Genomic DNA, 274649 nt, shown 5'->3' on the forward strand with positions numbered 1-274649 from the left:
TTGGGGATGAGATGGAAGTGGAGGTGAGGATAAGAATGGAGATAAGGATAAGGATGGAGATGAGGATGGGGACAGAGATGAAGGTGAGGATGGGGTTGGGGATGAGATGGAAGTGGAGGTGAGGATATGAATAGTGATGAGGATAAGGATGGAGATGAGGATGGGGACAGAGATGGAGGTGAGGATGGGGTTGGGGATGAGATGGAAATGCAGGTGAGGATATGAATGGTGATGAGGATAAGGATGGAGATGAGGATAAGGATGGAGATATGGATAAGGATGGGGATAAGCATAAGGATGGAGGTAAGGATGGGGACAGAGATAGAGGTGAGGATGGGGTTAGGGATGAGATGGAAGTGGAGGTGAGGATAAAAATGGAGATAAGGGTAAGGATGGAAATGAGGATAAGAATGGAGGTAAGGATAAGGATGGAGGTGAGGATAAGAATGAAGATAAGGATAAGTATGGAGATAAGGATGGGGATAGAGATGGAGGTGTGGATGGGCTTGGGGATGAGATGGAAATGGAGGTGAGGATGAGGATGGAGGTAAGGAGGAGGGTGGAGGTGAGGATGGGGACAGAGATGGAGGTGAGGATGGGGTTGGGGATGAGAAGGAAATGGAGGTGAGGATATGAATGGAGGTGAGGATAAGGATGGGATTGAGGATAAGATGGGGATGGAGGTGAAGATAAAGATGGATATGAGGATGGCTTTGGGGATGAGATGGGAATGGAGGTGAGGATGAGGATGGAGATAAAGATGGGGATGAAGGTGAGGCTGGGGATGAGATGAGGATGGAAGTGAAGATAAGGATAGAGGTAAGGATAAGGATGAGGATGGGGATAGAGATGGAGATGAAGACGGGGTTGGGGATGAGATGGGGATGGAGGTGAGGATAAGGATGGAGATGGACACAAGGATGAAGATGAGGATGGGGTTGGTGATAAGATGGGGATGGGGATGAGGATAAGGATGGAGATGAGGATGGGGATAGAGGTGGAGATGAAGATGGGGTTGGGGATGAGATGGGGCTGGAGAATGAAGTGGACATGACAATCAGGATGGAGATGAAAATTGCTAGGAGGCCAGCAGAGCTCTGGAGGACGTGATTCAGCCCCTGTGAGGTAAACAGCCATTTCCTGCTGCAGGGAAAGTCCCAGCCATGGTTAACAGCCTCCCCCCTCAGCAAGGAGTGAAAGCTGCTCTCACTGCTGGGGAGCCCCAGGTTGGGGACACACACACACACACACACATCCAGCAAGAAGAGGACAGCACAGACCTGCCCCCTCCCATGCATCCCACCCAGGGCCCGCTGCAGGGGGGAGATGCAGCAGCAGGAGCATCCCCACCCCCCTGAGCCATGCCAGCCCTTCCCGCGTGGCCACCAGCAGGCTGTTCCCTCCTGCCTCAGTTTCCCCTGCTTGGCAAGTGTCCCTGCCCCGGGGGTGTGGGTCCCATCTTCAAAGTGCTCCTGGATGCAGCCCAGGCCATCACAGGACAGAATCAGCTTTGTCACAGCTGAGCCACCAAGGAGAGGCTGCGAGGAGGGAGCTGCAGGCGGCTGAATCCCAGCCTTGGAGAAAACCCCAGCCTTAGATGAAAGCCTAATTAAGGAGCTAATTAAAGGGGAGGTCCAGCTAAGTGGCCAGCAGGCAAAGCTCCTCTGATTTATGGCTTTAATTTCGGTTTTGCTTTCCAAGAGAAATGGGCTGAGGGCAAAGGCAGGGCAGGGCTGGAGTCAGGCCGGGGCAGTGCCCAGTTCCCACGCTGCCACCCTGCAGGCTGCTGCCCAGGGACCCCTCTCCAAGCCAGGAACCCTGGTCCTGCTCCCACACCAGAGCCTCTGGGTGGCATTGGGGCATGCCTGGCATTGCCTGATTGAGGGTCTTGCTGGCACCACCCCTCTCCCCACCCCCTCCTCAGGACAGGAGGTCTGCTCCATGCCATGCAGCTGGCATGGGGCCCAAAGCAACCAGCTTCACCCAGAGCTGGCTCAGTTTCGCCCTGTGCTCACTGCTGGCAAGGAGCCCCTGCAGCCCTTGTGCTCCATCCATGGTTTATTCTGAAAGCTGAAGGGGTTAAAGCTCAAGGTCCTCAGGGTGCAGGTGGGACAGGCTGGGGGTCAGGCCAGAAATGGGATGGGGGGAGGAGAAGAAGGTGATGCCATCCTTGCTGGGACAGCCAGGGGGACACTGCTCAGAAGGGAAAGAGAAACTCCCTCCCCTCCCCCCAGGTTTTGGGAGTGGAGGAGCTGGGGTTTGTCCTGGGAACCTGGGCTGGTTGGTTCACCCTTGGTGGGTCCCAGGGTCTCCTCCTGGCTGGGATGAAGGTGGTTCTGTGGTGTAGGGAGGAGGGGGAAGCCAGGCAGGGGCAGGGCACGATGCTCTAATCCTCATAGTGTTTGGTGAGGAACTGAGTTGAGGCCACTGGGGAACCCAGCTGGAACCTCTCCACGAAGCTCTCCATGGGCCAGGCACCTGGGGAGAGAGGAAGGAGGGATGAGCAGGGCTGTGAGGTGGCCACAGCGCAGGGGGAGATGCATCTAGGCTGTGCCATGCTCTGCCTGAGCTTCTGCAGACCACATCCTGCAGCCCCCAGTCTCTGCCCCACAGAGCCATGGGGAGTTCAGCCCTGAGCATCCCTGGGCTGAGGGCTAAAAGGTGCTGGCTCCTCTCCTGCCCCAGCTGACCCTTGGAGCACATCTTCTCATGGCTTCCTACAAGCCCACCCTGGGGTGCTTGGAAGTCCCCCAGGGGAGGTGGCAGGAGATCCCTTCTGCCCCCCACTCACATGCACTGAGCTGCTACTCCATGAACTGTTGGAGACAAGGGTTCCTGATCCCCCTCCTCTGCTGCAGGCACTGGCCTGAGGATGCTGGAGGTTGGAGGGGAAGCTCAGGGCTGGAGCTGGTGTTTGTCCTACGCTGGAGGCAGCAGGGAACAACTCTCGGGGGGTGGGAAGGGGTGGATGGGAGGGATGCCCCTCTGCCCAGCCCTGTGGGCCAGAAATCCCCCTGCCAGGGCTCAGTGCCAGCTGCTGGCTGGGGGAACATCTTCCTCCCTGACCTGGAGGGCTTTCCCCCGGGGGATGAGGTGACCCACGAGGGGGACCCTGGCTGGCGGGACAGGGCTGTGGCGTCCCGGTGCGGGGAAGGTTGTTTATCTGCAGCCACCTTCCCCTCCTCTCCCCTTCCTGGAGCTGCTCTTTAATGTCACGCTGCAGACTGGCAGCCCTTATCTGCCTCCACATCTCAGCCCCAGCTGGAGCAAGCCCAGCCCCTGTGCTCTTGCAAGAGTGCTGAGCAACAGCCGAGCTGCTGCATCACCTGCGTGGGGTGGCAGTGGCTGGGGGATGCCCCCGGAGCCCATTCCCCCCCCTCCTGCCCCCAACCTCAGGCACTGAGTCACCCCACAGCCAAAAAGCCCTTGATGGGCTCTGCAGATGCCAGCACTACACCCTGTGACCTTCTGCAGCTGCAGGAGGACGCTGGAAAGATGCTTTGGTGCCTGGGAAGCAGAGCCTGGGATGCTCAGGTTGGACTCTGCACCCCAGCTGGGAGGAGATGTTGGAGTGCAGCAGGCTGAGTGTGCCTGGGGGTGGTCCTGGATGTCCCCCACATCAACACCACCACCTGCTGAGCACCCAAACCAAGCCAAGGGCAAGACCAGCCCTGCTGTGCCACACTGAGGTCCTCAGCAGCCACATTTCCAATGGATCTGGCTCATCCCCACAGCCCAAAGACAAGGAGGGAGCTGCCCTCCCCCAGGAACCCAAGGTGGGTTTGGCATCACCACTGCCAAGGCAGACCATGGCCATGAGCCCCGGTCCATGCCACAAACATCTCCATCCCCAAACATCTCCATCCCCAAACAACTTCATCCCAAAGGATTTTCAGCCTCAAATATCTCCACCTCCAACCACCTCCATCCCCAACCACCTCCACCCCCAACCACCTCCACCCCCAACCACCTTCACCCCCAACCACCTCCACCCCCAACCACCTCCACCCCCAACCACCTTCACCCCCAACCACCTCCATCCCCAACCACCTCCACCCCCAACCACCTCCACCCCCAACCACCTGCACCCCCAACCACCTCCACCCCCAACCACCTTCACCCCCAACCACCTCCATCCCCAACCACCTCCACCCCCAACCACCTTCACCCCCAACCACCTCCACCCCCAACCACCTCCACCCCCAACCACCTCCACCCCCAAACACCACCCCTGGCAAGCATCCACTGCCTTCAGGGTCTCAATCCAACCCCCACCCCCAGCTCTGGGGGTCCTGGTGAGCAGAGTGCCAGGGGAGGGGGTCCCGGGGGGCCCCAGGCTGCCTCTGCCAGGCTCCTTTCATTGCTGCCTTTCAAAGCGCTGCCAGGGGCCCCGGGGGAGCGGCGCCGGTGCCCCCCGGGAGCAGGGTGAGAGCCAGAGGCGGCAGCCCCCCGACTCCCGTGGGTGCCAGGAGCTGCTATTGATGTTGGGGAAGGCTCTGGGGAGGGGGATGAAAGGGCTGGGGTGGGGAGAGGGGGTGGGGAGGAAGAGCTCCTGCAGGGCTGCAGCTGGCTGCCCAGGCTCTGGCTGCCACGCGTGGGGCCAGGGTTTTTCCTGACCTACTTACCTGCCAGAGCTCTGCCTGTGGCGCTGGGGGGGTGGGGGCTGGGACTGGCCACAGGGAAAAACCCCCGGGGCAGCTGCTGGTGTGGCTCAGGGGGTGTGGGGCTGGGTGGTTGCTGGGTCTGGGGGGGCTGCACATCCCCCGTCCCAGCCTCTTGAGTGCATCCCTAAACTGTGTCCCCCCCCCACTGGCCTGCACCTTCAGTCCTGGGGTCAGCTCTGGCTCCTCACTGCAAGGAGGACTTTGAGGGGCTGGAGTGGGGCTAGAGGAGGGCAATGATCTGCTGGAGGGTCTGGAGAACAGGGCTGGGGAGGAGCAGCTGAGGGAGCCAGGGGTGTTCAGCCTGGAGGAGGCTGAGGGGGAACCTCATTGCTCTCCACAGCTCCCTGAGAGGAAGCTGGAGCCAGCTGGAGGTTGGTCTCTTCTTCCAAGGATCAGGTGATAGGAGAGGGAATGGCCTCAAATTATTCCAGGGGAGGTTAAGGTTGGAGATGAGGAACAATCTCTTTGCTGCAAGAGTGCTCAGGGATTGTCACAGGCTGCCCAGGGAGGTGGTGGAGTCCCCAGCCCTGGAGGAGTTTAAAGGACACATGGATGAGGTGCTGAAGAAACCTGTGGCCATGGCACAGGGTTTGGTGGCCCTGGTGGGGTTGGGTTGATGCTTGGACTGGATGATCTTGGAGGCCTTTTCCAACCCATCCAATTCTCTGATGCTGTCCCTGTATGGCCACCTGCACCTCGTGGCACAGGGTGAGATCCTCTCTTCAAACCATCCCAAGCCATGCAGCTGGGACCCTCCATCCCCCTGGGACTTCTGCTAGTGGCAGTGGGCACAGAGCTTGGTGAGCTACACCTGGGCATATATTCTGCTGGGCTCTGTCTCCTGGGTTCCAAAGCCCTTCTCATGTGTTAGGGAAGTTTGAAAAGGAGGGAAGGGGTAGACAGCACCTTGAGAAGTCCTCCAGGGAGACCTCAGAGCAACCTTCCAGGATCTGAAGTGGGGAGAGCTGGGGAGGGACTTAGTGCAAAGGCACAGAGTGAGGGGACGAGGGCTGATGGCTTCAAGCTGGAAGAGGCTGGATTGAGGTTGGGCATGAGGAGGAAACTCTTCCCCAGGAGGGTGGTGAGGCACTGGCACAGGCTGCCCAGTGGAGCTTTGGAGGCTCTAAGCCTGGCAGCGTTCAAAGCCAGGCTGGATGAGGCCTTGAGCAACCTGGGCTGGTGGGAGGTGTCCCTGCCCATGGCAGGGGGGCAGAACTGGATGGGTTTTAAGGTCCCTTCCAGCCCAAACCAGTCCATGGGTCCATGCCCCTTCGCCCCCATGGGCAGTGGCTGCAGGGAGCTATTTCCCAGCACCTTCCTCCCCGCTGATGATCTCCCCCCAGCCCCCTTTCCCCCCCCCCACCCCGAGCTGGGGGCTCGCTGCCGGCTGTAATTGATCAGCCTCATCAGCAGGGGCTTTGTCCCTGATAGCAGCCCTGATGCTTTTCTGCCAAGATTAATGATGTCCCAGAGGAGGTAGGCGGGAGGCCACCAGCTCCTTTGGTCACCCACTAAGTGACACCCAGGGGGGGACTTGGGATTGGGACCGTGAGCTCCCTGCAGCCCTTTGCTGCTTCCCATCCCAGCCTCAGCCTTTCCCTCGCCCCTGGGGCCCAGTCCAACTCGATTTTCCAGCTGGGTGGATGGGAGGCTCTCGAGGTCGGGCTCATGAGTCAATGCCGTGGCCCCAATGTGAAGCTGGAGCTGGAGAAGGAGGCAGTCCCTGGGAGGGAGGTTGGCCAGGCTCATCCTCACCGCCCTCCCCCCCCTACCCAGGACTTGCTGCTTCCTGGAGGCAACGTTTCTGGCAGGCAAGAGGTCCACTCCCACTCGTAAAAGCCCTTTCCAGGCCAGGAGGAGGCTTTTGGGGGGATGCTGGGGGAGCATCTCCCCCTGCTCACCGCCAGCGCTGGTGGCCAGCCCCAGCAGCGGAGCAGGGTGGAAGCAGAGGGAGATAGGGCACCGCCCAGCAGCTGCAATTAAGCCCTCAAGATTCTTGTGCTAATTAAAGTTCCTCCACAAAGGGAAGGAAGGGGGTGGAAAACAAACGGTCTCCAGCCTCCTGTGGGCTGAAGAGGGGCAAGAAAAAAAAAGGTCCCCGGCACGGCAGGGCTGGGGGGTAGGGGGGGGGTTGCCAGACACCCAAATTCCCCTGGCCCCAAGGGGCTTTCCCCTGGCCACCAGCTCAAGGGCTGGCAGAGGATGCCGCTGCCTCGGGATGCCAGGGGTGCCTGTGACATTTTGAAGGCCACAAACCCTTATCTGACATCTCCCCCAAGACACAAAGGCAGCTTGGAACCCTCCTGGGCTGGGAAGGGGAAGCAAGGGGAGCTCCTGGTGGTGTTCATACAGCCCTGGGGAGCCCCCCCCCCCGGCAAGGTCCTCAGCTCTGGTCCCAGCTGGGGGCAGGGCTGGTGCTGGATTTGGTAGGCAAAGTTGTGGCACAGGTGGAAAAAGAAAGTAAAAGTGAAGTGAATGGAGAGCTCTGGAGGGGAAACTGAGGGTTGCTTGCCCGAGGTTAGCAGCAGGATCAGCCAGGGACACTCCTGGAGAGGGATCAGGGCTTGGTTTATTCCCTGATGAAACAACAGATTTTGCTCAAGAGCCACCCTGGAGAAACTCCTCTGCCACCACCACCTGATTGCAGCACTGCCACCAGCCCCTGGCACACTGCAGAGGCAGGAGGGGGACCCGGAGCTGAGTGCTGCAGCTCTGCCACTGCTGGCCCCCGGTCCCTCGCTCCCACCCCCGCCAGGAGCCCCCTGCGGCAGGGTGGGCACCAGAGCCCCCCACAGAGCCATCCTCACCCCCTTGGGGCTGCCAGGATGGGGAAGCCCAGCACGGGGGAGGAGCCTCCCGGGTTGCTTTTGCGTGCTCCCTGTTTTCCCTTGCTTGGGAGCGTCCCAGGGACCCGCACAAGGAGCGGCTCCTTCCCCGGAGCAGGGACACGGTGGCATGGGCAGGACCTGCTTTAGTGCCCTCTTCTGGAGGCTCCTCCACCGAGCTCCTGCCATCCCGGCTGGCACACACCACCCTCCCCCCCAGCTTGGCCCAGTTTGGCCCAGGCTCCTTCCCAGCTCAGCCTGCAAATCGCAGCCTGTGCAAGGATGGAGCTGAGCAGCGAGAGAAAGGCTCTGCAGGGGCTCCCTGGTGGAGCTGCCAGAGGGATGGGTGCGTGGCACAGAGCTGGGCATGCTGGGCACAGGGCTGCAGCGCTGGCTGCTGGCAGGGTCTGGAGGCTGGCATGGACCAGCACCCTCCCCTGGGGGCTCTGCTCAGGAGGTGATGCCCTCTGCAGGGTCAGCAGCCGGTGGCAAGCAGTGCCACCAGCTTTGGTGAGTCGAGGGTGCTGCTGCCACCAGATGTAGGACACAACAAAAGCCACCAGAAGAGGCCAGGCAAGGTGGAAAACCCCAAGCTGTGCCCACAGCACCTCTGGAGAACCCACATCCTGGTCCTGCAAGAGGAGGGGACCAAGGCAGAGCCATGGAGGAGCTTGAGCTTCTCCCCCATGGTCTGTCTGGGTTGGGGGCAACCTCTCCTTGGTTCCCTGTGTTGCCTTCATGCCACAGGGCTGGACCCCAGCACTCAGGGCTGGATGTGCCCAGTGGGTCACTTGGTGCTGGTCCCACTGCCATCCCTGGGGGTGGATTTATTCAACTCCTTCCCCTCCCCCCCCCCCAGAGGCACCCAAAATCTGATCTTTTGGGGCTGCTTTTGGGGCTCATGCCTCACCCAGCAGCTGGGAGTTGAGGATTTGGGCTCTTGATGGGGGGGATGCTGGTTTGGTTCAATCCAGCAGCAGCCACAGGACAGCCCAAACCTGTCAGGCAGCAGTGAAAGGGTTAAAAGCATCCCTCAAGAGAGCTGCAGCTGACAAATGCTGAGGCTCAGGGTGCTGGGGGGGGGGCGGGTTGGAAGAAAATCTGCTGCTGTTTTAACTGGAGCTTTCCCAGGGAGCCTGGGAAGGGCTGAGGAACTTGAGGATGGGATGGAGATTGGGGGGGGGGGGGGAACCCACCCTGTGCCTCAGGGGCTGGGGGCAATCATCCATAGGAGCCCTGGGCCCTCTGGGTGTGAAATCTGGGGGTTGCAGCCACTAATAAAACGCTCTGTGCAGGAAAAGCTCTTTGCTGAGTGTCCCAAACTCCCTTTCCCACCCTGGGATGGGGATGCAGGTGCAGGACTCCAGGTGCCAGCAGTGGAGCCTCCTTCTCCCCCCACGCTGGGGACAAAGAAGGGCCAGGGAAGTGCCCCACAGCACTGACGGGGGGGGGGGGTGGGGGGTTGGGGGGGGGTGGCTTCAGAGCAGGTCATTAAGAGGCAGAGTTAATGAGGCAGAAAGCAAAGCCGAGGGTAGGAACAACCCACAGAGAGCCTGGCAGCAGCAGCAGCCCTCTGCAGCCACAGGACAGCAGCAGAGCCCTGTGCTGAGGGGGGGTGGGGGTGTTTTGGGGTCTCTCCTGGCATGGGGGGGGGGGTGGGTGGGTGTCCATAGTGCCACCCTGCTGCTGCTTGCTGTCCCCTGGGGCATGCAGGGTTGGTTAACAGGGTGAAAGGGTGAGTCAGGCTGGCACAGAGCAGCTGCACCGACCTGCCCTGCCCATGGAGCTGTGCTCCTGTGGTCCTGGCTGGGAAAGTTCTGAGATTTCCCTGGTTGAGGCCACAGGAGCCACAGAGCCTGGGCTGGGGGCACAGGAAACCCACCCACAGTGGGCATCAGGGTGTCAGGTAGGGACAGGAGTGGGGGGAAGGTTGGAGCAAAAGTAGAAGTGGGGAGATGCAGATTAGATGTGAGGAAGAAGTTGTTCCCCAGGAGGGTGGTGAGAGCCTGGCACAGGTTGCCCAGGGAGGTGGTGGAAGCCTCATCCCTGGAGGTGTTTGCAGCCAGGCTGGAGGTGGCTGTGAGCAACCTGCTGCGGTGTGAGGTGTCCCTGGCCATGGCAGGGGGGGTTGGAACTGGCTGAGCCTTGAGCTCCCTCCCAACCCTGACAATTCCACGCTCCCATCTTGCAGGATGGATCCTTGCCCACGCTGAGGGTCCCCACTGCTGACCCCAAACCCCACTTGGGATGAAGCAGTGGGAGAAACCCTGCTCTGAGCAGGGAGCTTGGCCTAGATGGCTCTCCAGAGCTTCCTTCCAAACCCCACCATGCTGTGAGCCTGTGGGAATTTGTGTCCTGGGGGGGGGATGGGGGTCTCAGCTCCTCGTCTCCATCCCCACTGTGCAGCGTTTTGGGAGGTGGCAGCCCTGTCCCAGCACCAAGCGGGGCGGAGGTGAGCTGGGAGGTGGTTGGGTTGTGTCAGAGCAGTTTGAGCAATCCCTTGCTAAACCATCTCCCTGGCTGATCCCTATCTGCATGCTCCAAGGTGCTGGTGATGCAATTCCCGTGGCTTGGCTCTGGTTGGGGGGGGGGGGGAGGGGGAGGAAGGTGCCAGCAAGGATTTGACGCCCAGCAAGATCCTCTCCCTGCTTCCGATCCCGCTAGCCAGGCTGCCAGCAGCCATCCTCAGGGAGCTGCTGCAGGGCTGGGAGGATGATGAGGGGGCTGGGAACACCCCTCTGATGAAGCAGAGGATGAGGGACTTGGGGCTGTTGAGCCTGGAGAAGAGAAGCCCTAGAGGGGATCTCATCAGCGCTCCAAGGGTGGGTGCCCGGAGGCTGGGGCCGGACTCTGCTGAGTGGTGCCCAGGGACAGGGCAAGGGGCAGAGGGCACAAACTGGCACCCAGGAAGTTCCATCTGAAGAGGAGGAGAAAGTTGTTTGGTGTGAGGGTGCTGGAGGCCTGGAGCAGGCTGCCCAGAGAGGTTGTGGGGTCTCCTTGTGTGGAGAGCTTCCAACCCCCCCTGGGCCATTGTGCTGCTGGGCAAGCTGCTGTGGGTGCCCTGCTGGAGCAGGGGGGGTGGGCTCATCTCCAGAGGTCCCTTCCAACCCCTACCGTGCTGGCATGTGGCTCTGTGACACTCTTGGACCACCCATCCCTGCTGTGCCAGTGGGCTCCAGGCTCAGAGAGGGGGCCAGGGCAGACGTGGCAGTGCTTTTGTTCCCCCTCTCTGGAAGCCTTCTGCCTACCCTACCGAGCCGGGATTGTGGCACAGCCAAAGCCACGGCGTTATCCATGGCCCTGGGAAAACCCCTCTGGGAGCCGGCTTGGGGCCAGGGGCTGGGGGCACGACTGATCCTTACCCCTTGAGCCCTGCTCCCTGGGGCTGAGGGCGATGGCCTCCTGCGCCGGCTGCTGGTACAGGAGCAGCTGGTAGCGATGGTAGCCGCTGCGGGGCGGGGGCGAGGGCCTGCCGTAAGCTGGGCAAGCAAAGGGGAACAGCTGAGCAGCACCCACTGCCCACCCTGCCCACCCTCACCCGGCACCCCCCCTAACCGGGCACCCCCCCTAACCCGGCACCCCCCCCTAACCCGGCACCCCCCTAACCCGGCACCCCCCCTAACCGGGCACCCCCCCTAACCCGGCACCCCCCCTAACCGGGCACCCCCCCTAACCCGGCACCCCCCTAACCCGGCACCCCCCCTAACCCGGCACCCCCCTAACCCAGCACCCCCCTAACCCGGCACCCCCCCTAACCGGGCACCCCCCCTAACCCGGCACCCCCCCTAACCCGGCACCCCCCTAACCCGGCACCCCCCCTAACCGGGCACCCCCCTAACCGGGCACCCCCCTAACCCGGCACCCCCCTAACCCGGCACCCACCACCCTGCTCCCGCCTGGGACCGACCCTCCCGCCCGGCCCCACGCCCCCAGACCCCTCACCGCCCGTGGGGCTTAGAGCCCTCAGCAGCTGGGGGGGCTCCTGGGGATGTCCTGGGCTGCTCTCCCCCTCCCCACCTCCCCCAGCCTGCCCCCTCCCCTCTCGCCACCCAGCTCATCCCCATCTACCCAGGGGCCAGCTCCTGCTTTCCCTCTCCTGAATTAATCTGCCCCCAGCCTCCTCCGCACCAGCCGCCGCCCTCCACCTCCACCTCCTCCTCCTCCTCCTCCTCTTTCAACCTCAGAGCCTCAGGGTGCTCCTCACCCCTGTGCTGAGCACCTCAACCTCTCCTCCATCAGCCTTCCCACCCCTGCACCAGCCCTGTCAGGTCCCCTTCCTGTCCTGCCCCACGCTGGGTGTAGCATCCCCTGACTAAGGCCATGTGGGGACGTGCTGAGGCTGCCAGCACCCCTTCAGTGCCTGGCCAGCAGCTCTCACCCTCCCAGTTGCCCCCTGGTGTCCTGGAGTGCCTGGCACACCACCTTTGGCCTCCAGCTGCCAGGCTTCTGAAGCCCTCCCGCGGCCAGCTCTGGGGTGGGAGGATGCTGTGGGTGCTCAGCTGCTGGAGGTCCAAGGTTGGTTCCTCACCTTGCTGCAGCTGGTCACCACCCAGGCTGGCACATCCCTGGGGTGCACACCATGCCCTCAACCCAGCACAGCTGCCCAGATGTGGGCCTTGCAGCTGGCTCAGGGATTGTAGGTGCTGGCTGGTGAGGACAGAGAGCGGTGACTGCCCCCAGGAGAGGGAACTCCATGGGGAGAGACCTCCCCAGGGCACCACGCTGGTGATGCCAGCAGACACCTCTTGTCCTCTGGTGGGAATGGGAGGTCGTGGTTCCATCCCTTGGGGGACAGAAGGACTTGGTTCCATCCCTTGGGGGACAGAAGGACATGATTCCATCCTGTGGGGGACAGAAGGACTTGGTTCCATCCCTTGGGGGACAGAAGGACATGATTCCATCCCATGGGGGACAGAAGGACGTGGTTCCATCCCAGAAGGATGTGGTTCCATCCCATGGGGGATAGAAGGACTTGGTTCCATCCCTTGGGTGACAGAAGCACTTGGTTCCATCCCTTGGGTGACAGAAGGACTTGGTTCCATCCCATGGGGGACAGAAGGATGTGGCTCCATCCCATAGGGGACAGAAGGACATGATTCCATCCCATGGGGGACAGAAGGACGTGGTTCCATCCCAGAAGGATGTGGTTCCATCCCATGGGGGATAGAAGGACTTGGTTCCATCCCATGGGGGATAGAAGGACTTGGTTCCATCCCATGGGGGGCAGAAGGATGTGGCTCCATCCCATAGGGGACAGAAGGACATGATTCCATCCCATGGGGGGACAGAAGGACAGGATGCCAAGGGACAAGAGCCTGAAGCTCCTCCAGGACTGGCAGAGCCACAGCTGGGTGAGCTCCTGGCCCCTCTCCCCCATCTCCCTCAGCCCTGCCTCGCCTGTTTGGAGCTGAAAGCCTTTGTTGGGGCAACATCACAGCAGCTCTTGGGCTTCACCTGCTTTTATCTCCTGGGTTTGCTTTTTGACTCTCTTCTTTTTCTGCCCCCACCCACCCCCTCCTTCCTTTCCCCCCTCCTCCTGCCCTGGAGCTCTTCCAGCTGCTGGGGAAGGTTTTTTAAGCCACTTTTGCCTCTAGAGAAAAAACAAGAGGGGAAAAAAAAAGTGGCTCCCATTTCAAGCAGGATTGCACCCCCCACCCCGGGCACCCCTCATGGTCTCTCCCTCCCTCCTGTCCCTGTGTGCTCGTCCCCAGCAGCTCCCAGTTTGGGGGAGCCCCAGCTCTCAGCTGGGGTCGGTGCTCACCTGTCAGCACTTGCCCTTTGATGTCCCCACTCCTCAGGTCTGCACCCTGAAAAGACAAGAAGAAAAGGGGGGGTGAGCTGCCACCACGACCCCCAGGAGGAAGCCGTGGAGGGGCCAGACCCTTCCTGGCCTCCTCCTGGCTCTGCCTCCTCCCCAGGGATTCCTTTTCCAGCACTTTGAGTGTTCTCCTTGCAGGGAGCAGGGCTGGAGGGGAAGGAGCACGGCAGGGGTTTGCTCTGGCTGCTTGGGCTGCTTTAGAGGCTCAGTGCTGGGTGCCCTGGCGCCCCCCCAGGGGTGGGGGTTAGGGTTAGGGTCAGTGGTGCCCCAGTGACCTGGAGCAGGTCCTAGGCTGTGGCACCCCAGGAAAGCCACAATAGCCCCCTTAAAAGCTTTGGGGTTTGGGAGGGGTGACCCCTTCCTGGTGGGAAGGGGATGGCAGTGGGAGGTGGCAGTGGGAGGTGGCAGTGGGAGGTGGCACCGGTGTCCCCCCACCCCCCGTGGCAAAGCTTCGCTCTGCCACGCTGGGTTTGCTCTCAACCCAATTCCCTGCCAGGCTTGCCCCTCCAGCCCTGCTCTGGGAGCTTCCCTGGAGGAGGGAGCCCACCAAGCATCCCCTCCCCCGCCCCCCGCCCCGGGATGGGATTGCTGGAGGCAAGAAGCAGAGCTTCACCCTGGGCTCTGCACAAGCCACCCTCACCCCTGACCTGCTGCTATTCCAGGCTGGCTCCCACCTCCCACCGATGCTCATAAATCCTCTCCTACAGCACCCGTTATTCCAGTCCTGCCCACACAGGCACCACTGCCAGGGCTCCTCTGTCCTAACCTGCCCTGGGAGTTATTAACCTCCCTTCCCCCCACCCCAAAAAAACACCACCAACCCCCAAAACCCAAGAAAAAAAGCAGCCCAGGAGAGATGCAGCAGATAACTGCCAGCAAAGGTGCACAGGGGGAGCATGGATGCTTCCCCTGCCCTCCAGGAGCAAACCCTTCCCTTTCTCCCCAAAGAGACCTCCTTGGCACCACCTCCCAGCTGGCAGCAGCCTCCTGCCAGCTGCCTGTGGCCCAGCCAAAGGTCACCAGGAAGCCAAGTGCCCGCTCAGGTTCCTGGCTACCAGCTCTCCCTGCCACCTTGGCAGCCTGGAGCTGAAACTCTTCTGCTGGCAGCCAGGAGATGACTAAGGATTTGGGCAAGGTTTGGCTGCTTTGGTTCACAGGAGGAGGAGGGGAAGGTGACAGGCAGGCTGCTGGGGGTGCAGCACCCCAGGGTGTGCCAGGGCTGGGGCACAGGGGGACACAGGAGGCTGTGGGGTGTGCTTGCCGCTCTCTTCCTGCCTGAGTCTGCCCAGCTGTGCCAGCACAATCTGCCCAGCTGTGCAGGCCTGCTCCCAGCCAGCTGTGCAAGCCAGCCCCCAGCCAGCTGTGCAGGCCAGCCCCCAGCCAGCTGTGCAAGCCAGCCCCCAGCCAGCTGTGCAGGCCAGCCCCCAGCCAGCTGTGCAAGCCAGCCCCCAGCCAGCTGTGCAAGCCAGCCCCCAGCCAGCTGTGCAGGCCTGCCCCCAGCCAGCTGTGCACCAGCTGCCCTCCCACACGTGTGTGCCTGCTCTGCTCCCCGGCGATGTGCATCTCGCCTCCTCCAGCCAGATGTGCACAGCTGCTCTCTCCAGCTGGGCATCCCCCCAGCCCCTCCAGCTGTGCCTGATTCCCCAGATGTGCCAGCTACAGGCTGGCAGAGGAAGCTGGCAGCAAGCAAGGAGCTCCCCAGGTAGCAAAGGCCAAGTTCACCAGGCAGCAGAGCCCAAGTCTGCCAGGCAGCAGAGCCTGGTTTTGCCAGGCAGCAGAGCCCAAGTTTGCCAGGCAGCAGAGCCTGGTTTTGCCAGGCAGCAGAGCCCAAGTTTGCCAGGCAGCAGAGCCCGAGTTTGCCAGGCAGCAGAGCCCGAGCTCGCCTGGCAGCGCAGCCTGAGCTCGCCGTGCGTCTGGGCTGGCTGCCAGCCTTCGCTCTTCAAAGGCAGGGACTGAGGCTTTTTCTTCCCCTGCTCGGGGTAGGGCTGCTCCTGTGCGGAGCCCTCGCTGCTATTCCTGGCTTTGCCATGGGCTCATCGGGAGCGGCCGGGGCCTCCTCCCTGCTTCCCTGCCCGCTGCTGGGGGTTTGCCTGCTCGGCCCCCGACATGCAGTGGCTTCTGGTTAGCCCCGGGGATGGGAGAGTCAAAGGATAAAGCTGCTTTAAAGAGGCGAGAAGAGGAAGAGGGCGGGAGGGAGAAAGTAGGGATGAGCAGGGCAAACCCTGCCTGGCTTTTCTGCAGCACTCCCCAGCCGCTGCAGAAGGGAGGGAAGGAGGGAGAGAGGGAATTCTGCTGGCGCTGGGCGCTGATGGGGTCGGGAGCGAAGCCCAGCTCGCTCCGGCGAGCTTCCCCTCCTGGGATGAAGGGGGATGTGGAGCTGGGAAGCTGATTATTTTCTCGCTAATGTGGGGTGGGAAATGGCTTTCAAGGAGGTCTAAAACCCACCTCTAGCTCCTTGTCCCTGTGCTGGAATCGCCAGCGAGGGGAGCACCGCACGCAGGCTGCCCCCGAAGATCCCTGCCACGAGCAGAGCTAATGGACGCTGATGAGCTGCCAGCTTTATTAATGCCCCTTTATGAGCGCATTAATAGTTCCTAATGACACCATTTGAGCTTCACAGCCTTTTATCTTCTCTTTCTCTCTTTTTCCCCCCGCCGAGGACAGAGTGTAGGAGGCGGAACGAGATATTTCCACCCTCCGGTCCGTGCTGCCTGGTGCGGGGCAGGGGATGCTGCTGGGATGCTCACACGGAGACCTGGACAGCCTTAAAAAAACCCTGTGCCGCACAACTTCTGTGCCCAGAGAACCTCTCTGGGCTCTTTGCCTTGGCCAAAACAAAAAAAACCCTGTGGAGAAAATAATTTCCCTTGGCCAGGATGGAGGAGGTTCACCTTGTAGATGATTTCCCCCCCAGTCCCAGCATCTCTTGGCCAGGATGGAGGAGGTTCACCTTGCAGATGATTTTTTCCCCCATTCCCATCCCCTCTAGGCCAGGATGGAGGAGATTCACCTTGCAGATGATTTCCCCCCCAGTCCCAGCATCTCTTGGCCAGGATGGAGAAGATTCACCTTGCAGATGATTTTTTGCCTCATTCCCATCCCCTCTAGTCTAGGACAGAGGAGATTCACCTTGCAGATGATTTTTCCCCCTATTCCCAACACCTCTTGGCCAGGATGGAGGAGATTCACCTTGCAGATGATTTTTTGCCTCATTCCCATCCCCTCTAGTCTAGGACAGAGGAGATTCACCTTGCAGATGATTTTTCCCCCTATTCCCAACACCTCTTGGCCAGGATGGAGGAGATTCACCTTGCAGATGATTTTTCCCCCAAGTCCCATCCCCTCTAGGCCAGGATGGAGGAGATTCACCTTGCAGATGATTTTTCCTCCCAGTCCCAACACCTCTTGGCCAGGATGGAGGAGATTCACCTTGCAGATGATTTTTCCCCCAAGTCCCATCCCCTCTAGTCTAGGACAGAGGAGATTCACCTTGCAGATGATTTTTCCTCCCAGTCCCAACACCTCTTGGCCAGGATGGAGGCTCACCACGATTCAATCACCATCAATCAAGGGTGAAAAAACCAAACCCTTAAAGCCATCAAACTCCGAGGGCAGAAGGTTGGGTTTGGCCCAAGCCAAGCCAAAAAGTTGCTTTTTGACCTCGTAGATGACCTCAGGGCAGCGCAGGGCTTAGGGGAGAAGGGGGCAGGGGGTGGGTAAGTAAATAAATACAAACAAATGAAGGCAGCGGTGAGTCACAGTTTGTTTTCCTCCGGATCTTTTTCGGCTTTCTTTCCTTCCCTTTTCATCCCAGCCCACCCCCTCCCCCTGCTGCCGAACGTGTCTGATCCCATCAGGAGAGGAGGGGAAAGGGCTGGGTGGCGAGCGGCAGCGATTCGCCCGGGCGAGGACGGAGGGTTGTGGAAAGTGGGTGTGGGAATCGGCACAATCGCTGGCAGGGGACCAGGACAAACAGATGACGGATGGGACCCAAGGCTGAGCAGCAGAGTGGGGCTGGGCTGCCTTGCTCACCAGGAGCTCCCCCCCCCCCCCCGCTCCCAGCCCGGCCCTGGGGAACCTCGGGGAGCCGCCCCCTCCCCTGCCTCCCCCCTTCCCTTTCCCCCTTCAAGGGGGGACTCGTCTTGATGCTGGGGGCTACGTCCCGTGGGGCAGCAGCTGACGAGGTGGCCTCCCAGCAGCACCTCGTATAATTAACCAACAATTAGCCAAGTGGGGAAGTTAATCCCCAAACAAACAGGGCTCCTCCTGCGCTGCTCGCTTACGGCACGCTGGCTTGACGGGGGAGAAGGCAGCTTCAAAGCTGGCACAGCCAGGAGCCCAGATTTGTTATTCTCTCTTTCTGTGATCTTTATAATGAGGTCAGGATTTATGAATTGGCTCTGGGGAGCATCCCGGGAAGGGCAGAGCCGTGGGGATGGCAATCCAGGCTGCTGCTGGCAGAGCAGAGGCTCCGGCGTGGGCTAAAGGAGCAGGATGGGGATGGATCTGCTCAGCCCTGGCGGAGAGTCAGGGAATGGTGGAAGTGTTGAGGGGGGGAAGAGAGCTCTGAGGTCACCAGGGCCAACAGATCACCTTGAGCTCACAGTCTCACCACTGCTGCTAAGCCACTGCCATTAATCATAGAAACATAGAGTCATAGAATCAGAAAATCACAGAATCATAGAACCACAGAATGGTTTGGATTGGAAAGGACCCTAAAGATCATCCAGCCCCAACCCCCTGCCATGGGCAGGGACACCTCCCAGCAGCCCAGCTTGCTCAAGGCCTCGTCCAGCCTGGCCTTGACCACCTCCATGGTCATCCACAATCTCCCTGAGCAGCCTGTTCCAGTCTCTCTCCGCCCTCACTGCAAAGAATTTCTTCCTCATCTCCAGTCTCAGCCTCCCCTCTTCCAGCTCACAGCCACTGCCCTTCAAGCTGTCACTCCCAGCCATTGTCTAAAGTCCTCTCCCCAGCTCTCCTGTAGCCCCTCCAGGTACTGGGAAGCTCCTCTAAGGTCTCCCTGGAGCCTTTTCTCCTCTACATCCTTCAGCACCACATCCATGTGTCCTTTAAACTCCTCCAGGGATGGTGACTCCACCACCTCCCTGGGCAGCCTGTCCCTGTATCTGATAACCTTTTCTGACCTCCTGGCAGGGGAAAGATGCCCACTTGGAATTTTCCCCCTCTCCACCAAACCAGTGGTGAGGATGGCTCCCATCCCTGCTCCCAGCCACAGTCAGGCTCATCCTGCTTTTCCAACAAAAAGCATGTGAGGGGAAAAAAAAAACCACCAGCCCAAACCCAAAGACCTGGTCCAAGAGAAACTCCCCCTCCAATTATTTTTGGAGGCCAGGAGGGAGCAGGGCAGGGCTCAGCCAGCTCCCAGCACTCCCAAACTCTGGCATTTCCCAGCTCAGCTGCCCAGTTGCATGTTAGATCCTTTCCAGAGCCTGATCCCCACACTGGGATGGTCCTGAGCCACCCCAGCTCGCCCACGCCGCCCTGGCCCTCTCCCTGCCAGCACAGCTCCAGACCACCCTTGCTTCTCTGATCACCATCAAGCTGGGAGTTGATGCCCACAGGAGGCTGTCAGCCCTGACCCTTGCCAAGCCTTTTCTCTGTTAGAATTGTCACATCCTGTTATGTCAAGGTTGGGATCCCACTGAATTAAAGCTTGGCACATCCACGGCGTCTTCTCTCCATCCGTCGTGGATGAGGTGCTGAGGGGCTCATGATTTAGTGGTGACCTGGCAGGGCTGGGCTGCAGGATCTTAAAGGTCTCTTCCAGGCAAAATGATTCTGTGGTTCTAGGACTAGGGAAGGAGCAAGTAGAAGTAGACAAAAAAAAGGAGAGAGAGAGAGAGGTGGAAGGAGCTTCCTGGCCCATCCTGGGGGGGCTGAACCCTCTCCTGCTTTGGGGGTTGGTCTCTTCTCCCCAGTGTCAGGTGACAGGATAAGAGAAACTGGCCTCAGGTTGCACCAGGGGAGGGTTAGGTTGGAGAGCAAGAACAATTTCTTTGCTGCAAGAGTGGTCAGGGACTGGCAGAGGCTGCCCAGGGAGGTGGTGGAGTCTCCATCCCTGGAGGTGTTCAGGAAACCTGTGGCCGTGGCACTTGGGGCCAGGGTTTGGTGGCCCTGGTGGGGCTGGGCTGCTGGTTGGACTGGATGACCCTAGAGGGCTTTTGCAACCCAAACAATTCTGATTCATCTCCATGTGCTCAGCCCCATGATGGGAGAACCACAATCACCTTGCTGCAGAGAGGACACCACAGGTGGTGTCCCTGAGGCCACAGATAAAGCCACACTGAAGCCCAGCAGAGCACCCAGAGCCAAGGCTGGATCCCATTTCACCCCAAATCCAGCCAAACCTCCCTGTCCTGCTGCAGCCAGACCAGCTTTCCCACTCCCAGATGTTATCCTCAAGCCTCCTGCTCTCTGGTGCTTCCCTGCAGCTCCAGTTTCCAGCTCCTTGGGATGAGTCAGGGCTCTCAGCTCTTGCTCAGAGCCAGTTTGGTTCCCTCGGCACAGGTGGGGATGTGGCACTGGTGACCTTGGACCTGAGGTGGAGATGATCCCCAGCATCTCAGCACCGCCAAACCACAGCCACCCCACACCTCCAGCCTGGCTTTTAATTGCCCAGCCACTTTCCTTTCCATGCCTGCAAGTGACAGGAGCCTGGGACTCGACGATCCCCAGAGGTCCTTTCCAACCCCTGACAGTCTATGATTCTGTGCTTGACTGCTTGAGAGCCTCCTGCTCTTCTTGGCAGGCTCCAGGTCCAGCATAATATCCCTGGGGTCCTGCTGAGGATTGGAAAGGACCTTAAAGATCATCCAGCTCCAACCCCCCCTGCCATGGGCAGCCTCTCACCAGCCCAGGTTGCTCAAGGCCTCATCCAGCCCCTGGCCTTGAACATGGAAGGGGCATCCACAACCTGTTCCACCCTCACTGTCAAGAATTTCTTCCTCATCTCCAGGCTAAATCTCCCCTCCCAACCATTCCCTGGCTCTACCAAGCCTGGTGCTCGACCACATCCCTCAACACCACATCTCTGCCTCTTTTAACCACCCTCCCCCTCCAGGACTGCTGGGGGAGGTTGCTGGCAGGGAGCAATTCCACTTGGTGGTGTGGATTTTCTTCTAGGTGACTCGGCATGGGGAAGAGCCACCATCCAGGAACGAAAGAAAGGCCCTTCATGAATGAATGAATGAAAAGAAGACCTCTCAGGCAGGGCTGAGATTCCAGTGAATGTCTGCCTGATCCACCCTCATGCCCCAGGGAAGGACCTGCTGGAGGGTGATTAAGGAAGCAAAATAAACATAAATCACCTCCGTGCTTGGCTCCTGCTGAGAGTTTTCCCTCAATCCCCGGGAGCATGAAAGCAGCAGAGACCAAACTGCTGCCCTTAATAATCCCCCCACGCCCCCTCCCCCCCCCAGCCATTTAGGGGCTGCACCCTGCAGAGTGCTTCACCACCCCCCTGGAAGTCCAAGGATGGTGTTTCCACTGCCAGGAGATCTCATTTCAAAGGAGAGGAGGTTCTGCTGGTGGATTTCCAGCCAGCCACACATAGGCTTTGCCTATCTGCACCTTGCCCTAATGATGCAGGTGAGGAGTCCAAGCCTGCAGGGTGGAGGTTGTGATGACACTGGGATGGTTTGGAAACTTCAGCCAAAGTGCTGCTTGTCTTTCTTAAAGCACTGGGGGATGGTACAGAGGCAGAGGGGAGGGGCTGGGGGAAAAGGAGGTTCAGGATGTTGTGTTCCAGCTCCAGCTGTGCAGCCAAGGTGCTGCAAGAGGGCCCAGAGCTGTGGCTTTGCCAGGGCGCTCACAGCTGAGGGCACAGGGGATGGATTGGGAAGTCAAGGCTGGTTGGATTGCCAAGGAAGGGCTGCTCAGGGGGGTGGTGGAGTCACCATCCATGGAGGTGTTCAAAAACCATGCAGCTATGGCACTTGGGGCCATGGTTTAGTGGCCATGGTGGTGTTGGGGAGGAGCTTGGACTGGATGGACTTTGAGGACTTTTCCAGCCTTAATGGTTCTATGATTCTAAGGAGTTTTTTCTGATACCCTTCTCTCCTGGGACACTGCCAGAGAAGTGTCAGGGCTCCAGCTCTGGGGTCCCCAGCACAGACAGGGACCTGTTGGAGAGGGACCAGAGGAGGCCACAGCAGTGCTGGCAGGGCTGGAAGCCCTCTGCTGGGAGGCCAGGATGGGAGACTTGGGGTTGTTCAGCCTGGAGAAGGCTCCAGGGAGACCTTCTGGTGGCTCTTCAAGACTTGAAGAAAGCTGGGGACAGAGTTTTGAGCAGGGTTTGTTGTGACAGGCCAAGGGGGGATGGTTTGAACTGAAAGAGGGAGATTCAGACTGGAGAGAAGGAAGAAATGCTCTGCACTGAGGGTGATGAGACCCTTCCCCTGGTGCCCAGAGAGGTGGGAGCTCCATTCCAGGTCAGGTTGTTTGGGGCTGTGAGTAACCTGCTCTAGTTGGGGATGTCCCTGCTGACTGCAGGGGTGTTAGTCTGGATGCAGGGATGGCCCTGGAAGGTCTCTTCCCACCAACCCACTCCATGACTTTATGTTTTATGTGAGAAGACTGCACCAGGAGAACAAGAAGATGATTTCAACCCTCTGGAAAGGTCTGACCATGCCCTGCTTGCTGTCTGCTCCATCTCTGCCTCGCTGGTGGCCAAAAGCTGCAGCAGCACCGAGCAGGCAGCAGGCACACAATGATAGAATCATAGAACTGTCAGGGTGGGACAGGACCTCAATGCTCATCCAGTTCCAACCCCCCTGCCATGGGCAGGGACACCTCACACTACAGCAGGTTGCTCACAATGGGCTGGTTGCAACCCAGAGCTCCCCCAACCCAACAAAGACCCTTTTGGGGAGCCTTGCAAGCAAGTCCTGCCTGGTTCCACCCCAACTCCCAGCCCCTTGGGCCAGTGCTGTTGCAAAGCAGTGATGGGGAGTGATGGATGGGATTGCTAGGAACAACAGGGATGTTGATAGCAACCCCAGGGGCGTGTTAGGAAGCTGCGTGGATCCCAGGCTCCGCTTTAACGTCCCAGCGGTGTTGCAACTGCAGGGGAAGCTCATGGTGGAGCTGGCTGCCAGATGAGTCACCCTGACCCACTGGCCCACTGGCTGGCCCATCAAAAGGAGGGCTGGGGTGGGCTTCTTCCCACACATGATCCACTGAGGACCTCCCCATAAGCTGCTTCTCCTGCCTGCCTGGCGCCGGTGGGGTAAGGACTGAGGCTGCGTCGCTCTGCTGGGAGTGGTGAGAAGTTTGGAGGAGGGGGAGGAAGGGGTTGAGGATGGTGTTTAAGCCCAGGCTGGATGAGGCTCTGGCCAGCCTGCTGTAGTGTGGGGTGTCCCTGCCCTGCCCATGGCAGGGGGGTTGGAACTAGATGATCCTTGTGGTCCCTTCCAACCCTGACTGATACTATGATGATCTATGGTCCTGGGGGAGGGGGGAAGGGTGGGGGGAAGAGAGGGGAAGGGCAGGGTTTGCACCTCCCCAGGGTTTTGCTGCCTGTGGCAGGGTGGCACCTCTCAAATCAGCTGCTTGCAACACCCAGCTTCCCAGCAGCTGCTGCTGGACCACACCTGCATCCCTCTGCTCTGGGCTTTGACCTGAGCCTGCTCCTTCTCCAAGAGGTCCACCACGATTTTCACCCCCTGAAGCTAGAGGCTGCATGCTTCAAGGATGTCCCCAGCACCTCCCTGTTAAGGAACCTCTGCAAAATGCTGCTGCTGCTAAAAAACACCCCAAGAACCCACCCCCAACCACCCCCCAAACGCCCCTCCAGGCAAAGGTGCCCTCTGAGAGGCCTCTGAGCCACGAGCAGGGCAGCCGAGATCTCAAGGCAGCAAACAAGCTTGAACTGGGCAGAGAAAGGGCTGGGTGAGGGCTGGAAAGGTCCTTTCCCATCCCAAGCCTCTCCAGCTCTGGAGAGTGGAAAACTTGCTTGCCCTGTGTGTGTGAGTGCAGCTTTAAGATGAGTTTGCTTTTCCAGCAGCAGATTTCCGGAGGATTCTTGGAGAAACACCAAATTGTTTTCCCTTTAATTCCCTCATTTAAAGGCCTGGAGCCTCAGTTTGGGTGGGTTGGGGTTTTTTCCCCCCCACCCAAACTTTTCTTTTGGTGAGGATGGGAGCTCTAAAAGCTTCCCCCTCGAGGCCCAGGAGGATGCATCCATAGGGGAAGCTCTCCCTCCCCACCCCCCCAGCTACTTTGCCTTCAGGGGGTGGAATTCTCTTTGCTTCTCCAGCCAGCTGGTTCCCACCACCCAAGCAGGAGTCAACAGCCATAAAGGTGGCTCTAGGGCCACCTGGGCTTGAGGTTCAACAAGACCAAGGGCAGGGTCCTGCCTCTGGGTCGAGGCAAACCCAGGCACAAATCCAGGCTGGGCAGGGACTGGCTGGAGAGCAGCCCTGAGGAGAGAGACTTGGGGGTGCTGGGGGAGGAGAAGCTCACCAGGAGCTCTCAGTGTGCACTTGCAGCCCAGAGAGCCAAGCAGAGCCTGGGCTGCAGCAAGAGAAGTGTGGCCAGCAGGGCCAGGGAGGGGATTCTGCCCCTCTGCTCCACTCTGCTGAGACCACAGCTGCAGCTCTGTGTCCAGCTCTGGAGCCTCTGTGCCAGGAAGGATCTGGAGGTGCTGGAAGGTGTCCAGAGCAGGGCCACGAGGAGCAGCAGAGGGCTGGAGCTGCTCTGCTGTGAGGACAGACTGAGGGAGTTGGGGTTGTGCAGGCTGGGGAGGAGAAGGCTCTGAGGTGACCTCATTGTGGCCTTCCAGGATCTGAAGGGGGCTACAAGAAGGCTGGGAAGGGACTTCTCAGGATCTCAGGTAGTGATAGGACTAGGGGGAATGGAATGAAGCTGGAGGTGGGGAGATTCAGGCTGGATGTGAGGAGGAAGTTCTTCCCCATGAGAGTGGTGAAGCCCTGGGATGGGTTGTCCAGGGAGGTGGTTGAGGCCCCAGCCCTGGAGGTGTTTAAGCCCAGGCTGGATGAGGCTCTGGCCAGCCTGACCTAGTGTGGGGTGTCCCTGCCCATGGCAGGGGGATTGGAACTAGATGATCCTTGTGGTCCCTTCCAACCCTGACTGATACTGTGGTACTACTATGCTCTGATCTCTTGTGGGAACCACACAACGACCCTCCACGAGGCACAGCCAGCCTGGTGGAGATGCTCTGAGCTTCAGGCTGGTCCAAGGAGGGGAAGGATGAAGAAGGTTGGAGCCTTCTGGGTCTTGGAGGAAGAGGTGGTTGGTGGTGCCCAGGATGTGCTGTGGGTGACATTTAGGGATGGAAATAAAGCCCCAGCACATCGTGGTGAGCTGCAAGGCTTCAGCTGGGGGCTTAGTGCTGGGCACTGAGGCATCCAAGAGTGGTCAGGGATTGGCACAGGCTGCCCAGGGCAGCGGTGGAGTCCCCATCCCTGGAAGTGTTCAAGCAACCTGTGGCCATGGTGCCTGGGGCCATGGTTTGGTGGCCATGGTGGGGTTGGGTTGATGGTTGGACTTGATCTTTATGGTCCAACCTTAATGATTCTGTGATTCTACCTCACCAGTGGTGCCCTTCACCCACAGAGGGTCTGGTGGTGCCAAGGGGATGCTGATGCTCAAAGGCAGACTGGATGCCTGAGCAACCTGAGCTATGGGAAGGTGTCACTGCTCGTGGTAGGGGGGTTGGAACTGCACTGATCTATGAGGTCCCTCCCAACCCAACCCATTCCATGATTCCATGACCCTGATATTTGCCAGCCTTTCCCCAAAAGATCATCTCCTCCCACCTCTCCAGGGTGGTCCTGTGCTTCAGAACTGGTTTTGGTCAGGTCCATACTGATCATAGAAACTTACAACCATAGGAGTTGGAAGGGACCTCTGGGGATCACCCACTCCAACCCCCCCTGCTCCAGCAGGGCACCCACAGCAGCTTGCCCAGGAGCACAATGGCCCAGGGGGGGTTGGAAGCTCTCCACACCAGGAGGCTCCACAACCTCTCTGGGCAGCCTGCTCCAGGCCTCCAGCACCCTCACACCAAACAACTTTCTCCTCCTCTTCACATGGAACCTCCTGGCTGCCAGTTTGTGCCCTCTGCCCCTTGCCCTGTCCCTGAGCACCACTGAGTTGAGTCTGGCCCCAGCCTCTTGCCCCCACAGCTCCTTTAGCTCTTGCTGAGCATTGCTCAACTCCCCTCCAGGCTCTCAGCCCCAGGGCTCTCAGCCTTGCTCCTCACAGAGCTGCTCCAGGCTCCTCAGCATCTTCCCATCCTGCCCTGGACTCTCTCCTGTCCCTCCTGAGCTGGGGAGCCCAGAACCGGAGCCAGGACTCCAGCTGTGGCCTCACCAGGACAGAGCACGGTTTGAAAAGCCAGGGCATGAACCCAGAAGTTGTGGGGGCGACCCCCAGCACACCCTGGGCCGGCAGCTGGGACCCCCTGCCCAGGGGGTCTTCTCTTCCAGGCTGCATCCCAGCCTGGAATCCAAACCTTGGTGCGGGCTGGGGGGGAAACGCCTGGGGAATGAGGTGGGGGGAGGGGGAGAGGGTGGCCGTGGGTACATGCAGACACCACAACCCTCCCCTGCAAAATTCCTCCTCCCTGGGGTGTCTGATCCCCGGGCTGGGCACCTTCCTGGGCGCAGGGGTGGATCAAAGCCCGCGCGTGGCAGCCCTGCTCCTGCTCGGGGCCAGCTTGGCTCTTTGGGAGTCACCTGATCTGATGGGAGCCCTGGGGAAGCATCCTGGGGTGGGGAAAGGATCCTGGGCTGGGGAAAGGATCCTGGGGTGGGGAAAGCATCCTGGGCTGGGGAAAGGATCCTGGGGTGGGGAAAGGATCCTGGGGTGGGGAAAGCATCCTGGGCTGGGGAAAGGATCCTGGGCTGAGGAAAGCATCCTGGGCTGGGGAAAGCATCCTGGGCTGGGGAAAGCATCCTGGGCTGGGGAAAGCATCCTGGGCTGGGGAAAGGATCCTGGGCTGGGGGCTAATTCACTTTTCTTTTCTTTTCTTTTCTTTTCTTTTCTTTTCTTTTCTTTTCTTTTCTTTTCTTTTCTTTTCTTTTCTTTTCTTTTCTTTTCTTTTCTTTTCTTTTCTTTTCTTTTCTTTTCTTTTCTTTTCTTTTCTTTTCTTTTCTCTCTTCTCTTCTCTTCTCTTCTCTTCTCTTCTCTTCTCTTCTCTTCTCTTCTCTTCTCTTCTCTTCTCTTCTCTTCTCTTCTCTTCTCTTCTCTTCTCTTCTCTTCTCCTTTCCTATCTTTTCCCCTTTCCTATACTTTTCCATTTCCTATCCTTTTCCCTTGCCTTTTCCCTTGCCTTGCCTTCCTCCTTCCCTTCTTTTCTCTTCTCTTTCCCTCTCTTTTTCCTCTTCTTTTCTCTTCTTTTTTCCTCTCTTCCTCTCTTCTCTTCCTCTCTTCCTCCTTCTCTTCCTCTCTTCCTCCTTCTCTTCCTCTCTTCCTCCTTCTCTTCCTCTCTTCCTCCTTCTCTTCCTCTCTTCCTCCTTCTCTTCCTCTCTTCTCTTCCTCTCTTCTCCTCTCTTCTCTTCTTTCTTTCCTTTTTCTGTTCCTTTTCTCCCTTTAATTCATTCTCTATTTTTTCCCACCCTCCCCCTTCCATTGACCATAAAACCCTCTCTCTCCTTTCTTTTTCTTTGTCTTTTTTTTTTTTCACGTCTGATGACGACAACCCCAGGCCAGGACTGACTGGGACGGGACAGGACGGGACGGGACTGGGGAGGGAGGGCAGTGTTGTCTGCCTCTCCCCACCCCCCCAGCACATCCGGGCTGCTTTAGGCTTGGCCTCATCATCCTCCCCCCCCTCTCCCCCCACCCCCGAAAAAAAACATAGAGGGGAAAAAAAAGAAAAGCCACTTCCTGACGGCAGGACTTGGCAGACCTCGGAGGGAGAGTCCAGAGCTGCCCTTGGGACGGGAGAGAAGCCGACAGGAAACATCCTTTTGCGAGCTCTTCCCTTCGCTTCCCTCCTGCTTGTTCGGGGATGTTGTTTTGGGTTGGTTTTCTCTGTTTTTGATGGGGGGCGGGGGGAGGGTCGCTCTTGACGGATGAGAGCTTTGGGACGCCGAGGAGCCCTTCGCAGGGATTTTAGAGGATGAGAAAGAGCCAAAGGTGGCTTCTCACCGGCCGTTTTCTTTCTGTGCTGCTGAGCGTCTTGCAGCTCCCATCTCGCAGCTTGGGGACCCTCGAGGCTGCTGACCTCCCCCTCCCGCACCTCCAAAATCTCACTGCTGAGCATCTTACAGCCCCCCTCTCAAAGCCTGGGAACCCTTGAGCCTGCTGATCTCCCCTCCCCACACACAATCCCACTGCTGAGCATCTTACAGCTCCCATCTCGCAGCTTGGGGACCCTCGAGGCTGCTGACCTCCCCCCCCCCCCCCGCCCCTCCAAAATCTCACTGCTGAGCATCTTACAGCTCCCCTCTCAAAGCCTGGGGACCCTCGAGGCTCCTGAGCTTCCCCTCCTTCCCCTCCCCCCCAAAAAACCCACCCACTGCTGAGCCCCTTACAGCCCCCCTCTCAAAGCCTGGGAACCCTTGAGCCTGCTGATCTCCCCTCCCCACACACAGTCCCACTGCTGAGCATCTTACAGATCCCATCTCAAAGCTTGGGGACTCTCAATGCTGCTGAGCTTCCCCTCCTTCCTCTCCCCCCCCCAAAAAAATAACCCCACTGCTGAGCCCCTTAAAGCCCCCCTCTCAATGCCTGGGGATCCTCAATGCTGCTGAGCTTCCCCTTCTTCCTCTCCCCCCCCAAAAAATAACCCCACTGCTGAGCCCTTTAAAGCCCCCCTCTCAAAGCCTGGGGACCCTTGAGCCTGCTGATCTCCCCTCCCCACATACAATCCCACTGCTGAGCCCCTTAAAGCCCCCCTCTCAAAGCCTGGGGACCCTCAATGCTGCTGAGCTTCCCCTCCTTCCCTTCCCCCCCGCCCCCCCCAGGAACCCCCAACAAAACCCCAATCCTGCATCCCAGACCTCGGGCAGTGGTTTGCATCCCTCTGGCAGGGCTGCAGGCAGGGCTGCAGGCAGGGCTGCTCAAGCTGGCCCCATGCAGGAGCACAGCATCCTTTGGGTTCAGACTCCACAGATTTAGAAGGACAGAACTGTTACAAGTGGAAGAGACCTCTGAGATCATCATTAACCCAACCCCAGAGTGGCCACCAAACCCTGGCCTCAAGTGCCATGGCCACAGGTTTCCTGAACACCCCCAGGGCTGGGGACTCCACCACCTCCCTGGGCAGCCTGGGACAATCCCTGACCACTCCTGCAGCAAAGAAATTGTTCCTGATACTCAAACTAAACCTCCCCTGGTGCAACCTGAGGCCATTTCCTCTTCTCCTATCACTTGTTCCTTGAGAGAGGAGGCCAACCCCCACCTCACTCCAGCCTCCTTTCACAGGGAGTTGTGGAGAGCACTGAGGTCTCCCCTCAGCCTCCCACCTGGCTCCATCCTAATTCCTCACCACCTTTAAAATCAGGCCCAGCACAGGGAGTGTGAGCAGGTCCCTACAGCTGGGTGTGAAGCAGGCTGCTCAGGGGTCCTCCCATGCCCCCTGCACTGCAAAGTGCTGCTCAGGGAGGTGGTGGAGTCACCGAGCCTGGGTGTGCGCAAAGGTGGTTTAGATGTGGTGCTTGGGGAGATGCTTTAGGGGAGAGCCTTCTAGAGTAGGGTTCTGGGTTGGACTTGGTGATCCTGAGGGTCTGTTCCAACCTGAAGGTTGCTGTGATTCTGTGACCCCAAACCCAGCTCCCAGCCTCTCCAATTCGATCCTGTGACCCCAAACCCAGCTCCCAACCTCTCCAACTTGATTCTCTGACCCCAAACTCAGCTCCCAGCCTCTCCAACCTGATTCTCTGACCCCAAACCCAGCTCTCAGCCTCTCCAACTTGATTCTCTGACCCCAAACCCAGCTCCCAACCTCTCCAACTTGATTCTCTGACCCCAAACTCAGCTCCCAGCCTCTCCAACCTGATTCTCTGACCCCAAACCCAGCTCTCAGCCTCTCCAACTTGATTCTCTGACCCCAAACTCAGCTCCCAGCCTCTCTAACTTGATTCTCTGACCCCAAACCCAGCTCTCAGCCTCTCCAACTTGATTCTCTGACCCCAAACTCAGCTTCCAGCCCCTCCAACTTGATTCTCTGACCCCAAACTCAGCTCCCAGCCCCTCCAGCTCGATCCTGTGACCCCAAACTCAGCTCCCAGCCTCTCCAACTTGATTCTCTGACCCCAAACTCAGCTCCCAGCCTCTCCAACTTGATTCTCTGACCCCAAACCCAGCTCCCAGCCTCTCCAACTTGATTCTCTGACCCCAAACTCAGCTCCCAGCCTCTCCAACTTGATTCTCTGACCCCAAACTCAGCTCCCAGCCTCTCCAATTTGATTCTCTGACCCCAAACTCAGCTCCCAGCCCCTCCAGCTCGATTCTGTGACCCCAAACCCAGCTCCCAACCTCTCCAACACGATCCTGTGACCCCAAACCCAGCTCCCAGCCACTCCACTGCCTGTCAGTTCCAGGAGCAGACGAGATGTCATCGCAGCAAGGAGCTGAGGCTTGCATCAGAAGTGTCTTGCGAGGAAGAAAGCCAAATTCTTCCAGGAGAGGCACACACACACTCTCACACACTCACAGACACACACACACACACACACACACACACAGAGCCAGCCTCAGTAATTAACTTAATAGGTTTCTTACAGAATGCCCTGTGAGTGATGCTCAACATATTCAAGTGTTGACAGGACGGCGCTGAGCCCGACGCCCACGCAGCGGGCACCGAGCGCAGACACACCTTCATTGTCTGCAACTCCGGGGAGCAAAGCTCCAAACCTGGCCCTTGTGCAACGGGGGAGCTGGGCAGATGGGGCTGAGTAACCCTTTGCTTGCCAGCACCTGGCTGGAGAACCTCCCCCCCCACCCCCCCCACCCCCGGGAGGAGACGGGGAAGGAGGCGGCGGAGACCGCGCGGGAAGAGAGGAAAGGAGCCTGAGGTGAGGCGGTGGAGCGGGGTAGGGTGGAAGGGACCTTGGAGATCATCTGCTCCAGCCTCCTGGATGGGACACTAGAGATCATCTGCTCCAGCCTCCTGAATGGGAGCTTAGAGATCCTCTGCTCCAGCCTCCTGAATGGGAGCTTAGAGATCCTCTGCTCCAACATCCTGAATGGGAGCCTAGAGATCATCTACTCCAACCTCCTGGATGGGAGCTTAGAGATCCTCTGCTCCAACCTCCTGAATGGGAGCTTAGAGATCCTCTGCTCCAGCCTCCTGGGTGGGAGCTTAGAGGTCATCTGCTCCAACCTCCTGAATGGGAGCTTAGAGATCCTCTGCTCCAGCCTCCTGGGTGGGAGCTTAGAGGTCATCTGCTCCAACCTCCTGAATGGGAGCTTTGAGATCCTCTGCTCCAACATCCTGAATGGGAGCTTAGAGATCATCTGCTCCAGCCTCCTGGATGGGACCTTAGGGATCATCTGCTCCAACCTCCTGAATGGGAGCTTAGAGATCATCTGCTCCAACCTCCTGAATGGGAGCTTAGAGATCATCTGCTCCAACCTCCTGGGTGGGAGCTTAGAGGTCATCTGCTCCAACCTCCTGAATGGGAGCTCTGAGATCATCTGCTCCAGCCTCTTGAATGGGAGCTTAGAGATCATCTGCTCCAACCTCCTGAATGGGAGCTTAGAGATCATCTGCTCCAACCTCCTGAATGGGAGCTTAGAGATCCTCTGCTCTAGCCTCCTGGGTGGGAGCTTAGAGGTCATCTGCTCCAACCTCCTGAATGGGAGCTCTGAGATCATCTGCTCCAGCCTCTTGAATGGGAGCTTAGAGATCATCTGCTCCAGCCTCTTGAATGGGAGCTTAGAGATCATCTGCTCCAACCTCCTGAATGGGAGCTTAGAGATCCTCTGCTCTAGCCTCCTGGGTGGGACCTTGGAGATCATCTACTCCAACCTCCTGGATGGGAGCTTAGAGATCATCTGCTCCAACCTCCTGAATGGGAGCTTAGAGATCCTCTGCTCCAACCTCCTGAATGGGACCTTGGAGATCATCTACTCCAACCTCCTGAATGGGAGCTTAGAGATCATCTGCTCCAGCCTCTTGAATGGGACCTTGGAGATCATCTACTCCAACCTCCTGAATGGGAGCTTAGAGATCATCTGCTCCAACCTCCTGAATGGGAGCTTAGAGATCCTCTGCTCCAGCCTCCTGAATGGGACCTTGGAGATCATCTACTCCAACCTCCTGAATGGGAGCTTAGAGATCATCTGCTCCAGCCTCTTGAATGGGAGCTTAGAGATCATTTGCTCCAGCCTCCTGGATGGGAGCTTAGAGATCCTCTGCTCCAACCTCCTGAATGGGAGCTTAGAGATCCTCTGCTCCAGCCTCCTGGATGGGAGCTTAGAGATCCTCTGCTCCAGCCTCCTGAATGGGAGCTTAGAGATCCTCTGCTCCAGCCTCCTGAATGGGAGCTCTGAGATCCTCTGCTCCAGCCTCCTGAATGGAAGCTCTGAGATCATCTGCTCCAGCCTCCATGCCATGGGCAGGGACACCTCTCAGCTGGACTTGCTTGCTCAAGGCCTCATCCAACCTGGCTTTGAACACTTCCCATGACCTTCCTGGGCAGCCTGTTCCAGAGTCTCACCACCCTTGTCCTGAAGAACTTCTTCCTCAACTCCATTCCCTCTTCTTCTGTCTCTAGACACCCTCAGCAAAACTCTCTCTGCAGCCTTCCTCCAGGATCCCTTCAGCAGCTCTAAGGCCTCCCTTGAGTCTTCTCCTCTCCATTCTGAGCACCCCCAGCCTGTCCTCATAGCAGAGATGCTCCAGCTTGGGAGCTGAGCTTGGAAGCATCTAAAGCTCTGCAAAGGTTTCCATGGCCAGGTTCAGGTTAAGGTTCAGCCCCCCAGGACCATCCAGCAAGCACCAAAATCTTCATTGGGACTATAAAAACCTTCACCTCTTAGAACCTTGCTGTGAAACCAGGGGAGCTGACATGGTGTTGCCCTCCAGATTTACTCCAGGTCAATATCTGGACCACCACCAGAAGAGGGCTGAGCATCCTTGCTTGGATTTGCCCAACTCCCTTCCCCCTCTGCCCCAGGAAGGAATCTGGACCTTGATTCTGGCCAACCTGTGCTGGAGGAACTCCTGAAGTGAGGTGGAGGCTCCTGTGAGCCACCAAAGTGAGCTTTAGACCTGTGAAGTGGTGGAAGTGTTGGTTGGATATAGAATGGAATGGAATGGAATGGGATGGAATGGAATGGAATGGGATGGGATGGAATGGGATGGGATGGGATGGAATAGAATAGAATAGGATAGGATAGGATAGGATAGGATAGGATAGGATAGGATAGGATAGGATAGGATAGGATAGAATAGAATAGAATAAACCAGGTTGGAAAAGACCTTTGAGAGCATCAAGTCCAACCTATCCCCAGGCACCATCTGATCAACTCAACCATGGCACCAAGGGCCTCATCCAGGCTCTTCCTAAACACCTCCAGGGATGGGGACTCCACCACCTTCCTGGGCAGCACATCCCAATGGCCAGTCTCTCTTGCTGCAACTTCTGTTGCAGTTTGAGCTGGGTGCCCCCTGATGTGTTTACTTCCTGTGTCCAGAAGTCCAACTTCTTCCTAACATCCAGCCTAAACCTCCCCTGGCACAGCTTGAGACTGTGTCCTCTTGTTCTGGTGCTGGCTGCCTGGGAGAAGAGCCCAACCCCCACCTGGCTCCAACCTCCCTCCAGGTATTTGGAGAGAGCAAGAAGGTCTCCCCTGAGCCTCCTCTTCTCCAGGCTAAGCAACCCCAGCTCCCTCAGCCTCTCCTCACAGGGCTTCATTGAGGTTGGAAAAGGCCTCTAAGATCATAGAACCACAGAACTGTGAGGGTTGGAAGGGACCTCAAGGCTCAGCCAGTGCCAACCCCCCCTGCTGTGAGCAGGGACACCTCACACTGGATCAGGTTGCCCACTTCCAGCCTGGCCTTCAAACCCTCCAGGGATGAGGCTGAAGGGGAGAAAGGAAAAAAAACCAGAGGAAAAGCAAATCCCTGGAAGAAGGCTGCATGGGGAAACCTGTTTGGATGGGAGGTGTTTTGTAAGAGGCAGCAGGGAAGCCATCTCCTGCTCCCTTTTGGGGTGGGATCTTGAGTCAGGAAAGGTTGCTTAAGAGAGGGGGGTCGTCTGGACAGGTTTCCCCAGGTTGGGAAACCTCCAGCCAGCAGCTGGGACCCGCATTGAACAATGCATGGAGCAATCCCCGGCGCTGTCATCATCGTGCTGATGAGCTCCCAAACCCGTCAGGCTCCCTCCGCCTCGGCCCCACCACCTTGCTCCCTGCTGCCTTGGCTCTCTGCTTCTCTCTCTCTCCCTCCACAGCTGCCCCCTCTCGCTGTCACAGGAGGATCAGCCCCAGCAGGATCTGGGATGGGGGTGAGAGGGGGGAAAATACATCCTCTGGTGGCTGCTGGTGGTGGTTCCTGAGCCTCCCAGCAGCTGCTGGAGCAGGCAGTGGGACGCTTCCAAGGCGCGCCAGCAGCTGGAGGGCTATCAGCCAGCTTGGCCTAGACTCACAGGATTGCCAGGGTTGGAAGGGACCTCAAGGGTCAACCACTTCCATGGCACTGAATGCCTCATCCAGTCTCTTCCTGAACACCTCCAGGGATGGTGCCTCCACAGGAACAGTTCCTCCTCGTCTTTAGATGAAGCTTCTTTGAGATTCATCACAGAGCTGTCAGGGCTGGAAGGGACCTCAAGGCTCAGCCAGTTCCAACCCCCCTGCCATGGGCAGGGACACCTCACACCACAGCAGGTTGCTCACAGCCACCTCCAGCCTGGCTGCAAACACCTCCAGGGATGAGGCTTCCACCACCTCCCTGGGCAGCCTGTGCCAGGCTCTCACCACCCTCACAGGGAAGAACTTCTTCCTCACAGCCAATCTGCATCTCCCCACTTCTACTTTTGCTGCATCCCCCCCAGTCCTATCCCTCCCTGACACCCTCAAAAGTCCCTCCCAATCTTTCTTGGAGCCCCCTGCAGATACTGGAAGGCTACAAGAAGGTCTCTTCAGAGCCTTCTCCTCTGCAGCCTGCACAACCCCAGCTCCCTCAGTCTGTCCTCACAGCAGAGCAGCTCCAGCCCTCTGCTCCTCCTCGTGGCCCTGATCTGGACACCTTCCAGCACCTCCTGACCCTTCCTGGCACAGAGGCTCCAGCACTGGCCCCAGAGCTGCAGCTGTGGTCTCAGCAGAGTGGAGCAGAGGGGCAGAATGCCCTCCCTGGCCCTGCTGGCCACACTTCTCTTGCTGCAGCCCAGGATGTGATTTTGTTTCTTTCTCACAGGATGCTCTGGAGCTGGGACGCTGCCCTCGGCTGGCTCCATCCCTAGCTCCCCATCCTGCTGCACACTGCAGCCTCAGGTTGCTGCAGGATCTCTTGTTCTCCCTGACTTAAAAAGAGTTGGGGGGGGGGGGGGGGGGGGGGCTGTGGAGAGGGGAGGGGGAAAGGCATTTCTGAAGATCTCCATCAGCTGGATGAAAGCAGCAGGACCCAGAGCACAGCTCTGCCAGGAGATGTTTCCACCTGGAGCACACAGATGGCATCCAAAGAGCGTGGATGCTGCAGTGGGCAGCTGCTGCTGGTGGCTGCAGGCGAGCCCTGGGCTGCAGAGAGGCAAACTCACAGGGTTGGAGGGCAGGAATCCAAGATTTAGCTGGGATTTAGGGCATTAAAGAGTCACCTGCGTGTTGCAGACGGAGGCTTAGAAGGTTTTACAGCCACAGTAGATTTACAGCTCCCCCCCCCCCAGATTTCAACACCCCTGGATTTACCCTGCCAGGGAGGATTGTGGTGGGAATGGTGGTGGGAACTGGGGCCCAGACTGTGCCCACGGCCATGTGGCATCCAAAATCAACCCTGAAGCCTGCAGAGAGCCTGCCCTGGGAGGGAGCCAAGTGTGGTCAAGTGGCTTAGCTGTAGGGGTGGAATTGTGGGCTCTAGGTGAGTGGCTGGACCTGCTGCAGCCTCCTCTTGCTCACCCCTTGGTGATTCTGTGCTGTGAGGACCAAGGGAAGCACCCTCAGCACCCATTGCTGGTTGGGGGTGCTGGTGGAAGGGATGCTCCAGCTCCCAGGAGCCTCCCTGAGCTTTTGGGGGAGAGAAAAGTGAGCTCAGTGCAAAGAGTCCTTCCCTCCCTCTCCACTGAGGGCTGGACTGATGGCTTTAGGTTGCATGGCAGGGCTCAGTTTAGAATCAGAACTGCTGAGGTTGGAAGAGACCTCTGAGTATCTACAGGAGAGCTGGGGAGGGACTTTTGACAAGGGCTGAGGTGAGGGACAACGGCTTTGAGCTGCGAGAGGGCAGATTGAGACTGGAGATGAGGAAGAAGTTCTTGAGAGTGAGGGTGAGGAGACACTGGAGCAGGTTGCCCAGGGAGGCTGTGGATGCTCCCTCCCTGGAGGAGCTCAAGGCCTGGTTGGATGAGACCTTGAGCATCCTGGGCTGGTGGGAGGTGTCCCTGCCCATGGCAGGAGCTGGATGCCCTTTGAGGTCCCTTCCAACCCAGCCCACTCCGTGATCCTATGGCAGGGGTGGAAGTGGCCAGGCAGCCTCTCACATGCATCCTGCACACAACCTCCAGCAGGGCCAGGCAGAGGAGCAGGAGCTGTGCAATGCCCAGCCTGGGGCAAGTGGCTCACCCACACGCTGGGAACTGGGGATGGGAGCTGCTGCTGGCAGCCCGTGCGAGGCTGCTGAGCCCTGATGGCAGCTGGATAAGAGCTGCCCTTACGTAAGGCTGCGTGCAGCAGGCTTGCTCCAGCTCTGGGTTGCCTCCAGCATGGCCACTCCAGCCCAGATAGTGGAGATGGTCCTGAGGATGGAGCTGGTTCCACACAGGAGCCCAGAAGCCAACCAAATCCCAGCTGTGTGGGCAGCAGGGGCAGGGAGGGGATTCTGCCCCTCTGCTGAGGCATCCCCCCTGCAGTGCTGGGGCAGCGTTGGAGCCCTCAGCACAGACAGGGACCTCTTGGAGAGGGGCCAGAGGGGGCCACAGCAATGCTGGAAGGGCTGGAAGGGCTCTGCTGTGAGGCCAGGCTGAGAGAGTTGGGGCTGTGCAGCCTGGAGAAGAGAAGGCTCCAGGGGAGACCTTCTGGTGGCCTTTCAAGACTTGAAGAAAGCTGGGGACAGACTTTTGAGCAGGGTTTGTTGTGACAGGCCAAGGGTGGGGGGAGGGGGGGGGGTGTGAACTGAAAGAGAGAGATTCAGACTGGAGAGGAGGAAGAAATGCTCTGCACTGAGGGTGCTGAGATCCTGGCCCAGGCTACCCATGGAGCTGAGAGCTGCCCCATCCATCCCTGGCATCATTGCAGGTGCAGTTGTGTGGGGCTGTGGTTGGGGATGCGTGTGGGGATGTGGTTGTGTCCTGCTCTGGTTGGGGATGTCCTGCTCAGTGCCAGGGTGTTGCACTGGGTGACTTTAAAGCTCCCTTCCCAGCCAGCCCACTCCATGACGACCTCCTGGTGGGCCACGCACCAGCAGAGCCAGCGGGGAGCGGCGCCTGGGGGCTCCCTTGTGCCCGGCGCTGGCATCCCTCATCCCCATCCCCGTGCCAGCTGCTCCCTTCCCACTCCTTTGGTACAAGAGAGGTGCAAACTAGGTTGTTGTTCAGGAGGGTGCTGGTGATCCTTAATAATAACTCAGCTCCTCTGGTGCTCCAGTTTCCTCAGCTGGCTGGCAGCCTGCCACCGGGGCCCGGTGATTTACTGCCACCTAATTATTGCCAGCGTTTCATCACCTCTTGTTTTTGATGTCTGTGTCTCTGGCAGGGCCTCACCTCGGTGACTAAGAGCACCAGGGGAAACAAACTGCTGGGGGGAAAAAGAGAGAGAGAGAGAAAGGGAGAGAAAAAAGGGGGGGACCCCCCCCCCCCCAAGCTGGAGGCGAAGAGGTGGAGCTGCTCTTGGGGGGTGGGAGGAGGAAAAAGGGAGGCTCGAGGTGGTGTCCCCGCGGGGATGCTTCCTGTGCTTCCCCATCGTGCCACTGGGCTGGGAGTAGGGATGCAGGCAGGAGAAGGCCAGCAGAGGGGAGGGAGGGGCTGAGGTGGGCTTCACCCAAACTAACCTCTGGCTTGCAAGCTGGGGCCGGGGCTGCCGGCAGCAGGCAGCCAGCAGAGGCTGCGCCTGCTGCAGGTCAGAGGGAAAGGACAAAGCTGCACCTCAGCTGCCCCTTAAACCCCTCGAGCTGCTGCTCCAGCCTCGGGAAGTGTTGGATTTGCTGGATTTGGCCCGGGAGCAGCCAGGTGAGCAAATGGCAGGTGCCAGATGGAGGCTGGTAATAGGATTCCTGTGGATCCCACTCCTCCATCCCCCTCCGTGGATGCTGGGGCTTGAGCAGCCAGCACGGAGCCGGGAGCGGCTCCCCGGGGCCGTGCTTTGTGTCCCCCTTGCAACTGCTGCAGCCAGGGAGGGCACATGGAAAGGGCACGTGTGGAGGGACACAGAGGGGATAGAGGGCTGCTCGTGGGGGCCAAACTGCCCCAGGAAGGAGGGCTGGGGGCTGGCAGCCTGTGGACAGCCTGGGGCTGGATGTGGGGTAGGAAACATGTGAAGAGACACGTAGGGGATGGAAGAGGATGGAGGAGAAGCTCCCCTGGGGAAGCAGGGCTAGGGGCTGGCAACCCACAGACAGTGTGGGGAGCACCCTGTGGGTGTGGGGTAGGGAACATGTGAAGGGACAGGGAGGGGATGGAGGAGAAGCTCCCCTGGGGAAGCAGGGCTAAGGGCTGGCAACCCACAGTGTGGGGAGCATCCTGTGGGTGTGGGGCTGGATGTAGGGTGAGCACTGGTCCTGAGCTGCTGGATTTCCCTGAGGAGATAATGCTGGGGGCAGGCAGGGTGAGGTGGCCTCTGTCATCTGCCAGACGTTTTACCCAGGATGCAGGGGGGAAAAGTGGAAAGAAACTCTTGGAACAGCAGAAGAGCCACTTGGAGATGCAATAAGGGTGGCCAGAGTGGGTGTCCCACTGCTCCTCCATCCCTGTTTCCCCCTGGAGGAGGCCTGTGACTGCCACTGCCTCCCTTCCAGTGAGAGCTGCTGCTCAGCACCAGTGAAATGAGCCCCAGGGGAAAGCCAGCTGGGCTGGCAGTGGGCAGAGCCCCTGCCCTGAGCTGAGCCCCATGCCAAACAGCAATCCTTCCTTTTCCCATCGTGTTTTCCATCCATTCATTCCCAAGCATGGTAGGGAAGGGGATGGGTGTCACCTTCCCAGAGCTGGCAAGGGGCTGCTCCCATCCCCAGCCCTGCAGCACCACCATGCCCACCATTCCCAGTGGGAATATCCCCAGACAGTGGTGAGGGGCTGCCAGGAGAGACCTGGGGTCCCTCACCTCCTGTAGTCCAGCTCCTCAGGCTGGGGCATTGCTGTCTTTAATGAAGGTTGGCAGCTTCCAATGGGAATGGCAGCCCCGGGCTCAGGAGCTGCTGTGTGTCCCTGGCTGCTTGGGAGGGCACCTGTGGGATGTGAGGGCTGGATACAAGACTGGGATACAGGGTGGGATGTAGCACTGGGATGTGGAGTTGTTGGAGGCAGAGCTGGGATGCAGGGTTGGGATGTAGTGCAGAGATGGAGGGCCAGGATACAGCTGGGATATAGGGTTGGGATGTTGGGCTGGGGTGAGAGGTTGGGATCCAGGGCTGGGATGAAAAGCTGGGATGCAGGGCTGGAATGTTGACTGGAATCTAGGGCAGGGATGTAGCACTGGGATCCAGGGCTGGGATCCAGGGCTGGGATGTAGGATTGTGATGTTGACTGGGATGCAGGGATGGGGTGAAGAGCTGGGATGCAGGATTGAGATGTTGACTGGGATCCAGGGCTGGGATGCAAGGTTGGGATGCACCACTGGGATGCAGGATGGAGATGTTGACTGGGATGCAGGGCTGGGACCCAGGGCTGGGATGCAGGGTTGGAATCCAGGGCTGGGATGCAGGGCTGGGATGCAGGATTGAGATGGTGACTGGGATCCAGGGCTGGGATATAGGGCTGGGATATAGGGCTGGGATCCAGGGCTGGGATCCAGGGCTGGGATGCCAGAGCAGAGGATATTCTATGGACCAAGTGGGATGCAGCAGAGCCCCAGGGCTGAGCTCGCTCAGCATCCCTGGGAGGGCAGCCAGCAGCAGGGGGGAACCCAGGCTGCACTCCAGACCACGGCAAACTCCTCCAGGCACCGGGAAACCGGGAATATTCATTCAGGGGGAGAGGGAGAGGAGGGGAAGGAGGGAAAAAAAAGAAGCAGAAGAAGAAGGAGGGAAGGGGGGGGGGGGGGGGAAAGAAGTATTCCCAGTATTTCCCTCTGTGTCTTTGGCCTGGTGCAGCCCTTCTGCTCACGGCTCTGTTTATCCATGATAGACAACTAATTAACATCCAAGCCTCTTGAAAGGTCTTTTCAGAGGTAATGTACTGACAGAGGATGTCAGTAAGGAGCAGCGATTTGTCTAAGCAGTGATCACATTGTTTCAGACTGAATGAGGTGAATATTAAACTGCTTTTAAATGCACTCTTCATAAAGCACTAATTACAGACTCCCGGGGGAGTACGGGCAAGGAATACTAAACAGCAAAGAAAAGTCAACAGAGAGCTTTTTATAGTATGTTGCTGGGTTCTGTGTTTTTCTGTCTTTCTTTTCCCCCCTCCTCTCCCTCTCTCTCTCCTCTCTCTCTCCTCTTTCCCTCTCTCTCTCTCTCCCTCTTTCACAGTACCAAATCGCAGCGGCTGCCGAAGAATGCACATTTAGAGCACAACGCTTCACGGCTAATTATATGGCAAGCAGGAGTTTTAACCTGGGTGGAGCAGCTTTCCTTTGATACAGCCTGGCCCCCCCCTGGGCAGCTCTTCCTGCACAAGACATCCCCTGGCAGGTTCCCCCCCCCCAACCCCTTTTTTGATTTATTTCCCTCCTCCAATGACATTCCCCCCCCCATCCCTGGATAAAATTTGCCTTTTCAGTCATTTTCTCCCCTTCCAATGACATTTTCCCCTCTATCCCTGGATAAAATTTGCTTTTCCAGTCATTTTCCCCACTTCCAATGGTATTTTCCCCTCTATTCCTGGATAAAATTTGCCTTTTCAGTCATTTTTCCCCTTTCCAATGACATTTCCCCCTCTATCCCTGGATAAAATTTGCCTTTTCAGTCATTTTCTCCCCTTCCAATGACATTTTCCCCTCTATCCCTGGATAAGATTTGCTTTTCCAGTCATTTTCCCCCCTCCTAGTAGAATTTTTCCCTCTATCCCTGGATAAAATTTGCCTTTTCAGTAATTTTCTCCCCTTCCAATGGTATTTTCCCCTCTATCCCTGGATAAAATTTGCTTTTCCAGTCATTATCCCCCCTTCCAATGACATTTCCCCCTCTATCCCTGGATAAAATTTGCTTTTCCAGTCATTACCCCCCTTCCAATGACAGTTCCCCCTCTATCCCTGGATAAAATTTTCTTCTCCAGTCATTTTCCCCACTTCCAATGGCATTTTTCCCTCTATCCCTGGACAAAATTTGCTTTTTCATTCATTTTTTTCCCTTTCCAATGGCATTTTTCCCTCTATCCCTGGATAAAATTTCCCTTTTCAGTCATTTTCCCCTTTTCCAATGACATTTTCCCCTCTATCCCTGGATAAAATTTGCTTTTCCAGTCATTATCCCCCCTCCTAGTGGCATTTTTCCCTCTATCCCTGGATAAAATTTGCCTTTTCAGTAATTTTCTCCCCTTCCAATGGTGTTTTTCCCTCTATGCCTGGACAAAATTTGCTTTTCCAGTCATTTTTTCCCTTTCCAATGGCATTTTCCCCTCTATGCCTGGATAAAATTTCCTTTTCCAGTCATTTTCCCTCCTTCCTATAGCCTTTTCTACCCCACATCCCCTGCTAAAATGTGCTTTTTTTTTGTTTCCCATCATTCCCATTTGCTCCTAATTTAGGTGTTTGGTGGTTTTTTTCTCTCTGTGTGTTTTGTTTCTTTGGGTTTTGGGTCTTTTTTTTTTTTTCCCCTTCCCTCCCCCTAAACATAACATTTCCAACCAGCAGGAATCAAAGGGGGCTGAGGAGGGGAGAAAGAGCAAAACCATCTCGTTGAAACAAAACCCCTGTTCCCTCCCTCCTGGAAGTGTGCATTTGATTATTACCAAGGTAACTCCACTGGGGTTGGGTTGGGTTGGTTTCTTCCCAGATAAAAGGAAACAAGGAATGGACCAGGAAAGAATTCCTGCAGACCCTCCTGCACCCCTGCTCCATCTGCACCCCTGCTCCATCTGCACCCCTGCTCCACCACCACCCCTGCTCCATCACCACCCCTGCTCCATCTGCACCCCTGCTCCATCTGCACCCCTGCTCCATCACCACCCCTGCTCCACCTGCACCCCTGCTCCACCACCACCCCTGCTCCATCACCACCCCTGCTCCATCACCACCCCTGCTCCATCTGCACCCCTGCTCCATTACCACCCCTGCTCCATCACCACCCCTGCTCTATCACCACCCCTGCTCCATCACCACCCCTGCTCCATCTGCACCCCTGCTCCATCACCACCCCTGCTCCATCTGCACCCCTGCTCCATCTGCACCCCTGCTCCACCACCACCCCTGCTCCACCACCACCCCTGCTCCATCACCACCCCTGCTCCATCTGCACCTCTGCTCCATCACCACCCCTGCTCCATCTGCACCCCTGCTCCACCACCACCCCTGCTCCATCACCACCCCTGCTTCATTTGCACCCCTGCTCCATCACCACCACTGTTCCATCTGCACCCCTGCTCTATCACCACCCCTGCTCCATCTGCACCCCTGCTCCCTCTGCACCCCTGCTCTATCACCACCCCTGCTCCCTCTGCACCCCTGCTCCATCTGCACCCCTGCTCCATCTCCACCCCACATCCCAAGGTGGTCAGCAGCCTACTCCACACAGCTTCATGCTTTTAAGACTAGACCATAGCAGAGGAATCACAGAATGGGAGGGGTTGGAAAGGACCTCCAGAGGTCAGCCAGCCCAAGCCCACCCTGCCAAAGCAGCATCAGCCAGGGCAGGGCACACAGGAACACATCCAGGTGGGTTTGGAAAGTCTCCACACAAGGAGACTCCACAACCTCTCCGGGCAGCCTGCTCCAGGCCTCCAGCACCCTCACACCAAGGTGGAACCTCCTGGGTTCCAGCTTGTCCCTGTTGTTCCTGGTCCTGTCACTGGGCATCACCCAACAGAGCCTGGCACCTTCCTCCTGACCCCCACCCCTCTGATATTGACAGACATTGATCAGATCCCCTCTCAGCCTTCTCTTCTCCAGCCTAAACAGCCCCAGGGGTCTCAGTCTCTCTCCACAGCAGAGCTGCTCCAGTCCATCATCCTTGTAGCCACCCCTGGGCTCTCTCCAGCAGGTCTCTGTCCCTTTTGAACTAGGGAGCCCCAAACTGGACACAGCATTGCAGCTGTGCTCTCAGCAGGGCAGAGCAGAGGGGCAGCAGAAACTCCCTAGCCCTGCTGGAAGCCGAAGGTGACCACAAACCACCCCCTCCCTGCACTGCAAAAGGTCTTGCTCAAAAGCAGCAGGTCTGACCCAAATACACAGGGGCTGGCTCAAATGTGTAGGGTAAGACTCAGGGGAGCAAGGTACAGCTCAACCACACAGGGCCTGGCTCATGTGGAATCACAGAACCAGAGAATTGTTTGGCTTGGAAAAGCTCTCTGAGATCATCCAATCCAAGCAGCAACCCAACCCCACCATGGCCACCAAACCCTGGCCCCAAGTGCCGTGGCCACAGGGTTCTGGAATACCTCTGGGGCTGGGGAGTCCACCACCTCCCTGGGCAGCCTCTTCCAATCCCTGAGCACTCTTGCAGCAGAGAAATTGTTCCTGATCCCCAGACTAAAGCTCTTCTGGCACAACTTCAGGCCATTTCCTCTTGTCCTATTGTTAGCCAGGAGAAAAGACCAACCCCAGCCTCCCTCCAGCCTCCTTCCAGGCACTTGGAGAGAGCAATCAGAGGCACAGGGTAGGGTTGGAATGTAAAGCTCCTGGCTCTGAGGCTCAGGGTGGAGCTCAGACAGTTGTGATTTGAGGGCATGGATGAGGGGCAATGGTTTGAAACCGGAGCAGGGGAGATTTAGGTTGGACATTAGGAAGAAGTTCTTCACTATGAGGCTGGTGGAGCACTGGCACAGGTTGCCCAGGGATGTTGGTGGAGGCTCCATCCCTGGAGACATTCAAGGCCAGGCTTGATGGGAGGCTCTGAGCAACCTGACCTGGCTGGGGATGCCCCTGCTGACCACAGCAGGGGTTGAACAGGAGGACTTTTGAGGCTGCCTTGCACCCTGATGCATGCTGTGGCCTGGGATTCTGTGGTTCCATCACTTCGTGGGCACAAGATGTGGCCAGGAGCCTTGAGCAGAGCAGGTGAGCCTGGAGCTGGTTGGGCCAAACTTGCTTGGAAAGGAAGAGTCATGCAGCCTCTGGAGGGTTTGGGCTGGGATTTGGGGGGTTTGGGGAAGGAAGAGGCACTCAGCCTCCTGAGGGTTTGGGGTGGGGGTGGGGGGTTTTTGGTTGTTTTTTATTGTGGGTTTTGTCTTCTTTTCCTCCTCCCCCCCCCCCCCCCCAAACTCCCTTCCTTTAAAGAACATGAAAGAATCTGATAATTACTTCTATCTACCACCCAACTGTACTAATTACCAACCTATTTCTTCACAGTATGACAGACACAGGCTCTCCAAAAACACATAGAGATAAATTAGCACTAATTGGTTTCTCCCCTGGCTGTTTGAATTAGTATTTAAAGCTCCAATTACAAAGCAGAATAATTACTCTTAATGTCCTGTCGCAGTACAAAAGGCAGATCCCTCACGAGCAGGTCCAGGTGGATTATTACTCTGATTATGGAGTATTTAACCTGGCTCGTTAAAAGACAAAGGCAGGGGGGGAAACTTTCCCCCCTCCTACATCCTCTTCCCTCCCCAAAGAGGAGAAGAAGAAGAAGAAGAAGAAGGGGGGGGAAAAAAAAAAGGCAAGAAAAGGTAAAATAAAAACCCTACAGATGATGGCAGCTTCCTCCTGCCAGGGAATGGCAGTGGGGTTGGGCTCTGAAAGCTGGGAGAGGGAAGAGGAGGAGTGAGGGAGGAAGAGGGAAGAAGGGGGGGGGGGTGGAAAGGAGGTTGAGGGAAGAGCAGTGCTGGTAGAAAGCTGAGGAGAGGCTGGAAGGAGTGAGAGGGGAAGAGGGAAGGGGAAAAAGGAGAGTGAGGGAAGAGCAGTGCTGATAGAAAGCTAAGGAGAGGTTGGAAGGATGAGGGAGGAAGAGGGAAGAAGGGGAAAAAAAGGAGGGTGAAAAAAGAAGAGGGAAAAGGAAGGTGAGGGAAGAGCAGTTCTGGTAGAAAGCTAAGGAGGGGTTGGAAGGAGTGAGAGGGGAAGAGAGAAGAAGGGGAAAAAAAGGAGGGTGAAGGAAGAAGGGGGGAAAGGAAGATGAGGGAAGAGCAGTTCTGGTAGAAAGCTAAGGAGAGGTTGGAAGGAGGGAGGAAGAGGGAAGAAGGGAATAAAGGAAGGTGAGGGAAGAGCAGTCCTGGTAGAAAGCTAAGGAGAGGTTGGAGGGGTGAGAGGGATGAGGGAGGCCTTCAGCAGCATTGTTCATGGAGAGTCACACAAGAGTTTAGGCTGGAAAAGACCTTCAGGATGATGGGGGCCAACCAGCAACCCAGCACTGCCAGGGCACCACCAAACCATGGCCCTCAGCACCACATCTCCAGGGCTTTGAAACCCCTCTGGGGATGGGGACTCCACCACTGCCCTGGTTCAGGTCTTGATGACCTTTTGGGAGAAGAATTTGTTCCTCATGTCAAACCTAAACCTCTCCTGGTGCAACCTGAGGCCATTTCCTCTTGTCCTGTTGCTTGGGACAAGAGATCTCACCCCCAACCTGGCTCCAACCTCCTTTCAGGGAGTTGTGGAGAGCCAGAAGATCTCCCTCTCCTCAGCCTCCTTTTCTCCAGGCTGCACAACCCCATTTCCAGTTCCTGGCAGTCATGATCTGCTTGCCTCTTCCTCCTCCTCCTCCTCCTCTGGAGCACTGGAATCTCCACATCCCTGAGGAAGAGCCTTTTTCACCTGGGGCTGAGTCCACCTGCCCATGGATGATCTGGAGGCAGCTCTGCATCCCAGGATGGGCTCATGCAGAGCCCTGAGTGGTGGTGGTGGGAAGGGAGAGGGCAGGCTGAAGCATTAATGACTCTTGCCATCATCCCCAGCATCAATCCAGCAATCCCTGAGGTGATCCCAGGTCAGGATGGTCAGGCAGGAGCATCCCAAGCTGGGATGGGCATCCCTGTCACAAGCAGCCCAGCGCCTGGCTCTGCCCTGCCCTTCATGCCCAGCTTCTCCAGGCTGCCCAACCTGCTCAGCTGTGCTCCAGCTGGGAACACACAGCCCCATTCCTTCTTTTTCCAGGGAAAAAGGGGGGCAGTCTGCCTGCTTTGTTGGGGGTTCAGCTGTGTCACCACGCAGCCAGTGCCAACCTCTGCCTTGGCACCTGGGTGCTCCTTGGGAATTGGCTGGTGCCTGGGGTTCCTCCTTGTCCTGCCTCAGCCACCTGCTTGAGCCATCCCTGGACAATCTGAAGCAGGGAGCTCCTCAGGGCCAGGGTATCACTGCCTCCAGCTCACCTGCTGCCCACCACGGGGGCACCTTGCAGGGAGGGCTTCAGCCCCTGCATCCCCATCGGCTCCGTGGCAGCGCTTGGTGCCATGGCCTTACACCTGATGCCAGGCAGGACAACGTGTGGAGGGAGGGAAAGTCACCTTGGGGAGCTGCCATGGAGGCTCCAGGCCTTGCAAAGAGAGGCTTTGCCCACCCCTCTGCCTGGCACACACCCACACCCCCCTGCCTTCCCTCCTGGAGCCTTGGGCAAGGCTTCACCTGGCACTTCATCACTTGGGCACCAGCAGGGCAAGCGCAGGAGGGCAGCCCAGCAGTGCCCTCTGCTGCTCTCGGTCCCCTGCCACCAACCTGGCACCGGACCGGGGTCCTCACCATCCCTAGGGGGAAAGCTTTCCCCTGGCAGCTCCATCCAGGCTGCTCCAGCACGGCTTGAACCTCCACGGCGCAGCAGCCGAGGGGCGACGGGCAGCAAGGAGCTCTACCTGGGGCAGCCTCCCTCCAGACAGCGCCACGGGGTTGGGTGGGCAGCGGGGGGAGGGCATCTTCAGACCACGGCCAGGGTTTGGGGAGGGGAGGGGAGGAGGGGAGAACTGTGGGTGTGCAGTAAGAGGGGAGGGGAGGGGAGGGGAGGGGGGAGGCCGGGGAGGGATTTCTTTTTGCGAGCTAAGGTGGGTGGCGTGCGGGGATGCCAGCTGGCGATGGGCTCTATTTCTACTGACAAGGCTTTACCCTGTAGGTGTGAGGAATTCCAATTAAATATTCAGCCTATTTGTCTGTGTGTGGGAGAGGGTTTTGCTGTGCAGGAGGAAAACCTCACATTCAGCTCCGGAGCTAACCATTAAAGAGGAGAAATTAGCTCAGTTCATCAAGGGAAGCCAACGGGAAGGGTTTTCCTCTCGCTCTCCTACCTTGTTCCAGCCTTCCTTCCCCAAGCAGCAGGGAAGAAACCCAGCACATCAGATGGGTTTAGAGCAGATCCCAGCTCGGATAAAGCTTTGTTTAGCTTTTTTTTTTTACCCTCCCACCTTCCCCCCCCCCCCCCCCCCCCCCCCAATCCCCAACTCAACCCCAGAGCGAGATCGATGCCTCGGGAGCCGGCTGCTGCTTTAATTGCTCTCGCATTTAGTGGTCACCTCCTCCTGGAGTCGTTTCCAACGTGCTAATTAATGGGAGGGAAGTGAAAGCCCTCACCTCCAGATGATCTTTTTAAGCCAGCCAGGGGTGGCCCAGGAGAGTTGGTGCTCTGTGGATGAAGGGTCCTTGTGCTGGGGCAGGGGGGGGGAATCGATGGGGCTCTGACAAATCCTTCCTGCCCCTGGGTGGGTGTCTGGGGTTGGGCTGCAGCAGGCTGCAGTTCCCAGAATGGTGGAGGTTGGAAGGGACCTCTGGAGATCATCCACTCCAACTCCCCACCAGGGGCACTCACAGCAGCTTGTCCAGCATCAAAATGCCCAGGGGGCATTAGAGGCTCTCCACACAAGGAGACTCCACAACCTCTCTGGGCAGCCTGCTCCAGGCCTCCAGCACCCTCACAACAAACAACTTTCTCCTCCTCTTCACATGGAACCTCCTGGCTGCCACTTTGTGCCCATTGCCCCTTGGCCTGGCCCTGGGCACCACTGGGCAGAGTCTGGCCCCAGCCTCTTGCCCCCCACAGCTCCTTTAGCTCTTGCTGAGCATTGCTCAGCTCCCTTCCTGGGGCTGCTCTTCTGTAGGCTCTCAGCCCCAGGGGCTCTCAGCCTTTGCTCCTCGCAGAGCTGCTCCAGGGCTCCTCAGCATCCTCATGCACCTAGACTGGACTCTCCCATCCCTCAGGCCAACTCACACACGGGGTGATGAAGAGCCTGGGGGGTGAAAAAGTGGCATTTGGGTAGCTGGGATGCTCCTTTGCACAGCACTGGAGTAAGGAGTGGGATGGGGCTGGATTCTGTGCCAGCCACAGCATCGATCCAAGGAGATATTTAGGAGAGAACTGCATTTCCATTTGATATATATATATATAAAAGAAAGCCCCCATGGAGCTGATTTCACCATTTTTCTGGAACTTGACGAATTTTTACCCTTTGGAAACAAACTTCCCATCCAAGAATACCCCAAAGTTTAAATAGAACCCAAAGTGAGAAGAATGAAAGGGGGGGGGGAAGAAAACCCAAACCCAAAAGGACTTTTTCTCACGATCCCACAGCTGAGATCCTGCTTCCCTTCCTGCATGGCACCTCTGCTTGGGTGGAAGAGAAGTTGCTCCTGGGGTGGGGTGGGGGGAAATGAAGAGCAAATTGCCCTCTCCCCAAACCTTCCCTGCTCTCCCAGGGGACCTGGGCAGTGTTGGGGATCATGGAACCATAGAACTGTCAGGGTTGGAAGGGACCTCAGGGCTCAGCCAGTTCCAACCCCCCTGCCATGGCCAGGGACACCTCACACCACAGCAGGTTGCTCACAGCCACATCCAGCCTGGCTGCAAACACCTCCAGGGATGAGGCTTCCACCACCTCCCTGGGCAACCTGTGCCAGGCTCTCACCACCCTCATGGGGAACAACTTCTTCTTCACAGCCAATCTGAATCTCCCCACTTCTACTTTTGCTCCATCCCTCCCAGTCCTATCCCTCCCTGACACCCCCAGCTTTTTTGGAGCCCCCTGCAGATCCTGGAAGGCCACAATTAGGTCTCCTGGGAGCCTTCTCTTCTCCAGACTGAATAGCCCCAACTTGCTCAGCATCCACTTGCTGGGATTTAAAACCTCTTACAGTTGAGCCCAAGCATTTGCTGGAGAAAGATGAAGCTGCAGGTGTTGGCTGATGGGAGGGACATGGTCCTGAGTCTAGTTGAGAGGTGTCCCTGCCCATGGCAGGGAGGTTGGAGTAGATGATCTCTCAGGTCCTTCCCAGGCTGTGATGATTCTATGATGTCCCCATCATAGCATCACAGAATTGCCAGGGTTGGAAGGGACCTCAAGGCTCAGCCAGTTCCAACGCCCCTGCCACGGGCAGGGACACCTCACACCACAGCAGGTTGCTCACAGCCACCTCCAGCCTGGCCTTCAAAACTTCCAGGGATGGAGGGTCTCCATCCTTCACCTGCCTGATCAAAGCAGAGCATGGGGTGAGGAACCAAATCTCCCCAGTTTCAAATCCCCACTGTAAAGCTCAGGCAGAAAAAGCATTGAATCCTTTGGTCCAACTCCAGTTCTGCCACCTCCAGGTGAAACAACCCAGCCATGGGGGCTGGCATGGAGACAGCCCTCCCACCTCGAGGGCCATGGGCACTGGGGACTTTCCTGATGCAACTGAGATGCATCCAGAAGTAATCAGTGAGGAAAAAGGGCTGGCCAGATCCTGTGGGATGCTCCCAGCCACGCTGAGCTTTCCTGTCCTCCACCTGTGCATGGGATGAGCTTTCCTGCCCCCTTCCCATACACAGGATGCAGGGATGAGCTTTGCTACCCACTTCCCATCAGCAGGATGCCAGGATGAGCTTTCCTGCCCAGTTCCCATACACAGGATGCAGGGATGAGCTTTCTTACCCCCTTCCCATCAGCAGGATGCCAGGATGAGCTTTCCCACCCCCTTCCCAGACACAGGATGATCTTTCCTACCACCTTCCCAAGCATGGGATGTAGGAGCCTCACAGGTTGCTGTCCCCACTTCCAAACTTCCCTTGGCTTTGCCATCAGCTTTCTGGGTCAGAAATCACCTTTTTGGAGCTGAGCATCCCCAAGGAGCCCCAGATTCCCAGAAGGACCAACCCCACACCCTCCCTAGCCCTGACCCCTCTAAGGACCAACCCCACATCCTCCCTAGCCCTGACCCCTCTAAGGACCAACCCCACACCCTCCTTAGCCCTGACCCCTCTAAGGATCAACCCCACACCCTCCCTAGCCCTGACCCCTCTAAGGACCAACCCCACATCCTCCCTAGCCCTGATCCCACTAAGGACCAACCCCACACCCTCCCTAGCTCTGACCCCTCTAAGGACCAACCCCACATCCTCCCTAGCCCTGACCCCTCTAAGGATCAACCCCACATCCTCCCTAGCTCTGACCCCTCTAAGGACCAACCCCACATCCTTCCTAGCCCTGACCCCTCTAAGGATCAACCTCACATCCCCCCTAGCCCTAACCCCTCTAAGGACCAACCCCACATCCTCCCTAGCCCTGACCCCTCTAAGGACCAACCCCACACCCTCCCTAGCCCTGACCCCTCTAAGGACCAACCCCACATCCTCCCTAGCCCTGATCCCACTAAGGACCAACCCCACACCCTCCCTAGCTCTGACCCCTCTAAGGACCAACCCCACACCCTCCCTGGCCCTGACCCTGCTATGAACCAACCCCACACCCTCCCTGGCCCTGACCCTGCTATGAACCAATCCCACAACTTCCCTAACCCTGACCCCGCTATGAACCAACCCCACAGCCTCCCTAGCCCTGCCCCCACTGCTCCCCCAGCATCACCCAGGGGGGTTTTCACTGCTTCTATTTCTCCACATTCTTCTCCTTTTTTTCCTCCCCCCCCCCCCCCCCCCCCCCCCTTGTTCCTTTCCTTTGACAATCAGAAGCCAGCAGCTCCATAGCAACCCCCAGCTCCCAGGGTCTGACTCCAGCGCTTTGATCGCGCTGTCACTTCGTTTAAGGCTACACCCCGGTAGGTGTGAGGAACTCCAATTAAGCATTCCGCTGGTTGCCTGTGTGGGGGGACAGGCTCTGCTGTGGAGGAGGGAAGCCTCGGCAGTGACTAATCGCTCAGACACCGGCTTGTCTGTGGCACCAGGGGAGGGCAGGCAGAAGGGTTTTCCTGCACCGTGCAGCTGCCTCTGCGTTTTCCCTTTTTTGGGAGATCTTTGCAGCTCCCTGCCGGGCTCGGGGGCTCCCAGGCGGAAGCTGGGAAAGATCTGAGGAGCCCAGGATCGCAGGAGCAGAAGCAGAGAATCCCAGCCACACAGTGACAGAAGCAGAGAAGCCCGGCCACAGAAGTCCAGAATCCATCCCAGAATCCCAGAGTCCCAGCCACAGAATCACAGAATCCATCCCAGAATCCCAGAGTCCCAGCCACAGAAGCCCAGAATCCATCCCAGAATCCCAGAGTCCTAGCCACAAAAGCCCAGAATCCCAGCATCCCAGCCACAGAATCCCAGAATCCATCCCAGAATCCCAGCATCCCAGCCACAGAAGCCCAGAATCCATCCCAGAATCCCAGCTTCCCAGCCACAGAATCCCAGAATCCGTCCCAGAATCCCAGCATCCCAGCCACAGAAGCCCAGAATCCATCCCAGAATCCCAGCATCCCAGCCACAGAAGCCCAGAATCCATCCCAGAATCCCAGAGTCCCAGCCACAGAATCCCAGAATCCATCCCAGAATCCCAGAGTCCCAGCCACAGAATCACAGAATCCATCCCAGAATCACAGCATCCCAGCCACAAAAGCCCAGAATCACAGCATCCCAGCCACAGAATCACAGAATCCATCCCAGAATCCCAGAATCCATCCCAGAATCCCAGCATCCCAGCCACAGAAGCCCAGAATCCCAGTCACAAAACTACAGAGTCCCAGAATCCCAGTCCCAGAATCCCAGAATCCATCACAGAATCATAGAGTCCCAGCCACAGAATTATGGAATCCCAGAATCCCAGCCACAGAACTACAGAATCCCAGCCCCAGAATCCCAGAATCCCAGTCCCAGAATCATGGAGCCTGCCCCAGGGCTCTGGCACTCTCCTCATGTTTAGAAGAAACTTCTGATCGATTCAGAGAATGGCTTGGGTTGGGAGGACCATCCAGATCCAACCCCCTGCCATGGCCAGGGACATCTTCCCCTAGCCCTGGTTGCTCAAGGCCTCACCCAGCCTGATCTCAAACACCTCCAGGGATGAGGCAGCCACAGCCTCCCTGGGCAGCCTGTGCCAGTGTCTCTCTGTCCTCACTCTCAAGAATTTCTTCCTCATCTCCAGTCTCAATCTCCCCTCTTCAAGCTTCAATCTATTCCCTCTCATCCTGGCACTCCCAGCCCTTGTCAGAAGTCCCTCCCCAGCTCTCCTGCAGTCCCCTACAGGTACCAGCAGGCTGCTCTAAGGTCTCCCTGGAGCCTTCTCCAGGCTGAACAGCCTCAACTCTCCCAGCCTGTCTCCACTGAAGAGGTTCTCCAGCCCTCTGATCATCCTCCTGGGCTCCTCTGGCCCCACTCCAGCAGCTCCATGTCCCTTTCATGCTCAAGTCTGTGCCAGCTGCTCCTTGTCCTGTCCCAGGGCACCACTGAACAAAGCCTAGTCCCATCCTTCTGACACCCACCCTTGAAGTATTGATCAGCATTGATCAGATCTCCCCTCAGGCTTCTCCAGACTGAAGATCCTCAAACTTTCCCAGTCTTTCCTCGTGATCCCAAGGATCTTCCTGACAGAGGCTCTGCCACTGTGGAGCTCACTGCTGTGGTCCCAGGTCTTTGTTGCTCTCCTCTGCATGACCCCAGGGCCTCAATTTCAGAGGGAAATCAGATTCTGGAGGTTTGCAAGTGAGTACCTGTGCCCTGCACAACCCCTTGCCATGGAGGAGAGGTTGGTGCCTTCACCACACAGACATCTATTGCATCCCTAAATCTGGGTGAGCACTGTGACATTTGGATTCTAAGCCCCAAATCCAAGTACCTGGCTCTTGCCTGAACTCCCACAGGGAGCAGAGCAGAAGATCTTCACTCCAGCCATGAGCCCAGCCCTGGCCCCTGGCTGAGCTAAGCCAAACTGCACCACAAAACATCGCCATGAGCCCCACTGTGAAGTGTGCAGAATCATTTCCTGCACCCTCCTCTTCTTTATGGAAACAGCTTGGCTCCATTCACCCATTTGGGTGATGGGGATGCTACAGGGCTTCGTGGGGGACAACATCCTCCAGAACACCCCAAAGCTATCCCCTTGGCTGGAGTGAGGAGACTTTCCTGGTGCAAAACTGGCTGCAGAGATCCAGGAGGTGGGGGGGCTGTGGGCAAGTGGGATGCAGAGATGGGGGAGCATGGCCAAGAGGGATGTAGAGGTGGAGGACAATGGCCAAGGAGGATACAGAGGTGGAGGACAATGGCCAAGGAGGATGCAGAGGTGGAAGACCATGGCTAAGAGGGATGTAGAGGTGGAGGACAATGGCCAAGGAGGATACAGAGGTGGAGGACCATGGCTAAGAGGGATGTAGAGGTGGAGGACAATGGCCAAGGAGGATACAGAGGTGGGGGACCGTGGCCAAGGAGGATGCAGAGGTGGAGGACAATGGCCAAGGAGGATACAGAGGTGGGGGACCGTGGCCAAGGAGGATGCAGAGGTGGAGGACAATGGCCAAGGAGGATACAGAGGTGGGGGACCATGGCCAAGGAGGATGCAGAGGTGGAAGACCATGGCTAAGAGGGATGTAGAGGTGGAGGACAATGGCCAAGGAGGATACAGAGGTGGAGGACCATGGCTAAGAGGGATGTGGAGGTGGAGGACCATGGCCAAGGGGAATTCAGAGAGACAGGGGACCACAGAGAAGGGAGATGGCAGAAGTGGAGGACCATGGTCAAAGGGGATGCAGAGGTGGGGAATTTAGAGGTAGGAGATGCAGAGGTGGGGGACTGTGGTCAAGAGGGATGCAGAGATGAGGAATTCAGAGGTGGGAGAAGCAGAGGTGGAGGACCATGGTCAAGGGGGATGCAGAGGGAAAGGCTGCGGGTACCCGATTCCCCACCCCAGGAAAGTTGCCCCTCTCCAGCAAGGGCACCAAGAGCGTGGCGCTCAGCCTTTTGCTCACCACCTGCCTGAGCGAGGGCAAGAGGCAAAAAGGAGCAGAGCAGCCGGCTCAGCACCGCCCCCGCTCCCCGGGGAGGCGAGAAGGGGGCCGGCAGCCGCCCCCCGCCACCGCCGTGGGCAGCAGCCAGGATGTGCTGTCCCTCCCCTGCACTTCCCAGCGAGCGCTTTACATAACTTCTGCTGCTTAGTCACAGCTTTGGCTCTTTTTTTTTTCCCTTCCCCCCCCCCCCCCCCCCCCCTTCATTCCTCTCTCCTCCTTCCCTTTTTATATATATATATTATTCCCCCCCCTCCCCTCCCGTTTTTTTGGAGCGATTTTCTCAGCCGCATCACAGCGCGAGTCATTTCGGCAAGGGAAGTCCCTTCCTTTCTTCCGTTCCCTTGGTAACTGCACAAATTTGCTTTTCAAATGATTCATGACCGGGGTGCTGTAGGAGTTCCCTCCTCCAACACGAAAAAGCTCCCACACAGCCACACATGCCCGATTAATCATTGATCAGCAGCTCTGCCATAAAGGGGAGCCGGCACGGAGCCTGGTCCTCAGCCAGCACCAGGAGGGGCCCCGCACGGGGAGAGTTTGCCAGAAGTCCCATCCCCGGGCACACCTCCCAGCTTAAACAGCCCTGGCTATAAGAGTTTGCCAGAAGTCCCATCCCTGAACACATCTCACAGATGAAATAGCCCTGGAATAAGAGTTTTCTGGAGTTCCTATCCCCAGAGTTCATCTCCCAGGTTAAATAGCCCTGGACATGAGAGTTTGCCAGGAGTCCCATCCCTGGCCACAGCTTCCCAAGTTAAATATCGCTGGAGACAAGAGTTTGCCAGAAGTTCAGTCCCTGAACACATCTCACAGATGAAATAGCCCTGGAATAAGAGTTTTCTGGAGTTCTCATCCCCAGAGACATCTCACAGATGAACTAGCCCTGGACATAAGAGTTTGCCAGAAGTCCCATCCCTGGCCACAACTTCCCAAGTTAAATGTCACTGGAGACAAGAGCTTGCCAGAAGTTCAGTCCCTGAACACATCTCACAGATGAACTAGCCCTGGATACAAGAACCTGCCAGAAGTTCAGTCCCTGCACACATCTCACAGATGAACTAGCCCTGGATATAAAAGTTTGCCAGAATTCCCATCCCTGGAGACATCTCTCAGATGAAATAGCCCTGGACATAAGAGTTTTCTGGAGTTCCCATCCCCAGAGACATCTCACAGATGAAATGTCCCTGGAATGAGAGTTTGCCAGAAGTCCCATCCCTGGCCACAACTTCCCAAGTTAAATATCACTGGAGACAAGAGTTTGCCAGAAGCCCCATCCCTGGTCACATCTCACATACGAACCAGCTCCCTGGGATGGTGGGGCCACAATGTTGCTTGGATCTAAGTGCCCTCCATGGATCCAGGGATGAAATCACAGCTCAGCTCTGGCAAACCTTCCCTGAACTTCCCAAGTTCATCATCCCAACTTTATTCTGGATCTAAGTTTTCTCTTGCCCTGCAGCTGCCTCAGACTAAACAAGCTGGGAGGGAAAGCCAGAGTGGGGGAGATCAGCCACTGCTGTGGCCAGGCCAAAGGGACAGAGGAAAAAGAGGCAGAAAAAAGAAGGGGAAAAGGAAAAGGAAAAGGAAAAGGAAAAGGAAAAGGAAAAGGAAAAGGAAAAGGAAAAGGAAAAGGAAAAGGAAAAGGAAAAGGAAAAGGAAAAGGAAAAGGAAAAGGAAAAGGAAAAGGAAAAGGAAAAGGAAAAGGAAAAGGAAAAGGAAAAGGAAAAGGAAAAGGAAAGAAGAAGAAGAAGAAGAAGAAAGAGAAGGAGAAAGAAAAAGAAAAAGAGAGAGAAAAAGAAAAGAACAAAGAAAAAGAGAAAGAAAAAGAAAAGGAGAAAGAAAAAGAAAAAGAAAAAGAAGAAAGAAAAAGAAAAGGAAAAGAGAAAGAGAAAGAAAAAAAGGAGAAAGAAAAAGAAAAATAAGAAAGAAAAAGAAAAGGAAAAGAGAAAGAGAAAGAAAAAGAAGAAAGAAAAAGAAAAAGAGAAGGAAAAGGAAAAAGATAAAAAGAAAAGGAAAAGGAAAAGGAAAAGGAAAAGGAAAAGGAAAAGGAAAAGGAAAAGGAAAAGGAAAAGGAAAAGGAAAAGGAAAAAGAGGAAAAGGAAAAGGAAAAGGAAAAGGAAAAGGAAAAGGAAAAGGAAAAAGAGGAAAAGGAAAAGGAAAAGGAAAAGGAAAAGGAAAAGGAAAAAGAGGAAAAGGAAAAGGAAAAGGAAAAGGAAAAGGAAAAGGAAAAGGAAAAGGAAAAGGAAAAGGAAAAGGAAAAGGAAAAGGAAAAGGAAAAGGAAAAGGAAAAGGAAAAGGAAAAGGAAAAGGAAAAGGAAAAGGAGATAGAAAGAATAAGAAAAAGAAAAGAAAAAGAAGAAAGAAAAAGAAAGAAAAATAAAAGAGAAAAAAGAAAAAGAAAAAGAAAAAGAAAAAGAAAAAGAAAAAAGAAAAGAAAAAGAAAGAAAAAGAAGAAGAAAAAAGGAAAATTAAAAAAGGAAAAGAAGAAGGAAAAAAAAGAATATGAAAAAGAAGAAAAAAAAGGGGTGGGGAAGGAAAGGTAAGGCTCCAGAAAGTCCTTTTTTGGTCCCTTGGTGACAGAGGTTTTGAGGCTGAGCAGTGCCACCACACAACTCTGCACCCCAAGTCCTTGGGAGGAAGGTTGGGATGGAGCTGGGAGCATCTCAGCTGGAGAAGAAAATTGATATCCTTCCCCCCCCCCCCCCAACCATCTCTGTAGCTGTTTTTTAGTTTTCCCTGATTAATTTGCTCCTCGTTAAGAGAAGCTAATTAACAAAGCATCGTTTAAATAAACAGCAGCCAGGGTGTTTGTAACCTCTGCTTTATTGGATTGTGAGGAATGATTAACCTTTGCATGGTAAATGAAATAAAAGCATCCAGGAAAACAAAAGCAAACCCAAAACAAAACCAAGAACCAAACTCAAAAGCCAAGCAACAGCTTCATTTCCCATCTGGACCAAGGGAACCTGCTGCTGAGGAACCACTCCTGGCAAAGCTCCTGGTGAGCACAACAAACCCTGCTCCTTGCACATCAAAGCATCCCAAGGAACCCCCAGGCAGCTGGAGTTTTGTAGACTCATAGAATGGGGTTGGGTTGGGAGAGATCAGAGGTGGAGGCTCCACAACTTCTCTGGGCAGCCTGCTCCAGGCCTCCATCAAGGAAGCACAGAATGTCAGGGGCTGGAAGGGACTTCAAGAGATCATCCTGTCCAACCCCCCTGCCAGAGCAGGGTCACCTAGAGTGGATCACATGGATAGGATAGGATAGGATAGGATAGGATAGGATAGGATAGGATAGGATAGGATAGGATAGGATAGGATAGGATGGAATGAAATGGAATGGAATGGAATGGAATGGAATAGAATAGAATAGAATAGAATAGAATAGAATAGAATAGAATAGAATAGAATAGAATAGAATAGAATAGAATAGAATAGAATAGAATAGAATTAACCAGGTTGGAAAAGACCTTTCAGATCATCCAGTCCAACCTATCACCCAACACCATCTGATCAACTCAACCATGGCACCAAGTGCCTCATCTAGGCTCTTCCTAAACACCTCCAGGGATGGTGACTCCACAGGAACAGTTTCTCCTTGTCTTTAGATGAAACTTCTTCAAGATTCATCACAGAATCACAGAATTGTCAGGGTTGGAAGGGAGCTCAAGGCTCAGCCAGTTCCAAGCCCCCTGCCATGGCCAGGGACACCTCACACCACAGCAGGTTGCTCACAGCCACATCCAGCCTGGCCTTCAAAACCTCCAGGGATGAGGCTTCCACCACCTCCCTGGGCAACCTGTGCCAGTCTCTCACCACCCTCATAGGCAAGAGCTTCTTCCTCACATCCAATCTGAATCTCCCCATTTCCAGTTTTGTTCCATTCCCCCCAGTCCTATCCCTCCCTTGCACCCTAAGAAGTCCCTCCCCAGCTTTCTTGTAGCTCCCTTCAGATACTGAAAGGCCACAATAAGGTCTCCTTGGAGCCTTCTCTTCTCCAGACTGAATGGTTTGGGTTGGAAGGGACCTTAAAGCTCATCCAGTTCCAACCCCCTGCCATGGGCAGGGACACCTCCCCCCCCAGCACAAGTTGCTCAAGGCCTCATCCAACCTGGCCTTGAACACCTCCATGGAGGGGACATCCACAACCTCCCTGAGCAGCCTGCTCCAGGGCTCCATCAGCCTGAAAATAAAGAAGTTCTTCCTCATGTTTAGATGAAACTTCTTAGTGGTTCACAGCATGGGTTGGGTTGGAAGGGACCTTAAAGCTCATCCAGTTCCAACCTCCCTGCCACGGGCAGGGACACCTCCCCCCAGCCCAGGCTGCTCAAAGTCTCATCCGACCTGGCCTTGAACACCTCCAGGGATAGGACCTTAACCTTATGTCCTTCCTTTCCCAGCTGACCAGCTCTGTGTTCCCCCACTCTGGCCCAGCCCTGGTGCTGCGTTTTTGCTCTGGTGTTGTCCCAGCCACAGCTTCCCTCCTTTGGGCTGAACGCCGCTGGGCTGAGCACCGCCTCCGAAGGTGCCATCACCGATTTGCTCTTTCCAACAGCTTCCATCTCCAGTTCCTCCCCTTTCATTTTCTCACAATTAGCCAAAAAAGCAAGAAAAGAAGAGAAGAAAAAAAAAAAAAGCCCTTTCTCAGATGATATTTGCAGAGCAGGCTGACACCAGCAGCAACCAAGCCCCCATCTGTTTGCAGAGGATGAATAAGAGAGGCTGACGCTCGACACGGGATCCCGCTCACGGGGAACCTGTTCCACACAAACCTCACCCTGGGAACACCTTGGCACCAGCTCCTGGCAGATGTGGCAGTGCCAAGGGATCCCATTGGTGCTTTGAAAGCCTTTGCAGGGCCTCAGCTAACCTCGGATTTCCTCATTGCTAGGAAATGGTTAATTCCCCTTCCCTCCCTACCCCCTTCCCCCCTCCCCCGGGCTGGTTTCAATGGTTGTGCAGAGCCCTCAGCTTTGGCCTCTCACCAGTTTCTGGTCGGTGGCTAAAGCAAAGCCCTTGCAGCCCTCTGGAGCAGCACTTTCCCAGCCTGCACAAGGATTTGGCTTTGGGGGGACATTCTTCCCCTTGCATGGCATCCTCAGGTGGGGACCCAACCATGCCAAGCACCGGGTTCACCCCCTGCCCCCTGGCTCTCCACCTTCACTGCTGCAAGGAGGTTGGAGTGAGGTGGGGGTCAGTCTCCTCTCCTAGTGGAGAAGAGAATGAGAGCTGAAATGGCCTCAGATTGCCCCGGGGGGGTGTTGAGGTTGGAGATCAGGACACATTGCTGCAAGAGTGCTCAGGGATTGGAAGAGGCTGCCCAGGGAGGTGGTGGAGTCCCCAGCCCTGGAAGTATTCCAGAACCCTGTGGCCACGGCACTTGGGGCCAGGGTTTGGTGGCCGTGGTGGGGTTGGGTTGCTGCTTGGATTGGATGATCTCAGAGAGCTTTTCCAAGCCAAACAATTCTCTGGTTCTGTGATTCCACATGAGCCAGGCCCTGTGTGTTTGAGCTGTACCTTGCTCCTCTGAGTCTTACCCTACACGTTTGAGCCAGCCCCTGTGTATTTGGGTCAGACCTGCTGCTTTTGAGGAAGACCTTTTGCAGTGCAGGGAGGGGTTGGTTTGTGGTCACCTTTAGCTTCGTGGTCACCTTCAGCTTCCAGCAGGGCTAGGGAGGTTCTGCTGCCCCTCTGGGTTGGACTGGATGATCTTAAGAGGTCTTTTCTAGCCCAAATCATTCTATGGCTATGCCTATGGAGGAGCAAGGAAGCTTTGAAGCACCATGAAAGCTCCACCCAAGCAGCAATCTCTTGTACTTCAACCTCTTTGCTTCAATTCTTTTGGGTTTCTTTTTTGCCTCTTTTCTTAATAAGAGCTTCATTAAGGAGCAGCGACAGGAACTCACTCCAGGGAATTGACTATTCCAAGGAGCCAAGTCATCAATTAACCCAACATTTCTCTCTGTACTTTCCCTTTCAAACCCTCATTTAATCACCAAAAAGTGGAGGCAAAAGGGCTTCCAGAGAGGGGGAACAAAAGCCACAGCACTGCCACGTCTGCCCTGTCCCCCTTTCTGAGCCTGGAGCCCAATGGCACAGCAGGGATGGGTGGTCCAAGAGTGTCACAGAGCCACATGCCAGCATGGTAGGGGTTGGAAAGGGACCTCTGGAGATCACCCACCTCACACACCCCCCGTTTCAGCAGGGCACCCACAGCAGCTTGCCCAGGGGCACAATGCCCAGGGGGCGTTTGGAAGCTCTCCACACCAGGAGACTCCACAACCTCTCTGGGCAGCCTGCTCCAGGCCTCCAGCACCCTCACAACAAACAACTTTCTCCTCCTCTTCAGACTGAGCCTCCTGGGTGCCAGTTTGTGCTCTCTGCCCCTTGCCCTGTCCCTGGACATCAGTGAGCAGAGTCTGGCCCCAGCCTCTTGCCCCCCACAGCTCCTTCAGCTCTTGCTGAGCATTGCTCAGCTGCCCTCTGGGGCTGCTCTTCTGCAGGCTCTCAGCCCCAGGGCTCTCAGCCTTTGCTGCTCACAGAGCTGCTCCAGGCCCCTCAGCATCTTCCCAGCCTGCCCTGGACTCTCTCCAGCAGTTCTCTGTCCCTCTGAAACTGCCCAGAACTGGAGCCAGGACTCCAGCTGTGGCCTCACCAGAGCAGAACAGAGGAGCGAGAGAACCCTTTCCTCACCCTGCTGCCCCACTCTTCTTCATGCCCCCCAGGAGACCATTGACCTTCTTAGCCACAAGGGCACATTTCTGGTCCGTGAGCAACTTGTTGCCCACCAGCACTCCCAGTTCTCTCCCCACAAAGCTGCTTCCCGGCAGGTCAACCTCTAACCCATGGCAGCTGCAGGCTGGTGACAGGACCAGACCCAGCATAGTGTTGAAACCTGCCCTGGCACCCTGGCATCCCCCCAAGGCATGGACCTTCTCCCACCCACGGGATCCCCCAAAGCTGATGCTTTGTTCTCCAGCAGCATCAATTAACCCTTTAAAACCCATTCCCTGCTGTGCCAGGAGCTTCCTCCTGGCACTGCTGGAATGCTGGAAGCACAGCTGGGTCTCTGGAGCATCCCAGATGTGTCTGTGAGGAGCAGAAATGGCAGCAGCCAGGGATGAGCAGCTGCTCTCTCTTCTTTTCCCAAAATCCAAGGATTTGGGGGTGAGCCTGACCCCCACTCCACGTGCTGCAGGGGAAGAGCTGCCTTCAGAGCACGTGCAGTGGTGTCCCTTTGGGATGGAGATGGGGATGGCCGGGGCAGGGTGTGGGGCTGTAGGTGAGCAGCCAACCCCTGGCAGCTCCATTCCCAGGCTTTTATCCTGCAAAATTCCCATAACTTTGGAGGTTAATCAAGCCCTTGTTTGCTTAAGACAAGCACCTGTTTCTATGGTGACACTTGCAACCCAGAGCCTGTTTATCAGCTGAGGAGGAATGCTCTGACAAATGCCACCACAGCGAGGACTGGCAGTGATGCCAGGACCTCTAGCACCAGACAGGGGCACCGCGAAGTCCTCCAGCACCCAAACCCGCTGGTCCCACCCCCAGGGGTGCTCTGCAAAGCCATGGAGAGGGCACAGCCCCAAGGGTGGGGGCTGCACTCCTCTGCACCCAGCATGAAAAGCCACTGATGGGTGGTGGTGGGTGGGAGGGATTGGTTCACCTTCAAACTCAGCGTTGGATCGTTTCCATGAGTTGACCCCAGGCTGGTCCCCAGCCTGCTCTCTGCCTCAGTATCCCAAAGCCTCTGCCCAGGGAAGGGCTTGATTGAGAAAGTCATAGAATCATGGAATGTCTAGGTCTAGGTCCAAGGAGGTTCTCCTGCCCCTCTACTCTGCCCTGCTGAGACCACAGCTGCAATCCTGTGTCCAGCTTGGGGCTCCCCAGTTCAAGAGACAGGGATCTGCTGGAGAGAGCCCAGGGGAGGCACTGAGAACGATGAAGGGACTGGAACAGCTCTGCTGTGGAGAGCCCTGGGGCTGTTTAGGCTGGAGAAGAGAAGGCTGAGAGGGGATCTGATCAATGTCTATCGATATCTGAGGGGTGGGGGTCAGGATGAAGGTGCCAGGCTCTGATTGGTGATGCCCAGTGCCAGGACAAGGAACAACAGGGACAAGCTGGAACCCAGGAGGTTCCACCTGAAGAGGAGGAGAAACTTGCTTGGTGTGAGGGTGCTGGAGGCCTGGAGCAGGCTGCCCAGGGAGGTTGTGGAGTCTCCTTGTGTGGAGAGCTTCCAACCCCACCTGGATGTGTTCCTGGGTGCCCTGCCCTGAGCGATGCTGCTCTGGCAGGGTGGGCTTGGCCTGGCTGATCTCTGGAGGTCCCTTCCATCCCCTCCCATTCTGTGATCCTGTGAATGGCTGGAGTTGGAAGGACCCTCTAAAGGTCACCTAGGCAGCGAGCATAGGGACATCTTCAACTAGCCCAGGCTGCTCAGAGTCAAGGCCAGCCCAGCCCAGCCTTGCTGGGTTGCAGCAGCACCCCAGTGGGTCCCACTCTGCTCCAGCCTGGCGCAGGCTCTCTCCTGGCTGCCAGAACTGGTTTCCATAACGACTTTTCTCTTACAAACATATTTTGATAAAAATAAAGTTAAAGCAGGGAGGCTTTAGTGCAGCACAAATTCGCTGCTCTCGCCCTCCCCCTTCCTCCTCCCTGAGGAGGGGGAATAAAGAAGGAGGGGGGAGTGGAGGGGGTGAAAGGGAAGGATTTTCTCCCTATTTTTTTTCCCTTCCCCTTTTTTTATTCCCTTTTTTTCCCCTTGCTTATTTTTCCCTTCCCTTTTTCCCCCCTTCCCTTTTTTCCCCTTTCCCTTTTTTTCCCTTCCCTTTTTATCCCTTTCCCCTTTTTTCCCCTTCCCTTTTTTTCCTTCCCTTCTTTTCCCTTCACTTTTTTCGCCCTTCCCTTTTTTTCCCTTCCCTTCTTTTTCCCTTCCCTTTTTTCCCTTCCCTTTTTCACCCTTCCCTTTTTTTCCCCTTCCCTTCTTTTTCCCTTCCCTTTTTTCCCTTCCCTTTCTTCCCTTCCCTTTTTTCCCTTCCCTTTTTTCCCTTCCCTTTTTTCCCCCTTCCGCTTTTTTTCCCCTTCCCTTCTTTTTCCCTTCCCCTTTTTTCCCTTCCCTTTTTTTTTTGTCCTTCCCTTTATTTTCCTTCCTTTTTTTTCCCTTCCCTTTTTTTCTTCCCTTTTTTCCCTTCCCTTTTTTCCCCTTCCCCTCCCCCTTCCCTTCTTTTCCCCTTCCCTTTTTTCCCTTTCATTTTTTCCTTCCCTTTTTTTCCCTTCCCTTTTTCTCCCTTCTCTTTTTCCTCTTCCCCTTCTTTTCCCCTTCCCTTTTTTTTCCCTTTCATTTTTCCCCCTTCCCTTTTTCCCCCTTCCTTTTTCTTCCCTTCCCTTTTTTCCCTCTTCCCATTTTTTCCTTATCTTTCTGCCCTTCCCTTTTTTTTTCCTTCCCTTTTTTCCTCCCCTTTTTTCTTCCCTTTATTTTCCCTCCCTTTTTTTCCCCTTCCCCTTTTATTTCCCTTCCCTTTTTTTTTTCTCCTTCCTTTCCCCCCCCCCCTTGCTGAACACAAATCCCTCCTCCTCCCCCCCCTCCAAAAAAAAAAAAGAAGGAAATTCTTGTTTACTGAGTAAACTGCTTGCAAGCCTCACTTGGTTACCTGATGCTGCACCAGCAGCTAGAGGCTAATGTGCTCAATTCATTTCCAATTCGCTGCCTTTCCCCTCTTTTGAATATTTTAATGACTCATTGAATGGAGTTTCAATAAAAATAAAATGAAATGGGAGAAGAAGGGGGGGGGGGGGGGGGGGGAAGGAGTGGGGGGGGATGTTAAAGAAGAAGGGGAGGGGAAAAAAAAACCACCCCAACCCTACCCCCACCTCCCCTCACCCTATTTCAAATGAACAATTATGCTGCATTAGAGTAAAGGCTGATTATATTTAAACACTGCTCGCACCGAGAAGGGGACACGTCGACCTCCGCCTCTAGGAGAGCTAATTTGGCTCTTATCTCTAAATAATTTTACACTGCAAATTGCCACAGGGAAGGAAGGAGAGGAAAAAAAAAAAGGAAATAAAGAACCACAAACCTAAAAGGGAGGGGAGAGGGGGGGGGGGGGGAAAAAAACCCCACCCAAGCCTAACGTGCATCACAAGATACGATTGCCGCTGCTCGTGGCAAACGGCGGCGCCGGAAAGGGTTTCGTGAATGGGAGCAGGGAAAGCGGCGGCGCTGCGGTGGGGAGTGGGGGGAAAGGGTTAGGGAGGGGAAGGGGGGAGAGGGGGAGGGGAGGGGGTGGGGAAAAAAGTGGGGTGGGGCGAGGGGGTGGGATCATAATAGTTTAGAATGAGTTGGGTTGGAAAGGGTCTTGAAGGCCGTTGAGTTCCATCCCTTCTGCTGTGGGCAGGGACTCTTCCCTCTAGCCCAGGTCGCTCAAGGTCTCAGTGGATGGATGGGATGGGGTGGGATGGGATAGGGTGGGATGGGATAGGATGGGATGGGATGGGATGGGATGGGATGGGATGGGTGGGATATGATGGGATGGGATGGTAAAATATCTTAGAATGAGTTGGGTTAGAAGGGATCTTGAAGGCCATCAAGTTCCACCCCTTCTGCCAGGGGCAGGGACACCTCCCTCTAGCCCAGGTTGCTCAAGGTCTCAGTGGATGGATGGAATGGGGTGGGATGGGATGGGATGGGATGGGATGGGATGAGATGGGATGGCATGGCATGGGATGGGATTGTAAAATATCTTAGAATGGGTTGGGTTGGAAGGGGTCTTGAAGGCCATTGAGTTCCATCCCTTTTGCCGTGGGCAGGGACTCCTCCCTCTAGCCCAGGTTGCTGAAGGCCTCAGTGGATGGATGGATGGGGTGGGATGGCATGGGATGGGATGGGATGGGATTGTAAAATATCTTAGAATGGGTTGGGTTGGAAGGGGTCTTGAAGGCCATTGAGTTCCAACCCTTCTGCCATGGGCAGGGACACCTCCCACTAGCCCAGGTTGCTTAAGGCCTCAGTGGATGGATGGGATGGGATGGGATGGGATGGGATGGGATGGGATGGGATGGGGTGGGGTGGGATGGTATGGGATGTTCCAACCCCAAAACCCACCTAGAAAAATCAAATCCTGAGCTGAATCCCAAACCCAGTGGCCTGCCAAGGTACCACAGCACCTTTAGTGGCATTCAGAGCTGCTGGAGTTACTTCACTCCAAAGCTGGGGCTGCTGATGCTGGGGTGGTGCTGGGATGATGCTGGGGCAATGTTGGGTGATGCTGGGGTCATTCTGGGTGGTGCTGGGGGATGCTGGAGTGATACTGGGTGATTCTGGGGCAATGATGGGGGGATGCTGGGTGATTCTTAGGTGATGCTGGGGTGATGCTGAGGGATGCTGGGTGGATGCTGGGTGATGCTGGGGGGATGCTGGGAGATGCTGGGGGATGCCGGGGGATGCTGGGGCGATGCTGGGGGGATACTGGGGTGATGCTGGGGTGATGCTGGGGGATACTGGGGGGATGCTGGGTGATGTTGGCTGATGCTGGGGTGATGCTGGGGGATGCTGGGTGATGCTGGAGGGATACTAGGGTGATGCTGGGGGATGCTGGGGGGATGCTGGGGGATGCTGGGGGATGCTGGGGGATGCTGGGGGATGCTGGGGGGATGCTGGGGGGATGCTAAATGATTCTGGAGTGATGCTGGGGCGATGCTAGGGGATGCTGGGGTGATGCTGGGGGGATGCTGGGGGATGCTGGGAGATGCTGGGGGATGCTGGGGGGATGTTGGGTGATGTTGGGCGATGCTGGGAGTATTCTGGGGTGATGCTGGGGGGATGCTGGGTGATGCTGGGGGGATGCTGGGAGATGCTGGGGGATGCTGGGGGGATGCTGGGAGTATTCTGGGGTGATGCTGGGGGGATGCTGGGTGATGCTGGGGGGATGCTGGGAGATGCTGGGGGATGCTGGGGGGATGTTGGGCGATGCTGGGGGATGCTGGGAGGATTCTGGGGTGATGCTGGGGGATGCTGGGGGATGCTGGGGGGATTCTGGGGCGATGCTGGGGAATGCTGGGGGGATGCCAGGCGCAGGGGCTTTTTTCAGCCCACCGACCACTCCATCCCTCCTGGGAAAAAAAGGCACTTGCAAGCCCCTCTGATGCACCAAAGCAACAGAAGGTGTCATGTGAAGCCCACACGGTTATTTTCGAGGCAGTGTGCAAATAAGGCTGTCAGCTGAAGCTCCTCAGAGCCAAGACTTCCAGATACCCCCCAACGATCTGCATCTCAACGAGACCCCACGTGGCTGAGCCCATGGAGCTTCACAGAAGCCATCTGGGGACAAGGGGGCCTGGGGGAAAGCTCTGGTGCTGGGATGCTAGGAGCCCTCCAATTGCACCCCCAGCACTAGGGACTCACCCCAGGGCTGGGGTAAGGGGAGGCTGTCCTGCTGCCCTGAAAGGGTGAGGGTGGGGGTGGGGGTGTCTTAGGGTGTAATGGTGCGGAGTCAGGTGGGGGTTGGTGTCTAGGAGCAGGGGTAGAAGGAGAGGGAAGGGCCTGAAATTGTGCCAGGGGAGGTTTAGGTTGGAGCCTCTGATTGCTCTCTAGAAGTGCCTGGAAGGAGGCTGGAGTGAGGCTGGGGTTGGTCTTCTCTCCCAACTAACAATAGGACAAGGGGGAAAGGGCTGAAGTTGTGCCAGGGGAGGGTTGGGTTGGAGATGAGGAGAAAATTCTTTGCTGCAAGAGTGCTCAGGGATTGGAAAAGGCTGCTCAGGGAGGTGGTGGAGTCCCCAGCCCTGGAGGTGTTCCAGAACCCTGTGGCCATGGCACCTAGGGCCAGGGTTTGGTGAGGCTGGGTTGCTGCTTGGACTGGATGACCCTTAGAGGCCTTTCCCAACCCAAACAATTCAATGGTTCAACGATTCCATATATGTGACTGTGCATGGCTATATCTGATGCATATTATGGGATAGAAACCATGATCTATAAAAGACAACACCTCTCTCTATCTCCTATACAATACATCACAGACTCCTAGCACAGCTCCAGTGGAAAGGGAGCCACAAGCACCACCAAGTCCAACTCCCTGCTCACATCTATATTTACCTCATGATGAAAACCCTTCCAAGGAATTGGTGGAGTTGAGGTCAGCTCCATCACTGGTAGAGCCACAACCACCTGGAGATGGGAAGGACCTTTTCCTCCCCCAAAATTTCCCCCTTGGAAAGGAGCTTCCTGACCTTTTGTAGCACAAAACTGCCTTTGCCAATTAAGAAGACATTAGGAGGGAATTCTCCCCCAGGAGGGTGCTGAGGCACTGCAACAGGCTGCCTGGAGAAGTTGTGGAGGCTCCAAGCCTGGGAGTGTTCCAAGCCAGGTCAGATGGGACCTGGAGGAACCTGGTCTGGTAGGAGGTGTCCCTGCCCATGGCAGAGGGGTAGGAACTGGGTGATGTGATGGAGCACTGGAACAGGTTGACCATGGGAGGTGGTGGAGGCTCCATCCCTGGATACATCCAAGGTCAGGTTGTCTGGGGCTCTGAGCAACCTGCTCTAGTTGAGGGGCATGGAATCATAGAATCAAGCAGGTTGGAAAAGACCTCAGGGATCATCAAGTCCAACCTATTGCCGATCCCCTAACACCTCCTGACAACTAAACCATGGCTCCAAGGGCCACATCCAAGCCTTTCTTGAGCACCTCCAGGGTTGGGGACTCCATGTGGGCAGCACATTCCAAGGGCAAATTACTCTTTCTGGGAAGAACTTTCTCCTCACCTCCAGCCTAAACTTGAGACTGTGTCCTCTTGTTCTGTGTCTGGGAGAAGAGCCCAACCCCCACCTGGCTCCAACCTCCTTTCAGGTAGTTGTAGAGAGCAAGAAGGTCTCCCCTGAACCTCCTCTCCTCCAGGCTGAACACCCCCCAGCTCCCTCAGCCTCTCCTCACAGGGCTGTGCTCCAGCCCCCTCCCCAGCCTCCTTGCCCTTCTCTGGACACAGTCAAGTGTCTCAATGTCCTTCCTAAACTGAGAAGCACAGGTTGGGATGTCCCTACCCATGGCAGGGATGTCCCTACCCATGGCAGGGGGATTGCCCTGGCTGAGCTTTGAGGATCCCTTCCCACCCAATGCATTTGATGCTTCTATGATACTTAGGTCCTTTTCAACCCAAACCATTCCATGGCTCTGGGACCCTTAAGGTCCCTTCCAACCTAAACCATTCCATGGCTCTGGGATCCTTAAGGTCCCTTCCAACCCAAACCATTTGATGACTCTGTGAAAAACTACCTTCCATTTTCACTGGAGAGCTGGTTTCAGTCCCACTTTTCCCTCCCAGATCTCATACCCAGGGGCAACAAAAAGGAAAACCCCAACAATGTGACATGTCAGGGTCATGGTAGTTGGGTTCTGGTTGGACTTAGTGATCTCCAGAGTGGCTGGAGAGCAGCCAGGCAGAAAGGGACCTGGGGGTACTGGTTGATAGGAGGTTGAACATGAGCCTGCAGTGTGCCCAGGGGGCCAAGAAGGCCAATGGCATCCTGGCCTGGATCAGGACCAGTGTGGCCAGCAGGAGCAGGGAGGTCATTGTGCCCTGTGCTCAGCACTGGTTAGGCCACACCTGGAGTCCTGTGTCCAGTTCTGGGCTCCTCAGTTTAGGAAAGATGTTGAGCTGCTGGAAGCTGTCCAGAGAAGGGCAACAAAGCTGGGGAGGGGTCTGGGGCACAGCCCTGTGAGGAGAGGCTGAGGGAGCTGGGGTTGCTCAGCCTGCAGAAGAGGAGGCTCAGGGGAGACCTTCTTGCTCTCTCCAACTCCCTGAAGGGAGGTTGGAGCCAGGTGGGGGTTGGGCTCTTCTCCCAGGCAGCCAGCACCAGAACAAGAGGACACAGACTCAACCTGTGCCAGAGGAGGTTCAGGCTGGATGTTAGGAAGAAATTCTTCCCAGCAAGAGAGATTGGCCCTTGGGCTGTGCTGCCCAGGGAGGTGGTGGAGTCCCCATCCCTGGAGGTGTTTAGGAAGAGCCTGGATGAGGCACTTAGTGCCATGGTTTAGTTGATTTAGATGGTGTTGGGTGATAGGTTGGACTCAATGATCTCAAAGGTCTCTTCCAACCTGGTTAATTCTATTCTATTCTATTCTGTTCTATTCTATTCTATTCCATTCCATTCCATTCTATGTGGTGTGAGGGTGCTGGAGGCCTGGAGCAGGCTGCCCAGAAAGGTGGTGGAGTCTCTTTCTGTGGAGAGCTTCCAACTTCCCCTGGCCATTGTGCCCCTGGGCAAGCTGCTCTCTCTTCCAACCTGGTCCATTCCATTCCATTCCATTCCATTCCATTCCATTCTAGTCCATTCCATTCTATTCTATTCCATTCCATTCTATTCCATTCCATTCTATTCTATTCCATTCTTATTCCATTCCATTCCTATCCTATTCCATTCCATTCCTATTCTATTCTATTCTATTCTATTCTATTCTATTCTATTCTATTCTATTCTATTCTATTCTATTCTATTCTATTCTATTCTATTCCATTCTATTCCATTCTATTCCATTCCATTCCATTCCATTCCATTCCATTCCATTCTTTCTATTCTATTCTATTCCTATTCCATTCCATTCCATTCCATTCCATTCCATTCCATTCCATTCCATTCCATTCCATTCCAATTCTATTCTCTCTTCAAGGTCTTTTCCAACCTGGGTGATTCTGTGATCGTATCAGGAGAGGCTTTGGAGGATCTGTGTGCAGAAGGGGAAGGAGGAGCTCAGGATTCCTCCAAGTTGAGCTCACAATCAAATCAATTTTAGCCTTCCAGGCCCCTGTTGGTGGAGATGCAGCACGGTGCCAGCCAAGGCTTAAGAGCAAAGCCCAGCCCCACCCTCCCTGTCCACAAAGCCCTGCAATTATTGGGGGCTCTGTCTATTTTTCAGCCAATTAAGGAATTCAGGGCATGTATTAACATCCCAATTTTAATTTGCTTCAATATTCCCATTAACAATAATAATAACAATGGGAGGGGTGTGGGGGGGAAAAAAGCCTAATTAAGATATCTGCACAAGAGGAAGTAGGGGGGAAAAAAGCCCTCAGTGGCAATTTGGGAGAAGAATAGAGGAGCATGAGGAGATATTTCTTGCTAAATGCCTGCTGCAAATGAATTGATATCTTAATTAGACTTTAGGACTGAGATTATTAGTTAGATGGATTCAGGGCTGAAACACCTACATTTCAAATAAAATACATTTAAAAAAGGGGAAAAGGCAAAAGCAAGGAGGGGAGGAACAAACTGAGCTGCCCAAACCTCTCAGGGGGCAAAGCAGCTCGATAGCAGGGCAGCCTCAGCCACCCATCCCACAGCCACCGAGCTGAGAAGCAGCAGGAATTCCAGCCACGTATTCAGAGACTCATAGAAGTGTCAGGGTTGGAAGGGACCTCAAGGCTCAGCCACTTCCAAGCCCCTTGCCATGGCCAGGGACACCTCACACCACAGCAGGTTGCTCACAGCCACCTCCAGCCTGGCTGCAAACACCTCCAGGGATGAAGCTTCCACCACCTCCCTGGGCATCCTGTGCCAGGCTCTCACCACCCTCCTGGGGATCAACTTCTTCCTCACAGCCAATCTCAATCTCCCCACTTCTAGTTTTGCTCCATCTCCCCCAGTTCTATCCCTCCCTAACACCCTCAAAAGTCCCTCCCCAGCTTTCTTGGAGCCCCCTGCAGATCCTGGAAGGCCACAATTAGGTCTCCTCAGAGCCTTCTCCTCTCCAGACTGCACAACCCCAACTCCCTCAGTCTGTTCCCACAGCAGAGCAGCTCCAGCCCTCTGCTCCTCCTCCTGGCCCTTCTCTGGGCACCTTCCAGCACCTCCAGATCCTTCCTGGCACAGAGGCTCCAGAACTGGCCCCAGAGCTGCAGCTGTGGTCTCAGCAGAGTGGAGCAGAGGGGCAGAATCCCCTCCCTGGCCCTGCTGGCCACACTTCTCTTGCTGCAGCCCAGGCTCTGCTTGGCTCTCTGGGCTGCAAGTGCTGACTGCTGGCTCCTGTTGAGCTTCTCCTCCCCCAGCACCCCCAAGTCCCTTTCTTCAAGGCTGCTCTCAAACCAGTTTGCTCAACCCCCTTTCTTTCCTCCCTGTTTTGCTTCTCCCATGGGAAAAAAAAAATTGGAAGAGATTTTTGCACCCAAACTGCTTTTTTTAACCCTCCAAAAAATCAATGGCAGCAGAAAGAGAGAGAGAGAGAGAGAGAGAGAGAGCTTTGCAGGCAGTGTTTGTCTCTGCAGAGCAAACGTGGTGGGGAGTTAGCAAGGAGAAGGTTTGGGTTGGGGGTTTTTTTCAGCATTCCTTAGAAGAAGAGGGGGGGGGGGGGGGAAGTAAAAAAGCAGAAGCCAAGCAATATTTTTGGACCAGCTCTGCTCTATATAGCCTGAGGAAGCACTTCCCTACCTACAAGCCCAGCCCCAGCCCCATTCCTCATCCCCAGGGATTTCGCCGCCATGCGAAGCCAACCCTCCGGGGCCAGCGACACCCAAACCCCCCCCCCAGCCCTGGGAGACCCCCTCCCCCCTACCCCCCCCCCCCCCCAAGATGCTGAGACTCCTTCACACGAACCCCCTGGACTCACTGGGATGTCAGAGAGCAGCCAGTGCCTCCAGAAGCGGTTCCTAGGGTTGGCTCTGCTGGGAGCATCGGGGTCCACCAGCACCAGGAGGTACTTCTTGTCCTGCAAGAGAGGAGAGGGCTGTGGGGGTGAGGGTCAGGGCTGGGAGCTTGCACCCAGGAGTTTTTTTCAGGAGTTTTATCAGCTCCTACAATGTATGGGGTTGGGGTTGGGGTTGGGGTTTTTTTTGCCCCCTTCATTTTCCCATTTTTATGGATAGGTTGCTCCAAAAGGAGCTGAAGGATGGACACACCCCCAGGGGAAAGCATGGGCCACAGGCCTGCTTGGGATGATTTCCTCCTCAGCTCTTCTAGCTCTTCAAAGGGAGGGAGAACAGAAGGCTTTCTGCTGCCTCCAAACAACAGGCACCAAGGACAGCTTCCTCCCCTGCCAGCCATCCTCTAACCGCAGCTGACAGCAGCAACAGGCACAGCAGCGTGCCCCAGCACAGGAGACCTTCCACCAAGGGCTGCAGTCCTTGGGGGAGAGGCACAGGACTCAACTCCAGCTCCAGCCCTGGGGTGGTGGTCAGGGACAGGGTGGATGTCCCAGACACCTTGAGGGCTGGATTCTGTTTTGGGTCCCTCGGTCCAAGAAGGACATTGAGGGCTGGAGCAGGTCCAGAGAAGAGCAACAAAGATGGGGAAGGGTCTGGAGAACAGGGCTCAGGGAACTGAGCCTAGAGCAAAGGAGGTTGAGGGGAGGGCTCTCTACAGCTCCCCGACAGGAGGCTGGAGTCAGGTGGGGGTTGGGCTCTTCTCCCAAGGAACAAGGGACAGGACTAAAAGAAATGCCCTCAAGTTGCACCAGGGGAGGCTCAGGTTGGACATTAGAAGAAAGTTCTTCACTAAAAGGGTTCTCAAAGCCTGGCCCAGGCTGCCCAGGGAGGTGGCTGAATCCCCAGCCCTGAAGGGGTTGCAAAGCCTCAGAGATGTGGCTTAGCCTCAGCCTTGGTAAAGTTAGGGAATGGATGGACTGGATGATCTTAAAGGGCTTTCCCAGCTGATGCAATTCCATGCTTCCATGACTCCCTGAGGGTGGCTGTGAGGAGCTGAGCTCTACCTGACAAACCCCAAACTAAGCCCAAGATGCACCAGAGATGGCTGGAAGAAGGCAAAGCTTCTTCCTCACAACACACCCAGAGGTTTGGGCCACCTCTCCTGGCTGATGGCAACTGGACAAAGAGACAGAGGGGACTCGTGGATGATGCTGGCTCAGCCCCACAGCATCTGAGGGTGCCCAACACCCCCACAGGTGGCACCACCTCTGTGAGCCCAGGGGGATATTTTGGTCTCTGGAGGATGGAGCTGGGTTTGAAGTGACCTCTGGAGGCTGTGGATAGAAAACCTGCTGATCTCCAGGGATTTGGCAGGACCTCAGGCACCAGCTTATCCTGCAAGCACCCAGATTAAGGGATCTATCTCCTAATAAAACCTGCAGGTGCATCTGGCAGCCCCCAGCAGTGCCACGCTGGGCTCCAGCGAGCCCAGGGGCTGGGCTTCCGTAAAGGGCTGCAGATTTAGCCTGGCCATTCCCACCCAAGTCAGCTGGAGCTCGCTGGATAAATCCCTCAGTGGCTTCTGAAACCTGCAGGGATTTTCACAGGGAGGTTGCTGGGGCTGGCACAGCCTTTCCCCCCTCCTCCTCTCCCTATTTCCCAACCCTTGGTGGGGGAAAATGGGGCAAGAGAGCCCTGGGGTACTGCCGTAGCAGGAGACACCCTCTAGACCCTTCCCTTTAATGGCCACTGGAGCTGAGCATCACTCAGCCCAGCTCACAGACCCCACAACAAGAAGCAGTTTAACCAGAAAAGGGGGAATTGAACTCACTTAGCAATCAGTTTGCAAGAGTTGCAGAGAAAATCCCAAGATCATGCCTTGCCTGGGAGCACAGCTGGTGAGGTGCCCCTCCCCCCTGTGCATGAATCCCAGCCTGGCTCAGAGTGAATTTGTGTCCAGTTCTGGGCTCCCCAGTTCAAGAGGGACAGGGAACTACTGGAGAGAGTCTAGGACAGGCTGGGAAGGTGCTGAGGGGCCTGGAGCAGCTCTGTGAGGAGCAAAGGCTGAGAGCCTGGAGCCAGAGCAGCCCCAGAGGGGAGCTGAGCAATGCTCAGCAAGAGCTAAAGGAGCTGTGGGGGCAAGAGGCTGGGGCCAGACTCTGCTCAGTGGTGCCCAGGGACAGCAAAAGGGGCAAAGGGCACAAACTGGCACCCAGGAGGTTCCATCTGGAGAGGAGGAGAAAGTTGTTTGGTGTGAGGGTGCTGGGCCGGGCTGCCCAGAGAGGTTGTGGAGTCTCCTTGTGCGGAGAGCTTCCAACCCCCCCTGGGCCATTGTGCTCCTGGGCAAGCTGCTGTGGGTGCCCTGCTGGAGCAGGGGGGTTGGATGAGATGCTCTCCAGAGGTCCCTCCCCAGCCTCACCATACTGGGATTTTTGGGCCATGGTTTAATGGCCAGGGTGGTGTTGGGTTATGGTTGGACTCAATGCTCTTAGAGGGCTTTTCCAGCCATCATCATTCTAAGCTCTGCGTCCTGGTCGGGTTCCACCAAGCACGCAGAGGTGTGCATGGAAACGGAGCCCTGACAGCGCCACAGTGCAAAGTCAGAGCTCAGGACCCTGGAGCAGAGCTGTCATAGAATCACAGAATCATAGAATTGGCAGTGCCATGGCCAGGGACACCTCACACCACAGCAGGTTGCTCACAGCCACAACCAGCCTGGCTGCAAACACCTCCAGGGATGAAGCTTCCACCACCTCCCTGGGCAACCTGTGCCAGTCTCTCACCACCCTCATAGGCAAGAGCTTCTTCCTAACAGCCAATCTGAATCTCCCCACTTCTACTTTAGCTGCACCCCCCCCCCCCTCCCTGACACCGTCAGAAGTCCCTCCCAATCTTTCTTGTAGCCCCCTGCAGATCCTAGAAGGCCACAATGAGGTCTCTTCAGAGTCTTCTCCTCTCCAGCCTTGCACAACCCCAACTCCCTCAGTCTGTCCTCACAGGAGAGGTGCTCCAGCCCTCTGCTCCTCCTCGTGGCACCTCCCCTCTCCATCCTGCTCCCAGCTGCAGCCTCCTGCATCACCAAGAGCATCCCAGGAGATATAAAAAAACCCCATCACAAAACTCCTCAATATTCCTTGCCGGTGCTGAAATCAGCATTCAATGGGCAAGAGAAGGAGGGGAGAGAAGGAGAAAATGAGAAGGAGGGGGGAGGAGGGCGGGGGGGGGGGGGGGGGGTGTGGGGCCACGAAGCCAAACAACCCAAAAACCCCGAAGCTGGAAGTGTGAAGGAATTTGAGCTCTAACTTTGGGGAGGGGTGGGGAGCCGAGCAGGGCGTCGCTGCAATCTCTCTCTCGGCTCTGCTCGGGGGAGCCCAGCTGGTGGGAACAGAACGTGTAGTCATGGGACTGTCATCGTGTGCTGTCCAGGTTAACATGTAGCATTTCTATTACTATTAACAGACTTTCTGCTCCTCACTCCATCTGTTCTTCGAAATAATTGCAGTTGTACAGACCATGCCTTCGCTCCAGGCAGGCTCTGGGGAGAGGGTAGTGGTTTTATGCAATCGGGGAGGGGGGGTGGGGGGGCCGGGGGGGTGTTTGGAGTGGGGGGAGGGGTGGGAAGATTGGGGGGGGGGGGGGGGAAGGTTGGGGGAGGGGAAAAAAAAAAAAAGATTGAAAAAAAAAAGATTGGAAAAAGAAAAGATCTAAAAAATGATTGGGGAAAAAAAAGGTTGAGGAAAAAAAGGTGGGGAAAAAAAAAAGATGGGGGGAAAAAAGATTGGGAAAAAAAGATTGGGGGAAAAAAGATGGGGGGAAAAAAGATTGCAAAAAAAAGGATGGGGAAAAAAAGATTGGGGAGAAAAAGATTGGGAAAAAAAAGATTGGGAAAAAAAAGATTGGGAAAAAGATAGAAAAAAAATGGGAAAAGATAGAAAAAAAAGAATGGGAAAAAGAAAAAAGATTGGGAAAAAAATTGGGAAAAAGATTAAAAAAAGATTGAAAAATGGAAAACATTTGAAAAATATTGGGGGAAAATAAGAAAATAAAATATTAAAAAGTGATTGGGAAAAAATATTTGAAAATATTGGGGAAAACTGGGGAAAATTGGGGGGAAAAGGATTAAAAATTGGGAAAAAAGATTGGAAAAAAGATTGGAAAAAAGATTGGAAAAGTGATTGGGAAAAAAAGGTTGAAGAAAGTTATTGGGAAAAGAAAAGATTGGAAAAATTATTTTTAGAAAAGATTTTTAAATGACTGGGATAAAAAAAAAAGATTTTAAAAAAGACTGAAAAAATATTTGGAAAAAAGATTGGGAAAAAAACGGGGAGAAATTGAAAAAAAGGATTGGGGAAAAATTGGACAAAAAAGATTGTGGAAAAACTATTTTTTAAATGGGAAAAAAATTGAGGATAAAAAGATTGAAAACAAAGATTTTAAAAAAATAGATTGGAAAAATAGATTGGAAAAAATTATTGGAAAAAAAAGATGGAAAAAAAATTGGAGGAAAAAAGATTGGAGGAAAAAAGATTGGGAAAAAAAATTGGGGAAAAAAAAGATTGGGAGAAATAAAGATTGGGAGAAAAAAGGTTGGGAGAAAAAAGGTTGGGAGAAAAAAGGTTGGGAGAAAAAAGGTTGGGAGAAAAAAGGTTGGGAGAAAAAAGGTTGGGAGAAAAAAGGTTGGGGAAAAAAAGATTGGGAAAATAAAGGTTGGGAAAATAAAGGTTGGGAAAAAAAGGCTGGGAAAAAAAGGCTGGGAAAAAAGATTGGGAGAAAAAAGGTTGGGAAAAAAAAGGTTGGGAAAAAAAAGGTTGGGGAAAAAAAGGTTGGGAAAAAGGCTGGGAAAAAAAAGGTTGGGAAAGAAAAAGATTGAAAAAAGAAAGAAGGGGGGGGGGAAAGATTAGGAAGAAAAAGCTTGGGGAAAAAAAGCTTGGGAAAAAAAAAGGGGGGGGGATAGAAAAAAAGAGGGGGAAAAAGGGAAAACTAAAGAAAAAAAGTGTTAAAAAATAACAGCAAACACAAGGAGAGAGAGCAAGAGGAGTTAACAGCAGGCTCAGCATTCGGAGACAGATTGGAGCCTGGAAAGGTGGAAACGCAGGAGGCCAGGGGCCAGACCCTCCCGGGGCCATCAGCTGGGGTCAGTGGCCCCAAGCAGGGCTGGCCCGGAGGGATTTTTCTCCCTCATCGCCTGCAGGACACCCTAAGAGGTCCAATCCTTCGCCTTCCACCTAAAGATAGCAAAGTCCTCCACGACCTGAGTTAATCTGCTCGGTGCTTAGGTGCCGGCAGCTGAGGATGAGCCAGCAGTGTGCTCAGGTGGCCAAGAAAGCCAACAGCAGCCTGGCCTGGAGCGGCAGTGGTGTGGGCAGCAGGAGCAGGGCAGGGATAGTGCTCCAGGGCAGGGATTGTGCCCCAGGGCAGGGATTGTGCCCCTGGACTGGGCACTGCCGAGGCCACACTCTGAGTGCTGGGGGTCAGCGCTGGGCTCCTCGCTCCAAGAAGGACACTGAAGGGCTGGAGTAGGGCAGAGAAGGGCAAAGGAGCTGGGGAAGGGTCTGGGGAGGAGCAGCTGAGGGAGCTGGGGGTGTTTAGCCTGGAGAAAAGGAGGCTGAGGGGAGACCTTCTGGCTCTCTACAGCTCCCTGACAGGAAATTGGAATGAGGTGGGGGCTGGTCTCTTCTCCCAAGGGACAAGCAACAGGATAAGAGGAAATGGCCTCAGGTTGCACCAAGGGAGGTTTAGGTTGGACATGAGAAGATTACTTCTTTGCTGTAAGGGTTCTCAAGCCCTGGGCCAGCCTCCCACCCATGGAGCTGATCTCCATCTCTGGAGGTGCTCAAAAACCACGAAGCCATGGCACCTGGGGACATGGTTTAGCAGCCAGGGTGGCATTGGGTTGCCAGTTGGACCCAAATCTTTCCCAACCTTAATGCTCCTCTGATCCTGTGCCAGCTGCTGGGTGCTGCTTCCAGAGATCCACCTCCCTCTCCCCCCACCCCCCCCCAAAACCTGGCAAACCTTCTGCTTTGTGGTCCCCAGACATTGTGGGGGGAGGAGGTGGTTTCCTGCTGGTTTTTCACTTGCAAGGAGCAGAGCAGCCTGAGCAGTGGTGGCTTTAGGTGGTGGTGGTGGGTGTGTGGGGGGGTTAATGCTGCAATCCCTCCTCGACACAGGCTAACAGCATTAGCTGCTGTCAGGGCTGCAGACAGGAGCCAGCCTGCGGTGACACAGGAGCTGCTCAGCTCTACAAGCGTGAACCGGCCCCAGGGATTTGGGGAGAGGAGCAAAGGGAGCTTAGAGCAGAAAATTCCTCCAGAGCAGAACAGCAGCAGTGGCAGCAGCATCTGTGCAGGGGGACAGGAGGAAGGAGAGAAGGGAGGGAAAAAGCCATCTGGGGGTTAGGAAAGTACCACTCCAGCCCTGCCCAGCGCCTCCTCAGCCTTTTCTGCTCAGCCTGGGGCATGGAGGTGCTGCTGAGGTGGGGGAACTGGTGGAGACATGGTGAACTCCACCAGCATCATGTCAATGGACACATGCAAGGGCCACCCTTCCAAGCATCACCCTTCCAAGGGCCACACTTCCCAGGGCCACCCTTCCAAGGATCACTGCTTCAAGCATCACCCTTCCAAGCATCACCCTTCCAAGCATCACCCTTCCAAGGGTCATGTTCCCAAGCACCACCCTTCCAAGAGTCCCTGTTCCAATGGTCACCCTTCCAAAGGTCACCTTTCCAAGGGCCACCCTTCCAAGGGTCACCTTTCCCTGCTCCCCCAGCCAGTCCTCTCATCAAGGCTCTTCACAGTTAACATTTAACAACTTCAAGGAGCTTCTCCCTTCCCTGCAGGGCCAACCCAGCTCTTTACACCCCAAGCTTTGCACCTGGGTGCAGGTGTCCTGCCCTTCTCCAGCATCCAACAAGGGAGCCCAAGCAGCAGAGCTGGTAGCAGCTGCTGTGTTTTCCTGGCAGTGAGGCTGGAGAGACAGTGGAACAGGTTGCCCAGGATGTGGATGCCCCCTCCCTGAAGGTGTTGAAGGCCAGGTTGGAGAGGGCCTTGAGCAACCTGGGCTGGTGGAGAGCTGGGGAGGGACTTTTTGGCAAGGGCTTGGATGACAGGATGAGAGGGAATGGACTGAAGCTTGAAGAGGGCAGATTTAGACTGGAGAGTAGGAAGAAATTCTTTCCAATGAGGGTGGTGAGAGGCTGGAACAGGTTGCCCAGGGAGGTGGTGGATGCCCCCTCCCTGGAGGTGTTGAAGGCCAGGTTGGAGGGGGCCTTGAGCAACCTGCCCTAGCAGAAGGTGTCCCTGCCTTGGAAGTGAATGATCTTTAAGGCCCCCTCCAACCCAAACCATTTGATGAATCTAGGAGAAGCATTCCTAGAGGGAAGCAGAAGGGACACCTCCAGTTCTCACTGCACAAATTAGCAACTTCTCCATTAGCCACAGGTTTAGGCAACTTGCTGGGAGCAGGAAGGGACTTTGCCAGAGGCAGGCAGGCAGGAGAGGGATTTGTGTGCTGAGGATACACACAGAGGGCTCAACAGATCCCGTGGAGCTGGGGCTGCTGAGGAATTAAAGACTTATCCAAATGAAAGCAAATCGGGTGTTAAGTGACACACATGTAGGGAGAGAGGTTTCCTTGGAAACCAGCACACATGGAAGCAGCACACATGCAGCATTCCCAGGATTTTGGGGGGCAGCACGAGGGGAGCTGTGGGGAATCTGCCCTGCCAAGGATGCCCACAGGGTTTGCTTGGGGATGGAGCAGAGCCAAGCCCTGTCCCACCTGCCAGGCTGGAGTGGTGCCAGGGGAGGGTGAGGTCGGAGATAGGAGGGAAAATTTCTTTGCTGCAGGAGTGGGCAGGGGCTGGAAGAGGCTGCCCAGGGAGGTGGGGGAGTCCCCATCCCTGGAGGGGTTCAAGAAATGTGTGGCCATGGCACCTGGGGACGTGGTTTAATGGCCATGGTGGTCTTAAGTTGAAGGTTGGAGTGGATGATCTTAGAGGTCTCCACCAAGAGAAATGATTCTGTTTCTGTGCTGCAGGGCACAGAGGGAAAGGGCCCCAAATGCCTCTCTTGTCCTGATTGGGAAGGGGAGCTGCATGGTGCCCCATCCCCAAAAGAGGGAGGAATGATGGGCAAAGACCCCTACCCCAGCACCCATTTCCCAGCACAGAGCTGAGTGGGTTGGGTTGAGCTGCAGCTGGATCCTCCCCAGCTCATCCATCCCTTGGAGCTGCTCCTCATTTGCAAAGGCCAAAGACTGGGAAGCAGCCAGGCCCTCACCAGTGAGGCACTGGGTGAGATTTCCAGCTGGGCTATTGACCCAGTTGTCATGGAATCATTTGGGTTGGAAGAGACTGTGAAGCTCATGGAGTCCAATCCAGCACCACCAAACCATAGCCCTCAGCACCACATCTCCACGGCTTTCAAACCCCTCCAGGGATGGGGACTCCACTACTGCCCTGGGCAGCCTGGATCAGATCTTGATAACCCTCAAGGGGAAGAAATTGTTCCCCATGGCCAACCTGAACCTCCCCTGGGGCAACCTGAGGCCATTTTTTCTCATCCTGTTGCCTGTTCCTTGGGAGAAGAGACCAACCCTCACCTGCAGAGAGTAATGAGGTCTCTCCTCAACCTCCTTTTCTCCAGGCTGGACAACCTCAGCTGCTCCTCCCCAGCCCTGTTCTCCAGACTCTTCAGCAGCTTCATTGTCCTTCTCTGGCCCCATTCCATCACCTCAGTGTCCAACTTGGAGTGAGGAACCCAAAATCTGAGCCTGTGAGCTCACTGCACAGGATTTCAGGGTGACTGCTGACACAAGACCATGCAGCTTGGGGCTGGCCAGTCCCTCCAGCACAGGGCTGGGTTGTGGTGATGCAGCACCCAGGCAGCATCTTGGCCAGGGCATGGCTGGGTTTCTACAACAAAAATCTCTATATCCCCAAAGCAACAGTGCTGGAGCAGGGCAGGAGCTCCTGGATGGGGTGGAAGGTAGCTATGATGCTCAGCATCCTAGGAAACATCCTGCTGGGTGATGCTTTGAGGTCTCCAGCCTGCACCCCACCAGTGCTGCTCCTCCTGCAAGCAGGGAAGCGTCGCCAGCACCACAGCTGAGAGCTGAGAGTCAATCTGGGCTTTGCTTTTTTGGTTTTTGTTGTTTGTTGTTTTTTTTTTCTCCCTTGGCTTGTCCCCAGTACTAAAAAGTTTCTATAATGGGCACAGGGTTGGAAATTCTGCTGCTGCTGCTGCCTGTCTTCTCCAACGAGAGCTTCTAGCTCCTTCTCTGGTGGCTAAGAGCACGGCGGGGTGAGGCAGGGGAATCATAGGCTCACAGAACTGGCAGGCTTGGAAGGGACCTCAAGGCTCAGCCAGTTCCAACCCCCCTGCCATGGCCAGGGACACCCTCACACCACAGCAGGTTGCTCACAGCCACCTCCAGCCTGGCTGCAAACACCTCCAGGGATGAGGCTTCCACCACCTCCCTGGGCAGCCTGTGCCAGGCTCTCACCACCCTCATGGGCAACAACTTCTTCCTCACATCCAATCTGAATCTCCCCACTTCCAGTTTTGCTCCATCCCCCCCAGTCCTATCCCTCCCTGACACCCTCAGAAGTCCCTCCCCAGCTTTCTTGGAGCCCCCTGCAGATCCTGGAAGGCCACCAGAAGGTCTCCTCAGAGCCTTCTCTTCTCCAGCCTGCACAACCCCAACTCCCTCAGTCTGTCCTCACAGCAGAGCAGCTCCAGCCCTCTGCTCCTCCTCCTGGCCCTTCTCTGGGCACCTTCCAGCACCTCCAGATCCTTCCTGGCACAGAGGCTCCAGCACTGGCCCCAGAGCTGCAGCTGTGGTCTCAGCAGCATGGAGCAGAGGGGCAGAATCCCCTCCCTGGCCCTGCTGGCCACACTTCTCTTGCTGCAGCCCAGGCTCTGCTTGGCTCTCTGGGCTGCAGGTGCTGACTGCTGGCTCCTGTTGAGCTTCTCCTGCCCCAGCACCCCCAAGGTCTTTTCTTCAGGGCTGCTCTCCAGCCAGTCCCTGCCCAGCCTGTATCAGTGCCTGGGCTTGCCCTGACCCAGCTGCAGGACCTTGCCCTTGGTCTTGCTGCAGCCCAGGGTAGGCTTCTTGTGGCTTTCAGCGCGGAGCTCGGCGGGGTCTGACCTCCTGGTTCTAAAGCAGCAGCTCACCACTTCCACACTCACAACATAAACCCAAAAAAGAAATAGGTCAGCAACATTAACCCTGCTCCCCAGGACTTGCCCAAGGGGACAAGTGGCACCATCTGAATGCTTGGCCAGCTCTAGGCTCACCTCCCCCCACCCACACCTCCAACCCCCACCCCCACCCACTCCTCAGCCCTGAGGGAACCTCATTGACTTTCCAACTCTCTGCAGCTCTCTCCCTATCCCTTCACTCTCCCCCCTGGGGCTCATCGTGGTGAAGGTGGCCAAATATTTATGCAGCCCTGATGTTCTAATGAGGATTGATTAAGCCTGGATCGTTAGAGCGAGCATGGTAAAGGTCTGCTGCCAGCTGAAGGGCTTGGGATGCTTTAAGGAGTGGTTGGTTTGCTGGGAAAAGGAGAACAGGTTGGGTTCCTCCTGTCACAGAATTAATCAGCTTCAGAGAGGCATGGAATGGGTTGGGTTGGAAGGGGCCTTAAAGATCATCCAGGTCCACTGCCATGGGCAGGGACACCTCCCACCAGCCCAGGTTGCTCAAGTCCTCATCCATCCTGGCCTTGAACACCTCCAGGGAGGGAGCAATCCTCACTACAAAACCATATGAGGGAGGTGTTGGGTAGGAGGTTGGACTTGATGGTCTTAGAGGTCTTGTCCAGCCTTAACGACTGAATGATTCTGTGAGCAGCCAGGTCTAGCTGGGGATGTCCCAGCTGACTGCAGTCCCAAGCTGGGCTTGGACTGGGTGACCTCCAGAGGTCCCTTCCAACCCAGGGCATTCTGTGAATCTAGGGCACAAAGTGACCAAGGAGAAAGTGGGATAAGATCAAAGCCAGCCCTTCACCCAGCACTGCCAGGGCATCACCAACCTATGGCCCTCAGCACCACACCTCCACAGCTTTGGAACCCCTCCAGGGATGGGGATTCCCTGGGCAGCCTGGGCCAGCTCTTGACAAGCCTCCAGGGGATGAAGCTGCTCCTCACGGCCAAGCTGAACCTCCCCTGGTGGACAACTTTCCCCTTGTCTTGTTGCTTGTTCCTTGGGACAAGTGATCAACCCCCACCTGGCTCCAACCTCCTTTCAGGGCGTTGTAGAGACTCCGAAGCTCTCCCCCCGAGCCTCCTCTTCTCCAGGCTAAAATCGGGACAGCACCTCCAGCCTCCCCCTCTCCCCCCGCCTCCTTCCCCATCTTCCAGCTATAATCCCAACACAACAACCACCACCCAAAGGTGAACTACCCCCGCACCCAAGACCACCCTAACCCAGCTGTAAGCCGTTGCCTCCCCCTCTGCCCCCTCCTTCCTTTTTTTCCAGGAGCTATTAATTGCCGTTTGGGTGACACAACTTCAGCTCTTGTCCTCCAGGCTGGGGGGAAGGGGGGGAGGGAAGGGACGACCAGCAACTCAGGCAAGGCTTTGGGATGAATTGAGGAGGAAACGGCGCATTTCCCGAGCGGCCAGCAAGGAGGAGAAGGAGGAGGAGGAGGAGGGGGAGGAGGCGGCAGCGAGCGGCCGCGGCGGCGGAGCGCAGCCTTCCAGCCCAATTATTATCACGGGAGGGGACACATGGATTGGTGACATTTGACATTTGCTACCAAATATTTTGATGCAGGCTGGCACCTCCGTCACAAATTATTTTCCTAATCTTGCCTGGGATTTTGGGTGGGTTTTTTGTCGGTTTTTGGGTTGGTTTTTTTTTCCCCCTCTTCTTTTCCCAGGTTATTTTTTTTTGGGGGGGGTCATTTGTTTGTTTGATTGATTTTTTGGGGGGGGGGAGGTTTGGGGGGTTTGGTTGGTTGGATGGGGTTTGGGGTTTGTTTTTTTTAACGGGGTGGGGGAAACAAAATCCAAACCAAACCCAACCCCCCCCCCCCCAAAAAAAAAACCCCACCCCACCCCAAAAAAAACCCCACACCACCAAAAAAAAAAAACCAAAACAAAACTAACAAAAAGAACGATAAAAAATCCTCAAAGCCCCTCAAATCAAACCACACCAAACCCAACAACGACAAAAAAACCACGACAGAACAAACCAACCCCAACAGAAAGGCATAAAAAACCCCCCCTCAACAAAACAAAGCAAACAATTGAGTGCACCCTCAGCAGGTTTGCTGATGGCACCGAGCTGTGTGGGGCAGCAGACAGGCTGGAGGGAAGGGATCCATCCAGAGGGACCTGGACAGGCTGGAGAGGTGGGCACAAGCCAACCTCAGGAGGTTCAACAAGACCAAGGGCAGGGTCCTGCAGCGGGGTCGAGGCAATCCCAGGCACAAATCCAGGCTGGGCAGGGACTGGCTGGAAAGCAGCCCTGAGGAGAGAGCCTTGGGGGTGCTGAGGGAGGAGAAGCTCACCAGGAGCTCTCAGTGTGCACTTGCAGCCCAGAGAGTTAAGCAGAGCCTGGGCTGCAGCAAGAGAAGTGTGGCCAGCAGGGCCAGGGAGGGGATTCTGCCCCTCTGCTCAGCTCTGCTGAGACCCCACTTAGAGTACTGCCTCCAGCTCTGGAGCTCCTATTACAGGAAGGATCTGGAGGTGCTGGAAGGTGTCCAGAGCAGGGCCATGAGGATGAGCAGAGGGCTGTAGCTGCTCTGCTCTGAGGACAGACTGAAGGAGTTGGGGCTGTTCAGTTTGGAGAAGAGAAGGCTCTGAGGTGACCTCATTGTGGCCTTCCAGGATCTGCAGGGAGCTACAAGAAGGCTGGGGAGGGACTGCTCAGGGTCTCAGGTAGGGATAGGACTGGGGGGAATGGAATGAAGCTGGAGGTGGGGAGATTCAGGCTGGATGTGAGGAGGAAGTTCTTCCCCATGAGAGTGGTGAAGCCCTGGAATGGGTTGTCCAGGGAGGTGGTTGAGGCCCCAGCCCTGGAGGTGTTTAAGCCCAGGCTGGATGAGGCTCTGGCCAGCCTGATGTAGTGTGGGGTGTCCCTGCCCACGGCAGGGGGGTTGGAACTAGATGACCCTTGTGGTCCCTTCCCACCCTGACTGATTCTATGATTCTATACTATGATACTAAACCCCACAAAAAACAGTAAAGCAAAGCAAACCAAACAAGAAACCAACAACCAAAAAACCCCAAACCAACAAAAAACAACCAAAACCCCCCACAAAAAAACCTCAACCAAACAAAAGCAACAATAAAAAAACCCACAAAAAACAACAAACCAAAACCAACAAAAAAACCAACAAAAAAACCCACAAAACCAAGAAAACAAATAAAAAGCAACCAAAAAAAAACCCACAAAAAACCCTCAACCAAAGAAAGCAAACAAAACCCAACACCAAAACCCACAAAAAACCACCAAACCAAACCAGAAACCCAACCAAAACCATGACAAAACAAACTAAAACCAACCAAACCCCACCCCACCCCCCAAAAACCCCCTCAACAAAACAAATAGAGATAACCAAAAAGCAGGGGGAAAAAAAACCCCAACAAAACCAACCCAAAAGCCCAATCCAAAAGCCCAAGGGCTGCCCAAAGTGACTTTAGCAAAGGAGCAGAAGGGTCAATGTCACCTCAGCATCACTGAAGAGCTGGTGACCTGCCCTGGGTGATGCTGCTCTGGCAGGGCCGGGGTGGGGGGTTGGGCTGGATGATCTCCAGAGGTCCCTTCCAACCCCTAATACTCTGTGAACCTCTGGCTGAGCCACTGGGTGGGCAAAGGAAAGGGCAACAGTGGGGTAAATGCACCCCGAGCCCCCTTCCCCCCCTCCAGGTTTTGCTCTAGGACATCAGTAGAATCAGAGAATTGTCAGGGTTGGAAGGGACCTCAAGGCTCAGCCAGTTCCAAGCCCCCTGCCATGGCCAGGGACACCTCACACCACAGCAGGTTGCTCACAGCCACCTCCAGCCTGGCTGCAAACACCTCCAGGGATGAGGCTTCCACCACCTCCCTGGGCAGCCTGTGCCAGGCTCTCACCACCCTCATGGGCAACAACTTCTTCTTCACATCCAATCTGAATCTCCCCACTTCTAGTTTTGCTCCACCCCCGCAGTCCTATCCCTCCCTGACACCCTCAAAAGTCCCTCTCCAGCTTTCTTGTAGCCCCCTTCACATCCTGGAAGGCCACAAGAAGGTCTCCTGGGAGCCTTCTCTTCTCCAGACTGAAACCCATGGACGAACCCTCTTTGAGGGGGAACATTGTTGGGACTTTGCTCTGGGACCTCCCTGGTGACCTTCTTTTGCTCAAGGAGGTCACAGATGAACCTATTTTCCTCTGGAGTTTCGTTGATGAACTCAACTTTGCTCTGGGACACAGACTTACAGAACTGTTAGAGCTGGAAGGGACCTCAAGGCTCAGCCAGTTCCAACACCCCTGCCATGGGCAGGGACACCTCACACTGCAGCAGGTTGCTCACAGCCACAGCCAGCCTGGCCTTAATCATCATTGCCCAGGGAGGTGGTGGAGTCACCACCCATGCAGCTATGGCATTGTGGGACATGGTTTGATGGCCACAGTGGTGCTGGGTTGAAGGTTGGACTGGATGATCTTCCTGAGGGCTTTTCCAACCCAAACCATTCAATGACTGCAGGAGATGAACTCATTTTGCTCTGGGACATCGCTGCCCAGGAAAGTGGTGGAGTGCCCATCCCTGGAGGTGTTCAAAAACTGTAGCCATGGCACTGTGGGACAGGGTTTGGTGGGCATGGTGGTGGGGTGTGATCTCAGACTGATGATCTTAGAGGGCTTTTCCAACCCAAACAGTTCTGTGATTCCATGTGATGAACCCACCTTGCTCAGGGACACCACCAAGGAACCCACATTGCTCTGAGAGATCACCAAGGAACCCACCTTGCTCAGGGACACCACCAAGGAACCCATTTTGCTCAGGGACACCACCAAGGAACCCTTTTTGCTCAGGAAGATCATCAAGGAACCCATTTTGCTCAGGGACACCACCAAGAAACCCTTTTTGCTCAGGGACACCACCAAGGAACCCTTTTTGCTCAGGGAGATCATCAAGGAACACATTTTGCTCAGGGACACCACCAAGGAACCCATTTTGCTCAGGGAGATCACCAAGGAACCCACATTGCTCAGGGACACCACCAAGGAACCCTTTTTGCTCTGGGAGATCATCAATGAACCCATTTTGCTCAGGGACACTACCAAGGAACCCTTTTTGCTCAGGAAGATCACCAAGGAACACATTTTGCTCAGGGACATCACCAAGGACCCCACCTTGCTCTGGGAGATCATCAAGGAACACATTTTGCTCAGGGACATCACCAAGGAACCCACCTTGCTCTGGGAGATCATCAATGAACCCATCTTGCTCAGGGACACCACCAAGGAACCCATTTTGCTCAGGGACATTCCCGAGGAACCCTCTTTGCTCTAGGACATCACCAACAACCCCACCCAGGCCTTGAGAACCCTCAGAGTGCTTTCTCTCCTCTCCCTCCCACCCCCAGAAGGGAAGCAGCGGCCGCGGCCGCCGCCGCAGCCTGGCAGCAGGGCTGGGGGTGGCCAGCTCCCCGGCAAGGCAGGGGTTAGCAGCACGGGGGAATCGCTGAACTCGGTGCCACCAGACAGCTCGGGAAGAGCTGAAATGACTTTAAATGCCTAAACATTTTAAAACAAACCCTGAAACAATTCCGTTGCCAGCTCCTCGCCTCTTTTCCCTCCCTCCCTGCTCTCCCTCTCCCATTTTTACCGTTTCCAGAGCTGTTTTACGCCTCATTACCTGCACACTGTGAGTGATGTCTGTCGGTCCTGGAGCTGTAAATACCTTAAATCATGCTTCATTAAGAATATCTCTGGTGCTATTAAAGAGCTATAATAGACAACGAGTTAACAGCTGATTAAAGATGAACTCCATTTGTGTCACTCACCAGCTGCAGGAAGAGGCTTTAAGTTTCTTAAACTCAGCTCTCATTATCTGGGGAAGTGGGGCTGGGGCTGGCGGGGAGGGAAGGGGGGTGCAGGGCTGCTGGGGTAGGGAGGGAGGGGTGCTGGGGTGGGGATGCTGGGGTGGGGAGGGAGGGGTGCTGGAGTGGGGGTGGAGGGGTGCTGGGGTGGGGATGGAGGCATGGGGATGCTGGGGTGGAGATGGAGGGATGCTGGGGTGGGGATGGATGGGTGCTCACTTGGGGATGCAGGGATGGGGATGGAAGGGTGCTGGGGTGGTGATGGAGGGATGGGGATGCTGGGATGGAGATGGCAGGGTGCCGGAGTGGGGATGGATGGGTGCTCACTTGGGGATGCAGGGATGGAGGGGTGCTGGGCTGGGGATGGAGGGATGAGGGTGCTGGGGTAGGGATGGAGGGATGCTGGGGTGGATGGATGCTCACTTGGGGATGGAGGGATGGGGATGCTGGGGTGGGGATGGAGGGATGGGGATGCTGGGGTGGAGATGAAGAGGTGCTGGAGTGGGGATGCTGGGATGGGGATGGAGGGGTGCTGAGGTGGGGGCAGAAGGATGCTTGCATGAGAGTGGAAAGATGGCAGGATGGAGATGAAAGGATGCTAGGACAGGGATGGAAAGATGCGGGGACAGGAATGGAGAGATGCAGGGATGGGGATGGAGACATTCTGGGATGGGGATGGGGTGCAGGGGTGCTTGTGCACCAAGGACACCTGGAAAGGACCAGCTTTGTGAGCCCTGGCAGCCCTTTGCCCAGCTCTTCCCACCCAGCCCTGAGCCCTGGCAGGGCCGTGAGGTTGGAACGGGAGGACGGCGCCTGGCTGCTGGAGCTGCCCCTGAGCTGTTCCTTATTTTTAGAGAGGCAAAAAACCGACTCCAGAAGCTCAGCAAACACTCATTATTTAATTTCCCCTGGCATTTTTGTGTGTGTGTGCTCGTGGGATTTTAATAATATTAATTATTATTTAATTTGCACCCTGGCAATTCCTTTGTGCTGAGCTATTCTTTCGCTTGGAGAAAGCAGCAATGCTCAGTCCCCCTTCTGCATCACCAGCCACTCTGCCAGCCTCCAGCCCTCGCTCCTGGGGAGCCACCATCTCCCCATCCCATCCACCCTTTCTCCCAGGACCCCATCCCATCCATCTCCCCATCTCCTCCAAGCCAAAGCAGCCCGACACCTCCTCCTCATCATCCTCTTTCATTTTGGTTTTAATCCCTGGTTAAGTCTACCAGACCCCAAAGGTGAATCTGCTGCATGTGGTGCTGGGTGCTGTTTGCCTGTGCAGAGTCAGTGTTTGGGTTGGGATAACCCTTTGAGATCGTCCAACCCAAACATTCTTTAACTCTGTCGAGGCTGGGGCTAAGCCATGGCCCTCAGCACCACATCTCAGAGGCTTGGAAACCCCCCCAGGGATGGGGATTCAGCCACCTCCCTGGGTAGCCTGGGCCAGGCTTTGAGAACCATTTCAGTGAATTAGTTTCTTCTGATGTCCAACCTAAACCTCCCCTGGGGCAACTTGAGGCCATCTCCTTTTGTCCTGTCCCTTGTTCCTTGGCAGAAGAGCCCAACCCCCACCTGGTTCCAACCTCCTTTCAGGGAGGTGTAGAAAGGTCTCCCCTCAGCCTCCTTTTCCCAGTTCCCTCAGCTGCTCCTCACCAGCTCTGTTCTCCAGACTCTAATCCCAGAGTGGGTTGGGTGGGAAGGGGCCCCCAAAGCTCATCCAGTCCAACCCCTCTGCAGCCAGCAGGGATGTCCCCAACCAGAGCAGGTTGCTCACAGCCCCAAACAGTCTGACCTGCAGTGGTGCCAGGGATGGGGCAGCTCCCACCTCTCTGAGCAACCTGGGCCAGGCTCTCACCACCCTCAGTGCCAAACATTTCTTCCTTCTCTCAGTCTCAATCCATCTCCCACCTTTCTGGGCAACCACTTCACTGTCTCCATTTCCCCAGCTCCAAAAGGGAACCCACTGCCCTGACACCTCCCAGCAACAAGAGCAGCAGAAGTTCACCACCCCCTTCACACCCCTGCACCCCCCTACTCCCTCCTGCCACCAGCAGCCTCCTTATTTCTCATTCCTGAGCATCCTCCACCCCTCACCGCCAGCCACGACCCCTCGCCGGCCGTGGCCATGCCCGCCGGGACCCCCGGCTGCCCCTGAGGCTATATAGGAGGATTAGGGGGGTGCCAAGGTGGGGGGAGAGGTGACAGCGTGGGCTGGCAGCGCTGGCAGGCAGCAGCTGGGGGGGACAGCGGCACGGAGCTCCCCGGGGAGAGCGCTGGCGGGGCCGGTAATTGAATCTGGCCGCTTGCATCCAGCCGGAGCGGTGCGGTGATTAAGTTAACTGGAAATGCCATTTCCGCAGCGTTCCAGCTCTGAAGTGCCCCCAAGGTTCTGATCATTTGCTGCTGGTCCCCTCTGCTCCATCACTCTGACCTCACCTCCCCTCCGGCACCGGGGTCAGGCTGGAACAGCCCCCAGGGTCACGGAAAGAAATTAATCCCCGGAGTCCCTTGGGAATGGGGCTGGCAGCAGAGATTGGAAGGGCTGGGAGGGAAGATGAGCTGCTGGGAGGGAAGATGAGCTTCTCCTCATCATCCAGGGGGAAATAAACGCGGTCTGGGAGCAGCAGGAGCCGCTCTGCCCAGCTCCATCCCCGGGGATGTAGCACCAGCACACACACAGCATCTCTTCAGCAGCCACCACTCCCCGCTCAGAGGTTGGGATTTGTTGCTCCCAAGTGTCCAAAAGTGATGCTGGAGCCGTTCCCCAGCCCTGATGCACCATCACCACCTGTTGATCTCCAGCCAGGAACAGCTCTGGCAAAGGCACCCAGAAAGAGCCCTCCCTGTGATGCCAACCACTCTTGCCAGGAACAGGAGGGAAAAGATGCTCAGCTCAGAACTTCCCTCCCTACTCAAATATTTAATAATAAACCTCGAGGAGAAGCCAACTGTCTCCCTTGGATCTGGATTCCATTTGGAAGTTAATAGGAATGCTGTTCCCATCCAGAATATGTCTGTCTTTCCTTCTTTCTCTCTTTCCTTCTTTCTCTCTCTTTCTTTCTTTCTCACTCTTTCTTTCTTTCCTGCCTCTCTCTTTCTCTTTCTTTCCTCCATTCTTTATTTCTTTCCTCTCTCTTTCCCTTTCTCTTTCTCTCTTCCATTCTTTCTTTCCTTTCTTTCCTTTCTCTTTCTTTCTTTCCTTCTTTCCTTTCTCTCTCCTTCTCTCTTCCATTCTTCTTTTCTTTCCTCTCTCTTTCTCCCTTCCATTCTTCCTTTCTTTCCTCTCTCTCTCTTTCTCTCTTCCATTCTTTCCTCTCTCTGCCTCTCTTTCTCTTCCATTCTTCCTTTCTTTCCCCTCTCTCACTTCCATTCTTCCTTTCTTTCCTCTTTCTCTCTCCTGTTCTTCCTTTCTTTCCTCTCTTTCTTCCATTCTTTTCTCTCTCTTTCTTCCTTTCTTTCCTCTCCCTCTTTCCCTTCCTTCCTTCCTTCCTTCTTTCCTTCCTTCCTTTCCTTCCTTCCTTCCATTCCAATAGAAATTTCATTCCTATAGAAATTTCATTCCCACAGAAGTCTAACTCCCAGAGAAATTTAATTCCTACAGAAGTTGAATCCCCATAGAAATTTCTTCCCAACAGAAGTTTCATCCCAACAGGCATTTTCCTCCACCAGGAGCTCTGTTCTAATGCTGTTTCACCCTGCTGGTGCCTCATTCCAACAGACATTTTGCTCTGATCTCTCCAGCTTGTCATGCCAGATCAAACCCAGATCCCAGCGACATTCCCAACCGGGAGCCATGAGTGCCTTTGTCACACTCCATTTGTCTCCAGCATACAGACACCACATCCCCTCTCCCATCCCTCCTGGCCCCCAGCACTTTGCTAATCGATACCTGTCCAAAGCTTTACATTAAGATTTTAACGGCTCCGAGTGCCAAACCCCCTCCCAACTTAATGAGCTCGTTTCCAGGCTGCCTTTGAAAGCCTGGATAAAAATGGGAAGCTGGAATGGTTCCTGGGAAGGGGAACCAAGTGCAGCGTTAGCACAGCCAGATCCCTGTCACAGGGATATCTCCTCCCTCTCTACTCTGCCCTAGTGATGCCACAGCTGGAGGGCTGGGTCCAGCTCTGGGCTCCCCAGTTTGAGACAGGGAACTGCTGGAGAGAGTCCAGGAGAGGCTCTGAAGGTGCTGAGGGTCCTGGAGCTCCCCAGTTTAAAAGAGACAGGGAACTGCTGGAGAGAGTCCAGGAGAGGCTCTGATGGTGCTCAGGGTCCTGGAGCTCCCCAGTTTAAAAGAGACAGGGAACTGCTGGAGAGAGTCCAGGAGAGGCTCTGACGGTGCTCAGGGTCCTGGAGCATCTCTGTGAGGAGCAAAGGCTGAGAGCTCCGGGGCTGAGAGCCTGCAGAAGAGCAGCCCCAGCGGGGATCTGCTCAATGCTAAAGGGTGGGGGGCAAGAGGCTTGAGGCCAGGCACTTCTCAGCGGTGCCCAGTAACAATCCTGGTAACAATAGGAAGCTTAACTGGTTCCTGGGAAGAGGCACCAGCGCCTCATTAGCGCAGCCAGATCCCTGTCACAGCCTGCAGCAATTACTGTGCAGAGAAACACCAGAAGCTGGGAAGAGCTTTCATTACTGGGGTCTTTACAGGTCACTCACCTCTGGCCAATCTTAGGCTAAAAGAAGCATTCGCTGCCCGGTGAATTCCAGCTTCATTTCAATCCCTAATTGCTTTGATTTGGGTACAGAGGGAGCAGGGAGACTTCATGACTAAGAAATCGATTAGTCAATAAGTTGGTTACTTTGATGGACCTTTAGTCATCTTGCCTCAATTTCTTCCCAGGTTGGCTAAAGGTTGGAGCTGCTGATTTCTGGGGTGGGTGGCATCTGCCCCAGCTGCCCCTCACTGCAATTACCTTTCTGGGTCACCCGGGGCTGGGGGTGAGGGGGAGGTTCAGCCAGGGAGCTGGGAGGCTGCTTCTGCTTTGGAAGCACAATTCATAGAGTCACAGAGTGGATTGGGTTGGAAGGGTCCTTGAAGGTCATCCAGTTCCAACCACCTGCCATGGTGAAGGACACTTTCCACCAGCCCAGGTTGCTCATCCAAGCTGGCCTCGAATACCTCCAGGGAGGAGACATTCACAACCTCCCTGGGCAACCTGTGCCAGTGTCTCACCACCCTCAAGGGGAAGAACTTCTTCCTAAAGTCTAATCTCAATCTCCCCTCCTCTAGCTTGGATCCATTCTCCCCCAGTCCTATCACTATCACCCTAAAAACTCCCTCCCCAGCCCCCTGCAGATCCTGCAAGGCCACAAGAAGGTCTCCTGGGAGCCTTCTCTCCAGACTGAACAACCCCAACTTGTCTCCACAGCAGAGCAGCTCCAGCCCTCTGCTCCTCCTCCTGGCCCTTCTCTGGACACCTTCCAGCACCTCCAGATCTTTCCTGGCACAGAGGCTCCAGAGCTGGCCCCAGAGCTGCAGCTGTGGTCTCAGCAGCGTGGAGCCGAGGGGCAGAATCCCCTCCCTGGCCCTGCTGGCCACACTTCTCTTGCTGCAGCCCAAGATACCTTCGAAAACTCCCTCATTTTAGGACCTTCATTAGAACACAGCCCAGCTGAAGCCCCTTCCTTAGAAACATCCCCCACTGAAGAGCCTTCATTAGAGCAGAGCCCAACTGAAGCCCCTTCCTTGGGACCCTCCCCTGCTTTAAGAGCCCCGCGTCGGGAAACTCCCCGGCTTCGGCGCCGCGCTGCGCACCTTTGTCTGAAGCCCCAGGTGGATTGTGTGTGCTGGGCTCAGCCACCCCTCCCTGGCTGCTGCTGGAACCCGGAGACAATAGTCTATTCTCCTCTCCACGAAGGTTCCTCCCCAGCCCCTGTATCCAGGAGCCTTCCAGGAGTGCATTAAAGGATGTGATTAACGTCTGTCACGTGCGGCTCCGTCTCTCTTCCCGTCCCTCCCGAGGGAAGGGAGCTGCACGTGCAAGGAAAAGGGTTTGTTTGGGGGGCTTGATCTGCTTTTTATTATCCTTACAGAGATGGTGTTTTTTTTTTTATGGAGAGGATAGAAATGCTGTGTCCAGCAGGGGCAGGGAGGTGACTGTCACCCTGAGCTCGGCTCCGGGGAGGCCACACCGCGAGTGTCGCGGCCGAGTTTTGGGCACCTCGATACAAGAGAGATGTGGAGGTGCTGGAGGCAGGGCAGAGGAGGGCAAGGAAGCTGGGGAAGGGCCTGGAGAGTAAATGTGATGAGTGACTGAAGGAGCTGGGGATGGTCAGTTTGGAAAAGAGGAGGCTGAGGGGAGACCTCCTGGCTGTCTACAACTCCCTGAAAGGAGGTTGTGGCGAGGTTGGCGCTGGTCTCTTCTCCCAGGGCATTAGAACAAGAGGGAATGGCCTCAGGCTGTGGCTGGGTAGGTTTGGACTGCACATTGGGAAACGTTTTTCCCAGCAAGAGTGGTCAGGCACTGGAATGTGCTGCCCAGGGAGGTGGTGGAGTCACCAAGCCTGGATGTGTTTAAAGGTGGGGTGGATGTGGTGCTTGGGGAAATGGTCTAGGGGTGAACCTCGTAGAGTAGGGTTCTGGGTTAGACTTGGTGATCCTGAGGGTCTTCTCCAACCTGAATGTTTCTGTGATTCGATTATTATTGCTAGTTTTTAGCATCTCCAGGGGCAAAATGTCCTTTATGAGCTGGCTGAAGCAGGGGGGCAGGGGGGGCTGGCAGCTTGAAGCTGAACTGCTGTGATTTGGGGTGATAGAGCTAGCAAAAGGTGGATCTGGGCTCCAGGTCTGGGCTCCCCAGTTCCAGAAGGACAGGGAGCTGCTGGAGAGGAGTCCAGGGCAGGCTGGGAAGATGCTGAGGGGCCTGGAACAGCTCTGTGAGGAGCAAAGGCTGAGAGCCCTGGGGCTGAGAGCCTGCAGAAGAGCAGCCCCAGAGGGGAGCTGAGCAATGCTCAGCAAGAGCTGAAGGAGCTGTGGGGTCAAGAGGCTTGGACCAGACTCTGCTCAGGGGTGCCCAGGGACAGCAAAAGGGCCAAGGGGCACAAACTGGAGCCCAGGAGGTTCCATCTGAAGATGAGGAGAAACTCCTTTGGTGTGAGGGTGCTGGAGGCCTGGAGCAGGCTGCCCAGAGAGGTTGTGGAGTCTCCTGGTGTGGAGAGCTTCCAACCCCACCTGGGCACTGTGCTCCTGGACGAGCTGCTGTGGGTGCCCTGCTGGAGCAGGGAGATTGGATGAGATGCTCTCCAGAGGTCCCAACCAAGGAAGCAGAGCTGCAAACGGTGCTCCAGCAGCCTCCAGGAAACGTGGAGTGAGGAAAAGCATCCTCCTTGCTGAAAAGCATCCTCCCTGCTCAACCCTACCTTGGGGGGCAGTGGGACTCAAACTCTACTGTGGTACTTTTGAGGGGTGAGCTAAGGCAAAGCAGGATGGTTGGGGGCTAATTCCATCTCCCAGGGCAGGCAGGAGGCTGAGCTGCTTCTCCTGCAGCCGGGAATCCTCCTCTTTGAAATTGATTTCTCCTGCTTTATTGCTTCCTCCCTTTAATTGCAATACAAATGTTTGCTGATGCAATTAGGCAGCACATGCGACAAAGCTGTTAGAGGGTGTCACCAGCTCGTATTTCTTCACTTCTTTGAGGGGGGGGGGGGGGAGAAAAAAGAGAGAAGCCTGCTCCCTGCACAGCTCTAGGGGTGAGAAAAGATCATTCCCCGGTGGCTTGCTTTGTGCTGAGGTGGGGTTAGGGTTGTGGGGTTGGGGTTTGGGGTTGTTTGGGGTTGTTTTTTTCCTGTTCAATATACTGAAAGCACACACACACACACACAAATTTTGCCTTACAGCAGCTCGTCTGGGGTGGGGGCTGCGTGTGTGTGTGTGAAATAATCCACTCAACGTTCAGATTATCAGCTAATGCTCATTTGCATTAGAATGGGCTAGAAGAGCTCCCGGGATGGAGCGAGGTCCCTGCGGATCAGCCGCTGCCCTTGCGCGAAACGGCGACAGATCCTCATCCCCCAGCGCAAAAGGCTCCTCGTGGAGGAGGCTTCTGACCCTCCCGCGCTGGGGAATGCTCCTTGGGCACCCTCATGGGTGCAGCCCTCGCTGCCAGGGAAGGGGATCTTGCCCAAACACAACATCGATTACTCATGGACGAGGCTTCTGATCCTCCCGCGGTGGGGAATGATCCTTGGGAAGGGGATCTCCTCTGAACACAAAACCCCTCCTGGATGTGGTCTCTGATCCTCCCAGGGTGGGGAATGATCCTTGGGAAGGGGATCTCCTCTGAACACAAAGCCCCTCCTGGATGTGGTCTCTGATCCTCCCAGGGTGAGGAATGATCCTTGGGAAGGGGATCTCCTCTGAACACAAAACCCCTCCTGGATGCGGTCTCTGATCCTCCCAGGGTGAGGAATGATCCTTGGGAAGGGGATCTCCTCTGAACACAAAACCCCTCCTGGATGTGGTCTCTGATCCTCCCAGGGTGGGGAATGATCCTTGGGAAGGGGATCTCCTCTGAACACAAAACCCCTCCTGGATGTGGACTCTGATCCTCCCGCGGTGGGGAATGATCCTTGGGAATGGGATCTCCTCTGAACACAAAACCCCTCCTGGATGTGGACTGATCCTCCCAGGGTGGGGAATGATCCTTGGGAAGGGGATCTCCTCTGAACACAAAACCCCTCCTGGATGTGGACTCTGATCCTCCCAGGGTGGGGAATGATCCTTGGGAAGGGGACATTGAACACAAAACCCCTCCTGGATGTGGCCTCTGATCCTCCCAGGGTGAGGAATGTTCCTTGAGAAGGGGACATTGAACACAAAACCCCTCCTGGATGTGGCCTCTGATCCTCCCAGGGTGAGGAATGTTCCTTGAGAAGGGGACATTGAACACAAAACCCCTCCTGGATGTGGCCTCTGATCCTCCCCAGCAGGGAATGTGGGCAGGGAACACAAAACCACTTGTGGATGCAGCCTCTGACCCCTTGCTGACAGGGAATATTCCTTGGGAAGGGGACCCTGCCACAGGATTTGCTACAGAATGAATTGAATGTAGGAATAATAGGGAGAATACAACCAGAGTTGTCTCCAGGTTCACCTCAAGCCACAGTGCCAAACCCTGGAGCTGTCCCAAAGGATCCCATGTGCCCCACATCAGGATGGGGGCACCAACCCCATGGCATCACTGGAAGCAGCTCTTCACTCTGGGTCCATTCCTGGCTTTAAACCACCACCAAATCCAGGAGCAGAGGCCACAAGGAAGCCAAAGCAAAGTGCCCTGCACAGAGCCACAGAAGAGTCTTGGATTCACAGAATGGGTCAGAAGGGACCTTAAACTCCAGCACAGGAGGTTCCACCTCAACGTGAGGAGGAACTTCTGCACTGTGAGGTTCACAGAGCCCTGGAGCAGGCTGCCCAGAGAGGCTGTGGAGTCTCCTTCTCTGGAGCCTTTCAAGCCCCATCTGGATGTCTTCCTGCGTGACCTGTGCTGGATTCTATGCTCCTGCTCTGGAAGGGGGCTTGGACTGGATGACTTTCAGAGCTCTCTTCCAACCCCTAACAGCCTGTGATCCTGTTCCAAGCCCCCTACCATGGGCAGGCACACCTCCCACCAGCCCAGGCTGCTCATCCAGCCTGCTGCTCATCCATCCTCATCCAGCCTGGCCTTGAACACCTCCAGGGAGGAGGCAGCCACAACCTCCCTGGGCAACCTGTGCCAGTGTCTCCCTCCCCCTCACTGGGAAGAATGTCTTCCTAATCTCCAGCCTCAATCTGCCCTCCTGAAGCTTCAGTCCCTCCCCTCTCTCCGTGCCGCTCCGCGATGGCCCAGCAAGGGCCCAATCCTGCGCAGCAGCCAGCCCCGGCAGCCCCTGGCACCCAGCACAAAGCCTGACGCTGCACCTTTCCCAGCCCAGCTGTCAAAAATGAAGCTGTCGCCCTGACGGCCTCCTCGGAGCCTCGTTAAAAATGTGATGGTTCCCTTAGGCTACCAGGGCAGAGCCAGGGCCCAGCTAATGAGGATGTGACAGGGAGGAGGGCTCGGATCAGACTCCTCTCTTCCCACGGCTGCGCTCGGGAATCGACCTGGAAACGGAGGGAAGAGAAAAGGGAAGCCAAGAGGTGAGGGACCACGAGGGGTTTGGGGAGCGTCTGCACTCACCAAAAGAGCAATCCTGTCCCTGTCACCATTAATCAGGCACATGGTGGGCAAGCAGAAGATGCTCAGCCCCCCCTCTGGTAAAGGGAAGGGAGGTCAGCCCTCACCCCACGGCTTCGGCTTCCCTGGGATGCTCCGTGCCGGGAGTGGGCTTTGCAAACACATCCCAGCAGCTCTCCTGCTTCATTTCCTCATTGAAATAGAAACAATCAGAGCTGAGGTCTTTATTTCTTTCCACCCTCCACCCCTCATTCCCCCTCCCCACAACCCCCCCCTCCACCCCCTTTCTTTTTGCCCAAGCTGGAAAGCAGCTGGCTTCACAGCCAGGCACTGTCACAGACCACCTGTGATGAGGCAGGGTCTGCACCCCTCAAATGCATGATGCCAAAACCATTGAAGATCCACCCTCCCAGCCCATGAAACAGGGGGTTGGCACCTCTTGAAGTCTCACCCAGTGCCCAGCTGGCCATGCTGGGCACACCCAGGGGGCAGCCCTGCCACTTCTGCAAACCCCAGCCCCTCTCGCAACCCCTATCTGTAGGGGGGTAACCCTATAGACCTGGCAGTGTTTGGATGCCTTTTAGCCCCTTTCTGGCCATCAGCAGCCCCTGGAGGGGGAGCAAAGAGCTTGGGGGAGCACTGAGAGAGTCCTGTCTGAGGGCAGCGCTCGAATCTCCAACCCTTCAAACCCAAAGGAAGCTCCAAACAATCCTGAACCAACCCCCTCGAGCCCAAACAGCAGCAAGCTTTGGGAGGCAGGCCAAGCTCTGCAGCTTAGGCCCATCTCCAAATATCTCCCAACAAGTTTATTTATGGAAAATAAAATCAGTCCAAGATGTTCACAGCTCAGGAATATTTAATGCTGTTTGGTGAGAAAAAGTATTTCCAGCAAGGAGGGAACCGCAAGGCTCCCGGGCATGGCATGGGGGATGCTGCCCCACACCACTCACCCTGGGAACCCAGAACTGCTCTGACTGGATCAAACACCTCCCTAATTTAGTTCATAGCAATCCTGCTTAATTAATTGGGTCTGGGTCTGGCTGCTGAGGTGAGAGCCGTGGGAAGAGCTGGGTGCTGAAGCATCGCCAGGGGCTGCATTGCCCCTGGGTGCCCACCACAGCACCCAGCCACCCACCAGGGCTCGAGACCCCATCCCTGATCCATCTCTTTCCCACCCACCAGTGCTCAAGGTTACACTGCCCAGGGACCTCATTCCTGATCCATCCTCTTCCCACCCACCAGTGCTCAAGGATACACTGCCCAGGGATCTCATCCCTGATCCATCCCCTTCTCACTCAGCAATGCTTGAGGATACACTCCCCAGGGACCTGATCCCTGATCCTTCCTCTTCCCACCACACTGGGAATGGGAAGGATAATTTCCTTGGTTGGGAAGAGGAGGAAATAGCAGCAGAGTGAGAGGTGACCCTGATGAACAGGTTGCCCAGGGAGGCTGTGGCTGTCCCCTCCCTGGAGGCGTTCAAAGCCAGGCTGGATGAGGCCTTGAGCAACCTGGGCTGGTGGGAAGTGTCCCTGCCCATGGCAGGGGGCTGGAACTGGAAGATCTTCAAGGTCCCTTCCCACCCAAACCTCTCCATGAATCTATGATGCCAGGATGCACAAACACCAGCCCAAGGATGGGGGGGTCACATTGCTGCCCCTCTGCCCGTCGATCCCCTAGGAGCTGAGGTGACAGAGGTGACATGGAGCTGTCTGCCAGGGCAGCCTGAGCCCAGGGCAGGCCAGAGGCAGCAGTGATGGAAGTCACTTTAATAGCCACTTGCCAGCTGATGGGGAATGTTACTGCATCCCCTGCTCCCATGGGACCATCAGGAGCATCCCTAGCCTGGGCTGCCACCACCCCATGGGCTGTCACTTTGCCAAGGTTGGGGACATACAGGAAACACAGTTGGGGAAGTGGGGAGAGCAGCAGGGCAAGGCCTGGCTTTTACAAACAGCTCTAATATCCCTGGAAGACATCTCCCAGTCATGCTCCGGGTTGGAAATATCTCCCAGTACAATTCTGAGTCATTGGTGACTCAGTGACATTGCTGAGATGCAAAAGCAGGTCCTGGCCCAGCCCTTTGCTGCCCCATTTGGTGGCTCCATGAGCTCTACCCCACTCATTTCTCATTGTATTGCCCAGACAGAGACAACCCCTCCCTCCCCCCAGACTCATCACCCCCCACCCTGACCATGGAGCCACTCAGGGACAGTCCCCTGGGATGGCTGTGGTGGAGACCTCATCTCTGGACACATTCAAGGTCAGGCTTGATAGGACTCTGAGCAACCTGATCCAATTGGAGCTGTCCCTGCTGACTGCAGGGGGCTTGGACAAGATGACCTTGGAGGGCCCTGTCCAACCCAGAGCATTCTCTGATGGGTAAGTTTTCTCCACGTGGGAAAAGCTCAGATCTGAGCCCAACTTTGCCACCTGAGAGGCTCCCAGGTTGTGTCCACCCAGACCACAGAGGCAAGAGCATCCCCAGGGATGGCACAATCCAAGTGGGATTTCCTAGAGGAGCCTTTTCAAACATAAAGCCCTTCAGATACTGAAAAACACCCTGCTGGGTGCTCCCAACAGCCCAGGATGCAGATGAAATTCCACCAGAGCACGCTGGACACAGCTCTGAGGCTTGCTGCAAAACTGGGGCACAGAAAACGGAGGTTCAGGGCCCCCCAGGACCACGTTGTGCACACACACACACAAAGAAGAGGGGGTTCAGGGATGCTCAGAGGCTGGGATTCCAGGATACTCATGGGCCAGGATATTCAGAGGCTCCAGGATGCTCAGAGGTCAGGATGTTCAAGGGGTTGTGGGATGCTCAGAGGTCAGGATGCTCAGGGGGTCCAAAATGCTCAGAGGTCAGGATACTTTGAGGCAGTGGTACCTGGAGACTGGGATGCTCAGGCATTCCAGGATACTCAGAGGACCAGGATGCTCAGGGGGGGCAGGATGCTGCAAGGCTGGGATGATTTGAGGTAGGGATGCTCAAAGGTTGGGATGCTTGGAGAATCTGGGATGCTCAGTGGGTCCAAGATGCTCAGATGTTGGGATGGTCAGAGGCTGGGATGTTCAGAGGTTGGGATGCTCAGAGGATCTGGGATGCTCAGGGGGTCTGGAATGTTCAGAGGATCTGGGATGCTCTGGCAGTCTGGGGTGCTCTGGCAGTCTGGGGTGCTCAGGGGGTCTGGGGTGCTCAGGGGGTCTGGGATGCTCAGGGGGTCTGGGATGCTTGCAGGCAGGAACAAAGCTCATGGGAGCCCATCGAGGTTTCAGCAGGGCAGAGTCCAGCACCACAGCAGGACCAGTCCTTGGGACTGGGAGCTTTGGGATCCCACAGGCACCCAGCACGGTGGCAGATCCCTCTCTGGACATTGCCATCCACAGCAGGGCTTGGCACAGCTCAGCACAGCTCGACACAGCCTGGCATCATGTGGTGGCTGGGGAATGGATGCCATCAGTGCCAGGACATATCAAGAGCAGAAATCAACCTGGAGCCATCCTCATCAGCATCATTACCATCATCATCCCCTCCCCCCCACCCCCTGTTCCCTGCTCTGTCTGAGCAGCGCCGTCTCCCCTGGCTGGTTTCTGGCCGCTGATGAGGTGAGGGCTGCCTGGCTGGGATACAACAGAGCTCTGGGCAGCACCCAGAGAAAGAGGGGCTAGGAAAAAAACAAAACCAAAGAGAGAGAGAGGAGGGAAAGCATCAGGAGCAGCCCTGCTGGCTGACAGGGAAGGAAGTGAAGCAGCCAAGTTTCATTGGCCTGGTGTTGACATCCCAGGACGCTGCAGAGAGCTGATGGCTTCTGTCCTAAGGTTTAGCCAGAGCTCCCTTTTGCCTTTCATCCTCACTTAATTCACCCTCTGGAGGCTGCCATGGGTTTGGGGGGGGGGTGTAGTTTTTGGTTGTTTGGGGGTTTTTGAGGTTGTTTTTTGCTGGTTTGGGTTTTTTTCCCCTCTGTGTGGGGTGATGGGATTTGAACTGCACTTTTCCCTCTTGGAGGAGATGGTTTTGCTTTGCTAGCAGTGTGTGTGTGTGCTGAAAGCATGGAATCATTGAATTGCTGGAGTTGCAAAAGGCCTCTAAGATCATAGGGTCCGACCTAAGACCACCATGGCCACAGGTTTCTTGAACACCTCTGGAGATGGGCACTCCACCACCTCCCTGGGCAGCCTGTGCCAGCCCCTGACCACTCTTGCAGCAAAGAAATTTGCCCTCATCTCCAAACCTAACCCTCCCCTGGCACAATTTCAGGCCACTGCCTCTTGTCCTGTCACTGGCACGACGAAGAAGAGCCCAACCCCCACCTGGCCCCAACCTCCTTAGAGGGAGCTGCAGAGCCAGAAGGTCTCCCCTCAGAAGTCTCCCCTCCTTTTCTCCAGGCTGAACCACTCCAGCTCCCTCAGCTGCTCCTCCCCAGCCCTGTTCCCATGGAAGGCAGCTGGATGTGCAAAGGAGAGGGACACACTGGCTGCACAATCTCTCACCCAACCCCTTGGCCAAACCCCTGCCTGGTGGCCTCAGGTCCCCCCTGTGCAATTTCCAGCCTGGAGGCAATCCCCAAAATGACTCAAGGCTGAGGTCTGATCAAGAATTTCCCTGGAAAAGTGACATCCATCAGGAATCAACCCCCAAGTGTTGGCTGCCCAGGGAGAAAGCGGGTCACAGCCACCAGGATGCCACAGGAATCTCTCACAGTCAACCACCTGCAACTATCCCTCCCCCTGCGGCTGGATCTTTGCCGGGAAAACCAAAGCTGTGAAGCTGTTTGGGCACTTGCAGGGCTTGGAGCAGCTTTGCACACGATGTGCTCCCGGAGCACCTCCCCTTCAGCCCTGGCAGGTCCTTGTCACCAACCAGCAGCGAGCGGCACCTGCGGTGACGTTCCAGTGAGAGAAGACCAAAAGGTGGCAATATTTGCCAAGCCTTCCCTCCCTTTTGCACAGGGAAAGGTGCCAGGTTGGCAAGGACGAAGCTCCTGGAACTGGGGTCAGCTCGGGTCGCTCCCACAGCTGGCAGCATCCTGGACCCCTGATCATCCCTGCCCCGGAGCATCCCACACCCCTGAGCATCGCCAGGGTCTCGGCAACACCATGGGGGGTTGCTCAGCAGCTTCCCGGGGGTCTCATTGGCAACACAGGGGCTTGGCAGCCTGGCGGGGGTCTCGCCAGCATCACAGAGGCTTGGCGGTACCGCGGGAGGCTCAGCAGCAGCCGCGGGGGGCTCGGCAGCATGGAGGGGGGCTCGGCAGCATGGCAGGGGGCTCGGCGGAGCCGCTGCCTCCCCGGCGCCTCCCACTTGCCAAATATTTGTTTAAGGAGGGAATTCCTCTCGCACGTAGGTGGGCTCCGGCGCTGCGGGGAGCGGGGCTGCCGGCAGCATCCTCAGGCACGGGGAATCCTCCCGAGGTGGCTCCCAGCCCCTCCAGCCCCTCCCTGCACCAGCGCCAGGCCTGCTGCCAGGGCGAGGATCTCTTGCAGCGATGCCAAGCTGCCCTTTGCAGCGGGGGGGGGGGGGGGGGGGGGGGGGGGGCGCAGCTCGCTGCTTCCCTGCTGCGGCGCCGGCTCCGTGTCGGAGCAAGAGCGCCAAGAGATGCTGTCCCCCAGCACCCTCCGTGTCACCACCGCACGGGTCCCCCCCGCCGGCCACCCCGGCTCCCAGCCCCACAACCGCAGCCGCTTTGATCCACGGCTTAATTCCCTCCCTCCCGCTAATTTGTGCTCAGGCTCTGAACGTTCAGCTGGAGATGCCGAGATCAAATGCTCGCTGAAGAGAGGCTCAGGCAGGAGAACATGAAAGGCTCAAGCTGCGGTTCGGGATGCCGGCCCCAGCGAGGCGCCCTGGGAAGTGTGAGCCAAGAGCTCCCTCTGCTCCCAGAAATCCCTCCCCAGCCCCAAACGCATCCAAGGAACTGGGACCTGCCTGCCCTGGCCGTGCCTTGAGGCCCTGCAAGCTCATCGCAGCTCAGAGGGAGAAGGGACCTTAGGGAGCGAGGGGGGACACTGCAAGGGGTAAGATGCTGCTAATACAAAGTCAGCTAAGAGTGAAACTCTCACAGAAAGGCCTCGAGGTGGTTGGCACCCCCTGGCAGCCCAAATGTTTGTCAGTCCTGGAACACCCCTGCAAAATACATCACACCCCCCTGAATCCCAGCGTGGTAGGGTGGAAGGGACCTCTGGAGATCATTCAGGCCCAACCCCTGCCCTGCTCCAGCAGGGCACCCACAGCAGCTTGCCCAGCAGCACAATGCCCAGGGGGGGTTGGAAGCTCTCCACACCAGGAGACTCCACAACCTCTCTGGGCAGCCTGCTCCAGGCCTCCAGCACCCTCACAACAAACAACTTTCTCCTCCTCTTCACATGGAACCTCCTGGCTGCCACTTTGTGCCCTTTGCCCCTTGTCCTGCCCCTGGGCACCACTCAGCAGAGTCTGGCCCCAGCCTCTTGCCCCCCACAGCTCCTTTAGCTCTTGCTGAGCATTGCTCAGCTCCCCTCTGGGGCTGCTCTTCTGCAGGCTCTCAGCCCCAGGGCTCTCAGCCTTTGCTACTCATAAAGGTGCTTCAGCCCCCTCAACATCTTCCCAGCCTCTTCTGGACTCTCTCCAGCAGTTCCCTGTTCCTCTTGGACTGCCCAGAACTGGAGCCAGGACTCCAGCTGTGCCCTCACCAGGGCAGAGTAGAGGGAGAGGAGAATTTCCCTTGCCCTGCTGGCCACACACTTCTCCATGCCCCCCAGGAGATCTTTGGCCTTTTTGGCCAAGACAGCACCTTGCTGGCTCCTGGACAACTTCTTGTCCAGCAGGACAGCCCAGGGCAAAGGGCAGCACTCCTCCTATCACACAATTCCCCCCCAGGATGGAGGAAAACCAGGGAGGGGAGTTTGTGTCATCAGCACCAAAACCATCACCCGGGGAGGGAGATGAGCAAGGAAGGGAAACAAACAAACGTCGAGGGAGGAAGAGGGAGCTGGGAAGTGGCAGGGGAGAGCTCTGGAACCCCAAAGAAAGGGGGAAAGCAGCAAATGATTATTTCAATGGCAATGAAAATGGATTTGATTAGGAAAAAAAATGTGGATTCCTCTTGGCTCCCAAGAAAAGCAATATCCAGGGCTGTGCCATCCCATCTCCAGGCAGGGAGAATGAGTTATTAAAGCAGAAGATGAATGGCTTGCTGTGCAGCTAACTGCTCCAGTTAAGAGCAAACAACAGTGATAAACTTACTCTTTGCCCCAAAACACATTCCTCCTCCTCCTCCTCCTCCTCCACCTCATCCCCAGGCTCATTTCTCCCCCCCTCCTCCCATCCCTGCTCCTCTTTTCCTCTGCCTGATAAAAATTCAGGAGGGAAAAATTAATAGCAGTTAAAAGGTGAATTTAGAGGGTGGGTGATGCTTTGCTTGGGGTTCTTTTTTTTCCCCCCTCTCTTCCTCCCCCACCTTTAACACACACCCTAAAAAAAAAAAAACCCAAAAAAAGAAGAGAATACACACAGGGAATTAAAATAAACTCTCTGAGCTGCAGGGTGGGGAAGCAGGAGGATGGAAATGAAGGTGAATGCTGAGGCAGAGCACCCAGCACCTGCTGGTGAGGACACTGGTGTGAAGAAATCTGTGTGAAAATGAGAGGCTGGGAAGGAGGTTGATCACCCGAGGAGGGGTTTGCAGGGGCTGGGAGCATCAGGAGCCAGCAGCTTCCCTTATCCCAATGTGTTCCTGGGAAGAGCCATTGAAATCAGAGCATGGGGAGGGTGGGAAGTGTTGTGGAGATCATCACAACCAACCCTCCTGCTCCAGCAGGGCACCCACAGCAGCTTGCCTCAGGAGCACGATGCCCAGGGGAGGTTGGAAGCCCCCCAGAGGAGGCTCCACAACCTCTCTGGGCAGCCTGCTCCAGGCCTCCAGCACCTTCACACCAAAGGAGTTTCTCCTGCTCAGGATCAAGACACTTGCTCAGGATCAGGAAAATCACTCGGGGTCAGGAAACCTGCTCAGGAGCAAGAGCATCACTCAGGATCAGGCCCCTCGTCCCCACCAAGCAACTCTTGGAGGCTTCACAAATGCCTTGCTCGTGTCCACCACCTAATCTTATCCACCAGAAAAGTCCTTTTGCTTCCAGACCCCCACAGGACACACCTGCTGCAAGTCCCCCAGTGACTCCACCACTTTAAAACCCATCACACCCCCATAGGATAGGATAGGATAGGATAGGATAGGATAGGATAGGATAGGATAGGATAGACCAGGTTGGAAGAGACCTTTGAGATCATCCAGTCCAACCTCTCACCCAGCACCATCTAATCAACTAAACCATGGCACCAAGTGCCTCATCCAGGCTCTTCTTAAACACCTCCAGGGATGGGGACTCCACCACCTCCCTGGGCAGCACATCCCAGTGGCCAATCTCCCTTTCTGGGAAGAATTTCTTCCTCACATCCAGCCTGAACCTCCCCTGGCACAGCTTGAGCCTGTGTCCTCTTGTTCTGGTGCTGCGTGCCTGGGAGAAGAGACCAACCCCCACCTGGCTGCAACCTCCCTTCAGGTAGCTGTAGAGAGCAAGAAGGTCTCCCCTGAGCCTCCTCTTCTGCAGGCTAAGCAACCCCAGCTCCCTCAGCCTCTCCTCCCAGGGCTGTGCTCCAGACCCCTCCCCAGCTTTGTTGCCCTTCTCTGGACACCTTCCAGCAGCTCAACATCTTTCCTAACCTGAGGGGCCCAGAACTGGCCACAGTGAACTGGCCACCCTCTGGCCATCCCAAGCAGCCCCAAACCCTCAGGAGAGGCAGCAGGCACCGAGCTGCCTCCTCTCCCCTCAGCACCCCAAAGCAGAAGGCCTTTTCCCCGCTCCCTCCCTCCCCAGATATCCAAGACACCTCCAGAGCAGGATCTCCCAAGCCCTCCCCAGCATCCCCCCCAGCAGCTTGGCTGCCTGGTTTCCAGTTACACAACCCTGCTTGGGAGATCCTACGTGGGCAGACGTGGGTTTTCCTCGCAATTGACAACAGCTCTCGCTGCAGCTCAGCAGAACATGAGCAGCTTACATAAACAGCCCTCCCAGTTACCCTCTGTGTGTGTGTGTGAGGTGGGGGGGGGGCTCCAAGCAGCCATCCCAGGTTTGAAGGGGGCAAAAAACCCACACATCCCCCCCAAACCCACCCCAGCAAACCAAGGACTCTTCTTTCCCCTTCCCTCCTCCTTCCTTCCAAAGTCTTATTCTTTCTCTTCCCCCCACCCCTTCCTCCCTCCCCTATAAACCAACCCAAACCTGCCCAAGCTTCTCCTTGTGGGGGAAAAGGCAGCACTGGAGAGGGGAAGGGAAAAAAAAGAAAGGGAGGGAGAGAGAGAGAGAGAGAGAGAGAGAAATGACTCAAGTGTTTTGTAACTTGTCACATTCAAAGCTGCAATTTGGAGGCAGGAAGGAGGGATCCAAAATAGTCACCCCAAGCCCAGTTGTATAACCCAGATCCCCAGTCCCCTCCCATCTCCTGGGGGGTGGAAAAGGGAAAAAAAAAAGGGGGGGGGGAAATTTCTGCTCTAGATTGGCAGCTGGGGAAGAAAAAAAAACCAAACACCCAAGGCAGCAGAGCTCAGGGTTGTTCCAGCACAGGAAGGAACCCCCAAATCGGGAAGAATTACTCATCCCTGGGAAAAAAAAGGCTCCTGAGCTGGCAGGGAGGCACCAGGGAAGATGCTGCAGGGGAGGAAGGCTCCCAGGGATGGATTCTCCAAATCCCACAGACACACAGAATGGTGAGGGTGGGAAGGGAGCTCTGGAGATCAGGCACTGCCACCTCCCCCCTGCTCCAGCAAGGGCACCCACAGCAGTTTCTCAGCAGCACAATGGTTGGAAGCTCTCCACACCAGGAGACTCCACAACCTCTCTGGGCAGCCTGCTCCAGGCCTCCAGCACCCTCACAACAAACAACTTTCTCCTCCTCTTCACATGGAACCTCCTGGCTGCCACTTTGTGCCCATTGCCCCTTGGCCTGGCCCTGGGCACCACTGAGCAGAGTCTGGCCCCAGCCTCTTGCCCCCCACAGCTCCTTTAGCTCTTGCTGAGCATTGCTCAGCTCCCCTCTGGGGCTGCTCTTCTGCAGGCTCTCAGCCCCAGGGCTCTCAGCCTTTGCTGCTCCCAGAGCTGCTCCAGGCCCCTCAGCATCTTCCCAGCCTGCCCTGGACTCTCTCCAGCAGTTCTCTGTCCCTCTTGAACTGGGGAGCCCACAACTGGACCCAGCATCCCAGCTGTGTGCTCAGCAGGGCAGAGCAGAGGGGGATGCTGCAGCTCAGAGCCCAGCAGCGAGGCTGAGCTCCTGGAATGCCTTCCCAAGCAGAAGGTGATCCTCGGGAAGCAGAGGTGGAGCAGGAAAGCAGCACAGAGAGGACTTCCCTGGGGAAAAGTGACCTGACAATGGCTGCATCTTGATCTGCTGAAGGGCATCAAAACACTCTGGTGCCAAACCTGAACCCAGAGCAGGCTCAAGCCCTGCTAGGTGCCAGAGAGGAGATGCAGAAGCCAGGACACTCCCACGGGAAGCTTCCAGCAGAGCAGGAAGCTCAGAGCATGGCTCAGGGGTGAGCTCCTCTGCTGTACAACCCTTCCCTCCTGGCTCTCCTTCTCCTCCTTCATCAACACCTCACCCACATGCTCAGCAACTCCCCACTGAGACCTCCAAAAGCCCAGATGCCCCCAGACCCTGCTGCAAAGAGCAATGGGGGGCAGGGGGGGAGGGAGGGAAGGGAGAAGATACCTGCCTGCAAGAGCCATGCCCTTGACTCACCCTCATCTCCCACCCCCACAGACCCCATTCTCAAGGCACAAGGAGCAGCTGGAGAAGCCTGCCCCCTGCTCTAAACCCTCCTACCCACCCAACCACCCTTCCTTTCACTGGGAGAAGCCCAGGCAGGTCCTGGGGCTGGCAGGAGACACGAGGAGGGTGACACCTCACCTCGGGGCTCATTGATCTGCCATCGACCCCGCTCTGGACTCTGACTTTGAAAGCCCAGATGGACTTTGGCATCTGGCTCTGGGGCTTTGTGGGGGCAGCACCTCCTACAGGGCTCCTCAAAAACGAAAAGCCAAGGAGGGAGTTGAGGGGAGGGGGGGGGGGAGGGGGTCTGAGCTTTGCAGCCTTTCAACCAACGTCACCCCAGCTGAGCTCTTGAACCCTGAGTGCCTGACAGCACAGGCAAGCGCTCAGAGCATCCCAGGAAGGTCCCAAACCGAGCCAGGACGACAAAAATGAGGCTATTCTGTGTACATTCATCTGCTTCCACACCACAGCTTGGCTGTGCAATGACAACATAAATCAATCTCTGTCTCTTTATGACAGCCCCCCCCCCCCCCCCCCCCGACCTGTGCATCCCTGCAGCCTGTGGATTAGCATCACGGAGCGGTAGGGTTCGAAGGGACCTCTGGAGAGCATCTAGTCCAAGCCCCCTTGCCAAGGAAAGTTCTCACAGGAACACAGTCAGGCAGGTTGGGAATGCCTCCAGAGATGGTGGTTCCAGCACCTCCCCTGGGCAGCCTGTTCCAATCCCTGACCACTCTTGCAGCAAAGATTTTCTTTCCTCCTTTCCAACCTAACCTCCCCCTGGTGCAACCCGAGGCTCTTTCCTCTCATTCTGCCACCTGAGACTAGGGAGAAGAGCCCAGCCCCCACCTGGCTCCAACCTCCTCTCAGGGAGCTGTGGAGAGCCAGAAGGTCTCCCCTCAGCCTCCCCTTCTCCAGGCTGAACACCCCCAGCTCCCTCAGTTGCTCCTCCCCAGCCCTGTTCTCCAGACCCTTCCCCAGCTTCCTTGCCCTTCCCTGGACCCACTCCAGCCCCTCAATGTCCTTCATGGAGTGAGGGGGCTCAAAACTGAGGTGTCTGTTGGTACCCTGTAGAGCTCACAGCACAACCCAGCAAGGACTTTGCCCATGCAATAAACCAGCATCACCCAGACAAAAAGTCAGATTGCTGACCCCTTGGCCCTTGCTCCCTTGTGTGTTCCCTGGGGAGTGCCTGCTGGGCTCCTGAAGAACATCCCAGCCCCAGAACTGGTTACAGGTTGCCCATGGAGCTCGTGGATGCCACCCACTTGGAGGTGTTCAAGGCCAGGTTAGATGAAGCTCTGAGCAACCTGGGCTGGTGGGAGGTGTCCCTGCCCATGGCAGGGTTGGAAGGGACCTCAAGGCTCCGCCAGTTCCAAGCCCCTGCCATGGCCAGGAACACCTCACACCACAGCAGGTTGCTCACAGCCACCTCCAGCCTGGCTGCAAACACCTCCAGGAATGAGGCTTCCACCACCTCCCTGGGCAACCTGTGCCAGGCTCTCACCACCCTCATGGGCAACAACTTCTTCCTCACATCCAATCTGAATGTCCCCTCCTGTAGCTTGGATCCATTCCCCCCAGTCCTATCCCTCCCTGACACCCTCCAAAGTGTTTCTTGGAGCCCCCTGCAGATCCTGGAAGGCCACAAGAAGGTCTCCTCAGAGCCTTCTCCTCTGCAGCCTGCACAACCCCAACTCCCTCAGTCTGTCCTCACAGCAGAGCAGCTCCAGCCCTCCGCTCCTCCTCGTGGCCCTTCTCTGGACACCTCCCAGCACCTCCAGATCCTTCCTGCAGTGGGGGGGTGGGGGGGTGGGGGGTTGGGGGGGATGCTCTCGAAGCTCTTTTGCAACCCACCCCATGCTGTGGCTCTCTGGTGGGAGCAGGGAGCACACATCTGCAAGGAGCCAGACAATTATCCCGGGGAGTTCCGTGGTGATGGATAGAAGTTTTAATTACCAAACCTTTTCATCCTCCCCCACATGCACACAGACAGACACACACACACACACACACAAAGTGTATTTTCTGGCATGTTTATTTAATAATAAAACTATGATAAAATTATATGTTAGCAGAATAAGCTCCTGGGGAGGGGAGGGGAGCAGGGGCGGGGGGGGGATGTAAAGTACAAGATGAGCTGAAGCCTGTTTTGTCACCAGAGCTGAACAATATTAGCTCCTTTGATCTCCTTGCCTCCCCAAACAGCTGTAGAAGGAGGCAGCAGTGTGGAAAGGTGGTGGTGGGAGGTGGGTTTGGGTGACCACCCCCCCCCCCACCTTGCTCCCTGCTCCCCGCTCACGCAGGGCGCCGCGGATTGACAGCCGCTGCTCCTCCGCACGTCCCCAGCTCCTGATTTCCCCAAAGAGAAGAGCAAGCAGCCAGCCAGCTCGGCCTTAATCGCCATGGACAGGGCTAAAGGGTGGCCCTGTCACCCATCAGGATCATTTAGAGCTTGGGCAGTCCCCAAGTCCCATGGGGAAAGCCCCTCAGAGCTCCGTGCTCATATCAGTCTTGATTTCATTTGGGCCTTCGCACCCTTGTCGGGTTGGGCGCAGCCAGGCTGGATGATAACACAGCCTGATGCCTCCCAGCCCCTGGCACCAGGAGGTGGCTGCTGCCAGGGCCACAGGAGCAAGCTCCTGCTCCAAACCTGGCTGTCAACAGCACAGCAGCAGCGGCCAGATCCCCTTGGAGGCCACCCAGATGTAGGTTATCTGCTTCCCAGCGTACAGGCAGGAGGAGTTTGAGGTTTCCTCCATCCCTTTCATGTCCTCACAGAAGGGGTTGGGGGGGAAGAGACCCTCAAAGCTCACCCAGTCCAAGCCCCCCTGCAGTCAGCAGGGGCAGCCCCATCTAGAGCAGGTTACTCAGAGCCCCATCCAGCCTGTCCTTGAATGTCTCCAGGGATGGGGCTGCTACCTGCTCCAGAGTTCCACCACCTCCAACCACTCTGCTGCCTCCCTTTCCTCAGCTGCAAGAAGAAAACCACTGTCCTGACACCTCCACCACCCTCACTGCAGAGAACTTCTTCCTAATGTCCAGCCTGAATCTGTCCTGCTCTAGTTCCACAGAATGCAAGCACAGAATGGAAGGGGTTGGAAAGGACCTCTGGAGATCATTGAATCCAACCCAAAACTGGTTTCAAACCATCAGCCCTCATCCTCCCACTGTAAGCCCTTCTGGAAGCTCCTTCCCCAGCCTTCCTGTAGGGCTAGAGAGCCTCCCCTGTGGGGACAGGCTGGGAGAGTTGGGGCTGTTCAGCCTGGTGAAGAGAAGGCTCCAGGGAGACCTCAGAGCAGCCTTCCAGTACCTGAAGGGGCTCCAGGAGAGCTGGGGAGAGACTTTTGTCAGGGGCTGGGAGTGCCAGGATGAGGACAATGGCTTTGAGCTGGGAGAGGGGAGACTGAGACTGGAGATGAGGAAGAAATTCTTTAACAGTGAGGGTGGGGAGAGATTGGAACAGGTTGCCCAGGGAGGCTGTGGAAGTGTTCAAGGCCAGGCTGGATGAAGCTTTAAGCAACCTGGGCTAGTGGGAGGTGTCCTGACCCACAGCAGAGGTCTTGAAACTAGATGAACTTCATGCTCCAGAGAAGGGCAACAAAGCTGGGGAGGGGTCTGGAGCACAACCCTGTGAGGAGAGGCTGAGGGAGCTGGGGTTGCTTAGCCTGCAGAAGAGGAGGCTCAGGGGAGACCTTCTTGCTCTCTACAGCTACCTGAAGGGAGGTTGCAGCCAGGTGGGGGTTGGGCTCTTCTCCCAGGCACCCAGCACCAGAACAAGAGGACACAGGCTCAAGCTGTGCCAGGGGAGGTTCAGGCTGGATGTGAGGAAGAAATTCTTCCCAGAAAGGGAGATTGGCCACTGGGATGTGCTGCCCAGGGAGGTGGTGGAGTCCCCATCCCTAGAGGTGTTTAAGAGCCTGGATGAGGCACTTGGTGCCATGGTTTAGTTGATCAGATGGTGCTGGGTGATAGGTTGGACTTGATGATCTCGTAAGGTCTTTTCCAACCTGGTTAACTCCCCTCTCCTTCTCTTCTCCCTCCCCTCTCCCTCCCTCTCCTTTCCCTCTCCTCTTCCCTCTCCCTCTCCTCTCCCTCTCCTCTCCCTTCCAACCCAACCTATTCCAACTCTCCCTCAGCCATCAATCCTCCAGCAGGGATTTTTTTCCCTCCCCTCTACCACCACCTTCCTCCTCAGGAAAAAAAAAGGAAGCAGCACACACCACCACCACCAACAGCAGCAGCAGCAGCACCAAAAACCCCAACCCAACACCAACAAATCCGCAGCCAACCTGCTAATGAGCCTTTGTGCAACTTGTGCCTCCTTACCTCTAATTTTACAGCCTGTTGGGATTTGAGCTCTGTGGACAGCCCTCACATTTTGCCTGGGAATTATAGGCTGAGTGGCTGTTCTCTCCTATTATTGTGCTGTCAATCTCCTATTAGCACATTATAATATGCTACACTGACTGCATCTGTTCCCGATATCACAAGTCCTAATTGTCATTTGTTGAATCACTTTGTCTTTAAGATGATTGTTAAGCAATTATTTCATCCAAAGCAGCTTAAAACTTTGATTACTGGATAGTGTTTACAGGGATCAAAAGGGGGGGGAAGGGGGGGGGGTGGAAATCAGCAGCTGCTTCCCAACAGTTGGAGCTGAAAAAGCAAAGGGAAGGAGAGGCTGCCCCTGGGATGCCGATGCAGGAGCGCAGGGGTTGGATGACCTGGAGGTGTTCACCGCCTCCAAACCTCAGCCCTGCTGGGCCTGGAGGGAAATGTTATTTGTCCAGGGTGGTTAAAGGTCCAGTGAAAAGTGTAGGTAATGAGGCAGATGGGAAGTGACATCTCTGCCAGGATTGCTCATGGGAAGAGGAGCTCATCACAGCTGGCACCAGCTGGCCCTCAGCCGGCCCCTCCGGTAGGGCAAGGACCCGGTGTGGAACAGCACAGAAGCACAGAGGGGTAGGGGGTTGGAAGGGAGCTCTGGAGATCAGGCACTACAACCTCCCCCTGCTCCAGCAAGGGCACCCACAGCAGTTTCTCAGCATCACAATGGTCAGGGGGGTTTGGGAGCTCTCCACACCAGGAGACTCCACCACCTCTCTGGGCAGCCTGCTCCAGGCCTCCAGCACCCTCACAACAAACAACTTTCTCCTCCTCTTCACATGGAACCTCCTGGCTGCCACTTTGTGCCCTTTGCCCCTTGGCCTGGCCCTGGGCACCACTCAGCAGAGTCTGGCCCCAGCCTCTTGCCCCCCACAGCTCCTTTAGCTCTTGCTGAGCATTGCTCAGCTGCCCTCTGGGGCTGCTCTTCTGCAGGCTCTCAGCCCCAGGGCTCTCAGCCTTTGCTGCTCCCAGAGCTGCTCCAGGCCCCTCAGCATCTTCCCAGCCTGCCCTGGACTCTCTCCAACAGTTCTCTGTCCCTCTTCAACTGGGGAGCCCAGAATTGGACCCAGGACTGCAGCTGTGGCCTCATAGGGCAGAGCAGAGGGGGAGGAGAATGTCCCTCGACCTGCTGCCCACACCCTTCCTGATGCTCCTCCGGATGCCATTCATTTGCCTTTTTGGCCTCCAGGGCACAGATGTCTCCCCTATGGTCCCCTCTGGTGTGGCAAGGACTTGGTGTGGATCAATCCCCTGCACTTCCCCAGCACTTCTCATCAAGGATGCTCTCCTAGGAAGGTCTCTGAGAGCCACGGACAGCAAAGCAGAGCTTTGCTCAGAGCTGCATGAGAGGGACTTCCACCCCAGCCCAGCTCTTCCACTCCAACCCCCCCTGAAGCAGAGGCACTCAAGCACCCCAGCCCCTGCCTGGCAGCAGGTCAGCAGAGGACAGAGCTGCTCCAGCTCCGAAGAGCCTCCAGCAGAGATTTTTCTGCTTTAACACCCCACAACTCAAGCCCTCAAAGAGGCATTTTGGTAGCTCCCAGACCACTCACCAAGCCCCTTTGGCTGAGACATCGCTGCAAAAGCCCAGGGCTGGTCCCAGGCGCCGAGGAGCCGCCGGGCCGGCAGCCCTCTGAAGTCGGAGATGCTGCTATGTCACAGGGCATGGGAAGCCAAACCAGCCCCAGCCCCAGCAGGGCAGGAGGGAGGGGTTCCTCACCAGGGGCTTGGGCTAATCCCCACAATCTCCAGCTGACAGCAGCAGGAAGGAATGTTGGGCCATTGTCTTTGTGCTTTAAGTAGCCCAGACAGGCTGGAGAGGAGAAGGGAAGCAAAAATAAAAGGAAGAAAACCAAACCCCCCCCAACGCTGGAGGCTCCTCAGCCCCAGACAGCTCCACGAGCCAAGGAGGATACACAGACTGTCAGGAATCTTCTGCTTCAAACCATCTTCTCTAACAAGCCTGGAATTCAACCTGAGTGCTATCAGAAGCTCCTTCTAGCCAGCCAGCTGGGAAAGTCACTGCCTGCCACACAAAGCAGAGCAGGAGATGGAGCAGATCTCTCTCCTCCCTTTGTTAGGAGCTGATGGATTTCCTCACTGCAGCTCAGCCTCCAAATAATGGGCCCCAGAGCCTGGAGCACAGAGACCTTTATAAATCAGCTCTGTCCCCAAGCAGGCCACCAAGTGTTCACACACACAGAAAAGAAAGGGTGACTCGGGGCCAAGGCTGGGCTAGAACCAGCCAAGTGGCCTCTGTGATGGACTCCAGGCACAACCCAAGCTCCTGGGAGATGTTCATTCTCCTGCCCTGCACCCTAGGCATGGTTGGGCTCCCTGGTGCCATGGACTGCCATGGGGGTGGTGGAAGGCTGCAACAGGTTGCCCAGGGAGGTGGTGGAGGCTCCATCCCTGGAGATATTCAAGGTGAGGCTCCACAGGGCTCCAAGCAACCTGATCTAGTTGGGGATGGCCCTGCTGACTGCAGGGGGGTTGGACTGGATGAGCTTTGGGGGTCCCTTCCAACCCAGACCATTCTGTGATTCCATGACATCAGCTCACCAGCCTGTTTGGGCTGGAGAGGAGAAGGCTGGGAGGGGATCTGATCAAGGTCTATAAATACCTGAGGGGTGGGGGGCAAGAAGAAGGGGCCAGGCTCTTATCTGTGGTGTCCTGTGACAGGACAAGGGGCAATGGACACAAACTGGAACCCAGGAGGTTCCACCTCAACATGGAGAAAAGCTTCTTTCCTATATGAGGGTGCTGGAGGCTTGAAGCAGACAGCATCACAGGATCACACAGGATCACAGGGGTTGGAAGAGACCTCTGAAGGTCACACCTGTCCAAACCCCCTGCCAGAGCAGGAGCATAGAATCTAGCACAGATCACACAAGAGCACATCCAGATGGGGCTGGAAAGGCTCCAGAGAAGGAGACTCCACAACCTCTCTGGGCAGCCTGCTCCAGGCCTCTGGGACCCTCACAGTGCAGAAGTTCCTCCTCATGGTGAGGTGGAGCCTCCTGTGCTAGAGTTTATATCCACTGCTCCTTGGCCTGTCACAGAGGGACTGCCCAGAGAAGTTGTGGAGTCTCCTCTGGAGACTTTCATGACCCACCTGGGTATGTTCCTGCATGACCTGCCCTGGGTGATGCTGCCCTGGCAGTGGGCTTGGACTGGATGCTCCCTGGAGGTCCCTTCCAACCCCTTCCATTCCATGAACTGCTGAGCAAACACAACCCCACCTCACCCCAACCTCATAGAACCATAGAATCAATAAGGTTGGAAAAGACCTCAAAGATCATCATCAAGTCCAACCTGTCACCCAACACCTCAGGACTACTAAACCATGGCTCCAAGTGCTACATCCAATCCCCTCTTGAACCCCTCCAGGGATGGGGACTCCACCACCTCCCTGGGCAGCACATCCCAATGGCCAATCTCTCTTACTGGGAAGAGCTTCTTCCTAACATCCAGCCTGAACCTCCCCTGGCACAGCTTGAGATTGTGTCCTCTTGTTCTGGTGCTGCTTGCCTGCCTGGGAGAAGAGCCCAACCCCCACCTGGCTCCAACCTCCCTTCAGGGAGTCGTAGAGAGCAAGAAGGTCTCCCCTGAGCCTCCTCTTGTGCAGGCTAAGCAACCCCAGCTCCCTCAGCCTCTCTGTGAACTCTCCTCCCAGGGAGAGCTGCAAGAGAGCACATCCTCCAGGCACAGCAGAACCCAAGAGAAGCCTAAAGCCAGGCAGCAGAGCCCAGCAAGGAAACCCCCAGCAGGAGGAGCAAGGTAGAAGGTGGCAGCGGCGCGGCGCGGCCCCGGGGCAGGTAAATTGCTTTTTAACAAGCAGACAACCTCCACGGGGAGCATCTCCCATATGTTTCTATAAAGTGCAGAAATATGTTTTCCCAGGGCCACTAAATAAAGTTCCCATCGATCTGAGCTCAGAGCCCTTCATCTGTTTTGCTGTCTGGCCACCGCCGGCGGTAATCAAACCCCAATCAGGGAGCGACGTCCGGGGGCTAATGCGCGCCATACATCACACGTGGGCCGGGGGCTCCCCGCGATCCATCACCTTCTGGAGGGATTGCTTAGCTGCAGGAATCCAGCAGCTTGCCCCCAAATTGAGGCAGGGGCCCAATTTTCTTTTCCAATTTATTTTTTTGGTCGGCTGAGCAAAGCAATAATGGGAGGCAGGAGGTGGAGGACGCAGTCCTCCTCCGGCCAGATGTTCGCCGCTCCTCCTCCTGCTGCTGCCTCCTCGGCGCGGGGTTGGGGGGTGAGGGAGGGACAGAAAAAGAAGAAAGGGCCTGGAAGCAGCTCCTCTGATGGGGGTTTGGGGAGAAAGGTGCTGACAGATCGCTCTGCTGGGAGGCTGGGCTGAGAGAGTCCAGCCTGGAGAGGAGAAGGCTCCGAGGGAGACCTCCTGGTGGCCTTCAAGTAAGGTGGGGACAGAGTTTTGAGCAGGGCCTGTTCATAGGATCACAGGAAGAGTTATTTGCCACTGGGATGGGCTGCCCAGGGAGGTGGTGGAGACACCATCCCTGGAGGTGTTTAGGAAGAGACTGGATGGGGTGCTTGGTTTAGTTGATTAGATGGTGTTGGGTGATAGGTTGGACTCAGTGATCTCAAAGGTCTCTTCCAGCCTGGTTTATTCCACTCCACTCCACTCCACTCCACTCCACTCCACTCCACTCCACTCCACTCCACTCCACTCCATTCCATTGAATCATAGAATCAACCAGGTTGGAAAAGACCTCAGAGATCATCAAGTCCAACCTATGGCCCTAATACCTAACTAACACCTCCTGACAACTAAACCATGGCTCCAAGTGCCACATCCAATCCCCTCTTGAACACCTCCAGTGATGGCAACTCTACCACCTCCCTGGGCAGCACATTCCAATGGCCAGTCTCTCTTGCTGGGAAGAGCTTCTTCCTAACATCCAGCCTGAACCTCCCCTGGCACAGCTTGAGGCTGTGTCCTCTTGTTCTGGTGCTGGGTGCCTGGGAGAAGAGCCCAACCCCCACCTGGCTACAACCTCCCTGCAGGGAGTTGGAGAGAGCAAGAAGGTCTCCCCTGAGCCTCCTCTTCTGCAGGCTAAGCAACCCCAGCTCCCTCAGCCTCTCCTCACAGGGCTGTGCTCCAGACCCCTCCCCAGCCTCCTTGCCCTTCTCTGGACACCTTCAAGTCTCAATGTCCTTCTTAACCTGAGGATCCCAGAACTGGACACAGGACTCCAGCTGTGGCCTAACCAGTGCTGAGCACAGGGCAGGATGACTTCCCTGCTCCTGCTGCCCACACTATAGAACCAAGCAGGTTGGAAGAGACCTCCAAGATCATCCAGTCCAACCTATCACCCAGCCCTATCCAATCAACCAGACCATGGCACTAAGTGCCTCATCCAGTCTCTTCCTGAAGATCTCCAGGCTTGGGACAGGACAAGGGGGTGTGTGGTTTGAACTTTGTGAGGGAGACTCAGACTAGGTGGAAGGAGGAAATGCTTTGTGTTCCCTGGTCCAGGTTGCCCAGAGATGTCCCATCCCCAGGTCTGCTTGTTTGGGGCTCAGAGCAGCCTGCTCTGGTTGGGGATGTGCCTGCTGACTGCAGCAGGGTTGGACTGGATGAGCTTCAGAAGGTCTCTTCCCACCCAAACCACTCCAGGATTCTATGACTCAGTGACACTTGAACAGCTGATCAGTGTTTGTGCATCTAAACATCACAGATCCATGGGGAGGTTTAGATTGGAAAGGACCTTCAAGATCATCCAGTTCCAGCCCCCTGCCTTGGGCAGGGACACCTCCCACCAGCCCAGCTTGCTCAAGGCCTCATCCAGCCTGGCCTTGAACACCTCCAGGGAGGGGACAGCCACAGCCTCCCTGGGCAACCTGTGCCAGTGTCTCCTCATCCTCACTGGCAAGAATTTCTCCTTCATCTCCAGCCTCAGTCTGCCCCCCACAAGCTTCAGTCCATGCCCTCTCATCTCACCCCTACAAGGACCTTCCCTCTACAAACACATCGAGGCTGCCTTCACCAAGGAGCATCAAGGAGCAACTTCATGGAAGAGAAGGCTCCAAGGAGACCTCACTGTGGCCTTCCAGCATCTGAAGGGGGCGCCAAGAAAGCTGGGGAGGGACTTTTGAGGGTGTCAGGGAGGGATAGGACTGGGGGGGATGGAGCAAAAGTAGAAGTGGGGAGATTGAGATTGGCTGTGAGGAAGAAGTTGTTCCCCAGGAGGGTGGTGAGAGCCTGGCACAGGTTGCCCAGGGAGGTGGTGGAAGCCTCATCCCTGGAGGGTTTGAAGGCCAGGATGGAGGTGGCTGTGAGCAACCTGCTGTGGTGTGAGGTGTCCCTGCCCATGGCAGGGGGGTTGGAACTGGCTGAGCCCTGAGGTCCCTTCCAAGCCTGACAGCTCTGTGATTCCATAAGGCTGCAAGCAGAGACCTTGGGCACAAGCAGGGTGGGATGTAGCCCTCATGAGCAGTATCTGGAACAAGGATGGGAAGTGTCCCCTTCTCCCCCCTCCCTCCTGAGCCAAACTGATAAACATTCCTGGAGATAAACAAACACTCTGCATGAGGCTTTTTTGGTGGTTGTTTTTCTTGAAGAGACAAAGTGTTCCACAGCAAGCAGACACTTCCTACACAACTTTTCATACCCAAACCCGGAGTTTTTCTGCCATGGCTTATGACAGAAAAAGCATCACCACCCCAGCCCATCCCTCCCTGCTCCAGCCATCAGCTCACCATGGTGAGCAGGGCCAGAGAAGAGCAAGGGGAAGGGGAGTTTAGCATCCCTGAGGCCACCCTCTGCACTGCTGGTGTGGGCAGCAGGAGCAGGGCAGGGGTTGTCCCCCTGGGCTGGGCATTGCTGAGGCCACAGCTTCAGTGCTGGGATCAGTTTGGAGCTCCTCACTCCAAGGAGGACATTGAGGGGCTAGAGAAGGTCCAGAGAAGAGCAACAGAGCTGGGGAAGGGTCTGGAGAAGAGGGCTGGGGAGGAGCAGCTGAGGGAGCTGGGGGGCTGTTTGGAGGAGAGGAAGCTGAGGGGAGACCTTCTGGCTCTCTACAGATCCCTCAAAGGAGGTTGGAATGAGGTGGGGTTGGTCTCTTCTCCCTGGTATCAGGTATTAGAATGAGAGCAAATGGCCTCCAGTTGCCCAAGGGGAGGTTTAGTTTGGGCATTAGAAGAAACTTCTTCCCTGTAAGGGTTCTCAAAGCCTGGCCCAGGCTGCCCAGGGAGGTGGTGGAGTCCCCAGCCCTGGAGGTGTTCCAGAAACATGAGGCCATGGCACTGGGGGCCATGGCTTAGTGGGGATGGTGCTGTTGGGTTGATGCTTGGACTGGATGATCTCAGAGAGCTTTTCCAACCCAAACCATTCTGTGATTCTCTGCTGAGCACCCCACCATGCTGAGGAACATCACCCATGGGTGGAGATCACTTCCCAAAGCAAGGCTTCCCCATTCTCACTTGGGAATTCAAATAAATCCTAAGAAATCCAAGTTTCCTGACCTTAGAAATCTAACCAGAGGCCATAAACCAAACACCACCACCACCCCTCCTTGCCTGTGCACAGCTCAGCCCCAGCACAGCCCTCAGACCCACTCACCTGAGGGTGATTTTTGGGGTAGCCAAAAGATTATCCCACCCTGGGCTGCAGCAAGAGAAGTGTGGCCAGCAGGGCCAGGGAGGGGATTCTGCCCCTCTGCTCCACTCTGCTGAGACCACAGCTGCAGCTCTGGGGCCAGCTCTGGAGCCTCTGTGCCAGGAAGGATCTGGAGGTGCTGGAAGGTGTCCAGAGAAGGGCCAGGAGGAGGAGCAGAGGGCTGGAGCTGCTGTGCTGTGAGGACAGACTGAGGGAGTTGGGGTTGTGCAGGCTGCAGAGGAGAAGGCTCCAAGGAGACCTTCTGGTGGCCTTCCAGGATCTGCAGGGGGCTCCAAGAAAGCTGGGGAGGGACTTTTGAGGGTGTCAGGGAGGGATAGGACTGGGGGGGATGGAGCAAAACTAGAAGTGGGGAGATGCAGATTGGATGTTAAGGAAAAGTTGTTCCCCATGAGGGTGGTGAGAGCCTGGCACAGGTTGCCCAGGGAGGTGGTGGAAGCCTCATCCCTGGAGGTTTTGAAGGCCAGGCTGGAGGTGGCTGTGAGCAACCTGCTGTGGTGTGAGGTGTCCCTGGCCATGGCAGGGGGGTTGGAGCTGGCTGAGCCCTGAGGTCCCTTCCAAGCCTAACAATTCTATGATTCTAGTTCTTCCAGGCTGAGGAGGAAGGAGAAGAGAGATTCCTCCAGAGAAAGCCTGAAGCAGCTCAGCACCAAACCCTGCGAGCGGTCTAAGGCCACCCCGAAACTGCCCAAACCTCAACCCACGGTCGGCAGCCTGCGAAAGCTGGAAGGCTGCAGGGAGCTGGGGAAGTGTTCCTGGTGAAGCCCAGGAGCAGAGAAAGAAATGCAAAGGCAGGGAAGCAGCAGGGAGCTTGTCCTCAGATGCCACCTCAGCTCAAGATGTGCCGACTTGGCTTGGAAGCGAGCGGTGCCAAGCGCGCCAGCGGAGCGGAGCCACCAGCCAGCCCCGCTGCCAGCAGGAGCTGGAGACCCTCCTGCAACAGACTCCCTGGGGGACCTGCCCAGCACCCAGTGCCACAGCTGCCATCCCATCCCCAAACAAACATCCACAGCCCAGCCTGGGAAGCTCCATTGATCTTTCTAGCTTCGCAAAGGCACAACCTCCTTCCCTCCCGGTGCGGCCAGGCTGGGGGCTGGCTCTGCTGGACCCCCAAACCCACAGCACTGGCCAGAGCAGCCCCCACCAGCAGCCCCCACAGCCAAACCCAGGCCCTTCTCCCTGCCTTATATATATATACACATTATTTTTTTTGCTTCCCAGGAATAAAATAGTGGAACAGCAAAGCTGCCTCCATGGCTGGGAAGTTTGGAGGTGCTGGGAAGCTTGGAGGTGCACTGGGAAGCTTGGAGGTGCACTGGGAAGCAGCAGGGCAGTGCTGGATGATTTCATGTCCAGCAGCTTCTGCCAGGCAGGATGAGAGTTTTTTGGATGAATCCAGCATCTTTGAGAGAAAAGTTGAGCTCCAACCATGTGAGCCACAGGAGGAAGAGGCTCTCCAGAAGGCAGCGAAGGAGCCAGGAAAGCAGATTCTTAACACCTCAAGGTAAAGCCAAGAGGCACCAGAGCTGAGCTTCTCCCTTTAGAGGCAACTGAAGCACCCAAGGTTGGAGCTGGTGATGGGGACACATGGAAGAGAGTTGTTTGGGTTGGAAGAGCTCTCTAAGGTCAAGTCCAGCCAGCAACCCAACCCCACCATGGCCACCAAACCATGGCCCCAAGTGCCACGGCCACAGGTTTCTGGAGCACCTCCAGGGCTGGGGACTCCACCACTGCATGGGCAGCCTCTGCCAATCCCTGAGCACTCTGGCAAAGACATTTTTCCTCCTATCCAACCTAAACCTACCAACAAAGATCCCACTGGGAACAAGGTGATGCCACCACATCCTCCAGCTCTCAGAGTCACAGATTGCTTTGGGTTGGAAGGGATCCTCGAAGCTCATCTTGTCCAAGCCCCTGCAGGCAGCAGGGCCACCTCCAGCTGGAGCAGGCTGCCCAGGGCCACATCAAGGCTGATCTTGAATGTCTCCAGGGATGGGGTCTCAACCTGGGCAACCTGTTCCAGTGTCTCCCCACCCTCACTTGTGCAGAGCCCTCCTGATGTCCAACCTCCATCTCCCCTGCTCTAGGTTCAAACCACTGCCCCTAAGATAATTTCATTATTAACCTCTTTTCTTTCCCCTGAGCAGAGCAGATTCTTCCCACCAGGCACTCCAGCCGAGATCTTTTCCTTCCATTTACACAATTTTACACTGAAAACTCAGCCAAAGTCTGCTCCAGAACCAAACAAGACCTGAAAATGACAAACCCATACCAAATAAACCACCCCACCAACCCCAAAACCCCGAGAAGAGACCAGGAAGGGAAGCAAACCACAAGCAGAAGCCCACCAGAAACACCTGGTCTCCAAACTGGGCAGCTCGTCGTGGGCTACTGGGGAGGGGACGGGGGCAGGATGTGCCCCCTAAAGCCAGCAGAGACCTGCACAGCACCGCTCCGGTCCTGGTCCTCTTCCTCCTCCCCTTCGCCCAGGGCGCAGCGCGCAGGGGGGGACCCAGCGGTTCCCGGGTCAATGCTGCCACCTGGCGGCCGCGGCTGGTAACAGCAGCCCCCAAACCTCGCACTTGGGAGCGGGGAGAGGGTGGGAGGAGGGCTGATAAGAGCCTGGGTCACCCCATAACCAGTTACACCACCCCGCAGCTCATCGCCTTAATTAACCCAGTTTATCCCAGCAGGTAGTGGGCACACACGGACTGGTACCAGCCAGGGACGGAAACAGCCGGGCCGAGAAGCAAGTTGGAGGGGGGGGAGCAGAGGGGGGAGGAGGGGGGAGGAGGTGAATAAAGTTTCCAAGGAATTGCTAAAGAAAATGAATCTGTGCCCAAAGCTTTGCTGCAAAGTAGCCGGGAAGAAACGTCCCCCACTTCCCATCCCTCCCTCCCCCTAAAAAAGAAGGAGAAAGGGGGGAAAAAAATAGGGGTCCCACCCCCCAAAAAAGGGAAGGAGAACAGAAAAATAGGTCCCAAATAAAAAGGGGTTCCCACAAAAAGGGGATGGGGGAAAATATAGGGGTGGCCTCCCCACAAAAAAAGGGGAGGAGAGCAATAAAAGGGTCCCCCAAAAAGGGGGCACCCAAAAAAAAAGGGAATGGGGGAAAATATAGGGGTGTCCCCCCCCACACAAAAGGGGAGAACAATAAAAGGGTCCCCAAAAAGGAGGGTCCCCCCCAAAAAAGGAATGGGTGAAAATGTAGGGGAGTGTCCCCTCAAAAAAGGGGAGGAGAGCAATAAAAGGGTCCCCCCAAAAAAGGGGGCTCCAGAAAAAAAAAGGGAATGGGAAGAAAAAGGAGGCCCCCCAAAAAAGGGAGACTAAATGGGGGTCTCTTCCCCAAAAGGGGAGGAAAACCAAATAGATCCCCCCCCAAAAATGGGAAGGGTAAAACCCAGGCTCCCACCCCAAAAAGAAAAGGGGGGGGGGGGAAGGGTCCCCACAAAACAAGAAGGAGGAGTAAGAAACAGGGGTGGCCCCCCTCAAAAAAAATGAGGGTCCCAAAGGGGCCCCAAAACAGAGAAAAAGGACCCAAAAAGAGGAAGAACCAAAGAAGGGGCACAGCACAGGACAATTAAACACACACACACCCCAAAAAAGGGGGAAAAGAGGTCCCAAAGCACCCCCAAAAATCTCAATAACCACTCCAGAAGGCCAGGGTGGAGCAGAAAGGACTTCCCCAGCTCAGCCTCCAACCAAACCCTGTCAGGGTGGTGTCACCACCAGGAAGCAAAGCTCAGGAGGTCACCCTGGCCTCAGCTGCAAGCCCAACAAGCACAACCCCAGGAGCTCCTGGGGACAGGGAGCCACAGGTGAGCAGCTCCCAGGCCACCTCCAGCACCCAGAGCAGAGCTCCTGCCGGCCCTGCCTGCCCCAGCTGCTGCTCAGGATGTCACCACCTGGCTCGAGGCACAAGCACACAAACATGGAGCAATCCTTTCCCAAGGGAATCCCTGCCCTGGGATCCAGGGAATCTGTGAGGTGCTGCAGGCAGGCTGGAGGGAAGGGGTCCACCCAGAGGGACCTGGGCAGGCTGGAGGGAAGGGATCCACCCAGAGGGACCTGGGCAGGCTGCAGAGCTGAGCCCATGACAACCTCATGAGGGTCAACAAGACCCAGGGCAAGGTCCTGCAGCTGGGTCAGGGCAATCCCAGGCACTGATACAGGCTGGGCAGGGACTGGCTGGAGAGCAGCCCTCAAGAAAAGGACTTGGGGGTGCTGGGGGAGGAGAAGCTCAACAGGAGCCAGCAGGGAGCACTTGCAGCCCAGAGAGCCAAGCAGAGCCTGGGCTGCAGCAAGAGAAGTGTGGCCAGCAGGGCCAGGGAGGGGATTCTGCCCCTCTGCTCCACTCTGCTGAGACCACAGCTGGAGCTCTGGGGCCAGCTCTGGAGCCTCTGTGCCAGGAAGGATCTGGAGGTGCTGGAAGGTGTCCATAGCAGGGCCACGAGGAGGAGCAGAGGGCTGGAGCTGCTCTGCTGTGAGGACAGACTGAGGGAGTTGGGGTTGTGCAGGCTGCAGAGGAGAAGGCTCCAAGGAGACCTTCTGGTGGCCTTGCAGGATCTGCAGGGGGCTCCAAGAAAGCTGGGGAGGGACTTTTGAGGCTGTCAGGGAGGGATAGGACTTGGGGGGATGGAGCAAAAGTAGAAGTGGGGAGATTGAGATTGGCTGTGAGGAAGAAGTTGTTCCCCAGGAGGGTGGTGAGAGCCTGGCACAGGCTGCCCAGGGAGGTGGTGGAAGCCTCATCCCTGGAGGTGTTTGCAGCCAGGCTGGATGTGGCTGTGAGCAGCCTGCTGTGGTGTGAGGTGTCCCTGGCCATGGCAGGGTGCTTGGAAGTGGCTGAGCCTGGAGGTCCCTCCCAAGCCTGACAGCTCTGTGCTGGGGATGGAGCTGTGCTCGGGGACTCACCTGCTCAGCCCGGGGGTAGCGAACGCGGGGGGCGCCCCAGGCCCTGCTGATCTGCCGCCGGTACTGGTGGCACTGGGGGATGTAGGTGCAGCCCACGTCACCCAGCTCGGGGTAGACCACTTCCAAATCACCCCTGGGGGGAGAAGAAGAGGAACCATGAAGGAACTTCAAGGGTCACCTGGTCCAACCCTGAGGGTGAGACCCGCACAGCGCCGGGGAGGGCACTCGGTGCTGCTTCCCGGGCTGGCTTGAGCTGTGCTCACCCTGTGGGGTAGGAGATACAGGATCCAACCTGCTGCCACCAAAGGTGCTGGGTAGCCTGTGCACCAAGATCAGCATCTGCCCACGTTCTGATGCCACCAAGGGCTCTCCTCCTTCTGCCAGGCACCGGCAGGACTCCAAACATCAATTTTTGCCTCATGTTTATAGAGCCATGGAGTGGGTTTGGGTTGGAAGGGACCTTGAAGGTCAGCCAGTTCCAACCTCCCTGCCATGGGCAGGGACACCTCCTACCAGCCCAGGATGCTCAAGGTTCCTCATCCAGCCTGGCCTTGAACACCTCCAGGGAGGGGACATCCACAGCCTCCCTGGGCAGCCTGCTCCATAGGCTTTAAAACCCATTGTCCACGTGGGTTCCCCTACAGCGTGGGAAGCAAAGATCAATCCCCTCCTCAGTGGCTTTGGACAAGGCATCTGAGCTCTGAGCTCCTTCTCAGAGGGTGATATGAAAGCAGGGACAACCCTCCTGTGCATTTTGGGCACCAACCTCTACCCCAAGCACTTCCCCCCTTGGCATTACCTCACGGAGCCAGGGGCCACCAGAGCAAGCCAGCCCAGCTCATGGACAGCAAGCCTCCAGGCCATGATGAAGATTAGCTGCCACCAACAGGAGCCTCAAAAGGAGAGCCCCCAAAATCCTGCACCACCAAAGGGTGCTGAGCAAACCACCCAGGCAGGGCTGGGACAAAGGGGGCTGAGAGTTCAGAGCAAGGGGCTTCTGCTCCTGGTTTGTGGGAGGAAGCTGAGGCCAAGTGAAGTCTCTGCTTGCCCTTTAGAAGCTCACTTGCTCCTATCTGGGGTGCTTTGGTTAACCAAGGAGCAGCAGAAAGGTTGTTTCTGATGCAGAAGCTGCCAGTGATGGGGGATGTTGAGAACCTCCCCAAAGCCCAGCAGCAGGTGGAGTCCATCTCCCCCAGGCAGCTGGAGTTAAAGCCAAGGACCTCCAGCATCAAAACACCTGATAAAGAGTGGAGCTGGGAGGCTGAAGGCCTCAGCTGGCACAGGAGCCAGCTGCCTGCTCCAGCAGAAGCTCCCCACAAGCTTCCTCCTCACCCAATCCCACACCTCTGTGTGATGAGCTTTGAGGTCTGTGGCATGACCTGTTCTGGACCTTTCCTTCCCTCCCCTCTTCCCCCCCTCCAAAGCAGCCTCTTCCCTCCAAAACTTTCTGCAGCAAACCTTTGACCTCTCTGATGCTTCAAAAGCCTCTGCACAATGGACCAAGGAGCAGCTCAAGGTGACCAAAAGACACAAAGATCTCAGCCTGCATCAAGCAAGGACCTTATGGTGCAGCAGGCACTGCCCTGCTTCTCCCTCTGGCCCAGATTGCTGGCAAAAGGAAGAACTCCACCAATATTTATGGCCCTGGCAATGGGGATGCTGGAATGGACTGGCCCAGGAGGGGATGTGAAAGGGCAGCACATGGCTGGGCTGGGGGGGTTCAGAAAAGAGACAACCAGGGAGCCACTCACCTGCAGAACTTGCTGTCCTCGCTGCTGAGGGGCTGGAAGAGGCAGGTCTGAGGTGGTTTGTCCTGCTGGGGGGCCTGGGCACCGTGGGCAGTGGTGCTGAGCAGGCTGGCAGCCAGCAACACAGCCAGGAGCTTCATCCTGCCCTGCAGGGACCAAGGGACAGAGGGGGTCAGTCCTGGTCCCAGTAGCAGCCACAGCATCCTCACCACCATGCTCCAGCCGAGTCCCCACCAGAAACCAGCCCCAGGCACTGCCCACCCATCCTCACACCACCATGGCAGAAGCTCACTGTGCCTTCTGCTGCTCCATGCCAGCCACCACCAACCCCCCAGCAAGAACCTGCAGCTCAGAGGCCCTCTTCCTGCCCACCTCCCAGGAAGGCCACCCGGGGGGTGTGCAGGGATGACCTCTCCAAGCAGGCAGCCCAGCACGGAGATGGGCACCTCCCTGGTGCCCACTGCCATGCCACACTCCACCTCCAGGCAGCACCAAGAGGGCACAGAGTCCCTGGCACCAGGTGCTGGCCCTGCTGCTCTCCCCAGGGGATGGCAAATTGGCATCAGGCTTGGTCATGGTCTACCCAAACCCCATTCCTGATGGATGGGTGACCAACCACAACACGCTGAGTGCAGGCAGAGCATCTGCTGATGGAACGGCACAAGGGTCTCCCTTTGAGCCCAGCCACCCCTTCCAGAGCTGAGGCAGAGCTTCTCCCCCACCAGGACCACCGTGGCCAGCCTTTCTGCAGTGCCAAGCACAAGGCAAGCCCCCAGGATCAGCGAGATCACAGCATGTGAGGGGTCGGAAGGGACCTCCAGAGATCATCCAGTCCAAGCCCCGAGGAGGAGGGGAGCCAAGGGCAGGAGGTTTAGCTGCCCACACCCCTGGCAAGCCCAGTGCCAGCCCTTGACTCCCTGGGCTGCACCGAGGTGCCTGCTGGCCACCAGGGCTGCCCCTGGTGAGGCACTTACCAGGCAGGTCCTGGGGACGGCTGAGCAGCTCCGAGGCAGAGCCTGGAGGCTTGAGGTTGCCTTGGAGATGGTTTCCAAGACAGGAAGAGGAGAAGGGATTGGGGATGAGCACACAGCCCAGGGAAGGGGCAGCTCAGCCTCTGAAGGAGCACAAGAGGAGGTTTTCAGCCCACAGCAACAGATCTCCAACTGCCTCACCCCCCAGCTCTGGAGTCCTCCTCCCCTGGCCCTCATTTTCCCTCCTGCTCTAACACCTCCCCAGCTAATTAGCAAGGCCGTGGCCCAAGCTTGGCTTTTGCACCTGCTGGTCTTCTCCACTGCCTCATCAGCTCTGGATGAGACATCTGCAGGCAGGCAAAACAAACAACCCAAGGACCAGATTCCACCCAAGGACCAGATTCCACCCCAGGGCCAGCTGGGGCTGGGGATTGCACCACGCTCCGGAGCCTTACATAAGGCAGGAGCAGCAGCAAGCCCCAGTGCTGCTGTCAGCAGGGAGAAGGAGGCAGCAGGCTTCACTAATTAAAGCCATTAATGGATTGGGAATGATCAGGAGGTTTGAGGGGCTGGTGCCTCCAAGTTCCCACGCTCTGGGATGGGCAAACCCCATAATTAGAGCCCTGCTGCTGCCGCTTGCTGCAGGAGGCTCACGTGAGGAAGGCTTCTCCCAGCAGAGTCAGGAGTGCTGGGTGCCATGAGTCAGCAGCACAGGGAGGGTGGAAGCCTCAGACTGGGGAGGGGTTGATAGAGCCTCAAACCATGGGGACCTGAGAGCTTGGGGTCCCAAGGGAGCCCTGCAGGGGAGGCCAGGCTGAGGGAGCTGGGGGTGTTCAGCCTGGAGAGGAGGAGGAGGAGGCTCCAAGGAGACCTGAGGGCAGCCTGGCAGTGGAGTCATGGAATTGTTAGGGCTGGAAGGGACCTTGAGGATCATCATCATCATCATGTCAGGGTGAGGCTTGACAAGGCCCTGGGCAACCTGGTCTAGTTGCATGTCCCTGCTGACTGCAGGGGGGGTTGGCCTGGGTGACCTTTGGAGGTCCCTTCCAGCCTGTACCATTCTAGGAGCTGTGCACCAAGATCAGCATCTTCCCATGTTCTGGTGCCACCAAGGGCTCTCCTCCTGCCAAGCACCAGCAGGACCCCAAACATCATTTATTTTTGCCTCAAGTTCACAGAATGGAATGGGTTGGGTTGGAAGGGACCTTGGAGATGACCCAGATCCAACCCTCCTGCCAAGGGCAGGGACACCTCACACTACATCAAGCTGCTCAGAGCCACATCCAGCACCTGAAGAGAGCTCCAGGAGGGATGGGGAGAGGCTGTTTGCAAAAGGCTGCAGGGACAGGCCCAGGGGCAATGGCTTCAAACCAGAGAAGGGCAGATTGAGATTGGATCAGGAAGAAGTTCTTCACCATGAGGGTGGTGGAACACTGGAGCAGGTTGCCCAGGGAGGTGGTGGAGGCTTCATCCCTGGAGATACTGAAGGTGAGGCTGGACAGGGCTCTGGGCAACCTGATCTGGTTGGGGATATCCCTGCTGACTGCAGATGGGGTTGGGCTGGGTGACCTTTGGAGGTCCCTTCTGGCCTGGACCATTCCATGGTTCTATGTCACAGCCCCAGGAAAGGTATGGCCAAGGGCTTGGAATCCTGCCACAGAATCATGGAATGGGTTGGGTGGGAAGGGACCTTGAAATGTTATCAAGTTCAGCCCCCCTGGCCACCTCTTGACACCCTCCCAGCCTCCCTGGCCGCCTCTTGACACCCTCCCAGCCCCCCTGGCTGCCTCTTGACACCCTCCCAGCCTCCCTGGCACCTCTTGACACCCTCCCAGCTCCCCAGGCCACCTCTTGACACCCTCCCAGCCTCCCTGGCCACCTCTTGACACCCTCCCAGCCCCACTGGCCACCTCTTGACACCCTCCCAGCCCCACCAGCTGCTGCCCAAGGTCCCAAAATATTGCCCAGGGAGCACTGAAAGCATCAGAACACAGCTCAAGCAAACTCTAGCCAAGCATTTCAGGGAAGCCCAGGGCCACCAGCTGAACCCAAGAGGGCTCTCCAGGCTTTCATAGAATGTCAGGGGCTGGAAGGGACCTCGAAAGCTCTTCCAGTCCAACCCCCCCCTGCCAGAGCAGATCACACAGGAGCACCTCCAGGTGGGTTCTGAATCTGCCCAGGGAGGTGGTGGAGTCCCCATCCCTGGAGGTGTTCAGGAAAGGCTTGGATGTGGCCCTTGGAGCCATGGTTCAGTTGTCAGGAGGTGTTAGTTAGATATTAGGTCATAGGTTGGACTTGATGATCTCTGAGGAGGTGTTGGGGAATAGAGTAGAGTAGAACAGAGTAGAACAGAACAGAACAGAACCAGACCAGGTTGGAAAAGACCTTGGAAATCATCCAGTCCAACCTAACACCCAACACCATCTGATCAACTCAACCATGGCACCAAGGGCCTCATCCAGGCTCTTCCTAAACACCTCCAGGGATGGGGACTCCACCACCTCCCTGGCCAGCACATCCCAAGGGCCAATCTCTCTTGCTGGGAAGAGCTTCCTCCTAACATCCACCCTGAACCTCCCCTGGCACAGCTTGAGGCTGTGTCCTCTTGTTCTGGTGCTGCCTGCCTGGGAGAAGAGCCCAACCCCCACCTGGCTCCAACCTCCCTTCAGGGAGCTGGAGAGAGCAAGAAGGTCTCCCCTGAGCCTCCTCTTCTGCAGGCTAAGCAACCCCAGCTCCCTCAGCCTCTCCTCACAGGGCTGTGCTCCAGCCCCCTCCCCAGCCTCCTTGCCCTTCTCTGGGCTCGTCACAGGTTGGACTTGATGATCTCTGAGGTCTTTTCCAACCTGGCTGATTCTATCTCCAGAGAAGGAGACTCCACACCCCCCACCCCCCCCGGCCCGGGGCAGCCTTGCTGCCTGCACACCAACCCCCTCCAGCCCCGGCTGCAGTTCGTTGACCTAACGCTGGGCTTGGACCCGATCCCTGCGCTCCCAGCGCTTCCCTTTGCACGTCCAGGCGAGGTGGAGCGGGAGCCAAACCCCAGCTCGTTTGCAGGCTTCGGAATTTCCCACCCCGGCCGCTGGCTTCCTGTTGATTTTAGTCGAAGATTAACCAGGAGCCATTGAAACTCCACTCGAGCTTTGCTTCACCCAGCCCCCCCTCCCCCCCCCGCTCCCCACACCGTCGAAAAGCTGCTTCAGCCAACCCAACCTCACCCCCAGCCCCTGGTCATTAACAGCCTCAGCTCTCCCTCCCCCTCCTCCCCCTGTTAATTGCCTGCAGGGAGGTGCTGCTGAGCTTGAGTTCCCCCAGCCCCATGGCACAGGGAGATTGGAACTGCTTTGGGGGTTTGTTTCTCTCCCCCACCCCCCTCCCGATTCTGACTGCAGAGTTGGAGCTCCCACTCCAGGCCATTAGAAACTCCATCCCTTTTCCTGCCACGGAGCCCAGAGTGTTGCTTTGCTCTAATGCTCAGGAACACAAAGGTTTGTTCAGCTCTATGGAGGCAAAAAAGTGCCTGCTGGGCAATAAACCTGCTCCTTGCCCTCCCACCCAGGATCTCCAAGCACTACAGCCCAGCCCAGGAAGAGCTGATTCAAACCCCCCCAGCATTTCCCCTCCAATTCTGCCTGGTTGGTTAAGCCTCAGCTCCCCAGGCTCCTGCCCCCAGCCCCAGCCTCAACTCCCCAGGCTCCTGCCCCCAGCCCCAGCCTCAGCCCTCCAGGCTCCTGCCCCAGCCCCAGCCTCAACTCCCCAGGCTCCTGCCCCCAGCCTCAGCCCTCCAGGCTCCTGCCCAGCCCCAGCCTCAGCTCCCCAGGCTCCTGCCCCAGCCTCAGCTCCCCAGGCTCCTGCCCCCAGCCCCAGCCTCAGCCCTCCAGGCTCCTGCCCCCAGCCCCAGCCTCAGCCCTCCAGGCTCCTGCCCCCAGCCCCAGCCTCAGCTCCCCAGGCTCCTGCCCCAGCCCAAGCCTCAGCTCCCCAGGCTCCTGCCTCAGCCTCAGCCCTCCAGGCTCCTGCCCCAGCCCCAGCCTCAGCCCTCCAGGCTCCTGCCCCAGCCCAAGCCTCAGCTCCCCAGGCTCCTGCCCCAGCCCCAGCCTCAGCTCCCCAGGCTCCTGCCCCAGCCCCAGCCTCAGCTCCCCAGGCTCCTGCCCCAGCCCCAGCCTCAGCTCCCCAGGCTCCTGCCCCAGCCTCAGCCTCAGCTCCCCAGGCTCCTGCCCCAGCCCCAGCCTCAGCTCCCCAGGCTCCTGCCCCAGCCCAAGCCTCAGCTCCCCAGGCTCCTGCCCCCAGCCCCAGCCTCAGCCCTCCAGGCTCCTGCCTCAGCCCCAGCCTCAGCTCCCCAGGCTCCTGCCCCCAGCCCCAGCCTCAGCTCCCCAGGCTCCTGGACTCCCACCCAGGATCTCCAAGCACTACATCCTAGCCCAGGAAGAGCTGATTCAACCCACCCCCCACCCCCCCCCCCCCCAGCATTCCCCCTCCAATCCTGCCTCAGTTTCCCCCTTAAAGCACCAAAGCACCCACTCAGAGCATCCTCAGCCCCAAGGGTGAGCAGCAGCTGAATTGGTGCTGCTGATACCCAGGGGGGAGGCTGGAGGGAGGCAAAGGACTTGGCAGAGCCTCAGCAGCCAGGGGAATTCCCTCAGCCTCTGCCTTGCAGGAAGCTTCTTTTTCACATCATTTTTTATTATTGTTTGCCATTCTGTTGTTGCTTTGTTGTTGTTTGGTTTATTTCCCCTCTCTTTTTCCCATAGCAGGGAGCAAAGGAAGCAGCAAACCACATCCTCTCTCCCTCCCTCCCTCTCCCTCTCTCTCTCCCCATTCACAACCTGCTGCACCTCCAGCCCTGCCCTGGCCACCTTCCTGTGGCCAGTTCTGGGCCCCTCAGGTTAGGAAGGATGTTGAGATGCTGGAAGGTGTCCAGAGAAGGGCAACAAAGCTGGGGAGGGGTCTGGGGCACAAGGCTGGGGAGGGGGCTGGAGCACAGCCCTGTGAGGAGAGGCTGAGGGAGCTGGGGTTGCTTAGCCTGCAGAAGAGGAGGCTCAGGGGAGACCTTCTTGCTCTCTCCAACTCCCTGAAGGGAGGTTGGAGCGAGTTGGGGGTTGGGCTCTTCTCCCAGGCACCCAGCACCAGAACAAGAGGACACAGTCTCAAGCTGTGCCAGGGGAGGTTCAGGCTGGATGTTAGGAAGAAGTTCTTCCCAGCAAGAGAGATTGGCCACTGGGATGTGCTGCCCAGGGAGGTGGTGGAGTCCCCATCCCTGGAGGTGTTTAAGAAGAGCCTGGATGAGGCCCTTGGTGCCATGGTTTAGCTGATTAGATGGTGTTGGGTGATAGGTTGGACTCAATGATCTCAAAGGTCTCTTCCAATCTGGTTTATTCCATTCCATTCCGTTCCCTCCACAGCCTTTCTTCCCTCTTTGCAGGGCTCACAATTCCACTATTCCTGGCTCCAACCGACTGACCACAAGGTCATCTTCACCTTGGCCCCAGCCAAGCCTCAGGGAGTTCAAACACCACCCCCACCCCCCTCCATCCTCGTCCCAAAGCACACCAAGCAATTTGCATCCACCTTGGCTGGTGGGGGCAAGGTCCCTCCCTTCTCCTGGGAAGGGTGAAGTGGAAATGGTTCAGTGAGGGCCAGGAGGCAGTGGCACAGGCTGCTCAGGGAGGTTGGGGGTGTCCCCTCCCTGGAGGTGTTCAAGGCCAGGCTGGATGAGGCCCTGAGTGACCTGGGCTGGTGGGAGCTGTCCCTGCCCGTGGCAGGGGGGGCTTGGAACTGGATAATTCATGGATTCACAGAATGCTTTGGGTTGGAAGGGACCCTAAAGCTCATCCAGTTTCAACCCTTTGCCATGGGCTGGGACACCTCCCACCAGCCCAGCTTGCTCAAGGCCTCATCCAGCCTGAACACCTCCAGGGAGGGGGCATTCACCACCTCCCTGAGCAGCCTGTTCCACTGCCTCCCCACCCTCACTGTCAAGATGATCTTGGAGGTCCCTTCCAACCCAAAGCATTCTGTGATTCTCTGACTCAAGGGTTGTGACAGCTTGGTTGGGCTCAGGAGGTCTCCAGCTCTCTTGGATCTGTCCAGGGCCCCAAGGATCAAGAGTTGAAGACCCAAGTTGTCACTGCAGACAACAAAGTCACCCTCAGCCAGCTGCCCAGCAGCAGCACCAGGGTGTTCCTGGGATAAAATGAACCTGAGCCTGCTTGGGGAGACAGATTCTACCCTCAGCCAGATCACAGGAGCGCAAGAGTCCAGGAGCTGACCCCAGATCTGTCTCTCCACAGCACTAAAAAGAGGCAGGAGCAAAACATGGAGCCATGTGGTTCCATCCCACCCCCCTCCCAGTGTCATCCCCCCCACACACACACCCCCCAGCAGCAGATCCCTGCAGACTGACACAGCAGAGCTTTGCATTTGGCTGGGTGCAGCTCCCTGGTGCAGCCCTGAGAGATTAACAGCAAAGGATTTCATTTTGGTTTGGGCTTTTCTCTTTCCACCTGCCAAAGCCTTGGCTCTGACCTCTCAGCCCTGCCTGCTCCACTTTTCCCAGCAGGCAGATGTGGCTGGTCGAGCTGGATTAAACCCTGCTGCTGTCAACCAGGTCCTGAGTGAGCAGGGAGAAAGGGTCAGAGCCCCCAAAGAAGGTTTGGAGCTGCAGCATCCATCTCCTCCTGCAGCAGCCTCTCAGCAGCAATCTCTCCGGGGTCAGGCAAGGAGGTGGAGGCTGCTTTCTGCCCTTTCAATTGGCCAGCACCTTGCAGGCTCCTGCACTTGCACCCCACCAGGAGAAGATGCAGTGCAGCACAATTGGAGCACCAAAGCAAACCTCAGCTCTCCAGGCTCCTGCCCCAGCCCAAGCCTCAGCTCCCCAGGCTCCAGCCTCAGACCCAGGCTCCTGCCCCAGCCCAAACCTCATCTCTCCAGGCTCCTGCCCCAGCCCAAGCCTCAGCTTCAGGCTCCTGCCCCAGCCCAAACCTCAGCTCCCCAGGCTCCAGCCTCAGCTCCAGGCTCCTGCCCCAGCCCAAGCCTCAGCTCCCCAGGCTCCAGCCTCAGCCCCAGGCTCCTGCCCCAGCCCAAAGCTCCTGCCCCAGCCCAAACCTCATCTCTCCAGGCTCCTGCCCCAGCCCAAGCCTCAGCTTCAGGCTCCTGCCCCAGCCCAAATCTCAGTTCCCTAGGCTCCAGCCTCAGCTCCAGGCTCCTGCCCCAGCCCAAACCTCAGCTCCCCAGGCTCCTGCCCCAGCCCCAGGCTCCTGCCCCAGCCCAAACCTCAGCTCCCCAGGCTCCTGCCCCAGCCCCAGGCTCCTGCCCCAGCCCAAACCTCAGCTCCCCAGGCTCCTGCCCCAACCCCAGGCTCCTGCCCCAGCCCAAGTCTCAGCTCCCCAGGCTCCAGCCTCAGCCCCAGGCTCCTGCCCCACAACAGGAGCACATTTGGGTCCCTGCAGCCCCCGAGAGAGCTCTGAGCTCCAGCCCTTGCCTCATCGCGCCCACCCCGTGCACCAGCCCCATCAGCGCCCTCACCCACGCTGCTGCACGGCCCAGGGGGGGCACCGCTCACCCTCCACACCCCCGCCTGGGGGCTGCCCCCCAGCCAGCAGCTCCTCTCCCGGAGCGGCGGCGGCGGGCGGGAGGCGGCCGGCGCGCCGCGGGGAGGATCGGCGGGAGGCCGGGGCTCGCACAGCGGCTTTGGAACGGCGCCGGCGGGAGGTGACCTTGGCGGTGCCCGGCAGCCTCGGCCGGCGAGCAGGAGGGCTGCGGGGCCGGGCGGCGAGGTCGGATGTGCGGCGTTGCACAACCGCACACCTGCCAGAGCCCGGCCCCGGCGCGGCAGGCACCTTGTGACTGCTCCTGCTGGAGCTGCAGCTCTTGCTGGGGAAGGTCTTCTATTTTGGGCAGAATGTTTTCATTTGGCCTATATTAAGCTCCCAGATTTCGCAGTCACAAGGCAGGCACAGGGCTGGGCAGGAGCCTCCTTCCCACCCAGCAGCAGCTCTGCAGCTTTGGCAGATCGCAGCTCCCAGCGGTGCTGGCACACAGCGAGGCTGCTGCTCCTCTCCAAGATGCTGCCTAATGGAATCAAGCCCTGTTCCCAGCCTCCTGCTCAGAGGCTGCTGCAAGCTTCCAGGGAGCTGCTCAGCCCCTCAAGGGGGGAACATAAAATAGACCTCTGGCTCAAGGCAGGGAGAGGGCACAGCAAAGGGCTGTGAGGATCATCCTGCGGTCTTCACCCTCCTAGAAGGCAGCAGGTTGGAAGGGAGCCTCCAAGGTCACCTTGTCCAAGCCCCCTGCAGTCAGCAGGGACATCTCCAACTGGCTCAGGCTGCTCAGGGGCTGAAGGGGCTGGGGGAGCAGCTCCCTTGTGCAGAAAGGCTGAGGGGCTTTGGGGCTTTTACCCTGGAGAAGAGCAGCCTGAAGGGAGGGATCTCATCAGTGCTTATAAATCCTGCAGGGGTGGGGGTCAGGAGGATGGGACCAGGCTCTTTTCCCTGGTGCCCAGAGGCAGGACAAGAGGTAAAGGGCACAAACTGGAACATCAGAAGTTCCATCTAAATGTGAGGAGGAAGTTCTGTACTTGGAGGGTGGTGGAGCCCTGGAGCAGGCTGCCCAGAGGGGTGGTGGAAGCTCCACCTCTAGAATCAGTCCAAACCCACCTGGGTGCAGCAGTTCTGTGCAGCCTACTCTAGGTGCCCCACCTCTGGCATAGATCTCCAGAGGTCCCTTCCAACCCCTATCACTCTGTGACCTTCCCCTGCTCCCCAAGATGGAAAGAGGCCACCAAGGAGCAATGAATTGCTTCAGCTGGGAAACCAAACCAAGCACCAAGCCCAAACCCACCCTCTAAGATCAAATCCATCCACCTAACACCACCCTGGCCATTAAACCATGTCCTGCAGTGCCACATCCACCTGTAGAGAGCCACAGGAGCTGCCTTGCTGCAGGCACCCAACAGCAGCATGGGGAAATCATTGGGAAGCCCTCAGGTGTGGCCTCAGCTCAAGCTTCCACCCCACACTCCCCATGGCTGCTGCGTGGGCACCAGTTTGCACCTCCTCTCCAGTCCCTCCAGCCCCAGCTTCTCCTGCCTGGGGCACCTTGGCAAGGAGGTGTCTGTGCCCCGTGCCTCGTGGATGCCCTAATGGTGATTACAGCCTTTGAGGGATGACAGCAAAGAAAAACCAACCACAAACACCTCTGCCCAGTCCTTCCCAGCTGACCCAGCCAGGCTGGGTGATGCTCGTGGGAAAGCCCTGGAGCAGCAGCTTAATGAGGAGCTGGAGAGGAGGAAGAAGCATCCTCTGCTCTGACTCAGCTCAAGCTGAGCCTTGGCCCCAGGGGTTGCCCCATCCAAGTGCAGCAGCAGGCTGGCAGGAGGACCCTGCCTGCTTCCCACCCTCCATCCAAGTGCAGCAGGCTGGCAGGAGGACCCTGCCTGCTTCCCACCCCCCATCCAAGTGCAGCAGCAAGCTGGCAGGAGGACCCTGCCTGCTTCCCACCCCCCATCCAAGTGCAGCAGCAGGCTGGCAGGAGGACCCTGCCTGCTTCCCACCCCCCATCCAAGTGCAGCAGGCTGGCAGGAGGACCCTGCCTGCTTCCCACCCTCCATCCAAGTGCAGCAGCAGGCTGGCAGGAGGACCCTGCCTGCTTCCCACCCCCCATCCAAGTGCAGCAGGCCGGCAGGGGGACTCTGCCTGCTTCCCACCCCCCAACCAAGTGCAGCAGACCCTGCCTGCTTCCCACCCCCCCAGCCGCTGCCCACCGGGCACTGGGACCGGTGTGGAATTCGGTCTGGCTGAGCAGGGAGCTCTATAAATAGCAGCGTTTCAGATTCAGCCTGCACCAGGCTCTTCCTTTCCTTTCCTTTCACTCCCCGGCTTTATTTTCTCCCTCTTCCAGGGGCTTTCCGCAGCCTGAGATGGGGGGTGCGTGGGGGGGGTCGGGGAGGGGGATCACGGGCTGGACCCTCCCTGAAGCCACACGGCTGAAGCAGGCAGGCAGCGCCGAGCGACTGCTCCACATCCGCGGTGTGGAGGCACTCACCCAGCTTCACCTCCACGTCCAGGGATCCCCAAACGACCCGAAACTGGCTTAGCCCTTCCTCGGATGGGTTTCACCGGTCTGCTGCAGAGGGGAGGGGGCGCTCACAGAGCTTCCATGAGCTCAGCTGAGTCCCAGCTCTGCTGGGAAGCTCGGCGCCCCCCTCCCCCCACCCCACTCCTCACAGCTCTAGGCAGAGGCTGGCCCCAGTCCCCCCACCAGAGGTAGTTTGGAGGGGGGCTGGGGGCTGGAAGGAAGTAAAGGTACTTCCCAAACATACCCATGAGCACAGATAGCTTTTCCAGGAGGGTTTTTTTTCCCAGCTTCCCCTCTCCAGACATTCCCTCCCAGACCCTTGGCACCCTGGTTCTGAAGGGGGCCCCAAGGTGACCCCTCCCATTTACTCACACCCACAGACTGGGCCCCAAACCACCCAGCTGTAAACCAAGAAGGAACACAGCCCCCAACACACAGCAAGCAAACCAGCCAGGACCCCCCCACACACACACCTTTTCCACCTACCCCTCTTTACACCACCAGGATCCCCAGCCTGGCAGCAGCAGCAGAGGAGCCAGGGGTGGAGGGCAGCCTGTGCCCAGCCAGGTCTGGCAGAGCCCCAGCTCCCTGGCACCGCTGAGCCCTGGAGCTGCCTCAGAGGCTGGCTGGGGAGGGGCAGCTTGCAAAATCAAGGGCTGCCAACCCCCCTGGCATGAGCCTTGCAGCTGGGACACCAGCTCAGAGCAGTCTGCAGAGGTGAGGGCCATTTGCAGGGTGCTCAGGGCATGGAGCTGCAAGCCTGGCATTGCTCTGGGCAGGGAGCATCTCCCTTGCTCCACGACCCAGCAAAGCAGCAGCTTCATGAACACCTGCCACAAAAACCAGCTTCCCTTTCTAGCCAGAGCAAATGGTTGTGCTTCCCCTGAGGACACAGACAGCCCAAGGGTGAGCAAGCCCCGGGTGCCAGCCACTGAGAGGTGCCCAGAGCACAACTGCATCACAAGGAGAGAGGTGAGGTAAGAGCTGTGCCGGCACAGAACCCGCCCTGAGTGTGCAGAGCTGCACGTTCCTGCCTCTTATCAGCCACATCAGAACCTGCAGGGAGCATTCTCCAGAGGTCCTCCAAGCAGTACAAGGCTGGGGCAGCCCCAAGGCAGGCTCCTTCTCCTCCTCCTGCCTCTTTTGTTTTTAAGCCCCACAGCCCCCTGCTGCCCATCAGCCCTTTAGCTGCCTCCTTTCCCATTGACTCACCAACCTGTCCCACTGACTCACCCCTGCCAGCCACCTCTCCTTTCCGTGGCCTGTGGCCTTTTCCCTGGGCCTTTGGTTCCCATTGACTCATCAGTGCTCATCCAAAGCTCATCCTGCCCTTTCTAATCCCATCCTGCTCACTTTTGAGTCCCCCCTGCTCCAGGGACCTGCCCTTCATTCTCACCAGCACCACACCGTCAGCATCCCGGACGGGCTGTGAGGACTGGGGGGAATGGAACAGAACTTGAGAGCAGCCCTGAGGAAAAGGCCTTGGGGGTGCTGGGGGAGGAGAAGCTCAACAGGAGCCAGCAGTCAGCACTTGCAGCCCAGAGAGCCAAGCAGAGCCTGGGCTGCAGCAAGAGAAGTGTGGCCAGCAGGGCCAGGGAGGGGATTCTGCCCCTCTGCTCCACTCTGCTGAGACCACAGCTGCAGCTCTGGGGCCAGTTCTGGAGCCTCTGTGCCAGGAAGGATCTGGAGGTGCTGGAAGGTGTTCAGAGAAGGGCCAGGAGAATGAGCAGAGGGCTGGAGCTGCTCTGCTGTGAGGACAGACTGAGGGAGTTGGGGTTGTGCAGGCTGGAGAGGAGAAGGCTCCCAGGAGACCTAATTGTGGCCTTCCAGGATCTGCAGGGGGCTCCAAGAAAGCTGGGGAGGGACTTTTGAGGGTGTCAGGGAGGGATAGGACTGGGGGGGATGGAGCAAAACTGGAAGTGGGGAGATGCAGATTGGATGTGAGGTAGAAGTTCGTTGCCATGAGGGTGGTGAGAGCCTGGCACAGGCTGCCCAGGGAGGTGGTGGAAGCCTCATCCCTGGAGGGTTTGAAGGCCAGGCTGGATGTGGCTGTGAGCAACCTGCTGTGGTGTGAGGTGTCCCTGGCCATGGCAGGGGGGTTGGAGCTGGCTGAGCCTTGAGGTCCCTTCCAACCCTGAACAGTCTGTGATTCTATCCCAGTGAGGACTCTTCAAGCTGGGCAGCTTGTGCCTCCCAAAAGCACCTTCCAACCTATGCAGAAGAACCATTTCCAAGCCTTAAGGCTCCAGGGAGAGTTTGTTTTATCAGGAGCAAAGGATTCCCACCCACCACTACCCCATTTCTGCCCCTGCTTGGCATCTTCTGCTGTGTCTTCTTCCTGGGTCTGTAGGAGAAACACCAAAGGGGGGTTGCAGAATTGGGATGCAAGCAACGTTTCTGCCACAATCCCTTCATGCTTCCCATCCAGGTGAAGAAAGAGAGAAGAGAAGAGAAGAGAAGAGAAGAGAAGAGAAGAGAAGAGAAGAGAAGAGAAGAGAAGAGAAGAGAAGAGAAGAGAAGAGAAGAGAAGAGAAGAGAAGAGAAGAGAAGAGAAGAGAAGAGAAGAGAAGAGAAGAGAAGAGAAGAGAAGAGAAGAGAAGAGAAGAGAAGAGAAGAGAAGAGAAGAGAAGAGAAGAGAAGAGAAGAGAAGAGAAGAGAAGAGAAGAGAAGAGAAGAGAAGAGAAGAGAAGAGAAGAGAATTAACCAGGTTGGAAAAGACCTTGGAGATCATCAAGTCCAACCTATCACCCAACACCATCTAATCAACTAAACCATGGCACCAAGTGCCTTATCCAAGCCTTTCTTGAACACCTCCAGGGATGGGGACTCCACCACCTCCCTGGGCAGCACATCCCAATGGCCAGTCTCTCTTTCTGGGGAGAATTTCTTCCTAGCATCCAGCCTGAACCTCCCCTGGCACAGCTTGAGACTGTGTCCTCTTGTTCTGGTGCTGGGTGCATGGGAGAAGAGACCAACCCCCACCTGGCTCCAACCTCCTTTCAGGGAGTTGGAGAGAGCAATGAGGTCTCCCCTGAGCCTCCTCTTCTGCAGGCTAAGCAACCCCAGCTCCCTCAGCCTCTCCTCACAGGGCTGTGCTCCAGACCCCTCCCCAGCTTTGTTGCCCTTCTCTGGACACCTTCAAGTCTCTCAATGTCCTTCTTAAACCGAGGAGCCCAGAACTGGACACAGGACTCCAGGTGTGGCCTAACCAGTGCTGAGCACAGGGCAGGATGACTCTCCTGCTCCTGCTGGCCACACTGCTCTTGATGCAGGCCAGGATGCCCTTGGCCTTCTTGGGCCCCTGGGCACACTGCTGGCTCCTGTTCAGCCTCCTATCAACCAGCACCCCCAGGTCCCTCTCTGCCTGGCTGCTCTCAGCCACTCTGTCCCCAGCCTGCAGCACTGCCTGGGGTTGCTGTGGCCAAAGTGTAGAACCCAGCACTTAGGTGTGGATGGGAGCATTTAGGCACGAGTCTGCAAGGCTTGGGAAAAGGGAGGGAAATGAGATTAGCTGGGGGTTGTGGGGGGGATGGAGAGAGGGCCTGGGGAAGACAGAGGCCGGGGAGCCTGCGGTGCCACCAGGCACACCCAGAGTGGAAAATTCCTGCCCGGTGAGTCCCGGGATTGTGGTTCAACAGGTTTTAGTCCCAGCCCCTTCATCTGTGTCAGTGCAAAAACTCATCCCTAGGGCATTTGTTTGGGTCACATGGGGGAGTGTATATAACAATGGGTCCTACCTGTCCAGACCAGTTAGCAGCACAGGAAAGAGGAGGCAGCTGCTGGGATCGGACCGGAGAGCTGCGGGACAGGGCACGAAGGTAACCAGGCTGCCTCTCCCCTGCCCCCCTCCAGCATTCATCCCCTTCTGTTATCCCAGGGGTTTGCCAGGATTGGCCCCAGGAACGATGTGGTGAAGCTGAAGGCTTCTCCTTCGTGACAAAGAGTTGTAGGGGGCTTGGGGGGGTGTGTGGTGGAGGTTGGAAATGGGTGGGTGGGCAGCACGGGGATGGGGGAGGTTGGTGCTGCAGGAGGAGCTGGAAGTGCTGCAGGAGGAGCTGGAAGTGCTGCAGGAGGAGCTGGAAGTGCTGCAGGAGGAGCTGGAAGTGCTGCAGGCTGCTCCCAGCCCTGTGGGCTGCTGCAGACAGAATCCCAGAATTCCAGCAGGGCTGGGCTTGGAAGGGAGCTCTGGAGGGCAGCCAGTCCAACCCCTCACCTGCTGGAGCAGGGTCACCCCCAGCAGGGTGCAAGGCTCCTAGATCAGCCTCTTGGAGTGGATCACATAGACAGGACCACAGGATGTTAGGGGGTTGGAAGGGACCTCTGGAGATCATCCAGAGCCCCTTCTGCTACAGCAGGGTCACCCCCAGCAGGGTGCAAGGCTCCTAGAGCAGCCTCTTGGAGTGGGTGATGCTCTCAGCCCCTTGTTCCCCCACTGCCCCTTTGCTTCCCTTCGAGCTGCTGAGAATTGGGCTGCCAGATCCTGATGGGGCCCTGTGGGGTATGCTGGGGGGGACAAAGTGGGGTTTAACCAGTGGCCCGTGGCCAGGGTGGGCAGAGAGGAGGGTGCCTGGGCAAAGGGGAGGGTGCTTGGGGTGAGAGGAGGACAAAGCCACGTGTGAGAAGGCACCAAGCTGGAGGGGGGGAGGGCAAAGAGTCTCCCAGCACGGCACTGATGCCACCAAGCTGTGCCCTGGGAACAGAGCAGATCAGGCTGGGGACTCTCCACGGCTGCTGTGTGCTGCTTCAGTCGGGGGTGTTGAAACCTCCTGGCAGGCAGGCAGGCTGTCCCTGCAGCCAGCAGAAGTGCTGCCCTCAGCTCCCTGCCCGCGGGTGCCTGGCAGGCTGCATGGCAGCCTGCGGCCCGGCAGCCGTTGGGCTCGGAAGTGGTTTCGGGGCCCTGGAGGCTGTTGCACAAGGCAGGGCACAAGGCAGGGCTGCTCTTCTCTGGGCCAGGACTTGCAGCTGGGCTCTGTGGCAGGAAAAAAAGGAGGTGATGCTCCTGCTCACCCAGCCCTGAGCCTCTGCCCCGCTCTGCCCCCCACCACAGCCCTCTCTTTTCCTGCCCTTTCAAACCACCAAGACAGACTCAGGCAGCTCCTCCTCTTCCTCACCCTCTTCCTTCCCCCTTCCAGCTTTTGCCAGTGGCTGGGGGACCCCAGGAATTTTCTCCCCACCCAACATTGCTTCTTCCCCTGCTCTGAGGAGACCTAATTGTGACCTTCCAGCATCTGAAGGGGGCTCCAAGAAAGCTGGGGAGGGACTTTGGAGGGTGTCAGGGAGTGATAGGACAGTGCTCACCCAAAGCTCATCCTGCCCTTTCTAATCCCATCCTGCTCACTTTTGAGTCCCCCCTGCTCCAGGGACCTGCCCTTCATTCTCACCAGCATCCCTGACGGGCTGTGAGGACTGGGGGGAATGGAACAGAACTTGAGAGCAGCCCTGACGAAAAGGCCTTGGGGGTACTGGGGGAGGAGAAGCTCAACAGGAGCCAGCAGTCAGCACTTGCAGCCCAGAGAGCCAAGCAGAGCCTGGGCTGCAGCAAGAGAAGTGTGGCCAGCAGGGCCAGGGAGGGGATTCTGCCCCTCTGCTCCACTCTGCTGAGACCACAGCTGCAGCTCTGGGGCCAGTTCTGGAGCCTCTGTGCCAGGAAGGATCTGGAGGTGCTGGAAGGTGTCCAGAAAAGGGCCACAAGGATGAGCAGAGGGCTGGAGCTGCTCTGCTGTGAGGACAGACTGAGGGAGTTGGGGTTGTGCAGGCTGCAGAGGAGAGGGCTCCCAGGAGAACTTCTTGTGGCCTTCCAGGATCTGCAGGGGGCTCCAAGAAAGCTGGGGAGGGACTTCTGAGGGTGTCAGGGAGGGATAGGACTGGGGGGGATGGAGCAAAACTGGAAGTGGGGAGATGCAGATTGGATGTGAGGAAGAAGTTGTTGCCCATGAGGGTGGTGAGAGCCTGGCACAGGCTGCCCAGGGAGGTGGTGGAAGCCTCACCCCTGGAGGTTTTGCAGCCAGGCTGGAGGTGGCTGTGAGCAACCTGCTGTGGTGTGAGGTGTCCCTGGCCATGGCAGGGGGGTTGGAAGTGGCTGAGCCTTGAGGTCCCTTCCAGCCCTGACAGTTCTATGATCCCTCCTGGAGACAGTTGCCTAGAAACAGCCTCCTCCTCCTCCTCCTCCTCCTTTGATTTTTCTAATGAATTCCTCTCTTTTTAACCATGGAGACATGTGGGGCCCCCACTGAGGCCCCCCCCCCCCGAGCCCCCAAACCCTGCACCATGCTCTGTGCTGGCTGCAGCCAGCCTCGAGGCTGAAGACCCAGGAAGGTGCCACTTTGCCCCCTCCTCCCTGAGCTGCCACCCAGCCTTGGGGTTACAATGTGAGAGAATTCATTCCTTGGGGTTGTTTGCTGGGGGGGGAGTTGGGGGAAATCTGATGAAGGCCCCAAGCTCTTTGGCAATGCTATTTTCTGCCCTGCTCTGCTTAGCAAGAGAACCAGGAGGAAAGGGAAGCAGAGAAGCCACAGGACACACTGTTACAAGAGGAACTTTCCCCAAATAGAAGCTTTTCACAGTTTTTTTCACGAGGCGTCAGCAGCTCTTAACAGTGCCTGAAGCTGTGAGTGCTGCATGAAGGCAGGGAGCCTGCCAGAGCCCCAGGCTGCAGCTGCAGCCCTCCTGCAAGCCTGGAGCTGGCCCAAAGCCTGGCTGGGATGCTGGTGGAGCAGCAGCTGGAGGAGCAGCCTGAGCTGTGGGTTGGGGAGCAGCAGCACTGGGTGCTCCGCACTGGGGAAGCAGGGAAGGGCTTGGGTTGGAAGGGACCTCAAGGCTCATCCAGTCCCAAGCCCCTGCCAAGGGCAGGGACACCTCCCACCAGCCCAGGACCTCATCCAACCTGCTCTTGAACACCTCCAGGGAGGGGGCAGCCACAACCTCCCTGGGCAACCTGCTCCAGTGCCTCCCCACCCTCACTCTAAAGCATTTCTTCCTCATCTCCAGTCTCTGTCTCCCCTCTCCCAGCTCAAAGCCATTGTTCCTCATCCTGGCACTCCCAGCCCTTGGCAAAAGTCCCTCCCCAGCTCTTCTGGAGCCCCTTCAAGTACTGGAAGGTTGCTCTAAGGTCTGCCTGGAGCCTTCTCTTCTCCAGGCTGAACAGCCCCAGCTCTCCCAGCCTGTCCCCATGAGGGGAGGTTCTCCAGCCCTCTGCTCATCTTTGTGGCCTCCTCTGGACCCACTCCAGCAGTTTGATGCCAGCTGGAGGGCACAGAAATCCTGCCTACCTGGATCCCAGCCCTTCTAGTTTTGCCCTGACCCAGTTTCTAGCTGTGAAAGATCTGCTTGGAGAGCCCCAGATGTTCCTGAGGGTGCAGGGAGGGATGTGCTGCCCCTGCCCTAGGTTGGGCTTGACAGGAGCACCACAGCTCCTTCCAGGATGAAATATTCATAAACCCAGTGCTGAGCCCCTCAAGTTCCACACTGGTGTCGATGGCAGGAGAAGCTCTCACCCAGGGGGTATCAGGTGGCTCAGCTTCAGGGCTAGGAGATGGGATCCAGGCTGAACATGAGCCAGCAGCATGCTCAGGGGGCCAAGAAGGCCAACAGCATCCTTGCCTGGAGCAGCAATGGTGTGGCCAGCAGGACCAAGGCAGTGATTGTCCCTCTGCAATCAGCACTGCTGAGGCCACACCTTGGGTGCTGGGCTCAGTTTTGGGCTCCTCAATGCAAGAAGGACATTGAGGAGCTGGAGCAGGTCCAGAGAAGGGCAACAAAGCTGGGGAAGGGGCTGGAGAACAGGGCTGGGGAGGAGCAGCTGAGGGAGCTGGGGGTGGTTAGTGTGGAGGAGGCTGAGGGGAGACCTCATTGCTCTCTGCAGCTCCCTGAGAGGAGGTGCAGTGAGGTGGGGGCTGGGCTCTTCTGCCTGGTCTCAAGTGATAGAAGGAAAGGAAATGACCTGAAGTGGTGCCAGGGGAGGGTTAGGTTGGAGAGGAGGAAAAATGGCTTTGCTGCAAGAGTGGTGAGGGATTGTCCCAGGCTGCCCAGGGGGGTGGTGGAGTCCCCAGCCCTGGAGGTGTTGCAGAAGCCTGTGGCCGTGGCACCTGGGGCCGGGGTTTGGTGGCTGTGGTTGCCTCAGGTGGAAGGTTGGACTCGATGGTCTCAAAAGGTCTCTTCCAGCCTCAACAGTTCTGTGTGATTTTTTTATGACTTCATGAAGAGGGGGAGTGACTCTGAATGCTCCTCATGGGTGGTTCCAGGGAAGAGCCCAGCAGGAGCCAGGCATTGCCAGGAGGTGGCTTTACCACCAGCTGGTTCTGCCGGGAGTGGAGCCCAGGCTGGACTCTGCTCCAGCCTGACGTGTGGGAAGGAGGGGAGAGCCCTGCTGCCCTTCCTCACTCCACAGCTCACAGGAGGGAAGCACTGCCCAGAGAACATGTGCCAGAGGGCTGGGTGGTCTGCTGGCACAGCACATGCCTGCAGGGAAAGCTCTTAGCCCAGGGGTAAGGCGCTTGGAGCAGGGGACTGGCACTGGGAGACTACTCAAGCACCCTGGCCAGCCCCTGGGGTGAGGGGAGGCTGTCTTGGGGGACCCCCAGTAGGGCTTTGGTGAAAGGGCTGGGTCTGTGGCACACAGCTGCACGTCTCTGCCTTGCAGGGGGTGAGTGGTGGCGTGGGAAGAGCAGGGAGATGGCATGAGGGTGGGCAAAGCTGCCTGGTAGGTACGGGACAGCCCTCTCCCTGCACAAGGACACTTCTTGGCCTTGGCCTTGGCAGAGGCTTTGTGTCCTCCCCAGGGCAGCAGGGTGACCCCGGGCAGGAGGTGGGGGATGGCTTTAGGAGCTGAAACCACACTCAGGGAGGTCCTCACAGAGCTCTTCTGCCCTCTCCTTGCAGCGTCTGCCAAGAGCAAGCGATGGAATCCCACGGGAAGGGCAGCCCCAGCGGGAGGATGACAGCCATGGCTCACAGCCTGTAAGTAACCCCCCCAGGAGGCCACTGCCTCCTCCAGCCTCCCAGCCTGGCCACTTGCTTCCAGGGGACTTTGCTCTTTGCTCCTCTCTGGCACGCTCCAGTGCAACATCTCTGTGACTCCTCATGGAGAAGGTGGAAAATTACAGAGGGCTCAGGGCAGGGCAAGGCAAAGGCAGCTCCGTGGTGCTGCTGCTGCTGGTGGCTGCAAGGGTGCATGGTCCAGGGCTGCTGGTGGGTGTCAAGGTGCCTCCTGGTTGCCAGCTGACTTTTGGTGGGGTGCTGCCAGCGTGGGGAGGTGTTGGCTTGGCTCTGTCACAGCCCTTCAGCCCCCTGCAAGGTGAATGGTGCTGCTTCAGCTTTGTCTGGGGAGCAGGGGTGGGGGTAGGGGGTACTGGTGGGGGGAGAGGTGGGAAGGCTGCAGAGTGTTTGCCAGCTGCTCCAAGGAGTGGCAGGAAAAGGGAGCTTGCATCCCTGAGGCCATCCTCTGCACTGCTGGTGTGGGCAGCAGGAGCAGGGCAGGGGTTGTCCCCCTGGACTGGGCACAGCTTGAGTCCTGGGTTCAGTTTGGAGATCCTCACTCCAAGGAGGACACTGAGGGGCTGGAGGAGGTCCAGAGAAGGGCAACAAAGCTGGGGGAGGGTCTGGAGAATAGGGCTGGGGAGAAGCAGCTGAGGGAGCTGGGGGTGTTCAGCCTGGAGAAGAGGAGGCTGAGGGGAGACCTTCTGGCTCTCTGCAGCTCCCTGAGAGGAGGCTGGAGCCAGCTGGGGGTTGCATCCTAAGGAACAAGAGACAGGACAAGAGGAAATGGCTTCAGGTTGCCCCAGGAGAGGTTTAGGTTGGACATCAGAAGAAACTTCTTCACTGAAAGGGTTCTCAAAGCCTGGCCCAGGCTGCCCAGGGAGGTGCTGGAGTCCCCATCCCTGAAGGTGTTCAAGAAACCTGTGGCCGTGGCCCCTGGGGCCAGGGTTTGGTGGCCGTGGTGGGGCTGGGTTGCTGCTTCTATGATGGGGGAGCAGAGGAGCAGCCTGGCACACTGAAGCCCTAGTGAGGCTGGGCAGGGGCACTGGGAGCAGCTGGGAGGGCTGGAGAAGCCCCTGGCATTAAACTGCAGAGAGTGGGAAGGGCACAGCTGGAGCAGTGTCCACAGCTGCTGCAGAGCTGCTTCAGCCCTTGCTGGGAAGGGCAGAGGGAAGGAGGGAGAGAGGGGGGGAAGGGGAGAGGGGGCTTCCACAGGCTGCCAACGGCGGGTTGCTGCCGGCAGTGCAGCTCCCCAGTGTGACCCCAGGGCTCAGGAGCTCCTGCACTGGGAGCCAGGGCGATTAGGGAGCAGATGGGAGCCCCTGGGATGAGCTCAAGAGGCTTAGATCAGAGACAGGGCAGCAAACGGCCCTTTAATTACTGCCCTTTAATTACAGCCCTGCCAGCGGCCACAGGGAGGGCAACAGCTGCCTGCCAGCTGTGCCATGAGCAGCTGTGCCATGCCACAGACATCTGTGCCACGCTGTGCCGTGGGCAGCTGCTCTGTGGGCAGCTTTGCCATGCTGGGAGCAGTTGTGCCATGCTGTACCATGGGCAGCTGTCCCATGCTGTGAGCAGTCATGCCATGCTATGCCATGCTGTGCCATGGGCAGCTGTAAGATGCCATAGGCAGCCATGCCATGCTGTGCCACAGGCAGCTGTATGATGCCATGTGCAGCAATGCCATGCTATGCCATGTGCAGCCATGCCATGCTATGCCATGCTGTGCCATGGGCAGCTGTATGATGCCATGGGCAGCCATGCCATGCTGAGCCATGTGCAGCCATGCCATGCTGTGCCATGCCGTGCCATGGGCAGCTGTATGATGCCAGGGACAGCCATGCCATGCTGTGCCATGCTGTGCCCTGCTGTGCCACGGGCAGCTGTATGATGCCATGTGCAGCCATGCCATGCTGTGCCATGGGCAGCCATGCCATGCTGTGCCATGCCGTGCCACGGGCAGCTGTATGATGCCATGTGCAGCCATGCCATGCTGTGCCATGCCATGCCATGGGCAGCTGTATGATGCCAGGGACAGCCATGCCATGCTGTGCCATGCTGTGCCACAGGCAGCTGTATGATGCCATGTGCAGCAATGCCATGCTGTGCCATGCCGTGCCACGGGCAGCTGTATGATGCCATGGGCAGCAATGCCATGCTATGCCATGCCGTGCCATGGGCAGCTGTATGATGCCAGGGACAGCCATGCCATGCTATGCCATGCCATGCCATGGGCAGCTGTATGATGCCAGGGACAGCCATGCCATGCTGTGCCATGCTGTGCCACAGGCAGCTGTATGATGCCATGTGCAGCAATGCCATGCTATGCCATGCTGTGCCATGGGCAGCTGTATGATGCCATGGGCAGCCATGCCATGCTGTGCCATGCCATGCCATGGGCAGCTGTATGATGCCAGGGACAGCCATGCCATGCCGTGCCACGGGCAGCTGTACGATGCCAGAGACAGCCATGCCATGCTGTGCCATGCTGTGCCCTGCTGTGCCATGGGCTCGCTGGCCAGCGGCGGTATGCAGCGAGTCAGCTGAGCCTCTGCTCCTCCTCCCACAGCAGAGGGGCTGCGAGTGGCACCCACGTGCTCCACGGACACTCCCGAGCCCTGGTGCCCTCCCACTGGCTCTCTCCTCTTGGCAGAGCCTCCTGCCGGGAAAGGGGCCTGTGCCCGTGCCCGCCGCCCGTGCCCGTGCCCGCCGCCTGTGCCCGTGCCCACAGCCATGCCCGCAGCCCGGGGCGTTCGCAGCGCAGTGACAATCGTGCCTTTGTTTTGCGCGGCCGGGAAGGGGGCAGGCAGGCACCGGGGCTGCCCAGAAAGCTGCCAGGCGGTCTTTAATGCCACAATTAGGCACCTGCTCCATGAGAGCAAATAAAGCCAAATCATGCGGCTGGCAGCCCAGCTCTGCCTGTCCCCTCCCCGTGACCACTCCAAGGAGCGGAGGAGCTGAGAGCTGCGGCTCGGCTGCCGGCAGCTCCCGCGGGCAGGGATCGCTCAGGGTCCCGCTGCGGGCACCCCGCGGCAGCGCCGGGCGGCTGCCTGTGCCAGGCTCCAACCCCCCCCCCCCCCCCCCCAAAGGCTTTCCCCCTCCCCACCTAAGCGACTCCATCACCTCCTTCTGCTATGGAGAGAGAGATCCCCGTCCTGCGAGTTAGGTGAGGTGGGGGGTGGGGGGCTCGGAGGGGTTGGCACTGGGGAGGGTGCCACGCCGGGGTGCCGCGAGGAGGTGCCAGGGGAGGCGAGCGATGAGGTTCCTGCCGCCGGCTGACGTGAGGTTGCATCAGTGCCAGGCGTGCCAAGGGCTGCAGGGCAGCCTGGTGCCAGCGGGAACGCAACGGGGAAGGCGGAAGGGGGAACCGGGAGACGAAAGGGGAACTGGGAGATGATGGAAAGGGAAGTGGGGGCCGAGCTTAGCCTGGGGGGGGGGGAGGCAAAGGCAGCCGAATGCCCCTGGGGAGGCTGGCAAAGCATCACAGGATGTGGATGCGGGGTCAGAGCTGCCAGGCCAGCAGCCCCGCGCTGCCACCCTGCAGAGATGCTCTGGGATTCTGTGGAAGGCGCAGAGCCGGGTGGGAGGGAGCAGCCCGGGGGGTCTGTGGGGTGAGGGAAGGGCTGCTCTGCTGCGGGCTGCGGTGCCAGGGCACTACCCCAGTGGATGGCTGTGATGGAGGAGCATGGAGGGAAGGGGGCAGCCCTGCAACAGCCTGCTCCGGCAGAACCAACCCTGCAAAGCGGGTGTGGGGCTGCTCTAAGGGGGGGCTGGGGCATGTGAAAAGCCACATGAGGGGGCTCCCCACCACCACAGCCCCATCCTCAGCCTGGAAGCACCAGGACCACCACAAATGGCCCAGCTGGGACACACCCCCCCCACCCCCCCCCAACACGCAGGGCCTGGCAGCGCCCCCTGCAACAAGGGGAAGGGGAAAGATGGCCAGAGGAGGGGTCAGGCAGAGGCTGCTCCCCATTCCCGGGGGGCAGGAGTGAGGTGAGGGGGCTGGGGTTGGAAGCAGAGCGAGGATGGAGATAAGATGCAGGGAGGATGCTGGCTGGATGTTGGAGACAAGGTTGAGGGGGCTCAGGGATCGCGGGGGGGGAGGGGGGTCTCACGTCGAGATGGGTTGGGGGCAGGATGGAGATGCATGCAGGACAGCCTAAGGGGTCAGGATGGGGATCCCACGTGGGGCAGGATTGGGTAGCAGAATGGAGACCCCTGCGAGGGGGTTCTGGAGGCAGAATTTGGGGGGAGGGGGAGGTGTAGGTCCCATGCAGGACAGAACGGGAGGGTGGGGGGCAGGAGGAAGGTCTCATGCGCGGCAGTTTTGAGGTCTCCTGATGATGTTCGCCCTCCCGCAGCCCCCTCCCACCCTTAAGTACCCTCCCCCCGTCCAAAATCTTCCTCAGCCAATGGGCGGCTGTCGAAGGGAGGGGGGCAGAGGGGGCCAGGGGTGTGGCCTCGTGGCGGGGGGGGTGGGGGGAGGTGGGGGCCGCTTGTTTTTTGTGAATGAAAGGCGGGGCGGCCGCGGCTGCAGCTCCGCGCAGGGCTCCGCGCAGCGCAGCGCAGCGGCCCGCGGATGCGGAGAGCCGAGCGGCCCAGCCGCCGCTATGGGCCCCCGAGCCCCAGGCCCTGAACCGCGCAGCGCGGAACCCAACCGCGCAACTTGCGCCGTGGCCATGTCCGGAGGGAAGAGCCCGGCCCCGGCCCCTGGGAGTCGCCGCTTCGTCTCTGTTGGTGTAAGTACCGCGGACCCCGGCCCCGGCCCCGGCACCTCGCTCCGCACCCTGCGCCGCTTCCGCGCATCCCGGCCGGATGCCGGGGCCGGCGCCAGCGAGGGCCCAGCCCCTTAAGCCAGGCATCCGCCGCCGCTTTGCCCTGCCCCGCACCCCCGATCTGGGTGCTCCGAGCACCCCCGAGCCCCATCGCAGTGCTCCATACTCCTGATCTGACTGCTCCGAGCCCCCCCCCCCCCCGAACACGCTGGAAATGCACCCCCGGCCCGGGTGCCTCCCAGTCTCCTTGCAGTGCCCCTGCACCTCCGATCTGGGTGCTTCGAGCACCCCCGAGCCCCATTGCAATGCTCCACATTTTTGATCTGGGTGCTCCGAGCCCACCCAGAACACGCTGGAAATGCACCCCCGGCCCGGGTGCCTCCCAGTCTCCTTGCAATGCCCCTGTGCCCCCGATCTGGGTGCCCTGAGCACCTCCGAGCCCCCTTGCAAAGCCCTGCACCCCCGACTTGAGTGCTCCTCAGCCTCCATGCAATGCCCCTGCACCCCTGATCTGGGTGCTCTGAACACCCCCACAACACCCTTGCAATGCCCCTCACCCCCGGCTTGGGTGCTCCGAGCCCCCCTTGCAAAGCCTCTCACCGGCTCTCGGTGCTCCTCAACCGCCTTGCAATGCCCCACGCCCCCGATCTGGGTGTTCTGAGCACCCCCGACCCTATTGCAAAGCCCCGCACCGGCTTCTGGTACTCCCGGACCCCTCTGCGAAGTCCTTCGCCGGTTCACGGTGCCTCCAACCCCCTTGCAAATCCCCTCACCGGCTCCCGGTGCCCCTAACCATATTGCAAAGCCGCACACCGGCTCCCGGTGCCCCTAACCATGTTGCAAAGCCCCTCACCGGTTCCCGGTGGCCTGGAGCACGGCGTCCCCCATCCCGGTGCCGCGGCCGCGCTGCAGCCCCGCTCGGAGCACCGCTCCCGCACCGCCTCCCGGTGCCGCGGCCTGCACAGCCCGGGGTGGGGGAGAGGGGGCCGCCCAGGGTCCCCATTTCCCACCCCACACCCCAAAGCTCTCCGGAGGGCCACGGGGGGGGGGGGGGGGGGGGGGGGGGGGGGGAGAGGAGGGGAGTGTGCTGCGAGGTTTTTGTGCATCGCTGCCGGTTTGGGGGTGGCTTCATCCCGGTTTAGGGCTTGTGCCACCCCATGGTGGGGTGCGGGATGGAGCATTTTTATCCGGGGGGTTGCTAGGCGACAGCTCCTGGGGTGATGGAGCCGTTGCCATGGCAACGACAGGCTGGGCAGCGCGGAAGGAGCAATTCTGGGGTTCTCCTGGGTGGGGGGGGGGGGGAAGAGGCGAGTGCGATGCCTGTGGTTTGAAGCGGGAAGCCCTGGGGCGGCTGCGATGGGCAGGGAGAGCAAAGCCGGCCGGGGGGGGGGGGGTGGGGTGGGGTGCTGCTGTCTGGAGCAGCCCTGCACCCCAGGGAGGGGCTTCTGCTGGGGGTACGCACTGATGTCAGGGCACCTCGGGTGGTTTCTTGCTCTCCCGTGGGTTTCAAGTGCTCCCCAGAGGAGTGGTGGTGGTGAGGAAGGTGAGGAGGGAGGGCTGTGGAGATGGCAGCATAAAATTGTCCCTGCAAGGAGGTTCAGCCCCATCCTGGGGTGATGTCTGAAGAAAGGGGGGGGTGGGAGAGGGCTGCAAACCATCCCCGTGGGGCTGCTCTCTTTGGAGCCCACATTCTCTGCCCACTGCTCTCCTCCCCTTCTTCCCTTGGCACTGATGCCATTGGGATTTATCCCTTTGTGCCCTGGGGACATTGGACTTCCCAAGTCCCCCGTGCTGGGTGCAGGCTGAGCTCCCCACACAGGGCAAGGATCCAAGCTGCAGTTGTCATCTCCATGTGCCTTCCCTCCCTTCTCCCCCCCCCCCCATCCTCCACCATCTGAATGAGCTTGGCCAACTTGGGAGCTGGGCTGGCCCTAAAAATAACTGCAGCGAAGCTCCCTGAGCACCACCAACCCCTCCCCACCCCAGGAGATCAGAGCAGAGCTGATCCCCAGGAGGACCAGGGGCTGGGGATGGTGATAGAAGGAGATGCATGAGATGGAAATGAATTTCCAGGGGCTAACAGGGAAGGAGATGACCTGCCCTGGCTCCTTCTCGCCATGCAGAGCCCGAGGAGGTTGATACTCCTGGTTCCTGGCCATTAGGAAATTGTGCCAGGGGAGGGCTAGGTTGGAGATGAGGAAAGATTTCTTTGCTGCAAGAGTGCTCAGGGATTGGCACAGGCTGCCCAGGGAGGTGGTGGAGTCCCCATCCCTGGAGGTGTCCCTTGGGGCCATGGTTTGGTGGCCGTGGTGGGGTTGGGTTGCTGGTTGGAGTCGATGGTCTCAGAGAGCTTTTCCAGCCCAAACAATTCTGTGATCCTTTGCTTCTCAGTGCCCTCAGCAGACAGCATTCCCTGCACCCCCAAAGCATGGGGGGGATGCCTGGTGTGCAGTGACAACTCCCTGGAGGAGTTTTGCTAGTAGGATGAGAGGAAATGGCCTCAGGTTGCCCCAGGGGAGGTTTAGGTTGGACATCAGCAGAAACTTCGTCAGTGAAAGGGCTCTCCAGGCCTGACCCAGGCTGCCCAGGGAGGTGGTCGAATCCCCATCCCTGGAAGGGTTTCAAAGCCACAGGGCTGTGATGCTGAGGGCCATGCTTTAGCCCCAGCCTCGATAGAGTCAGAGAATGGTTGGCCCAGATGAGCTGGGCTGGAAGACCCTTTCCAACCCAAACCATTCCATGCTGATGCCTGAGCCCTGCCACCTAAAGCCACCTGGATGGTCCCTGCCACCCTGCCTCTGCTTGCCCACAAGGTTTGTGTCCCAGTCCTGCTCCCTGCTGAAGCCTCCGGGGTGCCACCTCCTGGGGGCTGCTGTCCCAGGTGTGCTGCAGGAGCCTGCTCACGGGAGGGAGGTGGCTAACATTGGGAAGTCCTTGTCAGGCTGCTGCCTCCCTGCTCCCCGTGCAGGGCTCCGTTGCCATCGTTACCAGGAATTTTTGCTCCCTGAGCTGCTTTTATTATAGCAGCTCAGGAGGGCTGCTGCCAGGCATGGGGATGAGAGCTGAGGCTTTGGGAAGTTTCAGGGCAATTGGGATGTCAGGGGAGGTGGTTGTTGGGGGGTTTTTTGTGTGTGTGCTTTGGTCCTTCTCCCCTTTCCTCGATGTCCTTCCTGCTTTTCCCTGCTGGAAGTCTGATCAGTAACCTGGCTGAGTTCATCCTGGCTGGTTGAGGGCCTTGGAAAAGGCAGAGGGTGGCACATCTGGACACATCTGCTTGTGGGTGCTTCACAAAGCAGCTTCACAGCACCCATAGCACCAAGCTCCCTCTTGGGGGGGGGGGGTGGGGGGTGGCCCATGCCCGGTCCATGCTGGGAGCCTTCCCAGCCCCGCTTGCTGCTGAGCCTCCTGAAGGTGCTGAGCTGCTGATTCTTTACCTGGGAGAAGAGATTCGCTGGGAGCCAAAAAAAAGAATCCCTTCTGGGAATGGGATGGGAAAAGCAAGGTGGGGGGGGGGAGGGGGCAGGCACATGTTGGTGTGAAGGCTCAGACCTGGTGCTCCTTGGAGCAGGTTGGCAGTGCCAGGCTGCACGCTGGGTCGGGTGGATCTGGAAGGTTCGTTGGCAAAATGAAGGGAGAAAGGGGAAAGGAGGGGAGGGGGGTGAGAGAAATAATAATAATAAAGCAACAACAACAACAAAAGGGAATAAGGAAGAAGCCTCAGCTCACATGAACAGGCATGAGCCAGGGCTGGAGGAGGGTGGGAGCCAGCGCAGGGCATGTGTCTGACGCGGGCAGAGCCACGCACGCTGCCACCAGGACATGAAATTTTAAAGGGGACTGGAGCTGGGGAAGGATCTGGCAGAGAGGGGGGGGCGGTATGGGGGGGGTGGGCAGCTGCCTTCACTCACTGCTGGTGGCTGCAGAGCTCCCCTTGTGCTGCGAGGAGCTGCCAGCTGCCAGCCTCAGCAGCAGCATCTTCTTCCTTCACCCTACCCCGCTCCTCCTCCTCCTTCTTGGCCTCTTGTCCTGGCCACCCCCACAACCTCCCTTTTTGCACCACCCCTCCCTCCAGGTCCCAATTAATGGATTCTGACATGGATTATGAGAGGCCAAACGTAGAAACCATCAAGTGTGTCGTGGTGGGGGACAACGCCGTGGGCAAGACCAGGCTCATCTGTGCCCGCGCCTGCAACGCCACCCTGACCCAGTACCAGCTGCTCGCCACACACGTGCCCACAGTGTGGGCCATCGACCAGTACCGAGTCTGCCAGGAGGTGAGGGCTGCTGGGCACCTGGGCAGGGATGTGGAGGGGCTGAGGGATATGGTTTGGTGGGCACCTGGGCAGGGATGTGGAGGAGCTGAGGTCCATGGTTTGGTGGGCACCTGGGCAGGGATGTGTAGGAGCTGAGTGCCATGGTTTGGTGGGCACCTGGGCAGGGATGTGTAGGAGCTGAGGGATATGGTTTGGTGGGCACCTGAGCAGGGATGTGTAGGAGCTGAGGGATATGGTTTGGTGGGCACCTGAGCAGGGATGTGTAGGAGCTGAGGGATATGGCTTGGTGGGCACCTGGGCAGGGATGTGGAGGAGCTGAGGGATATGGCTTGGTGGGCACCTGGGCAGGGATGTGGAGGAGCTGAGGGATATGGTTTGGGGGGCACCTGGGCAGGAATGTGGAGGAGCTGAGGGCTATGGTTTGGTGGGCACCTGGCAGTACTGGGTTAAGGGCTGGACTCAATGATCTGAAAGGCCTCTCCCATGTTTCTGTGATCTCCATGGGTGCCCCATGGGAACCCCAAGGAGATGGAGCTGCATCCTCCTCATGGGGGCACAGCCTGCAGCGGTGGGGACAGCCAAGTCTGGCAGGGCCCAAGGCCTCAGGGAGGTGTTTGTGTGCCCACAGGTGCTGGAGCGCTCCCGGGATGTGGTAGATGATGTCAGTGTGTCCTTGAGGCTCTGGGACACCTTTGGTGACCACCACAAGGACAGACGCTTCGCCTATGGCAGGTAGAACCACAGAACTGTCAGGCTTGGAAGGGACCTCAGGGCTCAGCCAGTTCCAACCCCCCTGCCATGGCCAGGGACACCTCACACCACAGCAGGTTGCTCACAGCCACCTCCAGCCTGGCTGCAAACACCTCCAGGGATGAGGCTTCCACCACCTCCCTGGGCAACCTGTGCCAGGCTCTCACCACCCTCATGGGGAACAACTTCTTCCTCACAGCCAATCTGCATCTCCCCACTTCTAGTTTTGCTCCATCCTCCCCAGTCCTATTACTCCCTGAAACACTCAAAAGTCCCTCCCCAGCTTTTTTGTAGCCCCCTTCAGATGCTGGAAGGCCACAATGAGGTCTCCTCAGAGCCTTCTGTTCTCCAGACTGAACAGCCCCAACTCCCTGAGTCTGTCCTCATAGCAGAGCAGCTCCAGCCCTCTGCTCCTCCTCGTGGCCCTTCTCTGGACACCTTCCAGCACCTCCAGATCCTTCCTGGCACAGAGGCTCCAGAACTGGATGCAGTACTCCAGGTGGGGTCTCACCAGAGCGGAGTAGAGGGGCAGAATCACCTCCCTTGACCTGCTGTCTGTGCTTCTCTTGCTGCAGCCCAGGATGTGATTGGCTTTCTGGGCTGCAAGTGAGAGAGGAGAGAGGCAGAGCCTTTGTGCCAGCCTGGGCAAGGGAGGGAGGGTGATGGCAGTCAGCTCCATCCCCAAGCTGGGACCTTGACCACCTTCTTCTTCTCCTCAACAGGTCTGACGTGGTGGTTTTGTGCTTCTCCATCGCCAACCCCAACTCCCTGCACCATGTGAAGACCATGTGGTACCCAGAGATCAAACACTTCTGTCCCCGTGCCCCTGTCATCCTGGTGGGCTGCCAGCTCGACCTGCGCTACGCCGACCTGGAGGCTGTCAACCGGGCACGGCGACCCCTGGCCAGGTGGGGACCCTGACCCCTCTGCCTTGGAGACCTCCATGGCTGCCCAATGCTTTATCCTTACCATGGATCCCAAGAGGTCTCTTTGGTGCCAGTCTCTTTTCAGTGGTACCCAGGGGGCAGTGGGTACAAACTGGTGCCCAGGAGAGTCCATCAGAACAGGAGGAGAAACTTCTTCGGTGTGAGGGTGCTGGAGGCCTGGAGCAGGCTGCCCAGAGAGGTTGTGGAGTCTCCTTCTGAGAGCCCTGGGGCTGAGAACCTGGAGAAGAGCTGCCCCAGAGGGCATCTGAGCAGTGCTCAGCAAGAGCTAAAGGCTGGGGGGCAAGAGGCTGGGGCCAGACTCTGCTCACTGGTGCCCGGGGCCAGGCTCTGCTCACTGGTGCCCAGGGCCAGGACAAGGGGCAAGGGGCACAAAGTGGCAGCCAGGAGGTCCCATGTGAAGAGGAGGAGAAAGTTATTTGTTGTGAGGGTGCTGGAGGCCTGGAGCAGGCTGCCCAGAGCGGTTGTGGAGTCTCCTGTTGTGGACAGCTTCCAATCCACCCCTGGCTGTTGTGCTCCTGGGCAAGCTGCTGTGGGTGCCCTGCTGGAGCAGGGGGGTTGGATGAGCTGCTCTCCAGAGGTCTCTTCCAACCCCCCCATGCTGGCATTCTACGATGCAAGGCCAGCAGTGAGACTTCAGCACAAGGAAGCAGAGCTTTGAGCTCTCTCCAGGAGAGCTTCCAACCCCACCTGGATGCACCCCTCCATGCCCTGCCCTGGATGGTCATGCCGCTTTGGCAAGGGGGGAGGGGGGCGGTGGGGTTGGAGCTGATGCTCTCCGGAGGTCCCTTCCAGCCCCCAACCTTCCTACGGTTCTACCGTCGCCTCCCCTCCTTTTCAGGCCAATCAAACCCAACGAGATCCTTCCCCCGGAGAAGGGGAGGGAGGTGGCCAAGGAGCTGGGCATCCCCTACTACGAGACCAGCGTGGTGGCGCAGTTCGGCATCAAGGACGTCTTCGACAACGCCATCCGCGCCGCCCTCATCTCCCGCCGCCACCTGCAGTTCTGGAAGTCTCACCTGCGCAACGTCCAGCGGCCTCTCCTCCAAGCCCCCTTCCTCCCTCCCAGGCCCCCTCCGCCCATCATCATCGTCCCGGACCCCCCCTCCAACAACGAGGAGCGCCCGGCCCACCTCTTGGAGGACCCCCTGTGCGCGGACGTCATCCTGGTGCTGCAAGAGAGGATCAAAATCTACGCGCACAAGATCTACCTCTCCACCTCCTCCTCCAAGTTCTACGACCTGTTCCTCATGGACCTCAGCGAGGAGGACCCGCAGGGCGCCCCGGGGCGGGGCTTCGGGGGGGCCCTCCCGGCCGCCGCCGCCGACAGGGCGCTGCCCCAGGAGGAGAGGCACCACGGGAGGGATTTCCTCCTCCGAGCTGCCAGCTTCGATATCTGCGAGAGCAGTGAGGAGGCCGGGGCCGGGCAGCGCCCCGCGTGCCTTAGAGCCTCCACCAGCGACGGCATCCTGCGGGGCGACCGCTACGGCAACGGGCAGGGAGGGCTGCGGCGGGGCAGGGACCTCTCCTCCTGGAGCAGGGCTTTCGCCAGCATCCAGGAGGAGATGGCCGAAGATCCTTTGACCTACAAGTCCAAGCCGATGGTGGTGGTGAAGATGGATGCCTCCATCCAGCCGGGGCCCTTCCGGGCCGTGCTGAAGTACCTGTACACGGGGGAGCTGGACGAGAACGAGAGGGACCTGATGCACATCGCCCACATCGCCGAGCTGCTGGAGGTCTTCGACCTCCGCATGATGGTGGCCAACATCCTCAACAACGAGGCGTTCATGAACCAGGAGATCACCAAAGCCTTCCACGTCCGCAGGACCAACCGGGTGAAGGAGTGCCTGGCCAAGGGCACCTTCTCGGGTAGGGCTCTCGGCGCCTCCATCTCCCCTGCTCTGTGAGGGGCTCTGCTCTTTGGAGCCTTTCCTGCCTTTGACCCGTGGGCAGGACTCTCAGCACCTCCATCTCCCCTGCTCTGTGGGGGCCTCCTGCCTTTGCCCTGTGGGTAGGACTCTCAGCACCTCTATCTCCCCTGCTCTGTGAGGGGTCTGCCCTTCAGAGCCTCTCCTGCCTTTGCCCTGTGGGTAGGACTCTCAAGACCTCCATCTCCCCTGCTTTGTGGGGGGCTCTGCTCTTTGCAGCCTCTCCTGCCTCTGCCCCATGGGCAGGACTCTCAGCATCTCCATCTCCCCTGCTCTGTGAGGGGTCTGCTTTTTGGAGCCTTTCTTGCCTTTGCCCTGTGGGTAGGACTCTCAGCACCTCTGTCTCCTCTGCTTTGTGGGGGCCTCCTGCCTTTGCCCCATGGGCAGGACTCTCAGCACTTCCATCTCCCCTTCTTTGTGAGAGGCTCTCCTCTTTGCAGCCTCTCCTGCCTTTGCCTCGTGGGTAGGACTCTCAGCACCTCCATCTCCCCTTCTTTGTGAGAGCCTCTGCTCTTTGTAGCCTCTGCTGCCTTTGCCCCGTGGGTAGGACTCTCAGCACCTCCATCTCCCCTTCTTTGTGTGGAGCTCTGCTCTTGGAGCCTCTGCTGCCTTTGCCCCGTGGGTAGGACTCTCAGCACCTCCATCTCCCCTTCTTTGTGTGGGGCTCTGCTCTTGGAGCCTCTGCTGCCTTTGCCCCATGGGTAGGGCTCTCAGCACCTCCATCTCCCCTTCTTTGTGAGAGGCTCTCCTCTTTGTAGCCTCTGCTGCCTTTGCCCCATGGGTAGGACTCTCAGCACCTCCATCTCCCCTTCTTTGTGAGAGGCTCTCCTCTTTGCAGCCTCTCCTGCCTTTGCCCCATGGGTAGGACTCTCAGCACCTCCATCTCCCCTGCTTTGTGGGGGGCTCTGCTCTTGGAGCCTCTCCTGCCTTTGCCCTGTGCCTGAGTGGGTCAGAAGCTGTCCTCTCAGCTTCCCCCCAGGGCATACTTTGTGCTTCTGGGAGTTTTAGAGCTCTTTTGATTGCCAGGAAGGGTGAGGGGTAGAGGCTCTTCCCTGAGCTTCCTGCTCCCCAGCCCTCCTGCCAGCTCTTTATTTATGGGAGAGCAGCAAAGGCTGTTGCCTTCCCTGCTGCTTCCCAGATCTTCACAGCTGATTTACGAGGAGCAGTGTGCCCTCAGTAGGACTTCCCCAGCTTTCCTCCACCAGCTTGTGTCACAGTGGTGCAGGGGGACATCCCCGGGGGGGGAGGGTGAATGTCTCAGCCTCCTTCCAGCTGAAGCTGTCTCATGAGAATGGACTTCGAGGTGGTCAAGCTGTCACAGTCAGGGGATAGATATGTGCTGGCCCATGGCACACCTCAGAGAGCCCAGGTCCAGGGTGGAGAGCAGAGCAGAGAGGGCAGGAGATCCCAGATGTCCTTCCCAGGCTCTCCCAAGGACTCAGGCTTGGGCAAGGCATTTGATTCCCCTAGGGGTTTCCCCTTTGCTTTCAAATGTGTCATGGTGTGGCTTGGGGACATCCCTCAGAAGCCCTTCCCTGTGCTCCTCTGGACCAGAGGGAGGATGCTGGTGAAAGAGAACTGAGATCTGTAGGAGGAGCTGTGGGATACACCAAGCTCTGTCCCCTTCCCTCCGCTGTCCCCACTGCCAGACATCCAGTGGTGGGGAGGGGGGCTGCTGCTGCGCCCCAGCTGATGGGGATGGTGCAAGTAGAGCCCTCTGCTTGTCCCCAGATGTCACCTTCGTGCTGGATGATGGTGCTATCAGTGCCCACAAGCCCCTGCTCATCTCCAGCTGTGACTGGATGGCCGCGATGTTTGGCGGCCCCTTCGTGGAGAGCTCCACCAACGAGGTGAGGAGCGGCCTCGAGATTTGTCCTGGGAGGGTGGGGGACGGCTGGAGAGATCCCAGGGATGTTAGGGGTTGGAAGGGACCTCCAAAGATCTTCCAGTCCAAGCCCCCTGCCAGAGCAGGAGCAGAGAATCCAGCACAGGGCACACAGGAACACATCCAGACAGGGCTGGAAAGGCTCCGGAGACTCCACAACCTCTCTGGGCAGCCTGCTCCATGCCTCTGGGAGCCTCCCAGTGCAGAAGTTCCTCCTCATGGTGAGGTGGAACTTCTTGTGCTGCAGTTCCCACCCATTGCCCCTTGTCCCATCCCAGGACATAGTGAGCAGAGGCTGTCCCTGTCCCTTCCTTCCTAACCCCCATCCCTCAGATATTGATAGATACTGATCAGATCCCCTCTCAGTCTCCTCTCCAGACTAAACAGCCCCAGGACACTCAGCCTTTCCTCATAAGGCAGATGGTGGTGGGGTCATAGGATCATAGAGACAGAGACCTCATTGCTGTCTACAGCTACCTGAAAGGAGGTTGTAGAGAGGTTGGTGCTGGTCTCTTCTCCCAGGTCATCAGTGATGGGACAAGAGGGAACTGCCTCAAGCTGTGGCTGGGGAGGTTTAGACTGGACATTAGGAAAAGCTTTCTCAGGGCAAGAGTGGTCAGGCACTGGAATGTGCTGCCCAGGGAGGTGGTGGAGTCCCCAACCTTGGATGTGGTGCTTGGGGAGATGGTCTAGGGGTGAACCTTGTAGAGCAGGGTCAATGGTTGGACTTGGTGATCAGAGGATCACAGGATGTTAGGGGTTGGAAGGGACCTTTGAAGGTCACAGAATCATAGAATTGTCAGTGTTGGAAGGGACCTCAAGGCTCAGCCAGTTCCAAACCCCACTGCCATGGCCAGGGACACCTCACACCACAGCAGGCTGCTCACAGCCACATCCAGCCTGGCCTTCAAGACCTCCAGGGATGAGGCTTCCACCACCTCCCTGTGCTAGTCTTTCACCACCCTCATGGGGAACAACTTCTTCCTCACATCCAATCTGCATCTCCCCACTTCTAGTTTTGCTCCATCCCCCCCAGTCCTATCACTCCCTGACACCCTCAGAAGTCCCTTCCCAGCTTTCTTGTAGTCCCCTTCAGATACTGCAAAGCCACAATTAGGTCTTCTCAGAGCCTTCTCCTCTCCAGACTACACAACCCCAACTCCCTCAGTCTGTCCTCAGAGCAGAGCAGCTCCAGCCCTCTGTGGCCCTTCTCCGGACACCTTCCAGCACCTCCAGATCCTTCCTGTATCACCAAGTCCAACCCCCCCTGCCAGAGCAGGAGCATAGAATCCAGCGCAGGTCACACAGGGATGCATCCAGATGGGGCTTGAAAGTCTCCAGGGGAGGAGACTCCACAGCTGGGTGCCAATGGGTGGGGGGGGTGTGCCCTGCAGGTGGCCCTTCCCTACACCAGCAAGAGCTGCATGCGGGCGGTGCTGGAGTACCTCTACACCGGGCAGTTCAGCTCCAGCCCCGACCTGGACGACATGAAGCTCATCATCCTCGCCAACCGCCTCTGCCTGCCACACCTGGTGGCTCTCACTGGTGAGTTGAGGTGGCTGCAGCCGGGTCCCGAGCTCGGGGCTCCCACCCTCACACCATCCCAGCCACCCCCATAACCCCCTCTGTGTCCCCCCTCCCCACAGAGCAGTACACAGTCACTGGCCTGATGGAGGCGGCCCAGATGATGGTGGACATCGATGGGGACGTGCTGGTGTTCTTGGAGCTGGCTCAGGTGAGGACATAGTGGCTCAGGACACCACCCTGGTTGGGCTGGAGGTGGGTGAGTGTGGTGGGGTGAAAATTCACACCCCCAGCACAAAATTGCCAGAGCATAGAATCACAGAATCATCAGGGTTGGAAGGGACCTCAAGGCTCAGCCAGCTCCAACCCCACTGCCATGGCCGGGGACACCTCACACCACAGCAGGTTGCTCACAGCCACCTCCAGCCTGGCTGCAAACACCTCCAGTCAGGAGGCTTCCACCACCTCCCTGGGCAACCTGTGCCAGGCTCTCACCACCCTCATGGGGAACAGCTTCTTCCTAACATCCAATCTGAATCTCCCCACTTCTAGTTTTGCTCCATCCCCCCGAGTCCTATCCCTCCCTGACAGCCTCAAAAGTCCCTCCCCAGCTTTCTTGTAGCTCCCTTCAGATACTGGAAGGCCACAATTAGGTCTCCTGGGAGCCTTCTCTTCTCCAGACCGAACAGCTCCAACTCTCTCAGTCTGTCCTCACAGCAGAGCAGCTCCAGCCCTCTGCTCCTCCTCGTGGCCCTTCTCTGGACACCTTCCAGCAGGTTTGGTCTTGGGTGTGCATGGAGGGATAGGACCAGTGAAGAGTGACTGAAGGAGCTGGGGATGGTTAGTTAGGAAAAGAGGAGGCTGAGAGGAGACCTCATTGCTGTCTACAGCTACCTGAAAGGAGGTTGTAGAGAGGTTGGTGCTGGTCTCTTCTCCCATGTCATTAGTGATAGGACAAGAGGGAACTGCCTCAAGCTGTGGCTGGGGAGGTTTAGACTGGACATTAGGAAAAGCTTTCTCAGGGCAAGAGTGGTCAGGGATTGGAATGTGCTGCCCAGGGAGGTGGTGGAGTCACCAACCCTGGATGTGTTTAAAAGGTTTGGATGTGGTGCCTGGGGAGATGGTCCAGGGGTGAACCTTGTAGCATAGGGTTAATGGTTGGACTTGGTGATCAGAGCATCCTAGGATGTTAGGGGTTGGAAGGGACCTCTGGAGATCAGTGAGTCCAAGCCCCCCTGCCAGAGCAGGACCATAGAATCCAGCACAGGTCTCACAGGAACACATCCAAATGGGGGCTTGAAAGCCTCCCGAGGAGGAGACTCCACAACCTCTCCGTGCAGCCTGTTCCAGCGCTCTGCCACCCTAGGGGGTGGATCTTGTCCGTCCTGACCGTTTCTTCTGGGCTGCTGTGCTGCCTCCTACTCCCCCAGTGGTCAGCGCTGGGGGATGGCCGTGAGCTGGGCTCCCTCTCTTGCAGTTCCACTGCGCCTACCAGCTGGCCGACTGGTGCCTGCACCACATCTGCACCAACTACAACAACGTCTGCCGCAAGTTCCCCCGCGACATGAAGGCCATGTCGGGAGGTGAGTCAGCCGGGGAGGGGTGGGGGCAGGCTTGCTGCTGGCCCTGGTGCTGTCCTCACTCTCACCCCCATCCTTACCCCCTCCCTGCCTCCCCGTGTCCCTGCAGAGAACCAGGAGTACTTCGAGAAGCACCGCTGGCCGCCGGTGTGGTACCTGAAGGAGGAGGATCACTACCAGCGGGCGAAGAAGGAGCGGGAGAAGGAAGACTACCTCCACCTCAAACGGCAGCCCAAGAGGCGATGGCTCTTCTGGAATGCCTCCTCCTCCCCTTCTTCCTCTCCTTCCTCGTCGGCAGCCACAGCCTCCTCTTCTTCCTCCTCTTCCTCCTCCTCGGCTGTGGTTTGAGCGCCCGTCCTTGCCCTGGCTCCAGCATCCCTGGGAGGAGATGGGGAGGAGGAGGAGGAGGAGGAAGGGTGGGGTGACCTGCCCCAGCGCCAGGTGTAGAGTGAACGCCACCGGCCCGAAGCCCCGGAGGAGAGAAGCTGGTGGCAGCAGGGGCTTGTCCCTGCGCAGGGGCTCGGGGCCGAGTTGCCAGCCCCCGGCACCGCTGGAGCTCCGCTTTCCCCATGCCCGTGGCTGCCAGCAGGGACCCAAGGAGCAGGAGAAACTCAGCGTTTACAGGAGCCCGAGGGCTGTCTCCTGCTTTTCTTTTTGCCTTCGTTGTGTTTGGATGTCAGCAGCAGGAGCAGGAGGAAGGAAGAAGAAGCAACCCGTCCCACTTGCACTCCAGTTTGTCGCCCGGAGCCGCGGGATGGGGTTGGTTTGCCTGGTAGCATCTCGCCACCCTGGGCAACCAGAGCTGCTCTGGGGGTCCTGCCACCCCCTTCGACTTGCAGCAGGGGCAGGCAAGGTGCAGGGGGACCCAGCCTGGGTCCCCCAAACGCCTCCAGGCACTGCAGCTTCCCTCCTTCTACTCACAAGTGGGGGTCTGTCCTAGCTTGGGGAGCAGGAGGGGGCAGGAGCCCTCTCCTCCCTTGCCTCTTAACTTCTCATTTTTGTTTAAAAAGACAAAGCAAAAAAAACAACCCCAAAACAAACAACAACCCCCCACCCAACCCCAATCCCAAACTCAGATCTTTTTCCCCCCAAACTTGCCACACCAGAACCCAAGCCCAGGCCCTCACCTTTGGGCTTTTAAGCCTGCAAGGCTCCATTGTAATAAATGGTGTTGTCAAAGCCCAGCGTGGTCCCTGTGTGTTTGGGAGGAGGCTGCTGGGCATGGGGCATCCTTGTGCCCTGCTTGGGGTGACACCAGCACCCCCCCTTCCCCACCCACCCAGCCCTCCCGAGGGGGACAGGGACAGCAGGGCAGGATCTGTCCATCGAAACTCCCTCCCTGTACAACACCCTCAGACTCTGCACGTCCCACCTGTGTCCTTGGAGGCAGGGAGAAGGCAATGTGGCCCCAGGGCTTTGGGCTGCTGCCAGGCAGGGCAGGGGAGCAGGAGGGACCCAAACCTCTGCTCACCCTCCCCAGCCTTGAAGGGAGAAGTTCCTTTGAGGCCACCTCTGGCACAGAGGCTGCTGCTGGAGCACGTTAGGGCTGCTCGGGCAGGGATGCTCCATAGGGATGCTTCTGGTGGTGTCCCCTCCAATTGCTCCTCTTCCTGGCTGGCCTTGCAGAGCACCTTGGAGTCCCTGGTTTCACATGGCTCACCCTCAGCCTGGGATGCAGGCAGCTCCAAGGAGCTTACACTCAGTGTAAGGTAGGACAACAACTTTCTTACTCTTTCCAACCCGGGCGCTCGCCGCTGCTTCCGAGCTCCACTTTGCCTTCCCCGGGCCAGGCCCCCAGCACCAAACCCTGCATGTGCCTGGCTCTGCAGGAGCTCCCTGCCCAGGTTTGCATGCTGGGGAGACACACAGGGGCTGCCCAGGACCAGAGCCTGGGCATGAAGCCTCCTGGCAGGTCACTACGAGCTCCTGCTTTTAGCACTTGCCCCAGCCCTGCGTCACCACTGAACCCCACTGCAGTGTGGGGGGTGGTGGGCAGCTCTAGGGGGCTCTTTGGTGGGGGGGGCCCAGCAGAGCCCTTCTCACTCAGCACTGCATGGATTTGCAACACAGCTATTGCAGCACACAGAGCCCTGGCTAGCTGCAGGCAGAGTGGGGAGCACCACAGACCCCCACCGTGGGCAGCAGCAGCTCCATCATGAGGGGGGAGGGACGGGGGAAGGTCAGCCTGGCCCTGTGGGGTCCCAGCCCTGCATGCTGCAGGGTGGAGATTCCAGCCTCCTGCTTTTGCAGGGCTCATGAGTGTGTGTGTGTGTATGTGTGTGGTGAAGGCAGAGCCCAGGGTTGCTTGCTGCTGAGGATTTGACTCCCACCCCAAGTGGGGGACCTGGGTCCTCCCCTCAGTGCCAGGTGGACCCAGGGCGGGGGAACCTGCTGAACAACCTTGGTCCAGCTTCTTTGGTGCCCACTGAAACCATGACCAGCTCCTGGCCAAGGTTAGGGCAGAGCAAGGTGGTGGTGGTGGGGAGGAGGGGAGATGATAAATAAACAAATAACCTAAATAAATCTATGGAAGAGAGAGGAGAAAAAAAACCAACAAAACCACAAACAAAAAGATGAGAAATCAGGAGGATTATTTTGTTTTTTAACCAAGTTTATTCTTCCTTCATAAAAAGAGATGTAAAAAAAAACAACAACCAACCACACTTGGAATTAAACTGGCTGGGCCAGAGCAGCTCTCTGTTATAAAAACCACACTCATGCATAGGGGGGTGGGGGGGAAGAGAGAGACAAAAAAAAAACACACACAAAAAAAAAAAAAAAAAACAAACCAAAAACTACTATTTTTGTATTAGTTTAAGTTAAAAAAGTCTGTACAAGTTTACAGTTACTAAATAAATACATAAATACAACCTGCCTGCTCCTGGCTGTGTGGGGTGGGGAGGAGAGGGGAGAAGGGGGCAGCAGCAGGGAGGGAATGGGCATGGGGGCACCCCCTTGATTGTGGGGAGAGGCTTGGGGATGCCCCTCACCAGCTCCCCCATCACCCTGGGTGGGGAATGGGTTTGGTTGTGGGGAGAGGCTTGGGGATGCCCCTCACCAGCTCCCCCATCACCCTGGGTGGGGAATAGGTTTGTTTGTGGGGAGAGGCTTGGGGATGCCCCTCACCAGCTGCCTCAGCACCCTGGGTGGGGAATGGGTTTGGCTGTGGGGAGAGGCTTGGGGATGCCCCTCACCAGCTCCCCCTGCACCCTGGGTGGGGAATGGGTTTGGTTGTGGGGAGAGGCTTGGGGATGCCCCTCACCAACTCCCCTGTCACCCTGGGTGGGGAATGGGTTTGGTTGTAGGGAGAGGCTTGGGGATGCCCCTCACCAACTCCCCTGTCACCCTGGGTGGGGAATGGGTTTGTTTGTGGGGAGAGGCTTAGGGATGCCCCTTACCAACTCCCCTGTCACCCTGGGTGGGGAATGGGTTTGGTTGGGAGTGACCTTCAAGACAGAATTCCAGGTTGGAAGAGGGCTTCAGGATCAGCCAGTCCAGCCTGCCCCAGGTTGGCATAAGGGGGGGTGGGGGACCCCCAGGGTGAGAGGTTTGAGAGGGGGTGCCAAGCAGGAGGGCAGCAGTGGGGAGAGCCTGCTGGGTGCTGCTGGGCTCAGCCCAATGCAGTAGTTTGGGGTTTTTTCCCCAGCCAAGTTGTCCCTGAGCTATGTGTGAGAGGCAGAGCAAGGGGCAAAGTGCTTGAGGAGGAAGCCATCCTAGCCAGAGGATGGGGGGATGGGTGGCAGGTACCCACAGCTCAGACCTCAGTGCTTTCAGCCCTCCAGGTTGGCTGGAGACAGCCAGGGGCCAGGGAAGGGAAGTAACCGACCAAGAGCCAGCCCTGGGCCAAGGGAAGGGAACCAGGGCTGTGGAGAAGGAGAGTCCTGGCACACCAACAGCTTGCTGCCCACTTTGCCCATCCTGCTCCCAGGAGGAGCTGGCTTGCTCCCTGCACCAGCCCTTTCCTTAGGAGAGCCCAGGGAGCAAGGAGACCATTCCCACTCTCTGCTCAAAAGTCCAGTTGCAAACTGCTTCCCAACAGCAGGCAGAACCACTACCACCTGGAACCTCAACAGTAACCCAAGAACCCACTTCCTGCTTGCCCTCCCAGCATCCACAAGGAGCCTGCTGGCCAGCTCAGAGATGTCCTACAAGCAGAAGCCATTGCATGATGCCAAGAACCAACCCCCCCAAGAAAAAAAAGGATCTTCCAGTTAAAAATCAGGCCCTTCTCTTCAGTGCTTCCAAGTGAGGCAGTCCCAGAGGCAGCTTTCAAGGCTTGTTCTAGGCTCTTCTGCATGGAGCCAGGGGAAATCCAGGTGCCAGCAGCTTGGATTTCAAGAAGGAAGCACCAACATGGAGCCCATTAAGCTTCAGCAGAGAAGACCATGAGCTCTGTGCTTCAGGAGAGGCTCAGCTTCTCCAGGCTCAGCTGAGCTGTGCAATGGCTTTGGGAAGAGAAGGGAGGAGAAGGGAAGAGAAGGGAGGAGAAGGGAGGAGAAGAGAAGGGAAGAGAAGGGAAGAGAAGAGAGGAGAAGGGAGCAGAAGGGAGGAGAAGGGAATGGAGGGGAAGGGAGGGGAAGGGAGGAGAGGGGAGGAGAAGGGAGGAGAAGGGGGGAGAAGCGGGGAGAAGCGGGGAGAAGGGGGGAGAAGGGGGGAGAAGGGGGGAGAAGGGGGGAGAAGGGCCACAAGAGAGCTATGGATAAAAATCCCTCAAAAAAATAAAACTCAAGTGTTCCCTCAGGAGGTATTCACAGCTTCAGCTCCAAGTGGGGAGGTGCCAGCACCTGTCCTGCTCTTCAGCTCCCTTCATGCTGGAAAAGGCCCTGCTGGACCAGGCTGGTGGAGATGCTGTCTGCAATCCCTCCAAGACTGATCTGGTGCAGGGTGTCCAGCAGTGTGTTCACAGAGGCATTCAAGCCCTGCTTGTTGTGCCAGGTGGTGAGGATCTGGACAAAGCACTCCCTTGAGTATTTGTTGTTCTGCTCTGCCAGGTCGATGTCGTTGTCCAGCAGGTCCAGGGCTCTGCCATACCTCCTCCAGTCCTTCAGGGGCACAACCTCAGCAAAGAGGTCAAAGGAGCGTCGCAGAACTAGAGGGAGGGGAAGGGAAAAGCTCAGGCTGGGCAGCTGGGGCAGGAAGGGCTTGTGGTGGCTTGAAACTTCTCCCCCAACATTAACTTTGCCAGCCCAGCTCAGCTGGAAGCCAAGGAAAGCTGTATTTAGAATCACAGAATTTTCAGGGCTGGAAGGGACCTCAAGGCTCAGCCAGCTCCAACCCCCCTGCCATGGCCAGGGACACCTCACACCACAGCAGGTTGCTCACAGCCACCTCCAGCCTGGCTGCAAACACCTCCAGGCAGGAGGCTTCCACCACCTCCCTGGGCAACCTGTGCCAGGCTCTCACCACCCTCATGGGGAACAACTTCTTCCTCACAGCCAATCTCAATCTCCCCACTTCTAGTTTTGCTCCATCCACCTCCTCCCTCCCAGCCCTATCCCTCCCTGACACCCTCAGAAGTCCCTCCCCAGCTTTCTTGGAGCCCCCTGCAGATCCTGGAAGGCCACAATTAGGTCTCCTGGGAGCCTTCTCCTCTCCAGCCTGCACAACTCCAACTCCCTCAGTCTGTCCTCACAGCAGAGCAGCTCCAGCCCTCTGCTCCTCCTCGTGGCCCTGCTCTGGACACAGGCAAAACTCCAATCTGCAATGGACTGCAATGGATCTGGACAAAATCTCCAGGATTTACAACATTTACAGGGATTTACAATTAACAAACAGCACAAGAACCACCTCCCCAGGCTCAAAGGCCAGCCAGGGGAAGCTGCTAGCTGCTCCTTTTCTGCCCATCCCTCCTGCCCTCCTGCACAAAAGAAGGGAGAAAGGAGACAGAAGCAGAGAAAGTTAACACCAAAGCAATGCAGCCAAGGGCAAGCAGAATCAAGTTAGGATCTCTCCAGAGCCAAGAAGCAAGAGGAGAAGAGAGAATTGTTTTGGTACAACCAAGCTTCTGGAAGATATCTCTCCAATGGGATTGTTTAGAGTCACCTTGGTTGTCCTTTTTACACCCAAGAGTGATTTAGTTCCATTTTACTACAGTACTACATTTGGAAGGCATAGCCTAAAACTATCACAGGGCTTTGTGTATGTCTCCCCCGCCCCCCAAAAGCTCATCCTGCAGGCTGGTGCCCTCCCTGCCTCCCAGCACAGCCCCCAGACCACAACACTTACCCTTAACAGGGTCACTTCCTGGCACTGGAACCAGATTCCTCCTGTGGATGGCACTGGTCCTGGGCACCATCACCTGGAAAGACAACAACCTGAAGCACCCAGGGAGCCCCAGCACAAACAATGCCCCCAAGCCCCATCAATAGGGAGTTGGAGACCCTCTCCCTCTCTCTGGGGGCTTCCAGGGCAGGAGATCACCACCTGCCCCCCAGAACATCTGTCCTTTCCCAGCTCTGGGATGACAGCAGCCCAGGAGCAGGAGAGAGCTGCCTCATGGGTCCCAGCCAAAGAGCTGTGGTTCACAGATTCAGAGAATGGGGTGGGTTCCAGGGGTCCAACCCCCGTGCCAAGGGCAGGGACACCTCCCACCAGCCCAGCTTGCTCAAGGCTTCATCCAGCCTGGCCTTGAGCACCTCCAGGGAGGAAGCATCCACAGCCTCCCTGGGCAAGCTGTGCCAGTGTCTCCCCACCCTCACTCTAAAGAATTTCTTCCTCATCTCCAGTCTCAGTCTCCCCTCTCCCAGCTCAAAGCCATTGCCTCTCATCCTGGCACTCCCAGCCCCTGTCAAAGTCCCTCCCCAGCCCTCCTGGAGCCCCTGCAGGTACTGGAAGGCTGCTCTGAGGACTCCCTGGAGCCTTCTCTTCGCCAGGCTGAACAACCCTAACTCCCTGAGCCTGTCCCCACAGGGGAGGTTCTCCATCCCTGAGCCAAGGTTTGCTCAGCACTAAGCCTGCAGAGGACTCTGCCAGCTGACTGCAAGGGGCAGACTTCGCTGTCCTGAACCCACAACGAGGCCAGGAGACCCCAGACCACCTCTGTGCACAAGCCGTGCTCCAGCCCTGGAAGCCCTCCCAAGCTTGCTGAGCTTGGTGAAGGCAAAGGGAGAAGCAGCAGAGCTTGGCCAAGGGGTACCACTGATGTACCTGTGGCCCTGGCAGGCTGGCAGTGCCCGGGCCTGGTGCCCCTGGCAGCAGCTTGTCCCGGCGCTCGTTCTGGTCGTTGTCTCTCGTCCCCAGGTCCCCCCCGCGGACCCTCCTCAGCTGCTGCACCAGGTAGTCCTGCAGCAGGAGAGAGGCAGAAACCAGACAGGTCAGGAGGTCCCAGGAGGGCTCATGCCAGCCCCTCAGGGACCACAGAATCCCAGCCTGGATTGGGTTGGAAGGGACCCTTAAGGGTCACCTATACCAACTCCCCTGCTGCTGCAGGGACACCCCCAGCTAGAGCAGGTTGCTCAGAGCCCCATCAAGCCTGACCTTAAATGTGGTGGCAGCCACCCTGCTGCCAACTCAAGGGCACAGCTCACTTGGTCACTTGACTTTGAAGAGGCCCCACTGGAGACCTTGGGTGCGCCAGCCCCTCTGCCAGGAAAGGGTTAACAGCACTGGGGAGGGGGCTGCAAGCCCCCCACAGAGAGCAGGGCACTACCAAAGACCCTTCCCCCTTGCTCTGCCATACCCCTGCAGGGGTGAGACTCACCCCCAAGCTCCTCCAACCTCCCAAGCAGCTGCAGGCAAAGCAGGGAGCGGAGGGAGGACCTCAGCCCAGCTCCTCAAACATGACCCCAGCACCATCCCAGCAACTCACCAGCGTGCTGCAGGACTTGCTGCTCAGGTCTCTGCCATCCCCTGGAAGATGAAAACTGTGATGATTCCCTCTTCCCCCAGGCAGGGCCTTCTTCTCACCCAGCCCACACCCATGCAGAGCCTCCAGCCAGGGTGAGAGCTCAAAGGGTCAGAGAATCACAGAACCATTTGGGCTGGAAGAGACCTTTTCAGGTCATGGAGTCCAGCCATCAACCCAGCACTGCCAGGGCACCACCAAACCATGGCCCTCAGCAGCACATCTCTTTGAAAGCCCTCCAGGGATGGGGACTCCACCACTGCCCTGGGCAGCCTGGGCCAGGCCTTGACAACCCTCAAGGGGAAGAAATTGTTCCTCATGGCCAACCTGAACCTCCCCTGGGGCAACCCGAGGCCATTTCCTCTTGTCCTGCCCCTTGTTCCTTGGGAGAAGAGCCCAACCCCCACCTGACTCCAGCCTCTTTGCCTTGGAGCTGCAGAGAGCAATGAGGTCTTCCCTCAGCCTCCTTTTCTCCAGGCTGAACACCCCCAGCTCCCTCAGCTGCTCCCCACAGGACTCCTGGTGCTCACCCGAGGACCGGCGGCAGCAGCACCTCCAGAGGACGAAGAGGCCAAGCAGGAGCAGGAGCACAAGCACCACCAGTCCAACGGCCAGGAGCACGTTGTCTAAAGCAGATAAAGCAAAAGGTGTGTGGGGAGCTGCTCCTGGTGTCCCCCTCAGCCCCCACCTCCCTCCCTCAGCCCATCTGCCCTCCTCCAGCAGCTCCCCCACTCACTGGAGGAGTCGGAGAAGGTACCGGTGGGAGGACCACAGCGGCGGTCGCTGTGAGGCATGCAGGGAGCCAGCTCCACTTCACCCTTGGGACACCTGGGAAGGGGAAAAGGGGACAGGGTGAGTTCAGCTGGACCCCCCCTGCAGCAGCCATCCCAGCAGGCCCCATCCCCAGCTCGCCACCCAGCTCACCGGGGCCGGCACTTCTGGCACATCTCGCAGGGGTGGTCCGGGGAGCAGAAGGTGCCACTCCTGCAGGCACACTGAGTGTCCCTGGTTGCTTGGCAGGGACTTATCTCCACCTGATCTGCAGTGAGAAGAGAGATGGCTGTATCCCCAAGCCCTCCACATCACACTGCTCCACCTGCTCTCATCCTTAGCCCACAAGCCTGAGGAACACCAGGTCACAGAATCCTGGAAGGGACCTCAGAGATCATCTGCCCCAACCTCCCCACCAGGGGCAGGAACAGCTCTCAACTAGACCCAGCTGCTCAAGGCCTCATCCAACCTGGCCTTGAGCATCCATAGCCCCCCTGGGCAGCCTGTGCCAGTCTTATCTCCCTCCTACTGAAGAACTTCTTCCTCAGCTCCAGTCTAACCCTGCTCTCCCTCAGCTTCAAACCATTCCCCCTTGGGCTGGCTCTAGAGCCCCCCAGGAAAAGTCTCTCTGCAGCCTTCCTGGAGGTGTTTTCAAGGCCAGCCTGGAGGAGGCTTGGAGCAACCTGAGCTAGTGGAAAGTGTCCTGCCCACGGCAGGGGGGTTGGAACTGGCTGATCTTCAAGGTCCCCTCCAACCCAACCCATTCCATGAACCTATGCATTGAGCAGAGGACATAGGTCTGGTACAAGCAACAGCATTGCAGCCCCAGCCTCAGCCACTCTTTGGGGATGCTGCAGGTTCCAATGCTCTTCAAGGGAGAGGTCTGTGGTCAGCTGAAGCCAGCCCATGCCAGCAGCCTGTGTCACCTTCTCACCCCCCCCAGCTCATACCTTCTCGACACACCCGGCAGCGCAGGCACTTGAGGAAGTCGTTTGGGTACTCAGTGAATTCATGGTCGTTGCAGGGCAGACACTTGGTGGAGCAGTTCTGCCCCTCACAGTGCTGCTCAGCATGCTCACCTGCAAGCAGAGGTGGAGGAGAAAGAGAAGGGACAGCCTGTGAGCCAGCAGCACAGGAGGTGCAACAGGGCAAGGGTTTGAAACTGGAGCAGGGTAGATGTAGGTTGGGCATTAGGTAGCGGCAGCCAGGCACTAGTGGTGTCCCCCCCGGGATCAATGCTGGACTCCATCCTGTTCAATATCTGTGTTGATGATCTGGAGGAGGGGATTGAGTCCATCATCAGTAAGTTTGCAGGTGACACCAAGCTGAGGGCATAAGTTGATCTGTTAGAGGGTAGGAGAGCTCTGCAGAGGGACCTTGCCAGGCTGGACAGGTGGGCAGAGTCCAACAGGATGGCATTCAACAAGTCCAAGTGCCAGGGGCTGCACTTTGGCTACAACAACCCCAGGCAGTGCTACAGGCTGGGGACAGAGTGGCTGAGAGCAGCCAGGCAGAAAGGGACCTGGGGGTACTGACGGACAGCAGCTGAACATGAGCCAGCAGTGTGCCCAGGGGGCCAAGAAGGCCAATGGCATCCTGGCCTGCATCAGGAACAGTGTGGCCAGCAGGAGCAGGGAAGTCATTGTGCCCTGTGCTCAGCACTGGTTAGGCCACAGCTGGAGTCCTGTGTCCACTTCTGGGCTCCTCGGTTTAAGAAGGATATTGAGAGACTTGAAGGTGTCCAGAGAAGGGCAGCAAGGCTGGGGAGGGGTCTGGAGCACAGCCCTGTGAGGAGAGGCTGAGGGAGCTGGGGTTGCTTAGCCTGCAGAAGAGGAGGCTCAGGGGAGACCTTCTTGCTCTCTCCAACTCCCTGAAGGGAGGTCGGAGCCAGGTGGGGGTTGGGCTCTTCTCCCAGGCAAGCAGCACCAGAACAAGAGGGCACAGTCTCAAGCTGTGCCAGGGCTGGATGTTAGGAAGAAGTTCTTCACAGAAAGAGAGACTGGCCATTGGGATGTGCTGCCCAGGGAGGTGGTGGAGTCACCATCCCTGGAGGTGTTCAAGAGGGGATTGAATGTGGCACTTGGAGCCATGGTTTAGTTGTCAGGAGGTGCTGGGTGCCAGGTTGGACTTGATGATCTCTGAGGTCTTTTCCAACCTTATTGATTCCATGATTCTATGATTAGGAAGAAGTTCTGCACTGTGAGGGTGGAGGAACACTGGCACAGGTTGCCCAGGGAGGTGGTGGTGGAGGCTCCATCCCTGGAGACATTCAGGGTCAGGTTTGACTGGGCTGTGAGCAACCTGCTCTAGTTGGAGATATCCCTGCTGACTGCAGGGGGGTTGGACTCGATGAGCTTCAAAGGGCCCTTCCCACCCAACCCATTCTGTGGTTCTAGGACAGGATGCAGATGTCTTTGCAGAGAGGGGTTTGATTCCACTGCCAGCGAAGAGGCAAACCAGGAACCAGCCAAAGGTTGGTTGTGAGGCTCAACAGGGATCTGGGCAACTTGATCTAGTTGAGGACATGCCTGCTGACTGCAGAGATGTCCTTTGGAGATCCCTTCCAACCCAGACCATTCTATGATTCTATGAAAATGTTCCCAGTATGAGTCCATAGACCTCATGACAGTGGAGCAGAGGAGAGCTGGAGCACCTGCTGCCTCCTCACAAGGAGCATGGACATGCTGGCTCAGCAGGCAGAAGCATGAGGAGGCTGAACATGGTGTGAACAATGTCTGGTGGGACCAATGTTTGAGACCATCTTACCTGCAGGGCATGTCCCTGAATAGTGACCAGTGTGCCTGGCTGGCTCCAAGGGATCTGATTTGTCTCTCCTCTTCAGTGCTGCTGCAGCAGCAGCTTCCAAAGAAACCTGCTGTTAAAAACACATGGAAGAACCTGGGTTGGAAAGCATCCTGAATCCACAGGACAAGGGAAGAAAGAGATGGGCAAGAGATGCCCTGCCCCAGTGTGCTTCAGGGAAGCAGGAGAGGAGCTCGGGGCCCTTCCCTGGAGGTGTTCAAGGCCAGGTTGGATGAGGCCTTGAGCAACCTGGGCTGGTGGGAGGTGTCCCTGCCTACAGCAAGAGGTTGGAACTGGATGATCTTGAAGGTCCCTTGCACCCCAAAGCATTCTCTGAATCTGTGTAAGATCTGTGAGGTGCACAATGGATGAATCCATGAACGGACCCAGAGGACCCAACCCTCCCCTTGAAGGAGGTGAAGGGCTCCCAGGGTAGACAATTCCTTGGCCAAGCATGAGGAGGAAGTCTGCAGAGGGCCAGCACTCTGTGACCCTGTGTGAGTGCTGCGTGCCAGCTCCTCAGCAAGGCAAAGGCTCCCCTGGGTGACACCAACCCCCCCTCCCCTGCCCTGCTTTCTGAGCATGTGAACCCACAGCAGCGAAGGAAATGGAAGGGTGAGGGAAGGGGAACAGGGAGGGCGTTTGTGGGGAGGAAGCCAGCCCTGTGTCAAGGTTGGTGGGTGGCTCTGGTGCCCACAAGGACACCTGGGCTGCTCCAGGCTGCCAGGGCACAGCCCAGCCGCAGGCAGTCCCAGCCCTGGGAGGGTGATGCTGGACAGGTATGGCCACTCGCTGCAGCAGGGTCCTGGGGGGCCTTTGGGTACCCCAATGTCCCCGGGGGGGGGCAGTGCCCTTGGGTCTCTCAGCCGGCACAGCTGCTCCAGGGATATAAATGGATGTAAACTTGCCCCCACCTCCAGTCTCTGCCCCTCTACCCTGGGCTTTAGGAAGTGATGAAGTGTCCAGAGAAGGGCAAGGAAGCTGGGGAAGGGTCTGGAGAACAGGGCTGGGGAGGAGGAGCTGAGGGAGCTGGGGAGAAGGAGGCTGAGGGAGACCTCCTTGCTCTCTGCAGCTCCCTGAAAGGAGGCTGGAGTCAGGTGGGGGTTGGTTTCTTCTCTCAAGGGACAGGACAAGAGGAAATGGCCTCAAGCTGCCCCAGGGCAGGTTCAGCTTGGCCATGAGGAACAATTTCCTCCCTTTGAGGGTTGTCCAGGCCTGGCCCAGGCTGCCCAGGGCAGTGGTGCAGTCCCCATCGCTGGAGGGCTTTCAAAGCCCTGGAGATGTGGTGCTGAGGACCACGGTTTGGGGGTGCCCTGGCAGTGCTGGCTGAAGGCTTGGCCTCCATGCTCTGGAAGATCTTTTCCAACCCAAACAATTCCTGACCACGCTGCAGGGCAGCTCCTGCAGCAGAGGCACCGTCCCCTTCCCCTCCCAGATGCCAAAACCTGCCTCCTCAAGCAAATATTTCTTCTGTGAGTCAGAAGCTGCCTCCAAAGGCTGAAACAATAGAGAAGCAAGTTGTGTGGCTGGCCTCTGGGCCAGCCTGGCCATCTATGGAGCAGCTTTCACTCCCCCCCTTCTCCTCCCCGGACACTTCCCGCGCCAGTCCAGGGGAAGGGTGTGAGCTCCCAAACCAGCTCCAGCACTCACAAACAACACAGCTGAGAGCTGCCAGGCCAAGCAGGGGACAATCCTAACCCACCACCACTGAGACCTGTTCAGCCTATGAACAGAGCCATCTCCAGAGCCTGACTCGGAGTATCAAATCCGCAGCCCTCCAACAGCTTCTGGCTCTGCACTGCATAGAATCACAGCATGGGTTAGGATGGAAGGGATCTTAAAGCTCATCCAGTTCCAACCTCCCTGCCATGGGCAGGGACACCTCCCACTAACCAAGTTGCTCAGAGACCCATCCAGCCTGGCCTTAAATACTTCCAGGGATGAGGCATCCACAGCCTCCCTGGGCAACCTGTGCCAGAGTCTCTCCATCCTCACCCTGAAGAATTTCTTCCTCATTTCCAGTCTCAGTCTCCCCTCTTCCAGCTCAAAGACACTGTCCCTCATCCTGTCATTCCAAGCCCTTGTCAAAAGTCCCTCCCCAGCTCTTCTGGAGCCCCTTCAGGTACTGGAAGGCTGCTCTAAGATCTCCCTAGAGCCTTCTCTTCTCCAGGCTGAACAGCCCCAACTCTCCCAGCCTGGCCCCAGGAGGGGAGGTTCTCCAGCCCTCTGCTCATCTTTGTGGCCTCCTCTGGACCCTCTCTGACAGTTTCATGTCCTTCCTGTGCTGGGGGCACCAGAACTGGAGGCAGTACTCCAGGCGAGGTCTGATGAGAGCAGAGTCGAGGGGCAGAATCCTCTCCCTTGAGAGAATCATCTCCCAGCTCTCCTTGAGCTGCTGGCCACACATCTTTTGGTACAGCCCAGGGTTTGCTCTCACTGCTTATTTTTCTAGCTGGGAGGGCTGGCAGGTTGAGATAGTGCTCTTCCAAGGGAGGCTTCTTGCTTTTACCTCCCAGTTTTCAGGGCTTTACCCACTCTGGTCCTCAGGGACTGAAACTGGGCAGCCTGTTCCCCCACCCACCAAGGAATGAAACAACTTTTTCTTCCCCATCCAAGCTGTGCCAGGCTGGGGAGGTGAGCAGAGCAGCACCCCAGCACTATCTGCTGTTTGGAGAGGCCCCTTAAGCACAAGGATTTTCACTGTTGTTCACAAAGCAGCAGCTCAGCAGAGCTTGCACAAGTTCATGATAAGGTTATCAGCCCACACCACCTTCCCCAGCAAGTGCTGTTCAAGTGCATCATCCCCCCACCCCCCAGAGCCCTTGGCAGGGCAGGGCTGCCAGCCCTGACTAACCTATCAGCCTTGCAAAGCATGGCAGGAACCAGGCTGGGAGCTGTGGTATCCAAGAGTCATATTTTTTCACCCACAGCAAACATCCCAAGCAAGCAAGGGTTGCCTCAAGGCAGAGGAATTAGCAGGCAGAGGAATCCCCAACACCCTCAGCAGCTCTTTCCTGATGGATGATCAGGGCTGGAGAGGAAGCTTTGGGAAGCCTCAAGCTTTGAACTTTCCCTGCTTCCATCCCCGATTTGCTTTCCTCCTGAAGTGATCCAACTGAGAGGATGTTTAGGATTCTATGATCCCAAGGAAGGAGTTGGAACACTCCCCCCACACCCCCTTAGTTAAGGAGAAACTTCAAGGGTGCTGGAGGCCTGGAGCAGGCTGCCCAGAGAGGTTGTGGAGTTGTCCTCTCTGGAGAGCTCCCAATCCCCCCTGGGCATTGTGCTCCTAGGCAAGCTGCTGTGGGTGCCCTGCTGGAGCAGGGGGGGGTTGGATTGGATGATCTCCACAGGTCACTTCCAACCCCCAGCATGCTGGAACTCCATGATTCTAGAATCACAAAATGGTTTGGGTTGAAAAGGACCTTAAAGATCATCCAGTTCCAGCCTCCCTGCCGTGGGCAGGGGCACCTCACACTAGCCCAGGTTGCTCCAAGGCCTTGATCACCTTCAGGGAGCAGGCAGAGACAGCCCTCAGTGACTCCTTACTGAGCTCCTGGCCATCACAGAATCAATAAGGTTGGAAAAGACCTCAAAGATCATCAAGTCCAACCTGTCACCCAAGACCTCATGACGTCCATCAGTGACCATCTCACTCAGCATCAATACGATTGCAGCACAGAGAAGCTCTTGGCCCAGGGCTAACAGAGATGCCAGGGGTCTGCAGGCATCTCAGCCCCCCCCCCCCCCCCAGGTGGCTCTCCTTCAAGGGCACAGGTCTGACAAGCAGGGGGGGGTTTCCCACTCTAGCTGGAATATGAGCTCCAGCAAGCATTCCTCCGTGGGCCCAGGTCCAGGTATGATGCAAGCAAGCATCGGTGAGCAGAGGAAGGAGCTGCAGCCACAAGATCGTGTGATCATCACGTGGGGCATCACCAGCCCCGGGTGGTTCCCCCTCCCCTTTGCTATTAAAAAAGGGGGAGGAAGGGGGGGAAATGTAAAAGGTGGTGAACAGTGTGCCCTAAAGTGATGGTTTAACAAGGCTTGGCTTTCTCAGGCAGGTCCTACGTGAGCTCTGCTGGACAACAGAAAGAGGAACTGGCCACTGGAATGTGCTGCCCAGGGAGGTGGTGCAGTCCCCAGAGGTGTTCTAAAAAGGCTTGGATGTGGCACTTGGAGCCATGGTTTAGTTGGCAGGAGGTGGGAGGTGGTAGGTAATAGGTTGGACTTGATGATCTCTGAGGTCTTTTTCAACATGGTTGATTCTATTCTAACATAAGGAAGGAAGGGGATGAAGAGCTGACTGTCTTCAACCTGGACCAGGCACTGCTGGTTTCCACTACAGGAGCTGCAACCACATGGCCTGGGGCAGCAGCTCTGCTGGGCTGCCTTGTGGCAGCAGCGCCTCTGGCCCAGCCTTGGGGTAAAACTTGGGATCTCTGACATGAAACACAAGGCAGGATCCCTAGGAGAAAACTCAGGGCATGATCCTGGAGATACAAGTCAGGGCAGAATCCCTGGGATAAACCCCAGGGATGAAACTGAGGACAGAATCCCAGGGATAAAACTCAGGGTAGGAACACAGAGATCAAACTCAGAGATAGGATCCCAGAATAAAATTCAGGGCAGATCCCTGGGATAAAAGCCTGGGCAGGATCCCAGGGATAAAACTCAGGGTAGGAACACAGAGATCAAACTCAGAGATAGGATCCCAGAATAAAATTCAGGGCAGATCCCTGGGATAAAAGCCTGGGCAGGATCCCTGGGATAAAACTCAGGGTAGGAACACAGAGATCAAACTCAGAGATAGGATCCCAGAATAAAATTCAGGGCAGATCCCTGGGATAAAAGCCTGGGCAGGATCCCTGGCATAAAACTCAGGGAAGAACACAGGGATAAAGCTCAGAGCAGGATCCCACAACAAAATTCAGGGCAGATCCCTGGGATAAAAGCCTGGGCAGGATCATTAGGATAAAACTCAGGGGAGAACACAGGGATAAAACTCAGAGCAGGATCCCACAACAAAATTCAGGGCAGATCCCTGGGATAAAAGCCTGGGCAGGATCATTAGGATAAAACTCAGGGCAGAACACAGGGATAAAACTCAGAGCAGGATCCCACAACAAAATTCAGGGCAGATCCCTGGGATAAAAGCCTGGGCAGGATCCCTGGCATAAAACTCAGGGCAGAACACAGGGATAACACTCAGAGCAGGATCCCACAACAAAATTCAGGGCAGATCCCTGGGATAAAAGCCTGGGCAGGATCATTAGGATAAAACTCAGGGTAGGAACACAGGAATAACACTCAGAGCAGGAAATCCAGGATCAGTTCAGGGCAGATCCCCAGGATAAAAGCCTGGGCAGGATCCCTGGCATAAAACTCAGGGCAGAAAACCCAGAATAAAGTTCAGGTCAGGATCTCTGGGATAAACTGGAGAACAGGATCCCCCTGAGCTCGGGTGAAACAACACCCAGGGTCCCCAATCCCCGGGGGAATAGGCGAGGCACAGGTGGAATTTTATGTCCTTAAAAACCCAGCGGCAGGAAGGGTTTGGAGGCGCTCTGGGCAAGGGGAAGAGGCAGCATTCCTGCAGCAGGCAGCCCAGAGCTGCCCGCATCCCACCCTGCCGCTTTCAAACATCCCGGGCAGGCCGGGCACGGACGGGAGTTCCCCACAGCGAACGGCAAACAAAGCTCGGGAGCAAAGGCAGCGGAAATCCCCTCCGGCGCAGGCATGGCCATGGGGCAAAGTTCCAGCCCCACGTCACTTTCCCAGCCCCACGTCACCTGCACAGCCCTGCACGCCTGCCCCACACCCAGGAGGCTTGAAGTCACCCATCCCTGTCCCGCCTCCGCTCGGCTGCTTTCACCCTGTCGCCGTCACCCCCTCCCCCCCGCCCCAGTACCCTGCCAACCTGCCCAGGTGAGCCCCCATAGCCCAGCTCCCCTGCCATGGGTCCTGCCCAGGTGAACACCTCCCCCTGGCCTCCACTTTCCCAGGTGACCCCCCCTGTAGTTCCCTCCACAGCCCCTCTGCCATGGAAGCAGCGCTGTAAGATCAGCCCTCCCCCCCCCCCCAAATAATCTCCTGGACCAAGTGAGCCCCCCCCCGGCCTTCAGAACAGGTGAACCCCCATAACCCCTGTTCCCCCCCACCATTGCCACCTGGGCCAGGAGAGCCTCCCCCCATGGCCCCAAGAAGAGGTGAACCCCCATAACGCCAGTTTCCCCCCCCCATGGCCCCCAGAACAGGTGAACCCCCATAACCCCTGTCCCCCCCCCATGGCCTCCAGAACAGGTGAGCCCCCATAATCCCTGCCCTCCCCTACCCATGGCCCCCAGAACAGGTGTATCTCCATAACCCCTGTCCCCCCCTCCCCATGGCCCCCAGAACAGGTGAACCCCCACAATCCCTGTTCCCCCCCCATTGGCACCTGGATCAGGTGAGCCCCACTGTAGCCCTAGCTCCCCCCCCCCCCCCGCCTCTAACCCACGTAAGCCCCAACCCCCGCGATCCCACCACCACCACCACTGCTGAAGGGGACACTCCCCCCCGCCCCCCCCAACCCTGCTCTCCCCAGCCCCCTACTCCCCTTACACTTTGGGGGCTCCCCCATTCACACCGCCCCCCTGAATGCCACAACCTCAACCCAAACCAGTCCCTAACCCCCTCTACAACTCCCACCCCCCCCACCCCCCAACCTACACCCCCCCCACCCCCAGCCCCTCGCTGGCCTCTTTCCCAGCCCGGCGGCTCATGCCCGGGCATGCCGCGGCCGCACCGGGCAGCCCCGACGGGGATCCTGGTACCCCCTCCCCAGTATCCCCCTGGACCCCGCCGTGCCCGATCCCGTTCCCACACACCGTAAGCAGCAGCAGCAGCAGCGGCAGCAGGAGGCAAAGCCAGCGGGGATCGCAGCGCGGCACCGGGCGCATTTTGCGCGAGGCGGAGCGGAACGGCACCGGGCACCGCGCACCGGGCACTGCGCACCGGGCACCGCGCACCGGGCGCCGCTCGGGACTGCCCGGGCAAGGCTTTGTCACGACGGACGACCAGCTCCGACGAAGGCGAGCGGAGCAGTACGAAGCTTGGCGGGACTGGGGTATATGGGAGGAGGCTGGGCGGAGGAGGAAGAGGAGGACTTGGAGGAGGGCTCTGCCAGGACTGGCTCTAGCGAACCTCTCCCCACGCTCCTTCCAGGAGCGAGAAACCACAGCGAGGTTTCAGTGTGGGGTTTGGCAACAGCCTGGTTCGCCCGGGAGGTTGAACTGACTTTGCGGTGCGCTGTTACTCTTTAACCGCATCTTTTCCCCTTCCCCGTCGTGCGAGAGAGGCGCTCACTGCTACGGTTGAAATACAAACAGTTTGTTACAAAAGAAAGGCAAAGCAGAGCGCATCGGTGCCGCACCACCACGAGCTGAGCTCGTACAGACGGCAAACTTGTACATAAATACCTCCACAAATCCCTCTACATTTCCCAAGCATGTAACCCCCACCTCCCCTCCCAGTCCCGCCTGTGGCTGCCTGCGGTCGGGGCTGGCACAAAGGTTTGCACTCTTCACCAGGCCAGTCTCAGACATCTCGACGCCTCACCCTGCCTCCATTTCTCTCCCAACACACATCCTGCACAACACAGACTACAACCACCCGATCAGCTTGAGGATCGAGCCCCGTGAAAGCCAAAGATAACAATTTCCCACACCTTCCCTTCTTCCTTTCTTCCCTTCTTCCTTTCTTCCCTTCTTCCCTTCTTCCTTTTGCCCCTTCTCTTCTTTCCTTCCTCCTTTCTTCCCTTCCTCCTTTCTTCCCTTATTTTCTTCCTTCCCTTTATCCCTTCCTCCTTTCTTCCCTTCTTCCCTCCTCCTATCTTCCCTTCTTCCTTTCATTCCTTCTTCCCTTCTCCCTTTCCCCTCTTCCCTTCCCTTCCCTTCCCTTCCCTTCCCTTCCCTTCCCTTCCCTTCCCTTCCCTTCCCTTCCCTTCCCTTCCCTTCCCTTCCCTTCCCTTCCCTTCCCTTCCCTTCCCTTCCCTTCCCTTCCCTTCCCTTCCCTTCCCTTCCCTTCCCTTCCCTTCCCTTCCCTTCCCTTCCCTTCCCTTCCCTTCTCTTCCCTCTTTCTTCCCTCCTTCCCTTCCTTCTTTCTCCCTTTCTTCCCTTCACCCTTCCCCCCCTCTCTTCTTTCTTTCTTCCCTCCTTCCCTTCCTCCTTTTCCCCCTTCTTCCCCTTCTCCCTTTCCCTGCTTCTTTCTTTCTTCCCTCCTTCCCTTCCTCCTTTCTCCCCTTCTTCCTTCCTTCCCTTCCTCCTTTCTCCCCTTCTTCCTTCCTTCCCTTCCCCCCTTCCCATTTCCCATGCCAAGCTTGGTCTCCAAACTCCCAAGTCACAGGAGCCACCAGGGATGTTGGTTGCTTCCAGGGCACTTCACAACCTCGCATTTTTTTTCCCTCCCCAGCACGCAGCAGCAGGAGCAAGAAAAGTCACCAACTCCTCTGTTCCAGGGGACAGGACTTGATGACAGTCACACAAATGTCTCCTGCTGAGAAATCCTGGCTGCTGAGGGGCCTGTGGGGTGGGGGATGGAGGGGGGTTGGGGACAAGGGTCTGCAGAAACCCTTGCAAAGAGTCATCTTTTCGTTTCTGAGCTGGGAAGTGAGGAAATTCCACACAGGGGTGGTTGGGTTTGTGGTGGTTTTGTTTTTCTTTGGCTGGTTGGAGCTGAACTGAAAGGGAAAACCAGCAAAGTGTTGAACCTTTGGACCCTCTGCTGTTACCCAGCTGCCTCCTCTGCACTTAGGTAATCTGCAGAGCACGTGAGAAATGACTCTGCCCAAATGAGGACCTTACTGGCATGGTGGAGAGGTGCTGGGATGGCTCCTACCGCTGTGGGGTGCTGGGATGGGGAGGATCCAGGCTCTCCAGGAAGGACAGGATTTAGGGACTGGTATTGGGGCTGCTGCTGTTTGACAGCTTTGCTGGTGGCATGGACAGCAGGAGAAAGGCATCCTCCACAAGTCTGCCAAAGGCACCAAGCCATCAGGTGTGGGCATCACACTGGAGGGATGGGATCCAGACAGAGGGACCTGGGCAGGCTGGAGGGGAGGGACTGTGGTAACATCAGGAGGTTAGCAAGGCTAAGTGCAAGGTCCTGCACTTCAGTCAGGGCAGTCCCTGGTATCAACACAGGCTGGGGATCAAGGGCTGGAGAGCAGCCCTGAGGAGAAGGCCTTGGGGGTGCTGGGGGTGCAGAGCTGGACAGGAGCTGGCACCGAGCGCTGCCAGCCCAGCCCCAGCCTGGCCTGGGCTGATCCCCAGCAGTGTGGGCATCAGGGGCAGGGAGGGGACTCTGCCCCTCTGCTGTGCTCTGCTGAGACCCCCCCTGCAGTGCTGAGGCAGCTCTGGAGTCCTCAACACAGAGACCTGTTGGAGAAGGGCCAGAGGGGGCCATAGCAATTATGGGAGGGCTGGAAGCCCTCTGCTATGAGGCCAGGCTGAGAGAGTTGGGGTTGTTCAACCTGGAGAAGAGAAGGCTCCAGGGAGACCTTGTGGTGGCCTTTTAGGACTTAAAGGCATCCTATAATAAAGCTGGGGACAGATCGTTTAGCAGGGCCTGATGTGACAGGAAAAGGGGTGATGGTTTGAAACCAAAAGAGGGGGAATTTAGAGTAGATAGAAGGCAGAAATTCTTCCCCATGAGGGTGGTGAGGCACTGGAACAGGTTGCCCAGAGAAGCTGTAAAGGCTCCAGCTCTGGAAGTGTTCAAATCCAGGTTGGTTGGGCTCTGAGTGACCTGATCTCGTTGCAGATGTCCCTGCTCGTGATCTTCAAGGTCCCTTCCCACCCATTCCGCGATCCAGAACAAAGCAGAAGCAGAGACCTGGTGACTTGTTAACCTTTTCCTAACCCTGAACTCGGAGCTGACTACTGGTTCCTGTTAGCAGGACCCAACAGCCCCAGGCATGGAGTAGGCTCCCTCCCTTCCTCGGAAGTGACTCACCAGAGGCTGAGTGAATAACTCCTCTGTGAGTGAAACCTTTAAAGCCTCCCCAAGGCAGAAGCCAGCTCAGGTGGAGCTGCAGAAAAAAAGCCCAGCTGCTCATCAGGCAAAAAAAACACCTGCCAGGTACAGAGCTCAGTGTGCTCAAAATCTGGGTGCCAGAGGGGCTGCTGAGCAGCTCCCCAGTGTGCTCTTCAGCCTCAGGACCTGGAGGAAGGCAGTGAGGCTCCTTGGTTGCAATGGGATCAGCAGGGCCGTGGCTAACCCACTTAAGATGTGGATATTTGGGACCTATCTTCTCTTGGGTGACTGTAGAATCACAGAGTGGTTTGGGTTGGAAGGGACCTTAAAGATCATTCAGTTCCAACCCCCCTGTCATGGGCAGAGACACCTTCCACCAGCCCAGGTTGCTCAGCTGTGAAGGTCCTCTCCATCAAAACCCCACAGCACTGTCACAGTGACTCCCAGCTTGCATCCCAACACTCCTGACAGCAGAACCTGTGCCCTTGTCTGGTTGTCAGCTGCTATAGTCACAGAGCTTGTGCTCTTGTAGATAAGCAGGGATCTCAGGACAAACATGAGGGAAACAAACTTCTTACACCTGTCCAGCCAGGCCTTGAACACCTCCAGGGAGGGAACATCCACAGCCTCCCTGGGCAACCTGTGCCAGTGTCTCCCCACCCCCACTGGAAAGAATTTCTTCCTAATCTCCAGTCTCAATCTGCCCTCCTCAAGCTTCAGTCCGTTGCCCCTTGTCCTATCACTCCAAGCCCTTGTCAAAAGTCCCTCCCCAGCTCTCCTGGAGCCCCTTCAGGCACTGGAAGGCTGCTCTAAGGTCTCCCTGGAGCCTTCTCTTCTCCAACAACAAACCCCAACTTCCCTGAGCTTGTCCCCACAGGGGAGGTTCTGCAGCCTTGAGCCAAGGCTTGCTCAGCACTAAATCTGCTCCTCTCTTCCAGCTCAAAGCCATTGGCCCCTCTCCTCTATTCATGGTAGAGCAAGTGCTTGTGTGCCCAGCCATGCTGAGCACTGGAAACCTGCTTTTCTCCTGCCAGAAGTCAGGGCCTGTCTATGCCAACAATAATTAAACTGCAATGTGATTGAAAGGAGATGAAGAATTCCTGCTTGGCTTCCTGGGTGGGTACTTTTATTACAAGCCCCAAAAGTATGCAGGGCCTTTTGTTTAACCAAAACCATGTGTTCTGTGCTCTAGATACCACTGACTTCAGCTGAAGTCATTCTGGGTCCTTGGAGAGCAAATTCATTCCTCAGTTAGGTCAGAAGAAATTGCAAATCCCCTGCCTTTGAGGATATTTGGTGGGGTGAGGAAGGATCCAGGTCTGTTCTCTGCAAAATCAGCCTGAAGCTCTTGAGGGAACTGCTGAGGTTAAATTCAGAAGGCAGGAGGCTGGACCTGTGGCAAAGGGAACACAAAAGTGGAGCTTCCCACTTTACACCACTGTTTGTATTGGGCCCTCAGGAACATCTCACAGAAGTAACAGAATGGCTCAGGTTGGAAAGAGCCTCAGAGATCATCTACTCCAAACCCCCTGCCTTGGGCAGGGACACCTCCCACCAGCCCAGGTTGCTCAAAGCCTCATCCAACCTGGCCTTCAACACCCCCAGGCAGGAGGCAGCCACAGCTTCCCTGGGCAGCCTGTGCCAGGCTCTCACCACCCTCACACTGAACAACTTCTTCCTCAGCTCTACTCTAACCCTGCTCTGCCTCAGCTTCAAACCATCCCCCCTTGGCCTGGCTCTAGACACTCTCAGCAAAAGTCTCTGCAGCCTTCCTGCAGGATCCCTTCAGCTACTGAAAGGCAGCTCTGAGGTCCCCCTGGAGCCTTCTCCTCTGCAGGCTGCACAGCCCCAGCTCCCTCAGCCTGTGCTCACAGCAGAGCTGCTCCAGCCCTTGGAGCATCTTTGTGACCTCCTCTGGCCTCCCTCCAGCAGCTCTGTGTCCTTCTCCTGCTGGGCACACCAGACCTGGAGGCAGAATTCCAGGTGGGGGTCTCACAAGAACAGCAGCAGGAGGCCAACCTTCAGCATCCAATCTTTGTGACCTCCTCCTCCTCCTGCCAAACACTTGTTACAGAGCCACTGTGCCTTCTCCACCCATCTCCCCCTCTCCATTTACCAACAGAGTTTATCTGCTGGGGCCAAACCAGAGAGAATCTTTATTTTGGGTGGGTTTTTTTTTTTTTTGCCCAGCTCCAAAGCAAGCCCAGCTTTGTGTCTGACCTGTGTTTATTTAAAGCTACTGAACCAGGCCAACCATGCTCACCCTCTCCCAGTCCCCACCAGCCCGAGGGGGTGGGACAGACACAAGCTGCCTCACAGACCCACCAAGCAAGAATTTCCACCCTGCTTGCTCAGAGTGCTTCCATTTAAGGCTGGTCTGCAGGGCAGGCTCTAGTCAGGGGTGAAAGTGGGGTGTGTGTTTATCACCCGGGGACAGAGCTCCCCACACAGCTTCCCCAGGTCCTTATCTCCCACAGCCTGCTCATCCCCACGGCCCCCTCTGAGCCAGGAGCACCCCCAAGAAGCTGGGGAAGCTGCACAGAAGCACTGGGGGGTGTGTGGGGTGTGTGTGTGTGTGAATGAAGCACGTTGAGAACAAGAGGGGGTCCAACAAGGGGTTGGGAGATCAGATTCCTTCCCCTCCCTGCTTTCTCAGTGCTGTTGTAAGTGGAAAATGAAAAGAGTGTAAGGGTTTGAGCAGGAGCATGGCTCGGGGAGAAGGGAGATTGAAGCCCAGGCTGCCCAGGGGGAAAGGAAATTGGAGCCTAAATGCCTGAGGAAAAGGGAGATTGGAGCCCAAACTGCCCAAAGGAAGGAATCTTTGAGCCCAAAATACACAGGGAGATGGCAGATTGGAGCCCAAACTGCCCAGAGGAAGGGAGGTTTGAGCTCAAAGTGCCCAGAGGAAGGGAGATTGGAGTCCAAAATACCCAGGAAGAAGGGAGATTTGAGCCCAAAATACACAGGGAGATGGCAGATTGGAGCCCAAACTGCCCAGAGGAAGGGAGGTTTGAGCTCAAAGTGCCCAAAGGAAGGGAGATTGGAGTCCAAAATACCCAGGCAGAAGGGAGATTTGAGCCCAAACTGCCCAGGGGAAAGGAAATTTGAGCCCAAACTCCCTAGGCAAAGGGAAATTGCAGCCCAAACCGCCGAGGAAAAAGGGCGATTGGAGCCCAAAATAGCCATGGAGAAGGAAGATTGGAGCCCAAAGTGCCCAGGCAAGGCTGTCTGGGGAAGCCTGCTCTTATCAGCCACGGTTAGTGGTTAGCCACACACGAGGCTGCCTGCCCTTGTGGCAGTTCAGCCCCTTGAAGTATTTGTGTCCTGTTCTAATGCAGCATCTGTTTGCCCATCATCCATCCTTCAAAGAGACTGGGGGGGTTGGGGGGGGGGGAGGGAGGGGGGAGTGAAGGAGGCTCTAATCTCCCTGTCCAGAGCATCTTGCTTTCAACTGTGACCCTCAGCACACCCTGGCAGGGGATGGGGTACGTGCCTGGGTGTGTTATTTGTGACCAGCCCCACTCTGTTCTGCCTCCAGCTTTGAGTTGCCCTTTGTCTGGGGTTTTGTGCCTGGAAGGGATCTGAAGCTGCCTGATAATTTTGACCTCCCCTCCTCTCTGCATCAACAACATGAATTGTCTCATCAAAGGTTCTTCTTTAAAAGACGGTGGGAAAGGTTTTGTCTGCAGCCCAGGTTGTGAGTTTCATGAAATCCCCTCACTGCACCAGGGCTCCTTCCTTGGGCAAGCCTGGGCAAAGCCACCCAGTCCTCCCAGTGCCTCAGTTTCCCCTCACTGGCAGAGGGATGATCAGACTTCTGCCTTCACCCCTTTTGACTGCCTTAATTTTGGGGCTCTGGAGATGCTCAGGGCAAGCAGGTGGATTTCCTCATCCTCCCTCCCTCCCTTCATCTCTCCCCTCACCTTTCCTTGCCTCTGAGCACGTAGAGGCAAGGGTTAAACGTTTCTCTTTCCTCTGCCAACCCAGGGTGCTCCTAAAAGCAAGGGGAAACTAAACCACAAACATAGAGCCTGAACGAAGATCTACTCCTTTCCCTTCCCTCCTCCCTTCCCTCCCCTTGAACCAAGACTTAAAAGGAGCTCTGGGATGAAGGAGAGGAGTGAGGGTGTTAAGACTGTGAGCTCCATATCCAAACTAAGCTTTGAAGCTGGAGCAGAAGCCTCTGGCTTGGCAGGTCCGAGGTTTGAAATGCTCAATGGTGCATAAAATGCAGCTTTCAGCTCCACCTCAGAGGGTCCCATCCCAGGTTAAATCTCCATGGGGCAAAGCCAGGATGGTTCACACTCCTGGGAAAGCCTCTCACCACCCCACAGGTCCTGCTCTGGTGGCAACCAGACCTGAGGGTTCGACAGGGGCACAGCCACCTCCTGCTGAACCGCTGCCTGGCGGGACCAGCCTCAGCCTCTGCCACACCTGAGCCATAAGACTCCACCACAGAGGAGCTGAGCTGCTGTTGCTAGACCAACCCCACCCCCTGAGCTACAAAGGCAACTTAAAAATGGGCTTTGAGGCTTCTAACCCTGAGGATGCCTTCAGTCTTTCCCCCCCCCACATCCCTCCAAGCACATGGCTTCCTTCTTCAGCCAACAGAGGTTTGTCATTTATTCTGCATCACAGCTTTTTTTCCCCCCACAGCTCAACTTCCAGGAGGGGGTGGTTTTTTTGGCTGTTATTTTTTTATCCATGTGGTAGGATCCCATGGGAGTGGGCTCACACCATCACTTGGCTCTTTTTCTGGCCAGACATGTGAGTCCCCAGCCTAACAGCCTCCAGCAGCACGGGTTCAAGGCCGCCGCTCTCAGGTGCACAAACACAGCCCCTGCGGTCCCTTTGAACAGGGACTCGTGGTCAGACGCTGCCCATTTGGCTTCCTGGTCTCGGTGTGTGCTTTGCTGACCGCAGCCCAAAATGTGCCTCTCTTTTAAGAGGGAAGAGCTGGGCTGGGTTTTGGCAGAAGGGCTCCTGGAGGTGGCGGGTCCCGGGGTATGAATGGCTCCGCAGACAGCAGAGGACGTTGGTTTGGGGCTAGCACTGAAAGGATTAATGTAACATTTCAGCTTGACACAGAAAGCTTGGGAGGAGCTAAAAATAGATTCTTGCCTCTGCTGAGTCACCTCCCGATTTACAGCATGGATCAGGGTGTGTTTAAAAGGCTGCTCTGAGACCTGCTGCCTTGCCCGCAGCACCGAGGTCTGGCCAAGGGAAGAGAGCCAAGGTGGTGTTACCAAAGCCTCTGAAGGAAGCAGTGCTGGCTTTTATCTACCTGTGTCGCTGCTCTTTGCTCACCAAGGCACCACGAGCCAGCTGGGCTGCCTTAAGGATCCAATCTGAGAATGAAACAGCCTCAAAGAAAAGGAAAGGGGCAGCCACCCGTGGTTGCAAGCAGCCTTGCAGGAGTGCAGCACAGCCTGAGCAGGCTCCAGCTCAGCTCAGCAGCCTCAGGAAAACCTCATAATAAATCCACAGAGTAAACCAAGCTCCATGTCTTTCTGACTATTATAGAGTCATAGAATGGTTTGGGTTGGAAAGGACATTAAAGATCATCCAGTTCCAAGCCCCCCTACCATGGGCAGGAGCACCTTCCACCAGCCCAGGTTGCCCAACCTGGCTTTCAATACTTCCAGGCTTAGAGTCTCCACCTCCAGAGCCTCTCTGGGCAACCTGTTCCAGTGCTTCACTACCCTCAGGAGGAAGAATTTCCACTTAATGTCTCATGTCAATCCAGTTTCTTCCAGCTTGAAGCCATCACCCCTCATCCTGTCACTCCATGCCTTTGTACAAAGTCAGCTCTCCCGTAGCCTGTTTCAAATACTGGAAGGCAGCTCTAATGTGTCCCTGGAGCCTTCTCCTCTCCAGGCTGAACAATCCCAGCTCCTTCAGCCTGTCCTCACAGCACCAGGTGCTCAGACCATCTTTGTGAGCTCCTCTGGACCTGCTCTAGGAGTTCCATCTCCAAGCTGAGGTCACAGCTTGACAAATTTCTCCTTGCTTTCCGGAGAAAGCCTGCAGGCACAGGGTGTCTCTTGCATGCCAGTGGCTAAAGGGTTAAGCTGGTGACAGCACACCACAGGTCTGACTCAGAACCGGTCAGAGGAACAGCAACAGCACTTGCAGATATTCCTTAGGGAAGCCAAACAAATGGGAGAAACTTGGGAAAGTCCAAGCACACGTGTCGAAGGCTTTAACGGCCCTGTCTCCCTCAACCCAGGCTTGATTAACCCCTGAGTGTCTCACCAGGGGCAGGGCACCCAGAGCTGAGCTCCCAGACACAATTTGATTTCCTCTGGCTCCATGAGAAACCAGAAATATCCCACATGGTGAAGGCAGCGACACAGAAATGCTCAGACCTTGGCAGCTGAAGTGACAAGAGTTTGCCTCCCCCCCTTTTTCCCTAGGAGCATCAAGCTTTGCTCTGAAAACCCTGCATGAACAAACTCTCTCTACTCATGCAAGGCTGCTGCCCCTGGGGAACTGGGGAGGGTGGGGATGATGCTGCCACATGGAGGTAAAAAAAGAAAAGCAGCTGTGTCCTGCTTTGAGCTGGAACAGAACTAATTCTGTTCGGGGATTCTATTTCTCTCTCTTATTCCACCACCACCACCCCCCCCCCCCCAGTGATTTGAATCCTGGGTTCAGTTTGGAGCTCCTCAATCCAAGAAGGATATTGAGAGGCTGGAGTGGGTCCAGGGAAGGGCAAGGAAGCTGGGGAAGGGTCTGGAGAACAGGGCTGGGGAGGAAGAGCAGAGGGACCTGGGGGTGTTCAGCCTGGAGAAAAGGAGGCTGAGGGAGACCTCATTGCTCTCTACAGCTCCCCGAATGGAGGCTGGAGCCAGGTGAGGGTTGGGCTCTTCTCCCAAGGAAAAAGGAACAAGACAAAAGGAAATGTCCTCAAGTCGCCCCATGGCAGGTTCAGGTTAGCCATGAGGAACAATTTCATCCCTTTAAAGGTTGTCCAGGCCGGGCCCAGGCTGCCCAGGGCAGTGGTGGAGTCCCCATCCCTGTGGGGAATTGCTGGGGACCGTGAGGTTCGATCTTTGGGCTGATCGTTTGGTCGTCTTTACTGTGCAGGGTTTGGGGAGAGAAAGGTGAGGCGCCGACGTGTCTGAAGACTGGCCAGGTCAAAAGTGCAGGTTTTGTCCCAGCCCTGATGGAGAAGGGTGGGAAGGTACTGGGGAAAGGTATGAATAGGTGTGAATATGTATGTTTGGCATCTGTATAAGTTCAACTCGTGTGGTTATGATGCCTCTGGCAAACCTGCTCTGTGCCCAGCGCTGTTTTTGCCTTCATTTTATGATAAAGTGGTTGTATTTAAAATTTATCACTGAGCTCGTTCCTCACACCTGGAAGGGCTTTCAAAGCTGTGGAGATGTGGTGCTGAGGACCACGGTTTGGTGGTGCCCTGGCAGTGCTGGGTTAAGGCTTGGCCTCCATGATCTGGAAGTTCTTCTGTCTCTCCACAGCTCCCTGCCAGGAGGTTGGAGCAAGCTGGAGGTCAGCTTCTTCTCCCCAGTGCCTTGCAATAGAAGGGAACACAAGTTGTGCCAGGTTCTCTTTGCTGCACGAGTGGTCAGGGATTGGCACAGGCTGCCCAGGGAGGTGGTGGAGTCCCCATCCCTGCGGGTGTTCAGGAAACCTGTGGCCATGGCACTTGGGGCCGGGGCTGGGTGGCCACGCCGGGGCTGGGTTGCCGCTCGGACTGAACGAACTCTTCCAACCTGCGCCGCCCCGACCGCGCTGCCAGGCAGCACACCCAGGCTGCGCTCCGCCGATGACGTCACCTCAGCACCACCCCCCGCAGGTGACGCTTAGGGGGCGGGGCCGGGCCGGGGGCCGGGGCGGTGGGGGGCGACCGTCCCGACCCACGCCGGCCTCACCCTCCCCGGTGCATGCCGGGAAAGCGGGACCGTACCATTGCGGGCGGGCCGGGGGGTGTGTGTGGCATCGCGGCGCGGCCCACACAAAGGCGGCCGCGGGGGGGTAGGGACGGGAGCGGTGCGCATGCGCCCCGCGAGTCACCCCTGGCAGCCAGGCGCGTCCCGGCCGGGCGGAGGCCGCGGCGGAGCCGGGGTCTCGCGTAGATGTGCAGCCCGGGGCGGGAGCCGCCTGGGCCGGCCCCGGCGGGGGACCTGCCGCCCGAGTGGGAAACGGACGACGAGCGCATGGCTTTTCTCTTCTCGGCTTTCAAGCAGAGCCGTGAGGTGAACAGCACCGAGTGGGACAGCAAGATGGCCTTCTGGGTCGGGCTGGTGCTGGCCCGCGGCCGGCGCCGGGGTGTTGTGCGGACCTGCCTGCGGGAGCTGCAGCACAGCTTCGAACGGCGCGGCAGCCTCCCGCTGGGCCTCGGCACCGTCCTCCGGGAGCTCCTCAGGTACCTGCGGGGAGGAGGGGGCCGGGGGCTGGGGCTGGTAGCCCTCCCGTTGCGGGGAGTGGAGGTCAAGGGAGGCCACGGCAGGCTGTGGGAGAAGGGGAGGCTCAGCTAGCCGGGAGAGGAGCTGTGAGGAAGGATGGGGGTGTAAGGGAGCTTTGCGACATGGCCGTGGGCAAGCAGAGCTCCGTGTCGTGCCAGCCTGGAAGATGCACGCAGTGCTCATGGCAGGCAGAGCGCTGCAGGTGGTGGATAAATGGATGGGGACATGAGGGGAAGCTTGGTGAGAGATGGTTGTGCCTGCCAGCGCTAAATGCTGGGAATGTGGGAGAGTATGAGAGGGTTTTGTTGCTGTGCCAGGGCTAGCAAAGGAGTGGAGAGCACAGAGAGGCTCAAGGGAATGTGGATTACATTGTGTGAGGGGAACGCAGGAAGCTGGTGCAAGGTAAAGCATGGGCACAGGAGTCGAGAAGCTCACCCTGGGGCTTACAGGAGGTGCTGGGAGAGCAGCTGGCTGTGGGGAGTGCTGGGGGACTCCGGGGCAAGGCTGTGCTGAGCGAGCTTGCTGGTGCAGGAGGAGCTCTGTGGTAAATTGGCTTGTTCCCTGGAACGGTTGTTGTGGTGATCCAGCTGGGAATGGCATGTGGTGGTGTAGGGGCATGTGGGGCCGTGGTGTGCTGGTGTATGCAACCAAGTGTTTTGCATGGTGAAACTGGGGCCTGGGACTGATACCCTGGACCTTAGTCTGTAGCATGCAAAATAGCTTTTCTCACATCCAGAGGCTTTGTGTTTGCCATTTAAACACTCAAGCACCCTGAAACGTGCAGCTGCCCCCTCTAGGAACTCAGCCTTCCCTGTTAATGTCCTTGCTGGATGCCTCATCAGTTTCAAGTCAGAAAACTGAGAGAAACTTGTGAAACTGGAGAAAGAAACTGGAGAAATAGTAAGCAAAGGCCCCTGGTGTCCAGAGGAAGCTGCAGACCTCTGTGCCCTTTCACACCCAGCAGTAAAACATCAAACTTCAGCTAGAGGCTAACTTCTAGTTAGAAAATGCCCCTGGGGATGTGGGTGTGCAAAGCACTGAGAAATGTTCCAGTTCAGCATTCTGCTTGCTGGCAGTGGAAGGCTTCAGGAAGGCTTCAGGAGTGTCCATGCTCAGTTCTGCATTGGTGTCTTTCCTCCAGACGTGGCAAGCTGCAGAGGGAGTCAGACTTCATGGCCAGTGTAGACAGCAGCTGGATCTCCTGGGGTGTGGGAGTCTTCATTCTGAAGCCCCTCAAGTGGACTCTCTCCAGTGTGCTGGGTGACAGTAAAATACCTGAGGAAGAGGAAGTCCTGATTTATGTGGAGCTGCTGCAGGTGAGTGTTGTGGAGAGCTTTTGCTCAAGGTGATGCATCCCTGGAGAACTCAGGAGTCATTGGTAGCAAGGAAGGAGCAGGGTTGATGTGGTCTTCATTTGTGCTTCTCAGGAGTTTAAAAGCCTGGAGTGGGGTGGATGGATGGAGTGCCCCAGGGGTAAGAAGTAGTTGATATCTGCAGATGTTCCTTGAAACTGATGTCATGACCTCGCTGCCTTCGAAGGAACAGGAGGGGCAGGCTTGCTGGTTTGTCTGGGAAGGCAAGGGAGTGTGCTGGGAGGCTGCTGGGGAGCTCAGGTTTGAGTCCCTGCAGGAGTGGTGTAGAGGGAGAGCCATCTGTGGCAGGGAGAGGCTGGGGACGCCAGAGCTGCTGGCTGTCAGTGCTGTGTTCACTGAGCTGAACTCGGTTTGGGTAGGAAGGGACCTTAAGAGGTCATCTTGTCCACGCCCCCCTGCAATCAGCAGGGACATCCCCAGCTAGAGCAGGTTGCTCAGAGCCTGATCTAACCTCACTTGGAGCAGTTCCAGGGGTGGGACATCTGCCACCTCTCAGGTCACCTTGGTGTAAAACATTGCTGCATTGTATCTGCTCTCAATCTCCCCTCTTTTGGTTTCAAACCATCATTCCTTGTCCTGTCACATCGGGCCCTGCTAAAAGATCTGTCCCCAGCTTTATTATAGGATGCCTTTAAGTCCTGAAAGGCCACCAGAAGGTCTCCCTGGAGCCTTCTCTTCTCCAGGCTGAACAACCCCAACTCTCAGCCTGTGCTCACAGCAGAGGGCTTCCAGCCCTCCCAGCACAGCTGTGGCCTCCTCTGGCCCCTCTCCACCAGGTCCCTGTCTGTGCTGAGGACTCCAGAGCTGCCCCAGCATTGCAGGGAGGGTCTCAGCAGAGGGGCAGAATCCCCTCCCTGCCCCTGCTGCCCACACTGCTGGGGCTCAGCCCAGGCCAGGCTGGGGCTGGGCTGGCAGCGCTCGGTGCCAGCTCACGTTGAGCTTCTGCTCACCCAGCACCCCCAAGTCCTTCTCCTCAGGGCTGCTCTCCAGCTCTTCATCCCCAGCCTCACCATCTCTGACCCTGTTCCAGCTCCTCAATGCCTTCCTTAGAGCCAGGGTCCCAAAACTAACCCCAGCACTCAAGGTGTGGCCTCAGCAGTGCCTGATCCAGGGGGTCAGTCCCTGCTGCTGCTGGGCACACCATTGCTGTTTTCCTTGGGCTATTTTTGTCCCTCTCAGTGCTGCTATCTGTGAAGCCTGGCAGCAGCTGCTGGCCACAGCAACCCCATGCAGAGCTACAGGCTGGGGTCAGAGTGGCTGGAGAGCAGCCAGAGAGGGATCTGGGAGTGCTGATTGACAGCTGCCTAAACATGAGCCAGCAGTGTGCACAGGTGGCCAGGAAGGCCAATGGCATCCTGGACTGCATTAGGAACAGTGTGGCCAGCAGGAGCAGGGAGGTCATTGTGCCCTGTGCTCAGCACTGGTTAGGCCACACCTTGAGTCCTGTGTCCAGTTCTGGGCCCCTCAGTTTAGGAAGGATATTGAGAGACTTGAAGGTGTCCAGAGAAGGGCAACAAAGCTGGGGAGGGGTCTGGGGCACAGCCCTGGGAGGAGAGGCTGAGGGAGCTGGGGTTGCTTAGCCTGCACAAGAGGAGGCTCAGGGGAGACCTTCTTGCTCTCTCCAATTCCCTGAAGGGAGGTTGTAGCCAGGTGGGGGTTGGTCTCTTCTCCCAGGCACCCAGCACCAGAACAAGAGGACACAGTCTCAAGCTGTGCCAGGGGAAGTTTAGGCTGGGGGTGAGGAGAAAGTTCTTCACTGAGAGAGTTGTTAGCCACTGGGATGTGCTGCCCAGGGAGGTGGTGGAGTCCCCATCCCTGGAGGTGTTCAAGAGGGGATTGGAGGTGGCACTTGGAGCCATGGTCTGGTCATGAGGTCTGTGGTGCCAGGTTGGAGTTGATGATCTTTGAGGTCTCTTCCAGCCTTGGTGATTCTGTGGTACTGTAATGTCCCTGCCCCGCTCGTTCCCAGGGCCTGGCTGGCTGCAAACACAATGTGGTCTTAACTTGTGATGTGGGAGGGAGCAGGTGTGGACTTGGCAGTTGTTGGGGGGTGAGGAGGAAGAGTGCTGTGGAAGCTCCTCCCCAGCTGTGCTGCTTGCTTGCAGGAGAAGGCAGAGGAGGTCTATCGTCTCTACCAGAACTCGGCGCTCTCGTCTCACCCGGTCGTTGCCCTCTCCGAGCTGCGCTCCCTCTGTGCCAGTGTCTGTCCAGATGAGAGGACCTTCTACTTGCTGCTCCTCCAGCTGCAAAAGGAGAAGAGGGTCACCATCCTGGAGCAGAATGGAGAGAAGGTACAGGGTAAAGGTGACTGCTTTTGGGTGGTATAATCCCTGTCTTGCGTTTCAGCTGGCTGGAGGGAGCAGTTGCTTGGCTAAATGTGGGTGTTCTGTCTTTGGGGAGGTAAACTCTGCCTACTCCCACAGCCTGGGTGTAGATGAGATGAAATCCTTATTCCCTCATGGCAGGGCCTTCAAACATTTGTGAACTCTAGTTGTTAAACTGCATGAGTAGCAAAGGGGCAGGCTCGTGGCTGGGTTGAGGGAGGGGTTTGAGAGAGAGATTGATTGATTCATAGATTCATTTGGGTTGGAAGGGACCTTAAAGATCATCCAGTTCCACCCCCCTGCCATGGGCAGGGACACCTCCCATCAGCCCAGGTTGCTCAAGGCCTCATCCAGCCTGGCCCTCAACACCTCCAGGGAGGGGACACCCCCAACCTCCCTGAGCAGGGAAGAAGTTTCTTCTAATGTCCAACCTAAACCTCCCCTGGGGCAACTTGAGGCCACTTGTTCCTTGGGAGAAGAGACAAGCTCCCACCTGTCTCCAGCCTCCTCTCAGAGCCAGAAGCTCTCCCCTCAGCCTCCTTTTCTCCAGGCTCAACACCCCCAGCTCCCTCAGCTGCTCCTCCCCAGCCCTGTTCTTCAGACCTTTCCCCAGCTTCATTGACCTTCTCTGGACCTCCTCCAGCTTCTCCATGTCCTGAGGCCCCCAAAACTGACCCCAGCATTCAAGATGTGGCCTCCCCAGTGCCCACTCCAGGGGTACAATCCCTGCCCTGCTCCTGCTGGCCACACCATTGCTGCTGCCAGGAAAAGAGGTTATTCAATTCTGTGGTGACTGCTACATCCTCCTCACCCCAAGGCTTAAACTGGGGGTGCCAAAGCATCATTTTGAGACTCTAGAATAGGTTGCCCAGGGAGGCTGTGGATGCCTCCTCCCTGGGGGTGCTCAAGGCCAGGTTAGATGAGGCCTTGAGCAGCTGAGTCTCGCTGAGAGGTGTCCCTGCCCGTGACAGGGAGGTCAGAGATGACCTTTGAGGTCCATTCCAACCTAGGCCATTCTGTGATCAGAGTTGAAAGTATTTGCAGTGCAGGCAGAGGTCCTGGAGAGCAGTGACTGGAGCTCCTGGTTTTCTTTCTTTATTAGATAGTGAAGTTTGCCAGAGGTCTTCATGCCAAAGTCTCCCCCATGAACGACGTGGACATTGGAGTCTATCAGCTGATGCAGAGTGAACAGCTGCTGTCACAGAAGGTGGAGTCCCTTGCCCAGGAAGCAGAGAAGTAATTTTGGGGGAAGGGTGGTGGGAAGAACATCTGTTTACTCTGTAGAGTTTTGTATTCCTGTCACATAGTTAGAAGGAAGCTGCTGCCTGAGAGTGCAAGTTGCATTTTCCTGTCCGTAGCAGCCCCAGCCACGGGGCAGGGCAGGTTTGCCAACCTTTTGTTCCCTCTCCCCATGAAAACAACCCTGCCAAAGGGAAACAGAAAGCTTTTCCAAGGCTTTGAAATGGGTTCAAGGACTACTCCTGAGAAGTGACAATGGCTTAAAGGGTGGTTAGTCTCCTCTGGATTACAGAGCAAGGCAGTGAGGCTTGGGTGTTGGTTTGTGCAGTAACTGCTGCTTGGCACGGCATTGAGAGCTGCTTCTCCTCCTCCTTTGAACCTCTTGCAGGTGTAAAGAGGATGCCAGGAGCGCTTGCAGAGCTGGGAAAAAGCAGCTGGTAAGTATCCCTCCTGCCTGGGAGCAGCTACAAGTGGCTGGGAGCTGCTCTGTGACTGCAGATAAGGACTGGGCATTAACAGCCTCACCTTAGCAGTGTTGGAGGCTAAAAGCCTCTCTGTGGTGAAGCTAAGCATCGGTTTGTCCAGGGTGTTGTGGTGTGAGGAGAAACAGACCTCTCCAGCTCTTCAAACCAGCTGGGGACTGCTGGGGTTTGGGGTTTTCACACTTCTTTGGTTGCTGCCTGGTTTGGTAAGGCAAGGCTGTGCCTCTGCTGCCTGCAGGCTCTGAGGTGTTTGAAGTCCAAGCGGAGGACGGAGAGGCGAATCGAAGAGCTTCACTCCAAGCTGGACGCAGTGCAGGGCATCCTGGATCGGATCTACGCCTCCCAGACTGACCAGATGGTAACTTTTGGGCTCTCTGCTTCTCCCTTGGAGCCCTGCTCTTCTCATCCCTGCTGCTCTACCTGCTTGGCAGAGCTCGTGGCTGAGGGGGTGCTGCTGGTGGACTTCATTGCATGCTCTAGGAAACAGCAGAGCTGCTGTTGGGGTGTTGAACTCAGGAGGCCTGCCTGTGGCTCCATGTGCTGCTTCTGTGAGGGTCCTGCTTGGATACCAGACCTTGAGAGAACAGAAAGAACAATTACTAGAATAGAATCAACCAGGTTGGAAAAGACCTTTGAGATCATTGAGTCCAACCTATCACCCAGCACCATCTGATCAACTCAACCATGGCACCAAGGGCCTCATCCAGGCTCTTCCTATACACCTCCAGGGATGGGGACTCCACCACCTCCCTGGGCAGCACAGCCCAATGGCCAATCTCTGTGAAAAATTTCTTCCTAACATCCAGCCTGAACCTTCCCTGGCACAGCTTGAAACTGTGTCCTCTTGTTCTGGTGCTGGGTGCCTGGGAGTAGAGACCAACCCCTACCTGGCTACAGCCTTCCTTCAGGTAGTTGGAGAGAGCAATAAGGTCTCCCTTGAGCCTCCTCTTATCCAGGCTAGGAAACAGCAGAGCTGCTGTTGGGGTGTTGAACTCAGGAAGCCTGCCTGTGGCTCCATGTTCTGCTTCTGTGAAGGTCCTGCTTAGATAACAGACCTCAAGAGAAGCTAAGAGAGCCTGCTGGTTGTTCTCAGCTAGCATGGTGCAGATTGAGACTGGATCTTAGGAAGAAGTTCTTCACTATGAGGTGGGGGAGACACTGGCACAGGTTGCCCAGGGAGGTTGTGGCTGCCTCCTTCCTGGGGGTGTTCAAGGCCAGGCTGGATGAGGAACCTGGGCTGGTGGGAGGTGTCCCTGCCCATGGCAGGGTGGTTGGAATAGATGATCTCTCGGGTCCCATCCAACTTGGGCCACTCTATGATACGTCTCCTTTTCTTTTCTTTCAAGGTATTTAATGCCTATCAGGCTGGTATGGGAGCTCTGAAACTGTCCATGAAGGATGTCACTGTGGAGAAGGCAGAGAACCTGGTGGATCAGATCCAAGAGGTACTGAGAATAAGAGGGCATCTAAATAAGCCAAGTGCTGTGTAACTGGACAGAGTCAGCTTGCTCTTGATGCTGAGGCCTCTGGTGCTGGTTAGGTTTCTGTTCCTTAAGTCACCAAAGTGACTTAATCTGGATTGTTTTTAGATGAAGAAGAGAGGTCTTCAGGCACCTGCCTGTGTTCTGTGGTTATGGATTTATTGTCTAGAGCCAGGCCAAGGGGCAGTGGTTTGAAGGTGAGGCAGAGCAGGGTTAGAGTGGAGCTGAGGAGGTAGTTCTTCAGTGTGAGGGTGGTGAGAGTCTGGCACAGGCTGCCCGGGGAGGCTGTGGCTGCCTCCTGCCTGGAGGTGTTGAAGGCCAGGCTGGATGAGGCCTTGAGCAGCTGAGTCTGGTTGAGTTTCTATTTCATATCAAACACTTTGTCTTTCTCCTCAGCTTTGTGATACTCAAGATGAAGTAGCCCAGACTCTGGCTGGAGTGGGGATCAATGGTCTAGGTATGTCTTGGGGTTCATCTTTTGCTCAGGTCAAGGGAGCTTCTCCTCCTCCTTTATTCTGCCCTGGTGAGAGCACATCTGGGTCTAGTTCTGGGCTCCCCAGTTCCAGAGGGACAGGGAAGTGCTGGAGAGAGTCCAGGGCAGGCTGGGTAGATGCTGAGGGGCCTGGAACAGCTTTGTGAGGAGGAAAGGCTGAGAGCCCTGGGGCTGAGAGCCTGCAGAAGAGCAGCCCCAGAGGGGAGCTGAGCAATGCTCAGCAAGAGCTAAAGGAGCTGTGGGGGGCAAGAGGCTAGGGCCAGGATCTTGTCAGTGGTGCCCAGGGCCAGGCCAAGGGGCAATGAGCACAAACTGGAAGGTTTTCCTGCCCTTGGATGCCTCAGCACAAAGCAATAGCTTCTCCCTGAGATCAGGAGGGAATTTCCACCTTTAGAAGCACAAAGAGTTCCTTCTTATGTTGGATGGGAACAATTCTAACTCTGTTAGACTTGGGCTGCAGAGGTGTGCTGCTGACAGAGATCTGTCTGTGCTGCTGCTTATTTCTGCTCAGGACTTAAATCTTTTCTTGACTCAGCAGAGATGGACACAGAGGAACTGGAGAAGGAGCTGGACAGTCTCCTCCAGGACTCAACTAAGGAGCCTGTAGACCTCCCTGATGTTCCTCAGAAGGTGCTGAACCCACCCATTTCTGATGCTGAGCTTGAAGCTGAGTTGGAAAAGCTCTCTGTTTCTGATGGAGGTATGGATGTCAGCAAGTGGTGCTTAGCCAGCAGCTGTTTGGATCTCTCACTGCCTTCCCAAATGAAAAGAGAACCTTGGCAGAACTCAAATCTGAGCCAGCAGTGACAGTTGAAAGCCAACTCCTGTGTCCTTGAGAGCTCCTAGAAGTGCTGCCTGGACTTTTGCCTGTGGGACATAAGGAAATGAGAAGGCCCTGTGGAGAGAGTTAGTGCTTGGACTAAGCAATTGTCACTGTCATTTAAAGCCAGGTTTGGGGAGCTTCTGTTTGCCCATAAAGCAGCCCAGCATTTTCCTGCCAGTTGCTGCCAGGCATGCAGCATCTTCTGTCTCCTAGAATGCCCTCCCTAGGTGTGGTGCCTGCTTGAACTAGTACTAAACTAGCACTAAACTACTCTGCCTTTAGTAGCAGTGGGCAACCAGAGCTCATGGGCTTGACCTGCATGCTGAATTTACCCTAGGCCTGTCTCAGCCAGGAGTAAATAGATTCAGATGTTCCTTGCAGGACCCTGTGAAGGAACAGTTAGGGCTGTCTGTGAAGTTTTGGAGTGGTTTAATGAGCAGAGGGAGTGCTCTTGTTGCTCCAGAAGGGGCAAAAGAAGAACACTCCCACAAAAGGATTGGATAGGATTGGAAGTTTAAATGGATAAGATTGGAAAGCTTAAATGGAAAGGCTGTTCATAAACTGCAAAGCACAGAAGACCCAAAGAAATCCATAGTCTGGGCTTCACATTAAGCCAAAGCTTCACATGAACCTCCCTTTAGACCAGGCCAACCAAACCCAGGCTTCCATGCCCCACCTCCAGTCCCTCCCAAGCTTCTCTGCCCCCCCATGCCACTCAATTTGTGACAGCACAAAATTCAGCTTGGCAACTCCAGGCCCCAGTTAAGCTGCTCCAGGCTTAATTGGCAGTGTTTGCCAAGGTCAGCCAGGCCTTACTCCCCCAGCAGGGAGATAAGAGCCTGCTCATCCTTCCTGGGAGGGGAAAAAGGGAGGAGAAAGGGAAGAAGCTCACTTTGCAGCCAGATCTGTAGTGATGTAGGGTATGAAATAAAGGATTACACTTCCCAGACCTCTCTAGCTTCTGGAGGTCTTTCCACAGTGCCCTGTGGAAGCCCTGAAGCACTCTGGAAGTGGTTTTGTTAGTTCTGGGTGTGCTTGATCTCCTCACTGCCTTGCCTGCTGCTCTTCCTGACGTGAAGCTGATCTCTTTTCTCTTGCTATCTTCTCTTCAGATTTGGAACAAAAGACTCCCCCTGCTTCCTCTGAAGCCAAAACAGCTCTGGGACTGAATCTCTAAAGACCCAACAGTGTCCTGTTGCTGCAGTTTGAGAAGTTGGCTGAAAGGTTCCTTTACTTAATGACTTAGAACTTCTGGAGAGTGCTGGGGGGGTGGGGGGAGGGGGCGGAGGGGGGAAAACACTCCCCTTGTGCTTCCTGGATCCCACTTTGCTCAGCAACAGGATCTCCTGCCATGACAATCCACTCTGGAACTGGCCCCAGCTGGTGTTTGTCATCTCCTGTGCCAACATCTGCACTGGTCTCAAGTTGACTTGTGACCCCCTCACCCCCACCCACCCCACCCCCTCCCCAGGTCACTCAGTGACATTCAGTCTTCCCTTCTGGGGATGCAACTCAAGATTGTGCCCAGTGAAGACAAAAACTCTTCCATGGCCATGGACAGTGCTCATTGCTTTGGCTTAAGTTGGGGTCCTCTTGGGGTTGGCTTGGGGTTGGGGTTGGGGTTGTTTTGTTTGGGGTTTTTGCTTGGGTTGGTTTGGGGTGGGGGTTTTTTTTTGGTTGATTTTTGGTTTAGTTTGGGGACTTCTTGGGTGATTTTGTGGGCTTTGTTTGAAGGGGGTTTGGGGTTGATTTTGTTGTTGTTGTTTGAGGATTTTGGTTGCTTTTTTTGGTTGATTTTTGGGTTGGTTTGGGTTTTTTTTTTTGGGTGGGTTTGGGGGTGTTTTTGGTTGATTTTTGGGTTGGTTTGGGGTTTTTTTATGGTTGATTTTTGGGTTGGTTTGGGGGTTTTATTTGGTTGATTTTTGGGTTGGTTTGGGGGTTTTATTTGGTTGATTTTTGGGTTGGTTTGGGGGTTTTATTTGGTTGATTTTGGGGTTGGTTTGGGGGTTTTATTGGGTTGATTTTTGGGTTGGTTTGGGGGTTTTATTTGGTTGATTTTTGGGTTGGTTTGGGGGTTTTATTTGGTTGATTTTTGGGTTGGTTTGGGGGTTTTATTTGGTTGATTTTGGGGTTGGTTTGGGGGTTTTATTTGGTTGATTTTGGGGTTGGTTTGGGGGTTTTATTTGGTTGATTTTGGGGTTGGTTTGGGGGTTTTATTTGGTTGATTTTGGGGTTGGTTTGGGGGTTTTATTTGGTTGATTTTGGGGTTGGTTTGGGGGTTTTATTTGGTTGATTTTGGGGTTGGTTTGGGGGTTTTATTTGGTTGATTTTGGGGTTGGTTTGGGGGGCTTTTTGGTTGACTTTTTGGTGGTTTAGGGTTTTTTTTGGTTGACTTTTTGGTTTGGGGTTTTTTTTGGTTGATTTTTTTTGTTGGTTTTTTGTTTGTTGATTTTTTTGTTGGTTTTTTTTGGTTGATTTTTTTGTTGGGGTTTTATGTTGATATTTTTGGGGGGGTTGGGTTTTGGTTGGGGTTTTGGGGGGGATTTTTCATGCTGTTTTTTGTTGTTTTGGGTTTTTTTTGTTGGGGGTTTTTGGTTGTTTTGGGGGGGTTACTTTTTTTTGCTTGGGTTTTTTGGGGTTTTTTGGGGTTGATTTTTTTGTTGTTTGTTGATCTTTTAAAATGAATTTGCTTGGGGGGGAGTTGGGGTGGGGTTTTTTGTTTGGGTTTTTTGGGTTTGGGGTTTTTTTGGTTGTTTTGTTTGTGTGTGGGGGTTTGTTGTTGGTTTTCATTTAGGTCTGGGGATATTTTTTGGTTGGTTTGTTTGTTTGTTGTGGTTTATATTTCTCCCCCCCCCCCCTTTGCTGTGGCTGATGTTGAGAACCTGAGCCTGCAGCCCTCTTGGCAGTGGCTCAACAACATCTGGCTCTTCCCCTGTGCTTGTTTCAAACACTTGGCCACCTGAGTGCTGTCCTTGGACCAGGAGTTACCTGCAACAAGCTCCTCACCACCTCTTGATAGTTCTCCTCCCCACTCCCACCCTCACCTCCCTGTCTGTGTTTTTGCACCGTGGTCCTGGACAACTGAACACTGTATTACTGTTTTGATTGTAGGAGGGTTTGGGGCTGCTCTAGAGGGCAGCAATTGCAAGCACAAGACACAAAAAGAAAGCCCCAACACTGAAAAGAATTCCTCTTTCTGTAATTGACACTAAAGGCCTTACAAAGGGAGACCTGCAAAAGATTGCAACTGAAGGAGTTTCTTCCTGCCTGCTGGGTGACAAAGCCTTGTGGTCACCAAGAGGCAACTTTCTGGTTTGCTTTTACTTGAAACCTGAGCTGCTTTGCTGGTTCTCTGTCTCCCACCCTCCTCTCCCTGTTTGCCAAAACTACCTTGGAGCTCTTGGCCCAAGTGGTTTGGGGGTGGGAGGAGAAGGGGTGGCAGCATTTTGCCTTTAGAGAGGAGAGGGCTTGGTGGAAGAGCCTTGACTCAGCCTTCAGCCTTGCTGTTGCAGTTTCACGTGGTCCTGAGCTGTACCTAAAAAAGCTCTCCTCCAAGTAAATCCCAGGAGATCTTCCTAGGGCTCAAAAAAAGCCAACCCAAGAAAGGCCTGAGCAGGGCAGCTGAAGGAGTGTTTGGGTTGGTTTTGTGTGGACCATAAGAAGTGCAATGGTCATCTTCTGCAGGTCACCTTTTTATTCTGCCTGTGCACATGGAGGAGCAGGAAGCCTGGGATGAAGAAATGGATCCTTTCAGGAGGGGAATGTGCTGTTCATTTGGCTTTCTGCACACACACACACACACACAGAGCCTGTGCCTGGCAGGGGAGTGACTGGCTGGCTGGGTGGGTGGTGGTGGTGGTAGTGGAACCACCCTGGAATGTAGCCCACTCACCATTCCTCCCCTGCCTCCTTGAGCTCCACTGCTCCAGCCCCGCGGATGGGGAGCAGCTTGGGGTGAACACTAATAAACTGTGGGCTGGAGTTGCCAGGTCTTGGGCATGAGTGGTGTCCCCCCAGCTTTTCAGCCAGAGGAGCAGGGAACACTGCACAGGTAGTCACTAGGCTGCTGGGGTTGGCTCTGGCTTCATTGTGGCTTTGGCTCAAGAGTGCAGACTCCCGCCAGGAGCCAGCAGCAGTTCCTCCCTCACCCTCCGGCTGCACGGTGGAGCTGTGTGAGGTGACTTGAAGCTCTCTGTTCCTTTCCTTTGTAAAGTAAAAGGGGAGGAATAAACTCTGTGTTTTCTGCCTGTAATAAAGGGGAGGAAGCAGACTCCCTTGGGGTGCCTCCTTGCTTTTTGTTTTGGGGGGGGGTTTGGGTGGGTTTTTGCTGTTGTTCTTCTTCTCTGTGCCCCAGCTCACTGCCATGTTGGTGCTGTTCCAGCTCTGCTTCTGCATCTATAAAACTTGTCTGCTGAAAGTAACAAATGGGTGGTTTCCTGGGCTGCTTTGTCAAAAAGAAACCCCAACCAACCCCACACCGAGGAACTGCTGCCCCAGCCTTGGGTTTCCCTCAGCCTTTGCTCTTGGGTTTAAATAAGCCCAAACAGTCACTGGGGTTTAGCTTGAAGCCTGGTGGTTAGGTTTGTGTTAGTGGTGGTGTTGTGATGCCTTTGGTTTGTGCCTTTGGGAGAGGTTTGCTGCTTTGGCTTTGCTTTCTGCCACTCATTTTTTTGCTGTGCACCTCACAAATGTGCAGTCTCAGGGCTCACAGAGAATCACAGAGTGGCTCAGTGGTGAGAGCCTGGCACAGGTTGCCCAGGGAGGTGGTGGAAGCCTCATCCCTGGAGGTTTTTGAAGGCCAGGCTGGATGTGGCTGTGAGCAACCTGCTGTGGTGTGAGGTGTCCCTGCCCATGGCAGGGGGGTTGGAACTGGCTGAGCCTTGAGCTCCCTTCCAACCCTAACAATTCTATGATTCAGGTTGGGAGGGACCTTAAAGAGCATCCAGTTCCAATCCCCTGCCATGGGCAGGGACACCTCCCACCAGCCCAGGTGGCTCAGGGCCTTATCCAGCCTGGCCTTTAACACCTGCAGGGAGGAGGCATCCACCACCTCCCTGGGCAACCTGTGCCAGGGTCTCTTCACCTTTACTGGAAAGAAGAAACAGGCTCTTGGCTGTGGCCATGGAGGAAATGGCTGTGCCAGTTAATCAGAGCCCCTGCCTGACCCCTAAGCAATACTTAAGCCTTACTCTGGGATAGTTTTTGTCCAGCTTCTTGTTCTGAGGGTAATTAAGCAGCACAGCAGAGGAGCCTGGTGGTGTATTTTCCTCTTTGCCTAGGGACAGTGTAGATGGAGTTAACCTGGTGTAGGAGCCACTCAAACCAAATCACTCCTACTTCCCTCTGACATGAAGATGCCTGAAGTAAGCTTTGGCTTTGCAGGCAGTCAAGGCTGCTTCCTCTGGCAAGAGGTTTGATTGGAAGTGGCAGGTTGGTCCCTGGAGAGCTCCTGTGGTTTGTTGCAGGGAGGAGGAAGCTTCTTGTTCCTTTGCTGATGTTCTTCCACGGTGCAGCTCAGGTCTTGCCTCCAGCCAGCATCACTGAGCCTTGCTTTAAAGGATCTGACTCTGCCTCCTCTTCCCCCACTATCAGAACCTGTCCCCTGCTCTGCAAGTGCAAAGTGATTCCTGCAGGAATGAACAGCTCCTGCAGTTCTGTAACAGATCTGACTGAGGCAACTCTGGGAAGAGAGGCACTTGAAGAGTTAAAGCCAAGCAGCTGCTGCTTGATTTGAAGTGGTTTGTAATTGTCTTCCTTTGATGCAAAGTGGGGGGGGGGGGGGGGGGAATGTAATCAAGATGGCTGAATGGAGGATGTGAAGTGTATTTTGGTGAGGCAGCAGGGAAAGGGAAATAAAAGGGCAGCTTCTTGCTGGGTGAGGAAATTAAATATAAAGACCTAGAGCTGAATTGCCACCAGACTTGGAAGCACATCACAGTCGAGTGGTGTTTAAAATAGTCCTTCAGCTGATTCTTGGAGGGAGGGGGGGGAATAGCAGGTGCTTAAGTGAGGAAATGGAGCAAGTGCTTAGCAATATAATGCGGCAGAGCAGCTCGCTCAGGGGAGAAGGCTGCCTTTAGCAGGCAGGAGGAGCTGATCTGAAGCTTCCCCAGGAGCCAGCAGTGCCCTCCTGCAGCCCAAAGGCAGCTGTGGGCTGGGCTGCAGCCAGAGCAGGGTGGGCAGCAGGGCAGGAGAGAGGGGATTCTGCCCCTTGGCTCTGCTCTGCTCAGACCTCACCTCCAATCCTGCCTCCAGTTCTGGGGTCCCCAGCAGGAGGAGGACACAGAGCTGCTGGAGTGAGGCCAGAGGAGGCCACAAAGATGCTCCAAGGGCTGAGGGAGCTGGGGGTCATCAGCCTGGAGAAGAGAAGACTCCAGGGGGACCCCAGAGCTGCCCTCCAGTAGCTGAAGGGATCCTGCAGGCAGAGAGGCTTTTCCTGAGGGGGTCTAGAGCCAGGCCAAGGGGGAATGGCTTGAAGCTGAGGCAGAGCAGGGTTAGACTGGAGCTGAGGAAGTTCACCAGGATGAGGCTGGTGAGACTCTGGAGGAGGCTGCCCAGGGAGGCTGTGGCTGCCTCCTGCCTGGGGGTGTTCAAGGCCAGGTTGGATGAGCAACCTGCCCTAGTGGGAGCTGCCCATGGCAGGGGGTTGGGACTGGGTGGTCTTTAAGGTCCCTTCCAGCCCAAACCATGCTGCGGCTCAGTGCTGAGCCATGAGGGGGCTGCGGCTGCCACCTAGCGGCGGCTCCTGGCACAGGCACTTGGCAGCGGCAGGCTGCAGACGGTGGAACTAATGAGGCTTAATTAAACAAAGCCTGCCGAATTAAATGCTGTGACGCGCTGGCAACAAGTGTCTGTGACCTGTCACAGAGCAAGCGTGCTGTTTGCTTTAGGAGGGAGCTTCTTGCTGCTGGATCTTCACGGGCATAATGATGCTCTTGTTTGAAAGTTGTTCTTGGGCAGCTCCTGTCGCCCCCCTCTGCAAAGCCTGGGTGGCAGGGTCGGGTTAATTGAATCTCTGTGTGTGGCTGAGCTGATTCTGTGTGGATTGGCTGCTGCTTTGCTTCTGAAGTGGTGTCTGTGACAGGCAAAGGCAGGGCTCAGCAGCACACACACACACCCCACCCCCCCCCCCCCCCTAGCTAATGAGGGGATGAATGCTGCTGGGAGGGGAGGTTCAGCTGCGTTTGGGAAGCTTTTGTTGCCCCCTTTTCCACTTGGCCACTCCTCAAAGGCAAGTCCCCACTGAAGCAGCTCTTGCTGAGCTGGCTCTGGAGCAACCTGGCCTCCTGATGTTTTAGAATAGAATGGAATTAACCAGGTTGGGGGAGACCTTATTGCTGTCCACAACTCCCTGAAGGGAGGTTGGAGCCAGGTGGGGGTTGGGCTCTTCTCCCAGGCACCCAGCACCAGAACAAGAGGACACAGTCTCAAGCTGTGCCAGGGGAGGTTTGGGCTGGATGTTAGGAAGAAGTTCTTAACAGAAAGAGAGATTGGCCATTGGGATGTGCTGCCCAGGGAGGTGCTGGAGTCACCATCACTGGAGGTGTTTAAGAAGAGCCTGGATGAGGCCCTTGGTGCCATGGTTTAGTTGATCAGATGGTGTTGGGTGACAGGTTGGACTGGATGATCTCAGAGGTCTTTCCCAACCTGGTTAATTCTGTTCTATTCTGACCAAAGAAGCCTTTTTGCTTAGAGAGGATTCAATTACAGAGTGATGGATTCCAAGGTCAGCCCTGGGTACTAACCTTGTGGTTTTCCACTGGGTGTAAGAGGGCAGAGGTTTGCTTCTCAGTCTGGAGTGAGAGCTTTCAGGGGCAGGTAAAGGAGTAGCTTTAGGGGGCAGGGGGATACCTCCAGAGCTGCCTCCCCAGTTCTGCAGCACCATGATGCTTGTGATTTGATGTCAGGAAGAAGCTCTTCCCCATGAGGCTGGTGAGAGACTGGCACAGGTTGCCCAGGGAGGTGGTGGAAGCCTCCTGCCTGGAGGTGTTTGCAGCCAGGCTGGATGTGGCTGTGAGCAACCTGCTGTGGTGTGAGGTGTCCCTGGCCATGGCAGGGGGGTTGGAACTGGCTGAGCCCTGAGGCCCCTTCCAACCCTGACAGTTTTATGATGCCTTTCAGCCCCAGCAGACCACCAGGTTGTGCCCACCCCCCACCACAGGCAGTGGGCTGAGGCTGTCCAGCTTTGCTCAGTCCTTGCGTGGGAAGGAGCAGTGGTGGCTAAGGGTGGTGAGAAGAGCTCTTGGGGGTGCCCACTGTTTGCTGCCAGAATGGTTACCCAAGTGCTGTCCTGCAGCCTTTTGGGTTCAACACAGAACTTCTGCTGAATAGAAAGAGTCTGAAAAGTGCTTTCAGGTTTCAGATTATTTTGTGTATCTTTTTCCTCCTTTTTAATCCCCTGTGGATTTCAAAGAAGTGCTGCAGTGGGAATGAAATGCCAGCTTTGCTCCACTTGCAGCTGTGAGGAGGAAGTGGTTTAGGGTCCTTCATCTGTGCCTGGGCAGTGACTTTGGGGCTCTCTTGTTCACAGATGAAGCAGCCAATTCCCATCCTGATTTTAGTGCATTGAGGCCCCCTCAGATCCCCCCTTGGATGTCTGTTGGTTTTGTCCCTTCAATCCTATCACCTCCACTCCCAAGTGACTTACCCTGTGGACTCCCAGTGCCGTGGTTCTTAGCTGGCAGAGGGTGGACCTGGTGAGTGTGGGACCTGGTGTGCAGGCAGAGAGAGCTCTCAGGCTGTGTGAAATGCAGAGGGGAGAGCAGCCAGCAGAGCAGCCTGGCTGCTGAGCAGAGAAGGTCCAGCTGCAAGAGCAGAGAGCTCAGATTCCTCCTGTCATCTGGCAGCAAGTCCCAGCCTGGCCAGAGCAGAAGGGATTGAGTGGGATTCTGTAGCAGGCTGCAGACCAACAGCGGATGAAGAGCTTCAGAGAGGGGGAGGAAGGCTTGTGGCAGCTCGCTGCAGTGCCAGAGGTGAGTGGCAGCTCTTTGTGAGCAGCAGGCTGCAGAGCAGGACGAGTGGCACGGGAGGCAAGAGGGCACAAAGCCAGTGCCAGGTGGGCAGCGGGAGCCGCTGAGAGCTTCAAGCACCTCTCCTGGTGCTGGGTCGCTGGCTGGGGGCGAGAGCTGGGAGGATTGCAGGTGGCAGCAGTGAAAAGAGGCTTTGGATGCTGCTAGGGACTTGGAAGAGCTGCGAGACCTCTCAAGGGACCGGAGCAAAGGGGAACCCATGGATGGCTCTGCGGAAGGGAGGGGGCTGGATGTGCTCAATGACACGAGCAGTGGGAAGAGCTGGGCAGAAGAAGGCAACTCTGAGCTGTCCTTGCGTGTGGTGACAGCTGCCTTACTCTTCCTTCTCATCCTCTCCACTCTCCTGGGCAACACCCTGGTGTGTGTGGCTGTGGTCAGGTTCAGACACTTGTGCTCCAAGGTCACCAATGTCTTCGTTGTCTCCTTGGCGGTGTCCGACCTCTTGGTGGCTCTGCTGGTGATGCCCTGGAAGGCTGCCTCCCAGGTGGCAGGCTACTGGCCCTTTGGGGCTTTCTGTGAGGTCTGGGTGGCTTTTGACATCATGTGCTCCACGGCCTCCATCCTCCACTTGTGCATCATCAGCCTGGACCGTTACTGGGCCATTTCCAACCCCTTCTGCTACCAGAGGAGGATGAGGCAGCCTGTGGCCTTCATCACCATCGCGGTGGCCTGGCTGCTGTCCCTCCTGATTTCCTTCATCCCCGTGCAGCTGAGGTGGCACAAGGACCGTGGCTTCCTCAGCCAGCAGGAGCCAGGTGCTCGTGGCCCTGAGGAGGAGGAGAGCTGCGACTCCAGCCTCAGCAGGACCTACGCCATCTCCTCCTCGCTGGTCAGCTTCTACCTCCCTGTGGCCATCATGCTGGGCACCTACGGCTGCCTCTTCCGCACCGCCCGGCGGCAGCTCCGCAGGATCTCCTCCTTGGAGGGGGCAGCAGGCCGTGCCCAGGGCTGCCAGGCCGCCGGCTCCCCTCAGGAAGCCTCCCTGAAGCGCTCCTTCAAGAAGGAAACCAAGCTCCTTACGACCCTCTCCGTCATCCTGGGCGTCTTCGTCTTCTGCTGGCTGCCCTTCTTCGTGCTCAACTGCGCGGTGCCCTTCTGCGACCCCCGCCTGGGGGAGCCGGGGCAGTTCCCCTGTGTCAGTGAGGCTGTCTTCAACACCTTTGCCTGGTGTGGCTGGGCCAACTCCTCCCTCAACCCCATCATCTACGCCTTCAACGCGGACTTCCGCAGGGCTTTCGCCGCCCTCCTGGGCTGCGGCCGCCCGCGGCCCGGCCGCGCCGCGGAGAGGGTGGCCCTCAGCACCGAGCCGGCCTCCTACCGCCGCGACACCACCTGCCAGAAGGAGGTGGTGGCCCTCGGCTGCCCCCAGCTGCTCCCCCACGCTGCTCTGCCCCTGGAAAGCAGTGAGGTGTCCTTTGAGAGGGAATCGCAGGTCTCTGAGCCCTCTGGCCGCAGGGTGGTGCAGGTGGAGTGCGAGGAGGCTGCCTCCCTGGAGAGGGTCACAGCCCTGCCCAGCTGAGCCTTCAGCTGAGGGCTGGGGGTCAGGAGAACAGAACAGAATGGAACAGAATTAACCAGGTTGGAAAAGACCTTTGAGAGCATCCAGTCCAACCTATCACCCAACACCATCTGATCAACTCAACCATGGCACCAAGGGCCTCATCCAGGCTGCTCTTAAACACCTCCAGGGATGGTGACTCCAGCACCTCCCTGGGCAGCACATCCCAATGGCCAATCTCTCTTGCTGGGAAGAAAGGAAGGGAGAGGCTCTGCTCAGCTGCACCATGGGATAGGCCAAGGGGCAGTGGATATAAACTACAGCAGAGGAGGTTCCACCTCAGCATGAGGAGGAACTTCCTCAGTGTGAGGGTCCCAGAGCCCTGGAGCAGGCTGCCCAGAGAGGTTGTGGAGTCTCCTTCTCTGGAGCCTTTCCAGCCCCATCTGGATGTGTTCCTGTGTGACCTGTGCTGGATTCCATGCTCCTGCTCTGGCAGGGGGGTTGGACTGGAAGATCTCCAGAGGTCCCTTCCAACCCCTAACATCCTATGATCCCGGAATGGGGTGGTGAGATGGGCTCAAGGAGAGATGGAAGCAGGGACACAGCTGCAGTTCCCTGCTTTCTGAGGAGGCTGAGGATGATGTGGATGTTGCTCTTTCTCTCTCTGGGCAGCAGTTTGTGTCAGCAGGCACGGAGCAGCCGGAGCGACCTCTCAGACGGCTCGGGGGAGGGGGTTCAGCGATGTGGGTTTCTGGCTTGCAGTTTCAGCTCCTGCCCGGGTGGGCAGCAGAGATCTGCTGGCGCCTCCCTCAAGCTGACCCAGGTTAAAAATGCTTTCTGCAGAAGGCTGAAAGGCAAGGGCTCAAATTCCACCGTCCTCGGGACTTCATCTGAGCAAGCAAAGACTTGTGTGGTCTGCTGAGCTGCTGCTCCACAGCCCATGAAGCACAAACACAGCTGTGCTTGTAGGGACAGAGCCTGCTTTGGTTGTGTCCAAGAAGCCACCAGCCCAAGGCTGCTCAATGGGCACAATGCTGCTGGCAGGACTGGCTGCTGCTGCTGCCTTCTGCTCGCTGGGACTGTGCTGTGTGGGAAAGGCAGCTCTGGGGTGGGCTGGGCAGGAATGGCCTTGCTTGGAGAACCCTCTTGGGCTCACCTGTGTCTCCTTTGCTCAGGCAGATTATCCTGCAGGTCTGGACAGGCTGGAGCCTTGAGGCTGTGCTTGGCAGCAGCTTGTCTGGAGCCTGTTGCAGGGAAGGATTCTGCACACCAAAGGTTGGCCCTGGTGCCTGGAGCGAGAGGCAGCCTTTCTGTGCTGGGACAGGCAGGGCTGAGGGCAACCAGGGATGAGCACAAGCTGTGGTTTGGAACCAGGAACTGTGACAATTCCCTTTGGGAATGACAGAGTCTGAGCCCTTCAGTCTGAGGGTGGAAGTTGGGTGTTCAAGCAAGAAGGTTGCTGGTTTGGTTTCTGTGCCTCCACCACATCTTCCTCCTTTGCCTGGACTTCCTTCCCTCTTTCACTTTGCTCTCCCCCTCATTCCCTTTCTCTCCCATTCCATTAAGGATCCTTCCCTTGCTGTCTTGTTCCAATAAAAATGCCTTCTCCAGGAGCCCTTCTGCCTCACCTCTGCTCTTGAATCAGCCTCTCCCTGAGCAGCTGGGAGCTTGTGTCTGGGGAACTGGGGGTAGACACAGCAGGGGAAGAGCCCCCAGCACTTCACGGTGACACGGGTGGGGGGTGGGGACTTGAGGAAGGTGTTTTGATCCATTCCCGCTCCACCGCGGCAGCGGCACATCCACGGCGCCTTGAATCCGAGACAGCTTTGGCACAGCAGAAAAGCCTCTTCCCCCTCCCCAGCAAAACGTTCAAGGGAAAAAAGGCAGAAAGTGCTAATTACAGAGGAAGGGTAATTAGCCAATAGAGCCCAATTAGAGTCGAGTTACAGCGGAATCGGCGTGGGAGGGAGCGGAGCTCACTGCGTCTCCAGGGTCTGTGCTCGGGATTTTCCGGAGGAGCACTGCTAAGATTCAGCCTCCTGTAGAACCTTCTCCTTCTCCACAACCTCAGCCTCCCCTGGGGCAACTCTGAAGCCGTTTCCTCTTCTCCTATTGCTTCTTACTAAGGAGAAGAGCTCTACAAACCCCCACAGGGCTGCAGCCTCCTTTCCAGGAGCTGTAGAGAGCACTGAGGTCTCCCTTCAGCCTTTTCCCCAGGCTGAACGCCCCCGGGTCTCTCAGCTGCTCCTCACCAGCTCTGTTCTCCAGACCCTTCACCACCTTCCTTGCCCTCCTCTGGACGGACTCCAGCACCTCCCTGTCTTTCTTGCAGGGTGAGCTTGCAAAAAGCAATGGAGAAGGTGATGTAATCCTTTGGGGCTTTTTTTTCCCTGGTCCACTTATTATCTGCATTTAGCTTGTGCTGGGGAGCTGCCCCTGAAGTGATTTTTCAGCTTTAGGAGGAATGGATTTAGCAGAGAAAAAGTGGGAGAGAGGGGAGGAGATGAGGCTGGTGGAGGTGGCTGTCTTGCCTGATTTAGCTTCCAGTTTGGAGATCAGCAGCTGCTTTTCTCATCAGGCAGAGGCCAGGGGTTGGCCTCCGAGGAAAGCAGCACCAGACAGGGGTGAAGGCTGGCTGAGGGTCTGTGGATGCTTGGAGAAGCCTGGCAGAAGCTCTTGTGGAATCACAGCCCCAATCTGTATGGTAATTTGGAGCAATCAGCAGCTAAGGGGAGAGAGGCAGGAGGAGGATTTTGTGAGAGCATGGCCAGAATACCTCCTTGCTCTGATGAGGTGCTGCCTTGGACTTCTCAGAATACCTCCTTGCTCTGATGAGGTGCTGCCTTGGACTTCTCAGAGTATCTCCTTGCTCTGATGAGGTTGTGCTGCCTTGGACTTCTCAGAGTATCTCCTTGCTCTGATGAGGTTGTGCTGCCTTGGACTTCTCTGTGTGTCTTTCAGCATGTTGAGCACATTAAGGAGTCCACACATTGGTCTTTTCTGCTCCTACAAGTGAAATAATGAGGGTCTTCAGGGGGGGCTACAAGAAGGCTGGGGAGGGACTTCTCAGGATCTGAGGTAGTGATAGGTCTAGGGGGAATGGAATGAAGCTGGAGGTGGGGAGATTCAGGCTGGAGGTGAGGAGGAAGTTCTTCCCCATGAGAGTGGTGAAGCCCTGGAATGGGTTGTCCAGGGAGGTGGTTGAGGCCCCAGCCCTGGAGGTGTTTAAGCCCAGGCTGGATGAGGCTCTGGCCAGCCTGATCTAGTGTGAGGTGTCCCTGCCCATGGCAGGGGGATTGGAACTAGATGATCCTTGTGGTCACAACCCTGACTGATTCTATGATATGAAGGAACCCTGTGGTTAGTTCTCATCACCCTCACTCCCCACCTAATAGCAGCAACTTCTCAGTTGGGAACCTTCGAGGGACTTGTAGAGAGCCAGAGGGTCTCCCCTCAGCCTCCTTTTCTCCAGGCTCAGCAACTCCAGGTCCTTCAGCCCTTCCTCTTGTCGTCCAGACTCTTCCCCAGCTTCCTTGCCCTTCTCTGGACATGCTCCAACCCCTCACTGTCCTTGGAGTGAGGGAGGTCCCAAACTGACCCCAGGACTCAAGGTTCCCGGTACAAAATTCAGTTTATTCTTCCAGCCGTTCCAGACAAAGGCTGAATTACAGGGAGCTGGAGCTGAGGGGAAAAGGAGCCGGTCTCAGCCTCACAGCTCCCGTAGCTGGGATCTGTTTCCACCGGCTGCCACCTCCCTGGCCCCAGGTGAGTCCAGCCCCAGCCACTTCTTTGTTTTTGCAGGGTCCGGTGTTTTGGGGCCGTGCCGAGGGGTGCCTAACAGGGCTCTCCGCACCGAACCCGCGCATTTTAACCTCCCTTCCCACCCTGCCGGGGGTCCCACGTAGCCGCCCCCAATCCCCCCGCTAGCCGGGGGCTGAGCTGCCCGGTGGGAGGAGGCGGGGCCTAGGCCGGGGCGGAGCTGCCGGGTGGGAGGAGCCGAGGTCGGGGCTGAGCTGCCCGATGGGAGGAGCCGGGGCCCGGGCCGGGGCGGAGCCGCTCGGTGGGAGGAGCCGGGGCCCGGGCCGGGGCGGAGCTGCCCGGTGGGAGGGGCCGAGGCCGAGGCCGGGGCCGGGGCCGGGCGCAGGCGCCGCAGAGGGTGGAGCCGTTGGGCCGGGCCTGGCGCTGAGGGCGGCCTTGGGGGGCACTGGAGCGGGGGGCGCCGAGCCGGTAAGGTGCGGGGGGGGCGGGGTTGTACCGGGAGAGGTGGTCTGGGGGTACACGGAGCCTCGTGGGGGTGCAGCGGAGGGGTGAGGGGAGGAAGGGCTGCTGGGCGTGCGAGGGGTTGGGGGCGTGTGGAGGGGCTCCCGGGGTTCTGGGGAGGAATGGGGGGTAGCGGGGAGCTGGGGTGCATGGACGGGGGGGCGGTAACAGGGTGCTGGGGGTGCGTGGGAATGGAAGGGGGGAGGGTAACCGGGTGCAAAAAGCAGCACGTGGTGCTGAGGGAGCAGAAGGAAAAGGAGGAGGCATCGGGGTGCCCAGAGCAGCGCAGGATGCTGCCCTGGGGGTGCTGAGGGCCGCACGGAGCCGCACAGGGTGCTGGGGCTGTGCAGGGGAAGAAATGGGGGTCGCACGGGAAGAGTTGAGGTGCAGCTGGAGGGGCGGTCAGGGGGTGCCCACGGCCCTATGCCGGCACAGGGTGCTGAGGGCTGCGCGGAGCCGCGCAGGGGCAGGGCTCAGGCCTGCAGCTGGGTCAGAGGCCTGCAGGAGGAGGTGTGCCAGGTGCCCGTGGGGCCATCTCCCCTGCAGCCGCTTCTCCCACGTGTCCCTCCTCAGGCCTCCTGATCGCTGCCGCCCTGGCGCTGCGCTGCATGGACGGCGTGTTCCTGTCGCCCAGCGAGGATGAGTTCGTGGGCAGGATCACGGAGGAGCTGGAGCACTTCATGCTGCAAGGGCAGCACCACAGGTGGGTGCTCAGCCACGGTGGGCACCAGCTAGCTGCAGAGGGGTCTTTGCAGGGGGTGACCCCTTCCCTGCTGCTGTGTGCAGTCCCTGGGTGGTGGCACACGCCGCTGCAGGGCATTGGCACGTTGTCCCCCGTTCTGCATCGGTTCCTTGGGAGGAAGACTGCAGCTGGGTTGGTGCAGCAGTGTTTGGAGCACGGCTGCAAGGGCTGGCTGGCTGCAGAGCTCCAGCCTGGCCCAGAGCATCCCTGCAGGTTGAGGATCAGCGTGGGGTTTGTCTCCTTATGCTCCTTCAGGCAGATCAGCTTTGGGTGCTGGTGGCTTTTGCACCACCACCCCGATGGTGCTGGGCACGTCTGGCCCAGCTCACTGTCAGCCTGATGAGTTTCAGAATCAAGCTGTTTCACTTCCCCTCTCTGCTGAGGGTTTCCTGATGGCTGGATCCTCTCCCATGGCAGCAGACCCCAGCCCCTTGGATTGCTGCACCATTTTCCATTGGCCAGGCTGAATTTCACTGGACCTAATCCCTGAGCCAGTCACCTTTGACACCCTTGAGGTGGCTAAAAAGAGGCTGTCAGAGAGGAGCAGGGCTCAGATTTAATTAAGTTTCCTGCCAGCTTCTAGCAGCCATAAATATTTGATTTGTTGCTTTTCCTGTGACTGGAAACCACTCAGAAACCAAAGTGGAGTTGTCAAATCCTGTCTGAAGGCGCTGGACTCAAGGGCTGGTGTTTGCTCATCCCTCCCCATGCTCTGTTAGGTTGCTGCTCTCTGGAGCACACTCAGGCTGGAAAGAAGGGAACCAAGTAGCAGCCTACTGCTGCTGCTTCCCAGTCATTCCCAGCATGGATTGCTGGCAGGAATGGGTGTCCCAGCCCAAGGACCTGGGAGCAGGCAGTCCCAGCAGCCCAAGTGTGCCAAGTGAGCACATCCAGCCAGGCATCTGGCGGGGGGAAGGGATTTCAGCTCTTTTGGGGCTTGGCTGGAGCCCCCACACTGGGAATGATCTGGAGAAGAGAGGTTTCTTGCTGGGTTCTCATCCTGTTTTTTCCCTCCTGCGAGCTGCTGATGCCCTGCACCCCTCTCTCTTTTCAGGGTGCTGCTGTTCCCTCCCCTGTCCAGTCGCCTCAGGTACCTGATCCATCGCACCGTGGAGAACGTGGATCTGTTGAGCAGCTTCTCTGTGGGAGAAGGCTGGAGGAGGAGGACAGTCATCTGTCACTCAGCTGTCAGGTAGGGTGTGGGAGATGTCCCCCTGCTTCTCTCTCTGTGGCCATGGGGTTTGTGTTCCAGCTCACCAGGATAAAGTCTGTGTGGTGCTCATTCACAAAGGGTGGCTCTCCCTTACTGGTGGCATCCTCCAGTCATTAAGAAAGCAGAGACTCTTTTCTGTCCCTGTTTGCCGATTCCTCTCTGGATTTCATTGAGTCATGAAATGGTTTTGGTTGGCAAAGACCTTTAAGATCATCCAGTCCAACCATTTGCCAGCTCTACCAAGGCTGGGATTAAACCATGGCCCTCGGTGCTATATCTCTGCCCCTTTGAGACACCTCCAGGGACTGAGGATTCAGCCGCCTCCCTGGGCAGCCTGGGACAGGCTCTGAGACCCCTTTCAGGGAAGAAGTTTCTTCTAATCTCCAACCTAAACCTCCCCTGGGGCAAGCTGAGGCTGTTTGCTCTTCTCTTACCACTTGTCACTAGGGAGAAGAGACCAACCCCCACCTGGCTCCAGCCTCCTGTCAAGGAGCTGTAGAGAGCAATGAGGTCTCCCCTCAGCCTCCTTTTCTCCAGGCTAAACTCCCCTGGCTCTCTCAGCTGCTCCTCCCCAGCCCTGTTCTCCAGACCCTTCCCCAGCTTCCTTGCCCTTCTCTGGCCCCGCTTCAGCTCCTCAGTGTCCTTCTTGGAGTGAGGAGCCCAGAACTGCCCCCAGGGCTCAAGCTGTGGCCTCGGCAGTGCCCAGCCCAAGGGGGTTTGACGCTTGTCCTCCTGTCTCTTTCCCATTCACCCTGTCCCTTGGCTTCCTCTGCTCACCTCTTGCCACTTCTCTTGCCCCCAGGCTGCCCAGTGAGACCAAGCCCAGCGAGGCCAAGCCCAGCAGCAACCCCTCGAGGCTCCACCGCCCTGCGCAGCCCTGGGGCCGGGGGGGCCGAGGCGGCCGGCAACGGCACGCTGGGGACGTGCAGGGGGACGGCTCCCGGGCCTGTGTGGGCTCTGGCAGGATACAGAGGCCCCCCAGGAGGAAACCAGATAAAGCTCTCTACTTCCCCAAGGCCACGCGCAGGAAGGACGAGCAGGAGAGCCCGGGGACAGCCGCAGCGGCAGAGCCTGGGGGGAGCCTGGCGCGAGGAGGAGAGGGCTGCCCCGGAGCTGCGGTCGGGGCTGGCCAGGAGGAGCCGGGCAAGCCTGGGGGCAGCCCGCGGGGAGCCTCCTCGGCCCTCGGCGAGCAGCAGGAGCCCGCCGAGGAGCGCGGCGCCGGCGGGAAGGACGGCGGCGAGGCCGAACGCCCCCCGCGCGGCGTGGAGAGCGGCGGCGACGCCTGCGGGCGGGAAAGCCAGGCCGAGGACCGATCGGGTGCCCTTCCTGCGGCCCCCAAACAGAGCCCGGCTGAGGCCGAGGGGCAGGGTCGGAGCCGTGACGGCGCCGCGGGGGCAGAAGGCGGCGAAGCCCCGCGCCAGCTGCGAGCCGCAGAGCGGCCCCGGCCGGAGGCTGGCGCAGGGCAGCGCGGCGAACCCTCCGGCCCCTCGGACCGCGCCGGCCCCGCGGGGGCAGAGGCGAGCGCTGCCGTCTGGCTGCCGCTGGCAAACCAAGAGGAGGGCTGTGCTGCTGCCAGGAGCCGGGAGCGAGCGGGCAGCGTGTCGCTGCCCGAAGAACAGGCCGAGGACTCCCCGAGCGCTGGCACCGAGCGGCAGGGAGGCTCCTCCAAACTGCAAAGCCAAGGCCGAGAGGGGCCCGGAGATGTCCGGCTGGAGCCTGAGCAGAACCCCCCAGAAGCCCCACATGAGCCTCAGGCTGTGCCTGAACCAGACCCACCAGCTGCTGAGGAGCAGAAGGAGGCTTGGGTGGATGCTCCTGGGCAGAACCCCGGTGGGCAGGTGCCTGTGGCAGAAGAGGAGGGCAAGGAAGGTCCTGGCTTGTGGGATGAGCTGCACTTGTCTGCAGGAGATGAGGAGAGCAGAGGTGGCCCTGGGCAGAGCAGCCCCGAGGATGACTGCACAGCAGAGCTCTTGGCAGAGGTTTGGCCCTGGGGAGAGACTTGGGGGCACGGCTGGGGGCTCAGGTTGGCTGTGGGGAAATGCATCAGTTGGTGGGGGGAGAATCCCTGGGCTGGGGGCAGGCTGAGCCTGTTGGCAGGAGGGGGGCCCTGAGGAAGGGGGTTGCAGGAAGCAAGGTGGAGCTCGGGGCTGGGGGGAGGTTGCTCTCTGGGGTGGAGCCTGGGCTGGGGGAGGTCTTTGGGTTTAATGGTGAGTGTTTGGTTCTCAGATTGTGAATTACCTGAGTGTGAAGGACATCAGCATTGAGAAGATCAGCTTTGATTACTCCACCTATGGAGAGGCACAGCTCACCCAGGGGGACTTTGGCCACGTCACTGAGATCTATGACTTCTCCCCAGCCATGAAGACAGAGCAGCTCTTAGAAGTGTTCTCTGACTTCCAGTGAGTGCCCCACAGCAGTGTGCAGCCTGGAAGGCACAACAGAACCTGCTGCACCTTCCTTGTGCCCTCCTCTATTACCATAGAAACAAGCAGGTTGGAAAAGTCCAACCTGTGAGCTATCCCCCAGCACCTCCTGACAGCTAAACCATGGCTCCAAGGGCCACATCCAAGCCCTTGTTTGAACACCCCCAGGGATGGGGACTCCACCACCTCCCTGGGCAGCACATTCCAGTGGCCAGTTCCTTTATCTGGGAAGAACTTTCTCCTCACCTCCAGCCTAAACCTCCCCTGGCACAGCTTGAGACTGTGTCCTCTTGTTCTGGTGCTGCTTGCCTGGGAGAAGAGACCAACACCCAGCTGGCTGCAACCTCCCTTCAGGGAGTTGGAGAGAGCAAGAAGGTCTCCCCTGAGCCTCCACTTCTGCAGGCTAAGCAACCCCAGCTCCCTCAGCCTGTTACACTTTCCCTGCCTCTAAGGAAGTTTGCCTGCAGTTCAGGAGCAGTTTAAAACCCAACCTGTTCCCCAGGGCTCTCTCATACACCCACAGAACCAGAACCAGGGACTGCTTTGGGTGGGAAGACCTTTAGAGGTCATCCAGTCCAACCCTACTGCCGTCAGCAGGGACACCCCCAACTAGAACAAGTTGCTCAGAGCCTCAAAACAACCTGACCTGCAATGGTGCCAGGGATTGGGCATCTCCCACCTCCCTGGGCAACCTGGGCCAGGCTCTCACCACTCTGACTCAAACATTTCTCCCTTTTCTCCAGGCTGTGCCTCTTCCTGTTTAGTTCAAACCCTGCTCATAAGTCTGTCCCCAGCTTTCTTTAGGTTCTGGAAGCAAAACTGGAAGTGGGGAGATTGAGATTGGCTATGAGGAAGAAGTTGTTCCCCAGGAGGGTGGTGAGAGCCTGGCCCAGGCTGCCCAGGGAGGCTGTGGCTGCCTCCTGCCTGGGGGTGCTCAAGGCCAGGCTGGATGAGGCCTTGAGCAGCTGAGCCTGGCTGAGAGCTGTCCCTGCCCATGGCAGGGGGGTTGGAGTAGATGAGGTCCCTTCCAGCCTGAGCCATTCCAGGTTTCCATGAGTCCTTCCCTCCCCCTCATGGAACGTGAGCAGAATGGGTTGAGCAGCCCCAGCTGTGAGCAGCAGAGGGCTCTGATGGTTCTCCTGGGGGGGTTCTTAATGACTATTCTCCTGTTATCTTTTCATTTCAGTGAGAGTGGCTTCAAAATCCAGTGGGTGGATGACACACATGCCCTGGGAATCTTCTCCAGCCTGTCCACAGGTAGAGTGGTTCCATTCCTGGCCAGGCTTTCTCTGCTCTAGCAGTGACCCTGCACTGATGCTCTGCTTTGTGATGTGCCTGTTGAGCCTTGCACATGGGCTGAGCTCTTCTCAAAGGTGGTTGGGGATCAGCACAGCTTTCTTCCTGTGTGCCTCAAGCTTGAGAAGCTGCAGTTGGCCTGGGGGAGTGTGGAGACTCTGATGTGCAAGAGCCAGGAGGGGTTTGACTGGCTTGGGTGGCAAGCAGGACACCCTTTGCATGTGGAGTGACTCCTGCTGAGCTGCTGGAAGCTAATCTGGGTTCCTGCTTAGTTTTTTTCCCCTCTTGTAACCAGACAGAATCCCTCTGACCCTGCAGTAATCTCCTGGGGACCCTGGGAGTGTGGCACACAGGTCCCTGAGCCTCCTGGCAAAGTGATCTCCTTGGGGATGAGCATCCCCAAGCTCAGGGCAAAGCCATCCCAGGAAGAAGTTCTTCCCCAGGAGGGTGGTGAGAGCCTGGCAGAGGTTGCCCAGGGAGGTGGTGGAAGCCTCATCCCTGGAGGTGTTTGCAGCCAGGCTGGAGGTGGCTGTGAGCAACCTGCTGTGGTGTGAGGTGTCCCTGCCCATGGCAGGGGGTTGGAAGTGGCTGAGCCTTGAGGTCCCTTCCAGCCCTGACAATTCTATGGTTCTAAGTTTCCATCCAGCAGTGTGTGTGGTCCCAAAGCTCCTGTTCTGCCCTTGGGATTTAGTCTAACAACCACAGATTTGGGAAGAGGTTTCTATTTTCTTGGGACTCTTCCTGTGTCAGGAGCATGTGATGGAAGCCTGAGGTGACCAGAATCAGTGTAGCTGTTGAGGATAAGCCTTGAGGTTCAACAAATCACACTGCAAGATCCTGCAGCTGGCTTGAGCCATCTAAGGGACAGATCCAGGCTGGGGGCAGAGTGGGTTGAGAGCAGCCCTGAAGAAAGAGCCTTGGGGGTGCTGGGTGCTGAGCAGCTCCCCAGGAGCCAGCAGTGCCCTCCTGCAGCCCAAAGGCAGCTGGGTGCTGGGCTGCAGCCAGAGCAGGGTGGGCAGCAGGGCAGCAGAGGGGATTCTGCCCCTGGGCTCTGCTCTGCTCAGACCTCACCTCCAATCCTGCCTCCAGCTCTGGGGTCCCCAGCAGGAGAAGGACACAGAGCTGTGGAGTGAGGCCAGAGGAGGCCACAAAGATGCTCCAAGGGCTGGAGCAGCTCTGCTGTGAGCACAGGCTGAGGGAGCTGGGGCTGTGCAGCCTGCAGAGGAGAAGGCTCCAGGGGGACCTCAGAGCTGCCTGCCAGGAGCTGAAGGGATCCTGCAGGAAGGCTGCAGAGAGACTTTTGCTGAGGGGGTCTGGAGCCAGGCCAAGGGGGAATGGTTTGAAGGTGAGGGAGAGCAGGGTTAGAGTGGAGCTGAGGAAGAAGCTCTTTAATGTGAGGGTGGTGAGAGTCTGGCCCAGGCTGCCCAGGGAGGCTGTGGCTGCCTCCTGCCTGGGGGTGTTGAAGGCCAGGCTGGATGAGGCCTTGAGCAGCTGAGTCTGGCTGAGAGCTGTCCCTGCCCGTGGAGGGGAGGCTGGAGCAGGTCAGCTCCCTTCCAGCCTAGGCCATTCTGTGCCTGAGATGGCAGCACATCAGCTGCTGCAGCTCAGGCTTTCAGTGCTGTTACCCCATGGGCTGAGCTGTTTTGTTTCCCCTCAGAGCCTCAGGGTTTCCCTCTCTGTTCTCTGCAGCCTCTCAGGCCCTGGGACGCCGTTACCCTGCTCTCAAGATCCGACCCCTGCTCCATGCAACCAAGCAGTCCAAGACCAAGGCACTGCAGAGACCAAGTAAGGCAACCTCTTGTCTCAACTACTGTTCCATTACTGCTTGTAGTGTTCCCTGCTTTAGCCCTTCCCTGGAGCTGGAGTGGTCCCCAGGACAGGTGAAATTGGGCAAGCCTTGCACCAAGGAGCAGCAGCTGTGGGTTTCTGGGGGCTCTTTGGTGGCATCACAGGGCAGGGAGCTCTTGCAGAGGCTTCAGGACCAGCCTCAAGTTGCAGTTTTGGGGTGTTTTGGGGTTTGGCTTTTTTCCTTCACAGTGGTTTCAGCTCAGTCTGTACCATGGCTGTGGTAAAACTCCAGCAGAAAGCAGCACTGCTGCTGCTGCTGCACTGGTTGGTTGCTTGGCACAGGTCAAGGGGATGCTAAAGGCCTGCAGACCAAGCCCAGGTTGTCTTCTGGGCACAGGAGAGAGCCCCCCCAAGCTCTCACTCACTCCTCTCCTGCTGTGCAAGGACTGAGCCACAAAAAGCATCATCAAACCTCTTGCCTTTTGTTTCCTTCCCACCTAAACCATGTGGTGAGCTTCAGCCATGGTCCTGCTTGAGTTGTTTGCCTCTTGGGGGAAGTTCTAAGGGTGTTGAGCAGACAGCTGGAGCTGGAGCAGGGAGCACAGGAGACTGGGGGCTGGAGCAGGGCCAGAGAAGGGCAAGGAAGCTGGGGAAGGATCTGGAGAACAGGGCTGGGGAGGAGCAGCTGAGGGAGCTGGGGGTGTTCAGCCTGTTAGAAAGGAGGCTGAGGGAGAGCTCATTGCTCTCTACAGCTCCCTGAAGGGAGGCTGGAGCCAGGTGGGGGTTGGGCTCTTCTCCCTAGTGACAAGTGCTGGGAGAAGAGGAAACAGCCTCAGCTTGCTCCAGGGGAGGTTTAGGTTGGAGATTAGGAGAAACTTCTTCCCTGCCAGGGTTCTCAAAGCCTGGCACAAGGAGGTGGTTAAATCCCCATCCCTGGAGGGGTTTCAGAGCCACAGAGCTGTGGTGCTGAGGGCCCTGCCTCAAGCCCAGCCTTGGCAGATTCAGCCAGTGGTTGGCCTGGATGATCTTTAAGGTCTTTTCCAGCTCAACCTTCTGCCTGCCCAGGGAGTTTTTTCTGCCCAGTTCCATGCAGGATTAGGTGAAGGGAAAGAAATGGTTCAGGTTAGCCATCAAGATTGGTTTATTGCCTTTATTGCCTTGTTCAAATCATTATGGTAGATCAGTCATAGTGCTAAAGAGATGCCATGGGTCTTGGGGGGCAGCAGAGGCTTGGCAATGTACAAACCACTCTGGTGGCTCTGCAGGACCCAGTCCCAGCAGGGAAGGCTTTCAGGGGACACTGTCACAGCTCCAGCTCCCTGAGGTTGCATTTTGAAGGCTGCTTGGGTTGAGGGAAAACAGCAAAAAGAATTGCCTTTGGCTTTTGGCACTTGGGTCTCCTGCCATGGTTCCAGTCACACCCTCCGAGTCTTGGTGCTGGAGCTTCAGCCCCAGGTTCTGACCTCCTCCTGGAGAATGGTGTTGAGGAGCTCTGGTTGGAAGTTACTTTGAGCAGCAGACCCTTGCTGTTTCTGAGCTTAATTTGTGGTTTCAAAGCTTAATTAGCTGACAGTCTCTCTCTCTCTCTCTCTCTCTTTGCCTTTTCCCCCCCACTTCTTTTGGCTTGAGCTGTGTTTAAAAAGTGGCAGTTTTGCTTCCCAAGCTGTGGCTGCTTTGACCCTGCCCCTTCTTGAGTTATTTGGTTGCCTTCATTGAAGCTTTTAGTCAGGACAAAAGCAACCTCCTGGACAAGCAAGCAAAGCCTCCCCCCCACCATGGCTGACTGGGTAGAATAAATGTGCAGAGGCTTGCTGCTCAAATGGTTAAGAAAAGGCCAAATCCAGACCTGCTGTGCACCTGGGGGAAGGGTTTTTTGGTGCATTCATTGCTTCTGAAGGTGAACCTGGAGGTGGCTGCCAGAAAAATGCCTTCCAGGACCTGAAGGGATCCTGCAGGAGGGCTGCAGAGAGACTTTTGTTGAGGGGGTCTAGAGCCAGGCCAAGGGGGAATGGTTTGAAGCTGAGGCAGAGCAGGGTCAGAGTGGAGCTGAGGAAGAAGCTCTTCAGTGTGAGGGTGGTGAGAGCCTGGCCCAGGCTGCCCAGGGAGGCTGTGGCTGCCTCCTGCCTGGGGGTGTTCAAGGCCAGGCTGTGGCTGTGGCTTGGAGCAGCTGAGTGTAGTTGAGAGGTGTCCCTGCCTGTGGCTGGGGAGTTGGAGTAGTTGATCTCTGAGGTCCTTTCCAACCTGAGCCACTCTGATTTTAGGTTGTTTTTTAATGCAGATTTTTTTGTTTCCTTGCTGCTTCCTAAGGCTAAAGCCTGTGGGGGTTGATCACTCCAAGTGGAGCTCAGGCTTTGCTGTGCCTGGAGGAAGGGCTTGGACTGTGCCACCTGCCTTTTGCTCTCTGAGCTGAGACCTGCTGAATGCTGTCAGGAATGGGGAGGAGGAAGCTGCTCCTGAAAGTTCTCTGTGGCAGTGCAGGAGAGGCCTGGAGCTTTGTGCACAGCCAAACAGCTTCTGAAGGTGAAGTCACAGAATCAGAATCACACAACTGTCAGGGCTGGAAGGGACCTCAAGGCTCAGCCACTTCCAAGCCCCCTGCCATGGGCAGGGACACCTGACACCACAGCAGGTTGCTCACAGCCACATCCAGCCTGGCCTTCAAAACCTCCAGGGATGAGGCTTCCACCACCTCCCTGCTGCCCCAAGGGAGTCCCAGCCTGCCCCTGGCCTCTGCAGGTCTCCTTCCATCCCTTCCTGCTGCCCTGTGGGGAAGTGGTTTGTTATGGGAGCACAGGGTTGAAATAGAGTCATGGAATGGGTTGGGTTGGAAAGGAGCTTAAAGATCATTGAGTTCAGGCAGTTCCAAGCCCCTGCCCTGGGCAGGGACACCTCACACTACAGCAGGTTGCTCACAGCCACCTCCAGCCTGGCTGCAAACCCCTCCAGGGATGAGGCTTCCCTGGGCAACCTGTGCCAGTGTCTCACCAGCCCAGTCCCACACTGGAGGCTCCTCTCTGCCAGAAGAGGTGACTGAGTGGCTAGGGGGTAGAAGGATTTGCTTCCACTCCTGGGTTAACTCTGTCGAGGAGCTAAGAAAACAGCAACCAACCCTTCTATGGCTTTAGCCACCAGGCTCTTCCTGAACCAAGCCCTCACTGAGCCATTTTAACTCTTGTTTGTCTTTGGTGGTTTGTTTTTCACCTAGAACTCCTTCACCTTGCCAAGGAAAGACCCCAGACCGACACCGTGGTGGCCAAGAGGCTGGTGAGCAGGGCTCTGGGCCTGAAGAACAAGCACCAGGCTGAGGGGGTCTCAGGCCCAGAGGGGCTGCTGCCAGAAAGCTTGGAGCAGGAGGAGTAAACCAGCCCAGCTCCAAGGGGGCTGGAGGAGCAGGGGCTGTGCCATGAAACTGCATGCAGAACGCTTGGAGCTGTTCTCCTGGGGGATTAGAACCATCCTCAGGGAGAGAAGTTGGGAAGGGACAAAGTTTTGCTGTTCAGTTTGAGTCTTGAGCTCAGCAGCTGAGCTGTCAGCTCGTCATTAGCAGGAGCCTCTTGCCCTGCTCTGTTTCCTGCTCTGTAACCTTCCCCCCAAAAAGTGACTTTAGAGTGAGAGAATTGGATCCTGGGGGCCAAACTTCAGCTGAGCAGCTGCAGGAGGCAAGCAAAACGAAGCTGTTTCATGTTTACTTTGGTGTAATGTTGCTCTTAACCTCTTCCCCAGAAGGGAGGAGCAGTGAATAAAGCAAGTTGCAGGGTTTCTTTTCTTTCCCCCCCACTCCCCTTCTTTCCCTGGTGTTTAAGGAGCCTGAATGGCTGTGGGTGAGGATATTGTCAGGCAGTGCTGAGGCAAAAGCAAACCAGAGCTCCCTTTGTGATTTTAGCCAGAGCCTGGTGGGAGGAGATTCAGAGAATAGTCATAGGAGGGTTTGGGTTGGAAGGGAGCTCAAGGATCATCCAGTTCCAACCCCCTGCCATGGGCAGGGACACCTCCCACCAGCCCAGCTTGCTCAAGGCCTCATCCAGCCTGGCCTTGAACACTTTCAGCATCCCCAACCTCCCTGGGCAACCTGTTCCAGTGTCTCCCTACCCCTATTCCTCCAGCAAATGGTAGAATCATCTAATGGTTGGGGTTGGAAGGGACCTTTCAAGCTCATTCAGTCCAGCTGAGCTCACTGCAGTAAGCAGAGGCATCTCCAACTGGAGCAGGTTGCCCCATCCTAAACACCTAAAGTGTTACCTCAGCAAAGCAACCACAGCAGGAGAACACCCAGAGGAGGTAAGGTGAGGCCCCCCCAGTTCTAAGCAACCCTCAAGTTCCACCTTCAAACCATGAACAGTTGGCCCCCTGAAGTCCTCACAGAGAGCTGAGGTTCCTGAACTAGCAGGAGGAACATGAGCTTGCTGGCTCCTGCCTGTGGCACCTCACCCACCACAGCTCAGCTCCTCCTTTGGCTGCATCACCTTGAGCTTGCTGGCTCCTGCCTGTGGCACCTCACCCACCACAGCTCAGCTCCTCCTTTGGCTGCATCACCTTGAGCTTGCTGGCTCCTGCCTGTGGCACCTCACCCACCACAGCTCAGCTCCTCCTTTGGCTACGTCATCTGGAGACCAAAATGGAGTTGCCCAACTTACTTACAACAGGCTTAAAACCTTTCCTAGATGCCACCACCTGGGCCAAAAGACAGAGTTAGTTTGGACAGGCATTAGGAGAGAGAGGTAAAAAAAAGACTTCTGCCATCTTCTAAGCCTCACAACAGCCCTGTGAGGTAGGTTCTGGAAGGGCACAAGCTAGGTGGAAGCAGTTTCAATCCCTCCCTCTCCCCTCCATGGCTTGAGCTGGTGTCAGCTGTGAGCATTTTGTTGCCTTCAGCTGCTTGTAGAAGTCTTTTGTGTGCACAAGACACAAAACTGGAGTAGTGGTGAGCTGTCAGGGAGTAGAAGGAGACTAAAGCATGGCCTTTGGGGGGGTGGTTTGTGGCTGAACCATTTGTTTTATTCAAGTAGCTGTGTCTGGGGGGGGGGGGGGGGGGCAGGGGGAAAGGGAGGGAAAAAATAACAGAACCTTGTGTGTCCTCAAACAAACAGAGGCAACACACTTAGCACCACTGGGAGCTTCACACAGCTGGGGCTGGACCAGCACAGCTCCAGCTCCCTGCTGCTGAAACCATGAAGTTAACCTCTGTAAGGTACAGCAATGATCCAAGGCCTCGACTCAACCCCATCTTTGAGCCCCCCAGGAGAGTGACTGAGCTTCAGAAAGCTACCTTTAGGTGTACCCAGGTGAGGAGCTCACTGTGCAGTGGGGGTTCAGAGTCCAGCAGGGGGTCTGCAAAGTCTTCAAGGTGCTGCCCTGATGGTCCTGTAGCAAAGGGTTCTGCAGGAGCTGCTGTGCTGGAGGGAGTTGGCTGGGGACTGCAAGGGTTTGTTTCACTGTGCCACTAAATCACTCTTCAGCCTCTTCTGCTCAGGAAAAGCTGCTCCAGTTGGGGGGTGGTGGTGCCTCCCACCTCCCCCCTCCCCCCCCACTGTGTTTCTTAGCTCACATGGAGGCAGGAGGTGCCAGCTGTGCTCAAGAAGAGGCTTTTGCCTCAGTGGTGCAGCCCCAAGCTTGAGTCATAAAGAGCTTCAAGACACCAAGAGAGATGCCCTGAAGAAGGCGAACGGTAGAGGCAGGTGGAGGGTGCTGCTACCCACCCCAAGGCAAAGCGTGCTGGCTGCAGCCTGGAGCTGTGGCTGTGAGGAAAGGTGGTGCTGCAAAAGTGCTGGGAGAAGGTTGGGATGGTGAAGGTTGCAACTGTGAAGACGTGGAGCCAAGTGCAGAGCTTCAAAGCCTGCTCCTAACTACCTCAGTAGCAAGAGCTGGAGTGCCTGGAGGCACGGGGGGATGGGGGGTGGTCTGAGCACCTACAAAGTGGGAAGGAAAGCATCTTGGAGACAATAATTTACCTTTGCTAATTAAGAGTTTTGATTGTTTAGCTTGATTGTAATTCTTTCTTCTTCTTCTTTGTGCAGTGGTTTAGGGAGATCCCAGAAGCAGGAGGCTTGGCTCCTGCTGAGAGTGGGCTGGGAGGTGCTGCTCCTCTACCGGGAGGCCACTCTGTTATTTGAGAGTCCACTGAAGTGATCAAACTTCTGCTCTGTCTCCTCGCTGAAAGAGCCACCTGGGGAGTTGGCAGAGAGCACAGGCTTGAGCAGGAGGCAGCCACAAAGGGGCAGAGAAGGTGCTGGGCTTGTGTCAGCTGCAACGTGGTAGGGCTGGGCTGGGCAGGACCTTCGAGCTCAGCCAGTTCCAACCTCCTTGCCAGGGGCAGGGACACCTCCCTCCAGCCCAGGATGCTCAGGGCCTCCTCCAGCCTGGCCTTGGAACACCCCCAGGGAGGGGACAGCCACAGCCTCCTTGGGCAAGCTGTGCCAGTCTCTCCCCACCCTCTAAAGAAGGTCTTCCTCATCTCCAGTCTCAATCTCCCCTCTCCCAGCTCCTTGCCCCACGTCCTGGCACTGCCAGTTTGGGGCTGAAGCAGCGAATTTCCCCTTGGGTGAGCCAAAGGCAGGGAACATTTCTGCCCTGGCAGGAGGAGTGCCTTGGAAACTGCAGCTGCCACCCTCCCCCAGCCTCCCTGGGCAGCCTGCTCCAGGCTCTCCCTCCCCCTCACTGAGGAATTTCTTCCTGATCTCCAGTCTCAATCTCCCCTTTTCAAACTTCCCTCCCTCCCCTCTCATCCTATCCCTGCAAGCCCCTGTACAAAGTCCCTCTCCAGTTCTCCCTGTAGCCCCCTTCAGGCACTGAAAGGCCACCAGCAGGGCTCCCTGGAGGCTGAGCAGCCCCAGCTCTCCCAGCCTGTCCCTGCAGGGGAGGGTCTCCAGCCCTCAACACGAAGAACTCAGAGCGAGGACTCCAGGAGCAAAGAGCTTCCTGGGCTAATTAATTTCAGCACTAATTAAACCTTCCCACAGCTGAAGAGCCAGCCCAGCAGGCCCCAGGAGCACTGGGTTTGGAGGAGCAAGCCTGCAAACTGGCTTCCACTTTCACTGCTGACCTTTGGTGCTTAACTAAAGGCAGTGCAGCCCAGCAGGAGCTGGGAGGTTGATGCTAATCCCTCTGCAGCAGGTCCCTGCCCTGGCTTTGTGCTAGGTGGGAGATGACCAAAGCCAAACCAATTTCACTTCCACTCAAGAAAACCTTTTCAAGCTCAGCTCTGGAGAGCCCAGTCCACATTTTTTAAGTGCCTGGGTTTGGCTTCCCTGAACTAGGTCACAATCTGAAGCCTGACACAGGAGAGGAGGATTTTCTTCACCACATAAATGAGGAAGGGGAGGGGGAAAAAAAAACCCACCCAGGGAATTGGTTTCAGGAAAAACAGTCCCTGAAAAGCCTCAGCCAGCCCTGGAAATGACCCTTCCCCACAGCTTTGAGGTGGAGGAGGGCAGGCAGCTGGCTCTTAACTTCTTGGGCTTTGTGTTAAACCCAGGATTTAACTGAGAGCAAAAAATCCTCCAAAGGCTCCAACTGAATCCTGTTTTGAAAGTGTGGAAGCACAGAATGGCTCAGGCTGGAAGGGACCCCAGAGAGCATCTGCTTCAACTTCCTGCCAGGGGCAGGGACACCTCAGCTGCTCAAGGCCTCAGCCAGCCTGGCCCTGGACACCCCCAGGCAGGAGGCAGCCACAGCCTCCCTGGGCAGCCTGGGCCAGGCTCTCACCACCCTCATGCTGAAGAACAACTTCCTCAGCTCCACTCTAACCCTGCTGTCCCTCACCTTCAAACCATTCCCCCTTGGCCTGGCTCTAGACCCCCTCAGCAAAAGTCTCTCTGCAGCCTTCCTGCAGGATCCCTTCAGCTCCTGGCAGGCAGCTCTGAGGTGCCCCTGGAGCCTTCTCCTCTGCAGGCTGCACAGCCCCAGCTCCCTCAGCCTGTGCTCACAGCAGAGCTGCTCCAGCCCTTGGAGCACCTTGGTGGCCTCCTCTGGCCTCACTCCACAGCTCTGTGTCCTTCTCCTGCTGGGGACCCCAGAGCTGGAGGCAGGATTGGAGGTGAGGTGTGAGCAGAGCAGAGCCCAGGGACAGAATCCCCTCTGCTGCCCTGCTGCCCACCCTGCTCTGGCTGCAGCCCAGCACCCAGCTGCCTTTGGGCTGCAGGAGGGCACTGCTGGCTCCTGGGGAGCTGCTCAGCACCCAGCACCCCCAAGGCTCTTTCTGCAGGGCTGCTCTCAACCCACTCTGCCCCCAGCCTGGATCTGTCCCTTAGATGGCTCAAGCCAGCTGCAGGAGGTGTTTGCAGCCAGGCTGGATGTGGCTGTGAGCAACCTGCTGTGGTGTGAGGTGTCCCTGGCCATGGCAGGGGGCTTGGAACTGGCTGAGCCTTGAGGTCCCTTCCAACCCTGACAGTTCTGTGATTCCTGCAGGCTCAGGGGGATTCTGTGTCGTTGCAAGAGAAAGCTGTGCTGCCTCCCCCCCTGCAGCATCCCCCCTGCAGCAGCCTCCTCACCTATGTGGCAGTTGTACATCCAGATCCGCTGGCCGTCGTAGCGGCTCCTGCACTTCATCACGTTGTTGGAGTAGTCTGACTCAGCGACTTCGTAGTTGGGGTTGATGACAACCTGGGGAGAGAAGGAGGACCACAGCATCACTGACAGGCAGAGGCTGGGACTGACACTTCCTGATCAAAGCTGAGAGACGGCTTTTTAGCAGCACCACGGGCATTGAGCAACACTGGAAGTAGGGAGATTCAGATTGGCTGTGAGGAAGAAGCTGTTGCCCAGGAGGGTGGTGAGAGCTTGGCACAGGTTGCCCAGGGAGGTGGTGGAAGCCTCATCCCTGGAGGTTTTGAAGGCTGCCCTGGGCTGATTCCCAGCAGTGTGGGCAGCAGGGGCAGGGAGGGGATTCTGTCCCTTTGCTGTGCTCTGCTGAGACCCCCCCCTTGCAGTGCAGGGGCAGCTCTGGTGCCCCTAACAAGCATCCATCCCAGGCTGACAATCCAAGGACCTGGATTGTCAGAGGGCTGGAGCACCTGTTCCATGGGGACAGGTTGGGGGAGTTGGGGTTGTTCAGCCTGGAGAAGGGAAAGCTCCAGGGAGACCTCAGAGCAGCCCTGAAGGGGGCTCCAGGAGAGCTGGGGAGGGACTTTGTGCAAAGGCCTGGAGTGAGAGGCCCAGGGCTGATAGCTTCCAGCTGCAAGAAGCTGGATTGAGATGAGGAAATTCTTCCCCAGGAGGGTGGTGAGGCTCTGGAAGAGGTTGCTCAGAGAAGCTCTGGAGGCTCCAAGCCTGGCAGTGTTGAAAGCCAGGTTGGATGAGGCCTTGAGCAACCTGGGCTGATGTCCCTGCCCACGACAGCAGGGTTGGAACTGGATGATCTTTAAGGTCCCTTCCAACCCAAACCATTCCATGATTAGAATCAGCAAATCATAGAATTGTTAGGGTGAGAAGGGATCTCAACCATCATCCAGTTCCATGGGCAGGGACACCTCACACCAGATCAGGTTGTTCACAGCCACATGCAGCAAAAGCCTCCAGGGATGAGGCTTCCACCACCTCCCTGGGCAACCTGTGCCAGTCTCTCACCACCCTCCTGGGCAAGAACTTCTTCCTCTCATCCAATCTGAATCTCCCCACTTCTAGTTTTGCTCCATCCCCCCCAGTCCTATCCCTCCCTGACACCCTCAGAAGTCCCTCCCCAGCTTTCCTGTAGCCCCCTGCAGATCCTGGAAGGCCACAATTAGGTCTCCTTTGGAGCCTTCTCTTCTCCAGACTGAACAACCCCAACTCCCTCAGCCTGTCCTCACAGGAGAGGTGCTCCAGGTTCTCTGATCCCTAAGCTTTGTTTCTTTGCCCTAGATGACCTCTCAAGGTCCCTTCCAGCCCCTAACATTCTGTGATTCTTTGCTTTTTCCCTTGGGAAGGAGAGGATCCAATTCCTTACCCCTTGGCTCTCCCAAGAAGGGAAATCTCTTTGCAGCAGCAAGCTCAGAGAGGGAGATGCCCAACCAAAGCAGCTGGTTAGAGAGTCCTGACATCCCTCATGGGGAAGAGAGAAGCCACAGCAGTGCCTCAAGCTCTCCCCAGCATACCTGGAAGAGGTAATCCCCTGGCGGGACGTCGGTGATGTCGATCCACTGGCAGTCGATGTCGTGCCGGTAGACATCCCAGCAGCCCACGGTGATGCCCTGCTCCCCAAAGTTGGCACACTCATACTGCTTCTGCACATCTAGACCACGGGAGGGAGAGGCAGAAGGAAGGGCTGGGCTCAGGCTGGGAGGCAGGAGGTGGCACCTGCTTGGGCTGACCCCCCCCACCCCGTGGCCAGGGCGGAGGAAGGGGCAGCTGGAGCTGAGCTCCACGGAGCTCTCCCTGGGCAATGAGCTACAGGAGGAGTGGTTTGAGGGTGACATTTAACAGCCCAGGGGACTGCTCACTGCCTGCTGGTGAGGTCCCTGTGCTGCTCAGCTGCACAGGGCAGCTGCTGCCTGCCACACCTCAGCACCCTGGGAGCAGGCTGCCCGGGGAGGTGCTGGAGTCCCCATCCCTGGAGGTGTTCAAGGAACCTGTGGCCGTGGCACCTGGGGACAGGGTTTGGTGGCCATGGTGGTGCAGGGTAGAAGGTTGAGCTTGATGAGCTTAAAGGTCTTGTCCAGCCTTAAGGATCCTATGATCATTACTGGGGTCAGGTGCTCAGGAGGCAGAGGGCTGGAGCTGCCCATGCTGCTGCTGCACCAACCCCTCCATGCCAGCTGCTTCCCCCAGCTGAGCCACCTGCCCAGCTGCCAAGCAGAGCAGACAGAGCTGAGGACAGCCACGTCCCATGAAGGCTGAGGACAGCTCCTTTCCAGCTGCCTGCCTCTTGTTGACACAACCCTGAGAGCCCAGCAAGAACAGCCTGCCCAGGGAGGTGGTGGAGTCCCCATCCCTGGAGGTGTTCAAGGAACCTGTGGCCATGGCCCTTGGGGCCATAGTTGAGTGGCCATGGTGGGGTTGGGTTGCTGGTTGGACTCAATGATCTGAGAGAGCTTCTCTAACCCCATAAAAACCTCTGATTCTGTGGTTCCTGGAGTTCCTCCTTCCCAGGAATGGAAACACTCTGAGGCTCTCAGAGCAGCTCTGAGTCAGGGTGTGAGGAGCTGAAGACTGAAACCCTCAGAAGCTTTCAGGGCTTCTCTTAGACCTCCAGAGACCACTCCACACAGATGTCACCTCAGGACTGGTTTCTGGCTCCTGCCAGGCCACTTTCCAGCCCTGCTCAGGACTTTGACAGCATCTCTGAAGCCATCTCCTGTGTGGACACAGCCCTGAACTCCCAGCACAAAGGCTCTGGGCAGATACCTGCTTCACACTCGGTGTCTTCCAGGCAGAAGCTGGCTTTGTGTCCTTCAGCCACCTTGGTCCCATTGAGGTTCAGTAGATCATAGTGGGTAAAAACCTCCATGCTGTGGTAATGCCTGCAAGGCACAAGAGAGGGAGAATTAGCTATAGAGAAGATGCTTTGGGATGGATGGGCCAAGGTTGGATCAGTGGGATGAGGTTCACCAGGGCCAAGGGGCTGGGTCCTGCACTTGGGTCACAACCCCAGGAAGGCTCCAGGCTTGGGGCAGAGTGGCTGGAAACTGCCCAGCAGAGAAAGGCCTTAGTGGGTGGTAGGCAACAGTGGCTGAATATGAGCCAGGGGGTGCCCAGGTAGCCATGAAGGCCACCAGCAGCCTGGCCTGGAGCAGCAGTGGTGTGGGCAGCAGGAGCAGGGCAGGGATGGTGCCCCCAGGGTGGGCACTGGGGAGGCCACAGCTTGAGGGCTGGGCTCAGGGTTGAGCTCCTCACTGCAAGGACACCTGGGGAGCTGGAGCAGGCCCAGAGAAGGGCAAGGAAGCTGGGGAAGGGTCTGGAGAGCAGGGCTGGGGAGGAGCAGCTGAGGGAGCTGGGGGGGGCTGTTCAGCCTTTTATTTCATTTATTTGATTTCATTGATTTTCATTTGGTTTATTTTAATTGATTTCTTTCTTTCTTTTCTATTTTCTTTCATTTATTTCAAGTTATTCCATTGTTATTGATTTAATTTTATTTATATATATATATCTCTATAGAATGATTTCTTTTTCCAGAAGCAGAAATGGGAATGCATTGGGCAGAACCCTGCCACCAGCTGGAGGCAGCTTCTCCCAGCACTTGTCCTGCTCACATCTGTCTACACAAGGCCAGCAGCCAGCTTCACACAGTTCCTCATCCTCAGTGGGCTGGGCTGTCAGCAGCAGCACTCACAGTACCACAGTCTCACAGTATAGCTAAGGTTGGAAGAGACCCCAAGGATCATCAAGTCCAACCTGTCTCCACAGACCTCATGACTAGACTGTGGCACCAAGAGCCACGTCCAATCTCCCCTTGAACACCTCCAGGGATGGGGACTCCACCACCTCCCTGGGCAGCACATTCCCTACAGTCATAGAATCAGTAAGGCTGGAAAAGAGCTCAGAGATCATCAAGTCCAACCTACCACCTAACACCTCATGACTAAACCATGAGGTCAAATGCCACCTCCAATCCCCTCTTGAACACCTCCAGGGCTGGGGACTCCACCACCTCCCTGGGCAGCACATCCCAATGACGAACGACTCGCTCAGTAAAGAACTTTCTCCTCACCTCGAGTCTAAACCTCCCCTGGCACAGCTTGAGACTGTGTCCTCTTGTTCTGCTGCTGGTTGCCTGGGAAAAGAGACCAACCCCCTCCTGTCTACAATTACCTTTCAGGTAGTTGTAGAGGGCAATGAGGTCACCCCTGATCCTTCTCTTCTCCAGGCTAAGCAACCCCAGCTCCCTCAGCCTCTCCTCACAGGGCTGTGCTCAAGGCCTCTCCCCAGCCTTGTTGCCCTTCTCTGGACACCTTCAAGTCTCTCAATGTCCTTCTGAAACTGAGGGGCCCAGAACTGGACACAGGACTCAAGGTGTGGCCTAACCAGTGCTGAGCACAGGGCACAATGACCTCCCTGCTCCTGCTGGCCACACTACTCCTAATACAGGCCAGGATGCCATTGGCCCTCTTGGCCACCTGGGCACACTGCTGGCTCATGTTTAGGCAGCTGTCAACCAGCACCCCCAGGTCCCTCTCTGGCAGCTCTCAGCCACTCTGACCCCAGCCTGTAGCTCTGCATGGGGTTGCCATGGCCAAAGTGCAGCACCCGGCACTTGGTCTTGTTAAATGCCATCCCATTGGACTCTGCCCATCTGTCCAGTCGGTCGAGGTCCCTCTGCAGAGCCTTTCTACCCTCTAACTGACCAACACTCCAGCAGCAGTGAGGAGATGAGGTCAGGACAGGAGGTGCTGCAGACCCCTCACCAGCACAGCAGGCTCTGGGTGATGCTCAGCTCACACTAATCCCTTTCCACATCAACCCCCAACCTTCCAAGGAGCTCCCAGCGATGGGAGTGGGGCAGCTGGGGAAGAGGAGAGAGACAGCCTGCAGTGGCCAAGCTTTGAGGCTGCCTCATTTGGCTGCCTCTCAGAAAAGTCTGAGGCTCTCCAGCCTGACTCAGCTCCTGAAAAATGCCTGAACCAGAAGCGTTTACATTCTGCTCTTTACAGCCTGGAAAGGCTGAAGAGGATCTGAGCTGTTCCTCTTCCTCCCTATAAACAGTTTGAAGCACACAGCTGGCTCTTGGCCTCTCCCTGGTCCTCTCCCACTCTCACCTCACTCACCCAGTCACTCCCCAGCTGCTCCAAGCATGTGAACCAGCCTGGGACGTGCTCAGGTCCTTGTGGTGCCCCTCTGGTCCTCCGGCCCCTTCCCGGCAGGCTCAGGACGCAGACACTGCTCAGGGTTTCCTCCTACCCTGCTGACCTCCTGAGGTTTGAGCTCTGCAAACATCCCAGCCCAACCCAACCTGGCTGCAGGGGCAGGAGCCAATGTTTGCTTCACTCCCTGACCTTCACTGCAGAGGAGGAAGGGATTTTGTTACACTGAGGGTGCTGAGAGCCTGGCCCAGGTTGCCCAGAGAGGTTGGAGCTGCCCCATCCCTGGCACCACGGCAGGGCAGGTCGTTTGTGGCTGTGAACAATCTGCTCTGGCTGGGGATGTCCCTGCTGGCTGCAAAGGGGGCTGGACTGGATGAGCTTTGAACCTGCTAGGGCAGGTCCAGAGGTGGCCACAAAGATTACTGAAGGGTTGGGCAACTTCTCTTATGAAGACAGGCTGGGAGAGTGGGGGAGTGTTCAGCCTGGAGAAGAGAAGGCCTCAGGGTAGACCTCAGAGCAGACTTCCAGGGTTTGAGGTAGGCTACAGGAGAGCTGGGGAGGGTCCTTTGACAAGGGCTGGGAGTGACAGGACAAGGGGTGGTGGCTTCCAGCTGGAAGAAGCTGGACTGAGATGAGACATGAGGAGGAAATTCCTCCCCAGGAGGGTGGTGAGGCACTGGAACAGGTTGCTCAGAGAAGCTGTGGAGGCTCCAAGCCTGGCAGTGTTGAAAGCCAGGCTGGATGAGACCTTGAGCAAGCTGGGCTGGTGGGAGGTGTCTCTGCCCAGGGCAGGGGGTTGGAACTCAATGGTCTTTAAGCTCCTTTCCAACCCAACCCATTCCATGACTCTATTTCAACCCTGTGCTCCCATAACAAACCACTTCCCCATAGGGCAGCAGGAAGGGATGGAAGGAGACCTGCAGAAGCCAAGGGCAGGCTGGGACTCCCTTGGGGCAGCAGGGAGGTGGTGGAAGCCTCATCCCTGGAGGTTTTGAAGGCCAGGCTGGATGTGGCTGTGAGCAACCTGCTGTGGTGTGAGGTGTCCCTGCCCATGGCAAGGGGTTGGAACTGGCTGAGCCTTGAGGTCCCTTCCAACCCTGACAACTCTATGATTCTATGAAGGAGACCTGCAAGGGCCAGAGGCAGGCTGGAACTCCCTTGGGACAGCAGGAAGGGATGGAAGGGGAGCTGCAGGGGGCAGAGGCAGGCTGGAACTCCCTTGGGGCAGCAGGAAGGGATGGAAGGGGAGCTGCAGGGGGCAGAGGCAAGCTGGAACTCCCTTGGGGCAGCAGGAAGGGATGGAAGGGGAGCTGCAGAGGCTTGAGGCAGGCTGGAACTCCCTTGGGACAGCAGGAAGGGATGGAAGGGGAGCTGCAGGGGGCAGAGGCAGGCTGGAACTCCCCTGGGGCAGCAGGAAGGGATGGAAGGGGAGCTGCAGGGAGCAGAGGCAGGCTGGAACTCCCTTGGGGCAGCAGGAAGGGATGGAAGGGGAGCCGCAGGGGGCAGAGGCAGGCTGGAACTCCCTTGGGGCAGCAGGAAGGGATGGAAGGGGAGCCGCAGGGGGCAGAGGCAGGCTGGAACTCCCCTGGGGCAGCAGAGGGGGCAGGAAGGGGAGCTGCAGAGGGCAGTGGCTCGCCGGAAGGGGGGCCGCAGGGGGCAGTGGCTCGCCGGAAGGGGGGCCGCAGGGGGCAGTGGCTCGCCGGAAGGGGGGCCGCAGGGGGCAGTGGCTCGCTGGAAGGGGAGCTGCAGGGGGCAGTGGCTCGCCGGAAGGGGGGCCGCAGGGGGCAGTGGCTCGCCGGAAGGGGGGCTGCAGGGGGCAGTGGCTCGCCGGAAGGGGGGCCGCAGGGGGCAGTGGCTCGCTGGAAGGGGAGCTGCAGGGGGCAGTGGCTCGCCGGAAGGGGGGCTGCAGGGGGCAGTGGCTCGCCGGAAGGGGGGCTGCAGGGGGCAGTGGCTCGCCGGAAGGGGAGCTGCAGGGGGCAGTGGCTCGCCGGAAGGGGGGATGCAGGGGGCAGTGGCTCGCCGGAAGGGGGGCTGCAGGGGGCAGTGGCTCGCCGGAAGGGGGGATGCAGGGGGCAGTGGCTCGCTGGAAGGGGGGCTGCAGGGGGCAGTGGCTCGCCGGAAGGGGGGCCGCAGGGGGCAGTGGCTCGCTGGAAGGGGAGCTGCAGGGGGCAGTGGCTCGCCGGAAGGGGGGATGCAGGGGGCAGTGGCTCGCCGGAAGGGGGGATGCAGGGGGCAGTGGCTCGCTGGAAGGGGAGCTGCAGGGGGCAGTGGCTCGCCGGAAGGGGGGATGCAGGGGGCAGTGGCTCGCTGGAAGGGGAGCTGCAGGGGGCAGTGGCTCGCCGGAAGGGGGGATGCAGGGGGCAGTGGCTCGCTGGAAGGGGAGCTGCAGGGGGCAATGGCTCGCCGGAAGGGGGGCCGCAGGGGGCAGTGGCTCGCTGGAAGGGGAGCTGCAGGGGGCAGTGGCAGGCTGGAACTCCCCTGGGGCAGCAGAGGGGGCAGGAAGGGGAGCTGCAGGGGGCAGTGGCAGGCTGGAACTCCCCTGGGGCAGCAGAGGGGGCAGGAAGGGGAGCTGCAGAGGGCAGTGGCTCGCCGGAAGGGGGGCTGCAGAGGGCAGTGGCTCACCGGTGGCAGTCGTGCCAGACCCAGGCGTGGCGCCCGTTGCGGGGGCGGAAGTCGGACTGTCCGTTGTTGTGGATCTGGGAGGAGAAGCGCAGCAGGCGGCGGTAGCCCGAGGTGAGGGAGGTGTTGGCCGCGGAGCTGGCCAAGCAGTTCTCCTCCAGGGCACACTGCAGCATGAACATCGGCCGGTCCTCCAGGTACGCCGTCTGCTCCACCAGCTCGGCGTTCAGCACCAGGTCAGGGGCCGCTGGAAGGGAGGGAAAGGAAGGTGAGGAAGGGTTTGGGGCTTGGCAAGGGTTGGAAGGCAGCTCGCAGCTCCAGCAGCCACAGGTTTTTCAAACCAGCCAAAACTGAGAGGAGAGCAGATGCTTGAGGCCAGGCTGGAGGTGGCTGTGAGCAACCTGCTGTGGTGTGAGGTGTCCCTGGCCATGGCAGGGGGGTTGGAAGTGGCTGAGCCTTGAGGTCCCATCCAGCCCTGACAGTTCTGTGATTCTATGACTTTTTTCCAGCTCTCACATGGAAGGGACCTCAGAGATCTACTCCAACCCCCCTGCCATGGCCAGGGACACCTCACACCACAGCACCTCCAGAGATGAGGCTTCCACCACCTCCCTGGGCAACCTGTGCCAGGCTCTCACCACCCTCATGGGCAACAACTTCTTCCTGACATCCACTGGAATGTTTCAGGTTGGAAAAAGATCTCCAAGATTCATGGAATGGGTTGGGTTGGAAGAGACCTCAAGGCTTAACCAGTTCCAACCCCCCTGCCATGGGCAGGGACACCTCACACCACAGCAGGTTGCTCACAGCCACATCCAGCCTGGCCTTCAGAACCTCCAGGCAGGAGGCTTCCACCACCTCCCTGGGCAACCCGTGCCAGTGTTTCTACTACTTTTCTGTTGAAGATCTGTGAACAATTTTGAAGGCACAGCCTAAAGCCCCCCCAGTTACTCACTCTCTGAGCAGGACACCCCAGCACCGAAGCGACCACCCCCTCTGGGGCAGGAGACCTCCGCTCCGTCGTGGCGGCAGTGGGCCAGGGACATCTCTGTCCCCGAGCACTTGACTCCGCTCATCACCACGCTGTCAGCGCTGACGTCTCCGTGCCAGTACCAGGTTTCCTGGGCAGAAGAAGGCATTTCAGGCAATTCAGGCTTTAATGAGGAGTGTTCACCCACCCTGGGACTGGCATCTTCCCTTCAGGGAAGCCTAAGGCTCAGGAGACAGATGCTGGTGAGGAGGAGAAGAGCCCGAGAGGAAGGCTGGGCAGCCTGGGGCTTTTTTAATCCCAGTCCCATGTTGTATGCCCTCAAGATCTGACCAGTGCTAAGCAAAACCCTCTCCTTGTCCTGAGCTGGTCTCAGTCCCTATCCCTGTTGCTGAGCTGGCTTCAATCCCTTATCCCAGTTGCTGAGCTGGTCTCAATCCCTCTCCCTGTTTCTGAGCTGCCTTCAATCCCTCTCCTCATTTCTGGGCTGGTCTCCATCCTTCCCCCCAGTTCTGAGCCGGCTTCAGTCCCTCCCCCAGCTGCTGAGCCGGTCTCCCTCCCTCTCCCCCCGCTGCTGGGCCAGTCTCCCTCCCTCTCTCCCTGTTGCTGAGCTGGTCTCCCTCCCTCTCCCCCCGCTGCTGAGCTGGTCTCTGTCCCTCTCTCCCTGTTGCTGAGCTGGTCTCCCTCCCTCTCCCCCCGCTGCTGAGCTGGTCTCTGTCCCTCTCTCCCTGTTGCTGAGCTGGTCTCCCTCCCTCTCCCCCCGCTGCTGAGCTGGTCTCTGTCCCTCTCTCCCCGTTGCTGAGCTGGTCTCCCTCCCTCTCCCCCCGCTGCTGAGCTGGTCTCTGTCCCTCTCTCCCTGTTGCTGAGCTGGTCTCCCTCCCTCTCCCCCCGCTGCTGAGCTGGTCTCTGTCCCTCTCTCCCTGTTGCTGAGCTGGTCTCCCTCCCTCTCCCCCCGCTGCTGAGCTGGTCTCCCTCCCTCTCTCCCTGTTGCTGAGCTGGCTTCCTTCTCTGCTTGTTTTACTTCCAGCTCAAGCTCACTTTTCCACCCTGCTCTACCCATCCAGCTGATGAATTCGTGCCTGGGCTGTCCTAAGCCATCTAGGCTGTGCCTTTGGGAGTGATGCCCAGAACTAAACCACATCTGTCTTGTGACATCTGTGCACTTGGGAGGGCCACAAGTAACCCCTGGAGTGCAGAGGAGGGAGGCAGGATGAAGAGCCATGCTGGCAGTGCCACAGAAAGGAGACACTGAAGGGGAAGCAGGGCTAAGGGGCTCTGCCCACCCTGGGCTCTGCCTCTTTTCCTTGTAAGGGGGGCACCCAGAGATGCTCCAACCCTGCTCCCTGCTCCTCTCCACCCTCCCCAGCTTTACAAAGCGTGTGAGAAGGACAGAAAATGAACCCCCCACCCCACCCCAAGACACCCCCCCTGCCAAAACCAAGCACTCTGCAGCCTGATGAAGCTGCAGTTGCAAAGCCTGGGGGAAGGGGAGGGATGAAAAGTGAGAGGGGCAAAAAAAACCCCAACCCCCACCCAACCCCACCCCCACCAGACAGATCTGTTGGTGTCAGGAGTGGGAGCAGGTTTCCAGGACAAGCTCAAACTCATCTGTCCCATTGCTCCCATGGCACCAGGCTGGTTGTTAACCCTCTTAGCAACACTCCCCCAGCCTGCCCTGTGCTGCACACTGCAGCTTTATGCTCCTGGAGCTGCTGCAGCTGGGCCAGGCAAGGAGAAAACTTTTCTGTCCTAAATAGCAGCAGCCTCAGCCAAAGGAAAAAGTGGCTTGGTCCTCCCTGGGCTCTCAGGGTTGTGTCAACAAGAGGCAGGCAGCTGGAAAGGAGCTGTCCTCAGCCTTCATAGGACGTGGCTGTCCTCAGCTCTGCTCTGCTCGGCAGCTGGGCAGGTGGCTCAGCTGCGGGAAGCAGCCGGCATGGAGGGGTTGGTGCAGCAGCAGCATGGGCAGCTCCAGCCCTCTGCCTCCAGGGCATCCTGAGCCCTCGGGGTCTCTCCAGTTAGTGCCTTCAGGCTCAGTGCTGTGGCCAGCAGGTTATTCACAGCTGGCATCAGGTTGGAACTGACCCTCAAAGCTCAAAGGAAGGCTGCGGTCCAACCTTCCTCCTCCTCCCCCAGGCTGTCCAACCCAAGCAGGCAGAGGCCAGCAGAGCCGGGAGGCAGGCAGGGGGCGGGGGGGACTCACCTGGAAGGCCTGGCTGGCAAAGCCCAGCCCCAGCTGCCGGCACACCACCATGGCCTCCACGGTGCTCCAGTTCTCGCTGCAGACCGTGCCCCAGCGCAGGCTGCCGTTGCGCTCCGCCAGGACCTCCACCCTGCCCTCGTAGGGGTTGCGGCCACCGCTCAGCCGCAGCTGCAAGGGCACCAGAGCGCCGGCTGGGGCTTGCTGGGGACAGAGCTTGTCCCCCAGCCAGTCCAACCCCCCAGCTCAGCGCCAAACTCTGCCCCTCGGCACCAGACTGTGCCCCTCAGCACCGCACCTCCGCGGCCCCCAGCACCGCATCCCCGCGGCCCCCAGCACCGCACCCCCGCGGCCCCCCGCACCGCATCCCCGCGGCCCCCAGCACCGAACCTCCGCGGCCCCTAGCACCGCACCTCCGCGGCCCCCAGCACCGCATCCCCGCGGCCCCCCGCACCGCATCCCCGCGGCCCCCCGCACCGCATCCCCGCGGCCCCCAGCACCGCACCCCCGCGGCCCCCAGCACCGCGCCCCCGCGGCCCCCAGCACCGCGCCCCCGCGGCCCCCAGCACCGCATCCCCGCGGCCCCCAGCACCGCATCCCCGCGGCCCCCAGCACCGCACCCCCGCGGCCCCCCGCACCGCATCCCCGCGGCCCCCAGCACCGCACCTCCGCGGCCCCCAGCACCGCACCCCCGCGGCCCCCCGCACCGCACCCCCGCGGCCCCCAGCACCGCACCCCCGCGGCCCCCAGCACCGCATCCCCGCGGCCCCCAGCACCGCATCCCCGCGGCCCCCAGCACCGCATCCCCGCGGCCCCCCGCACCGCACCTCCGCGGCCCCCAGCACCGCATCCCCGCGGCCCCCCGCACCGCACCCCCGCGGCCCCCAGCACCGCACCCCCGCGGCCCCCCGCACCGCACCTCCGCGGCCCCCAGCACCGCACCCCCACCTCAGCCACCTCTCCTGGCCAGCCCCTTCCAGGCTTTGCGAACCCTTTCAGTCAAGCAGTCCCTGCTAATGTCCAACCTAAACCTCCCCTGGTGCAACTTGAGGGCATTTCTTTTAGTTCTATTGCTTGTTCCTTTGGAGAAGAGCCCAACCCTCACCTGGCTCCAGCCTCCTCTCAGGGAGCTGGAGAGAGCCAGAGGGTCTCCTCTCAGCTTCCTCTCAACACCCCCAGCTCCCTCAGCTGCCTCTCCCCAGCCCTGTTCTCCAGACCCTTCCCCAGCTCTGTTGCCCTTCTCTGGGCCTGCTCCAGCTCCTCAATGTCCTGCTTGGAGTGAGGGGCCCAAAACTGAAGCCAATACTCAGGGTGTGTCCTCAGCAGTGCTGAGTGCAGGGATCTCCCCTCAGCCTCTTTTTCTCCAGGAGAGGGTCAGAGGGACAACCTCCAGCTTCACAGGGCCACTGCCCAGGTTGCAGCTGAAGGGCCACTTCAAGCATGGCAGAGGGTTGTGAGTGAGTGGAGGAGCTCAAAGCTCAGCACAAAAGGGAAGCACCTCCCTCATTTACCCTTCCCCAGCCCAATGCTGATGTCAAAATCTACCCTGAGTAGGCACAGGTGAAACAGTCCCTACCCAGACACCCTGCAAGGGAGGCCTCAAGACCTTTAAAGGTCCCTTTCAAGCCAATGCCTTGTAGGGTCCTCTGATGCTGTGGGATGGAGACAGCTCACCACAGCATCCCAGGATGTCAGGGGTTGGAAGGGACCCAAAGAGATCATTGATTCCACCCCCCCTGCCAGAGCAGGAGCGTAGAATCCAGCTCAGGTCACACAGGAACACATCCAGACAGGGCTGGAAAGTCTCCAGAGAAGGAGACTCCACAACCTCTCTGGGCAGCCTGCCCCAGGGCTCTGTGATCCTTACAGTGAAGAAGTTTCCCCTCGTGTTGAGGTGGAACCTCCTGTGCTGCAGCTTACATCCATTGCCCCTTGTCCTATCCCAGGGAGCAAGTGAGCAGAGCCTGTCCCCTCCCTCCTGACCCCCAGCCCTCAGATATTGATAAACCTTTATTAAATCCCCTCTCAGCCTTCTCCTCTCCAGGCTAACCACCCCCAGGGCCCTCAGCCTCTCCTCCCCAGGCAGTGCTGCAGTCCCTCCGCATCCTCGCAGCCCTCTGCCGGAGCCTCTCCAGCAGATCCCAGCTCCAGCAGAGCCTCTCAAGCTGCTCACCTGGTTCTGGAAGCCCATGGCTGGAACATTGCATCTCACAGCAGCATCTTCTTCGTGGTTGCAGCCCTGGGACTCTGTGTTGAACTTGCAGTCCGTGAGGGACTTCTCGAAGCCTGTGCAGTCGATTTCATTCAGGTGGATTGGGCCCATGCCTTGGGGAGGGAAAGGAGAAAAGAGAGTCCTGAGCTTCTCTCCAGGCTACTGCCTGGTGAGGGAATGGCCAATAACAGTTTATTAGTAGGCTGCAGACATGGAAGGGGTTTGGGTTGCAAGAGATGAATAGAAGAATAGAATAGAATAGACCAGACCAGGTTGGAAGAGACCTTTGAGATCATCCAGTCCAACCAGTCACCCAACACCATCTGATCAACTAACCCATGGCACCATGCACCCCATCCAGTCTCTTCCTAAACACCTCCAGGGATGGTGACTCCACCACCTCCCTGGGCAGCACATCCCAATGGCCAATCTCTCTTTCTGTTAAGAACTTACATAGAATACATACATAGAATATATTCTACTTCTATAACTTCTTCCTAACATCCAGCCCAAACCTCCCCTGGCACAGCTTGAGACTGTGTCCTCTTGTTCTGGTGCTGGGTGCCTGGGAGAAGAGCCCAACCCCCACCTGGCTCCAACCTCCCTTCAGGTAGTTGTAGAGAGCAATGAGGTCTCCCCTGAGCCTCCTCTTCTCCAGGCTAGGAAACACTGCCGGGCTTGAACCCTCCAAAGCTTCTCTGGGCAACCTGTTCCAGTGCTTCACCACCCTCCTGGGGAAGAATTTCCTCCTCATGTCCAATTTCAATCCAGCTTCTTCCAATCTGAAGCCATCACCTCTCATCCTCTCACTCCATGCATGTGTACAAAGTCCCTCCCCAGCTCTCCTGTAGCCCCCTTCAAATCCTGGAAGGCCACCAGAAGGTCTCCCTGGAGCCTTCTCTTCTCCAGGCTGCACAACCCCAACTCTCTCAGCCTGGCTTCACAGCAGAGCCCTTCCAGCCCTGCCAGCATTGCTGTGGCCTCCTCTGGCCCCTCTCCACCAGGTCCCTGTCTGTGCTGAGGACCCTAGAGTGCCCCATCCCTGCAGGGAGGGTCTCAGCAGAGCACAGCAGAGGGGCAGAATCCCCTCCCTGCCCCTGCTGCCCACACTGCTGGGGCTCAGCCCAGGCCAGGCTGGGGCTGGGCTGGCAGCGCTGGGTGCCAGCTCACGTTGAGCTTCTGCTCACCCAGCACTCCCAAGTCCTTCTCCTCAGGGCTGCTCTCCATAAATTCTTCTCACAATTGGCCTCTAGAATTCAAACCACACTGCTCCTTGACTCAAAAAAAACCAACCCAAAACCCACCCCCAAAAATGCCAATGATTTCTGGTAAAACATAAAGCACAGAGCTGAAAAATGATCAGTAGCTCTTTCAGTGTCCAGTCCCTGCCAGCAGCCTCTGGAACTCAGGCACAGAAGAGCCACAGAGGAAGCCAAGTTTCCATTGTTGCATAATTTACAAACTTCAGCTGAAAGAATTCACCAGCCATGACCTTTTGGCTGGGTGTCTGTGCTGGAAGCAGCTCCCAGTCAAGCCTGGACCTTTCAATGGGACGTGGACACGTTTGCTGGGGTTAACAACACAGGGATCATAGGATCACCCCAGCAGGAGGAGGACATGGAACTGCTGGAGTGAGGCCAGAGGAGGCCACAAAGGTGATCCAAGGGGCTGGAGCAGCTCTGCTGTGAGGACAGGCTGAGGGAGCTGCAGCCAGAGCAGGGTGGGCAGCAGGGCAGGAGAGAGGGGATTCTGCCCTTGGGCTCTGCTCTGCTCAGACCTCACCTCCAATCCTGCCTCCAGCTCTGGGGTCCCCAGCAGGAGAAGGACACAGAGCTGCTGGAGTGAGGCCAGAGGAGGCCACAAAGATGCTCCTGCTGTGAGCACAGGCTGAGGGAGCTGGGGCTGTGCAGCCTGGAGAGGAAAAGGCTCCAGGGGGACCTTAGAGTTGACTGCCAGGAGCTGAAGGGGACCTACAGGAAAGCTGGGGAGGGACTGTTCAGAAGGGCTTGGAGTGATGGGATGAGAGACAATGGTTTGAAACTGGAGCAGGGCAGGGTTAGGCTGGACACCAGGAGGAAGCTCTGCACAGTGAGGGTGGTGAGACACAGGGATAGGCTGCCCAGGGAGGTGCTTGAGGCTCCATCCCTGGAGACATGCAAGATCAGCCTTGCTGTGGCCCTGGTGCAGCCTGCTCTGGTTGGAGACATCCCTGCAGCCTGCAGAGAGGTTGGACAGGATGACCTTAGAGGGTCCTCCCCACCCTGACTCAGTCTGGGGAATCTCACTGAGGAGCAGCTGCAAGCACAGAGGTGGACACCGAGTTTAACAGCCAGGAGTCTCCCCTGGGACACAGGAGCAGAGAGCTGAGCCTGGGCCAAGGCTTCTCCTTTCCTTACCCCACTGTGATGATGCAGCTGCTGCAGGATCAGCCTGGCCAGGGAGCTCTGATGGACTGAGCAGCCCCAGCAAGGACATGGTGTGGGAAGCAGCAGCCAGGCTTCCAGGCTGCAGGAGATGGCAGGGAACAGCCTGTCCTGTTCCTCACGTGGCAGCAGCCTCCACCACGGTTGTGCTGTTTCCTACAGCAGCTCAGCAGAGCAGCAGCTCCCTGCACAGCACCACAGGAGGGTTTTGTCTGGCAGATCCAATGGACAGCTCACGTTTTACAGCTCCCCAGGCTCTGGCCACCACCACCACCGTGCTTGCCACGTGCTGCTGCTTTTCCCTTCCCTTCTCCAAACCACCCTGGCCTGAAGGCATTTCCCTCAGGCAGTTTAGTCTCCCAGTCAAGGCCTTGGTGGTGTTTTTCTTTAGGGCTGGCTTGTGGATCAGGAGGTGCTTGGAGAGGGTGTTCCTTAGGCTTGGAGTCACCCTTTTGCCATGGTTTGGGATCTGAACCAGCTCCCAGCTACAGGAAATCCAAACCCAAACCCTGGCCCCTGAGCTGCTCAAGTGCCCTTCTGCTTGTAATGAGCTAAATTGATGTTCTGGGCATCTGAAGAGCATTTTAAAGTCTTAGGATCCAGGAGTTAATCTCTGCCAGGAGCCTTCTAGCAATGGAGTACAGCATGGGATGGGTCTAGAGAAGGCACAGAGAGAACTGGAGAGCAATGGATGTGGTAACCAAGCAGCTGTCTGAGGGAAAGCCTCAACACAGCATCACCAGGCAGCAGTGTGCCCTGGTGGCCAAGAGGCCAATGGTCTGCTGGGGTGCAGCAAGGGAAGTGTGGCCAGCAGGGCTGGGGAGGTTCTGCTGCCCCTCTGCTCTGCCCTGCTTGGACCACAGCTGCAATGCTGTGCCCAGTTTGGGGCTCCCCAGTTCAAGAGGGGCAGAGACCTGCTGGAGAGAGCCCAGGGGAGGCTCTGAGGATGCTGAAGGGACTGGAACAGCTCTGCTGTGGAGAGAGACTGAGAGCCCTGGGGGTGGTCAGTGTGGAGAGGAGAAGGCTGAGAGGGATCTGATCAATGTCTGTCAATATCTGAGGGGTGGGGGTCAGGATGAAGGTGCCAGGCTCTGTTGGGTGCTGCCCAGTGCCAAGACAAGGAACAACAGGGACAAGCTGGAACCCAGGAGGTTCCACCTGAAGAAGAGGAGAAAGTTGTTTGTTGTGAGGGTGCTGGAGGCCTGGAGCAGGCTGCCCAGGGAGGTTGTGGAGTCTCCTGGTGTGGAGACTTTCCAGAGCCATCTGGATGTGTTCCTGTGACCTGCCCTGGGTGACCCTGCTCTGGCAGGGGGCTTGGACTGGATGATCTCCAGAGGTCCCTTCCAACCCCTAACATTCTCTGATTCTTTCAAGGAATCCTGAACCACAGAATTGTCAGGGCTGGAAGGGACCTCAAGGCTCAGCCAGTTCCAACTCCCCTGCCATGGCCAGGGACACCTCACACCACAGCAGGTTGCTCACAGCCACCTCCAGCCTGGCTGCAAACACCTCCAGGCAGGAGGCTTCCACCACCTCCCTGGGCAACCTGTGCCAGGCTCTCACCACCCTCCTGGGGAACAACTTCTTCCTCACATCCAATCTCAATCTCCCCACTTCTAGTTTTGCTCCATCCCCCCCAGTCCTGTCCCTCCCTGACACCCTCAGAAGTCCCTCCCCAGCTTTCTTGCAGCCCCCTGCAGATCCTGGAAGGCCATTATCATTCCTGTGGGTGAGGGAAGAGGGACCCTCATCACATCAGCTTTGCTCCAAGACCCAGGTTAAGCCCAAGGGCTGGTGGAAAGGTTTAGCTAAAGCAACCATGCTGTGATGAATGCCTCTGAGGGCACTTGGGGAGCAGAAACCCAGCTTCCCAAGTCACCAATTCAGCTTCCAGCTCCTAGACTCAAGAGACTTCCTAAGTGTAGAGAGCAAATCCCCGGTGCCCAGAACAAACACCTCCCTTTCCTCCCCCACCAGGTAAACATGTGCTCTGCTCTGAATCCTGAGAGGTTCTGGGAGGTGAACAAAGCCCAGGTGATCCTTGGAGCTCTCCATGCCCTTACCTTGCCCCAGCCTTGCCCCTGTGATGGCCTCCTTGGCGCTGCCAAAGCCCAGCTCTCGGCACACCACGCTGGCTGACACCAGGTTCCAGTTGTCGTCGCAGACCGTTCCCCACTCCCCGTTCTTCAGCACTTCCACTCGGCCTTCCCCAGTGTTGGCTCCTCCTTTCAGCCTCACCAGGGGTTGCTGGAAGGCAGAGAGAGGGAGGGATCATAGAATCAAAGAGTCAATAAGGTTGGAAAAGACCTCAAAGGTCATCAAGTCCAAGCTGTCACCCAACACCTCCCGACAGCTAAACCATGGCTCCAAGGGCCACATCCAATCCCCTCTTGAACACCTCCAGGGATGGGGACTCCACCACCTCCCTGGGCAGCACATCCCAGTGGCTAACAACTCTCTCTGGGAAGAACTTTCTCCAGCCTAAACTTCCCCTGGTGCATCTTGAGACTGTGTCCTCTTGTTCTGGTGCTGGCTGCCTGGGAGAAGAGACCAACCCCCACCTGGCTACAACCTGGGCTGGAGGTGAGGAGAAAGTTCTTCCCAGCAAGAGAGATTGGCCACTGGAATGTGTTGCCCAAGGAGGTGGTGGAGTCTCTGTCCCTGGAGGTGTTCAGAAAAGGCTTGGATGTGGCCCTTGGAGCCATGGTTTAGTTGTCAGGAGGTGTCGGGAGATAGGTGATAGGTTGGACTCGATGATCTCTGAGGTCTTTTCCAACCTGGTTGGTTGATTCTGTGGAGGACACCTTCCCAGTGCCTCTGGGCATTTCCTTGCAGAAGGCACAGGGAGAGGGGAAATGCCTGCTGGTTCCCCTTGGAGCTCTGGGAAAGGCAACCCAGCAGTGCTTAAGGAGCTGTGAAACAGCAAAGCCCAGCAGCAACTGGGCACAAATTCAACTGCCTTGGCCAGAGGAGCTCAAACAGGGACCTGACAGATGGATTTGCTTCCTACTTGCTCTCAGCCTTGCCAGCTGCAGCCACAGGCCAGTCTCCCACCCTCTGGAGCCTGCAGACAGAGGTAAAGCATGGCAGAACCTCAGCTGGGCTTGCAGGGAGAGAAGAGTACAAAGAGGAAGCAAGAAGGTCAGCAGGAGCCAGCAATGTGCCCTCGTGGCCAAGAAGGCTAAAGGTATCCCTGGGGGGCAGGGAGAATTGTGGGCAGCAGGGGGAGGGAGGTTCTACTACCCCTGTGCTCTGCCCTGGTGAGGCCACAGATGGAACACTGGGTCCAGTTCTGGGCTCCCCACTTCCAGAGGGACAGAGAACTGCTGGAGAGAATCCAGGGCAGGCTGGGAAGCTGCTGAGGGGCCTGGAGCAGCTCTGGGAGCAGCAAAGGCTGAGAGCCCTGGGGCTGAGAGCCTGCAGAAGAGCAGCCCCAGAGGGGAGCTGAGCAATGCTCAGCAAGAGCTAAAGGAGCTGTGGGGGGCAAGAGGCTGGGGCCAGGATCTTGTCAGTGGTGCCCAGGGACAGGACAAGGGGCACAAAGTGGCACCCAGGAGGTTCCATCTGAAGAGGAGGAGAAAGTTGTTTGGTGGAGGCTGCTGGAGGCCTGGAGCAGGCTGCCCAGAGAGGTTGTGGAGCCTCCTGGTGTGGAGAGCTTCCAACCCCCGCTGGGCATTGTGCTGCTGGGCAAGCTGCTGTGGGTGCCCTGCTGGAGCAGGGGGTTGGACTGGATGATCCCCAGAGCTCCCTTCCCACTCTCACTGTGCTGAGATTGTGACATTTGCACCAGAGGCTGGTTTGTGGCTGCTGGTGGTGAAGTTGCCCCCCTCAGGCTGTTCCTGTTTGGAGAGGTTGGGTTTGCTCCCTGCTCACCTCCTGCCTGAAGGCTTTCCTGAAGCCACTGTGGCTGCTGGGGGCAAAGGCACGTCCTGGGACACAGCTGACAACTGCAGGCATCCCATTCTCACAGGTTGTGTTCTTCTTTGCATCCACGTGGAGGTGGTTGCCCAGCTTGCAGCTGGAGATGTGAGCTTCATTCCCACTGCAGTCCATTGAGTAAGGCCAATAGTGCTGCTTCCTCCTGCTGGCAAACATCCTGCAGGGAGAGACAGAGGACAGAGCCCTAGGAGCCCAGGAAAACTGCACTGGTAGAGCTACAGCTGGGGAAAAAAGAATGTCTGGAAAGAAAGTGAGGCTTAAGAACATCACAGAACTGTCAGGGCTGGAAAGGAGCTCAAGGCTCAGCCAGTTCCAACCCCCCTGCCATGGCCAGGGACACCTCACACCACAGCAGGTTGCTCACAGCCACCTCCAGCCTGGCTGCAAACACCTCCAGGGATGAGGCTTCCACCACCTCCCTGGGCAGCCTGTGCCAGGCTCTCACCACCCTCATGGGGAACAACTTCCTCACAGCCAAGCTGAATCTCCCCACTTCCAGTTTTGTCCCATTCCCCTCAGTCCTATCATTGCTGCTGAAGGCTGATCCATTCAGCCACACAAGGACCCTCTGTGAGGAGTCACCTGGGAGTGAAGAGGTCACCTCCTGCAGGCAAAGATGAGAGTGGGAATCCACAGTGCAGCCTGAGCTGCAACCCTGCTCCTGAAGGAGAGACACACAGCAGAGAGCCCTGGGGGCAGAGATCAGGCAGTGTCCAAACAGAGTCTGAGCACAAACAGCAGGGAGCTTAGACAGGAAACTGCTGGAGAGAGTCCAGGGGAGGCTGGGAAGATGCTGAGGGGCCTGGAGCAGCTCTGTGAGGAGCAAAGGCTGAGAGCCCTGGGGCTGAGAGCCTGCAGAAGAGCAGCCCCAGAGGGGAGCTGAGCAATGCTCAGCAAGAGCTGAAGAAGCTGTGAAGGACAAGAGGCTGGGGCCAGGCTCTGCTCAGTGGTGCCCAGGGCCAGGCCAAGGGGCAGAGAGCACAAACTGGCACCCAGGATATTCCACATCAGCATGAGGAGGAAATTCTTTGCTGTAAAGATGCTGGAGGCCTGGAGCAGGCTGTCCAGAGAGGTTGTGTGGAGAGCTTCCAACCCCCCCTGGGCACTGTGCTCCTGGGCAGGCTGCTGTGGGAGCCCTGCTGGAGCAGGGGGTTGGACTGGACGATGTGCTGCCCAGGGAGGTGGTGGAATCACCACCCCTGGAGGTGTTCAAAAGGGGATTGGATGTGGCACTTGGTGCCATAGTTCAGTAGTCATCAGGTGCTGGGTGAGAGGTTGGACTTGATGATCTTTGAGGTCTTTTCCAACCTTATTGATTCTATGGTTCTATGAGCTCCAGAGCTCCCTTCCCAAGCCCTGACCATGCTGGGATTCTGGGATGTGGAGCAAAGCTGGCAGCTTTTTCTTCCTCTTCCTTACAGCACCCAGGATGCCCTAACTGTACCAAAAAGCCACAGAAACCTCTGCTGTTGGACTGCTGGAGCTCAGCACCTAGGCCCAGCTTGCCCTTTAGCTGCCCTCTTGGGCTGCAGAGCCACGGGGCAGATTCAGGAGGGACCTTACACACTGTGTGTGATGCCTTCAGCCATCCATGGGTACTGCTCCACACTCTGCCACCATGGAGCAGCTCTGCCCCAGGCCATGTGCTCAGTGTGGAAGTGAGACCCTGGAGGAGCCCTTCCAGAGAGCCCTCCCCAGACACGTGCAGGGGGAGCCACGAACCGCACAGCAGACAAGAGCGAGCCTGGCTTGGAGAAGTCATCATGGGGATGCCTCAGAATAGCAAACAATGACCTCAGCCTGGAAATTTCAGCAGGCAGTCACATCTGGTTGGTATTAACAGCCCTTGGTAGGCTGGGGGGAAGGAGGCAGAGAGAGGAGAAAGCTCCACCTCATTTCCCCAGGAAGAGAGAGAGGAAAGGAGGAGGCTGCAGAGGGCCTTTGCAGACCCCGGCTCAGGGCATCCCTGCTGGTGACTTTGTGACACACCAAGGGAGCAGCCCAGCCCTCCCCAGCCCATTCCAGGTCAATCTGGAGTCCAAATAGGATCACAGAATTGTTAGGGTTGGAAGGGACCTCAAGGCTCAGCCACTTCCAACCCCCTGCCATGGGCAGGGACACCTCACACTACAGCAGGTTGCTCACAGCCACCTCCAGCCTGGCTGCAAACACCTCCAGGGATGAGGCTTCCACCACCTCCCTGGGCAACCTGTGCCAGGCTCTTACCACCCTCCTGGGGAACAACTTCTTCCTCACATCCAGTCTGAATCTCCCCACTTCTAGTTTTGCTCCATCCCCCCCAGTCCCATCCCTCCCTGACACCCTCAAAAGTCCCTCCCCAGCTTTCTTGTAGCCCCCTGCAGATCCTGGAAGGCCATTATCATTCCTGTGGGTGAGGGAAGAGGGACCTTCATCACATCAGCTTTGCTCCGAGACCCAGGTTAAGCCCAAGGGCTGGTGGAAAGGTTTAGCTAAAGCAGCCATGCTGTGATGAATGCCTCTGAGGGCACTTGGGGAGCAGAAACCTTGCACACATGGCCAGGAAAACTCACCCAAAGCAGGAGCAGGAGCTGGGGAGCTGCAACTCAGGGCTGTGAGCAGAAAGCTTCTGCCCTTGAGAGGTTCTTCAAGCACTTACTGAAATCAAGTCTGGTGCCTTCAGCCTCAGGGAGGCAGGAAAGAAGCCAGACCTGCCAGCTTCTGCCCAAGCCCTTCAGCCCCTGCCTTTGCTAGGGACAACCCAGACCAGGAGGCCTCCTGCTGCAAGCACAGAAGTGGCTGACTGCCCCCCACACCTGACCAGCCTCAGGGTGGGTTCCCAGTCCCAGCAGCCTGAGAGATGCTGTTTGGGCTGACATTGAGTGAAGGAACTGTTGAGATCCTCCATCCTGTGAGGATTTGGCTGTAAGGCCTTGTAAGGCTTCAGGTCTAGCTCAGGAGGCTTCAGGTCCTGCTCAGGAGGCTTCAGGTCCAGCTCTCTGCCTTAGCCATTTCCAGTCACAAACTGCCACTCTCCCTCAGAAGCCCTTCAGGTCCCCCTCAAGAGCCACTCAGGCCCCTCTCTGGAGCTCTTGAGGTCCCCCCCTGGAGCCCTTCAGGTCCCCCTCAGGAGCCACTCAGGTCCAGCTCTCTGCCTTAGCCCTCTCCAGTCACAGACTTCCACTCTCCCAGCAGAATGACTTTGATGCTCTCCCTCTTTCCCCACCAGAGCAGGAACAGGGAGGAGGAGCTGACAAGTGGTGCCTATAGAAGATCCCTTTGAAGGATGAGGATGGAAACAACACTGAGATTTGTTTCATTTCCTACCATAAATCCTGCTGTCAGCTGCAGAGCCTGAGCTACATCCAGGAACAAAAAGCCTGGCACTGGGACAAGGATGAACTAAGTTGTTTTCTTCCAAGCCAGACCCATCTGCAACTCATTTCACCTCCCACCACTGTGCAGAAGCAGAGGAACAGCAAACTCAGCGTGGAGTTGGGATGTGGGAAGGGGGCAACTCCTGCCCCTGGCCAGCAGAAACCTGATCCTGGCCCATTCCAGCTGTGGCGAGCAGGATCTGCCCTTAGAAGGAAGGTATTGGAGGGAGAGCAAAGCCTGAGGAGTGAGAAGAGCATTGCTGAGGCTTCAGACTCAGATGGAGAGGAGGTTTAGTTCCAGTGACCAGCTAGAGAGAGGCTCCAGAGGGGGACCTGAGTGGCTCCTGAGAGGGACCTTGAAGGGCTCCTGAGAGGGACCTGAAGGGCTCCTGAGAGGGACCTTGAAGGGCTCCAGAGGGGGACCTGAAGGGCTCCTGAGGGGGACCTGAAGGGCTCCTGAGGGGGACCTGAGTGGTTCCTGAGGGGGACTTGAAGGGCTCCAGAGGGGGACCTGAAGGGCTCCTGAGAGGGACCTGAAGGGCTCCAGAGAGGCACCTGAAGGGCTCCTGAGGGGGACCTGAGTGGTTCCTGAGGGGGACTTGAAGGGCTCCAGAGGGGGACCTGAAGGGCTCCTGAGGGACAGTGGAAGTTTGTGACTGGAAATGGCTAAGGCAGAGAGCTGGACCCGAAGCCTCCTGAGCTGGACCCAAAGCCTCCTGAGCTGGACCTGAAGCCTTCTCAAGGCCTTACAGCCTCTCCAAGAGCAGAAAGTGCGTGGGCCAAAGCAGAGAGGAGGCTCTCCTGGCCCAGCAAAGCAGATTGCTGTGGTCATCACTCCAGTGCCTCCAACATGAAGCAAAGATGATGATTTGTGAAGCTCCCAGCCCAGAACTGGGAGCTGGACAACCTGTTCCAGTGTCTCCCCACCCTCCCTGTGAGGAATGCCTTTCCAACCTCCAGCCTCAATCTGCCTTCCTCAAGCTCCTTCCTCAGTGTTTCCACGTGCACACGTGCAGGACAAGCCCCCAGAACCCTTTTCCTTAGGGCAGATGTCTCCAGCTGCTCAAGTGAATGCTTTTCTTGGAAACACCACCACTGAGAAGCAGGAAAGAGTCCACTTTGGCTTCCCAGAGGTGATTTATTTCTGCCCTCCTGCTCTGCTGCAGGGGATGGGAAACCTCAGAGCTGAGCTTGAGCTGCTCTGCTGGGAACAAATCCTCCTCTAAGCAGTGTCCAGGGGACACCATGAGACTGCCTGGTAGCAATCATCAGCTCTCTGCTCAGCTCCCTGGGAAGCCTGAAAGGAGAGTTCCCCCTGGGTAACACTGAGCTGAACTTCTTTGTGCTGCTCTGTGGCTGTGTGCTTTGCCAGCCCAAGGACCTCTCCAATTGATCACCACCTCGCTAATGAAAGAGATGAAACTTGGCCAAGCAGGTCCAGGGGGAGCCTTCAGAAATAGCAACTGCAGAGGCCAAAAGGAGCAGGCAGGAAAACCACAACTCCTGCCTGGGGGAGGCAGCTCTCCCCCTGACCAGTTGATGCTTTTTCTGCTCCAGAGGTCAGGAAAGAAATGAGACCAAATTTCACTTCAACTCTTCTGCATCTGCTTTAGGGTCTCCCCGCTGGGGAACAGAGCAGACAGAAGCAAGGCTGTGATGGAGGCTGCTGACCCAATGCAAGCTGAAGCAGTGACACCAAGGGACTCTCCCCTTCTACTCTGCTCTGCTGAGACCCCACTTCTGGCACTGCCTCCAGTTCTGCTGCCCCCAACACAAGAGGGACCTGGAGCTGCTGGAGAGAGTCCAGAGGAGGCCACAAAGCTGAGCAGAGGGCTGGAGAACCTCCCCTTTGGGGACAGGGTGGGAGAGCTGGGGCTGTTCAGCCTGGAGAAGAAAAGGCTCCAGGCAGACCTCAGAGCAGCCTTCCAGTACCTGAGAGGGGCTCCAGGAGAGCTGGGGAGGGACTTTGGACCAGGGCTGGGAGTGCCAGGAAATGGATTGGAGCTTGAGAAGTGCAGATTGAGGCTGAAGATTGGGAAGAAATTCTTCCCAGGGAGGGTGGGGAGACACTGGCACAGGTTGCCCAGGGAGCCTGTGGCTGTCCCCTCCTTGGAGGTGCTCAAGGCCAGGCTGGATGAGCCCTGAGCAGCCCGGGCTGGTGAGAGGTGTCCCTGCCCCTGGCAGGGGGGGGGGGTTGGAACTGGAGGAGCTTGCAGGTCCCTTCCAAGCCAAGCCATTCTCTAATCCTCTGCTTCCTTGGGCCACCTCTCCCGTGGGAGGACCTCCCAAAGCCTCACTGCAGCAGGTCCTGGGCCAGCAGGGTGGGGATCAACCACCTCCCCCCTGGCCTGCCGCAGGAAACGCTTCACGTGGCAAATATTTACACAGGAGGAAAATCTGACCTGAAGGAATGGAGCAGCCCTTGGGGGAGGTGTAGGGGGTGGGGGAAAGCTTTCCCTACCTTGAGCTCTGCAGTTGCCATCTGACAGTTTGCATCTCGAGAACAAGGCTCCGAGTGTTGGCGGCCAGGCTCGGCGCGCACACACAGACAGCCAGACAGACAGACACAGCTCTGCTCTTACTTGTAGACATTGGTGTTGTATTTCCTCTCGCTGGGAAAGCCAAACATGCCACAGACCACTCGAGAGTTCTTCATGGTCCAGTGCTTGTCACAAATCTGCTTCCAGCTGCCTTCCTCCTTCACCTCCACGTAACCCTCCGTCACCGGCACGCGCTTGCGGTAGGTGGCCAGGATGGGACGGATCCTGATGTCCTCCACCTGGATGTTCATGTTCTGCAGGCACAGAAAGGAGCAGGCAGCATGAGCATAACAGGCTTGTCAGGGCTGGAAGGGAGCTCGAGGCTCAGCCAGGTCTCTCTGCTCCCACAGGCTTGCTGCTGGTGTGCCTGGGAGGCCGTGGGGTGGGGGAATTGGGGAGCTCCAGGTGCCCCAGGGGAGCTCCAGGTGCCCCAGGGGAGCTCCAGCACCATCCCTTTCACAGCATAAAATCAGAGCTGTCAGGGCTGGAAGGGAGCTCAAGGCTCAGCCAGGTCTCTCTCTGCTCCCACAGGCTTGCTGCTGGTGTGCCTGGGAGGCTGTGGGGTGGGGGAATCAGGAGCTCCAGGTGCCCCAGGGGAGCTCCAGCACCATCCCTTTCACAGCATAAAATCACAGAGCTGTCAGGGCTGGAAGGGACCTCAAGGCTCAGCCAGTTCCAACCCCTCTGCCATGGCCAGGGACACCTCACAGCAGAGCAGGTTGCTCACAGCCACAAAGCAGAGGACTCCACAAGGAAAAAGACACAGGGCAGGGTCTGAGCCTAGCAGAACCAAAAAGCTGAGGCATGCTCCAGTTCTCCTCCACCTTACTGGAGCTTCAGGGAGCTCTCTGAATGACAAGGGAACAGAAATCAAAGGTTTAATGAAGTGACTTTGGCCACTCTGAGGAAATTGGTTCCAAGGCAAAAGGGAAAACTCTCACAAATAAACAAAAACCTAAACCCAAACTGATTTGAGTCTATCACAGAACCACAGAACTGGCAGGGCTGGAAGGGACCTCAAGGCTCAGCCAGCTCCAACCCCCCTGCCATGGGCAGGGACACCTCACACCACAGCAGGTTGCTCACAGCCACCTCCAGCCTGGCTGCAAACACCTCCAGGGATGAGGCTTCCACCACCTCCCTGGGCAGCCTGTGCCAGGCTCTCACCACCCTCCTGGGGAACAACTTCTTCCTCACAGCCAATCTGAATCTCCCCACTTCTAGTTTTGCTCCATCCCTCCCAGTCCTATCCCTCCCTGACACCCTCAGAAGTCCCTTCCCAGCTTTCTTGTAGCCCCCTTCAGATCCTGGAAGGCCACAAGAAGGTCTCCTGGGAGCCTTCTCCTCTGATTCAGTTGGGAAAGTCCTCCAAGATCAGCCAGTCCAAGCATTCTCTGGCTCTGCCAAGGCTGAGGCTAAACCGTGGCCCTCAGCACCACATCTCGAAGGTTTTGAAGCCCCCCCCCAAGGAAGGGGATTCAGCCACCTCCCTGGGCAGCCTATGCCAGGCTTGGAGAACCCTTTCAGTGAAGAAGTTCCTTCTAATGTCCATCCTAAACCTCCCTTGGGACAACTTGAAGCCATTTCCTCTTCTCCTCTCACCTATTCCTTGGCAGAAGAGCCCAGCCCCCACCTGGCTCCAGCCCCGTCTCAGGGAGCTGTAGAGAGCCAGAAGCTCTCCCCTCAGCCTCTTTTTCTCCAGGCCCCCAGCTCCCTCAGCTGCTCCTCCCCAGCCCTGTTCTCCAAACCCTTCCCCAGCTTCCTTGGTCTTCTCTAGCCCCTCAAGGTCCTTCTTGGAGTGAGTAGCCCCAGGCTGAACCCAGCACTGGATGCTGTTGGCTGGGCACAGCTGCAGATGTTGTTGTTTTTCCCATCAGGAGGAAAACAAAACCCACCAAAACCCAACCCAAAGCATTAATTTCCAAATGGCCACACAGCAAATCTGCTTTGTTACTTAAATTCATTCAAGTTCTTGTTTCAGAAGCTCTTTGACCTTATTTGATGGAATGAACCCAGCTCAGCTTTGCTAGGTCCACCTTAATGCTGGCAGGGTGCAGGGAAGCAGGAGCCCTGAGCAAGGAAAAGGGCTTTTGGGGCTCTCCCAAAGCCACTGAACATCCTCTCCTCTGCCCCTGGGTGCAGGGAAGCAGGAGCCCTGGGCAAGGAAAGGGCTCTCCCAAAGCCACTGAACATCCTCTCCTCTGCCCCTGGGTGCAGGGAAGCAGGAGCCCTGGGTAAGGAAAGGGACTTCTGGGGCTCTCCCAAAGCCACTGCACATCCTCTCCTCTGCCCCTGGGTGCAGGGAAGCAGGAGCCCTGGGCAAGGAAAGGGCTCTCCCAAAACCACTGAACATCCTCTCCTCTGCCCCTGGGTGCAGGGAAGCAGGAGCCCTGGGTAAGGAAAGGGCTCTCCCAAAGCCACTGCACATCCTCTCCTCTGCCCCTGGGTGCAGGGAAGCAGAAGCCCTGGGCAAGAAAAGGGCTCTCCCAAAACCACTGAACATCCTCTCCTCTGCCCCTGGGTGCAGGGAAGCAGGAGCCCTGGGTAAGGAAAGGGCTCTCCCAAAGCCACTGAACATCCTCTCCTCTGCCTCTGGGATCCCCCCCATGTGCTGAGAGCAGCATTTCACCACTGCCCCAAGCCAGGTTTCCTCCTCCAGCTTGGAGCCTCGCTGGGAGCAGCAAAATGAGTCATGGAGCTTGGAGCCTACGTGAGGAGGGCAGTGCACAACCCAACCTTGCAGGGACCCAAGCCCAGGAGCAAAAGCTGACTGGAAAATATCTGCTGTGGTAAGCAGCTACAAAAGAGCTACTGAAAGTTTGGGTTTCTTTGCTTCCAGGAGACCTTTTCTTGTCAAAAATAAAATAAACCAAATAACTGTAGGAGCCCACGTGGGTGTGCTGAGTTACATCAGGGCTGAGGAATCCTCCCCCTCCCCTGCTCCAATTCAGTCACTTGGAAGAGGGGAAGGATGCCCAGAGGTTTAAAGGGCTCTGGTCAGGGCTGAGCAGGGAGGTATTGAGGTCAGGGAGGGCAGAGGAGGACGTGCAGAGGCCTGCAGATCACACGTGGCTCCCCCAGCTCCCCAGCTGATGCACCCACACTTGATGCAACTGACAGACCCTGGGCACTGGGGAGAAAGAGCTGGGAGGGGAGAGGAGAGGGAGAGGAGAGGGAGAGGAGAGGGAGAGGAGAGGGAGAGGAGAGGGAGAGGAGAGGGAGAGGAGAGGGAGAGGAGAGGGAGAGGAGAGGGAGAGGAGAGGGAGAGGAGAGGGAGAGGAGAGGGAGAGGAGAGGGAGAGGAGAGGGAGAGGAGAGGGAGAGGAGAGGGAGAGGAGAGGGAGAGGAGAGGGAGAGGAGAGGGAGAGGAGAGGGAGAGGAGGAGAGGGAGAGGAGCATCATCTCCTCCTCATCCACATCTCTGCCCCCAGCACCCTGAGCAAGTCACTTCAGGGAGTTTAATTGCTCTCCCCAAATGGGTTCCATAACTCCTCTCCCCCAAAGGGTTCTTAATTCCCCTCCCCAAAAGGGTTCTTAATTCCTCTCCCCAAAAGGGTTCTTAATTCCTCTACCCCCAACAGGGGTCTTAATTCCTCTCCCCCAAAGGGGTCTTAAGTTTTCTCCCCAACAAGGATCTTAATTCCGCTCCCCAAAAGGGGCTTTAATTCCTCTCTGCCAAAGGGTCTTAATTCTTCTCCCCCAAAGGTTTCTTTAACTCCTGTCCCCCAAAGGGTTCTCAATTCCTCTCCCCAAAAGGTTAATACCCCTCCCCCAAAGGGGTTTTCAATGGTGAGACACTGGGACAGGCTGCCCAGGGAGGTGGTTGAGGCTCCATCCCTGCAGCCACTCAAGATCAGCCTTGCTGTGGCCCTGGGCAGCCTGCTCCCGTTGGAGGTGTCCCTGCTGCCTGCAGGGAGGTTGGACAAGACCTTGAGGATCCCTTCCAACCTGATGCAATCTGGGAATCTGTAAACCCACTTGAACTGAGCATGGTCTGCTGAAGATCCAGAGGCCTGTTGAAAAGAGGAACCCAAAGGAGAGAGCCAAAGCTTCAAAGTGCACTGGAGAGGATCCCAGGATGTTAGGGGTTGGAAGGGACCTCCAAAGATCATCCAGACCAAGCCCCCTGCCAGAGCAGGACCATAGAACCCAACACAGGTCACACAGAACACATCCAGTTGGGGCTGGAAAGGCTTCAGAGAAGGAGACTCCACAACCTCTCTGGGCAGCCTGCTCCAGGGCTCTGGGACCCTCACAGTGAAGAAGATCCTCCTCATGCTGAGGAGGAGAGAGCAAAGCAGGCAGCAAAGGTGCACTGACAGCTGAAAGGGGCTCAGCCAGCCTGAAGTGAGATTTTCCCCCTGCAGGGCACACCCACCCTAGCTCAAGCCCTAAGTAATCTTTGCTACACCTCAGCATCAGCTCCACCACACAAAGAAGTGAAGCCAGGACCTTCTTCCAGGAGCAGCCCAGCCCAGCAATGTCCTAAAGCCCACCTGTGCCTTTCCCTTCACAGCTACTTCCATTGCACTTGAGGGTAGCCAGGTCAGAAGCCACAGTCCTTGGCAGGATGGAGAGGAAGAGTGTTGGGCTCCCAGTGTGAACTCACACTCAGGACTGGTGGCCAAGGTGCCTGTGCTGTGTGAGGAAGCTGCATGGCAGCTCTTGCTCACCCCAAGTGACCCATGCAGAGTGCCAGGCCAGATGGGGCTCCACAGGAGAGCCTCTGCTGTCAGGATGGCCTGGGAGAGTTGGAGTTGTTCAGCCTGGAGAAGAGAAGGCTCCAGGAAGCAGCCTTCCAGGATTAGAAGAGGGCTGCAGGAGTGCTGGGGAGGGACTTTGTACAAAGGTCTGGAGGGACAGGGATCTGCTGGAGAGGCTCCAGCGGAGGGCTGTGAGGATGCTGAGGGACTGCAGCACTGCCTGGGGAGCAGAGGCTGAGGGCCCTGGGGGTGGTTAGCCTGGAGAGGAGAAGGCTGAGAGGGGATTTAATAAAGGTTTATCAATATCTGAGGGCTGGGGGTCAGGAGGGAGGGGACAGGCTCTGCTCACTTGCTCCCTGGGATAGGACAAGGGGCAATGGATGTAAGCTGCAGCGCAGGAGGTTCCACCTCAACACGAGGGGAAACTTTACTGTGAGGGTCCCAGAGCCCTGGAGCAGGCTGCCCAGAGAGGTTGTGGAGTCTCCTTCTCTGGAGACTTTCCAGCCCTGTCTGGATGTGTTCCTGTGTGACCTGAGCTGGATCCTATGCTCCTGCTCTGGCAGGGGGGTTGGACTCGATGACCTCTTTGGGTCCCTTCCAACCCCTGTGCCAGGAGGAGAGGTGATGGTTTCAGGCTTGGAAGGAGCTGGATTGAGATTGGACACAAGGAAGAAATTCTTCCCCAGGAGGGTGGTGAGGCACAGGAACAGGTTGCCCAGAGAAGCTGTGGAGGCTCCAAGCCTGGCAGTGTTGAGAGCCAGGTTGGGTGAGACCTTGAGCAAGCTGGGCTGGTGGAAAGTGTCCCTGCCTGTGGCAGGGGCTTGGCACTGGATGACCTTTAAGGTCAATCCTAACCCAAACCATTCTATCATGTGGGGAAACTCGAGGAGCCCAGAGCTGCTTCTCCACTGACTGCTTGGACTGGGTTGTCCTTGCTGGTCACTTTACAGGGGTGCCAAGTAAGGTGCAGGTTAAATGGCTTCTACTTGGGCCTGAGGAAAACCCAAACCACTGCCAGAGGCAGGGCAATAGCTGAAGCACTGCAGAGGTCCCACAACACATCTCTGCCCCCCCCTCAGAGGTGCTGACATGGAGGCAAAAAGCAATCCTGCCCTGACATGGGGCTGTGTTCAGAGACTCCAAGCCTTTTGCCACAGCCTTTTGCCAAGAAAGAGGAAATAAAAACCTGAGAGAGAGCAAACTAGCAAGCAATAAGCCAACATCTCACCCCCCTGAGGCCACTTCAGCCTTCAGATAGCTGCAGCAGACCGGCATGGAATGACATTTTCAGGACCTGTCTGAGAGCAAAGCCAACCCCAGCCCCTTCCCCACTCACAGAGAGGCTTCAGAGCAGAGAATCACTGCAGCAGCAGCAGCAGCAGCCCCAGGGCTTTGCACCCAGCCTGGGCAAAGAGCAAAACCTCTGAGGAAGCCCCAAGCTGCTGCAGATCTCGGTTCTACAGCGGCAGCCTCAAGGGCAAAGGGACAACAAACAAGGAGAAAGGACCACGGAGAGCTTTCTGCTGATCACCCTTTGAACGGTTTCCTTTCACTGCTGAGCCTTTGTCTCTCTGGGAGCCACTCAAACCCAGGCAGGGAGATGACTCTTTTACCTTCCAGCACCAACGTGGAGAGCAGCTGGGCTGATGGGGAAAACAGCCTGCTCATAAAAACCTCAGCAGCAAACAATCCCTTAATAGCCAGAGCAGAGCTTTTTCACATCAGCCTCTCCAGGCTGGGTGTCCACGTGGAGACAAATGCCTGCAACAAGCTGCCACAGCCACCAGGAAACCTCAGCCCTGAAAGCTTTGCTTGTGCTCACCCTGCAGCCAGGCACAGCGGCTACAAGGGAGGCTGGAAACTCATGGAAGGGCTCTCAGATGGAAGGGGCCTCAGGGATCATCTGCTCCAACCCCCCTGCCATGGGCAGGGACACCTCTCAGCTACACTTAGCTGCTGGAAACTCATGGGAGGGCTCTCAGATGGAAGGGACCTCAGAGATCATCTACTCCAACCCCCCTGCCATGGGCAAGGACACCTCTCAGCTACACTTAGCTGCTGGAAACTCATGGGAGGGCTCTCAGATGGAAGGGACCTCAGAGATCATCTACTCCAACCCCCCTGCCATGGGCAGGGACACCTCTCAGCTACACTTAGCTGCTGGAAACTCATGGAATGGCTCTCAGATGGAAGGGGCCTCAGAGATCATCTACGCCAACCCCCCTGCCATGGGCAAGGACACCTCTCAGCTACACTTAGCTGCTGGAAATTCACAGAAAGGTTCAGATGGAAGGGACCTCAGGGATCATAGAATCACAGAATTGTCAGGGTTGGAAAGGACCTCAAGGCTCAGCCAGTTCCAACCCCCCTGCCATGGGCAGGGACACCTCACACCACAGCAGGTTGCTCACAGCCACCTCCAGCCTGGCTGCAAACACCTCCAGGCAGGAGGCTTCCACCACCTCCCTGGGCAACCTGTGCCAGGCTCTCACCACCCTCATGGGGAACAACTTCTTCCTGACATCCAGTCTGAGACCATCCACTCCAACACCCAGCCATGGCAGGGACACCTCTCAGCTAGACTTGGCTCATCCAGCCTGGCTTTGAATATCTCCAGGCAGGAGGCATCCACAGCCTTCCTGGGCAACCTGTTCCAGAGTCTGGTTAAAGTGAGTGGTGAGAGGCTGGAGTGTGCCCACAGAAAGGCAATGAGGCTGGAGAAGGGCCTAGAGCACCTGGGCTATGAGGGGCTGAGGGAGCTGGGGGTGTCCAGGCTGGAGAAGAGGAGGCTGAGGGAGACCTCATTGCTCTCTGCAGCTCCCTGAGGGAGGTTGGAGCTAGGAGGGGGCAGCCTCTGCTCCTTGGTGGCAAGGGACAGGACCAGAGGAAATGGTCCCAAGCTGCCCCAGGGGAGGTTCAGGCTGGAGGCTAGGAAATGTTTCTTCACAGAGAGGGTTCTCAAACACTGGAATGGTCTGCCCAGGGCAGTGCTGGAGTCCCCATCCCTGGGGGTGAATGAGCAGCCTGGGGACCTGGTGCTTAAGGACATAGTTTAAGGTTGACCCTTCAGGGCTGGGTCAAGGGTTGGAGCTTGGAGGTCTGTCCCAACCAGCTCTATTCTGTGCTCCTGTGTGATTCTGAGACCCTCCTCTGCAGAGCCCCTGCTGACATCCCAGCTGCTGGGGCTTGCTTTCAGGCAGGAGCTGGTGACTCAGCCCCGGGGTGCTGCCTGCAGGCTGGGAGGCAGCAGCTGCTGTCGCTAGGAGGGGGAATCTCCTCCCTGCATCGATTGCTGTGCATCCTCGAGGCTGTCACAGGAAGGAAGGGGATGGGGGAGGCTGGGCAGCGGAGCAGGACACCCTCCAACGTGCTGCCCTGGCGAGAATCGTTCTGCCAGCACAAAGCAGACAGCAGAAGGTGAAAGCAAACATCAGGAGAGTTGTGTCAGCTTTTGCAAGGGGAGCCCAAGCCCTGGGGAAGTGTTTGGTTCAGAGGCTGGAAACAAAAGCAGCTGAGGCCCATGTGAAAACTTTCCAAGCCAGGAATCCTTTTGTGAGAGCTCAACACCAACCCCCTTGCAATTTCCACCCCCCCTCTCCCTTGCTGTCTCTGGGCAGGCCCTGGCTCTCTGAAGCTGAGATTCATTGGTTTCATAACCACATTGGCTTCTGGTGGGCTTGTGAGGCCAAAGTGTGGCACTTGGATGTGGGGTGGAGGGGAACAGGGTCCAGCCCAGAAGAGTTTGACACTTTTTTCCTTCCCCCCCCCCCCCCCCCCCCCCCCCCCCCCCTTTTCCTTCTTAATACTAATTGCTATTAGTGTTGGGTGTCCAAGCTCACCTCTTTGCCTGGGGCAGGTGGAATCACAGCATCACTCCAGCTGAAAAGACCTCCAAGATCACCCAGCCCAAGCACTCCCTAACGCTGCCAAGGTTGGGGTTAAGCCATGGCCCTCAGCACCACATCCCTGCAGCTCTGAAACCCCTCCAGGGATGGGGATTCAACCACCTCCCTGGGCAGCCTGGGCCAGGCTTGGAGAACCCTTCCAGTGGAGAGGTTTCCTCTGAGGGCCAACCTAAAGCTCCCCTGGGGCAACTTGAGGCCAAGTCCTGCTGCTTGTTCCTTGGGAGAAGAGACCAAGCCCTACCTGGCTCCAGCCTCCATTAAGGGTAGAGAACCAAAAGGTCTCCCCTCAGCTTTCTTTGCTCCAGGCTGAACACCCCCAGCTCCCTCAGCTGCTCCTCCCCAGCCCTCTTCTCCAGACCCTTCCCCAGCTTGGTTGCCCTTCTCTGGCCCTGCTCCAGCTCCTCAGTGTCCTTTTTGCAGCGAGGAGCCCAAAACTGACCCCAGCCCTCAAGGTTTGGCCTCAGCAGTGCCCAGCCCCAGGGCACAATCCCTGCCCTGCTCCTGCTGCCCACACATCCTTCCCCCCAGCCTCCATTTCAGCAGGGCCAGGAGGCTGTGGGAGGCCTCTGGCTCTACCTAGCCCACATCCCTTGCTCTCCTGCTGCAAGATTCTCTGTGATTCACTCTCACTCTTCCTTCCTTCCTTCCTTCCTTCCTGCCTGCCTTCCTTCCTTCCTGCCTGCCTTCCTTTCTTCCTGCCTGCCTTCCTGCCTTCCTTCATGCCTTCCTGCCTGCCTTCCTTCCTTCCTGCCTTCCTTCCTTCCTGCCTGCCTTCCTTCTGCCTGACCTGTCCCAGTGCTCCACAGACACAGGATCCTATTCAGCTCAGCACTTTCCCTTGGCAGTGGGGCTCCAGGATTTCCTGGTGTCTCAAACCACCCAGACAAAAATGCTGTAACATGGACAAGAAATTATTTCCTCTCCCCCCCCCCGCCCAGTTCAGACCATAACACACCAAAAAAAATCTTTCCACACAGACCCTGCCCAGCCCAGAATCCTCTTCCCTGCTGCACTGAAACCCTTCAGACTCAGCTTACTGAGCTGTGGGGGTTTTTTTCCCCCTTCCTCCCCTCCCCCCCCCCATGAAGATGACTTTTTAGGAAGCTTTCTCTTCACACAGCCAGGAATGGGTGGAATCTGTTTTGATTTAAACATCTGGAGCTGTGCCTCTGAGTCACTCACAAGGTCCCAGCTGTTAGATCAACACAGGGAAAGAGATGCTGCAAGGCAAAGCTGGGGGTGGGCAGTGACACCCCCCCTGGGAACATCCTGCTGGAGTGGGCTGCAAGCACTTTTGGTCCTGGCTTTGTGCAGGGACAAAAGGGTGAGAGGGCTGAGAGTGCAAGCCAGGATTGGTGTCCAGGAGCAAATGGTGCAGATGGAAGGAGGACAGAAGCCAAGGCCTTTGCTGAGCCCTCAGAGGCTTCAGGGGCAGCCTGGTGCTTGCCAATGCAAAGCAGGCTGAGGAGAAGCACTGGGAAAAGAGAGACCCTGGGGACAGAAGTGAGGGAAGGCAACAACCCTGAACCCTGGAGGTGCTTTGGCCTTGGGGACAGGCTCAGCCTGGGGGGAGAAGCTGCTCTGAGTCATGGTCTGAGGGTTTCACAACGAGCAAAGCTCTCACAGTCTCCAGAGAATCATTAAGGTTGGAATCACAGCATCATAGAAGGGTAGGGGTTGGAAGGGGCCTTGAAAGAACATTCAGTCCAACCCCCCCTGCCAGATCTCACTGGAATGCATCCAGGCAGGTCTTGAATATCTCCTCTTAAGCCCAGTCCTCAACCCAGCACCCCCTTCATGACTCTTTGTAAACATTTCCAGTGAGGAAACAGAGCCTGGGGAAGAGCAGCCCCAGAGGGCAGCTGAACAGTGCTCAGCAGGAGCTAAAGGAGCTGAAGGGGACAAGAGGCTGGGGCCAGGCTCTCATCAGTGGTGCCCAGGGACAGGACAAGGGGCAGAGAGCACAAACTAGCACCCAGGAGGTTCCATCTCACCATGAGGAGAAAGTTGTTTGGTGTGAGGGTGCTGGAGGCCTGGAGCAGGCTGCCCAGGGAGGTTGTGGAGAGCTTCCAACCCCCCCTGGGCACTGTGCTGCTGGGCAAGCTGCTGGGGGAGCCCTGCTGGAGCAGGGGGGTTGGAGTGGCTGAGCTCCAGAGCTCCCTTCCCAAGCCCTGACCATGCTGGGATTCTGGGATGTGGAGCAAAGCTGGCAGCTTTTTCTTCCTCTTCCTTACAGCACCCAGGATGCCCTAACTGTACCAAAAAGCCACAGAAACCTCTGCTGTTGGACTGCTGGAGCTCAGCACCTAGGCCCAGCTTGCCCTTTAGCTGCCCTCTTGGGCTGCAGAGCCGCGGGGCAGATTCAGGAGGGACCTTACACACTGTGTGTGATGCCTTCAGCCATCCATGGGTGCTGCTCCACACTCTTGCCACCAGCCCACGTGCTCAGTGTGGAAGTGAGACCCTGAGGGAGCCCTTCCAGAGAGCCCTCCCCAGACACGTGCAGGGGCAGCCACGAAGCGCACAGCAGAGAGGAAAGAGCCTGGCACCGTGGCTCAACTCACTTTGAACCTGGTACAAGCAGAGCCTTTGAGCCACTGGGCTTTGAAGTGAGCTGACTTTTCTTCCCCTGCTTCACACCCCCCCACACCCCCCCCCACCTCAAGAAGGGAAAAAGAGGGCCAGAAATAGCAGCAGAGCCTGGAATGTTTAGCCAGACCTTGTCTGCCCACCGTCTGGCCAGGTCTGCTCTCAGCTCCCTGCTCTGTTTGTGCCCCTGGAAGGGCTGCAGATATATTTAGAGGCTGTCCCTATTTGAAGCCTCGCTGTGTGCACAAGAGGAAGAGGGTGGACAACAAATATTTTGTTCAGGATGTTTTGAGGGGGAGTTAGGTTAAAAAAACAACACACACCCCCACCCGACCAAACCACCACCAAAACCCCAGCCCAGTGCTAAGAAAGAGATGAAAGGCAGGGAGTTGGCTCCTGTGGGCTTCCACTGACCTCCTCAAGCCTTCAAGGGTGCTGCAGGTGGGTCCAGGGCTGTGCTGGGACAACACAAAGTGGCTCCATGCAGCGCTGGGGAAAGCAGGGGATGGCATTCCCTGCTCCTGGCTCTGTGAACACAGCTCCCAGCAGCTTGCTGCCAAAGCCTCTGGCACCCTGCAAAGCCTCGAGGCAAACATTTGGGGCTGTGCACACAGCCACACTGCAGCACCTGGCAGCCTCCAAAGGAGCCTTCAGGCAGGTCCCACTCCCCCACTGCTTCCAGAGGCTGGTGAGCTGCAAGGCAAGGAGCAGCCAACAGCTGGCCTGCACCTCCTGCAGCCATTGCAGCCTGCTCTTTACACCTTTTGTTTGCCCCAGTGTGGCAACCAGGGAGGAGTGCAGCTCCCAGAGAGAGCTGTTGGCCATTGGGATGTGCTGCCCAGGGAGGTGGGGGAGTCACCACCCTTGGAGGTGCTCAGGAGGGGATTGGATGTGGCAATTGGAGCCATGGTTTAGTAGACATGAGGTGCTGGGTGACAGCTTGGACTCGATGACCTTTGAGGTCTCTTCCAACCTTATTGCTTCTATGACTCAGGACAGTCTAGATGCACACATCCTGCTCCCAGCCCTGCTCCTCCACTTAGGTTGTGCTTGCAGAGGAGTCACTGAGCTCCTAGAACCTGCTCTTTGCCCTCCCTGGCTTGCCCTGCCCCACCTGAAGAACAAGACCCAGTGCTCAGCTGGGGCAAGCAGAGAGCTCCCTGTGCTCAGAGATCCTCTGCTCCAGCAGCAGATCCCAGTTGGTTTATTTCACAAAGCTTCCAGCACTGCCCCTCAGCTGCTGCCTGCTCCTCTCCAGCTCCATCAGAGAAGCTTCCAGCACTGCCCCTCAGCTGCTGCCTGCTCCTCTCCAGCTCCATCAGAGAAGCTTCCAGCACTGCCCTTCAGCTGCTGCCTGCTCTCCCCAGCTCCATCAGAGAAGCTTCCAGCACTGCCCCTCAGCTGCTGCCTGCTCCTCTCCAGCTCCATCAGAGAAGCTTCCAGCACTGCCCCTCAGCTGCTGCCTGCTCCTCTCCAGCTCCATCAGAGAAGCTTCCAGCACTGCCCTTCAGCTGCTGCCTGCTCTCCCCAGCTCCATCAGAGAGGCTTCCAGCACTGCCCCTCAGCTGCTGCCTGCTCTCCCCAGCTCCATCAGAGGGTCCCAGCAAACACTTTGTGAGCTGCTCTGAGCACTTGAAAGCAGCACAGTGAGACTCTGCACCTCCCTTGAGCTCCCAAGAGCTCCCAGTGCCTCCAAGAGTCACCACAGCGAACAGAAGCGACTCAAATCCTCTGCCATCATGGTTAGACCCAAGCTGGCCACCAAGCCACTGACATGGACTCAAGAGCACACAAACCACAGCTTTGGCTCCAGGCTGTGGCTCCCCTCCTGGGGCTCTTTCCCTCACTCACCTCCAGACTTGGAACCTTTCACTCTGAGCCTGTGACCTGCAACTTGCCTTACAGAAGCCAGGGTCAGGCACTGCCCCTTCCCAGCAGGGCAGGGAGAGTGGAAAGGCTCAAGGGCAGGAAGAGCTGTGATGGAAGCCCTAAAACAGGAGCTGTGATGGGAAGCAATCTGCCTGAGCACACAGAGGGAGAGGCCAAGAGCTGCATGGCGACAGAAGGCTGCATCCTGTGCTACTTATCTGCAGCCTTTCCCAGCTGGGAGCTGGAGGTCTGCACCTTGGCCAACTCAGCTAACTGTGACTGCAAAGTGCTTCCACAATGGCATCTGAAACATTTACAGCTCATCACCTTCAGCCTTCATCCTGCTGCAAGGAGGCCAGCAGAAGGAGAACCCTCAGCAGGCTGCACCAAGCACATTGAGTGCAGCCACTGCTGGCTCCCCTTCATCTGCTGGCTGTCCAAACAGCAGTCTGCAGGCAGCCAGATCCACTTGGGAATCATCAGAGTGGTCACTGAGCAGTGTGGGAAAGCAGCACTGGAAGGGGCAATTGAATAAAGCAACTCTCTGCATCTCTCCAACCAGGACTGCTCTGAGTAAAGCCTGGTTTGAAAAGCAGCCCAAGGGCTCAAACATCTTCCTCTGGAGAGCTCAGTGGGGAATTTGTTCTGGTGTAGCTCCCTCAGGGCCACAGCTGAAGCCAGTGGCACTGGGGGCAGCCACTGGGCTGCCTGGTCTAGTTGGATGTGTCCCTTGCTGGAGGGCCTCTGCCACGGGGACAGGCTGGGAGAGTTGTGGCTGTTCAGTCTGGAGAAGGGAAGGCTCCAGGGAGACCTCAGAGCTGCATTTCAGTATCTGAAGGGTATCTGCAGGCAGGCTGGAGAGGGGCTGTGGGGATAGGACAAGGGGCAGTGGCTTGAAACTGGAGCAGGGCAGAGTTAGGTTGGCCATCAGGAGGAAGTTCTGCACAGTGAGGCTGGGGAGACACTGGGACAGGCTGGCCAGGGAGGGGGTGGAGGCTCCATCCCTGGGGACATTCAAGCTCAGCCTTGCTGTGTCCCTGGGCAGCCTGCTCCAGTTGGAGATGTCCCTGCTGAGTGCAGGGGGGGTTGGGCAAGATGCCCTCTGAGGGTCCCTGCCAACCCTATGCAATCTGTATGCTGGGCTGGGGGTGCTCAGCAGCACTGCTGATGCCTCTTCTGGACCAAGCCACCTTCCCCTTCCCTCTACAAGCACCCTTCTTGTGGCCCCATGGCCCAGCTGATGTGTGGCACTTGGCTGCTGGCTCAGCCCCTGTGGTTTGGTGCAGTTGGCTACAGCAAGCCCCAGAGTTCTCCTTCCCTTCCTTGCCTCCTGGGAGCTTCCTTTCATTAAGAACCTTTTCCTCTCTAATATTAATGGACACTTTGGACTTCCTTACCTATGTCTTAGCTTTGCCAATTGCAAAAGGGATTTGTTTTGGAGGCTCTTGGACCTGACTTGGTCTGCAGGAAATAGTTACTGGGTTGGATTTTTACACCTCCTTCCAGTGACTTGGAGTGGATGCCCCTGGAGGGTCCCTTCCAACCCAAGGCAACCAGGTGGTGGAGGGACCTGACCACAGCATTTTGCTGCTCAGGAGACAATTCCCAGGCCCCTCAAGCCCTGAGCTCTCATTCCAAAGAGCAAACATCACTTGGGGCAGGCTGCAGAAGCCAGCAGTGTCCAAAAGGGATGATGTTTCCTCTGCTGAATGTGAGCTATGACACACAGCATTCCCAGGGATGTTAGAGAGGGCAAAGACACTCAGCTTGTGTTCACACAAACCTTCTGACCCCCACCCCTGGTTTGGACTTGCTGACCCTCTGAGTAACCCTGCTCAGCATCTCTGCCTCCAACCATGCCACACCAGCTGCTAATGAGGTAAAGGCAAAGATCAGGAGAGGGAGAGCAGAGAGAAAGAGGTGGAGAGAGCTGAAGCATCTGACAGCTAACTGTGACTGCAAAGTGCTTCCACAATGGCATCTGAAACATTTACAGCTCATCACCTTCAGCCTTCATCCTGCTGCAAGGAGGCCAGCAGAAGGAGAACCCTTCAGCTGCCAGGGATCTTAGGGGGGCAGAAGATAAAAGCAGCCTGGTTTTGGAGAGGAGAGAGCAGCAGCAGAGGAGAAAGCAACAGCAGAGCACTGAATGGTTCCTGAAGTGCTAGCAGAGGGGAGCAGCACAGGGGCATGGTCACAGAGCTGAGGGGGACTGTTTTCTGTCACCAAGACAAAGGGACAGGCAGGCTGACAGCTCTCAGCTTAGTGCAGCTGCTGCAAGCTCTTAGGCTCAGAGGATGTTAAGGGCTGGAAGAGACCTTTGAAGATGGAGTCCAAGCCCCCTGCCAGAGCAGGAGCAGAGAACCCAGCCCAGGGCACACAGGAACACATCCAGACAGGGCTGCAAAGGCTCCACACAAGGAGACTCCACAACCTCTCTGGGCAGCCTGCTCCAGGCCTCTGGCAGCCTCCCAGGGCAG

The 274649-nt window shown here is 57.2% G+C and overlaps 7 protein-coding genes across 12 annotated transcripts in view; 4 read left to right on the top strand and 3 right to left on the bottom strand.

Annotated features, from left to right (window-relative positions):
- Positions 1–1877: 1877 nt before the first annotated feature.
- On the bottom strand, positions 1878–152818 carry PEBP4 (phosphatidylethanolamine binding protein 4). Of its 4 annotated transcripts, none has more exons than XM_054175227.1 (8): positions 128402–128449; positions 128101–128240; positions 127130–127272; positions 125379–125511; positions 71395–71493; positions 13251–13296; positions 10852–10968; positions 1878–2478 (listed from the first exon to the last, which is right to left on the bottom strand). In XM_054175227.1, the coding sequence occupies exons 1-8, from the start codon at positions 128442–128444 to the stop codon at positions 2387–2389; spliced, it is 813 nt and encodes a 270-aa protein (XP_054031202.1). In that variant the 5' UTR covers positions 128445–128449; the 3' UTR covers positions 1878–2386. The 4 variants fall into 4 exon arrangements, with proteins under 4 accessions (XP_054031202.1, XP_054031205.1, XP_054031203.1 ...); XM_054175228.1 differs by lacking the exon at positions 128402–128449 and adding an exon at positions 152770–152818 and having other exon boundaries at positions 1880–2478; XM_054175229.1 differs by lacking the exon at positions 128402–128449 and adding an exon at positions 138133–138148 and having other exon boundaries at positions 1880–2478.
- Positions 150240–165809, top strand: RHOBTB2 (Rho related BTB domain containing 2). 2 transcript variants are annotated; one of them, XM_054175212.1, is made up of 10 exons: positions 150240–150304; positions 155989–156190; positions 156819–156922; positions 157663–157848; positions 158726–159753; positions 161544–161662; positions 163092–163242; positions 163344–163432; positions 164699–164804; positions 164911–165809. In XM_054175212.1, exons 1-10 carry the CDS (start codon positions 150273–150275, stop codon positions 165147–165149), a joined length of 2256 nt encoding a protein of 751 aa, XP_054031187.1. In that variant the 5' UTR covers positions 150240–150272; the 3' UTR covers positions 165150–165809. The 2 variants fall into 2 exon arrangements, with proteins under 2 accessions (XP_054031187.1, XP_054031188.1); XM_054175213.1 differs by lacking the exons at positions 150240–150304; positions 155989–156190; positions 156819–156922 and adding an exon at positions 157277–157439.
- A 3691-nt stretch (positions 165810–169500) lies between these two features.
- Positions 169501–183800, bottom strand: TNFRSF10B (TNF receptor superfamily member 10b). Its single transcript, XM_054175478.1, has 10 exons — positions 183650–183800; positions 183002–183337; positions 174366–174494; positions 173569–173683; positions 173402–173472; positions 173175–173270; positions 172609–172649; positions 171886–172082; positions 171027–171160; positions 169501–169890 (listed from the first exon to the last, which is right to left on the bottom strand). The coding sequence occupies exons 1-10, from the start codon at positions 183798–183800 to the stop codon at positions 169598–169600; spliced, it is 1563 nt and encodes a 520-aa protein (XP_054031453.1). The 3' UTR covers positions 169501–169597.
- Positions 183801–194251: 10451 nt separating this feature from the next.
- On the top strand, positions 194252–206723 carry CHMP7 (charged multivesicular body protein 7). 2 transcript variants are annotated; one of them, XM_054175219.1, is made up of 11 exons: positions 194252–194617; positions 195799–195973; positions 198136–198321; positions 199457–199590; positions 199982–200030; positions 200314–200433; positions 201422–201520; positions 201953–202013; positions 202588–202749; positions 203985–204096; positions 206557–206723. In XM_054175219.1, the coding sequence occupies exons 1-10, from the start codon at positions 194328–194330 to the stop codon at positions 204047–204049; spliced, it is 1341 nt and encodes a 446-aa protein (XP_054031194.1). In that variant the 5' UTR covers positions 194252–194327; the 3' UTR covers positions 204050–204096; positions 206557–206723. The 2 variants fall into 2 exon arrangements, with proteins under 2 accessions (XP_054031194.1, XP_054031192.1); XM_054175217.1 differs by lacking the exon at positions 206557–206723 and having other exon boundaries at positions 203985–204135.
- A 5338-nt stretch (positions 206724–212061) lies between these two features.
- LOC104297815 (D(1) dopamine receptor) lies at positions 212062–213420 on the top strand. Its single transcript, XM_009897814.2, has one exon. It carries the CDS (start codon positions 212101–212103, stop codon positions 213418–213420), a length of 1320 nt encoding a protein of 439 aa, XP_009896116.2. The 5' UTR covers positions 212062–212100.
- A 4114-nt stretch (positions 213421–217534) lies between these two features.
- On the top strand, positions 217535–229793 carry R3HCC1 (R3H domain and coiled-coil containing 1). Its single transcript, XM_054175480.1, has 8 exons — positions 217535–217626; positions 218233–218362; positions 219456–219593; positions 220417–221593; positions 221841–222013; positions 223224–223294; positions 225023–225118; positions 228327–229793. The coding sequence occupies exons 2-8, from the start codon at positions 218268–218270 to the stop codon at positions 228479–228481; spliced, it is 1905 nt and encodes a 634-aa protein (XP_054031455.1). The 5' UTR covers positions 217535–217626; positions 218233–218267; the 3' UTR covers positions 228482–229793.
- An 856-nt stretch (positions 229794–230649) lies between these two features.
- LOXL2 (lysyl oxidase like 2) overlaps positions 230650–274649 on the bottom strand; it is a 52485-nt gene continuing 8485 nt past the window's right edge. The window contains exons 3-13 of the mRNA XM_054174809.1: positions 259147–259358; positions 253143–253365; positions 251333–251516; positions 246808–246959; positions 244638–244805; positions 242405–242570; positions 241453–241696; positions 236438–236553; positions 235189–235325; positions 233608–233719; positions 230650–231284 (exon numbers count right to left, since the gene is read on the bottom strand). Of these exons, the coding sequence (XP_054030784.1) occupies positions 231205–231284; positions 233608–233719; positions 235189–235325; positions 236438–236553; positions 241453–241696; positions 242405–242570; positions 244638–244805; positions 246808–246959; positions 251333–251516; positions 253143–253365; positions 259147–259358 (1794 nt within the window). The 3' untranslated portion in view covers positions 230650–231204. The remainder of the gene's footprint in view (positions 231285–233607; positions 233720–235188; positions 235326–236437; positions 236554–241452; positions 241697–242404; positions 242571–244637; positions 244806–246807; positions 246960–251332; positions 251517–253142; positions 253366–259146; positions 259359–274649) is intronic.

The sequence above is a fragment of the Dryobates pubescens genome, chromosome 31, assembly GCF_014839835.1.
Source record: "Dryobates pubescens isolate bDryPub1 chromosome 31, bDryPub1.pri, whole genome shotgun sequence".
In the NCBI taxonomy this organism is placed as follows: Eukaryota; Metazoa; Chordata; class Aves; order Piciformes; family Picidae; genus Dryobates; species Dryobates pubescens.

Coding starts and splice junctions, on each gene's coding strand:
- PEBP4 (XM_054175227.1), bottom strand. CDS start 128,444: ATGTCTCATCCAGAGCTGATGAGGCAGTGGAGAAGACCAGCAG. Junction 128,241..128,401: donor GCAGTGGAGAAGACCAGCAG/GTGCAAAAGCCA, acceptor GTGCTCCTTCAG/AGGCTGAGCTGCCCCTTCCC. Junction 71,494..125,378: donor GCTACCCCCGGGCTGAGCAG/GTGAGTCCCCGA, acceptor CCTCTCTTGCAG/GACAAGAAGTACCTCCTGGT.
- RHOBTB2 (XM_054175212.1), top strand. CDS start 150,273: ATGGAGAGAGAGATCCCCGTCCTGCGAGTTAG. Junction 157,849..158,725: donor GCACGGCGACCCCTGGCCAG/GTGGGGACCCTG, acceptor CCTCCTTTTCAG/GCCAATCAAACCCAACGAGA. Junction 161,663..163,091: donor TGGAGAGCTCCACCAACGAG/GTGAGGAGCGGC, acceptor TGTGCCCTGCAG/GTGGCCCTTCCCTACACCAG.
- TNFRSF10B (XM_054175478.1), bottom strand. CDS start 183,800: ATGTCTGAGACTGGCCTGGTGAAGAGTGCAAACCTTTGTGCCAGCCCC. Junction 172,083..172,608: donor GCAAGTCCTGCAGCACGCTG/GTGAGTTGCTGG, acceptor CTCCTGCTGCAG/GACTACCTGGTGCAGCAGCT. Junction 169,891..171,026: donor AGGAAGTGACCCTGTTAAGG/GTAAGTGTTGTG, acceptor CCCTCCCTCTAG/TTCTGCGACGCTCCTTTGAC.
- CHMP7 (XM_054175219.1), top strand. CDS start 194,328: ATGTGCAGCCCGGGGCGGGAGCCGCCTGGGCCGGCCCCGGCGGGGGAC. Junction 199,591..199,981: donor CTTGCCCAGGAAGCAGAGAA/GTAATTTTGGGG, acceptor AACCTCTTGCAG/GTGTAAAGAGGATGCCAGGA. Junction 202,014..202,587: donor AGTGGGGATCAATGGTCTAG/GTATGTCTTGGG, acceptor TTGACTCAGCAG/AGATGGACACAGAGGAACTG.
- LOC104297815 (XM_009897814.2), top strand. CDS start 212,101: ATGGATGGCTCTGCGGAAGGGAGGGGGCTGGATGTGCTCAATGACACG.
- R3HCC1 (XM_054175480.1), top strand. CDS start 218,268: ATGGACGGCGTGTTCCTGTCGCCCAGCGAGGATGAGTTCGTGGGCAGG. Junction 221,594..221,840: donor CAGCAGAGCTCTTGGCAGAG/GTTTGGCCCTGG, acceptor TTTGGTTCTCAG/ATTGTGAATTACCTGAGTGT. Junction 222,014..223,223: donor GAAGTGTTCTCTGACTTCCA/GTGAGTGCCCCA, acceptor TTTTCATTTCAG/TGAGAGTGGCTTCAAAATCC.